Here is a 288,358-nt window from a genome sequence, read left to right on the forward strand (position 1 = left end):
CAACCGTCTTACCATTGCCCACAATCATTCTGCTGTTTTCCTGGCGATCTCCTTCCATGAAGAAGTCGTGCTTTGATATTAAGCAGTCACACATCACAGTTTTATTAAAAATTGCACCAAAGACTTGGGTTATGTCTAAATCAAAAGGTAATACTCGTCTAAACGTAGCTGTTCGAGGCAGCTTATCCATTAGAACATCCATTTTAATGTCAGCTAAATCCACTTTATACGGTATAACAACATCATTTTTTACATTTCCTCGAAAAATTTCCAGTGTTTTCTTGCAGATTTTTTGCTGTCAGTTGCAGCTGTCAACTGATCAGTCTTTCGTGGTAATTGAAAGTGTCAACACGGATTCCTCCAAAGTGCTAAACTTCCCCCAGCTGTTAGGGAGGAAGACAAGGCCAACAGACGAACACTTCGGTTTGTGATTATTACAGCAGAACGAGGATAATCTGGCTACTGACATCAGCAACATAAATTAAACCGGAAATGGTATACTACTTAGCGAGAAGAATGTAAATGTATTTACTCCTGTTACAGAAGCGTTATGTAGTAACATTAAGGTAGTTAAAATCTGTGACCAAGTGGACTGCCAAGAACAATTAGAGAGATGATGGTTTGTAATGTTAAAGAAGGAGAAGTGTGGCTTATTTAACTATTATCTACGTAGTAAATTCTCCAATTTCGTCACTGCGAGATATGGTATCAAGGTGAAGCTACCTTTTCTCTTGCACGGGAACGACAGTGTGACAGCAAAGGGGATGCGAGAAAAAACAGGCATGGAAGCACTGGAAATTATTTCGAGAAAATATAAAGACCCTTTGATTATACCTTATAAAATGGAATTGGCCGACGTTAAAATGAACGTTGTAGTGGAAAAGCTGCCTGGAACAGCTACGTGTTACGTATTAACCTTTTGGATTTAGACGTAACGCAAGACTTTGCCAGAATTTTAAATAAAATTGAGATGGGTGTCTATATAATATCAAACTTCGACTTATAAATGTGTTTATTACTCGTCAAGTTCAATAGGACTTCTTCAAGTAAGCAACGTGATTGTGAACAACGATAAGTCATTTGGAATAGACTGTGTAACGTGGTTAAGCTCCAACTGTAGAGTAAAGATATGTAACAAATTTGTATGTCAAATCACAAGTCCTAGAGAGAACAGAGATTTTGATAACTACACTATAGATTTTATGAAGTGTCCTGACATGCGACAGCAAGAAACTTGTGAGTCTTTCTTGGCTAAGCAGTATGGCATTACCAGGCTGGAGGCTGTAATATACAATTACTGAATCGATCGTGTATTCGACCCTGTGCAAAGGTGTTTACTTGTATTAGTCGCCGACAAACAGTATTTATAGTGTGCTCCACTTTACTCTGTGCCAACTGCATCCGCGTGGGGACAATTAACGGATAACCTACAGAACAGTTGCTGCGTTGTGTTTAATAATGTTCTGCAGTTTGTGTACTGTGGTAATAAGAATACCCGAAAATTTACACGTGCACAAGTAATCTTCGAGATACTTAAGACCAAGAAAAACTCATCAGCTATGTTCTGTCTGCATACAGCTTTATTTATCTACATGTAAGCTACGTGGAGATTCTTAACTTTGACTGCAATAAAGACGATATAAGCACTATACAAAAGTGTTACGTTAAAGCAGGAGAAACTTACTTTTCTCAGTCTCACTCTAGAACATTGTTCTCCACACTATCGTCCGATATACGAGGGTTGACTGAAAAGTAATGCCTCCACCTTCGTAACTCTTCACCTGTTGACAGCATTGGTATGCGGTAGGTACTGGCTTGTTCCGCAGCCTCTTCTCTACAGCTCCAGTTGGCGGGAAGTCTTAGCATTGCACTGTTGTGTTGACACAGTATAAAGTATGGAACCCTGCGCAGACGGTCGGTCAATGCGATTTAAGCAACGAGCAGTCATTGAATTCTTGACCGCAGAAGGTGTCATTCACCCCAAAGGAGATTTCTCATAGAATGAAAGCAGTTTATGGTGATTGGTGATTGTGTTGATGTGAGTACTGTGCCTCGTTGGCCGAGTAAGTTTAAAGATGTTGAGGCGGGAACGTCTGACCTGCGTGACAAACAAAGAGTCGGACTGGCTGTGGCTTCAACCACCGAGTTTCACAAGCAAAATGTTGACAGATTGATTCAGGACGGTCGTCGTGTCACTCGGAGAGAAACTGCGAGCACAATCGGCATTTCACAAGAACGTGTGGGTCACATTATTGCTTTGCTTGGCTATCGGAAGATCTGTGCACGATGGGTACCCCGGATGCTGACTCCAGACTTGAAACTTGCCAGGAACTCCTCTCGCGTTACGAGAATGAAGGTCACGCCTTTCTCCATTCAATTGTGACAGGAGACGAAACGAGGGTACACCATTACGACCAGGAGACGAAACGTCAGTCTATGGAATATCGACACAAAGACTTGCCCCAAAAAAAGAAATTCAAGACGCAGCCCTTAGCTGGACGCATCATAGCCACAGTGTTCTGGGGCGAGGATGGTGTTATCCATGTTATCCATGTTGATTTCCTTAATCGTGGAACAACAGTAAACTCAGAGCGTTACATCAAGCGTTACATCACAACGCTGCGAACTCTGAAACGACGGATAACAAGGGTCCGAAAGGAAAAGGGAAATGTTTTCCTGCAGTATGACAATGCCAAACCACACACTTCACGTGCCACCACAGCAGAACTTCAGAGAATGAATCTCACCACCGTACGGCATCCTCCATACAGTCCAGATTTTGCATCGTCTGACTTCCATCTGTCCCCGACAATGAAAGACGATTTTAGATGCCATCCAATCCGCTATGGGACTTAACATCTGAAGTCATCAGTCCCCTAGACTTAGATGAAGACGTTGAGAGAACTGTGAGACTGTGGTTGCGGAAACAGAGTGTCGACTTCTTCAGTGACGGCTTCAGAAAACTTGTTCATCGTTGGCAGAAATGTATCCTATTGTCTGGTGATTATGTGGAAAAGTGAATATTGGTAATTAAAATCACATTCTAAGGATTATTCCTGCATTTCATTTATTAAACTATTGTCATACAAACCCAATTAACGAAGGTGGATGCAAAACTTTTCATTGAGACCTCGTAGATATTGCAGAATTAGGACTGGTTGACACAGATAATGTTATACCACAAGTGCTAAGAAAAAGAACCAATGTGTCGAACAGACTTAAACCATTCCCCGTTAAAGAAATTACACATTCAAGTGCAGTTAATACGCTATGCGCACGGAAAACTAGATATTGAGGACATCAAAGCAAAGAAAAGAAAACTGGTGTATATGGAGAAGACAACTGCCATAAAGGAAGAATATAACCTGCTAATGGAAAAGGAAGAAGCTATTGCGGATGTGCAGGACAGGTTTACATACGGTTTTAAACAAACTGTGTGGAGAAATCTGGTTACGACTGGGGAATACAAGCATCTACTGTAAAGAGTAGTGGTAAGTGGCCATAAGTTGGAGTACTGGCTGAAAACAGCGGATTGGATGGCATCTAAAATCTGTTTATCAAACTTCATTCCTCTTTGGTTCTCTTAAAAAGGATGGTTACATTATATCGAAGCGTGGTGGGCTTGATGCCACACACTTAGCAACAGAACTACCGTTTGCAGCGCTTAAAATCAACGGAATAACAACCTTTAATGGCAATTCGTTTGCAAAAGTTGTAAACTTAAAGTTCTATACCGAAATTCAAAAGAATGTGCAGCAGAGGAACTGGCAGCCTACACCCAGGATGATGTGGAGTCTTATAATAGCGGTGTTATGAAGGAAATAAAGGAAAAATTAGAAGTCCCGAAAGTTCTCGTCTAGAAGAACTGACGGAAGGAACAAAACTAACTGTTAAAGACATAAAAGAGATAGTTGACAGGAAAAAATTAGATACATACTGGAACTCGAGGAGATACCCTCTCTGTATTCGTCAAATTACTGCCTGGAAGAAGAAACAGATGACTCAGATGTGGATTTAAGTTATAAGTTAAAAATTGAATTGGACATTATTAGAACTACACCTCACAAAAACAAGGAAAGAGTTGTTTTCTGTTTATAAATAATTTGCAAAAGTTAATGAACATTTTGAACTCGAATATTTGTTTGTCTTATTCGTTATTCTACCAAAAATTATAAGATATTTTCTCTATGGAATGATCGATGTGTATGTATTTCGGATGGGGAGAGTGGGTAGTCGGTGACCTTGAAGAGTAGTTGCAATTACGTAGTTGACAGCATAGTAACCCCATTTCCTTACCTGTATGAGAGCGCAGTTACAGATTGGGATACGTATTTTTTGCCTCCTTTAATATGGCTCCTCTGTTTGACACTTATGTCGCCTTTGTTGGAGTATGTGGTGCGAAAACCCACATAGTTTACAGGGGGAGGAGGGAGATTAAAGGTGAATACAACTAGAGTATAATATTTAAGCTTTTCTGCCTTGAGTGTCTGAGTACCCCCAACCCACCTCAGCTCCCCTCATTTAGTGGTACTTTTCTCTAATTTTAAGTATTGTCGATCAATTTAGGTAATTTTGCAAGTTTTTTTCACAATTTTACACATTTCGTCGCATTTCCCTCAACTTTACGTATTTCCCGTCTTGTAATTATACCTATTTTTTCTCGATTTTTACCGATTTTATGTCACTTTCTCGTACTTGTTAAATATTTTTCCACATGTATATGGTCATATTGCAGGCTTACCCATGCTTTGTTTGATTTTATATGAGGATATTTGCGTGTCCTGTACATCAGTCTGCTAAAATATCCTAAGAATTTCCCTCTTCCAGATCATCTACATGCATGCATTTTGGATAGGAAGATCATGAAAGTTAGTAACACTCGCCTCGTACCTAGGTGAGACTCAGCGAGTGGTGCAGAAAAATCAAATGGCTCTAAGCACTATGGGACTTAACATCTGAAGTCATCAGTCCCCTAGACTTAGAACTACTCAAACCTAAGTAACCTAAGGACATCAAACACATCCATGCCCGAGGCAGGATTCGAACCTGCGACCGTAGCAGCAGCGCGGCTCCGGACTGAAGTGCCTAGAACCGCTCGGTCACAGAGGCCGGTTGATGTAGACCGGAAAGTCCTAGTCTGGAAACAAATCCGTGTACTGCTGAGGCACATCAGAGAGCTTGTCTGCAGACTCATGTAGGGATGCACTTGATGGAAACTCAAAGTCTGGCACAGTTTCACATGTTCATCTGACTTCTACCCTACCGTGTAAGGATCTTCAACAGGGTGTTGACAAAGGTACAGAGTTGATTTCTACTACTGTTCTGATATTTTTTCACCATAAGTATATACTCTAATTGCTCAGCAAATGAGTTTCACTACTACCAACTCTAATACGTCCCACAACCATGTCAGGAAATCTACAAACTGCGGATTTCGGGTATTTTTTTTATTCCAGTGATAAGTTATTCTTTAGTTGACAGTGCGTCTACTGCACTTAGCATCCTGGACCGTGAGAGTTACGCCTCTCCATACCTACAGAGCGCGCACCCGCAGCAATGTCATTTATAGATGAACAGTTAGCAAGTCATGCATTTGAACCGCAACTGTCTACCGCTTACAGCTCTACACACATATATAAAGAGACTATGCATGCACATTACCAATCGCTAAGTCTCGATTTCAACCACTTGTACGTTATTTTCGACAGTGCTACCGTCCCTCAAATAGCGAAAAACTCTTCGCAAAACAATTCTGTAGGGGATATAAGCACATTTAAATTCATCCTGCTAAAGAGCATAACATCTTCGATGTATGTTATATTACCGGTATTTCGTAACAGTGTTATCTAGATTCTCTAGCAATAACAACAAACCCTGGCATCCTGCTACGGCTATCACGCCTTCATTTTACTCTTAAAGATCCTCGATGATGGCATATAATCGTCCGATTTCCGCTACTTTGTGTGCTAGATGTCCGTCGGATGGAGGGAGGGAGTCCTTCGTGAGTATTATCCAATTGTATGATACAGAACAACACATTAGTCGGATGGTATGGCACTATACTCGACTGCACCCAGTCACCCACAACCAAAAATTCTACATATACAACGCATTTGCTCTATTTTTTTTCTTTGTATGTCTGTGTCCATGCGTTTGTTGCGGATGGCTCCAATAAACCCGACACAGTCCTCCCGCTGGTCGATACACCACGCATCACGTCCTGAATGGTGTGCGGAGGATGATTCGCAGTACAGTACGTCCGGGATAGGGTTCTAAGGTGAATCCACTGGCGAGAGGACTGGCTGAAGTTTATGGCAGCCATCCATGACACTCGCATAGACATAGGCATACAGAAAAATAGAGCAAATGCTTTTTATAAGTAGAAGTTTTGGTTGTAGGTGACTGGGTGCAGTAAAGTATAGTGCTATACCATCCGACTAATGTGTTGTTCTGCACCACACATAAGGATAATACTCACGAAGGAATCTCTCCCCCCATCCGAGGGACATCTAGCACAAAGCTGAAATCGGATGATTATGTTCCATCATCGAGGGTCTTTAAGAATAAAATGGAGGCGTGATAGCGGTAGCAGGCTGCCATGGTTTGTTGTTATTACTAGAGAATCTAGATGGTTCAAATGGCTCTGAGCACTATGCGACTTAACTTCTGAGGTCATCAGTCGCCTAGAACTTAGAGCTAATTAAACCTAACTAACCTAAGGACATCACACACATCCATGCCCGAGGCAGGATTCGAACCTGCGACCGTAGCGGTCGCTCGGTTCCAGACTGTAGCGCCTAGAACCGCACGGCTACTCCGGCCGGCAGAGAATCTAGACAACACTGTTACGAAATATCGGTAATATAACTTGCATCGAAGATGTTATGCTCTTTAGCAGGGTGAATTTAAATGTGCTTACATTCCCTACAGAATTGTTTTGCGAAGAGTTTTTCGCTACTTGAGGGGCGGTAGCACTGTCCAAAATAATGTACAAGTGGTTGAAATCGAGACTTCGCGGTTGGTAATATGCATGCATAGTCTTTTTGTATATGTGTGTAGAGCTGTAAGCGGTGGACAGTTGCGGTTCAAATGCATGACTTGCTAACTGTTCATCTATAAATGACAGTGCTGCGAATAACTTATTACTGGGATAAAAAATACACGAAATCCACAGTTTTTAGATTTCTTGACACGGTTGTGTGGACGTAACAGAGTTGGAAGGTGTAAACAAAAGTAGCGAAGCTCATCTGGTGAGCAATATTAAGGTATACTTATGGGAAAAAAGTATCAGAGCAGCAGCAGAAATCAACTTCGTACAGATGGCAACTCCTTGTTGCAGATCCCTACACGGTAGAGTGGAAGTCAGATGAACGTGTAGAACTGTGCCAGACTCTGAGTTTCCATTAAGTGTGTCACTACATGAGACAGCAGGCAAGCTCTCTGATGTGCCGTAGCAGTACCCGAGTTTTCCATCTGCTCCACTCTCATCTAGGTACGACGCAAGTATTACTATATTTTTCACGATCTTCCTATCCAAAATGCATGCATATAGATGATCAGAAAGAGGGGAATTCTTAGGATTTTTTAGTAGGCTGGTGTATAGGACACGCGAATATCGTGGTATAAAATCCAACAACTCATGGGTAAACCGGCAATATGACCATCTAAATGTGGAAAAACGCAAAAAAAATTTGAAAAGTAGATAACCTGGTATAATTACGACAAAATGGGGAGTACGTAAAATTGAGGAAAATACCACGAAACATGTAAAAAATCGCAAAAAAATCTTGCAAAATTACTTAAATTGTCTGAGAGAATACATACAATTAGAGAAAAAGTACCATGAAATATGGGGAATTCAGGTGATTCGGGGTACACAGACACTCAAGACTGAGAAAAGCTTAAATCTTATGCTCTGGCTTCGTTCACTTTTAACCCTCTCCCGCCCGTTTAGAATACGTGGGTTATCGTAACCAATACTCCAATAAAGGCGACATAAGTATCACACAGAGGCTCCATATTAAAAGAAGCAAAACGTACGTTTCCCAATCCATAACTGTATTCTCACACATGCAGTCCAAGATAGATATTACCGAATTATGACTGTTTCTCACAGACAATGTTATTCCTTAAGTGTCAAGGAGAAGAATCAATGGGTTTATCAGACTAAAGCCATTCCCTAGAATGATCTGTAGGAGACTACACCGATGTCACATATATCACCTTTAATTGTATGAGGAGGGGGGGGGGGGTATTCGAGAAATGTGGTGTTAGGGCGAAATTGCTATATTATCCTAAACATGAGCAAAACTATCGAACCTCAGATCAGGATTTGTTTGTGCAAGAGGTTCAAAATGGTTCAAATGGCTCTGAGCACTATGGGACTTAACATCTGAGGTCTTCAGTCCCCTAGAACTTAGAACTACTTAAACCTAACTGATCTAAGGACATCACACATATCCATGCCCGAGGCAGGATTCGAACCTGCGACCGTAGCGGTAGCGCGGTTCCAGACTGAAGTGCCTAGAACCGCTCGGCCACTGCGGCCGGCTGTCCAGGATTATTTTTTGCCCTAGAGGTCAAGTATGCTTTCGCAACCAATTACGCTTCGAGTGGGGTCATGACCTAATTGTTCAAAATAATGTTCTGAGAAAGCATTCAGTACAATTTCTGATGAAGTTTCACGCCTGCACCGGCTTTAAACGTATGCACGGCTGGGCCTCTGCGTATTCGGCCACCACACGCGCGGATGTGCTTCGAGAACCAGGCATGGCCCCTGCAAATTGTCTGTCAACAGAAGAATCACTGAGCTGTTTAAATTCAAACGGCTCTGAGCACTATGGGACTTAACTGCTAAGGTCATCAGTCCCCTAGAACTTAGAACTACTTAAACCTAACTAACCTAAGGACATCACACACATCCATGCCCGAGGCAGGATTCGAACCTGCGACCGTAGCGGCCGCACGGTTCCAGACTGAAGCGCCTAGAACCGCTCGGTCACAACGGCCGGGTTGTGCAAGAGGAAGGCTATCAGTGTTCTGGTGATGCTGCTGTAAATAGCATCTCCTTTTGCTACTGATTATGGTGCTTACTCCCTCTAAGAAGACGCTACTTCTGCGTGCGCATTTTAGTGCAGCAGTGTGTGGGCGGTACCACAATGTATTATCTATCGAAAATATTCATATCGGTTTCTCTTCTCCCGATTTCCTCATAAGACATAGCCGCATTCGTCAAAACCGATACTACTGTTATTAATGATAGGCACAACTGATGCAGGAAGAGTGAGTGAGGGTATGTACGTTTCCGACTTACAGAGACGTATAAAATCCGTTAATTTCCCAAGAGACAGAGTAGCAGTCTCCATAAGTCGTCCTAGTTAGTATAAAAGCAGATCGACCGGCGGATATACACTGACGACGCCTTCCTAGGACACCAGAATAGTGTAGAAGGAAGTAATGTTATTACGTTAACGTTTGTCACCATAGTGACTGGGGTAGGAAACTTGTGGGGTAGTTGTACGTCTGATGTTGGACAAATCTATCTTGCATTGGAGTGTTAAGAGCTTTGCATACTGCATGACTAATACTTCGGAAACGTATGGCTTTAACAATATGGCATTTTTAGGTGCAGAACCATATAATCGTCGGAGCGTGTGCTTATGCTCTGTGATCATTTCTCTCATGCCGGTACCTCCCTGGTAATGACTTCAAACAGTGAATTAATTCTTCAGAATTGATAGCATGGTTGATTTAAGTGAAATGTTTCACACTCCATCAGTGTGGATCTTCATCATGTATGATTCACATGTTTCTTCTTAACTATCTGTTATATCACCACAACACTCTCATGTCTACTATACACCAATAAGAGCTGCTACCCTCCTCGACATGCACTCATCTGGAGAGATCTTCTGCTTTTGGATGGGTGCCATGGGTAAGATTGGTGTTGTAGGGAGAACAATGTGTTGTCAAGAACAATGTGGGAGGGATCTGTCAATCTATGACTTAATCCTACGAATGCGAGAATGCTCTGTGATGCCAATCGATACAGGGACAGATGGCCACTCGTAATCGTAAATTATGCACTATGATCGATGAGTCTGCAATACGTAGATAACGTAATTGCATTGGTATAGGGCGCTGTCTGGTATACTTTGATGTATATGGCCAAATAGACTGTATAGTCATCTATCTGCAATCGCAATCTAGTATCTTGTATCTGCAAAGTAGTGAATGGGTGATTTAGCGATGATACAGAAATTGGGAAGCATTCTGCCATGTCATTGGGTGGCGTTGAAATTACTGAACAAATGGTATACACTGATGTATATGGCCGAATGGACGTATTGCACCGTCGTCTAGTTGCATTCGCAATCTAGTATATGGTACTTGGAGAGTAGTGGAGGGGTGATTTAGCAATGATACAGAAAATGGTAAACAATCTGCTGTGTCACTGGTTGGCATTGAAATGACAGAAGAAGTGGTAAAACTGCTAAAATTGATCACACTATCAACTGCAGTGAGTATGACCATACATTCTCCCATATCAACAGAGTCTTTCCCATTGCATCGATCCATTGCTATGCTGTTGATTACCGTATAATGATTGGCTGACACCACTTGGTTGAGAAGGAGGGAACCTTGATGGAACACTGGATACCTGGTACTTGTCACTGTGGAGCATGGGATTAAATGTAGAGGTCATCATCTTCAGACAGTTGTCTGGAAGCATTCCTCAATGTTGCACACTTGTCCTATTTCCATATGCTGTGATGTCCTCCATATGTTTTTATTTTTTTCCTTTTTATTTTTTCATCAATAAGATACCAGTCTTTTATTTCCCACTACCTCGTGCATGTTGTAAACAGCACCTTCTGGCGATGGTCAACAGCAGAAATGGAACACCAAGACACCCGCTACCCCATCCCTGTGGAAGATGAGATTAACTGTACAGGTCATCACCTTAGGATAGCTGTTGGAAACGCTCTACAATGCCGCAAACTCTTCCAGTTTCCGTATGTTGCGATGTTTTCCAATTTTTTGTCAATTTCTGCCAACCTGTGTGTTGTGGGAGCTGCACAGTTTGCACCAGGCGATGTTCAGCTTTTTGTGAGAGACAAAGGATCGAAATGTGTTAATGTTGGCTTAGCAGCCGATACAGACTTCAAAGTCATGGTAGAAAAACAAAGTGTATGGTGGCGTATAAAGCTGTAGTTGTACACTGCTCAGATGTCTTACAGAAAACAAAAGTAATGTATTAAACTTCTTATGATTGACCAATACAGGAGCCCTGTATCCTCTTTGCTTCGACCATCATCAGTTATTTTGCTCCCGAAATAACAAAACTCCTTTAATACTTTCAGTGTCGCATTTTCTAATCTAATTCCCTCAGCATCACCCGACTTAATTCGATTGCATTCCATTAGCCTAGTTTGCTTCTGTTGATGTGCATTTTATATCCTCCTTTCAGGACACTGTCCATTCCGTTCAGCTGCTCTTTCTAGTCCTTTTGCTGTCTCTAACATAATTACAATGTCATCGGCGAACCTCAAAGTTTTTATTTCTTCTCCACGGATTTTAATACCTACTCCGAATTTTTCTTTTGTTTCCTTTACTGCTTGCTCAATATACAGATTGAATAACATCGGGGAGAGGCTACAACCCTGTCTCACTCCCTTCCCAACCACTGCTTCCCTTTCATGCCCCTCGACTCTTATAACTGCCATCTGGTTTCTGTACAAATTTTAAATAGCCTTCCGCTCCCTGTATTTTACCCCTGCCACCTTTAGAATTTGAAAGAGAGTATTCCAGGAACATCGTCAAAAGCTTTCTCTAAGTATACAAATGCTAGAAACGTAGGTTTGCCTTTCCTTAATCTATCTTCTAAGTTGCCTCGCGTGTTCCATTATTTCTACGGAATCCAAACTGATCTTCCCCGAGGTCGGCTTCTACCAGTTTTTCCATTCGTCTGTAAAGAATTCGCGTTATTATTTTGCAGCCGTTACTTATTAAACTGGTAGTTCGGTAATTTTCACATCTGTCAACACGTGCTTTCTTTGGGGTTGGAATTATTTTTTCTTCTTGAGGTCTGAGGGTATTTCGCCAGTCTCATACATCTTGCACCCCAGATGGTAGAGTTTTGTCAGGACTGGCTCTCCCAAGGCCGTCAGTAGGTCTAATGGAATGTTGTCTACTCCCCGGGCCTTGTTTCGACTCAGGTCTTTCAGTGCTTTGTCAAACTCTTCACGCAGTATCATATCTCCCATTTCATCTTCATCTACATCCTCTTCCATTTCCATAATATTGTCCTCAAGAACAACGCCTTTGTGTAGACCCTCTATATACTCCTTCCACCTTTCTGGTTTCCCTTCTTTGCTTAGAACTGGGTTTCCATCTGAGCTTTTGATATTCATACAAGTGGTTCTCTTTTCTCCAAAGTATCTATCTTACCCCTAGTGAGATAAGCCTCTACCTCCTTACATTTATCCTCTAGCCATACCTGCTTAGCAATTTTGCACTTCCTGTCGATCTCTTTCTTGAGACGTTTGTATTCCTTTTTGCCTGCTTCATTTACTGCATTTTTATATTTTCTCCTTTCTTCAACTAAATTCAATATTTCTTCTGTGACCCAAGGATTTCTACTATCCCTTGTCTTAATTCTCTGCTCCCTTCACTACTTCATCCCTCAAAGCTACCCATTCTTCTACTGTATTTCTTTCACCCATTCCTGTCAATTGTTCCCTTATGCTCTACCTGAAACTCTGTACAGCCTCTGGGTTAGGCAGTTTATCCAGGTCCCAGCTCTTTAAATTCCCACCTTTTTGCAGTTTCTTCAGTTTTAATCTACAGTTCATAACCAATAGATTGTGGTCAGAGTCCCCATCTGCTCCTGGAAATGTCTTACAATTTAAAACCTGGTTCCTAAATATATGCCTTACCATTATATAATCTATCTGATACCTTCTAGTATCTCCAGGCTTCTTCCATGTATACAACCTTCTTTCGTGATTCTTGAACCAAGTGTTAGCTATGATTAAGTTATGCTCTATGCAAAATTCTACCAGGCGGCTTCCTCTTTCATTCCTTCCCCTCAATCCATATTCACCAACTATGTTTCCTTCTCTCCCTTTTCCTATTATCGAATTTCAGTCCCCCATGACTAGGGGGATGTGGCAGAAAGGCGACTATTCACTTTGGTGTATAGCATGTATTCCTCTGTCAATACAGCGCTTGACTTTCGTAAAAATCCCATCCACACTATTCTGAAGACTGCAAGAGCTGACAAGTGCGAGAATTATAGCACAATCAGCTAACAGTTTATGCATCCAAGTTGGTGACAAGAATAATATACAGAACAATGGAAAAGAAAATGGAGGATGTGTCAGATGACGATCAGTTTGGCTTTAGGAAATATGAAGTCATCGGAGAGGCAACTCTGACGTAGCGGTTGATAATGTAAGCAAGACTAAAGAAAAATCAAGACATGTTCATAGGATTTGTCGACATAGAAAAAGTGTTCGACAGTATAAAATGATGATGTAAAATGACAGTATAAAAGTTGTTCAAAAATCAGAGATAAATAGGGGTAAGCTATAGGGAGAGATGGTTAATATAGAAGATGTACAAGAACCAAAAGGGAGTAACAAGAGTGGACGACCAAGAACAAAATGCTCGTATTAAAAGGGGTGTAGGATAGGGATGTAGTCTTTCGCCCCTACTGTTCAACCTGTACATCGAAGATGCAGTGATGGAAATAAAAGGAAGCTTCAGCAGTGGAATTAAAATTCAAAGTGAAAGGATATCAGAGATATGATTCGCTGATGGCATTGCTATCCTGAGTGAAATTGAAGAAGAGTTACATAATCTGATGAATGGAATGGACAGTCTAATGAGTACAGAATATGGATTGAGAGTAAATCGAAAAAAGACGAAACTAACGAGAAATAGCAGAAATGAGAACAGTAATAAAGTTAACATCAGGATTGATGGTCACGAAGTAAATGTAATGAAGGTATTCTGCTACCTAGGCAGCAAAATAACCGATGACAGACGGAGCAAGAAGGACATCAAAAGCAGACTAGCACTGGCAAAAAGGGTATTCCTGGCCAAGAGAAGGCCTTAATCTGAGGAAGATATTTCTGAGAATATACGTTTGGAGGACAGCATTGTATGGTAGTGAAACATGGACTGTGGGAAAACTGGAACAGAAGAGAATCGAAGCATTTGAAATGTGGTGCTACGGACGAATGTTGAAAATAAGTTGGACTGATAAGGAACAGAATGAGAAGGTTCTGCGCAGAATCAGAGAGGAAAGGAACATGTGGAAAACAATGACAAAGAGAAGGGACATCTGTTAAGACATCAGGGACTGACTTCCATGGTACTAGAGTGAGCTGTAGAAGGCAAAAACTGTATAGGAAGACAGAGATTGGAATACATCCGGCAGATAATTGAGGATGTAGGTTGCAAGTGTTACTCAGAGATGAAGAGGTCGGCACAGGAGAGAAATTCGTAGTGGGTCGCATCAAACCAGTCAGAAAACTGATGACACAAAAAGAGGGTATGTGGAGGAGGGGGAGGAGTGAGACATGGGGGGGGGGGGGGGGACCCATGTGCAGGTCGAGGAAAACACATGACATCATCCAGGGGTGGGATGGGGGTTGGCATGGTTGGCGGTAATTAACTGATAAATTTAATTAATTTGCATATCAATTTGATATCAACATTGCCGTTGTGCCCCCATCACCCTACTAGTCAACTAATTACAGATTAGCATCTATTTCCGGTCCATATCAGTACTGGTATGCATAAATCATTATACAGACGTGTATATATATATATATATATATATACTTCGAAGGTATTTAAAAATACATGGTTGCTCTAAAGTTGAGAAAATGAGTTAGCATTATGATGGTCTGACACACAGTTTATACAGTTTTCAATGGCAGAACGAAGTGATAGATTTAGAAAGTCATGGGTCTGATATTGGACCTTAACAAGGCTCAAATAATTAACCCCTAATCCTGAGTTCTGGTTTCCCCCCGTAGACCCAGTTGATTGCCAAGATGCTTCTTTCAGCAACAAGGATATTTTCGGTCCACCTTTTTGTTCGACTTAGGTTGCATTTCTCCTCAAGGCAGGTTAGAACAGAATTTTTTTTTTGCATTTTCGGATTTTTATCTCATTATGAAATATCCAATTTCTACATCTACATCTACATCTACATGATTACTCTGCAATTCACATTTAAGTGTTTGACAGAGGGTTCATCGAACCACAATCATACTATCTCTCTACCATTCCACTCCCGAACAGCGCGCGGGAAAAACGAACACCTAAACCTTTCTGTTCGAGCTCTGATTTCTCTTACTTTATTTTGTTGATCATTCCTACCTATGTAGGTTGGGCTCAACAAAATATTTTCGCATTCGGAAGAGAAAGATGGCGACTGACATTTCGTAAATAGATCTCGTCACGACGAAAAACGTCTTTGCTTTAATGACTTCCATCCCAACTCGCGTATCATATCTGCCACACTCTCTCCCCTATTACGTGATAATACAAAACGAGCTGCCCTTTTTTGCACCCTTTAGATGTCCTCCCTCAATCCCACCTGGTAAGGATCCCACACAGCGCAGTAATATTCTGACAGAGGACGAACGAGTGTAGTGTAAGCTGTCTCTTTAGTGGACTTGTTGCATCTTCTAAGTGTCCTGCAAATGAAACGCAACCTTTGGCTCGCCTTCCCCACAATATTATCTACGTGGTCTTTCCAACCGAAGTTCGTGATTTTAACACCCAGGTACTTAGTTGAATTGACAGCCTTGAGAATTGTACTACTTATCGAGTAATCGAATCCCAACGGATTTCTTTTGGAACTCATGTGGATCACCTCACACTTTTCGTTATTTAGCGTCAACTGCCACCTGCCACACCATACAGCAATTTTTTCTAAATCGCTTTGCAACTGATACTGGTCTTCGGATGACCTTACTAGACGGTAAATTACAGCATCATCTGCGAACAACCTAAGAGAACTGCTCAGATTGACACCCAGGTCATTTATATAGATCAGGAACAGCAGAGTTCCCAGGACGCTTCCCTGGGGAACACCTGATATCACTTCAGTTTTACTCGATGATTTGCCGTCTATTACTAGGAACTGCGACCTTCCTGACAGGAAATCACGAATCCAGTCGTACAACTGAGACGATACCCCATAGTCCCACAGCTTGATTAGAAGTCGCTTGTGAGGAACGGTGTCAAAAGCTTTCCGGAAATCCAGAAATACGGAATCAACTTGAAATCCCTTGTCGATAGCGACCATTACTTCGTGCGAATAAAGAGCTAGCTGCGTTGCACAAGAACGATGTTTTCTGAAACCATGCTGATTACATATCAATAGATCTTTCCCTTCGAGGTGATTCATAATGTTTGAATACAGTATATGCTCCAAAACACTACTGCAAACCGACGTCAATGATATAGGTCTGTAGTTCGATGGATTACTCCTACTACCCTTCTTCCCCCCCCCTCCCCCCTCCCCCTCCCCCCCCCCCCCATGAACCATAGACCTTGCCATTGGAGGGGAGGCTTGCGTACCTCAGCGACACAGATAGCCGTACCGTATCTGCAACCACAACGGAGGGGTATCTGTTGAGAGGCCAGACAAAACTACGGCCGTAATTTTTCCCGAGGGCATGCAGCTTTACTGTATGGATAAATGATGATGGCGTCCTCTTGGGTAAAATATTTCGGAGGTAAAATAGTCCCCCATTCAGATCTCCGGGCGAGGACTACTCAGGAGGACGTCGTTATCAGGAGAAAGAAAACTGGCGTTCTACGGATCGGAGCGTGGAATGTCAGATCCCTTAATCGGGCAGGTAGGTTAGAAAATTTAAAAAGGGAAATGGATAGGTTAAAGTTAGATATAGTGGGAATTAGTGAAGTTCGGTGGCAGGAAGAACAAGATTTTTGGTCAGGCGAATACAGGATCATAAATACAAAATCAAATAGGGGTAATGCAGGAGTAGGTTTAATAATGAATAAAAAAATAGGAGTTCGGGTAAGCTACTACAAACAACGTAGTGAACGCATTATTGTGGCCAAGATAGACACGAAGCGCACGCCTACAACAGTAGTACAAGTTTATATGCCAACTAGTTCTGCAGATAACGAAGAAATTGATGAAATGTATGATGAGATAAAAGAAATTATTCAGATAGTGAAGGGAGACGAAAATTTAATAGTCATGGGTGATTGGAATTCGAGAGTAGGAAAAGGGAGAGAAGGAAACATAGTAGGTGAATATGGATTGGGGCTAAGAAATGAAAGAGGAAGCCGCCTGGTAGAATTTTGCTCAGAGCATAACTTAATCATAGCTAACACTTGGTTCAAAAATCATGAAAGAAGGCCGGCCGATGTGGCCGAGCGGTTCTAGGCGCTTCAGTCTGGAACCGCGCAACCACTACGGTCGCTGGTTCGAATCCTGCCTCGGGCATGGATGTGTGTGATGTCCTTAGGTTAGTTAAGTAGTTCTGAGTTCTAGGGGACTGATGACCTCAGATGTTAAGTCCCATAGTGCTCAGAGCCATTTGAACCATGAAAGAAGGTTGTATACATGGAAGAAGCCTGGAGATACTAGAAGATATCAGATAGATTATATAATGGTAAGACAGAGATTTAGGAACCAGGTTTTAAATTGTAAGACATTTCCAGGGGCAGATGTGGACTCTGACCACAATCTATTGGTTATGAACTGTAGATTAAAACTGAAGAAACTGCAAAAAGGCGGGAATTTGAGGAGATGGTACCTGGATAAACTGAAGGAACCAGAGGTTGTAGAGAGTTTCAGGAAGAGCGTAAAGGAAAAATTGACAGGAATGGGGGAAAGAAATACAGTAGAAGAAGAATGGATAGCTTGGAGGGATGAAGTGGTGAAGGCAGCAGCGGATCAAGTAGGTAAAAAGACGTGGGCTAGTAGAAATCCTTGGGTGACAGAAGGAATACTGAATTTAATTGATGAAAGGAGAAAATATAAAAAATGCAGTACATGAAGCAGGCAAAAAGGAATACAAACGTCTCAAAAATGAGATCGACAGGAAGTGCAAAATGGCTAAGCAGGCATGGCTAGAGGACAAATGTAAGGATGTAGAGGCTTATCTCACTAGGGGTAAGATAGATACTGCCTACAGGAAAATTAAAGAGACCTTTGGAGAAAAGAGAACCACTTGTATGAATATCAAGGGCTCAGATGGAAACTCAGTTCTAAGCAAAGAAGGGAAAGCAGAAAGGTGGAAGGAGTATGTAGAGGGACTATACAAGGGCGATGTTCTTCATGACAATATTATGGAAATGGAAGAGGATGCAGATGAAGATGAAATGGGAGATATGATACTGCGTGAAGAATTTGATAGAGCACTGAAAGACCTAAGTCGAAACAAGGCCCCGAGAGTAGACAACATTCCATTAGAACTACTGACAGCCTTGGGAGAGCCGGTCCTGACAAAACTCTACCATCTGGTGAGCAAGATGTATAAGACAGGCGAAATACCCTCAGACTTCAAGGAGAATATAATAATTCCAATCCCAAAGTAAGCAGGCGTTGACAGATGTGAAAATTACCGAACTGTCAGTTTAATAATTCAGGGCTGCAAAATACTAACGCGAATTCTGTACAGACGAATGGAAAAACTGGTAGAAGCCGACCTCGGGGAAGATCAGTTTGGATTCCGTAGAAATATGGGAACACGTGAGGCAATACTGACACTAAGACTTATCTTAGAAGTTAGATTAAGAAAAGGCAAACCTACGTTTCTAGCATTTGTAGACTTGGAGAAGCTTTTGACAATGTTGACTGGAATAATCTCTTTCATATTCTGAAGGTGGCAGGGGTAAAATACAGGGAGCGAAATGCTATTTACAATTTGTACAGAAACCAGATGGCAGTTATAAGAGTCGAGGGACATGAAAGGGAGGCAGTGGTTGGGAAGGGAGTGAGACAGGGTTGTAGCCTCTCCGATGTTATTCCATCTGTAGATTGAGGAAGCAGTAAAGGGAACAAAAGAAAAATTCGGAGTAGGTGTTAAAATACACGGAGAAGAAATAAAAACTTTAAGGTTCGCCGATGACATTGTAATTCTGTCAGAGGCAGCAAAGGACTTGGAAGAGCAGTTGAACGGAATGGACAGTGTCTTGAAGGGAGGATATAAGATGAACATCAACAAAAGCAAAACGAGAATAATGGAATGTAGTCGAATTAAGTCGGGCGATGCTGAGGGGATTAGATTAGGAAGTGAGACACTTAAAGTAGTAAAGGAGTTTTGCTATTTGGGGAGCAAAATAACTGATGATGGTCGAAATAGAGAGGATATAAAATGTAGACTTGCGGTGGCAAGGAAAGCGTTTCTGAAGAAGAGAAATTTGTTAACATCGAGTATAGATTTAAATGTCAGGAAGTCGTTTCTGAAAGTATTTGTATGGAGTGTAGCCATGTATGGAAGTGAAACATGGACGATAAATAGTTTTGACAAGAAGAGAATAGAAGCGTTTGAAATGTGGTGCTAGAGAAGAATGCTGAAGATTAGATGGGTAGATCGCGTAACTAATGATGAAGTATTGAATAGTATTGGGCAGAAGAGGAGCTTGTGGCACAACTTGACAAGAAGAAGGGATCGGTTGGTAGGACATGTTCTGAGGCATCAAGGGATCACCAATTTAGTATTGGAGGGCAGCGTGGAGGGTAAAAATCGTAGAGGGAGACCAAGAGATGAATACACTAAACAGATTCAGAAGGATGTAGGCTGCAGTACGTATTGGGAGATGAAGAAGCTTGCACAGGATAGAGTAGCATGGAGAGCTGCATCAAACCAGTCTCAGGACTGAAGACCACAACAACAACAACCCTTCTTAAACACTGGTGCGACCTGCGCAACTTTCCAATCTGTAGGTACAGATCTATCGGTGAGCGAGTGGTTGTATATGATTGCTAAGTAGCGAGCTATTGTATCAGCGTAATCTGAAAGGAACCTAAGCGCTATACAATCTGGACCTGAAGACTTGCCTGTATCAAGCGATTTGAGTTGCTTCGCAACCCCTAAGGTATCTACTTCTAAGAAACTCATGCTAGCAGCTGTTCGTGTTCCAAATTCTGGAATATTCCATTCGTCTTCCCTGGTGAAGGAATTTCGGAAAACTGCGTTCAATAACTCCGCTTTAGCGGCACAGTCGTGGGTAACAGTACCATCGGCACTGCGCAGCGAAGGTATTGACTGCATCTTGCCGCTTGTGTACTTTACATACGACCAGAATTTCTTCGGATTTTCTTCCAAATTTCAAGACAATGTTTTGTTGTGGAACTTATTAAAGGTATCTCGCATTGAAGTCCGTGCCAAATCTTGCGCGTCTGTAAATTTTAGCCAATCTTCGGGATTTCGCGTTCTTCTGAACTTTGCATGCTTTTTCCGTTGCCTCTGCAACAGCGTTCGGACCTGTTTTGTGTACCATGAGGGATCAGTTCCATCTCTTACCAATTTATGAGGTATGAATCTCTCAATTGCTGTTGCTACTATATATTTGAATTTGAGCCACATCTCGTCTACATTTGCATAGTCAGTTCGAAAGGAATGGAGATTGTTTCTTAGGAAGGCTTCGAGTGACACTTTATCCGCTTTTTTAAATAAAATTATTTTGCGTTTGTTTCTGTTGGATTTGGAAGAAACAGTATTGAGCCTAGCTACAACGACCTTGTGATCACTAATCCCTGTATCAGTCATGATGCTCTCTATTAGCTCTGGATTGTTTGTGGCTAAGAGGTCAAGTGTGTTTTCGCAACCATTTACAATTCGCGTGGGTTCGTGGACTAACTGCTTGAAATAATTTTCGGAGAAAGCATTTAGGACAATCTCGGAAGATGTTTTCTGCCTACCACCGGTTCTGAACAAGTATTTTTGCCAACATATCGAGGGAAGGTTGAAGTCCCCACCAACTATAACCTTATGAGTGGGGTATTTATTTGTTACGGGACTCAAATTTTCTCTGAACTGTTCAGCAACTATGTCATCGGAGTCTGGGGGTCGGTAGAAGGAGCCAATTATTAACTTAGTTCGGCTGTTAAGTATAACCTCCACCCATACGAATTCGCACGGAGTATCTACATCGACTTCACTACAAGATAAACCACTACTGACAGACACAAACACTCCACCACCAATTCTGCCTAATCTATCTTCCCTGAACACCGTCTGAGACTTCGTAAAAATTTCTGCAGAACTTATTTCAGGCTTTAGCCAGCTTTCTGTACCTATAACGATTTCAGCTTCTGTGCTTCCTATTAGCGCTTGAAGCTCAGAGACTTTCTTAGCACAACTACAACTACAATTCCGACTGTTCCTTGATGCAAGCACGTCCTGTATTTGCCATGCACCCTTTGAGATTGTAGCCCACCCCGTACTTTTCCGAGGCCTTCTAACCTAAAAAACCGCCAAGTCCACGCCACACTGCCTCCGCTAGCCGTGTAGCCGCCAGCTGAGTGTAGTGAACTCCTGACCTATTCAGCGGAACCCGAAACCCCAACACCCTAAGGCGCAAGTCAAGGAATCTGCAGCCAACACGGTCGCAAAACCATCTGAGCCTCTGATTCAGACCCTCCACCCGGCTCTGCACCAAAGGTCCGCAGTTGGTTCTGTCAACGATGCTGCAGGTGGTGAGCTCTGCCTTCATCTCGTAAGCAAGACCGGCAGCCTTCACCAACTCAGATAGCCGCTGGAATCCAGAGAGAATTTCCTCAGATCCAAAGCGACACACGTCATTAGTGCCGACATGTGCCACCACCTGCAGCTGGCTGCACCCTGTGCTCTTCATGGCATCCGGAAGGATCCTTTCCACATCAGGAATGACTCCACCCGGAATGCACACGGAGTGCACACTGGATTTCTTCCCCTCCTTAGCCGCCATATCCCTAAGGGGCCCCATTACGCGCCTAACATTGGAGCTTCCACCTACCAATAAGCCCACTCTCTGCGATTGCCCGGACCTTGAAGGCCGAGAATTATCCTCTAAAACAGGGCAGGCAGCTGCATCTGGCTCAGCCAGAGACAGTGCCTGAAACCTGTTTGTCAGACGCACCGGGGAGGCTTTCTGATCAGCCTCCGGGGACGTCTTTCACTGCCTGCCACGCCTTGGAATGACCTCCCAATCAAACACAGGCGAGGGCTCAGCCCCACTGCGGGCAGCAACCAGAGCAACCACAGCGGCAGACCGATCTGGGGACGAGGTTGACATCCCCGTGATACCCAAGTCCGGCTTCCCACAGTGGTGCCCATTAGCAACAGCCGCAAGCTGCGCGACCGAAGTCAGCGCCGCTTGCAGCTGTGAGCGAAGGGATGCCAACTCAGCCCTCATCCGAACACAGCAATCACAGTCCCTGTCCATTCTAATCGATGTTGAACAACAGTTACTGAATCACGAGTCCGTGCCGAGATAAAATTCTATATATTTCACTTATAAACTCACATGGGAAGTATTTTATTTTATTTTGTAAATATAATCTACACTGGTTGAAAACGTTAAAATTTTTAGTGCATTACTTCAAGATCTAATAAAATCGGTAATTTTTTTAATATAAAATGCTGTGGATTGATGTGTTATAAAGCTCATGCCCAGAAGAGGATGAGCATCAGCTTGAGGAAGTTGAAACAAAGTTTGAGAGACAAGAAATTTTCTGATGATAAAACTACAGCAGTAATATGGGATGGCCATTAGGAATAATACTGAGGATTTGTTGAAAATGAAGCGGGCAGTATGGTCTACTTTCTTCTGCACACTGTCAACTGATGAAAAACCAGTACACCACCTTTGGGCTACTGGACCTGATTCATGGTGAAATTACCGCAATGCTCAGTACCCAAACAGTTCATACAGCTATAAACATTGTGTTCCAGCAGCAGTCATGGATATCAAAAACGTATTTACAGACACCTGGCAATCAGTGTCTACATGGTCAAATTCAAAGTCCCAATGAGTCGTTCAATAATCTTATATGGACTCGATTACCAAAAAATGTTTTTGTTTGAATGAAGACAATAAAGTGGGGGGCCAGTGATACTGTTATTGCTTTTAATGATGGCAACATTGGTAGGGTGAAAGTGCTAGTGCATATGGGAATTAATCCTGGAGCAAACTGCATCAGAGAACTTGAACGGATGGACAAGGTTCACATTGATGAAGCAGAGTATGCAGCGCAGTTGGCCACTAAGGAGTCCATAAAAAAGAAAAGAAGAAAAAGTTGGAAATAGATCAAGAGGATGATGTGCAATATAGTGCAACGTGCTTCTGAGTGACTAAAAATAAAAAATTAAGCATATATTAAGTGAGTTACAGTCTTTTGAAACTACATTTTCTGTTGCTTTTTTTCCCTAAATCTCAGAAACCACTTCGAGTAGAGTATTCAAATCTTCAGGGAGTAATAACATACATATCCTGAGTCTACTGAACTAAAAGAAGAACATAATGTTATGTATAATTGAAAAAAAATTATTTATGATAATGTACAAAAAGAGTACACAAAATTTTAAACGTATAATTAAAAAAAAATATTTCCGAAAGCAGAGGCTGAAGTGCAATTATTGCAGTTCTTTAGACTCAGAACATACAGTTTAACGTCATGTAAAAGTTTCATGTCAATGGATATAGTGGTTCCTGAAGTACAGGGAAGCCAATTCACTAAATTTAACATTGCCAGGATAGGGCGTTCCAACTCCCCTCAAACTTACACTTTTCTTCCTCTGAATTTTAATATTAGAGTAGACGAGTGGTTGTGCTAAAAAAAATATAAGAACATAATGGGAATGATAGTTGCCGTATTGTTAATTTTTACTGTATGTAAGAAAAGAAAACATTATCTTCACGACAGATCGTAGTTACCCATACGGATCCTTCAAAGACAGAAAAAAACGTGTTTGAAAAAATTTTGTATTCAAATATTGTTTGGCATCTAGAAATATATAATTGCGCTTCGAAAGCAACGCACCTTCCGCAGTAATATGTAGTACTAAATGCAAAAACCCCAGAAGATTGGGTTAGTGGTGTAAACCAGCTCACACAAATGCATGTTGCTCTAACTCATATGTGGCATGTAAGGTTTTGTCCAGAATCCTATACAATAGATTAGTCCCGTATGTGGAAAATATATTGGGCAATTATCAGTGTAGCTTTGGATCCAATGGATCAACTGTGGGCCAAATATTTGTACTGGCACACATACAGGAAAAAGCATATGAAGATAATGAATATAATATAGAATTCAACAATATCTACTGGACTTCAAGCATACCTTCAGTAGTCTAAATAGGGAAATGATGTTAGAAGATATGAAACTGCTTGGCATACCAGCCAAATATATTTCTGTTATTAAGACAACCTTGGGAGTTTCCAAAGCACTAGTGAGAGTGGGTGGGGAATTAACCAACTGTTTCAGTATCAACAAGGGAGTTAGAGAAGGTGATGCTGCTTCCACAATGCTTTTCAATTTGACCTTAGAAGCAATTATACGAAAACTACAAATACGGGGACATATACACTATGCGATCAAAAGTATCTGGACACGTGGCTGAAAATGACTTAAAGTTCGTGGCGGGCGCCCTCCATCGGTAAAGCTGGAATTCAGTATCGTGTTGGCCCACCCTTAGCTTGATGACAGCTTTTACTCTCGCAGGCATACGTTCAATCAGCTGCTGGAAGGTTTCTTGGGGAATGGCAGCCCATTCTTCACGGAGTGCTGCACTGAGGAGAGGTATCGATGTCGGTCCGTGAGGCCTGGCACGTAGTCGTCGTTCCAAAACATCCCAAAGGTGTTCTGTAAGATTCAGGTCAGGACTCTGTGCAGACCAGTACATTACAGGGATGTTATTGTTGTGTAACCACTCTGCCACAGGCCGTGCATTACGAACAGGTGCTCGATCGTATTGAAAGATGCAATCGACATCCCCGAATTGCTCTTCTACATTGGAAGCATGAAGGTGCTTAAAACATCATTGTAGGCCTGTACTGTGATGGTGCCACGCAAAACAACAAGGGGTGTAAGCCCCCTCCATGAAAAACACCACCATATCATAACACCACCGCCTTGGTACTACACACGCTGGCAGATGACGTTCGCCAGGCATTCGCAATACCCACACCCTGCCATCGGATCACCACATTATGTATCGTGATTCGTCACTCCACACAATGTTTTCCCACTGTTCAATCGTCCAATGTTTACGCTCCTTACACCAAGCGAGGCGCCGTTTGGCATTTACAGGCGTGATGTGTGGGTTATGAGCAGCCGTTCGACCATGAAATCCAAGTTTTCTCATCTCCCGCCTGTCATAGTACTTGCGGTGAATCCTGATGCAGTTTGGAATTCCTGTGTGATGGTCTGGATAGAAGTCTGCCTATTACACATTACAGTCCTCTTCAAATGTCGGCGCCCCATTCTGGTCTCTCACGATGTTTAATGACTACTGAGGTCGCTAATATGGAGTACCTGGCAGCAGGTGGCAGCACAATGCACCTAATATGAATAACGTATATTTTTGGGGGTGTCCGGATACTTTTGATCACATAGTGTAGGTATAAGGATCATGTAGTTGGCTGCATATGCTGATGACGTTGCAATTATTAGTGAAGCAATGATATCATCATTGGAGAGAGTAGTGGTGGAACTGCAAGAAGCCGCACGGCATAGGGGACTGGAAATCAACGAATCCAAGTTAAGTATCTGAAATTCCATAGATCAGGGGACAATAGCCTAGATAATTTGTCAGCAGCAGGTTTTAATTTTCCACATGTGCAGGATTTTAATACCTAGGGGCTAACATTAATAAAGCATATTACATGTCCACTGAAATAAAAGCCCGCATTTTAAGTGGTAGTAGGTGTTATCACACATTTAAAAAGCTATCAAACATTTAAAATGTTAAGATAGCACTTTAACTTGTAATAGGTGTTATCAGCCATTTAAAAAGTTAGTGACAACTAGGATGGTAAACCGACTGTGGTTACGTTACATATTAATGTGAAGCACAGACGCTAACCAGTACTGATGAACAATAACTCAGAGTATTTGAATGAAGAATACTACGGAAAATTTATGGACGGATCAGAAATTATGATGGTACCTCGAGAGCAAGGACCAATTACGAGTTGAACAATCTCATACAAAGAGTTGATATTGTAAGGCTAATTAAAAGTAAATGAAGTCTTGTAGGACATGTCCTAAGAATGGAGGACACAAGAACTAAAAAGAAGGAAACTGTTAAGAAAGCAAAAGCCCACTCAGGGTTGTGAAGCCACAAGAAGAAGAAATGTAAGAAATTAATCTTACAGCATCTATGATTTTATATGAAAACTTTTTTTTAGTGTGATTTATTTCACAATGCATAAGTGTCCAAATACTTTTTATGCTGCCTGCACTTGGATAAGATGGTAAAGTCATTTCATGGTTTGACGCAGTATCTACTATCACACACAGTAGAAACAAATGGTTCAAATGGCTCTGAGCACTATGGGACTTAACTTCTGAGATCATCAGTCCCCTAGAACTTAGAACTAATTAAACCTAACTAACTTAAGGACATCACACACATCCACGCCCGAGGCAGGATTCGAACCTGCGACCGTAGCGATCCCGTGGATTCAGACTATAGCGCCTAGAACCGCTCGGTCACACCGACCGGCCACACAGTAGACAAAGCAAATAATTTAAATACAGTTTTTCTGAGATAATACAACAAACGTAGAGTTTGGCAAATAAGTGAATTAACCAGCTGGTGATTCTATAGAAATTTGTGAAAAGAAACAGATACTTTCACAAGTTGTCGAGCCATTATTTTTCTTACGCGTAAGAGGTATTAATTAATATCCACAAAGCGTCAGAGGAGTGTTGTAGAAAATTATTACTCTGTGTGTGGATTACGTACCTTACATTACACTCACAAGCTGACGAAGTTGTTGTTCGCGGTGAATTCATTCTGAAACACAAAGAAGAAAAATAACTGTCAAGCGGTGTAATCATAGATTTTCTACATGTGACGGTCATTTCTTTAGCTGGTTTCCAATTCTGCGTTCATTTCTCGCGACGGGAGTTTTGAAAGGGCTCTTTCAACTCATCTTTAGAACTGAACAGGACCACTCACTGGTTAAGGCAATGGGCTCATACTTGAGAGCAGCGCGGTTTAAATCACTGTCTGACCTTCAGGATTTGAAGCTCCCATTATTTTCCTTCAATTTTGGAAAGGAAAAGAGGGGAGGTTAAGATGCAAAGTACCGCCGCCGACGAGGTTCTTAAGTACAGATTGTGGGATGAAATCGGCTGTGCTCTTGCAAAGAAACCATCCCAGCACTTGTATTAAGTGATTTAGGAAAACCATGGAACACTTCAATCACTATGACCGGGCGGGGATTTGAACCATCGTTCTCCCAAATACGAGACCAGTGACTTACCATTCTGCCATCTCACTCTAAATAACGGTAGACGAACCCCAGAACATTGCCTTTAATTATGTCACTACCGACTTTCTTCCTCATCTTTGTCCAACCACTCGGAGATGTAATAATGTTTACATGACGAGAGGCCAAACTCTATCTTTGAACATCTTTGCCTTGCTTTAAATTGGAAACACATGTTATTTCTTTTCCTTATTCGTATTTAAAATAGCAAGTATGTTTGTTTCTACATTTAATTATAGAAAATCTTCGACCTAGATGCGTGATGGTGCCAAAAGTAAAAACTATTTTTCTTTTGCCTAACTACAGTAGTGTGTTCGAACTCCACTCACTCTGACCACACATCTACTTTGCTTATCAGTACACTGTGCCGTTCTGTAACAGAAGTTTATATGCTATGTGAAAAAAGACTAGAAGATGAATGTGCAACGTGGAATTCGAACTGCGGGGTGACTTACCCTATTTCACGTAGATAATGGATGGCTATCCGCTTCTGTATCCGATATTACTACTATGGTGGCGAACCAGCACGAAGTATCTGGTTTGAATCTTGACAATAGAAGAAAATGTAATTACCAGTAACTGGCGGGGAAAGAAAGTGAGGTAATAATGGAAATTGGTAATCACCAGAGTTTATGTCAAAATACTATGGTGACTCTTAAGCAGATAAAAAGTGTTTATATTTTGGCTGCGCTTCCGTCGTCGGGTGGATCGAAGCCTTCTTGAGGATATTAGACAGTAGTCCATATTTCAGTACCCATTCTCAGCCTCTCCCTTTATTTAATTAGGTACCCATCCATAACCAAAACACTTGCTGGAAAAATACTCAACACTAACATCCACACAACGCAAGTGGTATAACCTAGAACGACTCTGGGTCGCTTTGGTTACATTTTATGTCCTAGCACATATTGTTTGTGTCGAAGCCACCCCTTCTATGACGTATCATCAACATCATCATCACCATGCGCGAGCTCAACCAACCTAACTCATTCCTCTCCAACCAATCACAACGTAGTGCTAAAATGAGGCAGCCAATCAGAATGTAGTTTCAATATAGAAATAAAAAGACTCTAATGTAAACAAAGTGGGTCTCAGTGTACAGTGTAAAAATACAGACAGGATCCTTAAAATTTATACTACTAAACAGATGCACACATTACACTTTCTAGTAGGTTAGAGGACGGCAACAGCAAACAATCTTTAATAGAAAATGCGCAGGACAGAGTTATGAAATGCTTATATTGCTCCCAACGCTCATTTCCAGAAGAAGCGACAGATACTCCTTGCTACTCCTTGCTAAGAGTAAGTTGCTGATTTAGGTTTTATTGGTGCCAGCTGGAACATCTAAAACTATCATTCGTCCCCCATGTATCTCTACACTTAATCGTAACCCGAATTTAGTCTTATTAATGTACCTTCAGTGTTACTCAACAATAACTCTCACGCTAGTACAGTTATCGTTAGTTTCTCGCCTTGTACTGTCTGTTTTCCAAAACTTCTGGCCTGCGTTGTTATGGCAAGCCATACTCTTTTAGAGCACGCCCATCTAATGCTGAGGTTGCTTCTTTGAATTAAAACACGCATTTATTCAACGGCTGCTTATTATTGCTCTACACCACCACGTTCTTAGAGGTAAACTGACGATGCGAAGGGGAAAGATAGTACTTTTTTTGTAGGTTGTATTTTCAAATCCATCACAAATCTTACGATTTTGCATTGTTTGCAAACCATATTTTCAAAAGCTACAAAGCTGCAAGCTGGATACAGTTTTCACTTGAGAAGTCCAATAATAATAATTTGTTCCTTGTAGTACACTCCTGGAAATGGAAAAAAGAACACATTGACACCGGTGTGTCAGACCCACCATACTTGCTCCGGACACTGCGAGAGGGCTGTACAAGCAATGATCACACGCACGGCACAGCGGACACACCAGGAACCTCGGTGTTGGCCGTCGAATGGCGCTAGCTGCGCAGCATTTGTGCACCGCCGCCGTCAGTGTCAGCCAGTTTGCCGTGGCATACGGAGCTCCATCGCAGTCTTTAACACTGGTAGCATGCCGCGACAGCGTGGACGTGAACCGTATGTGCAGTTGACGGACTTTGAGCGAGGGCGTATAGTGGGCATGCGGGAGGCCGGGTGGATGTACCGCCGAATTGCTCAACACGTGGGGCGTGAGGTCTCCACAGTACATCGATGTTGTCGCCAGTGGTCGGCGGAAGGTGCACGTGCCCGTCGACCTGGGACCGGACCGCAGCGACGCACGGATGCACGCCAAGACCGTAGGATCCTACGCAGTGCCGTAGGGGACCGCACCGCCACTTCCCAGCAAATTAGGGACACTGTTGCTCCTGGGGTATCGGCGAGGACCATTCGCAACCGTCTCCATGAAGCTGGGCTACGGTCCCGCACACCGTTAGGCCGTCTTCCGCTCACGCCCCAACATCGTGAAGCCCGCCTCCAGTGGTGTCGCGACAGGCGTGAATGGAGGGACGAATGGAGACATGTCGTCTTCAGCGATGAGAGTCGCTTCTGCCTTGGTGCCAATGATGGTCGTATGCGTGTTTGGCGCCGTGCAGGTGAGCGCCACAATCAGGACTGCATACGACCGAGGCACACAGGGCCAACACCTGGCATCATGGTGTGGGGAGCGATCTCCTACACTGGCCGTACACCACTGGTGATCGTCGAGGGGACACTGAATAGTGCACGGTACATCCAAACCGTCATCGAACCCATCGTTCTACCATTCCTAGACCGGCAAGGGAACTTGCTGTTCCAACAGGACAATGCACGTCCGCATGTATCCCGTGCCACCCAACGTGCTCTAGAAGGTGTAAGTCAACTACCCTGGCCAGCAAGATCTCCGGATCTGTCCCCCATTGAGCATGTTTGGGACTGGATGAAGCGTCGTCTCACGCGGTCTGCACGGCCAGCACGAACGCTGGTCCAACTGAGGCGCCAGGTGGAAATGGCATGGCAAGCCGTTCCACAGGACTACATCCAGCATCTCTACGATCGTCTCCATGGGAGAATAGCAGCCTGCATTGCTGCGAAAGGTGGATATACACTGTACTAGTGCCGATATTGTGCATGCTCTGTTGCCTGTGTCTATGTGCCTGTGGTTCTGTCAGTGTGATCATGTGATGTATCTGACCCCAGGAATGTGTCAATAAAGTTTCCCCTTCCTGGGACAATGAATTCACGGTGTTCTTATTTCAATTTCCAGGAGTGTACTTCTTCCGAGGACGTTAACTTCATACAGGGGCCATAACGCAAACTCTATAACTCCTTCGTCGGGCAGGATCTATAACTGGACATTTGAAAGTCCATATATGTACCCCAAACAACACTGGACTACCCATTTCATCCCTTCAAGGGTTGAAATTAAAAAGAAATCCACGTTTGGTGAATATCTAAGTTATATAACGAAGGTTTTCTCGAATGTCTCTTTGATGTAACATCCTTGTAAATGTTATACACATTATTTATGATAATTTATGTACTTAATCTAAGGATTCAATTTCAAAAGTAATGTGCTGCCATGGAATGTAAAAGTTAAAACTTTACTTGTTCGTGCATAGGGCATGTAAAACTTTACTTGTTCATGCATAGGGTATATAGGTTTGTAATCATATGAAACATGCATGGAAGCCTTTCTGCAACGAAACTGGCTTGGCGGGAATAGAAAAGGTGGATCTGGAGGCCGCACTGCAAAGCTACTTTGTGGCATGAGTCAGTCGGTGGCTAGCAGCAGAGTGTGTGCATCTTGCGAACTGAACCAGACGAGAATAACTGTCATATTATACAATTTAGCCTTGGAAGTTGTAAGGGGTCCGTAGGCCCTTACTATAAGTTTTGCGACAGCACAGGTCGACAGGACAAACAATCGATAGTGTGTGTCGGGTTGCGAGAGCGAGAGCGAGTGTTGAGACAGTAGGTGTGGTACGCGCTGCGGGCCGAGACGGGTGGAGTTCTGTTGCTGGAATGCAAGACCGTACCGACAAAGGGAGTGGCCATCGCCGTGGTTTAACCCCTTTGTGTTAAAAATATAAGGGAAAGTGAAAAAGTTTAATTACTAGTGTGATTCAGTGACATTTTTGTGCCGATATTGTAATTACGCGTCTACCGCGCCGGCATCATTTGGATTGCAGTGTTGGATTGTAGTGGTGAATTACAATGATTGAAATTGCGTGTGACGATAATGAATAACTAAAGGGCCTGTGCTGAGATTAGCCGTTATTAATTCTGTACGACGAAGGCAGTGGCCGTCTCCTTACTTTGTGTTTTTGTGATGAATATAGGTCATTGATTAATGAAGCTGTGTTGTCGTTCTTCTTGGCACCAGACATTTCTTTATTACAGCATTTGAGAAGGACAAAATGGAATGTAACATCTCCGTAGCAGTCCAATCCGATTGCCAGCCCCATTAGGTACACGGTCACATTAATTATTATCTATTTGGGCTGCTATCAGATCCCGATCGAGCGAGATAAGTCAGTAGATTAAACCGGAGTGTTACACCCTTGGCTTACCGTGAAAGGACAAGTGCAATTTTCGGAAGAATCGCAAATAACAATAGGTAATTTTATCTTATTTAACGCGAAGAAAATATTTTCCAGTGTTGAATCAGGACAGAGCATAAACCTTAAAATCGCGACAAGAAACAGTGCATTTTTTTGACCAATACGAAGTAATAATATCTTACAATTGTGAATAAACTGTTTTTTCTTGCCATATTAGATGAGGGTAACAGTGTCGATAAACTGTGTTGTAATGTGCAAACGCGTAAATCCGCACGAAAAACTGTGAAAAGTGAACACCAAAGAAAGACACGTGTGAACATTATCACGACAAACGGGCCAAGAATTCGTCACGAAAGCTTTACAGAAGTGTCTAATAGTAATATTGTGACTGAAATTGTTTTTTGAATAGTGAAATTTAGACAGCTTCATGCGGACCCATAAACTGGTATGCGGACGACAATTCGTGTGGCGACGCAATTGTTGAGTGACGTCACACAGACCCATGTAGCAGTTGTGCCAAAGAGTTTCGATCTGCGAGGTGATTTCACACGTCATCCCAACTACCTGTGCAAAGAGTAGTTCAAGCACAGACGCACTACACCAAGCGCCGTCCCGACATCTAGCAGCCGAACTACAAACTATGCCCGCCTGCAGCGCCACGGAGCGGCCGACAGAGAACTACGACGTCCAACCACAGCGAGCAGCGCGACTTGACGCGGTTCCGGCGGCAGTACAGCGCCACGCCAACTTCAAACGTCAAAACATCGCGACTAGTGGTAACGTCGGTTGGTGAGTGGAGACGACTGGTTGAAATAACATTAAATTGCAATGTGCAGTTTTTGCGGTAAATAAACGTTTGTAAACTGAATTGCATGTTAGGAAAAGTGCCCAATTGCAGTAATTTCCGAAAAGTTTGCGAAGAATACTCTGAAATTGAGCATACTTATTTATGCATACTGCGCTGTCTAAATGATAATTATACAGATATGCTTATTGTTTTTGGGGGATTTCATATGTATAGATTTTATGAATGGTATGATTTATCTTATTTAAAACATTTTACATAAGCTGTGTATGTGAAAATTGATATTTGAAGTGATTAGGTTTTGAGAGTTGTTATGTTCGATGCTCCTGCATATTGTATCAATGTAGGGATTAATTGAATAATACTTCAGGTACTGTTTGATTAGTTTCATGGTAATTAGGAGTGTTTTGGGTTACTAGAGGTTATTCTATATTACTTACCTGTGCATTAAAAATAAACAAACATGTCTACTGAAGATAAGCAGGTTTGTGAGGCAGTAGTTGATAGGAAAGGGATAGGACAGGAAGACAGAGATGATTCAGGAATCAGTGATTATGGAGTGTCATTAGATAGCCCATTAGCACATTCAACCAGTTATCCCGAGACACCGGGTCAAACGGTGAGAAATAAGCCAGTTTCAGAGGGTGCAGATATACGGTCGATGTTGGCAGCCTTGCTAAAAGAAAACAACGCATCACTAAAGGAAGATTTACGAGAAAGGGAAGAAAAATTCCACAAATCAGTAGAGAAAGTTTTACAAGAAACAAGAGAATCACTAAAGAGTTTACAAGAAAATAACGCATCATTAGAGAAAAGTTAACGAGAAAACAATGCATCACTAAAGGAAGATTTACGAAAATCATTAAGGGAAGATTTACAAGAAACTATAGCACAAGAGATCAAAACATCGGAGATGAAGATGGAATGTAGTCTGAAAAAGGAAATGAAGGCGTTACAAGAGCTACTGAAGATGGACATCGACGAGAGAGAGAGGAAGCTACAGAAGAGCATAGACCAAGTCCAGGGAGACGGGAGAAAATGGAAGGAAAGTTAACAAAAAAGATGGAAGACGATATTGAAGAAATGAAAGCCGAATTGGGAAAAAGAATCAACGAAGTGGAAACAAATTGCAATCATCGAATCGCCGAGGTGACGCAAATGCAGAAACAATGTAATGATGCGGTTAAGGGGATAGGAGATAGGTAAAACCAACTGGCTGTCAATCTGAGAAATGCTATAGCCGTGCAACGAGAAGAGGATAACAAGAGGGTTGCAATGGAGGTCAGGCAATTACAACAGGGAGTGCAGCAATTGGAGAGCAAGACAGAAGAAATTGATAAACGAATTAGCAATGCCACTTTAACCGTTGGGGAAGGTAGAGTAGTTACCTTGATGAGCAGTGATAATCGGTACGTCCAAAATAATACAGGGCAGAAATTTAGACCGAAAGGAGGGTTGCACCCAATGATATTTATGAAATGGTTAAAAGTATTTTCCCAGCACATATTAAAGACTCAGACAAGATTCAATTTGCAATAGATAGAATGGAAGGTGAGGCCTGCACTTGGGGAGCCAGGAAAAAGGAAGGGACTACTAGTTATGATCAGTTTGAAGAGGAATTCTTGAAGAAATACTGGTCCAAAAGTCATCAGTGTGCAGCAATTGAAGACCTACTCCACCGCAAGTCACTTAATTCATGGAGAGGAACGTTGAGAGAGTTTGCCGAACATTTGTGAGAATTGAACGAGACCTTGGAACAACCCCTGAGTGATGACGTAATGATATCAGCAATAAAAAGAAGAATGAGCCGGAGAATGCAGGAAGCGGGAGCCTAATTAAAGATAGGGAGGCCTTGATGGAAATACTGGAACAGTTGGAATCTATTCGATCACAGGAACACAATCAAGCTAATGATCACAACCAAGATGGACATAATTACCATCGAATTCGTTTTAATGGCCCACCAAATTACAGAAGTAGAGGTGGGGGTAATGGACGTAGGAACCATGGCAATGGTCAACAGTTTCACCACAATCATGGGAGAGATGATGGTGATGATAATGACAGGAACTATGAGAGAAGAGGTGATAGACAAAGGGATCAAGAGGTACGAATTGAAGAAAGTTAGGTGTAGGGAGCTAGCAACTCTTTTGCTGGTATACCAAGTGGCGACTGGTACGCTCCCAGCTGGGTGAGACTTTATTTCTTATTTCAAGTGTCACTCCTCTACCATCTTTCTCTATCCTTAGGTTAAGAAAGTTAGTGAGTAGTAGTTAGGATTGGTAGTGGTCATCCTAGTAATTCAGTCAGGAACCATGTAGTAAATTTGTAGTAGTTGCTGTTGATGTAGAGTGTGAGATGTCAGAGAATCAATAACTTAAAAAGGCTCAGTTTAGTGTGAGTAAATAACCAAAATTAATAATGCCAGAAGGAATAAAATGAGAACCATATCACAAAGCGAATGTTTACATAATGTCGTGGTAAGCTAATTGGTTAAACAAGAATTTGGGTAATCTTATAGAGTTGTTTTATGAGGCATGAAAAGGTCAAACTGTTGTAAGAAAATTGAAGTAATGTATCAGCTTGTAAGTAGATGAACATATAAAGAAACAAATACACAAGGAGAAAGTTGTTCGAATAAATGATGTGAAATATGATGAATGGAGAGTCTAAGGAGCCTGAAGTAGTATTTTTATGTGGTTATTGTAGCGAATATGGAGAGTTGATGTAGGTCGAAGATATATATGCAGTTGAAGTTGCTGTTAAGTTGAGGGAGTTATGTCGTAATGATGTGTATTGAGTATGAGATATTTGAAGTATTGAATTATATGGAGAATGGATGTAGGTTGAAGATATATATATATGTATTTGCAGTTGTAGTTGGTGTTAAGTTATGTGGAATGAAGAGTATGGAGTATGAGATGTTGAAATATTGAAGTATGTCATTTAGCACATGAGCAACATCTCTTTGCAAGTTATTTGATGGTATACATGTTTATCTGAAGTATGCTGATAAAACAAAGTGTAACTAATTAGTAATTCATGTATCCAATTAGCTATCAGAGTCAATTATGGTTATACGTAGGTCAAGCTTTAGAAGCAGAATTCTGGCACTGAGTTAATGAATGACAAATATCCATATAGTGGATTTGAATTAATGTGAATATAACAGGAAATATTGTACCTCTCATCTAAGCTTCTTGATAACAATTCACATTTGGCAGTAATGTTTGGCAAAATGAAATGATCAGTAGTTTAAAATTTTTCATTGGGTGACCACATTAGTTGTAGTGTTGCAAATAATTATGTAAGACATGCTTAGCGGTACAATGTAGCATTTAAATTTATGGAATCTGTAATGAACAAGTTGTGATTTTCTTCCTTAATTTTTATAAGTGTTGGCCAAGTGAGTTATAAATTAGAGTGATAGTAGTATGGACGGCACAAACCCCGCTGAAAGGACGGCATACCAAAGGGGTAGCTGGCATTCAATGTATAAATGTCATATTTTGTCTCAATTTCAATTTGCTTGTGTTAAAGATTTAAATAAGTTGTGATTTTTTCTTCCTTAACTTTTATATGCGTTGGGAAGGGAGTTATAAGTTAGTGTGGTAGTAGTATGGACGGCACGAACCCCGCTGAAAGGACGGCATACCAAAGGGGTAGCTGGCATTCACCTAGTTTGTTTTCTTGTCTTTGCTGTAGCAATAAGTTGTGAATTTCTTCCTTAACTTTTATAAGTGTTGGCCAAGTGAGTTATGAATTAGAGTGATAGTAGTATGGACGGCACGAACCCCGCTGAAAGGACGGCATACCAAAGGGGTAGCTGGCATTCAACTAGTTTCTTTTCTTGTCTTTGCTATAGCAAGTTATAACAGATATGTAGTTAATGACTCGTACTAACCTTTGAAAGTGAAAAGTTTTTGGAAATTTTTGGTAAGATAAGTTTATAAAAAATATTTACCATGCTATGTTAAGTAAGTAGGATTGATGTTGTGTGTTATTTGAACAATGCCATATTTTTGAGATGTAATAACTTTTTGTAGAATATTATTGTAGAGGCAGCCCACTACCGGAGTCAAGGATTTTCTTGGTGATTGTAATTTCATTACTTATTTGCACTGTGTGTTTTGTTCATATGTAGTGATGTCTAATTCCCTAACCGATTCTTTTACGCCTGTGGCTTCAAAGAAGTTTTCGAGGGCGGGGATGTAAGCGGTCCATAGGCCCTTACTATAAGTTTTGCGACAGCACAGGTCGACAGGACAAACAATCGATAGTGTGTGTCGGGTTGTGAGAGCGAGAGCGAGTGTTGAGACAGTAGGTGTGGTACACGCTGCGGGCCGAGACGGGTGGAGTTCTGTTGCTGGAATGCAAGGCCGTACCGACAAAGGGAGTGGCCATCGCCGTGGTTTAACCCCTTTGTGTTAAAAATATATGGGAAAGTGAAAAAGTATAATTACTAGTGTGATTCAGTGACATTTTTGTGCCGATATTGTAATTACGCGTCTACCGTGCCGGCATCATTTGGATTGCAGTGTCGGATTGCAGTGTTGGATTGTAGTGGTGAATTACAATGATTGAAATTGCGTGTGACGATAATGAATAACTAAAGGGCCTGTGCTGAGATTAGCCGTTATTAATTCTGTACGACGAAGGCAGTGGCCGTCTCCTTACTTTGTGTTTTTGTGATGAATATAGGTCATTGATTAATGAAGCTGTGTTGTCGTTCTTCTTGGCATCAGACATTTCTTTATTACAGCATTTGAGAAGGACAAAATGGAATGTAACATCTCCGTAGCAGTCCAATCCGATTGCCAGCCCCATTAGGTACACGGTCACATTAATTATTATCTATTTGGGCTGCTATCAGATCCCGATCGAGCGGGATAAGTCAGTAGATTAAACCGGAGTGTTACAAAGTGGACGTAATTTGCGTTATTATTCATGGCTCTGTACTACGAAAATCCGACGCTAAGAAGAGAATTTTAAGGGCTACACTGGTGTCCAAAATTAAAGTAACAAACCACTATTTTGTCTTCTTGTGTCCAATTCCCGGTGGGTGATTTCATCTCAAATCATACAGGTCATATCAACTCGTAGATATGAATTTCTCTGGAAAAAACATATATTAGACCTGTGTATCTTAAGTGTTAAAAAACAAAGTATTTTCATTTTATCTTAATTTCTGTAAATGGTACGTCCCTTTGAAAAATGTGTATTTTGTAAATAACTCTTAAAACAGCCGAGAACAAAAAGATATAACTGTTGTTGTTGTTGTTGTTGTGGTCTTCAGTCCTGAGACTGGTTTGATGCAGCTCTCCATGCTAATCTATCCTGTGCAAGATCCTTCATCTCCCAGTACCTACTGCAACCTATATCCTTCTGAATCTGCTTAGTGTATTCATCTCTTGGTCTCCCTCTACGATTTTTACCCTACACGATACCCTCCAATACTAAATTGGTGATCCCTTGATGCCTCAGAACATGTCCTACCAACCGATCCCTTCTTCTGGTCAAGTTGTGCCACAAACTCCTCTTCTCCCCAATCCTATTCAATACCTCCTCATTAGTTATGTGATCTACCCACCTAACCTTCAACATTCTTCTGTAGCAACACATTTCGAAAGCTTCTATTCTCTTCTTGTCCAAACCATTTATTGTCCATGTTTCACTTCCATACATGGCTACATTCCATACAAATACTTTCAGAAACGACTTCCTGACACCTCTGTACTCGATGTTAACAAATTTCTCTTCTTCAGAAACGCTTTCCTTGCTGTTGCCAGTCTAAATTTTATATCCTCTCCACTTCGACCATCATCAGTTATTTTGCTCCCCAAATAGCAAAACTCATTTACCACTTTAAGTGTCTCATTTCCTAATCTAATTCCCTCAGCATCACCCGACTTAATTCGACTACATTCCATTATCCTCGTTTTGCTTTTGTTGATGTTCATCTTACATCCTCCTTTCAGGACACTGTCCATTCCGTTCAACTGCTCTTCCAAATCCTTTGCTGTCTCTGACAGAATTACAATGTCATCGGCGAACCTCAAAGTTTTTATTTCTTGTCCATGGATTTTAATACCTACTCCAAATTTTTCTTTTGTTTCCTTTACTGCTTGCTCAATATACAGATTAAATAACATCGGGGAGAGGCTACAACCCTGTCTCACTCCCTTCCCAATCACTGCTTCCCTTTCAAGTCCCTCGACTCTTATAACTGCCATCTGGTTTCTGTACAAATTGTAAATAGCCTTTCGCTCCCTGTATTTTACCCCTGCTACCTTTAGAATTTGAAAGAGAGTATTCCAGTCAACATTATCAAAAGCCTTTTCGGGGCTACAAATGCTAGAAATGTAGGTTTGCCTTTCCTTAATATTTCTTCTAAGACAAGCCGTAAGGTCAGTATTGCCTTACGTGTTCCAACATTTCTACGGAATCCAAACTGATCTTCCCCGAGGTCGGCTTCTACCAGTTTTTCCTTTCGTCTGTAAAGAATTTGCGTTAGTATTTTGCAGCTGTGACTTATTAAACTGATAGTGCGGTAATTTTCACATCTGTCAACACCTGCTTTCTTTGGGATTGGAATTATTACATTCTTCTTGAAATCTGAGGGTATTTCCCTGTCTCATACATCTTGCTCACCAGATGATAGAGTTTTGTCATGACTGGCTCTCCCAAGGCTGTCAGTAGTTCTAATTGAATGTTGTCTACTCCCGGGGCCTTGTTTCGACTTAGGTCTTTCAGTGCTCTGTCAAACTCTTCACGCAGTATTCTATCTCCCATTTCATCTTCATCTACATCCTCTTCCATTTCCATAATATTGTCCTCAAGATATAACTAATAAACCAAAAATACTGTTGACGCGGCAAATGTTTTGCGTTAAAGCTCCCTCTTAGAGTGTTGAAATTTAATTGATACTCGCGCATTCATGGGCTTTCTTTAACTTACAAATTTGAGACGAAAATACGAAATTTAAGTTAATTTTTCCACAAGAAGTCACGGAACGCTACCTTTTCTGTCATATTACCAGATACTACTAATGTAATTATAAACAGTATCTTTTTTGCTCCAGCTATCCGTATTATAAAAATTTTTATAACTAAAAATGTAAAAAATGCATTTTTACGGTTTTTTACGAATTATGTACTCGAAAATCCCTGTCCGCTGCTCGTGATCTTGCGGTCGCGTTCTCGCTTCCCGAGCACGGGGTCCCGGGTTCAGGGATTTTCACCTGCCTATGTGATTGGGTGTTAGCGGTGTCCTCATCATTTCATCATCATTCATGCAAGTGGCGAGATTGGACTGAGCAAAGGTTGGGAATTTGTACGGGCGCTGATAACCGTGCAGTTGAGCGCCCCACAATCCAAAAACAACAACATCGAAAATACCCATCGGACAACATTCGAGAATTACACAAAATATTGTTTGGTTAATATGTTAGTAGCCTGTGCAAACAGTGGGCAATATTTTTCTGTGTAAAGTGTTAACAATTTTTCAACGTTCTACACATTTCGCATCACTGAATTTCTAGCGTAAAATATGCATGTTGGCAACACTGTTTCCAGCGCTTTTCTGTTTACAAGAAATGAGTGAGAACTTGCACATAAACCATTCTGCATCGAGTTTTGTGTCTGGTTTGAACTTTTTATTAGATACGATGTCAGTGAGGAAATTCAGTAGTGAAAGAGTGAGGTGTATGAACTATGGAGAAGGACACAGAGGTGGTGTTTCAGAAAAGTGAAAAACACTTCACAGTTGTTGGAAATGTGTCAGAGGTATTGCAAAAATATCTTGGTTCAAATGGGTCTGAGCACTAAGGGACTTAACATCTGAGGCCATCAGTCCCCTAGAACTTAGAACTACTTAAACCTTACTAACCTAACGACATCACGCACATCCATGCCCGAGGCAGGATTCGAACCTGCGACCGTAGCAATCGCACGGTTCCGGACTGAAGCGCCTAGCTCGGCCACCACGGCCAGCCGAAATATCTTGGTCCTCAAGTAACGATATACGTACCTCATCCATTGTGCAGGAATTGCTACACTCACTATAAGAAACACCGGAACGATCACAATCACCCGAATGTGAAACTGAAGAAGACAGTGCAGATGTTTATATTTCTGGGAGTGAAATTATTGATGCACTGAATGTTAGCATTTCTGCTGCAGTCCCTACTATTCCCCGCTGAAACGTCCAGGAAGGGTAAGAAGCACAAGAAGAGAAGTGGTAGAAACTGAAACAAGTTTTACACAAGCATCATCTTCAAAACTTTGTGAAGTGTATAATGTAGATGCACTTGCTGCAGAACCTGATGATAGTGATATGTGCACGAAATGTGATGTGTAGTTTCAAAACCTAAATCTTGCTATCTCAGTAGACACCTATACTGAAAGGTACAGTTACTGACACTGATAGCACGTAGCTACTCGAAGCACCAGATACAGAAATACATACCAACTTCCTCACATTATTTGATTTCAAAAGTTTGTAAAATAAATAACGAGAAAGGTATTTGGGCATACCTAGATTCTTACTGTGGGCATCCGCTGCAAGATGATATGCTTACTGTTGCTCTGGAAAAAAATTATGACAAAGACGGCAGCAGGCAAACTCTCAACCTGTCTGACATTATCTCTGTTAGTGAAAATGGTGAAACTGTGGTGTCACCGCCAGACACCACACTTGCTAGGTGGTAGCCTATAAATCGACCGCGGTCCGTTAGTATAGGTCGGACTCGCGTGTCGCCACTAACAGTGATTGCAGACCGAGCGCCGCCACACGGCAGGTCTAGTCTAGAGAGACTCCCTAGCACTCGCCCCAGTTGTACAGCCGAGTTTGCTAGCGATGGTTCACTGTATACATACGCTCTCATTTGCAGAGACGACAGTTTAGCATAGCCTTCAGCTACGTCATTTGCTACGACCTAACAAGGCGCCATATTCAGTTACTATAATTACTATCTTCAAGAATGTATTCTGAACAGATAATATTGTGAATCATGTACCGTCAAGAGCTACGTTCATCATAAATGTATTAAAGTTAAGTATCAAACTAATAACGTCAGCTTTCTGAATTCTCATTCCTTTTCATGTTCCAGACCTCACGTCAGAATAGTTCTTCCCTCCTCACGCCAGCCTGCGTGAGCTAAAAGGCGTGGATTTCGGCTTCCACTCGTAACACGGTGTTGGCTCTTCTGCTAACACAAAAGAAATAGTTAAAACAATAGAAAGATATATGTCAAGATCAATAAGGGAAGCATATCTCCTACTGAAAAAGGAGAACCAGCACTTAAAAACTGGTCTCACAAAATTTTATTCCTTACGACCAGTCAGTGAAGGAAGTATGCACATGAAACTTGTTTGTTTCGCCATAAGTAGTGTCACAGGAAAGAAGTACACAGAGATGGACCTGATGCTTTTGTGTGTATGTCAAGAACTGTAAGATAAATGTTCATTGCAGGAGTGTGCAATGTGTTCTGATGCTGAAGTGATGACTGTTGAAGCATTACATCTTCAGGATACTGACAGTGACGTAACCTATGCATTGTGTCAGGGAGGAGAGTACATGAAGACTACAGTAGAGCCAGAGAAGTTTGTTACAGAGGTTAAGCATTGGGTCATGAAAGGAATAGCTCACCATCATATCCGGAGGACTCAGAGACAGGTCATTGCAGAAATAAAATAAGCCACATCCCAGAATACTGACACATTAGTTCTTCATTTCGACTTTTGCTGAGAACTGGTCTGTTTCTCTGCAGAACGAAATTCAGAGCTACCACAGGCACTCATCGCAGGTATCAATATTCAAATGTGTTGCTCACTTCCTTGGAACATCACACTGTTTTGCTATTGTCAGTGATGATCTCATTCACGACAGTGCACATGCATACTATGCTGACAGCATGATAACTGATGACATAGCATCTAGAGGCCATACATTTCCTAAACACATGTGTGTGAGTGATGGTGCAGCATCTCATTTTCCAACACTGTAGTGCAGGAATTGAGACAAAAAATGCATATTTTCAGCAACAGGTCACGGAAAAAGTGTATGTGATGGGGTAGGAGGTCCCTGTAAAAATCTTGCAACAAGATTTAATCTCCAGCATGAAGTTGTTGATGCCATAAGAGATGCTATTGGATTTGTACACACCATATCAACATTAATGACAAACGTAGAACACCTAATTCTAAATGAAAGTACGTTAAGGGAATTCAATTTAAAAAAGAGAGAAGAGTGGTCTGCTATGAAGCCTGTGGTAGGAATTCAGTTAAGTCACTACTGGGTTGCGCCCTGGCCCTGGAGTGGTGCATAATTTCCAAGCACGGTTCTCCATGAAATGCAGTCTTTTGCTGTGTGTGAATTGCGCAGACTACAGTATACAAGACTTTGTAGTGAACCACTTCATTTCTTGTGTGTATGACAATCAGTGGTGGGTGGGACAAATTAAGTGTGTCTCATGAGCTGCAAGATAAAACCGTCTCCTTTATGACACCTCGTGGTCCTGCTAATGCTTCCAAATGGCCATCATCAAATGATCAGTGTGCAGTTCCTGTTTCCCAATTAATTCTCTTGTTAGATCATCCTTGTCCGTGTGCAAATTCAGCTTGGCTGTACAAGTTCATTGAGAAACAGATGGAAAAACAAATTAACTCTTTTCAATGGTGCTGTGTTGATTGTTACACTGCAGGCAATTTTAATTCATGGAACATCATGAAGAAGTAAAATCAGGACAGAAGACAATAATAATTTGTGAATAATATCATAAAAAGAAAAATAGATATAAATATGCTATGTCTCATTTTTGTTATAAAATGCTTACAAACAAAATTATGAATTGTTTTCCCACTCAGTTATAATGTTGTAAAATAATTATTTTGATTCAGAAATGCCAGTTTTGCGTGACATTTACCTAAAATCAGCGGCCAGTTTAAATATTTAAGTGACCATGATTTTTGGCCTAGAGAGTAGAGCTGTGTCTACCTAAAAAAACTTCTCATATTTTATATGACAAGTATTGCGCACTCCAGTTGTACATTCTCTTAAGTACAACGACCAACTAACGTACCGTGAATTTTTAGAACATTTAGGATGGGGGTTTTGGAGAAAATGAGTTATAAATAACCAAAAAATTTAAATTCTTTCATCTCTATCTACAAATATTTTGACAGTTTAAGAATTTCATGCATTAATATCATAGCTGATAGTTAGCAGTCTTTCCACTTTACCATTTTTCAAGACAGTTAACATCCTGTGACAATTCTTATTTTCAAAACATATTTTTGAAATTCGCAAAAAGTTACAAATTTTTATAGTTCGTTATTACAAAAAAAAAAGAACAAATGGAAAAAAGCTCAGAAATGTGTATGTACTAATAATGTCTCATAGTATTGGGAACAAATATTTATTGAAAACTAATACAGATCTCTATCACTTTTGGTTTCCTTATTACAATTTTTCAATTTTCCCTTTTGTTACAACTTTTTCACAAATACTCTCATTTAGAGAGGTCTGAAGAGTTTTAACAAATGATCAGAAAGTCGAAATATTGTGGTTATGAAGAGGTAGCATGTGGAAGTTCAACACATATTTTTTTCAGCAAACTGTGAAATAGTGATGTTACACATTCACTCTCGACGTGTATGATTTGAGATGAAATCGCCCCGATGTAATCATACAAACTGTCAACAGATATTTGTGCAAAGCGTTCTGCACGGAAGGTGGCGTTCCTGTCAACGGACAACCACACTAGTGATGCCTCAGGGCTCCCCTCAAACGGGGTGGTATGCGTCGGGTAGTCCCACGTCCACAATCGCTGTGTATACAGTCACAGACGGGGCGGTATGGCACAAAGAAGGCGCCTACCACATTTTTTGCGGTAGAGGGCCATAAGAAGAATGGGAGCACGAGAGTCGCAAACTGATGAGGCCCGATGGCTTAATGTGAATCGTTCTGTTGTTTCTCGGATGTGGCGACAATTTATAGAGACCGTATCCATAGCTCTTGCTGCGTAACTACACTGGAGTCCAAAATTAAAACAACAAACGGAAATTTTGCAAGGTTGCGTTTATTTTGCCACGAAACAGTCCGAGGACCAGGGCAGGCCCGACCATGTGTGATATCAGAAAGAGAGGAGTTTTATTTGGCTGCAGGGGCACGACGGTACCGCCTCAGTACTTCACGGCAACTGGCATTTGACCTCGCAGCATTACTTGGCGTGTTGTATCGAGACAAACGGTGACAGAAGGCTTCGGCAGAATGGCGTTTAATGTCGGAAACCTGCTGTATGTGTACCTCTGTTGCTTTTTCACAGAAGGGAACGTCTAGAGTGGAGTCGTCAACATACCACGTAGACGTCGAACAGGGGGCCAATGTTCTTTTCACAGATTAGTCCATGTTTGGTCTGGAGAGCGATTCTCCGAGCATTCTCATCTGGAATGAACGTGAACACGATATCGGGACCCAAGCGTTGTGGAAAGAGTGCGATATCGAGGGTGATCCCTAATGGTGTGGGCAAGGATTACGTGGACCACTCGAACACCTCTTCACGAAATCGTACGGGTCAATCGGCTAGGTTTAACTGCTGTCATGTATCGTGACGAGATCTGGGAACCTCATGTGCGGTTGTTGCGAGGTGATGTGAACCCAGGCTTCTTACTGATGGACAATAATGCCCGATATCATAGAGAACGGGTGGTTTATGTTTTCTTGGAAGCGGAAAATGTTGCACGCATGGTGTGGTGTGATCACTTTCCCAATTTTAATCCCATTGAGCAGGACTGGGATGCACTAGGGAGACAGGTTGCATCACATCAGCATCCCCCAACTACTCCCAAGACTAGTGAGCAACTCTGCAGGAAGAATGGACGTTTCGCGTCAACATAAGATTGATGACATGATTCACAGCATTCGCGTCACTGTCGGGTCTGTATAGCTGCCAGACGTAGTCACGCACCATACTGAGCACATTAATCAGTTGCCGGAATGTGTGTACAAATCCGTTACGTTGAAAAAAAAACGAATGACATTTTTGCATATAGCAGTTATTTATGTTCTGTATTCTTTACATTGTTTCTTCTTTAGTGTCAGCTGCTGATACTGTTTCGTGCAAAATAAACGCAACCTTGCAAAATTTCCGTTTGTTGTTTAATTTTGGGCTCCAGTGTAGTTACGCAGCAAGAGCTATGGAGACTTTTGCCGCCTTTTTTGAATGCCGACGTTGCCACCATCCTCATCTCAAATCACCAGTTGAGTGCTGCATAATTGCATGGACCAGTTATGCGATTTCTTTTATCAATAATAAATTTGTGATCTGTAAACTTTGTTAGAGTATCCGTATTTTATCCTTAGTCGCTGACCTAGCAGTCATTTCAGTAAACTTTCGCTATAGTTAACAAACTTTGTGAGGTAGTAAAATTCATAATTTATCACTGAACGTAAGTTTTTAAGTACTCCACGTATTTGTCATAACAGAATACTTGAAAGCTTCGTCAAAGTACTGTTACTAAGAGAAGATTTGAGGTATTTAGTTTGAAGATTTTTCTTATTCAAATGACGGGGTTTATAATTTCATGTGCTACGTTTTTAACATTTTTCTACTATTATATTGTGACTAAAATGTTGAGCTCAGATCCTAGTCTACTGATAGACTAGTTTCTGGGTCCGCATAGTAATTGTTGAGCCAGATTTAAATATCATACTACAATAACGGTACTCAAGAAATACAGCATTCATTCCTATAACTTGTGCGTGGTACAGTAAGCGAACAGCTACAACTAGATTCAGTTATCACATGTCCCATCTGAGGTAAATAGTATAAGGAAGTGAATGTTTCTCGAGAATACAAGTAAAAACCACTACAAAAGATACAATTACTTGATAACAATTTCAGTGGTACTAATTTCCACCAACTAAACTTACAATAGAACCCCTTTTCCAAGTTAATAGTACTCCATTGTTAATAATCATTTACCTATAATGATCATCAGCTTCTTACAGTAATGTACAGTTAGAAAACATTACTGAGAGCCAGTTGTTACCTCCACACATTAATATACCTCTTTTGTAGTTCGTGCCAAACCACTCGTATATTACTTGAAAAATTACGCTACTGCCTTACATCTTATCAGAAAAAAACAGAATTTGAGTATCAAGCAAAGTCAGTCTCAATAGTTAACTTTCTTTATGAACCGTGCTAGTATTTCATACAACTGTGAATGATTAGGTTGGCGACCGTTTCTTTTTACGTAATTAAAGTTTATCTGATTACTAATAGAACCTTGGTTCGATTCGCATTTGTTCTGCTTTTGCTTCATTTTAGCAGAAATCCTTAGAGAAACGAAAACAGTAAGATAAATTTCCATTAGCACGATCACGGACAAATAAGTATCCTTTCACAGGAATAACAAATGGTTCAAATGACTCTGAGCACTATGGGACTTAACATCTGGGGTCATCAGTCCCCAAGAACTTAGAACTACTTAAACCTAACTAACCTAAGGACATCACACACATCCATGCCCGAGGCAGGATTCGAACCTGCGGCCGTAGCGGTCGCGCGGCAGGAGTAACATTGCTAATTTAGTAGGAACCAGTAGTGTTATGCACTGCCTAGAGATATACACATATAAGTGATCCCATAACTGAAATTCAACTAATGTTGCTCATTTGACAAATGAAAGTAGAATAGGTTTCAACGTCCCATCAAGGGCTACGTGTTTGAGACGGAGCACAGGTTCGTACTGCAAAAGGAAATCAGTTGTGTTCGTTTCAAAGAAATCATCCCTAAAATATCCGTTACCAGTTTAGGGTAACAACGGGAAATCGAACTCTTGATGGCCTGACGCTAATTTAAACTCCCCCCTGTGTCTTAACCACTGGCCGACCTCTCCCGATTGTAGCAGGTGGCTTGCTAGAGCGGTATTGTAGTTGAATATAACAGAACACCATCCAGTTAGAGTAAGAGTGCATGGGCCAACTGAAGAACGGGATACAACCCGTCGGCTCTGACCAATGACGTCATAGGTTGCTCATAGATATTAATGTCTTTACTTTCTAGCTATAGATAATAAATCGGATGTCTGCTGTGGATAAGCGCCATCGTTGTAAATAGAAATAAATAAATGTGTTTTTAAAAGACAGCGCTAGACATTGCGTAAGATATTTTTCGTTTGCATTGATTTAAATAATTGGTTCTTTTCAATTCTTTCGGTACTTAATTTCATTCTTAGTGAGTTTGAGATACTTTGGAAGAATAGCTTTTCATTCAGAAGAATGTTTAGTTTTTAATTTTCGTTTATAGTTATGGATTTATCTATTCCCATGAATACGGAAGACTTAAAGTAGGCTTTGGGCGTAGATACGATGGCAGCCATTCGATTTTTGCAAATGTCTGGTATTCTTGCTGATGACGTTCGAAGTCGTGAGTGCGACGAACATAAACGCCTGATAAATGTGTCTGCTCGTCGTACTCACGATTTATTCATATGGACGTTTAGCAAGGATCGACTATGGCGTTCAATTAGACGAGAAGTATGGTTTGAGAAATCGAAGCTGGCCTTGAGGGATATAATAAAAACTACATACTGTTGCCGTTTAAGGTATCCTGTGTGTCTGTGTGTGCATGAATGTCTTGTGAGTGAGCGTACCGTTTTAGACTGGTATTCGTTTTGTAGCGTAGTTTGTGGGGAATATATGAAGTATTAGGGAACTTTGTGTGTGTGTGTGGGGGGGGGGGGGGGGAGGGTGATATAGGTCTAAATCGACGAGTCTCATTTTGGCAAAACCAAGTACAACGGTGGGTAACCTGCGGTGGGGTTATGGGTTTGGGCGCCTGTAATATCAGGTCCACAACGTGATGATGTAGTTTTTAAAGTGATTCCTAATCGAACGAAGATAGTGTTGGTGAAATTAATTGAAGATCGTGTTGCAAAGGATTCTGTGGTTATTTCCGATGGTTTTTCTTCATATAGGGATTAGAGGAATAAGGGTTTTCAGCATCTTGTCATGAATGGTAATATTGAATTCAGATGTTCATCAATTGGAGGTTCTACCAATAGTATAAAAGGTTATTGGTCAGCCATAAAATCTGTTGTAGGGAGGGGGACACGACACATTTCGACACTACAGAGCCATTTAGATGAATATTCGTGGAGGCGTAGCATACCCGATACTTGTTGCCCATTTAGGTGTTTCCTTAAACGTATTGGGCAAATGTATCGCCCAAAATTTGTTAGTTAATTTCATTTTGGAAAGGCTGGTGGGGAGTGTAACAGATAATTAAGGAAAAAAGTGTGTTAGGTGGGGATGGTTAAAATACTGATTTGGATTTTTTGGGATTGATCAATCATTCTTCATTTTCTTATTTTAGGTAATTTTCTTCTGTGGAATTTTTTAAAATTATTTTACTTCAATCGCTGATGTGAATTTTTAGGTTTATATATTTGTATGTATGTGTGTATGTCTGTTTCTTCGTGGTGTTGTGTTTCTTATGTACGTGGGTATGTGATTTTTCTTGACGTCTTTCAAGGCGAGCTTTGGTTTTTTGCAGAGGAGTTTGCGTATGGTAAGTTTTGTTTTTATTTTCATGTTGTACTGAATTTGTCTGTTTTGATGTATTTCTTTGTCTGCGTTAAGTACCGGTTCGTCAGCTGCAGTACGGAATACAAATTTTGTAGTCGTTGCTCTTTCTCCCATGCCTAGTACTAGTATCACTAACATTTTTTCGGTTCTATACAAGGACTACGGAAGGCGAAAAGACCGAAACACGTAAAATTTGTATTCCATACTTCAGTTGACGTATACTGGTGCTAGATAGACGAAAAAAGCGACATATGTAACACTGATGTCATTTACCTAGATAGCTCAACTGAAGAACAGGCTACAAATGTTAGATATGTCGCTATTTTTCGCCTTCGCTAGCACTAGTATCCTATTCTTCAGTTGACTTATACAGCTCAACTGTAGAATGGGATACAAATTTTACTATTGTCGGTTTTTTGTCGTCGCTAGCAAGACTATGATAATTTTCAGCCGATACTATTAGTATCGAAGGCAAACGAAGGTACACGATGCCAATGTTATGAACGTCGAGTTTTTCGTTTTTATTAGCAATAGTATCCTATTCTTCAGTTGATCTATATAGGTTAACTGAAGTATGGGATACAAATATTTTGTATGTAGGTCTTTTCACCTTCGCTAGTGATACTATCTACGTAAGAACAGAATGCTGGTAGTAGCGGACGCGAAAGAAACAACACCTACAAAATTTGTATCCCGTACTTCAGTTGACCTATATAGGTCAACTGAAGACTTGGTTATGAAACGAAGAAGTCGACGTACGTTACATTTGTGTCCCGCACTGCAGCTAAGCTATACAGATCGACTGATACAACTCCTATGTATGTCAACTGAGACATTACCTGCTACCTTTACTTCTATCGTTTTCTTTTCTCACTTTTTACGTAAGTACTAGAACTCAAACAAGCGATATCCTTAACATTATGTTAGAAATATTACTGGATGTGATATATGTCTACCATCTGTTTTCTCTCCTGTATTCCTTTGTTTATGATCACTCGTCTTTGCTATTAAATCTGTCTAATAAATCATCTCTGGCAAATCCTGACGTCATTGGTCAAAGCCGACGGGTTGTATACTGTTCTTCAGTAGTCCCGAGTTTATTCAGAGTTGAAAAAGTCATTAAAATATGAAAACTACTTTTGTCATGTGGCACAGCTATTGCAACTGATTTTTTTAAAATTTATTCTAAACCGAACTTCAGAAAATGACTTCTTTGATATGAAATAAATCACATAATTTTTTATTGTTTCTCATAGGGGCGTATGACATAGCTCGTCATGGCATGTCGTAAGAAGTCGTTAACAGGTTACAGTACAAACCCACACGCCTGCAACATATTGAAATTGCTAATCAGCTTGATTATTAATACTTCCTTTCGATCGCCAATATTAAGGATATTTTTGAAAAATTTTAGAAACGCATTTGGTGGCTGTATAACAATACAGTATAGTAAAAAAGTTCAATCACATCATAGTCCTTAGTCTGGTAAGCGTGCAAACAAAATGTCTTAAGATACAAGTAAGAACAATGTTACTGATAGTATTTTTATATAAAGACATGGAACTACAATCTCACAAGGTCTATGTCACTGCGTAATAAATCAGACTAAATGTTCTATCATGTCCATATGTAATTTCTGATAAGGCCTATTTAGTAATTATTTCAAGTCGTAGGATAAATATACTTTTGGTTTTGTTGTAATTGAAACACGTACCGTAATGGAAACAGTGTAACGACTCTTTACGTGGCAAATAACAGTTAATTTTTCCTACACATCTGAGCGAGATGTTCTAGATATTTTTGGCTTTCCGAAACCTGAGTATGGAACAGTATTACGGCTGCCGATTTAAGCTCACCTGTACGTGGAGAAGACGATGCTGAAGGCAGCTCGTCAGCAAGACGTCTTCGTCTTACAAAGTAAATGATGTAAAATTGCTGGGCAACACGAACTGAAGAAACACTAAAAATTTACTGTTCACTTCTGTTTGTTGTTTCGTCAAAGATAGTAATTTTAATTCAGTTAATGTTATCTTTGGATCTGACGCATTGCTACGTCGGAGCTTTTCTTCAAATGTAATTTTTATTCTTATTTAGCTTTTCAAGTAACAATTACAGTAGGGAAAGCCATTGGGTTACAAACCAGAAGAAAATCTATTTCTGCAATCATACTTTATAAATCTTAAGAGAGAGAATAGCATTTTTTCTTGCACGTCTAATGCTAGATCTTTTGTAGGTTTGAAATGAAAACGAAAGTAACAGAAAACTTCATAAGAGATTAAAAATTTCGGCCTGCCTGCTTGAAATAATTGTTATGAACATCAAAGTTATTCAGATCGCCTTATATGCACTAACCCGTAATCTCCGAGAATTTGTAGCCTACTGCAACAATGAAGTGTCTGAGTGCAAGTAGTTACATTTGAATTTGTGGTTAAAAAAATAGGAGTTCAAAGAACTGGAACTACGGAGATTGCTGAAGTATAATATTAGCAACATTTTTATGTTACTTTCGCACATGGACAGCCGATGCGAAAGATAATAGTTCATGGTTGTTGGAAAAACGTACGAAGCGCAGTTAGCTATGGTGTTTGAGGAATTTCGAAAGGCTGCCGACGACGTTCCACATAGTCCTCTGATGAAAGTGCGTGCGTGTGTGCGAGTGTGTGTGTGTCTGTGTGTGTGTGTGTGTGTGGTCATAGGACACTAAACAGCGAAGTTATTAGCACCCTTGCTGAAATAGTCCGAGACGAATGTGTTTAAAACAGTTCAAACTAAAATGCATAAAATGTGATTTTTGTTACTGTTACAGTCACTCCCTCCCATTTTAAGGGACATTACCAAACGAAATATCTACACAAGTATGTGATGAGTTCCTAAAATACTTGAGTAACAACCCTGACAAGCAGACAAAGAGAAGTACCGTGGGCAACCACGACGCTCGCATTACGACAGACACCCAAAGACGAGTGACATGCAAATTACGAGGGCGATAAAGCAAGTCGTAAGCAAACTTTCGTTACAATTCCAACTCCGAAAATATAGCAACAACGACTGCAGGATCTTAGGCCTCAGATTTCACGGCACATGTTTTCATGTTGTGACGTCATCAGCGTCTATCAAGTGAGCACAGGCAGTACTTCCATAATGGCAGACATCAATGTTTCGTTTCGACAACGTGCTCTCATTGAAATCCTTCTTAAAGACGGAAAAATTGTTGCTGAAATTTACCTTAGACATCAACGTACCTGTAGAGACGTCTGCATGGGCAACAGCAGTATTAAAAGATGGGTGAATCGTGAAACATTTCAAGAATGGAAACACGACTATCCAAGATGAGTCTCGCAGCGGAACGCAGTAACGAAAGAGTTGTTTACATCATTAGAGAAGACAGCCGAGTCATAGTGAATGATATCGTTGCAAAATTTTCATAGGAACACAGTTTATTAACTATATTTATTGCCCATTCATTGTCGAAATGTTCAGCAGTGGAAGTCGTTATTAAAATTCTTTACCAGTAAGATACGCAATCTTCGGCATGAAGGAAAATATTACAAGCAATAACGATTACCACTACTTATTTTCATTCTGGAATTGATAGCTATACAAGCGAGTTTCAAATCTCGTCGTCATCTTGGGTTTCAGAAATCGTCCAGTCCAGACACATTAATATGACCACCACCTATCTTCGTCGTCAACGTGCAATAACCACTCACAGACGGCAAGTAGCAGCACTAGCAGTGGAGGGCGTATAAAGCGTGTCAAGGGGACGCGTATAACAGTGCAGTCGTCGTCGTAATGCGGAAACACAGCGATTTGTCTCATGTCCTAAACGACATGAGCACTGGCTTTCGGGTCAAGGGCGAAAGCGTTTCCGAAACAGCTAAATCCATCGCACGCCGCTGTGATTAAAGTATATCGTGGAAAGAGATTTTCACACTACAGCGGAGTGTGCGCTGATACGAAACTTACTGGCAGATTAACACAGTGTGCGGGACCGAGACTCGAACACGGGACTTTTGCCTTTCGCGAGCAAGTGCAAATGCATAACCATCTGAGATACCCAAGCACGACTCACGCCCCGTCCTCACAGCTTTATTTCTGCCAGTACCTCGTCTCTTACCTTCCAGACTTCACAGAAGCGCTCCTGCGAACCTTGCAGAATTAGCACTCAGGAAAGAAAGGGTATTGCGGAGACATGGCTTTGCCACAGCCTGGGGAATGTTTCCAGAATGAGATTTTCACTCTGCAGCGGAGTGTGCTCTGATATGAAACTTCCTAGCAGATTAAAACGATGTGCCGGACCGACACTCGAACTCGTGACCTTTGCCTTTCGCGAGCAAGTGCTCTATCATCTGAGCTACTCAAGCACGACTCACGCCCTGTCCTCACAGCTTTACTCCTGCCTTCGCAGAAGAGTTTCTGTGACGTGTGGAAGATTGGAGACTAGGTACTGACAGAAGTAAAGCTGTGAGTACGGGACATGAGTCACGCTTGGGTAGCTAAGATGGTAGAGCACTTGCCCTCGAAAGGCAAAGGTACCGAGTTCGAGTCTCGGTCCGGCACACAGTTTTAATTTGTCAGGAAATTTTAAAGCCGATCGTGAATGGCAAAATGGCGCTATCCAAAACCAGAGCCGAGGCAACTTTGGTGCACCACGGGCTATGTATGACAGGGGTGAACGACAGCTGTGGAGATGTGTACGTGTGAATAGACGAGCAACTGTTGAGCAACTGACCGCTCAGTTGAACGAAGGGGCTACCAACAGTGTCTCCTCGACAACCGTTCAGCGAACGTTGTTGCACATGGGCCTCGGCAGCAGCCACTTGGTTCATCCATCCATGCTGTCTCCTGTTCATTGGCGTCGAAGTCTGGAACTTGCAAGTCAGTACCGTAACTGGACGACCACTGAGTGGCGACAGATGACCTCCTCAGACGAAGCACGTTTTATGCTCCATTGGACAGGTGACCGTTATCGTGTAGGGCATGAAACGTTTGAAAACAAACATCGTCTAACAAGTGTCAAAGGGGTCTAGGCTGGAGGGCATTCCTTGAGCGATTTCGTCATTCTTGAAGGCACAAAGGATCAACGCAAGTATGGATGTATCTTTTGAGATCACGTCCATCCCCAAATGCGGTTTTTTTTCCTTGGCATGATGGCATCTACCATCAACATAATACTACTTGTCACACAGCTCACAGTGTACGTGCATGGTTCGAAGAGCACCAAGATGAGTTTACCATACTCCCCTGGCCAACAACTTTTCGGATTTAAACCCAACTGAAATCGGTGGAACCAACTAGATTGGGTTGTTAGTACTGTGGATTCTCAACCTAGGAACCTAGCGCATCTGACCACATCATTGAAGTCAGCACAGCTCCACATCCCTGTCGGTACCTTTCAGTGCCTCACTAATTCTCTTCCATTGCGTCTCCCAGCGGTTCGTGGTGCAAAAGCTAGTTGTTCAGGTCCTCGACAGCTGGTCACATAATGTGGCTGGGCAGTGTGTGTTACTGAAATATTTAGCCAGCTGCAGTGATAGTCATGTGGGAAAGTTGAAACGAACGTACTATGGTCTATTTGGTCTAGCAGATATTTGCAGCGTTTGTATCTTTGGTAGATAAGAAAGTGTCTTCCGTTCGTATCAAATGAGTTTTCGGTTTGTTACAGCATTTCACGTATTTTTACTAATGAATAGATAGTATGCACCATTTTACGAGAGTAAAACGATTGCTTATCAGTCATTCTTTAGAGAACAAAGCTGTCACTTAACATTGTTCTGTGGATGTGTAATGTAATTTTTTTCGAATCCAGAAGAAAGCCGTTTGTGGGTCAAGAAAGCATTGCTTTACAAAAACCTTCGCTTGGTCATGTAATTACGTCACCGTAGGTAACGTGAGCTGTTTATACTGACCCGCCATGGTAGCCGAGAGCGCTAACGCGCTGCTTCCTGGACTCTGGTAGGCGCGCTGGCCCCAGATCGAATGTGGCGTGGATGTGGTTTTTAGGCGGTTTTTCACATCCTGCCAGGTGAATACCGGGCTGGTCTCCACGTTCCGCCTCAGTTACACGACTCGCAGACATTTGAAACTAGTTCGCACTCTTCTATGGGTTACACTGGATGCAGACAGTTGGGGTTAACACGTTCTTGGGGTTGATCAGTTGGAAAGGGAACACGAAAGTAACCCCGTTTGTCGTCGTTGATTTTAATTTTCCGGACTGTGCAGTAACTGAGTACAGCAAGCTGTAAAATATATCTGAGGCGTTGGCGTCGGGAAGTAAACACACACATTGCCTGATAAAAAGTGAAGTACACACAGAGAAAGGAGGAAACGAAATACAACATTACCCATTGAAAGGGGTGTCTGATGTTATTTCTGTGATTCCAATATCGAGCCAAACTTGCAAAAACTTGGAAGTATGAGCCCACTATCAGTAAGACGTCGCAACCCCTATGGCCTGGATGCAAGCACACACTCGGTTGGGCAAGGTGTTGTAAGGTCATTTTGTCCTCTTCAGAGGCAATCTGGACCACAGTTGTTGTAATAGATACTTAATATCTTGGATACTGGCAATGGAATAGAGATGACAGCCGAGCTGGTCCCACACATGTTCTATTGGGGATATGTATAGGGACTTTACTGGCCACGGAAATACCTCATCAAAACGCAGGCAGTTCATTAATCGCCATGTGTGGACGAGCACTGCACTGTTAAAAAAGCCGCTAAGGTACTGTCGTATGAGAGGTTACATATGATGCCATGGGAAGTTGGTGACTTACCCTTGGGCAGTCCGAGTTCCCACAACCACTACCAGCTGTGACTTGAAATTATACCCAATGAATTCCAAAACTATGACACTAGGAATAACACCTTTGTGTCTCACCAAAACATTTGAAGAATGGGACTTACGTCCAGGCAGCCGCCATACTCGCCAATGATGGTCATGTGGATTAGTACGATTCATCGCTGGACACAGTGCAACGCCGTTTATTAGTCAATGCTTCCCAGTAACAGCACCAAACCATACGTTACCGTTTATCTTGTGATGTTAACGACAACCTACACATAGGATGGTGATTCCATAGTCTGGCTACTGCAAGTCTCTAACAAGTGTTGCATGGAGTCTATTACTCGTTATCAGATGGCAGGCGCACATGTGAAGGGGTTACGATGTGCTTGTTGCACGACTAGGCGATTCAATACGCTTGTGGTGGTCAGGCAAGGCCGATAATAACCTTGACAATGGGTATGCCTGTCCTCAGATCCCCATGTGGTCCAACACTGGGACACTATAACATCTTAATTCCCCACAAATTGGGATGTTACACGTGACAACCAGCCAGTCAAATGGAGACCCACCATTCAAACATTGTCAGGTACTGATAACGCTGTCTCATACAAGTAAGCTGCATCTTGGTGTCTTTCACAGTGATCACTCAATGTCTGACGCTGCTCATGCCGCTTATGTATCCTACCAGGCCTGATAATAACACTAAACATGAATAATAGTAATGCAGTCTGGTGGCCATTCTACCTGTTAGAAAGAATTGCAACTCTAACTCCTTATGTACTCGTCGATGGAGTGTAGGTGTACGAAGTTACATTGACTTCCGGCCATTTCTTTGAATGCTTCTTTTTTCTTGTCGGGCAATGTAATTTGCGTAGAGCGTGTATAATACAGTGAGTGACAATGAACTACGTAGAAGTCAGGCCACAGAGTTCCTAACCATGCTGACATACCTGCCATGTCTTACAAAGAACTGTCTGTTTATCAGGAGCCACTCAGTCACCCTAACTGTACTCCTCAAGCTAAACACCGTGTGAGTGGAAGGTATATTGTGCATAAAAATGTTTCTAACCTTTCCCATTCCATTCGGGTGTGACACACTGGGAGAAGGAGTATTGGGACCGCCCTATATAAGCACGATCACGGTCGTGATCATTACACAAGATATACATGTTGTTGAATTATGTAGGAAAGTGGGCTCTTGAGATTTTTAGGGTAAGGCTCTTCATCATGCACAATAATTTTCTTGTAGTTTTTCCCCTGCAGTTTGTTGAAAATTTTTGTGACACTACAGTACAGAGTAAACAATCCCAAACTGTCTTCGTTGAATATTTTATTCCTCTTCCGTTAGTTAAAACTCATTTCAGACTGACAAAATGCACCTGGTTCCACCTTCTTTGCTAGTTAACGATGTTTCCTCCTGTGATGTATCTGGTTTGTGATCGGTATTGACTGGGCGATCTCCACTCCGCTCTGCCCTGTGGCTCTTCCTTACTTTGCTGCTAACTTCGTCTGTTTTAGTATCATCCAGAATTCCAAGTCTTCCCCTATCTCTTGCTATCTTCTCTGAAATCTTTCCTTTGATGATTCTTCGCTCCAGTGAGCTTCTTCGTAATTAAATGTCTCAATTAAGATCCTGGTCATGAGATACTCATTCTTATCATTTTCATAGCTTGCTTTCCTCTCCTAATCTTACAAGGACCTTTTCGTCTGTCATATGGTAGTCTGTAACACTTTCGGCATTTTTATCCACAGCAACATTCCAAAAATTTTCAAGAATTTACTGTCATTGTGACAAAAATAAAACCATGCTCTACAGTAATTCAAGCTAAATCAATTAACAGCATGCCATAACAGTTTGAAGCACCCCGAAAAAGCTATGGGGCTCACATATACTAAGTACGGAAATATGTTTAAAACACGAAATTAACAGCTGTCAAATATTTGGGGAAATTTAAGCGTATGGCGAAAGTATAGGCTAATGGTAAATGCAAGTGATGTACTCGTCGCAGTAGAAAAGTGACTCAAATCCTGCGAGGTAGAAATTGAAACTGCATGCGTTCATACTGAAGTTACTGAATCATACAGTCATCGCGGGGGGAGACTTTAAATTCCCAACTGTCAACTAGGAGTTTTGTAAGTGGTAGGCGTGACAAGATATCCTGATAAATATTATGAAATGTGCTCTATGAAAGCTGTATAAAAAGATTATTTGGAACTCCATTCATCACGGAAATATATTGGATCTAATAGTAACAAATAGACCTGATATCTTTGAGGATCTCCGATAGAAACTGGTATCAAAAACCATAACTCATTTCTAGCAACAACGATTACTTGACTGTCGCCCGCCATATGGTCCGACATCCAGGAGTGATCGTCTTGGGTGCCATTTCTTTTCACAGCAAATCCCCTTTGGTTTTCATCCGCGGCATCCTTACAGCACAGCCGTACATCGCGCCCTGTTTTGTTGTTCTTCATGTCAGCAAGATAATGCGCGTCTGCACACAGCCAGAGTTTCTGCTACTTGTCTTCTTGCTTGTCAAACCCTACCTTGGCCAGGAAGGTGGCCGGATCTCTCCCCAATTGAAAATTTTTGGAGCATTATGGGCTGTGTCCTCCAAGCAGATCGGGATTTTGACGATCTAACGCGCCATTCGGACAGAATCTGGAACGATATCCCTCATGAGAACATCCAGCAATTCTATCAACTACTGTCAAGGGGAATAACTGCCTGCATAAGAGCCAGAGGTGGACCAATGCATTCTTGACTTACTCAATTTGTGAATTTCTTTCTCTTGAATAAATAATCTAATTTTTCTGAAATTGTAATCATTTGTTTGGCTGTACATGTACATCACAACTACAGATTTCCGTACCATTCGGATAATTCCTTCGTGGTGCGTCGTCATTTTTCTCTTGGAGTGTATATTTACTGCAAACTAGATGAAGAGGCAGTAGTATTGTATGTTAAAAAAGAACATTTAGTTCTGGGAAAAACATGGGGAAGAACTGTGGCTCACGTTAAAAAAAAAGTTGGCCATGCACTTGATAGATAGGCATAATGGAAGAGACAGTAGTAGGGTGATGAGGTTTCCTGGTGCACTTTTGATATCAAATTGATATACAAATTAATTAAATTGATCAGTTAATCAACTCCACTCTCCCCATATTACGTCATGTATTTTCCTCAGCTGCCAGGTGGGTCCCTACCCCCTCCTCCCTCCCTGTTCTTCCCCCTACTCCTCCGCCAACTACCCTATTAGTGGGAATTCCGAGTTGTGGCAGGAATTCTGAATTTTCGCTGTAAAATCGAATTTTCAGTTTGTAAGACAGGGATACCATTATTTTACTTCTGATTGCATCATATACTGCTGTCGCCCCAACGGATACTACATATGATGCCTGTAATCACGTATTTAACGCGCAAAGTGCTGTGCTGCGCAGCTGTGTCTGTCCAGCGAGGGGTGTTGCTTGCACGTTGTAGTGTAACCCAACGAGAAGTCAAGGACGTGGCACAGCACACACCACTTGCCCTGGTATCTGGCGGCCCACAGTGGAACCATGGGATTCGCCCCAGATCGGGTCAGAGATGTCTCATGCGACATTGAGGTAACGGACCACCTGCACTAAGCCCGCCTTGCTTCCACTCGGCGCATTGACACTAGGCAGCCTCACCACATTCTGTTACTGCTCAGCCCTAGATGGGGCCAAGGATGTCCTGCAGCTGGCCAACTATCAAACAGAATCAACAGACTTTTGTAATGTGAGCCACTGTTCACAAAGTGCGCGGCAGTGGGTACCTACCAGCCTTCCAGAATGAGCAACAAATTTGTTTTCGAAGGTTAGCGTCTTCCTCCCACAGCTGTGCCCTAATGAATAACAACATGTATTTCGAGGGATGCAGTGGATGTCAGAAATGCTAGGCTATCCGTTTGCCCCAGAATGAACAAGGAGTATTTTTCTAAAAACAGCAGCTGCCTCTATTTTCCAGCCACATGCAGTCACTTGCCAGAAAGCAAAGGACGTTTTAGAAAGTTCCCTCTATCTGTTTGTTCCAGAATTATTTTCTTCTTCATAGAAGCATGCTGTTTCTCACCCACCTGCACCAAGCATGCCCCAGCCAGCTTGAACAATAAGACGGCATATCATAACATGCTGGTATTGCATTCTGTGTTCCTATTGGTGGGGTGGAGTCTGAAGGTATCTAAAGCGCAACCCCCCCCCCCCCCCCCATACACACACACACACACACACACACACACACACACACACACACACACACACACACACACACACACACACAACCATCATCAGTCTTTCAAAGAGCCTAGTTACATTCGTGTGATTCCCGCAGTATGAAATGGCGAACCTGTAGCAGTGCCATATGCATTGGTGATGGGAAACTGCCAAACTTAGAGCAACTGTTGTGTAAGTGGTTATGAAAAAATATTATGAGTTAAAATTGCAGCAGCTATAGAATTAAATAGCAGAGTATCCAGATTTTTCGAGATATTTATTTATTTTTTATTTATTTATTGATTTGTTTAACCTGGCAAGATCAGGGCCATAAGGCCCTATCTTACATCTAACCAGGCATTCTATTTATTTTACATTAATATGTTTTGGTAGGCATGTTAAACTACACCTAGTACAAAAAGTGCAATAAGCAATTACAAAGGCACACTTGGAAAAATACATACATATAGAGTTTGTATTCATAGATGATAAGTTATGTTATAATTAGACATTATGAAAGAGACAGATTTTAGATAGGAGTGCTAACAGCAGGGAGTATGAGGGAGACTGATGGTGAAGGGAGGAGAAGAATAGAGACACGATGTAACATAGTTAAGGAAATATAAAGGAAAAGAAGATTGCATGGTTAATAGAGATAGATCAAGAGGAAGAAGAGAAAGGAACAAGATAGGAGACACTAGCTTTGCTATTTGACAGAGGAGAAGGTTGGCCTTGTACATTAATTTTGTGGAAAACGCTATGAGGATGATAGTAGGAAATGCTTCAATTTCTTCTTAAAAACAGCAGGGAATTGAATTTTACACGAGGTAAAGGGCAATTTGTTCCAGAGGCGGACAGCGGTAACTGAGAAGGAGTTTGCAAAAGTTTTTGTTTTGTGAGTTGGCACAGTTAGGATACCAAATAAGAGTGACCTCGTGTTTTGATTATGATGGCATGAAAGGTGTTTAATTTCTGATGCAAGATACTGGGGTGCTTGCACGACGAGGAGTCGGTGAAGTAGACATAGAGTGTGGTAGTCACGCAATTTGTCCGGCCGCAGCCACCCTAGCTGGGAGTATGAGGCACTAGCATGATCATATCGGCAAATGTTATGCACACAGGCATTCATAGTTAGTTCTAGCTGTCGGTTGTTTTTACTACTCATGCCTTGTTGAATTACATCACAATAGTGGAGGTTTGGCAGAATGAGTGCTTGCACGAGCTTGCGTTTCAAAGTCCTGTGGAAATACGTTCCGAAACTTTTTGAGAGCATAGAGACAAGCGGACGTCTTCCAGCACACTGCGACTGTATTCTCCGCACAGTTGAGATGCTCATCCAATGTTACACCCAAGTTCTTAACTTTTTTCTGATGTGGTATTGGAATACCGTCAAGCAGATTAGGAGGCAGCCATTCGCTGAAATCTGAACTTATTAATTTATGATGCGCTATTAAGATTACTTGTGTCTTTTTTGCATGTGGTTTAAGCCCCAGGTTTTTCGCCCATGTCACTACTGAAGACAGAACATCATTCACCTGAGCGATTGCAGTGTTTATATCTTTGGGTCTGACGCTTAGGTAGAACTGGAGGTCGTAGGCATAGAAATGATATTTACAGGAGGACAGAAGCGACGAAATATCGTTGACATATAAAGAAAACAAAAGTGGTCCTAATACTGATCCTTGTGGCACTCCCGAGGAAACATGTTTCCAGGAAGATTTTTCATTTACGCAGATAGCAAATTGCTGTCTGCCTTTTAAGTAGCTGTCAGACCATCTCGTTGCACTATCTGAGAAATTAAGCTGTTGCTTTTTTCTGAGCAATATGTCAAAGTTAACAGTATCAAAAGCTTCGCTGAAATCTAGTAGCATCAATATTGTTGCCTTTTGTCTGTCGATGGCATATTTCAGGTCATCAGCTACTTTAATTAGAGCAGTGTTTGTGCTGTGATGTTTACAGAAACTGGATTGAAATTTGTCATATAGGCTGAATTCATGCAGGTGTTCAGTGATTTGATCATGAACAATATATTCAAGTGCTTTGGAAACAGCAGGCAGTATACTAATTGGTCAGTAATCACTAGGCAGTTGCGGGTTTTCGATCTTAGGGATTGGTCGAATTATGCTTCTTTTCCATGCAGTGGGGTATATTCCGATCACGAGGGAAAAATATGTCAGTTAAGACAGGTACTAAGAAATTGGCAACATCCTTAATCATGTTTATACTGATACTGTCATTTCCTATCGCGTCAGAAGAGATTCTCATTATTGCTTTTCTTGCCGTATTTATTGTTAAGTGTTTTAGGTGGAATGTATCGTTGTCAGTTATCCAGTTAGGGGATACTTGTGTACGGTAATTATCAGCCGTGTGGGTATTCAGAGGTGCAGAGAAGAAATCATTTAATTCGTTAGCTGAGACATGGAAAGCTGTTTCCGATTTTGCCTTTCTGAGCCGCAAGCTACGTAGGTTCTTCCATAGAGTCGTGGGCTTCAGATCGCTTCATACAAGGGAGCGAGCGTGCCTGATTTTAGCACTGCAAATGCATTGTTGCACTCTGTTCCGTAGCTTTCTATATTCTTCGAAACGCTTGGGTTTCGGATCTGCCTTGAAACGCCTGTGGGCAGCATCCCTATTATCCATCATTTGACGTAATTCAGCTGTCAGCCATGGAACAGGAGATTTTCTTACACGGATTGTGCGTACAGGTGCAAGTTTGTCATAGAGGACAGTGAGTTTATCACCAAGTTCATTAATTCATTAATTCTGCCATCGATTGTAGGTTCTCTGATTATTTGATGCCATGAGATTTCTGAGCAATCGGCTGTTATATCGTCAAGGTCAATACGTTTCATGTTCCTACAAGTTAAGTAACGTGATTTGATCCTTGGGGGCTGCACAGAGTAGGCCAGGAATATTACATCATGTGCTGAGAGACCTGGGGCCTAAGTTTGACCAACATCTCTTACTTTGTCAGTCTGTTTCGTTGCGATTACGTCTATAAGAGTATGACTGTGCGCAGTATGGTGTGTAGGTTGTAATGGAAGAATGTTCATGCAATTGCAACTAAACAATCTTAGGTTTACTGCGGAGGGAGTGTCTTTTAGCAGGTCTATGTTTAAGTCACCCATTACGATGACATGTTCGTACTGACACTGAAAATGTAATTCCGACTGAAAGGAACTCATTGAGCTTATTTTTGGCGGCTTGTACACGACACCAGACAAGAACTTCCGACTTTGTATATTTATTTCAGCGAACATGAATTCAGCCTCTTTTTCTTCAGCAGGGTTTGACGTACATAAGACTTTCGCTTTGAGATCTGTTCGTACATACGCGCTGACAGCGCCACCTCGCTTTTTTGATCTGTCTGCCCTAAGAAATGTGTACCCTGGGAGATGAATAGATGCAGAGGATATGTGTGGTTTCAACCACGTTTCGGATAAGAGGATTACGTGGTAGTTTAGTTGGTTGAAGAGGAGGCTAAGTTCTTCGTAATGTGCAGGTAAAGACTGGATGTTGCAGTGTGCTACTAAAAGCTCTGACGCGTTCCGCTGGGCAGCCTGGAGTAGGGTGGCAGACTGGTTTGTCCCTTTGTTAGGCACTACCTGCTGCGAGGGGCACTGGCCGCTGCTTCTGCGAAGTGACATAACACAGGGGTGTCCGAGATTTTGCGCGCCCTGTTTGTGATTCAGTGAGTGCCGAAAGAAAGGCGATCGCAAGAGATTTCTTGAGGTTGCAGGGGTATAGAAAATGGAGTAGTGGTATTCGGTGCAACGAGAATATGACCAAAACAATGACGGCTGTGTGTCACTGTGTATCCTCTGTCGTAAGAGGTGAAACGTAATTAGTGTATTTGAAACAGCTTAGGGTGGAAATAAGGAAAAGGGGAATGATTTAAAAGGCTGATGGTGCCAGCAGAGAGAAGTAATCTTAATAACTAATAGATTATCGTAGGAAGCTAGAATTAAATTGAAATTTACTAAAGTGATACTGATAGTGATTATCGTAGAAAGCTACAATTAGATTGAAATTTACTAAAGTGATACTGATAGTGATTTTTGTTATGAACAATTTAAACCGAAGAGATAGGTGATTAATGAACTAATGGAGAGACTAATAATTGCAATGGTACTGTTACAGAATGGAAGAGAATAAACTGAGCAAACAAAAATAGTATTAGCAATAACTAAAATTAAGTAAACTTTAGACCTACAGGTACAAAAAATAATACAAAGTTAATACAAATACAAAAACAACAGATTATGACACATTTTCGTAACAAGTGGTTTTAAAAGTTCTTCTTCTTTCTGTTGTATCATTTATTCCCGAAATGCTCGCCGACATAGAGCTGCAAGCATGTAAGTACATTTCTAAATTGTGTGTGTGATAGTTTACATATTCAGAGAGCATCGTGTAACGCCGGAAATGCATATCCTCCTATTTCCATCTATCGCACTGCAATTTTTTTTCCTTATTTTGTTACCTGAAGATATGACATTTCTGTGTCTTTATATATTGTAATTGTTTTACTGTTTGTATATATATATTTATGCATTTATGTTGGTTTGTTTTGTGAATATTATTTGTATTTATACGCTGAGTCTGGCCTAGGGAAAACTATGCTATCGAACGAATACATCGATAGGTCGTGTGGAGAACCAAAGTGTTTAGGATCTTTGGTAGTGTTAACTCTGTCACGTAGAGCGCAGGCAGAGGGAGAGTCTGGCTGGGGTGGTGCAGTGGAGCAGGTGTGTTGTGTGAAGCTCCCGGAAGTTGCCGCGCTTTCGGAGTTTGGCAGCATGTAATTGCGCTCGACTTGCGATGATAGTTTCTGACATGGTGTCGCGGACGGGAAGCATTAGCTGGCGCACATCAAGAGCCCGTTTCGTCTCGTGACCGTGTCGAGAAGAAGGCGCGCCAACATCCAGCTTCTGCAACAGCGACGGCCGACAATGAGCGACTGTCGCCACCTCCTCGATCGACGGCTTCAAACCTTCAATCAGCCAACAAGGAAGACTGGAAGCACGTAAAGTTTTAGAACTGAATTGCAGACCTCAGCTTTTCAAACTTTTAAAATTGTTGCATCACAAAATTACAGCAACTTAGCATGAAACTTTGTTGCTCATTGTCCCAATTGCATTGCCAAGCAGGGTCCCTTCCTTTTCCGAAATGAGCCCGAGTGTCGTTGAAATTCAAACGCCAGCACATTCGATTTCACTGCTTTAATTTCAAAGTTCAGTTAAGGTATTCATAGCTGGCTACAATATTTAGATTGCACAAGCACAAATTAAGAGTGCGAGTTTTGTTACCGTATTTTAGTTACCTGTGACTGCAGCTCAGCTTAGTACGTACTAAATTTTACTATTGTTAATTGTTCAGAATCATGTAATTCAAGTTCAAAGTTAAATCTCTTATTTCTAAATTGCGTTGATTCAAGTAGCTTTTGAAATGATTGTCGAGGTAGTCCAAGACTAACCATATTTTACTGAATTTCGATGTGCTTCAGAAAGAAAGCTCACTATTAACTTCAGTCACTAAATTAACTTTCGATTTTCCGGTTTTATTAATTCTTTTGCTAAATTAAGTCAGAGTGTAGAGAAATTTATTACTTCTGACAAACTTTCAGTTATCACCCTACACGTGTCAACCTTCAGTTGTCACGCTTCTAGTGCTAATTATATGTGTAATAAACTTTCTTTTTTCAGTTACTATAGTAATTGTCCTTAGGACTGGCGACCGTAATTTCCCCCAAATCTCAAATATCTAATTACCGCTAGTTAATTGTTAACGTAACAGCCGCACATTTACTTTCTTTATTAACTTTACCCCTTTTCAAAATTAATTTCCACCAGTTTCATTTGCATTTTTCCTTTCATTTAGATATAACCCTTTCCTCCCTCTTTACCGACAAATTGACTTCGGTGACGATTGCTTTTCCCAAATTTCCATTAGGTACACGCGGTTTAATTTTTCATTGTCATTAAGGTCGATAAGTGAGGGGGAGGTTACATTTCCATTAGGTACACGCAGTTTAATTATTTACTGTCATTAAGGTCGATAAGTGAGGGGGAGGTTACAATCTCTTGAAATATTCAAATCCTAGCAAGTGCTTATAACATTTCTACTATTGTTCTGGTATTAGGGCGGCAGCTGGATGCTGAAAGTCGACAGCAGCAGCAAGCTGAAGAGGTTATATGCTACCATCACGTAAGTGCATCTCAAAATTCTGTGTGTGATAGTTTACATGTTCAAAAAACGGCTCTTGATGTATTCAATTTGTTACTAGAGTTTACAACATTTTTGATCTCGATGTTTCAGCATTAGAGCGACAGCTTACCGTCTGTGAGCAGCTGCTAGAGGCTGAAATGCAGCAAGAACGTAAGTACTTTTGTAATATATTGCTCTTAGAGATTTTTTGTTTCATTACATACAGTTCAGTGAGACATATATCCTTCATTGTTGTAGATGTTGCTCTGGGGCAAGAGGAGGAGAATCTGGAGTGGTATGCATTCAGGATGATGACCAGAAGTCATCACTTCCATCTGGTATGATTTTTTTTGGTAGTTACATATAATCAATATGTCGTAGTACGCAAATTCAACATCGATTTTTTTGTTCTTGTTGTTTCTTATAGTCAATATTTTCTTGCAGACGACTTTTGTGAGATGGATCAATGACTCCAGAACAGTTCTGGACCAGGTGAGACACCAGAGTGGGTGCATGGTATGGTGGCTGCTGAAGATGCTGAAAGGCAGCGCCATCTCGCCTTTTTGGACGGAGGAGGAAATACGTGATTGGGTGGGAGAACTAGCAGAAAGACCAACTAAATTCCTCAATACTGAGACCCAGAGTCCAAAAGGTGATTATAATACAATCGTCGTCATTACAGCATACAATAACAATTATTATTTGGGAATGTTGATGTACTTAATTGTTGTTATTTGTTCAAAGCGAATATTTAAAAAAATCTTTTTCTGTTATTCGTATGTTACAGAGGTGTCACCAACACCACCACCACCACAACAGCCTTTCGCAGCGTGGGCACCTAGAGTGGTGGTTGTAGGGGCAGGCGTCAAATACGTACCTGAGGGGCGTGCACAACCATGCAAAGCACGCTCGTGGCTGCGTGAGAGGCAGTGGAACCAGCTGCGGCCGCTGCAGTGCCAGCCCCTACACCATTTCCTACCGTCTGGCATCCGACGGTGGTTCAGTCACAAGAAGAGCAGCAACGATTTTCCACCCCTCAGGTTGGCAGTGGTGAAGGCTCCAGCATGCAGCGGAAGCAACGAGCGCCCTCTACACAGTCTGGGTGCTCTCACAGGACGTCACTGGCGCCACCTCCTCCTAGTCCGGATCTGACTGTTCGCCCTCGCCACGAGAGGTATGTGTGCTTCAGCCCATACCCCTCATCCCAGAAGGTGCCACCATCATCTACAGGGTGGATACAGGTGTTGGGTTCCCCTATACATAATTTTATTGATAGTGTTAGTGATAATGAACCTGTGGCTAGTAGCAGTGCTCTCTCGCATACTGACAATGAAGGACATCAAATCAGCAGCATCATGACCCCTCTAGAATACTCGGTGGTTGCTAGGACCTTTGGGCGGCGTATCTCTTTCTATAGAATTGAGAATCTGGCCGGGGGGGGGGGGGGGGAGTATTGGTATTGCACCTCAGTCAGGTTTCTAAAAGTATGCCTCCCAGTGCTGGAGGCTGACCTCCTCAAAGCCCTAGATGATCCGAGCTATATTGCCATTAAATGTAATGCATTACTCTTCTGCAAGTTGACTCATCCTCCCAAACAGCAGGTTGCTCAGAGTACATCAATCACTGAGTGGTATCGTGAAATCATTAGGGTGCTATACCAGCCCGGTTTTCTGAGATGGAAGTAAGAGCGTCAGCTAAAGCACTCAGCCAAATACAACACTTCGGCATCCATATTCATGTCTGTGATCCGTTAAAAGGAGGGCTCAGTTATATCAAGCTCCCTAAGATATAGCTGATAACAAGCCATGTATTAATGTTCAAAATGAGAAGGATAATGCTTCTTTTGTATGATCAATCCTGGCTTGCGAAAGAAAAATTAAACAGAATTCAGAGCACATTTCTCGATGCATAATAGGCGTTAACATTTGTGGACGTTGTAACTTTGATGGTATCAAGTTCCCTGTAAAGATTCAGGACATTCCAAAATTTGAAGCACAAAAGCCCGGAACATCGGTTCATGTTTATGAGCTGAAGAAGCAAAAAAGCAAGCCAGATAAGCAGGACAAACATACTGTAGTTGGAATCCTCCATTTTTCGAAATATGCAGGTGAGCGTGATCTTCATGTAAACAAGCTGCTCTTCTCTGAAGGTGATAATCAGCACTATGTATGGATCAAATACATGTCCCACCTCCTTAACTCTCATCTCAATAAACACGAGAGTAAAAAACATATTTGCTTCAGGTGTGTAAATACTTTTTTAGAATAAAAGTACGTAAAAAGACAGCCGAAGACCTGTGAATTCAAGAAACCAGTATGTGTTGTTATGCCTACAGAAGAAAACAAGTTCATTAAATTCAAAAATGCTCACTAGTAGCAATGTTGTCCGTTTATTGTATGTACTGACTTCGAATGTTCTCTTTGAAGTTTGAGGGTATTTCGTCTGTCTGATACACCTTGCTCACCAGATGTATGATTTCAGTATCATACCTCCCTTCTCATCTTCCTCTTCGTCCTCTTCCATTTCCATAATATTGCCCTCAAGTACATCTCCCTTGTATAGATCCTCTATATACTCAGACCACCTTTCTGCCCTCTCTTCTTTGCTTATTACTGGTTTTCCATCTGAGCTTTTATATTGGTACAGGTCGTTCTCTTTTCTCCAAAGGTTTCTTTAATTTTCTTGAAGGCTGTATATGTCTGACACCTAGTGATGTATGCTTCTACATCCTTACCTTTGTCCTCTAGAAATTGCTGCTTGCCCACTTTGCACTTCCTGTCCGTCATATTTTTTGGACGTTTTTATCTTCGCCTGCTTCATTTTTTGCTTTTTTATATTTTCTACTTTCATCAGTTAAACTCAATATCTCTTCTGTTACCCAAGGACTTCTACTAGTCCTAGTCTTTTTACTTACTTGGCCCTGTGCTGCCTTCGCTATTTCATCTCTCAAAGCTACCCGTTCTTCTTCTACTGTACTTCTTTCCGCTGTTCTTGTCAATCGTTTCCAATTGCTGCCTTTGTAACCCTCTACAACCTCTGGTTCTTTTAGTTTATCAAGGTCCCATCTCCTTACATTCCTGCCTTTTTGCAATTTATTCAGTTTTAATCCGCAGTTCATAGCGAATAAATTATGGTAAGACCCCACATTTCTCCCTAGAAGTGTCTTACAGTTTAAAATCTGGTTAAAAAAAAAAGTGGTTCAAATGGCTCTGAGCACTATGGGACTTAACATCTGAGGTCATCAGTCCCCTAGAACTTAGAACTACTTAAGCCTAACTAACCTAAGGACATCACACACATCCATGTCCGAGGCAGGATTTGAACCTGCGACCGTAGCAGTCGCGCGGTACCGGACTGAAGCGCCTAGAACCGCTCGGCCACCATGGTCGGCAAAATCTGGTTACTGAATCTCTGTCTAACCATTAAATAATCAAACCGAAACCTTCCGGTGTCTCCAGGTCTCCTTCACGTATACAGCCTTCTCTCATGATTCTCAAACTAAGTGTTAGCTATGATTAAATTATGCTCTTTGCAAAATTCTACCAGGCAGTCTTCTCTTCCATTCCTTTCTGCCAGTCCATATTCACCTACAACTTTTCCTTCTCTTCCTTTTCCTACTGACGAATTCCAGTCCCCCATAAGTATTAAATTTTCGGTTCCCTTAACTACCTAAATAATTTCTTTGTCTCATCGTACATTTCCTCCATCTGCTCCTCATCTGTGGAACTAGTTGACATATAAACTTGCACTACCAGGGTGAGTGTGGGCTTTGTGTCTATCTTTGCTACAATAGTGCATTCATTATGCTGTTCATAGTAGTTTATCCACGTTCCTATCGTTTTACTCATTATTAAACCTACCCCTGCATTACCCCTATTTGATTTTGTATTTATAGCCATGTATACACCTGACCATACGTCTTGTTCCTCCTGCCACTTAACTTCGCTAATTCCCACTATATCTAACTTTAACCTACCCATTTCCCTTTTTAAATTTTCTAACCTACCTGCCCGATTAAGGGATCTGACATAACCCTCCCCAATCCATAGAACGCCAGTTTTGTTTCTCCTGAAATCGGCGTCCTCCTGAGTAGTACCCACCCAGAGATCCGAATAGGGGACTGTTTCAACTCTGGAATATTTTACCCAAGAGGATGCCATCATCATTTAACCATACAGTAGAGTTTCATGATCTCGGGAAAAATTACGGCAGTAATTTGCCCTTCCTTTCAGCTATTTGCAGTACCAGCACTGCAAGGCCGTTTCGTTAGATGTTGCGAGGCCAGATCAGGAAATCATCCAGACTGTTGCCCCTGCAACTACCAAAGAGACTGCTGCTGTCTTCAGGAATAATTTGTTTGTCTGGCCTCTCAACAGATACCCCTCCATTGTGGTTGCACCTACAGTATGGCTACCTGTATCACTGAGACACGCAAGGCTCCCCACCAACAGCAAGGTCCATGGCTCATGGAGGCTTGTTAGTATAAAGGTTTACTATGTCAAGTGATGCAAATCTGACAGTCATTGGAATGTGCACATCTTTCATTTTGTCAATGAGTTCATGTGTGTTTTTAATAGAACATTTGTTTTCAAAAGTCAAAATTACAATGGATATGAAGCAGAGCAAGCAGTTTGCTATTTACTGTATATGAAGGGCTTTTCCTAGATTTCAGAATCCTTATGATAGGACAATTTTCTTTATGACTCTTAATCTGCGATTGGAGGCGAGGTGCAGTGGGGTTCATGGGAATGCAGTCACGCACTTGCCATTCAGTTAGGAGTAAATTACGCTTCTTAAGATTTTTTCTTAATTTTGGACTGAAATTTAGAAGTAGGATCAAAAACTAATTCGTTTATGTTGTTACTATTGAAGAATTCTACGATTCTGTCAAAACAGTCATTTTCATACCCAATGACTGCAAAATTACTGTAATCAGCTTAGACTATTAAAACTTTTCTCTTAGAATGCTTCGAGCTGATACAATTTAGAACATTTAGGTCACTGTTTCTATGTTAGTTGCTGTTTTCAAGGTGTCTTGTCATTATTTTCTTAGATTCAAAGGCTAAAGCATTGGTTTCCCTGGAATTTAATGTTGCAGAACACATGCAAACTTAGTAGGTGCAGTAAGGTTTTCAAAGTTATTGCCACTAAGTTTGAGCTCTGTGTTGTGCTTTAGACCTTTGTTTATGAGAGCTAGTTCATTATCTGTAAAACTGATATTAGTTGAGTTAATAACTCTTTCGCAAAACTAATGTGGGCTATCATGTGAGTTTCTGGGAGAGAGGCTACCTTTTGCCATTTTCAGAGCATCATGTTTTTCTCATGTTCTAACAACATTTACTGATGTGCTTTTTTTCGGTGATAGCGTCAATGTACTGTAAGACATAGGAGAGCTGTAGGTTGGAACCGTTACCTATTTCAAGCTATTTCAACGTGTTGTTCACGTTAACATACCTTTTTGTTACTTTACAAAAGTTTACACTTTTTACTCTACGATACGAAGAAATATCCTTGGGATGGTGGTGCCCAACAACAAAACATGATTTGAAACGATATCTGTTCAGCTGTAGCTGTGTCTCCCAACGATTTTAAACGATGTATTGATATATTTTTGATGGCACCAATGAGAAAATTGACACATTAGTAACTAATCTGAGCAGGAAGCACGAAAAAATTAAATTCGCCGTTGAACATGAGACCAACACTGTCATCACTTTCTTAGACATAAAAATCACCAACAATAAACACAAACATAATTTTCAGATGTATAGAAAAGCAACATCCTCTGATGTGTGTATCAACAACTAGTCCTGTCATCCAAAACGGCATAAAATGGCATGCATTAGAACCACACTGAAATGCCTACATACAATTCCTCTTCAGCCATCTCAAAAAGAGAAAGAAATCAATATCATTAAAACCATAGCCTCAAACAATGGGTACAACTTTCTCATGATAGACAAACTATCACAGAAAATCCAATAACTATCAGGCCACAAAGCTGCACACCAGACAACCATGCAGTTAACAAAAAGTACGGAAGAAACTAGCCGAAAATATGTTGCACTACCTTTCTTAGAGAGCATATCCTACAAAATAAGCAATTTATTTAAATACACAATACTAAGATAAGCATCCATACAAACGACTAAGATCAGTAGATAGCAATTCACAACTTGACGATCAATAACGACCCATACAAAAAGTCAGGCACATAAAAATTGAGCTGCCCCTCCTGCTATATAGGACAAACTGGGAGGAACTTTGAGACTCGGTTCAAAGAGCATATAGATGCCATATGTTTGAACAACATATCGAAATACACATTTGCAATGCACACAACTATTACCAGTTATGGAATAAAGAGCGCTGAAAACCATGTAAAAGCTATTGTATTTTGTTAAGACAGGTAGCCTTATGAATCTGCCTGAAGACATTGAAATTTATGTATATGAAAGCTAATCACTATGAAATCTCCTCAATGAACAGATCGAGTTCCCCAGTGCAGCCTTTCTTCAAAGCTTCATTCACCTATTAAAATAAACACTGCTTCATTTGTGACTGTGTGGGTGCTATTCTGTCATTCTGCGCAATGGATTAATCTGAGATGTACCCTTTACCCTGTCGCTCCTGCAAGATGCAATTTCCACCTCCACACTACTACAGAAGTCAGACAGACGCTCCTAACGTTCTGAAGAGAAATGCCTGAAAAACTTTCAGCACTAAATATCTTCTGGAGTCGTCCACTGTAAGGAAATCACACAAAAATTCACAAAATTTCTTATGTAACTAGTGGGATACTTGGGTACTGGAGTAGTGCTAATTAGTGTAAGAAAAACATGAAACTAACGAAAATTATTATTTATTTTGCTAAAATTCTGAGAAATCAAAATGGCACTTTTAATTATGAACTGAACAAATTATTTCTGGTTTCTTTTCAGAATGTGAAGTTACCTCTTAAGGATAGGATTCGGTAATGAAATTTCTATACAAAGTTTAAGATTGTTATTGACTTGGCAGAATGGCTGAGAGCCGCAGCTTCTCAACTTGAATAATTATCCATTAGAATGTTGCTAGGTTTGATCGAGGCTGTCGCGTGTGAAATGCGCTGTACAATGCAGTGTGCTGTTGTGGAGGAAATATGGGACTCGCAAGAGCTGTAGCGCGCAACACCGTAAGCTGCAATGACTGCTGTCTGCGCCGCTTGCTGCTGACAAATTAGATAACTCTCGTTCTATCAGGATTGACCTTCGACAATCAAACTCTTCCTACGCCCTGTTGAAGTCAAGGACTCCTATTCGCCACTAGTCTAACTATTCGCTCCCGACAGAGGTGCTCTCCCAGTGAAGTACTGAGGAGAGACTTGCTCCTCGCTCTTTGAGTACACGTACGAGCACGCATGCTCTCGTTATGTGTTCCCGCTCCAAGAGCGACAACGGAACGGCCCCTCTCCACGCCAGACGTGAATGGGTATATCTTTTGGCCTCTTCCATTACTCCTTCAGCTCAAGGCGTCAGCAATATCGTCTGCCAATCAGCATTGCTCTTCTAAAATAGGAGAATGATGTTTCGTTTAAGGCGACCAATCCGGAAATCTGTAGCATCAGCGTTTGACGTTTGCTGTCTCCCTGTGAAAACCTCAAACTGTGTGTTATGTTTGTAAAGAATGTGTAGGCTGGGCGCTCCCACACAATGTAGCGGAATTTGCTTTTATGCCGAACATGGGGTCGTTCTCCCATTTCACTCGGGCAAATGCTGTCCGCTCCACAGGCGGTCGCTGTCTGATGTAGATATGCTAAATCGTCCTCTGAAGGGACTGGCCTCTCAGCGTGCGGTCTGCCTCTCCCGAATTAAACAATCTTGTGACTGTCGTGTCTTGAATGTGTGTGTGTGTATGCCAGCCTCGAGTATTTGCGATTTATTAGTTATTTGCATATCGTTTACATGAATTCATACAACATTGATTTTATCTTATCGAGTTTGGGTTGGAATGAAGCCTCTTGTTGTGTGGGATATGATTGTGAGGGCGGAATATGTTAGCAATGATGGTCATGAGACCACAATGTCTTACAATTTAACAATAACAACATGCGGACAGTAACCCAACATGAAGTAGTGGGTAATATATAACAGCTTGCTTAGTAATATAATACCTTCAGGTAGCTATAAATATTAATATAATGTCCACAATTTTTATAGTTATTATGTACATCCATTTCTTATGATTTACTTTGCTTGCAATGTATATAAATTATAATTACATAATAGCCCTACACTAACGCTGTATAACAAACTGTCTGCTTTTTTGTTTATCTTGATTTTAATCAATTCTCTTTCAATATAAATTGTAAGTAAAGGAAAGTTTGTAGTTTGTAAATTTCTAGTGTCACATCAGTGTATTTAGCGAAATATCTCTGAGAGAGAAAGAGTTTTTTCGTTATTATGGTTGTGATACGGCGATCTTTATATACATTCTTCCATGTGGCGAAACTTCTTGTGTATTAGTGGTGCTTTAGATTATGTGTCTACATATACACTAAGAAAGTGCTTCATATAGTCTTCACTGATGTATGTACATAAGTGGTCAGCAGTGGGACGTAATGCCCCGGAATTTTCAACGTAAGTTAGCAAAACATTTTCACTTTATTAATTTGTTTACATCGTTTAAAATCGTTGTAAGGCACAATTACAGATAGTTAGACATTTTGTCACGTCATGTTTTGGTTTTAGGGCACCAACACCCCCACGAAGTTTCTTCATATGGGAGAATAATAATTGAAACCTGATGTAAAGTGACAAAAATGTATCTTAAACTGAACAAGCCGCCTGAGGAATAACCTGTTGGTTCGAAACCGATAACGGCGCAGTTTAAATAAATAAAAAATATTATAAAAAGTGCCTGGTTGCTGTTATCTTCACAGCAATTAGCAAGCTGTATAGACTTTTTAATGCTCAAACGTTTTCAAGTAGAATCACGTAGCAGAAGAAGTACACGTTAGAATGCTATGATAGACATTATACTTACATAACTTCATAGTGTTCAGTCTATAAGAGTAGTCAAATGAAAACGAGACATATGGGAAAAGTTAAATACACTTTTTATTATTTCACAAGTTATCCGCTTAACAGCTATTAAATTTATCCCACAGTGAGACAAGATGGTGAATGGCTTAACGGAAAAATGTTTGCGGTCGCCCATAAAAACATGGTTTGAGGCCAGGGGTGAATTTCTTTATCCGAGGAAAATCGACGGCTATTAATGTCTTTCTTCACGGTTCAAAAAATACGGATATCGTATGGGGAGAGAACATGGTTGTATGGAAGATGCATAAGGGCTTTCCAGCTTAGCCAAGATGGTTTCAAGTTGGCTACAGAAATTTCGCTGTGAAGCTCTTACATGTCCTCCGTATGGTCCGGATCTCTCCTCACATGATTTCCATATATTTGGTTGAAGCTCTGAAGAAAGACATTCGTGGCTGTCAATTTAGTCTGAACGAGGAGATGCTCACCTGAGAACAATCACCATTGTGTAGACAACTGGTACTTACTGTTTTCCATGTATTTCGTTTTCATCTAAGACTGCTTCTCAGCGATTAATAAAAAAAAAAAAAAAGAGAATGGTTCTTGAGGAACAATACTTACAATCAGGTTAGTGACATCTACATATCTAAAGATGATATAGTGACTAGCAATTCAGTTGTGGCTAATACGTGATTTTTTTCGACAGTGACCACATTGTGAGTAAAAAGCCGAAAAGTTAGCCAAATTATTACAGAAAACAAAATGATACCTAAAGTGATGATACAGTTAGCCTCAGAAGATACATATTTATAAAAAGTGATTACTGTTCAATAATTTACAGCTTACTGGAAAGCGTAGAAGTAAAATGTAAACACATTGTACTTTAAATCATCCCGAATCTGTTGAGTTGGGATAAAATCTAAGTAAATTCTGTCCCAATCTAAATTCTAAAAGATATGTAATTCTGACAAATATCGATATTACCATATATTTAAATTTTTGTAACACTGAAACAGTATGTAAAACCTGATATGCCATGTTCAGCGAAAAGACAGCATGAAACTGTAATTTTCGTTTTGCAAGCAATAACAACTGCGGAATTTAAGTTTCTTGAAATGTTAAAACAGGAAAGTTAAATTATGTCTATTGTTTTTGCTCATTACGCAGAATTAGAAATAAATAAAATTTCCTAATTCTAAGTAACATTTAACATAAATTATAAGGACTGTGAGTCGTCTTCGTTAGCAGGTTAAAACGTAAAAGTTTATCGACTTTGGACCAAGTGTGACGTGTTCGTCACAGAAACCACGATTGAGGGACGCTGATTGGATTTGTTAGAAGGCACAAATCTTTTTGTAAAATCTACATACGTTACAGTTTTGTGCAATGATGCAACTTCAATGTTTCCAAAATGTATGTGGAGCAAAAAGCCTAAATACATACTGGAGAGCACTGACACTATTGGATATTTATTATTTATGGCAATTAAATCCATTACGGAATTTCCTGTAAAGCTGGGAATGTGAGTCTGAAGACAGTAATTACGCATTTCGACTTTGTCGAGAACATCGAGAACTAAGTTAATATTTTGTGTCTGTTCATTTTTTTTTAACAGAAACGGAATTTATAGAGATGGCCGCACGTCAGGAGAAATAACAAATCCTAATTCCAGTAGAGAATTCGGACAGATGGTCAAAATCTTACACCCAGACTTCCTGTTTTCGTTTGTTTGGTTCAAAAAAATGGTTCAAATGGCTCTGAGCACTATGGGACTTAACTACTGTGGTCATCAGTCCCCTAGAACTGAGAACTACTTAAACCTAACTAACCTAAGGACATCACACACATCCATGCCCGAGTTTGTTTGGTAACTAAGCAAGTCTTGCAGCATTATCTCCAGTTTTTCAGCTGCCCTAGTCTGGGGTTATGAGGTTTCCGGCATTCGATTAAAGTGTCTTTATTTTTTCTTTGAATCTGACCGAGTTGAATCCGTTCGGTCTTTGACGACCTTCTTACAGGCAATGTCTTTGTGATCGCTTATGGACTTTACTATATTGTAATTTTGCTTATTTCTGCGTATTTTCCCTATCAAGGACGCACACGTTGGAACTACTTTCTGTGTTTCATTCTTTGTATTACTGCTTTGTAAACCTAATTTTGGTCAGGAGGTATTTCGATCGGAAGGAACCAAGAAGCATGCAATGCAAACACATGCATAGTTGGCTGGGTCAGAGCGGGGCTTGGCCTAGGCGCTCAAACCAAATAAAAATTATACCTTCTTCGTAATAGGTACCACAGCCACAAACTTATTAGTTTTTCGGTCGACAAGTTATTTTGGCTTTTAAGCCAATATCCAGTGTTTAGTTGTATAAAACAGGATTTCTTATTTTACAGTTGATATCAGCACAAATTTATCAAACTGCTGAGAGTCGATTTAGTTTCTTTGCATTGTTAGGCAACGAACATGAAAACCCTCTGCTAGGAGATACTGGAAGCCATTGGCCAAATGGGTTTCCGTATCCCCCCCCCCCCCCCAAGACTTTGCGATCAAGCAATGTTGCAGCTAAGTAGCAGTTGCAAGTCAGTTTCTGCTCCTGAACAAGTCATGTCAGCAACGGTAATGCGAATGAGTTATAACAAATCAAAATTATGGGATTCCTATGTCAAATACAGTTTGTGATACCAACGTCAATTTATCGAAAACTGTGACCCTATCTTTTTTCGGTAATTTTCACTGTAATTGCACTTTTAAAGTACAGGGTTCGTGCCTCTTGGACAAACACGTTATACTAAAGTATTTTAGAAAATTCAATAGTTTTCCAAATTAGTTTGCAACATACGGAAACATTACTTGTACCTTTCAATGTAGGAGCTTTTGGTTGTAGAAATTAGTTATCCTATAGATTTCACTTTACATGGGTTACAACAAACGTCACATGGTTGCAACATATTTCCGAATGTAATTCACGTAATGTTTCATGGAAATTTATTGTTCACTAGATGGAATACTATTTTTATGTTCTAAAAGTACAATTCACTTATTCGGAAATAATTCAGTATTTTCTAAACGTTGAATACATACTGTCCTTTACAAGTGGCATATTTTAGAATCACATAATTTCAATTTTGTAACTTAATAAAATAACTTTGCCATTATTTCATTCCTCTGATTTTTGCACAAGCAAAAGAAGATTAATTTACAAAAAATTATCAATAATACAAAAATCGGATGTTATTATAAACATTAATTTGAACAATACAACTTCTAGAAGATATTACAAGTTCATATTTTAATATGTAGAACTGAATACGCGCCAAATGGTCAGTCAGCAATTGGCAGTCAGCATGTGCCTTGTTTCAGCGAGCCTGCATCATGTCTTTTGTCTCATAAAAGCATGAGTAAAAAGCTCTCTTTAGCGTTGAACAAATGAATGGTGCATTTTGTACGGTTGTGGCAATTTAAAATGCGAAACAAAACAAGCATTGTGATATCGCGAAAAAAGTCTTCACTTTGTCCGCAAAAGACGTGAGGCCAGAGATTATCTCCTATGGTCGCCGTATTCAGGAAAAACAAAAAGATGAGGCCATCTTTCTTTATTCTATTATTCATCGAGCTTTTTAGTAAACGATTTATCTTTCCTTGAAATTTAAAAACATAGTACAGTAGCAATTTATAATGCTAGAAGAATACGTACTATGGATACAAAACTGCAAGGGTTGTTTCTTGCATACTTTTAGAAACAGTATCACTTCAGAGTAAAGTGTTGTAACTTACGCCATGCCAGTGATAGCTATACACTTAGTAAGTTTTTTTTCATGATGCTGTCTGGACAGCAGGCCACAGTAGAAATGACGAATAACAGCAAATACGATCCGAGGGGAAGACATCGGAAAGTTACTGTAACAACGAACACGATAGGTGAGAAACTCTTGTTACAATAGGGTAACACGAGTTTGACTTCTACTGCTCTCAAGAATATTCTTGAAGTTTATGTGGAAACGGTCCCAACAGAACAGCAACTATACAGCTGTAGGTCTTTGATAAGTCCACTATTTTTACCCGATTTGATTTCTCCTTTGCCGAGCACAACCTTTACCAGGCACTTCATGAAGGCGGAGAACCACAGGATGCTGATTTATGGACACTGGTTAACATCAGACAGACAATTGTTTCAGATTTCACCATAACCAAGGACATTAATTTATCTGATGTAATGTGTGGACCCAGAATAAAGCCGGAAAGTTGATTCTCTTAGTGATAGTTATTTACAATATGACGAAGTACCATATCCAGAAAACTTTCATGTTAAGTAATTTAACCGTTAAATTCTGTATATTTCTTCATATAAAACGATGTTAAGGAGCCATGAGTTCAGGCAAATCAAGGATTCGCTTTGTTATATGTAATGAAACACGCAAAAAACTTTTCAACAATTTTATGTTAATCATAATTACAACAGTCTACCTTTCAGGTTCGTGTATTGGTAAAATTAATGACACACGTATACACGACACTGGAATATTGTCTGTAGACTATCAAAAGTCTATAAGATTCCCTTCTGCTACGTCTCTTCCTGACGGAATAGTTGTTACTGATCTTCCTGCTTGAGATGTTCTTGGTTCTTCCGTCTGAAAATGACCAAGTGTATCATGTATCACTAATATTTTTTTCCAGATGCATTAAAAGAACACAGGATTGAAAAAAAACTAATACAAACAGAAAGCTATGGAACTCATCAGAGCCTTCGTATTTCAACTACGGTTTGCTCTAACACACATTTTAAAAATACATTACTAAAATACACCATAGGCCGTTAAAATCGTAACACTATGAGGGCGGAATGCAAGAAAATTCAAACTGTAATAATGAGTACTAAGTGTTTAAAAGATTAGCATTTGCGCAGCCATACAGTGTAGGCAAGAGTAACTCCATCCGCATTTGTCAAATAAGGAAATATTTGCAATAGGTTCCTCATTCAGAAATCGCATTTGAATGATTATAACGATTATTGTTTGTAAGACATTCGTGTTACATCTCATACGAGAAGAATAAATGTTTACAAACACGTGTCGGAATTCAACAGCGGTAGGATCGTAGGGTATCACGACAGTGCTTTTTCGTTCAGAGATATTGCTGCTGCTCGGTCGGCAACCCAAGACTACCATGCGAAAATGGAATCGTTGGGTTCAGGAAGGCCATACTCAACATCAAGCATGATTTTAATGGCCCCGAGTAGCTAATGCCCAAGAGGACAGACAAATCGTTCGTACGGTCGTGCAGGAATGTGCAGTCACGTCATGCATACTGGACCAAGAAACTGACTTGATTTTGGCAAGACAAACATCTACACAGACAGTAGAAAGATGTCTGGAGCACAAAGGACTGGCAGCACTGTTGAGGTTTCCCTCGACAAGGCAGTAGAGACAGGCGGCTGACGGTGGTGCTCACCAACAACACTTGCCCTGTGGTGCAGTTTTCCACTCCAGTGGACAGCCGGTAATGGCGTATGGCGTCTCTTTGGCGTTTTCAATCTGTCCTGAGGCTGCAATTGAACGCAGGGCGCAACACCAGTAGGGAGTATCTACTGGACTGTGCTGCGTGCACTTGCAGCCTCAGGACAGATTGAAAACCTCAAATAAGCGACATTTACAGCTGTCAACTGCAGTGGAAAACTGCACTACGGGGCTAGTTACAGCAATTGCATCACGCCCGTTGCAAACATCTGCTCGTAGATTACTGTGAGTTCGCACGTCACCACTCGCCAGCCACTACGATTTGAAATCTCTGGCACATAATTGAAGCAACATTATATGTCATCAAAGCTCAGTTCGAATCGATGCCAAGTCAAGTTAGAGCCGTTGTTGCTGCCAGGGGTGACAGCACTGTGTATTATATCTCGAGCTGTGCGCACCTATTTATTTAATCATGCACCAGCTACCTATCAAAGGGTTGAGGGTGGCGGTGAAGAAGCAGTCCAGCCCACGACGAACGAATAACCATACTTTAGTCATCCAGTATTTGAGAATGGGAACAGTTACTAACTTGGAACCAACTTCACACGTAATTTCAAATCTTTGCAAACCTTTTTCTAGCTGAGAAGCCCCAGAAAATGATGAAACGAGAAAAGTTTATTGTTTATTATATTTTCGCTGTTCATGCAGTAAAAATGCACATTAACCATAACGTTTTAACTTGCTAGTTCTTTATTGCTGACTGTATTCGCCACATATTTTTCAGACAGTACTCACAGATATCACTGAATGTACCAGCAAAATTATATCATTATACGACATATAGTTCAGTTCCCCACAATCGTTTAATGAACAAAGTAAGAGCATATGGACTATCAGACCAATTGTGTGATTGGATTGAAGAGTTCCTAGATAACAGAAAGCAGCATGTCATTCTCAATGAAGAGAAGTCTTCCGAAGTAAGAGTGATATCAGGTGTGCCGCAGGGGAGTGTCATAGGACCGTTGCTATTCACAATATACATAATTGACCTTGTGGATGACATCGGAAGTTCACTGACACTTTTTGCAGATGATGCTGTGGTGTATCGAGAGGTTGTAACAATGGAAAATTGTACTGAAATGCAGGAGAATCTGCAGCGAATTGACGCATGGTGCAGGGAATGGCAATTGAATCTCCATGTAGACAAGTGTAATGTGCTGCAAATACATAGAAAGACAGATCCCTTATCATTTAGCTACAAAATAGCAGGTCAGCAACTGGAAGCAGTTAATTCCATAAATTATCTGGGAGTATGCATTAGGAGTGATTTAAAATGGAATGATCATATAAAGTTGATCGTCGGTAAAGCAGATGCCAGACTGAGATTCATTGGAAGAATCCTAAGGAAATGCAATCCGAAAACAAAGGAAGTAGTTTACAGTACGCTAGTTCGCCCACTGCTTGAATACCGCTCAGCAGTGTCGGATCCGTACCAGATAGGGTTGATAGAAGAGATAGAGAAGATCCAACAGAGAGCAGCACGCTTCGTTACAGGATCATTTAGTAATCGCGAAAGCGTTACGGAGATGATAGATAAACTCCAGTGGAAGACTCTGCAGGAGAGACGCTCAGTAGCTCGGTACGGGCTTTTGTTAAAGTTTCGAGAACATACCTTCACCGAAGAGTTAAGCAGTATATTGCTCCCTCCTACGTATATCACGCGAAGAGACCATGAGGATAAAATCAGAGAGATTAGAGCCCACACAGAAGCATATCGACAATCCTTCTTTCCACGAACAACACGAGACTGGAATAGAAGGGAGAACCGATAGAGGTACTCAGGGTACCCTCCGCCACACACCGTCAGGTGGCTTGCGGAGTGTGGATGTAGATGTAGATGTTATAAACTCGTAGATGCGTGAAAAAATGCCGCATCAGGCACGACGTTTAAATTTACTTCTCCGATGCTGCTAACCCCATCCGCAACGCTTGTCGCAGATAGTATCCAGATATGCCGCTGAATCTACCTAAAAAATGTGTCATTGTACGACACATATGTCAGGAGATACAATGTCAAATACTAAGATGCCTGAAAAACTGCGGCATCACGTATGACGTTTTAATTTATTACTTCTCTACTACTAACTCTATTCGAAATATATTTCGCAGAGAGTAGTCACATATACTACTGTATGCAAACGTACATGAACAGCACATAGTTCAGGAGATACCGCGACAGAAACATTAAGCTGCATGAACAATAGATGACAGGACGAAATTCGCTGGAGATACAGATGAAATATGTGTAGAAATACTGAGAAATATGGCAAATACAGGGCGAGTCAAAAGTCGTTGGACACCTGCGTAAGTTGGAAGATTAAAGGGAAAATTGAAATGTGATGATGGGAACATAGGTTTGTCGTGGGGCTGCAACTTTTGGAGTGAATGTCATTCATGGACGCTATCTTTAAATCCGCCATTTTGTATTCAAGTCATTTTTTTAAATGGGACCGGGGGGGGGGGGGGGGGGTGTATGACACATTAAATAACACTCGCTTGAGCTCAGGAATTTAGTGGTGTAATTTGTTTTTATCTATCTCGCACAGTTTAGAAGTCAGAGTGGTTGTGGCGACTACAGTTGTGCATTGCACGGGATGGACAACACGTAGACCATGCGTTGTAGCAGTCGGTATGAAGGTAATTTCCCAACTTTGAACATTAACAACCTCTAAACTGTACAAGATAGACAAAAACGGCGGATTTCAAGATGGCGGGCATGAATGAGATTCACTCCAAAAGTTGTGGCCCCACATCAAACCTATGTTTCCATCATCACATTTCAATTTTCCCTTTAATCTTCCATCTTATGAAGGTGTCCAAGGACTTTTGACTCGCCCTGTGTATGTAAAATATACTTGAAAAGTGCATACACAGGCAAAGCGACGGATAAATGCTCATTCAGTAAGGGTTGCGCGCAGCCGTACAGTACGTTAACAAGCGTTCGCCAGCCGACTTGTCTGGAATGCTGACAATTTGCTTGGTCAGTAGACGCGCGTCCGGCCGCAATGCGGCGGAGAGTGTGCGACTGGCCGCCGTCCGCAGTAGGCAGTATCAACTAGCGCGGCCTCAGGCGCGGATATGTCTCTTTTCTTAGCTCACCATGGAGCCTTTCGATACGGCCGTACAGACACAGTGACGATGGGTGCGCGTAGCGTGCGTGTTTTATAATCCGCCTTTGTTAATAAAACTGTTTAAACTTACTTCTCGTGTTCGCGTATTGTCGTACCTCAAGGACCCACCGCTTACAAATCCTGACAAAATATTCGTGTAATCATCATCCAGGGTAACAACACAAACTACCCCCTTATAATTCGAAACTTATGGAACGATTTCAACCAAATTTACACTACTGGCCATTAAAATTGCTACACCACGAAGATGACATGCTACAGACGCGAAATTTAACCGACAGGAAGAAGATGCTGTGATATGCAAATGATTAGCTTTTCAGAGAATTCACACAACGTTGGCAGCGGTGGTGACACCTACAACGCGCTGACACGAGGAAAGTTTCCACGCGATTTCTCATACACAAATAGCAGTTGACCGGTGTTGCCTTGTGAAACGTTGCTGTGATGCCTCGTGTAAGGAGAAGAAATGCGTACCATCACGTTTCCGACTTCGATAAAGGTCGGATTGTAGCTTATCGCGATTGCGGTTTATCGTATCGCGACATTGCTGCTCGCGTTGGTCGAGATCCAATGACTGTTAACAGAATATGGAATCGGTGGGATCCCAACGGCCTCGTATCACTAGCAGTCGAGATGACAGGTATCTTATCCGCATGGCTATAACGGATCTACATCTACATTTATACTCCGCAAGCCACCCAAAGGTGTGTGGCGGAGGGCATTTTACGTGCCACTGTCATTACCTCCCTTTCCTGTTCCAGTCGCGTATGGTTCGTGGGAAGAACGACTGTCTGAAAGCCTCCTTGCGCGCTCTAATCTCTCTAATTTTACATTCGTGATCTCCTCGGAAGGTATAAGTAGGGGGAAGCAATATATTCGATACCTCATCCAGAAACGCACCCTCTCGAAACCTGGCGAGCAATCTACACCGCGATGCAGAGCGCCTCTCTTGCAGAGTCTGCCACTTGAGTTTATTAAACATCTCCGTAACGCTATCACGGTTACCAAATAACCCTGTGACGAAACGCGCCGCTCTTCTTTGGATCTTCTCTATCTCCTCCCTCAAACCGATCTGGTACGGATCCCACACTGATGAGCAATACTCAAGTATAGGTCGAACGAGAGTTTTGTAAGCCACCTCCTTTGTTGATGGACTACATTTTCTAAGCACTCTCCCAATGAATCTCAACCTGGTACCCGCCTTACCAACAATTAATTTTATATGATCATTCCACTTCAAATCGTTCCGCACGCATACTCCCAGATATTTTACAGAAGTAACTGCTACCAGTGTTTGTTCCGCTATCATATAATCATACAATAAAGGATCCTTCTTTCTATGTATTCGCAATACATTACATTTGTCTATGTTAAGGGACAGTTGCCACTCCCTGCACCAAGTGCCTATCCGCTGCAGATCTTCCTGCATTTCGCTACAATTTTCTAATGCTGCAACTTCTCTGTATACTACAGCATCATCCGCGAAAAGCCGCATGGAACTTCCGACACTATCTACTAGGTCATTTATATATATTGTGAAAAGCAATGGTCCCATAACACTCCCCTGTGGCACGCCAGAGGTTACTTTAACGTCTGTAGACGTCTCTCCATTGATAACAACATGCTGTGTTCTGTTTGCTAAAAACTCTTCAATCCAGCCACACAGCTGGTCTGATATTCCGTAGGTTCTTACTTTGTTTATCAGGCGACAGTGCGGAACTGTATCGAACGCCTTCCGGAAGTCAAGAAAAATAGCATCTATCTGGGAGACCGTATCTAATATTTTCTGGGTCTCATGAACAAATAAAGCGAGTTGGGTCTCACACGATCGCTGTTTGCGGAATCCATGTTGATTCCTACATAGTAGATTCTGGGTTTCCAAAAACGACATGATACTCGAGCAAAAAACATGTTCTAAAATTCTACAACTGATCGACGTCAGAGATATAGGTCTGTAGTTTTGCACAACTGCTCGACGACCCTTCTTGAAGACTGGGACTACCTGTGCTCTTTTCCAATCATTTGGAACCCTCCGTTCCTCTAGAGACTTGCGGTACACGGCTGTTAGAAGGGGGGCAAGTTCTTTCGCGTACTCTGTGTAGAATCGAATTGGTATCCCGTCAGGTCCAGTGGACTTTCCTCTGTTGAGTGATTCCAGTTGCTTTTCTATTCCTTGGACATTTATTTCGATGTCAGCCATTTTTTCGTTTGTGCGAGGATTTAGAGAAGGAATTGCAGTGCGGTCTTCCTCTGTGAAACAGCTTTGGAAAAAGGTGTTTAGTATTTCAGCTTTACGAGTGTCATCCTCTGTTTCAATGCCATCATCATCCCGGAGTGTCTGGATATGCTGTTTCGAGCCACTTACTGATTTAACGTAAGACCAGAACTTCCTAGGATTTTCTGTCAAGTCGGTACATAGAATTTTACTTTCGAATTCACTGAACGCTTCACTCATAGCCCTTCTTACGCTAACTTTGACATCGTTTAGCTTCTGTTTGTCTGAGAGGTTTTGGCTGCGTTTAAACTTGGAGTGAAGCTCTCTTTGCTTTCGCAGTAGTTTCCTAATTTTGTTGTTGTACCACGGTGGGTTTTTCCCGTCCCTCACAGTTTTAATCGGCACGTACCTGTCTAAAACGCTTTTTACGATTGCCTTGAACTTTTTCCATAAACACTCAACATTGTCAGTGTCGGAACAGTAATTTTCGTTTTGATCTGTTAGGTAGTCTGAAATCTGCCTTCTATTACTCTTGCTAAACAGATAAACCTTCCTCCCTTTTTTTATATTCCTATTAACTTCCATATTCAGGGATGCTGCAACGGCCTTATGATCACTGATTCCCTGTTCTGCACTTAAAGAGTCGAAAAGTTCGGGTCTGTTTGTTATCAGTAGGTCCAAGATGTTATCTCCACGAGTCGGTTCTCTGTTTAATTGCTCGAGGTAATTTTCGGATAGTGCACTCAGTATAATGTCACTCGATGCTCTGTCCCTACCACCCATCCTAAACATCTGAGTGTCCCAGTCTATATCTGGTAAATTGAAATCTCCACCTAAGACTATAACATGCTGAGAAAATTTATGTGAAATGTATTCCAAATTTTCTCTCAGTTGTTCTGCCACAAATGCTGCTGAGTCGGGAGGTCGGTAAAAGGAGCCAATTATTAACCTAGCTCGGTTGTTGAGTGTAGCCTCCACCCATAATAATTCACAGGAACTATCCACTTCTACTTCACTACAGGATAAACTACTACTAACAGCGACGAACACTCCACCACCGGTTGCATGCAATCTATCCTTTCTAAACACCGTCTGTACCTTTGTAAAAATTTCGGCAGAATTTATCTCTGGCTTAAGCCAGCTTTCTGTACCTATAACGATTTCAGCTTCGGTGCTTTCTATCAGCGCTTGAAGTTCTGGTACTTTACCAACGCAGCTTCGACAGTTGACAATTACAATTCCGATTGCTGGTTGGTCCCCGCATGTCCTGACTTTGCCCCGCACCCGTTGAGGCTGTTGCCCTTTCTGTACTTGCCCATGGCCATCTAACCTAAAAAACCGCCCAGCCCACCCCACACAACCCCTGCTACCCGTGTAGCCACGTCTCGATCCCTGAGTGAACAGATGGGGACGTTTGCAAGACAACAACCATCTGCACGAACAGTTAGACGACGTTTGCAGCAGCATGGACTGTCAGCTCGGAGACCGTGGCTGCGGTTACCCTTGACGCTGCATCACAAGCAGGAGCGCCTGCGCTGGTCTACTCAACGACGAACCTGGGTGGACCAATGGCAAAACATCATTTTTTCGGATGAATCCAGTTTCTGTTTACAGCATCATGATGGTCGCATCCGTGTTTGGCGACATCGCGGTGAACGCACATTGGAAGCGTGTATTCGTCATCGCCATACTGGCATGTCACCCGGCGTGATGGTATGGAGTGCCATTGGTTACACGTCTCGGTGATCTCTTGTTCGCATTGACGGCACTTTGAACAGAGAACGTTACGTTTCAGATGTGTTACGATCCGTGGCTCTACCCTTCATTCGATCCCTGAGAAACCCTACATTTCAGCAGGATTATGCACGACCGCATGTTGAAGGTCCTGTACGGGCCTTTCTGGATACAGAAAATGTTCGACTGCTGCTCTGGCCAGCACATTCTCCAAATCTCTCACCAATTGAAAACGTCTGGTCAATGGTGGCCGAGGAACTCGCTCGTCACAATACACCAGTCACTACTCTTGATGCACTGTGGTATCGTGTTGAAGCTGCATGGGCAGCTGTACCTGTACACGCCATCCAAGCTCTGTTTGACTCAATGCCCAGGCGTATCAAGGCCGTTATTACGGCCAGAGGTGGTTGTTCTGGATACTGATTTCTCAGGATCTATGAACCCAAATTGGGTGAAAATGTAATCACATATCAGTTCTAGTATAATACATTTGTCCAATGAATACTCGTTTATCGTCTGTATTTCTTCTTGGTGTAGCAATTTTAATGGCCAGTAGTGTAGTACACATATTATTTACGATCTGAAAAGAAATACTTTGGGTGAGTGCGATAACGTGGAGGAGGGAGGGGGGGGGGAGGAGATGGAGAGAGAGCGAGGGGCCAGGACGAGATGGACACAGACTGGGGAGAGGAGGAGATGGGAAGAAGATCAGAGAAAGTAAAGAGGAAGTGATGGACAGAGACAGGGAGAGGAAAACATAGGCAGAGAGACAGGGCAAAAAAGATTAACAGAGAGGAGGCAGGAGGGCATGGACAGAGAGGTTGAGGAGAGTGAGTCTGACAGGAGAGGAGGAGATGAATAGAGAAAGAAAAGAGGAAGAGATGAACAGGGAGAGATGTGAGGAGAAGATGGATAGAGAGAGGGGGAAAGAGAAGATGGAGAGGTAGAGGGTGAAGAATGAGTTGGACAGAGAGAGGGGGGGGGGGGGAAGGAGGAGATGAACTAATAGAAGACTGGAATAAATACATACCAAGATGACGATGTTTAGTTTATAAAAAAAGAAGATAGACAGCTTGATCAAGGCATACAAGCAGCAGTCAAGGAAAAAGGAAAGGACATTGATTTGTCGAGCTTACATCAATCTTTTTATAGTGAGCTAACAAACAAATAAATGAGAATATTTTGAACTGAAAGCAGTCCAGTCTATCAGAAGAACATCAGTTCTACATACAAAAATCAAGATCAAGAAACGAATATAAATTACGTTCTCTTTGCCTATAGTTTTATGTATTTAACTACAAACTACGTGAAAATTCTTAACATGGACTTCAACAAGGATAACACCTATACGTGTGTAAATTAAAGTCCCCTACTGTGGTTTCTTTCTTTATGTTCTGGATAATCGCAGGAACTACTGTAGCGATTTTGGTATGGTTTTCACTAACAGACAGAGTAATACACATGAAGGTTTGTGTATGTAATTTACAAATATAACTTACAAATTGGCAGAACTACGATGAATTAAATTCCCTGTCACTTTGGGAAGGGTGCTATTGCCTTCTAGCAGTTAATAACGGAACTCCTTGGAATCGTGTAAGACCACCTGACTGCAATGCCAGGCCAGCACAAGCTACTGCTACTAGGAGGCCAGCATGAGAGACTACTGACAGGTCAGTGGGAGCTTGAGGCTGGTGCAATCTACTGCTAATTATAGTTATTGCCAAATTAGGACTGGCTAAAATGAATAATGTTGTTCTGCAGATCTTAAGGAAAAGAAGCAATGTATCAAACAAATTTAAACCATCCCTTATTACAGAAATTATGTCTTTAAGTGCGGCTGAAGAGTTATGTGTACAAGAAAGAATGGTGGGAAAATCAGAGGCCGAAGTCAAAAAAGCATACTGGAGTATCTGGTGAAAACGATGTCACAAGTGAACAACATAAACTTTTATTGGAAAAACAACAAGGCATTGCAGCTGTGCAAACGAGGCTTATAAATTGCTTTAAATACCGTATATGAAAAAAGTATGGATACACTGCATAATTCAAGACAGCAGCATTTACTGAAACACCAATGAAAGTGGCCACGTGTTGCAGTACTCCCAGAAAACAATGGATCCAAGGACGTTTAGTGTATTAGAAAGTGCTTACTATATTAGAAGATGCCTAAAAAGGTTGTCTACATTGATTAAAAATGTGATAGTTTCAGCATTACACATGTATCAACAGTAAAACCGCTTCCAGAGTTTAAAACTGATTGCATAACTATACTTAACGACCGTTCGTTTGATGTAATGATTAACTTAAAGTTCATACCGGAATTCAGTTAGAATAAAAGGAAGAATTAGCAACAATGTGGAATATCTTAACAGGATTACTACGTACAAACTGAAAAGCAAAATTAAACTTCGCAACTGCTCTCGGCTAGAAGAAGTGTTGTACAGGGTGTACACAAGTGATTTACCTGGCACTTTGTGGGTTCCAGTACTAGGCAGGGAGGCTCTGATCACTACATATTGAACAACCTGATCATCAGACTCTGGTAGGTGGTGTATTAACTTTAGCCAAACCGAGATGAGTTTTTGGCAAAAAATTCGGATAATTTAGGAGTGAAAATAACATTGTGTCACTTAATTTGAGGGCCCATTATGCCTTACAGCAACGAGGGCACAAAGATCGAACTACAGTTGTCTTTGGTGTCCAAGTAAGGATACAGAGTAGAACAAAAAAATGTGTGAAATCTTATGGGATTTAACTGCTAAGGTCATCAGTCCCTAAGCTTGCACACTACTTAACTTAAATTATCCTAAGGACAGACACACACACTCATGACCGAGGGAGGAGAGCAGAACAAGACGGCCGACTAGCTCTAGGGCATCCGTACAGATTGACTGTATCGTTTTTAATGGCCTGGGCTGTAACTCGGAGAACTACATACTGCCGAGCATGTAGGTAGCTGATGTGTGTGATATCATCCATGTAGCCCCATAGATACATTACTTGTGGTATTTAACTGTGCCACGAAGACACAAGTGCTGAGCTCATAGTGTAACAGGTGCTGAGTATACGCACACTGGAGAAAATATTAGTCATCCACAACTCATATCACGCTAAAATCGGGTAATATCGTATCTAACCTCGATAAAGTCCTAAACTGATGAGAAAGAGAGTCTACAAGTTTCATTTCCTGTAAAGCACCCAAACAGCTGTGCTGTTGATTGCTACGTTTCATCCCTCCAAATCGTCCCAGACTATTTCTACAGAGTTAAGGTAAGGTGATTTTCTGGGCCAGTCACAGTGTGATAGGTCGCCTGAGTATTTGTCAAACCAGGTACCTTGTGACGACGGCTGTTTTCGCCTTGTAGGATGAGTGCATCCACAGATTGCTCATCAAGAAGAAGGTAGCATTTTGCCAACAAGAATTTCAAATAAACATCATTTTTGAGAATATGAGTGATTGTGTCCAGCTCACTGTACGAAAAACGCTCTCAAAACATACCAGAATCACTTCCATCTTGAACTACACCGTTCACATTCTGCGCGTTAACTCTTCATTCGCTGTCAGTGAAATTAACGCCTTGGATTATCTGCAAAAAGGCAAATGGTGACTCGTGGGTCACTCTACGCTCCACTAGTTAGCTGCTGTCCACATTGCGTTGTTTGATCCACTGAAGACGTGCGGCTTTCTGAACCACCGTGAGGAACGACCTTTCGCAAGGTTCGTGAGTCCATACGTACATCGCATGCTGTTTCCTTCTCAATGTTCGGCCAGAAAGTCGATGAGATGCACCTTCGTCAATAACAGCAGCGATTCTCCACTCGGGTGTGAAACCTATTGCCCCTGACAAGGCGTGACACTAATCTCCCATCCATGTCTGCTAAGATCTTTCTATGACCACTCTCAGGCGCAATGAAAAGACTTGTGCTTGTTTGTGACTCAACCCTCCTCTACGTGGTGAGCAGCAATCTACCTTTTTCAAATTTTATAATCAATTAATGTCACTCATTAGGACAAGGATGAAAACAAATAAACGTTATGGAAATATTCAGAATTTGGACAAATGTGATGGATGCTGTTTCAACTACTTTGATAACAATACTAAATGTATCTTTCTATTAGTTGGATATTTCATGGCCACTACTCCATAAATGTAGGAGTAATTTCACATTAGTGTCATCATGTAAATTATGGGGCAAGTTTCCTGTCAACCACGGAAAGGACATTTTTGTAAAACGTGGTAAACTTATATTCATGTATTTTATATCCGCGCCACGTAGCAATTTAGAAATGACGGCGTTTGAACTCCCGCCAGTAAGTGACACCGTTTAGGATTCTGGATGATAATAGGTGCTCAACTGTTACGCTTGTTGCTGATAGGGGCCGCCGTGTGACTTCGGTTTGTAGAGCTTCTGATCTGGTACACCCTTGCTAGAAGCACAGTAATTCACGGTCAGTTCTTTTCTTTGCATGAAGATTTTAATAACCGACCATCAGAAGTTCAACTATAATAGGCTTCTAATTACATCACAACTTAATTTGCCTACTGTCCGGCTGTTATTCACAACTTTACCTCGACTTTCTGTTTCGCAACCTGTACTGTCATACTGCTTGCTCATAACAACTTAGGATTAACTGGATGCTATGTTGCTCATAAACACATCCTTACTCAGTATCTGTGATATGAGTAGATCCAGTGGTGCTGACTACAGCCTTGCTCACTGCAGTGGACTGAAGCACTTCGGACAAAATATTACACGTCTTCTTAACATTGCGTACTTCTCCCTTTGGAGAAGTACAAATGGTGTGGAATTAGTACCAGGCGTTTATGTGAACCTCAATCGTTGACGTAGGTACTGGCAGCGAAGGCTGTGTTTGTACCAGTCGTTTGTATGACCGACAGGTACAAGTCTTTTCATGTGCCCGTCTGCGGGCCAGTGCCTTCTTTATACGGTGACTGGCAATCTGTCCTTTTCATAATACTGTTGTTATTCCATCCTGGATTTTCCATTCTTTAGTTATGTAATATACTTGATATGCCGTTTTGTTTATTTATGCCTGTTATTTGAAGACGACAAGAGAGACAACAGTGACAATGCAAATGAAACTGAAACACATGGCGACCAATTTGGAAGTTGCCATCTTGAATGTACAGTCATTTTCAACTGAAAAGAGCGTAATGTAGAATATCAAACAGATAGTGAATTACACAAGAAAAACTATGGCAACTTTAGTTAGAGCATAGCTTTATTCATTCTTGAGTTATGATTGGTGTTTCCTCCTTAAAAGTGACCTGGAAGCTGGAGGCGTTAACACAAGAAAAAAGCACCGAGATCGCGCTGATATCGGGAGAGAGGAGCACCCATGCTATCGCAGATGATTTCAACCAACATCATCCAGAAAGTCCACCCAGTGTCTACAGTCTTGTTCTTAAAATTCTTACGGAATTTACTGTAACCGTCTCTGTCGCTAACAAAACAAAAAATGGACGATCGAAAATGACTACGGATGAAGCAAAATTAACCACTGTTCAGACATGGTTCAGTAAGCGTCCAGACCGCAGTACTTACCTTATCTCCTATGAAACTGGAATCAACCAGACAACAATATAGAGAATTTTGGCCCTAGCGTAAAAGGCACCCGTAAACAAAGGAAATGACGCCTTATATCACGGAGAAACATCCATCGCCGGGTTCAGTTTGCTGAATGACACGCAGTCTGGAAGAAAAGAGTCTTTTCCTCTATGATTTACCGTTAATGGATGAATATAATTTCTGTGTGAAGAGAGAGGTAAACAAACAGAATCACAGATACTTGTCAGACGTCAATCCTCGCGGGATGGATTCGTCGAAGGTAGTTGGAGCGTCGAAAGTGATGGTTCCGTGTGGAAAATAGAGTTCTCGTGTTTTTGGGCCTTTCTTCATTCGGGATACTCTAACAGCAGCTCATTATTTGCAGTTATTAGACGAAGATATGCTTTTCCTCTATTGCCTGAAGACCGGACATTTCCTCTTCGAGCGAAGATGCCCCATCTCATTATGGGTTTTAGCTGTCCAGACGTACCTCAATATCCACTTTCGCTGATGAGGGGTAGGTCGTAGAAGCCCGGTTGGGCGGCACGAAGATTCCAGGTTTGAAGTCCGTAAAATTTCTATCTGCGAGAACGTGTGAAGGCAATTTCATATGGTATAAAGACGAGAAATCTTGCACATTTCAGGGAGAGGATTGTTGATGCCTGAGACTGCATTCTGGTATATATGTTTATCAAAGGGTGTGAGGAAAGGGTGAAGCCAATAACAACCAGCATAAAACGTGTTGGACAACAAGTCGAGCATATCCTATAGCTATATATGACGGTAGTATCTGTTCCCGAAAGAACAGTTACCATAGATGACCATGCAGCTTTGCTAGAAATAAAGTGATAACTAAATGGACACCCTAGCTGCAAACAGCCGTTGATGTACTTCATTGGGGAGATGTTGAAAATGTGTGCCCCGACCGAGACTCGAACCCGGGATCTCCTGCTTACATGGCAGGCACTGTATCCATCTGAGCCACCGAGAGACAGAGGATAGTGCGCCTGCAGGGTCTTATCCCTTGCACGTTCTCTGTGAGACCTACATTCCCAACATGTCCACACCACTACATTCGTAGCGCGCCTAATAGATGTTTGTCCATCATACTCATTACTCGTGGTCAGGGCACACATTTTCAACATGTCCCCAACGAAGTACATCAACACCTGTTTGCAGCTAGGGTGTCCATTTAGTTATCATTTCATTTCTAGCAAAGCTGCATGGTCATATACGGTAACTGTTCTTTCGGGAACAGATACTACCGTCATATATAGTTAAAATATAGCTTCCCGGCCATTGACCTTCTTGTGCGAACGCACACGCTATGCCCGAACTCGTACGGGACTCGTAGATTAATTTGCCACGAGTAATGAGTATGATGGGCAAACATCTATTAGGCGCACTACGAATGTAGTGGTGTGGACATGTTGGGAATGTAGGTCTCAGGGGGAGCGTGCAAGGGATAAGTCCCTGCAGGCGCACTATCCTCTGTGCCATCGGTGGCTCGGATGGATACAGCGTCTGCCATGTAAGCAGGAGATCGCGGGATCGAGTCTCGGTCAGGGCACACATTTTCAACATGTCCCCAATGAAGTACATCAACGTTTCTTTGCAGCTAGGGTGTCCATTTAGTTATCATTACATCCTGTAGCCTCTGTGTGTTATCACCAGCTTTTGCTTTATTCTGTATAAAATGTGACATGATTCGAGAGTAAATGAAGTTCTCCATGTGTTTTACATATCAAATGTACCTCTTCCATTTGAAAATTAAGAGTTGGACCGAAGAAGGTGCATTTTAAAAACGTCCAGCATGTTATTAATGTACACTGACAAGATTTCCCCTCTTCCATCACATACTATACGACTTTAAAATATTGTTTGGACAGCTGTTTTTGTTTTAGAAGGGTGGTTCCACTAAGTGTAAGGCTGTCACTGTAATCAATCGATGAAAATAAGGATGTTCATTGGTAGTTACAAATAATTTGTTTTTAATGAGTTGAGAGTATAATTAACTTAGTGGACAGGGTAAAATAGATACGAGAGAGGAGGGTGTTTTTAACTCGTAGTTACAAATAATTTGTTTCTAATGAGTTGAGAGTATAATTAACTTAGTGGACAGGGTAAAATAGATACGAGAGAGGAGGGTGTTTTTAACTCTCTCTAGGTAGAGCAATGATCCATGTAGAGTCACGGACTTTTCAGCCATATTTCGGGGGAGCTGGTGCGTTAAAGGGAGTCAAAATTGCGAATATTTGGGACCAGTTTCCAAGTTCCAACATTTGTCTTACAACCAAGGGAACCTCCCAAAAACTGTGATCAGTATTGCAGGATGTGAACTATTTGTAATTTATTTCTGGGACAAAGCTATCAGTTGTCCCAGAAAAAAATTAAAATTGTGTGTGTGTGTGTTTGTGTTTGTGCTTGTGCGTTAGGGAGAGTATCTGTGTGAACGTGTATTGGAGGTTTTTGAGGTACTAGATACAATACAAAGAGATTATTGTGAGTAAAAATAATAAATATAAAGACTCAGATAGTCAGGGGAATATCATTTCACCAACAAACCAGCTCCTAGACGTGACACCCAATTTTTCTCTCCTTTACTTTTCCTGATATGATATGTTCCACTGCAGGGGCCTACTTATTGACTCCCCACATACAACTTATATTTAAGATATTATTGTGAGTAGCTTTTGATTCATTTGGGCTTTGCTTTTGTGTTACTGTACAAGCATGATCGTTTCTTCGAATTTATCTGGAGAGTTGCTAATTCTTATGAAAGTTTTCAGAACTGCTCTTTAATGCTAGTCTGTTTGCAGCCGAAGCAAATTTTAAAATTAGCCATTAATTATTTCACTCTCTCGACATTCCAGAATTTTCGTTCTGTCTCTTTATTGACTTCTCTTTGTTTTCCTCTGGTTTTCATAGGAACTGGCAGAGGCTTTTCTGAGGTATGCCTGTTGTGATAACATTTTCTTCCTGTTCTGAGGTACAGATAATATTATTGATACCACATGCATTTGTTATTGTTTAATACCTTTTTGCAAAAATAAAGATTTCTCCAAGCCTTTTTTGATGGTGTAGGTGGATTAAATGCCAATTGTAACTCAATTAACATTTTTTAAAATATCTTATGGTGCTATATTGTAAAGTGATATGAAGAATGACAACACGAAGGTCATAAACTAAGAACTCAGATACCTCTGGATCACATTTGTCAGATAGACTTTCATTAACGTATTACACATACTTGCTTGCTAGAAGTACTAGATTCATCTGCTTTGCTAGATGTAGATGCCCTTCCACTTTCAATTTGCTTTAAGGCTTTCACATCAACACCGTCTATGCCACTTTCACCAACATTGCCCATGAGCCTGTAACGAAAAAAAAGTTGTAAAGTTATAATTCAAAACATGTAAGTCTTCCATGTAACCTAATGCTGTGTAAATTTGAATCGAGCCCCAAAAGTAAGAACATCTGAAACGGTTACTGTTGACAGTGTTACTAGATACAACAACGATAAAAACGGACCAAACATCATATTTTGATATTTTAGGCAATTCAACTATTTCAAGGAGAAAATTACTTCCAGAATATTCGCAAAAACAAAAGACGTGACTCGCCCTGAAACCTATATTAAAAGACGCAAAAGAGGAAATAGAAACACAATTAAGGTACCAGAAGTGTCAATTGCTTTTAATAACCGACATTAAAATGGCAGAATATTAAAAATGAGCTGCAGATAACGAATATGTCGAGAAGGAAGCTGAAACTAGTTAGGAACGATGAAACGCAGGCGTTAATAAAAGACAATTCCATTAAAATTAAAAAAAAATTAAATAAACTCAAAGCAAACCGTCATGGGTGATAAAAGGTTAGAAAATCTTAAATATGCTTGCAGTATCTCGAAACTGTGCCTTTGCTAATTTATTACTTTGTGCTAACAGGACGGTACTATCCCTGAAGAAAGGTTCAAAATGGCTCTGAGCACTATGGGACTTAACATCTATGGTCATCAGTCCCCTAGAACTTAGAACTACTTAAACCTAACTAACCTAAGGACAGCACACAACACCCAGCCATCACGAGGCAGAGAAAATCCCTGACCCCGCCGGGAATCGAACCCGGGAACCCGGGCGTGGGAAGCGAGAACGCTACCGCACGACCACGAGATGCGGGCCCTGAAGAAAGGTTAACTGCGAAACTAACATCACTAATTAGAAATGGTAATAGTGCAGTATGTGGGAACTAAAGAGGAATAATTTAAAGAAAGTCGTCACTTAAAATGTGTGCTGCAATTCTCAGCAACAGAATTACGGCATTAATGGAAGTATTAATCGCAGAGGAGCCAACAGGTTTTGGAAAATATCGTTCTTACACAGATGGTTTCACTAATCCTCCGATGCTTAAAAACAACTCGACATCAGTGAATAAATGCATTTAGTCATACTTTGATATTAAAATGCCCTTGGTAAGTTAAGCAGTAAACTTCTGCGGGAAAGAGTGGAAGAAGCTATGAAGAAAGGAAGATTAGAGTGTAACATCCCGTCGACAGCGTGGTCATTAGAGGCGGAGCACAGCTCGGATTAAAACTCGGACTACCAAATCGGCCATGTACTTTCAAAGGAACTATCCCGGCATTTGCGAAATACACTCCTGGAAATGGAAAAAAGAACACATTGACGCCGGTGTGTCAGACCCACCATACTTGCTCCGGACACTGCGAGAGGGCTGTACAAGCAATGATCACACGCACGGCACAGCGGACACACCAGGAACCGCGGTGTTGGCCGTCGAATGGAGCTAGGTGCGCAGCATTTGTGCACCGCCGCCGTCAGTGTCAGCCAGTTTGCCGTGGCATACGGAGCTCCATCGCAGTCTTTAACACTGGTAGCATGCCGCGACAGCGTGGACGTGAACCGTATGTGCAGTTGACGGACTTTGAGCGAGGACGTATAGTGGGCATGCGGGAGGCCGGGTGGACGTACCGCCGAATTGCTCAACACGTGGGGCGTGAGGTCTCCACAGTACATCGATGTTGTCGCCAGTGGTCGGCGGAAGGTGCACGTGCCCGTCGACCTGGGACCGGACCGCAGCGACGCACGGATGCACGCCAAGACCGTAGGATCCTACGCAGTGCCGTAGGGGACCGCACCGCCACTTCCCAGCAAATTAGGGTCACTGTTGCTCCTGGGGTATCGGCGAGGACCATTCGCAACCGTCTCCATGAAGCTGGGCTACGGTCCCGCACACCGTTAGGCCGTCTTCCGCTCACGCCCCAACATCGTGCAGCCCGCCTCCAGTGGTGTCGCGACAGGCGTGAATGGAGGGACGAATGGAGACGTGTCGTCTTCAGCGATGAGAGTCGCTTCTGCCTTGGTGCCAATGATGGTCGTATGCGTGTTTGGCGCCGTGCAGGTGAGCGCCACAATCAGGACTGCATACGACCGAGGCACACAGGGCCAACACCCGGCATCATGGTGTGGGGAGCGATCTCCTACATTGGCCGTACACCACTGGTGATCGTCGAGGGGACACTGAATAGTGCACGGTACATCCAAACCGTCATCGAACCCATCGTTCTACCATTCGTAGACCGGCAAGGGAACTTGCTGTTCCAACAGGACAATGCACGTCCGCATGTATCCCGTGCCACCCAACGTGCTCTAGAAGGTGTAAGTCAACTACCCTGGCCAGCAAGATCTCCGGATCTGTCCCCCATTGAGCATGTTTGGGACTGGATGAAGCGTCGTCTCACGCGGTCTGCACGTCCAGCACGAACGCTGGTCCAACTGAGGCGCCAGGTGGAAATGGCATGGCAAACCGTTCCACAGGACTACATCCAGCATCTCTACGATCGTCTCCATGGGAGAATAGCAGCCTGCATTGCTGCGAAAGGTGGATATACACTGTACTAGTGCCGACATTGTGCATGCTCTGTTGCCTGTGTCTATGTGCCTGTGGTTATGTCAGTGTGATCATGTGATGTATCTGACCCCAGGAATGTGTCAATAAAGTTTCCCCTTCCTGGGACAATGAATTCACGGTGTTCTTATTTCAATTTCCAGGAGTGTATGAAACCTAACTCTGGATGACCGAATGGGGATTTGACCTCTCGTCCTCCCAGTGCGAGTTCACCTCGCCACTTCGCTCCGTGAAAAGAGCAGAGAAAAGAGGGCTACCACAGCTTCTGATATTGACACAACAGTGCACAGTGGAACAGCTATAGTGCTACAAAACGCTACGAACAGATTAACCGAGGAGATCGTGGCTAATATAAGTCTATGACACTGAAGCATCTCGTGTCCTACTCTTTTCAACATATATGTTGATGATCTTGTGCATCACAATATAACAAAAAACAGTAAATATATCAATATAAATGCTTTAGACACGTTCGCAATTATTTTTTTTCCTTAATGACCAAAATTATACTGCAAGAAACAGATTAAGAACTTCAAAGAGGATTTCATCAGTCAGATATGCAATCTTCCAAGTATGATTTAGAGATAGTGTTTAAATGAATTAAGACCGGATTTTGAAGGAAACGTCCCGTTAACGACTATATTAGTGATTGAAAACATCTGCAGAAACAAAGCACAGAATTTTACTTTTTTAGCATGTGACTTGACATATAATAAAGATAATATGTGAGTTATAAAACAAACAAATTTAGTTAAATGGTACAAGAACCTTGAAAATTGGAACTTACATGCAACTAGATTAAAATTCTGAAATGACGACACTGGTTACAATAAACAGGTGTAAACTACGGGTTATTATTGTTATTAACGTGGCTTACATTGTCTTTTTATATTCATATTTAAGGATTTCATACATAAATCGTTAAATATACATAAAATGCATAATATAAACAATCAATCAGAAACAAAAACTTTGTAATTGAATATCTACACTGATTAGCCAAAAAGTTATGACCACTGACCACCGTGACACTGGATGCCGCTTGGTGGCGTTGCGGGCGCGTAACAAAAGTATACAAGCGGAGCAGACACGGACGGGGAATCAGCGAAGATATGGGCTACAAATGGAGAAATCCACTGAGATAAGCGACTTTGACAAAGAGCAGACTACTGTTACGCATAGCCTGTGAACGAGTATCTTAAAAACGATGAAGCTGGTCGAATGCTCAAGTACTACTGTCGTGAGCATCTACGGAAAGAGGTAGAACGACAGTGAAACTACCACTCGGCGCTAAATGATTGGACGTCCACGACTTTTCATAGAATGTGGGGTTCGGAGGACGGGGTCCACCGGGGGCCGAACCGCACAATAACCCTGGGTTCGGTGTGGGGCGGCGGAGGGGTGGAGTGGACTGCGGTAGTCGTGGGGTTGCGGACCACTGCGGCTGCGGTGGGGACGGAGCCTCTCCGTGTCTAGGTCCCCAGTTAACATAACATAACGGAATGATGCCACAAATGTTATAGTTTTCTTTTTTATAATGTGTGTGACTGTTAATGATGTTTTCTTGAGCCACAACGGACAACATCCTGATGTCACTCCACTGCAACTCAACCGCGGTGCTGTAGAGGACAACCGCCCTTATGTCGACAGACATATTAGACAGGTGAAATATCGTCAGACTTTAGGAAGAATGTAATAATTTCAATTCCAAAGGACAATGTTGCTGATAGGTAGGGACATTACTGAATCATCAGTTTAACAAATCATGACTGCGAAATACTGACATGAATTATTTTCAGAAGAATGGAAAAACTGGTAGAAGCTGACTTTGGGGAAGATAGTTTTAGGTTCCGGAGAAGTGTAGGAACACACAAGGCTATACCGAACCTACAACTTATCCTAGAAGATCTGTTAAAGAAACGGAAACCTACGTTCAGTGTGTGTGTGGTTTGAGGTTTCCGGGCGCTAAACAGCGTGGTCATCAGCGCCCAAACGCATAGAAACAGGAACACATGCAGTGAAGGGACGAAGACGGACAGCGAACAAGGAGAACGGCTAAAAGACACAGACCTGACGCAGTTACAAATCCTCATATACAGAGGCAAAACAAGAGGAGAAGAAACGCACTAAAAAAGGAAAGGAAACACAAGGAAAAGAGAACAGAAATCGAAGTGAAACAAGTAGGTAATCGTGACTGGCGGACCTCTTACCTAAAGCCTGGGTGAGCCAGTCACCCAGCAGCACATTAAAATCCTCTCCCTAAAATCCGAGGCAACAAATTGGACAGGACACAAAACCGTAAGACCTTAACCACAGTCGTTGCGTCGTCTTGCAAAATAGAGGGCAAATCCGGTGGCAAGGAAACCTCCGCCCTCTGGTCAGAGAATAGAGGACAGTCAAGTAAAATGTGGCGGACAGTTATCTGGACGCCACAAGCACTGCAGATTGGGGGGTCCTCCTGCCGGAGTAAAAAACCGTGCGTTAAGGGACTGTGCCCGATGCGGAGGCGAGTGAGGAGAACTTCATCCCGCCTGCATGACTGGTAGGACGTACGCCATGGCCACGTGGTGGCCTTGACCAAACGCAGCTTATTTTCACCGACTGCCAGCCACTCCTCTTCCCATTGATGCATAACACGAAAACGCAAAAGGGAGGTAACAGCATGGAGGGGGACGGCACATTCAACAACGTGAGGGAGGGAACATGCATCTTTGGCAGCCACATCCGCCAGTTCGTTTCCCCTAATACCCACGTGCCCCGGCACCCAGCAGAAAGAAACCTCCTTCCCCTGCCGTTGCAGGTGGAGTAGGGCATCATGGATGTTCTGGACGACCGTATCCGCTGGGTACAAGTGTTGCATGGTCTGAAGGGCACTCAGGGAGTCAGAACAGATGAGAAACTTAAGACTGGGAACACATCTCATCTGCTCCAATGCACGCAAGATCGCAAACAATTCGGCATCAAAGATGGTAAACGCTGCAGGAAGCCGTAACTTGACGACTCGATCAGGGAAAACAACAGCACAACCAAAAGAGTCCCCCTGTTTAGAGCCATCCGTAAATACTGGTACATGGTCGGCATGCTGGTTTAAAATATCGTAAAATAAGGAGGTAAAAACAAACGCAGGAGTGCAGCTCCTCCGGTACTCTGACAAGTCTAAAAGGACGATGGGCCTCTGTAGCAACCAGGGAGGCAGGCGGGTAAAACCGTGGAATTGGGGTGCCACACGCTCCATACCAAGGGACTCAAGCAAATGCTTGGCACGAATCCCAAATGGTCTCGTTACCCTTGGACGACTGGAAAAGAGACGTTCCATAGGCGGTCGGGTAACAGTAGGGTATGCAGGGGAGGTAGGACAGGCAAGGAATTGACACACCCGTCGCACCATGAGGAGTTTCCGCCGGATGGCGAGCGGCGGTTCCCCTGCCTCAGCACACAGGCTGGGGATGGGATTGGTACGGAAGGCACCAGTAGCCAGCCTGATACCCTCATGGTGTACTGCGTCAAGAATCTTCAGATACGAAGGCCTCGCTGACCCATACACAGTGCATCCATAGTCAAGACGCGACCGGACGAAAGCCCTATAAAACTGCAGCAGACGCGCCCGATCTGCTCCCCAGGACCGATGGCTCAGACACTTCAAAATATTCAGCGCCTTCAGGGCCCGCACCTTGAGGTCTTTAAGGTGCGGCAACCACGACAACTTGGAATCAAAAGTGAGGCCCAGGAACCTCACAGTGTCTCTAAAAGGAAGAATGGTGTCCCTCAGACGCAATTCAGGGGAGGTAAAAGCACGTCGAGAACGATTAAAATGAACACACACACATTTGTCTGCAGAAAAGGTAAAACCCGTCTTCGCAGTCCGTGCCTCTAATCGCTTTATCGTAAGCTGCAGCTGCCGACTAGCAGTGACAAGACTGGAGGAAGAACAGAAAACAGCAAAATCGTCCACAAACAAGGAGCACTGGGCAGGACTCCGGATAGTGGACGTGATACTGTTAATGGCGACGGCAAAGAGGGTGAAACTTAAAACGCTTCCCTGAGGAACACCATTCTCCTGCACGTACAAATCAGATAGCACATTACCAACCCGATATCGAAAGAGGCGGCGGGAAAGAAAGGACCGAATGAAGATGGGGAGATGGCCACGAAAGCCCCACTGATGGAGTTGATTGAGGATAAGGCGGCGCCAAGAGTGTCATACGCCTTATTAATGTCAAAGAATACACCTACGTTCAACGCATTTGTAAATTTAAAAATAATTTGACAATGTTGACTCGAATACGCACTTTGAAATTTTGAAGGCAGCAGGAATAAAATCCATGGAACAAAAGGTTATGCAGTGTCTCCCAGAAATGTTGCGACAAACTTCGAAGGATTGTAGAGGGTGCCTTGAGGAGCAGTTCGAGGATGGGAGCCAGTTTTCGGAAACGGCATCCGACACTACAGAGTGTCGAAGCTATAAGCACCAGTACCTGCCGCTAGGGCACCTGTTCGGCAGCAAACTTGACTTTGTACACAGACGGCATTTAGGGGAACGTCTCGCATTGTTGTTTGTTAATGAGTGATGGTGACTGATTGTCCGACAGCCAGTGGGGAAGATGGAGCTAGCTGCTGCAGAGAAAGGCCTTGTCTTCTATTAATGCGATGCTCTGTTGCCTTAGTGGATGACGGTTTCGGACACGGGTTTCCATCTGCAGTTTATTGTCTTCTGGCACCCTTCAAAATCTTCAGTGTTTGCCGGGATGTAGGAGGGAAACAAACTGCAGACAGAAACCCGTCATCTACCAAGGTAACAGAGCGTCGCATTCATAGGATACAAGGGCTGTCTATGCAGCAGTTAGCTCCATCTTCTCCTCTGGGAATCGTGGCAGTCAGTCACTATCACCAAATAACAAACAACAGTGTGAGATGTTTCCCTAAAGACCGTCTGTGTAAAAAGTCAGATTTGCTGCCGTAGAGGTGCCCTAGCGGAAGGAACCCGTAAAGGTAGCCGAGAGCGCTGACGCGCTGCTTCCTGGACTCGGGTAGGCGCGCCGCCCCGGTTCGAATCCGCCCGGCGGATTAACGACGAGGGCCAGTGTGCCGGCCAGCCTGGATGTGGTTTTTTGGCGGTTTTCCACATCCCGCTAGGTGAATACCGGGCTGGTTCTCACGTTCCGCCTCAGTTACATGCGTCACAGACATTTGCAACACGTCCGCAATATTTAACGATTTCCACTAGATGCAGACAGTTGGGGTACACTGATTCCATCCTGGGGGGGTACGGGGTGGTGGCAGGAAGGGCATCCGGCCATCCCTAAAACTAACATTGCCAAATCCGTTGTAACCACGCTGACCCTGCGATCGCTGCGGGACTACGGCGTAAGCAAAAGAAAGAAAGAAAAGAAAGGTGCCATAGCGGAAGGCGCCAGCGCCTATAACTACGACGCTCTGTAGCATCGTTGGAAGAAATTTCCGGACACGGGTTCCACATCTCGATTTCTTCGTCAAGACATCTTCCACAATCCATCGAATTTTGTCACAACATTTCTGGGACACCCAATACTCATACGGAAAGCGACTGCGGTCATAAAGAGTTGAAGGACATGAAAGGAAGGAGTAGCTAAGAAGGGAGTGACACTGAATCTACTCACCGAGCAAGAGGTAAGAAAATGAAAGAAAAATATGGAAAAATAATTAATGCTCAGGAAGAAGAAATAAACACTTTTAGGTTTGGTGGTGACAACATTATTCTGTCACAGACAAGAACAGACTTGGAAGATCAATTGAACGGAAAGGGCAATGACTAGAAAAGAATTTGCAAGATGAACATCATCGAAAGCAAAACAAGGGTAATGCAATGTAGTCGAATTAAATCAAGGGAAGCTGTGCAGATTAGATTACGAAATGAGACACGAGTAGCAGCAGACGAACTTTTCTATTTGTGCAGCGAAAGAAGTGATGACTGCCGAAGTAAAGTAGAGAGAATATAAAAAGCAGACTGGGTGTAGTATGAAAGGACTTTCTGAAAAAGAGGAATTTGCTAACATCGAATATAAATATAAGTGTTAGAACGTCTTTCTAAACGTATTTGTGTGGAGTATAGCCTTGTACGGAAATGAAACGAGGGTGATAACAGTTCAGACAAGAAAGGACTGAACGTTTTCGACATTTGCTACAGAAGAATACTGAAGGTTAAATGGGCAGGTTGCGTAATTAATGAGGACATACTGAATCGAACTGAGGAGAAAAGAAATTTAGAGTACAAACTGACTAAAAGAAGAGGTCGGTTGAGGGGTTGGTTGGTTGTTTGTTTGGGGGAAGAGACCAAACAGCGAGGTCATCGGTCTCATCGGACTAGGGAAGGATGGGGAAGGAAGTCGGCCGTGCCCTTTCAAAGGAACCATCCCGGCATTTGCCTGGAGAGATTTAGGGAAATCACGGAAAACCTAAATCAGGATGGCCGGACGCGGGATTGAACCGTCGTCCTCCCAAATGCGAGTCCAGTGTGCTAACCACTGCGCCACCTCGTTCGGTCCGTTGAGGGGGTCATATTCTTAGGCATTACCAGTAAAGTATTGGAGGGAAATATTGAGGGGGGGGAGGGGAGCAAATATTGTAAACGGAAACCAATAAACTAGTACAATAAGTAGTTTCAAATCGGAGATAAAGAAGTTCACAGAGGATAGACTCACGAAGGGCTCAATCAAATCATTCTTCAGGCTGAAGACCACAACAACAATACGTTTCATTACTTCGAGAACAAAATTATTTTGATTAAATCAGCACCAAGTGTGGAAATGTCAGTTTTAACTATGACGCCTATGCCCAACATTTTGGGTAGCTTCAGGCCAGATGAGTTTTATTATATGGTTGTCCATAGTCAGAATTTTAGACAATAAGCATGGATCTTTGTGACAGAACGAAATACAACCTTAAAATGAATAAAAAATAAAATGAATAACTCTTTAGAAAATTCCGTGCAAAGTACAGGAACTTCACATTCCTAAATGTCCTTTCTGATGAGGCATCTGCACCAAGCTTGCTATATTGTTCTAGGAATACGCCACTTCGTCGTTCTTGTACGGATCCTTTCGGGAATTTCCATTCTATACCTACGCATTCACATTAGGACCTTTTTCTGTTCAGCTTGGCATTTCTCAAGAATAAAGTTTCCCATAAGAGTTATACAGCACACCATGCCATAAGCGAGGTATTTAATGACGGATGTGTCCCATTCTTCCTATGAGATCCTTATCTTCTTCGTTTTACGCTTGACCTCTGGCCGTTAGATTTGAACATGGGAATTCTATGACTGGATGGGGAAATTTGACACTGTCAGCGCTGTTAAATCTGGAAGAGATGATGACAGATATTCAGGTGAATACATTCGATCACATTTCTAGAAACCAATTTTGATTACATTCGCCAAAGAAGAAACGTTGTGCATCAATTCACAATAAGAGATATTTTTAAATACTCAAATAAAAACAGCTAAATTTACAAACATACGTACTTGTCTAACTCCTGCAGACGCTTCAGTTCTGCATGTATGATTCGTACTCGCTCTGCACGTTGTTGTTTCAGATACTTCGCCATTTCGTCCTTTGAGGTTTGACAATCTGCAATTACAGTTCATCAGTTGAAATAAAAGAATCAGTATGAGTGTGTATGTGACATATATACTAAGTTCATAAGTTTTGTGGTTTTGATTAGTGTGTAGTTACTGTGTATTCCCTTTGACAAAGTTATAATCGAGAGAGAGGTTTATTTTGAATGAATCATTGCACTGGTAGGTACAGAAGGTATGCGGCCTTATGTCTCTTATTAAAAATCAAGAAAGTTATCTAGGAACAGAAGGTATGATTCTCAATAAGGTAAACAGAAAATTGAAGTACTCGTCAACGATAAAATCGCAGAGTGTGTGCTCTTGTCTTTTACTGATGTATGAAACAGACTACTCAGACAACTGATGAGTCAACTAAAGCTCAACGTGGAGTCCCAACTTGGACGCAGCTAAGCATTTTCCAGAAATATGTAGCTGTGCCAAAAGTTGAAGTATTTCGATAAACTCAAAACTTGGAAGTACGGAACTAATTTTTGGTATCCTTAATGTTTATAAAATATTGTGCCAGACACAGAAGTTATGAGGTAAGATGGCATGGACAAAACATTTCGTCCTGGCAAAGAAAGACTCTCTCAGATGAGAAATGCACTTATTTCTGACATTTTTTCTTTTCCGGTCAATGTACTTTCGTTCTATGAATTTCCACTGAATAGATACTGTCGCCTACGCGCTGTTCTCGAACATCTGTAAAATGCCCTTCTACGACTGCCATAAGAACTTCATGGGACTCAAAACGTAACGTTTTCCAACTACAAATTTCATTGCATGCGGGAGTAGTTCGGATTCTGAGGACACTGACCCTGATGAACAGGACAGTTATTCCAGCAAATGCTGCAAGAAATTCTTCAGCCCCCCTTTCAAAGTACAGTATCTGTTCAAAGGCATCCAGATTCAAAAATGGCTCTGAGCACTATGGGACTCAACTGCTGTGGTCATAAGTCCCCTAGAACTTAGAACTACTTAAACCTAACTAACCTAAGGACAGCACACAACACCCAGCCATCACGAGGCAGAGAAAATCCCTGACCCCGCCGGGAATCGAACCCGGGAACCCGGGCGTAGGAAGCGAGAACGCTACCGCACGACCACGAGATGCGGGCTATCCAGACTCCAGTAAGTAATTTGGAACTGAGCTCTATATGTCACGAGAGGCTGATCCACCAGTATGAAAGGAGGTAGAGAGTATCGCGTTGTCAATAGAGAAGTATTGTGGACATGGAAGAGGATGTAGATGAAGATGAAATGAAGATACGATACTGCGTGAAGAGTTCGACAGAGCACTGAAAGACCTAAGTCGAAACAAGGCCCCGGGAGAAGACAACATTCCATTAGAACTACTGATAGCCTCGGGAGAGCCAGTCCTGACAAAACTCTAACATCTGGTGAGCAAGATGTATGAGACAGGCGAAATTCCCTCAGACTTCACGAAGAATATAATAATTCCAATCCCAAAGGAAGCAGGTGTTGACAGATGTAAAAATTACCGAACTATCAGTTTAAGAAGTCACAGCTGCAAACTACTAACACGAATTCTTTACAGACGAATGGAAAAACTGGTAGAAGCCGACCTCGGGATGGATCAGTTTGGATTCCGTAGAAATGTTGGAACACGTGAGGCAATACTGACCCTACGACTTATCTTAGAAGAAAGATTAAGGAAAGGCAACCCTACATTTCTAGCATTTGTAGACTTAGTGAAATCTTTTGACAATGTTGATTGGAATACTCTTTCAAATTTTGAAGATGGCAGGGGTAAAATATAGGGAGCGAAAGGCTATTTACAATTTGTACAGAAACCAGATGGCAGTTATAAGAGTCGAGAGACATGAAAGGTAAGCAGTGGTTGGGAAGGGGTGGTTGGGAAGGGAGTGAGACAGGGTTGTAGCCTCTCCCCGATGCTATTTAATCTGTATATTGAGCAAGCAGTAAAGGAAACAAAAGAAAAGTTCGGAGAAGGTATTAAAATCCATGGAGAAGAAATAAAAACTGTGAGGTTCGCCGACGACATTGTAATTCTGTCAGAGACAGCAAAGGACTTGGAAGAGCAGTTGAACGGAATGGACAGTGTCTTGAAAGGAGGGTATAAGATGAACATCAACAAAAGCAAAACGAGGATAATGGAATGTAGTCGAATTAAGTCGGGCGATGCTGAGGGAATTAGTTTAGGATATGAGACACTTAAAGTAGTAAAGGAGTTTTGCTATTTGGGGAGCAAAATAACTGATGATGGTCGAAGTAGAGAGGATATAAAATGTAGACTGGCAATGGCAAGGAAAGCATTTCTGAAGAAGAGTAATTTGTTAACATCGAGTATTGATTTAAGTGCCAGGAAGTCGTTTCTGAAAGTATTTGTATGTAGTGTAGCCATGTATGGAAGTGAAACATGGACGATAAATAGTTTAGACAAGAGGAGAATGGAGGCTTTCGAAATGTGGTGCTACAGTAGAATGCTGAAGATTAGATAGGTAGATCGCATAACTAATGAGGAGGTATTGAACAGAATTGGGGAGAAGAGGAGTTTGTGGCACAACTTGACAAAAAGAAGGGACCGGTTGGTAGGACATGTTCTGAGGCATCAAGGGATCACAAATTTAGCATTGGAGGGCAGCGTGGAGGGTGAAAATCGTAGAGGGAGACCAAGAGATGAATACACTAAGCAGATTCAGAAGGATGTAGGTTGCAGTAGGTACTGGGACATGAAGAAGCTTGCAAAGGATAGAGTAGCATGGAGAGCTGCATCAAACCAGTCTCAGGACTGAAGACCACAACAACAACAAGAGAAAGAATGGGTCGGCCAGGAGATCTCGAATGTGGACTAATCATTGTGTGTCACCTGAGTAACAAATCCGTCAACAACACTTCGACCCTCCTAAAGCTGTCTGGTATTCGTGCTCTAGGGTGTAGCGTCTTTGATTAGTAATCAAAACGTCTTCGGTCACGGGTTCGAAGCCGTCACCACCTAGATTTTGAAGAAAAATCATCAGCAATGGCAGTTGGCATAAGAAGTTACCCGCACTCAGCCAACAGCATTGTCAAAGAACGGAGGAGCGGACAGATGTTCAGGACACTCTCTTGCCCTTAAACTGCCCCTAACGGCGGACGAACCAACAATGGTCAATGCCATGGGAACTGGGAAGGCAATGCCAACCACGAAATTAAAGACACATGAGGTTTATCCACAGGATGAGCTTTTCATTGGCAAAAGATTGCGGACCAGTCCCCCATTCAGATCTCCGGGATGCGACTGCCAAGGGAGAGGTTACCATGAGAAAAATATTCAATAAGCAACGAAAGGATAAAGTTCTTCGGGTTGTGGCGTGAATGTCAGAAGTTTGAACGTGGGAGGGAAGCTAGAAAATCTGGAAAGGGAAATGCAGAGGCTGAACTTACATATAGAGGGTCAGTGAAATGAAATGGAAAGAAGACAAGGATTGCTGGTCAGGGGAGTACGGGGTAAACTAAAAGCAAGAGTGGTATCATTAAGAGTGCAATGGGAATTTCACTTTAAATGCGAGGAGAGAGCGGATAGGGGATAAGAGTACATTGTAGGCCTCTACGGGTGGGAAGACTTGTCTGGTGACGTCACAAAAGAGGAAACAGGCATCGATGTAGCAGAGATAGGGGATCCACCATTAAAATTAGAATTTAAAAGAGCTTTGGGGGACTTAAAATCGAATACGGCAGTATTCATAGATAACATTCCATCAGAATTTCTAAAATCATTGGGGGAAGTGGCAACGAAACGACTATTCACGTTGGTATGCAGAATGCGTGAAACTGGCGATATACCATCTGACTTTCGGAAAAACATCATCCACACAATTCCCAAGGTTGCAAGAGCCGAATAGTGCTACAATTGTTGCACAATCAGCTTAACAGCTCATGCATCAAAGCTGATGATAAGAACAACATACAGAAGAATGGAAAAGAAAACTAAGGATGTTTTAAATTATAATCAGTTTGGCTGTAAGAAAGTTAAAGGCATCAGAGAGGCAATTCCTACGTTGAAGTTGATAATGGAAGAAAGATTAAAGAACAATCAAGACACGTTCAGTGGATTTGTCGTCATGGAAAAAGCGTTCACCAGTGTCAAAATGGCGCAAGATGTCCGAAATTGTGAGAAAAATAGATTTAAGCTATCGGGATAGACGCGTAATCAGTATATATATATGTATCATAAAAGTAAGGGTACAATGTGCGTGCGCTAAAACTCAGAAATGAGTCCGGTACGATAAAGGGAGTTATATGGTGTAGTGTGGTAGCCCTCTATCCGCCATTCTTACCTGAAGGGCGTACCATTGCAGATATAGGTGCTGAGAAGTTTCGCCCTCTAGAAATCTGTAGGACATTCCAGAACATTCGAGAGTATTCCAGAGCATTCCACAACATTCCAGAACGTTCCAGAATGTTCCACAATAATCCGGGACGTTCTGGAATCTTCGGGAATAGTCTGGAACCTTCGGGAAGATTCCAGAATATTCAGGAACATCCCAGATCATTGTGGAACATTCCGAACACTCTTTTATGTTGTGGAATGTTCTGGAACATCATGGGCAGTTCAGAGCCGTTTTGGCATGTTCTGGAATTTGCCACTGGTGGGGCTACCCATTGGGGTATACAAAGTAAGAGCCGTCGTTGATTCGAACATTATTTTCTTATCAGTGACGAAGGGAAGAACCGAAAAAGTAGTGCAGTGAGTGAAAAAAAGCAAACAGTGAAGTGTGAATAGTTAAAATGGTACAGTCACTGAATATAAGTAGAAAATAAAGTGGGGAAAGTGTGTAACGTGTACTTAGTGTATTTGTTAATAAAAAGCTGATTTGATTTACAATTTAAACAATGCCCAAACGAGAAAGAGGAGGAGATCTTGCCAATTCTGAACTAAAGCAGCGAAAACAGAAAAGAACAGCGAAAAAACTAAACAGACGAAGAACGCGAAGAACTTTTAAGGTCCCCACTAACGAGATGAGCACCATGAGAAGCAGGGAAAGCGAAGAACAACGAAATGAACGGACTGAAGAATCAATAATTGCGACACAATCTTATAATAAAAGACTGCGAACTCAAGCCAGTCATGAAAATATCACCTTACGTGGAGCGCGGACGAGGACAAGTAAACAGTACAACCTAACAAATGGAGAATTCCATTACGATCCGACGAAAGAGTACAACAAACACAAACATCACGTAATCGGAAAAATGGATAACATTTGCCAAGTTTGCAACGCGAAAAAATTGAGTAGAGAGACAACAGGGTTCTGTTGCACGAATGGCAAACATTCGATTACCAACACTGGAAGCATCTCCGCCGGAAGTTTTACAGTACATAGCCGAGGAAACTCCTGAATCAAAACCGTTCTTCAAAATATAAAAGCGTACAACGCCTACTTCCAAATGACTTCTTTCGGTGTCACTTCGAACAACACTAACAGAGGTGAAGTCGATTATGTTTTTTCCATCCAAGAACAAATATATCACAACATGGGATCATTACTACCACTACCCAACGAAGACCATAAATTTCTGCAAGTATATTTAATCGGAAATGAGGAAGCAGAAATTGATCAACGATGCAAAAATGTCACTGGACTGAGACGAGAAGGTATACAGAGGATATTACAAAAAAAAAAATGGTTCAAATGGCTCTTAGCACTATGGGACTTAACTTCTGTCATCAGTCCCCTAGAACTTAGAACTGCTTAAACCTAACTAACCTAAGGACAGTACACACATCCATGCCCGAGGCAGGATTCGAACCCGTGACCGTAGCGGTCGCGCGGTTCCAGACTGTAGCGCCTAGAATCGCTCGGCCACCCCGGCTGGCGAGGATCTTACACAAGCACGCTCAACTGGTTCACATATTCAAAACAGCACTATACCGATAATTTCTGATGACTATAAAGTTGATATCGAGTCGACAAAAGACCACTTGGAGAACACGAACGTCGATTTAATGCACATCAGATAGGCGAAGTCGCCATCGTAATTGTGGGCAATGAAAACACAAGCCGTGACATAACTGTTCAACAAAGAAAAGGACAACAACACATTGCAGAGACATATCGTTCATATGATATCCTCCAGTATCCATTAATATTTCTGCACGGAGAGGACGGATATCATTTTGATGTGAAACAAATCCAAACTGAAACAGAAATAGAAACAAACAAAAAGTCACCTCCAAGGAATTCTGTGCGTGCCGTTTAATTATAAAAGACAACGAAACATACAATCAAATTCTCACACTCACCGTTTATTCCAACAATTCTTGATAGATATGTATGCAAAAATAGAAGCGGAACGGATGCTTTACATGAGACTGAATTAGAAGAAACTACACACGGAGGAATACATCCACCTTCGAGGCGTAATCATAAATGATTGAAACATTGACGACATTGCAACAATGGTAATCTTATCTTCATCATACATAAGAAGTCCGAGACAGATGCACGAATACACTCAAGATACCGTGACCTACATAAGAAAATATGGATAGCCTGACCTCTTCATAATAGTCATATACAACTCGTCATGACCAGAAATCAAAGAGCGAATAAGATATAGACAGGCCCCCAAGCATCGACACGACACAATAGCCCGAGTTTTCCGACAAAAACAAATGAGATTTATTGAAGTCCTCACAAACTACCACATCTTTGGAAGAGTTAGATGCTGGATGTACTCAATCGAATGGCAAAAACGAGGACTGCCTCATTCACACAATCTCATATGGCTAAACGACAGAATTCATCCGACGGATATCGACAAAATCATTCCATCATCATTTCCCAATCCACAAGAAGATCCGGAACTGTACGACATGGTAGTGAAAAACATGATTCACGTATCATGCAGGCCGTTAAACCCCAATTCGCCACGTGCGAGTGATGGAAACTGTACAAAAAATACCCAAAACCAATCTTGGACGACACACAAACCGGTGTTGATGGCTATCTCAAATACAGAAGGCGATCAAGCAAAAAGATGGCTTCACAGCAAAAATGCGAATGCGAGGCAGTGAAGAACTGGAAATAGATAATCACACTACTTTCCAAAATGTTCTAATCCCACATAAACGTAGAATGCAGCAATTCAATGAAATCCATCTAATATATCTGTAAATATGTGACTAAAGACAGTTACATGGCAGTTTTTCAGATAGTCCAAGACAGTGAAGAACAAAACAGAAACGACAAGATCCTCATGTACCAAATGGGAAGATACATCAGCAGTAACGAAGCAGCCTACCGGATTTCCGGTTTTTACATACACGAGCGCGAACCAACTGTGCAACATGTAGCAGTACAATTGGAGAATGGACAGAGAATTTACTTCACAGAAGACACAGCCAGAAAAACTGCAAGCGAACCACGTCGAAACACAGCAATAGCTTTTTACCAGCTGCGCCAAATGGATCCATTCGCGAAAACATTACTATATGTCGACGTCCCTATCTATTATATGCAGAACATACAAGAAAAATCTTTCAACGATGGAGACAAGGAATTACCGTAGAATATTATCCAGGAATCACGAAAACTGGTGCACGAGGCCGAGTATACACAGTACATCCGAACAACGCCGAATGTTTCTCTCTCTGGATGTTGTTACATGAAATACAGGGACCAACAAGTTAAACAGGTCTCAAGACTGCTGACGGTTACTTATGCCAGACGTACAGAGAAGCATGCCAATGCTTTGGACTACTGGAAAACGGCAACCACTGGATTTAACGCTACAGGAAGCCTCACTCACAGTCTCAGCTGAACAAATGACAGACTTATTCACCATAATTCTAACAACATGTAACCCACCGAATCCAAAACTGCTATGGGACTCCTTCAAAGAGAGTACGAGTGATGACATACTGTAACAAATCGGACAAGCTCATTCTGAACTGATAAGCGAGTTCAAGGACGACATCCAATGAAACACTCATTCGCCTAGGAGATAAATGTTTAGCAGTAATCAACCAGACCTTAATACAACTTAGGATGCAAGCACCACGAAAAGATGCTATCGATGTGCTAACTTCAAAATTACAAGGGATAAAAAGTTACATCAACGAACTACTTCAATACAAGTGCATTGCTCACGACAAACCACTCCTCAATTACAGTCAAAAGGAAATTTGCAACGTCGTCATGGACCGGATCGATAGCAACACTAGTGCAATCATTTACTTGGACGCACCAGGCGGCGCCTGGGAAAAAGTTTCTAATAAATCTATTGCTGGTGGAAATACGTGCTAAACAACACGTCGCACGTGGAGCTGGCATCATCCGGCGTTGCAACCGCCCTTACGGGAAGAGGACGTACTGCCCATTCCACCCTACAACTGCCTTGGAATACAGCCGAAGAACAATTCCAGGCATGTACAAGCTCAAGAACATTTGCACGTGGTGAACTTTCAATGTTGTTGTTGTGGTCTTCAGTTCTGAGACTGGTTTGATGCAGCTCTCCATGCTACTCTATCCTATGCAAGCTTCTTCATCTCCCAGTACTTACTGCACCCTACATCCTTCTGAATCTGCTTAGTGTATTCATCTATTGGTCTCCCTCTATGATTTTTACCTTCCACACTGCCCTCCAAGGCTAAATTTGTGATCCCTTGATGCCTCAGAACATGTCCTACCAACCGGTCCCTTCTTCTTGTCAAGTTGTGCCACAAACTCGTCTTCTCCCCAATTCTATTCAATACCTCCTCATTAGTTATGTGATCTACCCATCTAATCTTCAGCATTCTTCTGTAGCACCACAATTCAAAAGCTTCTATTCTCTTCTTATCCAAACTATTTATCGTCCATGTTTCACTCCCATACATGGCTACACTCCATACAAATACTTTCAGAAACGACTTCCTGACACTTAAGTCTATACTCGATGTTAACAAATTTCTCTTCTTCAGAAACGCTTTTCTAGCTATTGCCAGTCTACATTTTATATCCTCTCTACTTCGACCATCATCAGTTATTTTGCTCCTCAAATAGCAAAACTCCTTTACTACTTTAAGTGTCTCATTTGCTAATCTAATTCTCTCAGCATCACCCGACTTAATTAGACTACATTCCATTATCCTCGTTTTGCTTTTGTTGATGTTCATCTTATATCCTTCTTTCAAGACACTGTCCATTCCGTTCAACTGCTCTTCCAAGTCCTTTGCTGTCTCTGACAGAACTGCAATGTCATCGGCGAACCTGAAAGTTTTTATTTCTTCTCCTTGGATTTTAATACCTAATCCGAATTTTTCTTTTGTTTCCTTTACTGCTTGCTCAATATACAGATTGAATAACATCAGGGAGAGGCTACATCCCTGTCTCACTCCCTTCCCAACCACTGCTTCCCTTTCATGCTCCTCGACTCTTATAACTGCCATCTGGTTTCTGTACAAATTGTAAATAGCCTTTCGCTCCCTGTATTTTACCCCTGCCACCTTTAGAATTTGAAAGAGAGTATTCCAGTCAATATTGTCAAAAGCTTTCTCTAAGTCTACAAATGCTAGAAACATAGGTTTGCCTTTCCTTAATCTTTCTTCTAAGATAAGTCGTAAGGTTAGTATTGCCTCACGTGTTCCAATATTTCTACGCAATCCAAACTGATCTTCCCCAAGATTGGCTTCTACTAGTTTTTCCATTCGTCTGTAAAGAAGTCGAGGTAGTACTTTGCTGCTGTGGCTTATTAAACTGATAGTTCGGTAATTTTCACGTCTGTCAACACCTGCTTTCTTTGGGATTGGAATTATTATATTCTTTTTGAAGTCTGAGGGTATTTCGCCTGTCTCATACATCTTGCTCACCAGATGGTAGGGTTTTGTCAGGACTGGCTCTCCGAAGGCTGTCAGTACTTCTAATGGAATGTTGTCTACTCCTGGGGCCTTGTTTCTACTCAGGTTTTTCAGTGCTCTGTCAAACTCTTCACGCAGTATTGTATCTCCCATTTCGTCTTCATCTACATTCTCTTCCATTTCCAGAATATTGTCCTCAAGTACGTCGCCCTTATATAGACCCTCTATATACTCCTTCCAGCTTTCTTCTTTCCCTTCTTTGCTTAGAACTGGGTTTCCATCTGAGCTCTTGATATTCATACAAGTGGTTCTCTTTCCTCGAAAGGTCTCTTTAATTTTCCTGTAGGCAGTATCTGTCTTACCCCTAGTGAGATAAGCCTCTCCAAGGTGAGCTAAAATTAGCTTGTGGGATTAAAGCACGGTGGTACGTAAAAAAATCATTCGAAACCGTGTACATTACAAGGCTTACGAGGAATCTCTGAAGAGATAGGAGGAGCTGTACTCATACTCTCAGGAAGTTTTCGACGAACAGTTCTAATTATACCCAAGTCAACACCAGCACATGAGATTAATCCGTGCTTAGGAGAATCACATTTCTGGCTACACATACAAATACTGCGACTAACAAAAATATGATAGCTGAAATATCGAAATACCAAACAGCAAATGTTGCTCAACATCTGCAAATAGGTGAAGGCACATATCCTACTCACCAGACGACTTACCTCATTAAAACCAACAGCGATTATTGCAACACAGTCACTGCTGAGAACTAACTCGTCGACGAAATTTATTCAAGCATTATTCACAACTGTACCAATCCGGACTAGCGACTGGCAACTAAAAATAATATTGTCGACGATATAAACTTTAATATTCAAAACAAAATTCCCGAAGAAAAGAGAATATACAAATTAACCGACACGTTGAAAAAAGTGTGAAATTTCCTACAGAATTTCTAAACTCTTTGCAAGTACCATGAATGTCACTACAATGCCTTCGACTTACAATTGGACCTCCGATCATGCTAATCAGAAATCTCAACACACCAAAACTATGTAATGGAACAAGGATGATCGTCAAACAGCTATCGAACAACATGATCGAAGCGCAACTTATGACTGGGAAGTGCTTAGGGGACACACTACATATCCACAGAATACCACTGATCTCTATTGAACTGTCATTCCAATTTAAAAGACCGCGATGTCCAATCAAATTAGCCTGCAGTTTAACAATTAGCAAAGGGCAAGGACAAACTTTAAAATATTGTGACATGAACCTTAAAGACTCTTGATTCATTCACGGTCAACTACACGTAGCTTGCTCTCGAGTAGGAGATTCAAAAAATCTGTACATATATACTAAATTAAAAATGTTGATTGTAAACAAGTATTGTAAATAGTTGCAATATGTTTTCAATAACAGTTTTTTACGTCTTATACTTTAAACTTTATTCTTTTACTCCAACTGCCCCATAATCTCATACCAACTCCTTGAGCGAAACCGGGTACCCCAGCTAGTATTCAATATGGACAAAGAGAGAGTAATAAGAGAGGAAGGCCAAGAAGAGAGCAATAAGAGTGGAAGACCAAGAAAGAAGTGCTCGGATTAACAAGGGTATAAGAAGATAAGGATCTAGTCATTCGCCCCCACTATTCAATCTATAAATCGAAGAACCAATGACGGAAATAAAAGAAAGGTTCAAGAGTAGAAAAATACAATTCAAGCTGAAAGCATATCACTGATAAGAATCGCTTATGACATAGCTATCCTCAGTGAAAGTGAAGAATAATTACAGGACCCACTGAATGGAAAGAACAGTATAATGAGTACAGAATATAGACTGCAAGTAAATTAAAGAAAGACGAAAAGTAATGAGAAGCAGGAGAAATGGGAACAGCGAGAAACTTAACATCAGTGTTCGTGATCTTGAGGTAGATGAAGTTTAGGAATTCTGTTACCTAGGCAGCAAGAAACAACTACAGCTAAACCAGCGCCAAGAAGATTTCTTATACTGGCAGACAGGGACCGTCGAGCATTGTGAAGGGCGGTCGCAAAAATTCGTATGAGATGAGTGAAAGGAAACACTCGTGAGTACCAAAGTGCTATCAGCTAAGAGAATGACTGTGCGTAGGGAGCTACAAAGAATGGATACATTGGTCGACCAACTCCTCATCTCCTCATAAGCACAGTCAAAGCTAATGAGTGACGCCACTTGACACGGATGACTGGAAACGAGTTATTTGGAGTTATGACTCATGCAATTCCTGCAGCAATCCAATGGAAGTGTTTGGGATTGGAGAATGCTTGGAGAATGTGACTTGCTATCATGTGTAATCCCAGCAAGGAAGAACGAAAGAGTTGGTGTTACGGTATGAGGATCGTTATCGTAGTGAAATCGTGGTTCTCTTATTGTGCTTAAGAAAACTCTGAATGCGGAAGGATGTGAACACATTTTAAACCATTACATACTATGCACAGTAGACGAACAGTTGGATGACGATGATTGTTTGCATAACCATTACAGTGCACGCTTTCATAAAGTAGCATATCTGAGGCAATAGTTTGTGGACAAAAACATACACTCCTGGAAATTGAAATAAGAACACCGTGAATTCATTGTCCCAGGAAGGGGAAACTTTATTGACACATTCCTGGGGTCAGATACATCACATGATCACACTGACAGAACCACAGGCACATAGACACAGGCAACAGAGCATGCACAATGTCGGCACTAGTACAGTGTATATCCACCTTTCGCAGCAATGCAGGCTGCTATTCTCCCATGGAGACGATCGTAGAGATGCTGGATGTAGTCCTGTGGAACGGCTTGCCATGCCATTTCCACCTGGCGCCTCAGTTGGACCAGCGTTCGTGCTGGACGTGCAGACGACGACGCTTCATCCAGTCCCAAACATGCTCAATGGGGGACAGATCCGGAGATCTTGCTGGCCAGGGTAGTTGACTCACACCTTCTAGAGCACGTTGGGTGGCACGGGATACATGCGGACGTGCATTGTCCTGTTGGAACAGCAAGTTCCCTTGCCGGTCTAGGAATGGTAGAACGATGGGTTCTATGACGGTTTGGATGTACCATGCACTATTCAGTGTCCCCTCGACGATCACCAGTGGTGTACGGCCAGTGTAGGAGATCGCTCCCCACACCATGATGCCGGGTGTTGGCCCTGTGTGCCTCGGTCGTATGCAGTCCTGATTGTGGCGCTCACCTGCACGGCGCCAAACACGCATACGACCATCATTGGCACCAAGGCAGAAGCGACTCTCATCGCTGAAGACGACACGTCTCCATTCGTCCCTCCATTCACGCCTGTCGCGACACCACTGGAGGCGGGCTGCACGATGTTGGGGCGTGAGCGGAAGACGGCCTAACGGTGTGCGGGACCGTAGCCCAGCTTCATGGAGACGGTTGCGAATGGTCCTCGCCGATACCCCAGGAGCAACAGTGACCCTAATTTGCTGGGAAGTGGCGGTGCGGTCCCCTACGGCACTGCGTAGGATCCTACGGTCTTGGCGTGCATCCGTGCGTCGCTGCGGTCCGGTCCCAGGTCGACGGGCACGTGCACCTTCCGCCGACCACTGGCGACAACATCGATGTACTGTGGAGACCTCACGCCCCACGTGTTGAGCAATTCGGCGGTACGTCCACCCGGCCTCCCGCATGCCCACTATACGCCCTCGCTCAAAGTCCATCAACTGCACATACCGTTCACGTCCACGCTGTCGCGGCATGCTACCAGTGTTAAAGACTGCGATGGAGTTCCGTATGCCACGGCAAACTGGCTGACACTGACGGCGGCGGTGCACAAATGCTGCGCAGCTAGCGCCATTCGACGGCCAACACCGCGGTTCCTGGTGTGTCCGCTGTGCCGTGCGTGTGATCATTGCTTGTACAGCCCTCTCGCAGTGTCCGGAGCAAGTATGGTGGGTCTGACACACCGGTGTCAATGTGTTCTTTTTTCCATTTCCAGGAGTGTAGAATCACTCTACCAGGACTATTATTGTAATTACACAGAAAATGGACATTAAAATTAACGAATTTCACTCTCTGATAAAAATGACTGTAAATTCACAAGATGGCACTTTAGTGAAATCATCTACTGGCATTAAGTCTCATAAACAGATACTAATATTTACACAAAGACGCTCTAACAATCACCGTGCCATACAGTGGACATGAAGTTTGATGGTAATTAAATTTATCGGTACACTTGCGCGCACGGAACGCTCGTCTGCTCTGCAACCTGTTACTATTAACATAATGAGTAAACTGCCAAAAATCAGATTTCATTAACCGTACTTGCAATGTGCATTACAAAGCGGTATGTTACCAATTTTCATAAAATGCTTCTTAGTACACAAATCACGATGTGCAATGCGAGTTTTCAAATACAGTCATGAAAACAAAGAATAAAAAATGAAGAACTAAAGTTAACGACTGATAAATGAAAACAAATACTCCTTGTATAACTATGCTTCATTAAGCCAAGACAACAACACACATTTTCATAAATTTCGCACACCTAGACAAGTTAGCAAAATATTCCTTAATAACTTTGCTGTGCACAATTACCTTCATTGCCACGTGTTTCAACTGTAAAACAAAACCAGATGTCTCATTGCAGAATTTCTACTGCAAACTTCAGCCATACCCAACGTTCTAACAAGTAGAAGTTACTTTAAAAATTGCTCTTTTGACATTCTTCTGTTGATATAACCTCGTTTTCCTTTCTCAAAACATATTAGTACAAAATCCTTCTTACATAATGCTGCCTGCACTACACGCCATGCTTGCTTCCATCCTTTTCATACCAAGTACATAGCCAGATTGTCCAACACACACTACTGGTAGTCTGTTCAAAAGAAGTAACCTCGCTGACCAACATCTGTGGTCTCAAGAATAGACTTACAAGGAATATCGTTACATCGATATTATAAAGGTTGAGTACCTTTATCAAATTCACAACTTCCTTTGAATTTGTTGTCAAAACTTCTTGAAAATCGTAATGGCACATAGGACAGATACCTTTCACAGTTAGAACGTCGAAATCGCTCCAGACGCCAGCGTCCAACATCACTGTCTTGTCTGGTTTCGGCTTTTGGGGAAGAATAGGCTGCTGTTCCTCCACAGACACTCAAGGAACTCATCGAAAGTATCTCCAGCAAGCTTCTAGCCTTCATAAAGGTGAAGGGTGGACAAATCCCGTATTAATGCCTACTAACAGGTGTCCGGATACTTCCGATCAGATAGTGTATCTTTGTGGGCAGTTACGGTGTTTTGCTAAGAATTATTCTCCATTTTGGTTTTGTAATAAGGACCTCTCACGCCTTTTCTCACTGTTTTTTTTCCCAGAAGGTATGCAATGTATTCGCTAGTTGTAGCTGTGGCCTTGACAAATTAATGAATGAGAAGCACCCCTCTCGTATCGTATCCTATAGATTTGCGGCAAATAAAATAGACTTAACTTTGTTTGATGCATCGATAAGGACTCCCACTATTTTGATGGGCATGCTGTTTCATGGGTACAGTTGTGAAACTGTGTCAAACTTACAGAAAAAAATCGGCGTGTAAAATCCCTGCATACTTTCTAAAATAGCGCAGATATTTCATTGATGTTAACTCAATTCTCAGTGTCATAATGGGAAATTTCCCATTGGTTTCGTAAGTCTTACAATGAATCTGAGACTTAGAAACTAGGTCCTAGGTTTTGTAGCATTACAGTAAACAAACTATTACTTCCAATTTACTTACAATTTACTAAAAAGGAGCATGAAAAAGCAATTTTAGGTATGTTGAATGGTGAGTAAACTACAGCGGGATATGTTATCTCCTCCTAGAAGTGCGTACATCAGTTTTGGATGTTCTTATCTCCTGCGCTGCTACATTTGAGCAAATAAGATCAAGCTGACGTTAGAGCTGGTATGAATGTAGACTGAAATATTTCCGCTTATAAAGGCAAATCGTCTCTTGAGGAAATATTTTTATTATGTTGCAAGGCAATTCACATGTAGCGAACATTTAATATGATTTTGCAATACGAATAAATACGATTGTTTTAGAGCCCTGCATCTGTCTCATACAGTGATATGTGTACACTGAAAAAGTGAAAAGGTTTAACATGGAGCTAAGGGAACCGAGATGTCTTTGAATGTCTTTTTTGTTTTAAAGGAATTCGGTGTTAAACGATCTATGCGAAAAAGTACTGTATTTTCGATCTATTAAAATTTTAATTTGGGTTTTGTTAAAATTTACCTATATTGGTACATAATGTACAATGAAAGTCTACGTACATTACATTATTTTTTGGGGAAAATCTGTTATTATTTCCTGCATCACCTTTCCCAGCATCAAATTTTCGACGAACTGTTCGATATCGTCCACCATTTCATTAATTTCTCCACTCAAATGCGGATCTAAATAGTTTCACATCCTTTTCATGATATGCTGCAGTTATGCTGCAGCAGGGAAATGAACTTTTTTGTTAAACTCGACGTCGTCGTCTACATCGATGTGAACTTATGATCGTTTGAGATCTAAACCATCTCCCAAAATATCTTCGTCTCTCATAATCGGCGTTGTACACATTGTCACTGATAGCAGCAAATTCACCCAACGTTACTACAGGACAATTTAATACGAGAAAAATTGTTTCAAATATTTCTTTAGAATGTCACCTCAGTTTCTGTTCCGTACCCACCGATTCCTGTTGCACTAAAGCTTTAAAGAATCTCACATAGCAGGCATAAAAAGGAGGCGTGAAATGTGGGTAGGAGGGGGTGTGGAGACCTTTCCATCACTTGATACGTCCACGGTGACTTTGGGCAGTATTGTGGTGATATTTGGTTCCATTGTGACATCGTTAACCCATTTTACAACTCACGTGAACTTCTGAGGTCTGGCCTTTCTTTCCCTCTTGTATCGAGGCTTTGCTGTCTGAAGCGACACCGACCTCGAGGGTGACATCGCAGGGTGTCACGCTTTTGCAGTATTACGGAGCAAGGTTGCAGTCAAACTTCTGCGTCGCAATGGGAGATAATTTTGGAGTTTCAACGAAGTGACTGTTTAACTAAAGCGGTCATTATGTCAGTAGCAGCGAAAAACTGCTCACTGTACAACACATCGTAATCCCAGAACAGTTCAGTTCTCATTTTGGCAATAGGATCATGCCGCAAAGCAACCTTTTGTTGGAACACCAATGCAGAAGGAAATCACTGGAAAAAACACTGATGTCATCTTCCTGCACTCTTTCGTCGTGTTCGAAAGAGTGGTTGGTATACAGGCTGTGACAACAAAACTGTCCACTGCATAGTTTGAAATTGTTGGATTCGTTCCTTTAAAAGAGAAGGAATGAAAAAAATATCAACGCTTCCGCTGGCTGTGAATAGATTTATGTCTCTCAGTAGAAAATGACGTGCAATGACGAGCAAGGAGGCCGCGATGGCCGAGTGGTACTAGGTGCTTCAGTCCGGAACCCCGCTGTTGCTACAGTCGCAGGTTCGAATCCTGCTTCAGGCATGGATGTGTGAGATGTCCTTAGATTAGCTAGGTTTCAGTAGTTCTAACTCTAGGGGACTGATGACCTCTAATGTTAAGTCCCATAGAGCTTAAAGCCATTTGAACCAATGACGAGCAATCTGGGCCTACGAAGGAGACATTGCAAGCTTATTCCTTCAATTATCTTGCTTTCGTTTTATGAGGAAGAAAGCGAGAGCGGTGAGGTATTGTTCAAACTGAAGGAACAGTTCAACGGCAGTTAACGATTAAGGACACATTTTCACGTGATAAACATCATCTGCATCCAATTCGCCCTTGATACCATGAACGATAATTTAGAAAGACCAAATGCAAAACACACAAGCAATTAAAGCTATTCTGAATTACAGTTTATTTTACAAATAACCTGTGTAACTCTAGGAAAGGAAAGCTATGTGTCTATAAGCGACAAGGTACACAACAGTGATGACATACAAGAGCAACTATTCCATTTCATGCTCGTAAACTATCATGTACATTTTTTAAATGAAATGTTGAAACCAAGGATGGCAAGAAGGAGATAAGTTACCAAGATCAACAACAAGGAAGCACTTGCTGTCAAGGATAAGAAGGATATCGTTTGGGGTGTAAGTACTTTCCACAGCACGCTCTACACCTCGACTACTCGTGCACCGTCCGTGAGTCACAATACTGAAGAAATGTCCGTCGCCATTCACTACAAGGTGGCTTGAAGAGTATAGATGCGGATGTAGACGTAATGATCGCAGGGGTAGAGAAGATGTTGTATCAAATAAAAACGAGAGGGATAAAATAATCGGTGAAATGCTGAAGGTAGGAAGAGATCTGCTAGAAGCTACTACAATAGCTGGGAGGTTATGGCGACTCTGGACCAAATATACGCATCGGCCCTTCCTTGCACTTATGGAGGTAAAAGCTTGAACTGTAGGCGGAGATCACGCCCCCTTCCTAAGTCACACTTGTTTTTATGACGTCAACGCTACCCTCCTCTCTCCCTTCCGTCTCCTCCAATCAGAGTCCAGTATTTTACCAGCCATTGAAACGAAGCAGTGAGTCACAACTCAATATTGTAGTGACCGAACACATTTTCAACTACTACTTAAGCCATACCAACTGCGAACTTTTCTATGTTATTTCTTATAAATATGGTAATCAAAGGGCTTTTTACATCAAGGCGTATTATCTCCTCTACTGGTGACAGTAATTGAGTAATGCAATAATGTAATATCATGTGATGTAATTTACATAATGCAAGAAGGAGATGGAATATTCTGTCTGGTAGGGAGGTTAGAACATGTATATTAGATACAAATCACAAAAATATTAAGCTCAATTAATGATGAGCATTTTACATCCTTCCCTCTACGCATTACGCCTTGCACCAGTTTCGAGAGAGCTTTCGTTTTATTGACGTATGGGATGTTGTAAATAATATAATCACCGTAAGCCGGCCCGTCAAATCATCTATGCACAAAACTTTGAATGATATCATAAGTAGCTGAGGTAGTTACATGATACTCGTGTATTACGCTATTCGTGTCTGTGTAACACATGTTAACATTTTTTGGCTCTAATTTCTTATGTTACTTTAAATCCGTCTTGATTGCAAATTTTTTTTTTATTATTCATATGACCGGTTTCGGTTCATTCAGAACCATCTTCAGATCTGATATTTAAGTTACAGGAGTAACCCGTCCAATTCAGCAACTTTCACATGCTACGTCACATAAAAATGTGACGTAGCATGTGAAAGTTGCTGAATTGGACGGGTTACTCCTGTAACTTAAATATCAGATCTGAAGATGGTTCTGAATGAACCGAAACCGGTCATATGAATAATAAAAAAAATTTGCAATCAAGACGGATTTAAAGTAACATAAAATCACTGATTGCTGTTATCCCATAAGACATTATGTCTGTTTTTGCAAATGTCTAATTTCTTAAACATAAAGCCATAATAAAACTCTGCTAGCATCGTCGTAGAAAAGATTCGTAACAAACATTGATTTTCTGAAGAGGGGCAGCAGCCTTTTCAATAGTTTCAGGAGCAACAGTCTGGATGATTGACTGATGTGGTCTAATGACATCAGCCAACACGACCTTGCTGTGCTACTACTGCCAACAGCTGAAATATTTTCCCTAGGATATGCAGCTCTACTGTGTGATTAAATGATGATGGCATTTTCTTGGGTATAATATTCCGGAGGTAAAATAGTCTCCCATTCGGATCTTGGAGAGGGGAATACTCACGAGGTTTTCGTCATCAGGAAAAAGAAAACTGGAATTCCACAGGTTGGGGTATGGTATGTTAGATCATTTAATCAAGTAGGTACGTTAGATATTGTATAAAATGGAAATGGATAGTTTGAAGTTAGATATAGTGGAATTAGCGAAGTGGGGTAGCAGGGGAAAGAGACTTCTGATTAGGCGAGCGCAGGGTTATGAAGACAAACAGGGTTATGAAGACAAACTCAAATATGGGTGATGTAGGAGTAGGTGTAATAATGAATAAGAAAAATAGGAATACGCGTAAGAGGCTATGAACATTACATGGAGCGCATTTTCGTAGCCAAGATAGACGCGAAAACTACACCCCCGACGGTAGTACAAGTTTATATGCCAACTAGCTCCTCAGGTAACGGAGAGAAGGAAGAAAGTATTATAATATTTAAAAAAATTATTGAGATACTTACGCGAGAAGAACATTCAATTGTAGAGGAGAACTGGAATTCGATGACAGGAAAAGGACGAAAAGAAACAAAGGTAGGAGAATAAGGACCGGGAGAAAGAAATGAAAAACGAAGCGGCATTGTGGAAATTTTGCACAGAGCATAATATATTAATCGCTGATCGCTTGGTCTAATAAGCTTGAAAGAGACCTGGAGACACTGGAAAGTTTCAACCTGATTATATAACGGTGAGCCAGCGGCTTCAGAATCAGATATTATATTCTCAGATATTTCCAGCGGCAGTTGTGGTTTCTGACCATAATTTGTTGGCGCTGAACTGTTGATAAAAACTGAAGAGTAATAAGGAGATGTGTCTTGGATAAGTTGAAGGAACTAGAGATTTTCAGAGTTCCAAAGGAAGCGTTAGGTAACAATTGATTCAAACAGAGGAAAGGAATACAGTAGAAGACGAACCGGTAGTTTTGAGAGAGGAATTAGTGAAAGCAGCAGATGATCGAATAGGTAATGGAATGTCGTTCAGTTACATCTGGAGGTACTGAGAACATTAGAGGTAGAAGCACAGTGAAACTACCACTAAATGGTTGGACGCGCAAGACTCTTCATAGAATCTAGAGTTCTGGGGCTTGTCTACTCTGTAAAGTAGGATAGACGGTGATCTGTGGCATCTCTACCGAAAGAACACAATGTTGATGCACGCACAAGATTTTCGGAGCCCACGCCAGTAGCATGTGAACATTCGACCATCTTCACCGTTTTCGCGATACTCGTTCACAGGACCTACGTAATAATAGTCTGCCCTCTGACAGAGTCGCTTATCTCACTGGATTTCCCCATTTGCAGCCCATTTCTTCGCTAGAGCGATCCCCCATCCATGTCACTCCGCTTACATAGTTCTGTTACCGCGTCACATGCCCGTAGCACTTCCAGACGGCATCCCACACCACGGTGGACAGTGGTATAATGTTTTGGTCCATGAATGTATGTGTATCATGTTTGAAATTATCAACTCTGATGATAAAATTAAAACACTTTGGAATATTGTTGAAAGGGAAACAGGGCAACCAAGAGCACAGGAAGACTGTATTACCACCAAACTGAATAAAAAATTTATTAACAAAAAGGAGTTGAAAATATTTTTAATAATTATTTTTTAAATGTGGAGAAAATAGGATCTAGATGTTCATTAGAGATGGCAAAGCTATATATGGAAGAGACAACACATATGCAATTAGATAAAACTGAAATTCTACTCATGTCTTCTTCTGAAGTTAGGAAAATAATAAATTCATTCCAAAGTAGAAGCTCGCATGGAAATAATGGCATCTCTAACAAAGTACTAAAATTTGTTCCCAACAGATAAGTAAGATTCTCAGCCACGTTTGTAATAGTTCACTGAAACAGGCCAATTTTCTGTTAGGTTGAAATATGTTGTTGTTAAACCATTACATAAAAAGGGGGATAGGTCTGATGCCAACAACTACAGTCCAAACTCACTTCCGACAGCTTTGATCGAAATTCTTGAAAAATAAATGTATTCAAGAGTAGCTTCACATATCTGTAAAAATAAAGTGCAAACAAAAAGCCAATTTGGATGTCAAATTGTATTCAACAGAAAATTCAACATATATTTCCATTATCAAATATTGAATGCTCTGAATAGCCGAATATCACCAATTGGGATTTTCTGCGATCTCTCAAAGGCTTTTGACTGTGTAAATCACACACTTCTTCCTGGTAAGCTGAAGCGGTCTAGGATTAGCGTCACTGGTTGACAGTCAAAACGTCTTCGGTCACAGGTTCGAATCCTCCGGCGCTTAAATTTTGATGAATAATCAGCATAAGAAGTCGCCCTCATTCTAAAAATTGCTTTGTCAAAGAGGGCGGAGGAGCGGATAGAGGTTGAGGGCACTCTCTTGTCCTTGGGGTGGGAACCTGCCTCTAAAGACGAAAGAATCAGCAATGATCAACGGCATGAGGATGCAGAAGGCAATAGAAACCACTGCATTAAAGACGCATAGCGTGTACCCACAGGACATGTGGCCTGTAATTGAAAAAGTGTCATGAATTTCCCGCCATGATTTCGGAATAATCCACCATTCGGATCTCCGGGAGGGGAATGCCAAGGGGGTGGTGACCATGAGAAAAAGAATGAATAACCAAAAAAGAACAACGTTCTGCGAGTGGGAGCGTGGAATGTCAGAAGCTTGAACGTGGTAGGGAAGTTAGAAAATCTGAAAAGGGAAATGCAAAGGGTCAATCTAGTTACAGTAGGGGTCAGTGCAGTGAAATGTAAAAAAGACGAGGATTTCTGGTCAGGTGAGTATAGGGTAATATCAACAGCAGCAAAAATAGTATAACGGGAGTAGTATTCGTTATGAATAGGAAGGTAGGGCAGGGAGTGTGTTACTGTAAACATATCAGTGATAGGATTGTCCATTTCAGAATCGACAGCAAACCAACACCTACAACAATAGTCCAGATATACACGACGATGTCGCAAGCTGAAGACGAAGAGTTAGAGAAAGTATATGAGGATACTGAAAGGCTAAAACAGTACGTAAAGGGAGATGGAAATCTAATAGTCATGGGGGACTGGAATGCAGTTGTAGGGGAAGGAGTAGAAGAAAAGGTTAGAGGAGAATTTGGGCTTGGGACAAGGAATGAAAGAGGAAAAAGATTAATTGAGTTCTGTAACAATTTTCAGTTCGTAATTGGGAATACTCTGTTCAAGAATCAAAAGAGGAGGAGGTATACTTGGAACAGGCGCGGTGATACGGGAAGATTTCAGTTAGATTACGTCATGGTCAGACAGAGATTTCGGAATCAGATTCTGATTTATAAGGCGTACCCAGGAGCAGATATAGAATTAGATCGCAATTTAGAGGTGATGAAGAGGAGGCTGAATTTTAAGAGATTATACGCTTGAGGTATGAATTAAAAACCGCCTTCAACCACAATTTTTCGTGTTTTATTCAGTACACGATGCATTTCCCTTTGGGTCCATGTCCAGGTGTAATTCGTCCTATTCAGTTGATTGATGAAAGAAAGAAGTAAAAAAAAGTTCAGGAAAATTCAGGAATACAGAAATACAGGTCGCTGAAGGACGAAATAATTAGAAAGCGAAGGGAACCTAAGACGAAAAGGCTGCTTGAATAATATGAAGAAATCGAAACAGAAATGATTGTCGGAAGGACTGACTCAGCCTATAGGGGATAAAGTGAAAACAACCTTCGGTGAAGTTAAAACCAGGAGTGGTAACATTAACAGTGCACTTATCCACCGGATAAGTGGAAAGAGTACACTGAAGGCGTCTATGAAGGGGAAGATTTGTCTGACGTGATAGAAGAAGAAACAGCAGTCGATTTAGAAGAGATAGGGCATCCTTTATTAGAATCAGAATTTAAAAGAGCTTTGGAGGACTTAAGACCAAATAAGGCAGAAGGGATAGATAACATTCCATTAGAATTTCTAAAATCATTGGGGAAAGTGGTTAACAAAACGACTAATCAAGTTGGTGTTTAGAAGGTATAAGTCTGGTGACATTCATCTGACTTTCGAAAAAATATTATCCAAACAATTCCTATGACTGCAAGAGCTGACACGTTCGAGAATTATCGCACAATCAGCTTAACAACTCATGCATCCAAGTTGCTGGCAACAATAATATACAGAAGAATGGAAAAGAAAATTGAATATGTGTCAGATGACGTTCAGTTTTGCTCTAGGAAAGGTAAAGGCACGAGAAAGGCAATTCTGACATTGCGGTTGATAATGGAAGCAAAACTAAAGAAAAACCAAGACACGTTCATAGGATCTGTCGACCTAGCAAGAGCGTTCGACAATGTAAAGTGGTACAAGATGTTTCAAATTAATAAAAAAAGCAGGGGTAAGCTATAGGGAGAGATGGGTATTGTACGATATGTACAAGAGCCAAAACGGAATAATAAGAGTGGACGAGCAAGAACTAAGCGCTCCGATTAAAAAGGATGTAAGACAGGGATGTATTCATTCGCCCCCACTGTTCAATCTGTACATCGAAGAAGCAATGATGGAAATAAAGGAAAGGTCTGAACCTTCCCTTTATTTCCATCATTGCTTCTTCGATGTACAGATTGAACAGTAGGGGTGGAATAAAAATTCAGGGTGAAAGGATACCAATTATACGATTCGCTGATGACATCGCTGTCCTCAGTGAAAGTTAAGAAGAAATACATGATGTGCTGAATAGAATGAACAGTCTAGCAAGTACAGAATATGGATTGAGAGTAAATGGAAGAAAGACGAAAGTGATGAGAAGTAGCAGAAATGAGAGCAGCGAGAAACTTAACATCAGGGCTGGTGGTCACAAAATAGAAGATGTTAAGGAATTCTGCTGCTGCCTGGACAGAGCAAGGGGGACATCAAAAGCTGTCTAGCACTGGCATAAAAGGCATTTCTGGCCAAGACAAGTCTACTAGTATCAAACATAGGCCTTAATTTGAAGAAGAAATTTCTGAGCCGTTCGTTTGGAGCACAGAATTACATGGTAGTAAAACATGGACTGTGGGAAAACCAGAACAGAAGAGAATCGAAGCATTTGAGATGTGGTGCTACAGATGAATATTGAAACTTAGGGGGACTGGTAAGATAAGGAATGAGGAGGTTCTGCGTAGAATTGGAGAGGAAAGGAATATGTGGAAAACACTGAAGAGGAGAAGGTACAGGATGATAAGACATCTGTTAAGACATCAGGGACTGATTTCTATGTACAGGTCAAAAACTGTAGAAGAAGATAGAGAGTGGAATATGTTCAGCAAATAATAGAGAACATAGATTGCAAGTGCTACTCTGAGATGAAGAAGTTGCCATGCGGGAGGCATTCGTGGGGGGCCGCATTAAACCAGTCAGAGGACCGATGACTCAAAAAAAAAAAAAAAAAAAAAAAAAAAAAAAAAAAAAAAAAAGCACAAATGATCTCATTCATATTCAGTTGGAAGAACACAGAAGGTTGAAATAAATGATTCACATAATGCGCAAAAATCACCAGATTCCTCAAACTGGGGAGATATCGAGAATGGGGTCCCACAAGGTTAAATCTTGGGTTCCTTATTGTTCTTATTATACTTTAATAACTTGCCGCTCTACAGAGTGTTCCCATTAGAGCGTGCGAAAATGCAATACGACACATAGAATGCTCCACTGAACAATTTGAGGTAGGGAACTTGGGGTCGGAGAAGCCAGCTTAAGGAGATATGGAAGTAAACCTGTCTTACCGCTTTGTCTAGCATTACTGTTTTTCCGGTTATTTACAGCTATCATGAATACAAGTTTACACGTAGTGTGCTATTTAATTAGATATACATCCTTTTTTCCTGCAAGGAAACAAGGAGGACGAGCCTGAGTACTACAAAGTCATGATTCAGGTGTCGCCGGCACGGTAGCTCAGCGTGTTCGGTCAGAGGGTTAGCTGCCCTCTGTAGTAAAAAAAAACTGAGTTAATGGATCAACGACGAACTGAAACGGGTGTTTTGCGACGTCCACCCCGAGAAGATGCAACGAACTAAAACGAACAAAATGAAACTTAAAAAGCGTGTTGTTTACTTTACTTGTCCATAAGTTGGCTCTGTTGTATCGCATTTACATTTCCCATAACAAAACGTGCTGTGAATCAACGACAGACCCATTCATTACTCGGTGCTAATCAGAGACGTACAGTACAGTGGGCTGGAGCAGTACTGGTACAGTTTCGCAGAACTCTCTGACATGCACGTTGTGTATGTGGAAGTATGTTGCAATGTCCTCGCTGCTGAAAGGCTGTGCAGGGAACGACTTCGTAACAGGCATCATCCGTCACGACGAGTGTTTATTTCTCGCGATGGACGAGTGCGGGAGACAGATTCAATGGAAAGAAGGAACGAGGCACCTGGCAACATGAGGACCACACCGGGGCTATTTGTCAGGGTGCATCAGAATCTTGTTCGCCGATGACACGCTTGGACTGATGTTGATGGCCGTCAGTTTTACCACATTTTGTAAGATACAGTACAAACGGTACGTTCATTGTGTCAATGATGGTATTTGCTACTAACTGTAACTAACGTAAATGAAAAGGTACACAGTAAAGTGATTTTATTCCTATTAATCCCTTCAGTTGACCCCAGATTCCCTGCCTCAAATTGTTCAGTAGAGCATCCTCGGTGTCCTCTTAAATTTTTGCACGCTGTTACGGAAACATCCTATTTATTCAGGAAGATGCAAAGCTAATGCTTTTTGCTGATGATACAAGTGTAGTAATCACACCCAGCAAGCAAGAATTAGCTGAGGAAATTGTAAATAATGTCCTTCAGAGAATTAATAAAATATAGAACATTAATAAAATGTAGAATTTATACACAGGTCTCTGACTAAGGCAGAATATTCCAAAGTTTTTGGTGTTTGCGTTGTTGAGAGATTGAATTGGAAGAAACATATTGATGATCTGCTGAAACGTTGGAGTTCAGCTACTGGCGCTATTAGAGTTATTGCAAATTCTGGCGATAAACATATAAGTAAATTAGTTTACTACTCCTGTTTTCAATCGCTGCTTTCGTTGTTGTTATTGTGGTCTTCAGTCCAGAGAATGGTTTGATGGTGCTCTCAATGCTACTCTACTCTGGGTAAACCTCTTCACCTCCGAATAACTACTGCAACATACATCCTTTTGAATCTTGGTCTCCCTCTGCAATTTTTACCCTCCATGCTTCCCTCCAATACTAAACTTGTGATCCATTGGTGCCTCAGAACGTGTCCTACCAACCGATGCCTTATTCTAGTCGAGTTGTGCCACAAATTTCTCTTCCCCCCAATTCTATTCAGTGAAACACGTATGTAACGTAGCAGCGATGGTGAGGCACGTTAAAATCTTTGACCAGAGAGCCTTTTATCGTGGTTAGTCTGCGCTTGACCGCGCGAGTGTTGCGTGCAGTACGCTAGTAGTCGTCGTGCAGTATAGTCTGTCGGTAGCAGTAGCTCAGTTCAGTTGCGTCCAGTTCGCTAGTAGTCGTCATGTAGAGCAGTACGCTAGTGGTCGTCATGCAGAGCAGTCGGTCAGTAGTAGCAGCCCAGTGCAGTTGTGTGATGTAGTCTGTCGGCAGTAGTGGTCTAGTCCTGTCACGGTCGCGAGCGGGACGCAGTCGGCGAGCGTCGACATGGCATTCTGGTCAAGATGCTGAATGAGGTATATTGTTAATGTAGGTAATCATCAGATAATGTAAAGTTTATTTATTGTAATTAATTTCCAACAAGTGCCCCAATAATAATTTTGATTTCAAAGCAATTTTTACAAAAAAAAAATTTATTTAATTGAACTAACGATTTCGTTCCACTTCTCTTAAAGAAAAGTTTCAGTTAAATTTCAAAAAAATATATATATATATTATTTGCAATGCAGTTCCTCCAAGCCGTGGGCAACAATAAGAGCAGAAATTTGACATGCAGTTATACTGAGGTAAGACTTTAATTCTGATTTTTTGGCACAGGGCCAAAGACCGATATTTCGGTTTAATTGAATTTTCATTATCACTGAGATTTTCTTATCATTGAATTGTTTTTCATTATTTTCGTGAGAGCTTACACCTTGAGTCAGATTGCGATTCTCATTTTTTATTGTCATTAAATTTAATTGCTAGGGAGGTTACGTTTGGCTCCCATTCATTTATTATTTCTGTCTTTAAAATTTCAGTGGAGAGGTTACACTTAGCGCAATGTCCATTAGCATTCTTAAATAATATTGTCACATTTTTTTAAATTTTTGTGGGGAGGTTACACTTGGCGACACCCTGTCCAGGATCGTATTTCGTTGAGAGTCTTTTGAAAAACAGTCAGATATCTGCTCTTATTTGCTTAGATATAATTAGGATTTGGCGCAACGCTTTTATTAATCTTGTGACTTTCCATCTACAGGTCAACGGCAATTCGTTGCTCTGTTGTATTTGTGTGTTGTTTTTGCATTGTGCTTATTTGTTTTGTGAATAATTGTGACTATTGCAAAAATGCCGCGAAAGACTGTGAATAGCGTATCGCGAGGTATTATGAACGAAATTACCGACTTAAACAACGTGACCGATAGTAATTGTGACAATCCTGCGTTCACTAACAATCAGTGCATTCCAACCACTAATGATGAACAAACGAACTCAATTGTCTCCTCTGTTAATTTGACGACAATTGATGACGCGGGACGCTCTATTGTAATGAGCGCTGCCCAGCCTAACACACCCGGTTTGGAAAATTCAAGTAACGTTCAGACAAATATTTCTAATGAAAATGGACAGTGTAGTGAAAGTACGACGGATTTATTTAATTCCGAAATAGGGACTGACAGTGTATGTTTAACTGGCAAACCTTTTTGTAAATCTCAGAATAACCAAATGGTTACAGAAAACGAGACAATTCCAGATCCACCACTAAACAGCACAGAGAATATAAACGCTAATTTTGACTTGGTACGAATTATGACAAGTTTGATACAACAGCAAAGTGAGAAAATAGACAACTATTTCAAACAATTTAATGAAAAACTTGATGAGCAGAACAAACGACTGGAAGAAGAGAACAAACAATTTAGAGAACGGAACAAACAATTTTCTGAAAGTATTAAACAGCCGAGAGAAAAACACGATAACCTTAATGAACAGAACAAACAAGCTAGCCAACAGATTACAGGTGTTACCATGCAATGCCAGGACATTAAAGAACAATTACGTGTGAATACTAAGACTTGTGCTAATAACAGTAATGAAAAAGTTGGCACTGTTGCACAAGAATTAAGTAGCACACGTGTAGGCACAACAGAATCACATAAAGACGAGGTTAATGCAGTCACTGAACAATGTTCAGCAAACGCAACACTGATACACGAAATTAATGCAGTCACCGAACAATGCCCTAAAAACGCAGTACAGATTCGCGACGAGGTTAATTTGGAGTCAGTGGAAGTTTCACACACTCCGAATACGGAAGTTGACGAGAAATTTGCACGACAGATCAACCAAATTGACGAAAGTGTTATAGTAACAGAGTTGAAAACTATTTCAGTCACCAATACGTCACAGAATCCGCCACTCTGCGAACATTTGTCTGACTCACGCAGCGTGTATAATGTGAGCAATTTACAGAGACTACGAGACGTAAAATCCGAAAAGCCACGCGACTTAAAATCTGAAAAGCTATGCAACTTGAAATCCGAAATGACACAGACGAACAGATCCTCACACAAACCTGAACGTATTTTCAAATTTAGTGACGGGAACGTTGATTACGAGCAGTTTTTATCGGCCAGAAAATGTAAAGAATTTAATAATGACAGAACACAGGTACACGCTTTGCACTGTGTACGACAATTTATCTTTGTACATTCACCGCTATTACCTGTAATGCAGAAACTGGCTTTGAACCTGATGCGACAATTTGGTATTGCATTTTTATCAGCATTGCGTGTAATGAGGAAACTTGAATTAACGTGCTTACAGCAATTTACTTTTGAATTTTTACCGCTATTGCGTGCAACGCAAAAACTAAAATTTATTTGCAGTGCGTAATAGACCTCAGGGGATTCATTACGCTTTAATGAATATGTGCCGTAGCGAGCATAGGGCCCCGAGCTGGAGTAGTGCTGTTTCATCTTTAGTTTTCTGCACTGCTGCCTTTTCTTCTACTATCCTTTATATCTATCAAAACTGCTCTTTAACTATTGCTCTATCTAGAATTAAGAACATTGTAATGAAAACCCGATATGACAAATCTTTTACCGAATGTGACAATTTTCAGTAGGCACTCCCGTAATGACAACTACCGCCGTAATTTTAATTACAGATAAAATCGTAATCATCAGTATGTGTAAAATTATTAGTAACAGGAACCACATTTTTGTAACAATAGATGTTTTTTCACCACAATAGCATGAAAGTCAGCCGCTTAGCATACGTAACCAACAATGCAGTCTACAAGGTCAACCAAACTTTAATGTTTCGCCGCGTGCACGTATAGTCCCAGCTCCAACAAATAGTAACGCATGGCAGCAAAGAAATAACTACGTACAGATAACACACTATTTCAACTCGTATCGCAATGCGCCGTATAGAAATTACTATCATGACAGACGTAAAAAAATGATGAGCACAATTTTCAGCGTACATTTAATAACAGTCGATCTTATGAGCAGCAACAACATCAGCAACAACAAATAATCATGAATGAAACAGACAATAGGTGTCATCCATAGCGTAACACGTCAGTAAGAAATAACAGAACAGTTCATATAGTGGATATGCCACAACATTCTCCCGTAAATAATAACACGTACGATAGATTTTAACCAGATACAGCACAGATTGCATATTACAGTAACGCAAACATTACTTTTGACACGCAGAATTTTGCTCACGAGAATGTTATTTGAAACATGCTCTGTTGAATGCTCCACTGTTATCGCACCCAGATCTTACCAGAAATTTTTCGATTGCCACCGACAGTTCTAACACCGCTTTAGGCGTACATATTTTCCAGGAAATTGAAGAAGATGGGTCTACAGTAATCAAAAACATCGCATTTGCAGGCCGCATTTTGTCACCTGCTGAACGAAGTTACTCCGTTACAGAATTGGAAACATTATGTGTTGTATGGGCTTTTACGAGATTTCGGCACTTTCTTTATGGCAGACATACTACCGTTTACACAGACCATAGAGCTATACAATTTTTGCTTTCAGCTAAATTTACTCACGACAGGTTAAGTAGATGGAAACTATATTTACAGGAATTTAATTTTACTATTGTTCACATTCCCGGCACGCAAAATGTTATAGCAGACGCACTATCGCGTTCTCTCGGCAACAATCAGCAAGACGTAGCAACCAACTTCTGCAAAGCATGTACATTCAGAAAGTTGCATTTGAAAACTTTATTTCATCGTCATTACAGGACATAGCACAAGAACAAAATAAAGACAACGTGTGGAAAGAAATTAAACACCTTTGGCAAGATAGGAATAATGTTACGATTAGAAACCACTACACTGTACGCAATGACATTCTGTTTCGCCGCTCTCATCCTGACAGCAACAATTGGTTATTATGCATTCCTGACGAACTGGTTAACAAATTAATCTGGTACACTCATTTAAGTTACGCACATTACGGAGCACGAAAATGTTTTCTTATACTGAGACAGAACTGTTATTTTACCAACATGGAGAAACGTATACGACGAGTTTTAGCGTCTTGTAAAATTTGCCAGAAAGCTAAATCTGAAACCACTTCACATATTCCTCCTTTATATCCCATTGTACCTGTTAAATTAAGACATATGGCCGCAGTAGACATTTTTGGTCCGATTCCGAGAACTAACAGAGGGTTTTGCTACATCTTTGTCGCTGTTGGACTCACTTCGAAATTTGTTACTTTCACTCCGTTACGCAAAGCTACTGCTAAAACTGTTTCGAAAGCATTTGTAAAACATTTTCTATTTCATGTAGGGCATGTGATGAGAGTAATTTCTGACAATGGATCTCAATTTCGTTCTGGTACATGGACACGTATGTTACGAGCTAGAAACATTTCTCCGATCTATACATCCAAGTACCATGCTTCTTCGAACCCCTGTGAAAGGTTAATGAAAGAAATTGGTAAGCTGTGCCGAATATACTGCCACAAAAGACATATTGATTGGGATACACACATACTCTCATTCCAAGATGTAATTAATTCCATTCCAAATGAATCCACTATGCTATCTCCGTCTGTTATACTGAAAAACGTTGAACCACCAAATAAAATTAAAGAATTAGTAAACTTCCCTAAATGTCGTCGCCTACGACACCACGAAATAATTGACATTGCGCTGAACAACATCAAACGTGCCGCAGAGCGCCGGAGAAGACAGCAAAAACAGGTTTGTACACGCCGCGACTTTCACGTTGGACAGAAGATATTAGTGCGTACACACTATTTGTTGTTGTTGTGGTCTTCAGTCCTGAGACTGGTTTGATGCAGCTCTCCATGCTACTCTATCCTGTGCAAGCTTTTTCATCTCCCAGTACCTACTGCAACCTACATCCTTCTGAATCTGCTTAGTGTATTCATCTCTTGGTCTCCCTCTACGATTTTTACCCTCCACGCTGCCCTCCAATACTAAATTGGTGATCCCTTGATGCCTCAGAACATGTCCTACCAACCGATCCCTTCGTCTGGTCAAGTTGTGCCACAAACTTCTCTTCTCCCCAATCCTATTCAATACTTCCTCATTAGTTATGTGATCTACCCATCTAATCTTCAGCATTCTTCTGTAGCACCACATTTCGAAAGCCTCCATTCTCCTCTTGTCTAAACTATTTATCGTCCATGTTTCACTTCCATACATGGCTACACTACATACAAATACTTTCAGAAACGACTTCCTGGCACTTAAATCAATACTCGATGTTAACAAATTACTCTTCTTCAGAAATGCTTTCCTTGCCATTGCCAGCCTACATTTTATATCCTCTCTACTTCGACCATCATCAGTTATTTTGCTCCCCAAATAGCAAAACTCCTTTACTACTTTAAGTGCCTCATTTCCTAATCTAATTCCCTCAGCATCACCCGACTTAATTCGACTACATTCCATTATCCTTGTTTTGCTTTTGTTGATGTTCATCTTATATCCTCCTTTCAAGACACTGTCCATTCCATTCAACTGCTCTTCCAAGTCCTTTGCTGTCTCTGACAGAATTACAATGTCATCGGCGAACCTCAAAGTTTTTATTTCTTCTCCATGAATTTTAATACCTACTCCGAATTTTTCTTTTGTTTCATCATGTAATCATACAGTAAAGCTGCATGCCCTCGGGAAAAATTACTGCTGTAGTTTCCCCTTGCTTTCAGCCGTTCGCAGTACCAGCACAGCAAGGCCGTTTTGGTTACACACTATTTATCCAGCAGAATAAAAGGTAAGTGCAGTAAATTTGAACTTCTATACGCAGGTCCGTATCGGATTCGCAGCATTCCTCATCCCAATGTTGTACACGTCGAAACTTTGAGAACCAGAAAATCGAAAGGCAATCACCATATCTCAAACATTAAACCGTTTATTGAATGAAGAGACTGTATGATTCAACACACTATGATGCCATTTACTAATGCAATTATATTCACCTGACTAATTACTGATGATTATCGTATTTTTTCTTGGCAAGTGCCAGGCAAGGTTAGGTTAGCAGGTCGCTTTTCTTGTCGTTACACATCAGACCGTGCACATTTTCCATTTTTTTTGTGTGTATGATTGTATTCCAGTTTTGTTTGTATGCACTGTGAAATAGTTAAGATATAACACACCAGTTGACTTTGACATTTTTTTTTTTGCCCTATGACATCTCAAGATCGTGACTGTTTTACATTTTTCTTTTGCTGCTGCATTGTATTATTCTGTGTACATTTTTGCATCTGAACACTGTCAATGTCTTTGACATATTACGTTTTCTGTCATGTTATGCTGTATGGTTAATTGTGTCACCATAAACCAGTCATTATTTAGTGGGTATATGATTTAAATGCAGGACATTAATCTTTGTTCATCAATTTCAGAAAGAAATGATGCGTGTAAGAAATAAATTCAACAGAAATGGGAATTTCACCTACGGAATAAACGAAAGAAGATGCAATTACTTTATGAGGAAGAGTAAATGGATCAGGATTAACAAGCATTAACAAGAATATACTATACTCATCGTAGAATAGTAGTCTTAACTAATTTTTTCTTTCAGAATACAAGGTGATTGATGCAGGCTGTCAGACAGAACTACACATCTTAGTTTTAGTGATGAAATATGCTAGAGATAAGGAATAGTTGTATAATGAGTAATGAAGTGATTTTTTGCAGATGATAATGAATGCTGATGAATAATGATGAAGAATATGCTATTACGAATAATGAAGTTTTTCTTTACAGGTGATGATAATAATGAAGTTATGATAATATGGATAATGAAGTGATTGATAATGAAGTTTTTTCTTTACAGATGAGGATAATGTTGAAGTTATGTATTTATGCTACGTAGTTATTTAAGTATTTGTTGCAGTTTGCTTTGACAGCAGGTGTTATATTGCATAGTAGGATGACGGAAAGTTTTGGAAAGGACAGCTATGGAACACATTTTTATACACATTTCACTACCTGTTAATTCGAAGTTCACTACTTTTCAGCATAGTGTGCGTTTCTTCTTTCAGGTCAATAATCCATTTTGTATTTTTTCCAGGAGAAGCTTTTCATGATACTTACTAAACCTGTTACTTATTATACCTGTTCTAGTACTTGCATTTTATTTTTTTACCCATTTGTGTTTATCATTTATAAATGTGATCACATATACTGCCTTGTTACATAACCTTGCTACAGCTGACTCATGACGAATGACGTTAACTATCCTCATTTGCAGCAATAGGTCAAAAGCAAATAGTGTTATGCCTCAGCAATTAATTATTGATCCCAACGCAATGCATTGCTAACAAAAAAATGTATTAACAGTCCCAAATAGTGATACCAGTTCGAGAAAGTTCTGAGTAATGCTGAACAGCAATGAATAATATGTCACTTGGAAAATGATTAATTAATTATGCTATGCTTTGTAACTGGAAAGGAATGCGATTGTTTCATAATGCTTTGTAATTAGGAGAAGGCTAATGATTATTACTATATTGGAATGACACATAATTAATTAACTATGCTATACTTTGTAACTGGAAAAGAATGTGATTGTTTCATAATGCTTTGTAATTAGGAGAAGGCTAATAATTCTTACTATATTCAAATGACAAATGATTAATTACGCTTTGTAACTGGAAAAGAATGCGCTTGTTTAATAATACTTTGTAATTAGGAGAAGGCTAATGATTCTTACTGTATTGGAATGACAAATGATTAATTAACTATGCCATACTTTGTAACTGGAAAAGAATGCGATTGTTTCATAATGCTTTGTAATTAGGAAAAAGCTAATGATTAATACTATATTTGAATGACAAATAATTAATTAACTATGCCATACTTTGTAACTGGAAAAGAATGCTATTATTTAATAATGCTTTGTAAATAGGAAAAGAAGGTTACTGATTCTATGTAAAACAATTAATGAACATTTTTCTGTAATACTACATCCTTGGTACAGAAATGTTCAATAACTGGGCTATGAATGCCGCAAACTACTAATGAAGAATGGTATGTGACATAATGTCCTTCACCTTATGAGCTAACTACCCTGAATTACTGCAATGTCCATTTGTCCTGTCTATCCTAGTGATCATGGAGCACTATATTTGGTTTTGCACTAATTCTACGTTGGTGTGCCTTGTAAGAGCGTGGTGTTGACACGACATGCTGTCAACCACCGTGAGCGATGAAGACGTTATTATGGTCCCACTGTTTGGTGTACCTAATGTACTGCCAAAATGAAAACATGGAATATTACTACGACAATTCAGTGTCTTGGCTACGCTGATAAATTCTGATGGGAAAAGCTCTTCAAGTTGTGTCACTTGGTGTTGTACTTCTGTGGAAAGATATGGACTTTCAGAACAGCTGTGTGCAATCTAAAGTGCTACAACCATGATGCAATCCTTCCCTTTCCTATCCTAATTCTTGTCACATAGTGAAAATCATTTTTGCTAACATCATTTATGTTCATGGCTATACATTTTTTTCGATTCGCTGAACTCCAGTGCGAGTACACTTATGTCACTTGTCGACATATTTTTTTGCCATTATGTTTATTTATTGTGAAAATGCTAAAGACATTTTTTCGATTTGTTCTGAAGTACAGTATATGTGCACTCTTGTCTTTTATATTGTATATACATTTTTATTTTAATGATATGTTCTGAACTACAGTGCATGTGCACTTATGTTAGGTGTTAATATGTTTTCTACTGAACTTCAGTGCCTGTGCACTTTTCTCATTTTTCAATATGATTTGTACTCATTCTGTATATTCAATACTTCAGTGCGTATGCACTTATGTCATTTGTTACTCATTGTATATACATTTCATCATTTACTGATATGTTCTCAACTGCAGTGCATGTGCACTCATGTCACTTGTTAACATGATTTTTTTTTTTTTTTTGCCATTCTGCCATTTTTGCCATTTGCCAAATAATTTGTTATCTGTCAAATAATTTTTATATACATTTTTCTGATTTGCTACTATGTTTTGTACTCACATTTTGTCTTTGTCTGATATATTTTGTACTCGGTGCATGTGCACAACATTTAATTTATGTACTAAATTTGAATATTCTGTAAATTGTAAAAATTTCTTGCGATGACAAGTCCAAATGACTCACCAACGCTGCCAAATTTTTGCCCCCCCCCCCAGTGGAGGGTTATGAAACACGTATGTAACGTAGCAGCGATGGTGAGGCACGTTAAAATCTTTGACCAGAGAGCCTTTTATCATGGTTAGTCTGCGCTTGACCACGCGAGTGTTGCGAGCAGTACGCTAGTAGTCGTCGTGCAGTATAGTCTGTCGGTAGCAGTAGCTCAGTTCAGTTGCGTCCAGTTCGCTAGTAGTCGTCATGTAGAGCAGTACGCTAGTGGTCGTCATGCAGAGCAGTCGGTCAGTAGTAGCAGCCCAGTGCAGTTGTGTGATGTAGTCTGTCGGCAGTAGTGGTCTAGTCCTGTCACGGTCGCGAGCGGGACGCAGTCGGCGAGCGTCGACATGGCATTCTGGTCAAGATGCTGAATGAGGTATATTGTTAATGTAGGTAATCATCAGATAATGTAAAGTTTATTTATTGTAATTAATTTCCAACAAGTGCCCCAATAATAATTTTGATTTCAAAGCAATTTTTACAAAAAAAAAATTTATTTAATTGAACTAACGATTTCGTTCCACTTCCCTTAAAGAAAAGTTTCAGTTAAATTTCAAAAAAAAAAAAAATATTATTTGCAATGCAGTTCCTCCAAGCCGTGGGCAACAATAAGAGCAGAAATTTGACATGCAGTTATACTGAGGTAAGACTTTAATTCTGATTTTTTTGCACAGGGCCAAAGACCGATATTTCGGTTTAATTGAATTTTCATTATCACTGAGATTTTCTTATCATTGAATTGTTTTTCATTATTTTCGTGAGAGCTTACACCTTGAGTCAGATTGCGATTCTCATTTTTTATTGTCATTAAATTTAATTGCTAGGGAGGTTACGTTTGGCTCCCATTCATTTATTATTTCTGTCTTTAAAATTTCAGTGGAGAGGTTACACTTAGCGCAATGTCCATTAGCATTCTTAAATAATATTGTCACATTTTTTTAAATTTTTGTGGGGAGGTTACATCAGTACCTCCTCATTAGTTACGTGACTACCTATCTAATATTCGATATTCTCTTCTTGCCTAAACTGTTGGTTGTCCATGTTTCACTTCCACTCTTGGCTACACTCCATACAAAAACTTTCAGAGCAGACTTCCTGACACTTAAATCAATAATCGATGTTAACAAGCTTCTCTTCTTCAGAAACGCTATCCTTGCCATAGCCTGTCTACATTTTATATCCTCTCTACTTCGACCATAATAAGTTATTTTACTCCACAAATAGCAAAACTCATTTACGCTTTAAGGGTCTCATTTCCTAATCTAATACCTTCAGCATCGCCTGATTTAATTCGACTACATTCCATTATCCTCGTTTTGGTTCTGTTGATGTTCATCCTATATCCTTTTTTCAACACACTATCCATTCCGTTCAGTTGCTCTTCCAGCTCCTTTGCAGTCTCTGACAGAATTGCAGTGTCGTCGGCAAATCTCAATGTTTTCATTTCTTCTCCATGGATTTTAATCCTTAATCCAATTTTTTTTGTTTTGTTTCCTTTACTGCCTGGTCAATATACAGATGAATAACATCGAGGATTGGCTAAACCCTGTCTCACTCCCTTCTCAACCGCTGTTGTTCCCTTTCATGCCCCGCGACACTTGTAACTGGCATCCGGTTTCTGTACAAATCGTAAATAGCCTTTCGCTCCCCGTATTTTACCCCTGCCACCTTTAGAATTTGAAAGAGAGTAGTCCAGTCAAGATTGTCAAAAGCTTTCTCTAAGTTTACAAATGCTAGAAACGTAGGTTTGCCTTTCCTTGCCCTATCTTCTAAGATAAGTCGTAGGGTCAGTACTGACTCGCGTTTTCCAACAGTTTTACGGAATTCAAACTGATCTTTCCCGAGGTCGACATCTACCAGTTTTTCAATTTGTCTGTAAATAATTCGTGTTAGTATTTTGCAAGTGTGACTTATTAAACTGATGGTTCGGTATTTTCACAACTGTCAACACCTGATTGCTTTGGGGTTGGAATTATAATTTCTTCCTGAAATCGGAGGGTATTTCGCCTGTCTCATACATCTTGTTCACCAGATGGAAGAGTTTTGTCACGGCTGACTCTCCCAAGACTATCATTAGTTGCCACTGAATGTTATCTACGCCTGTTGCCTTGTTTCGACTTAGGTCTTCCAGTGCTCTATTAGATTCTTTACGCAGTATCATATCTCCCATCTCATCTTCATCTATGATCTCTTCCATTTCCATCATATTGCCCTCAAGTACATAGCCCTTGTGTAGACCCTCTATATACTCCTTCCACCTTTCTCCTTTCCCTTCTTTGGTTTGAATGGGCTTCCAATCTGAACTCTTGATATTCATACAGGTGGTTCTCTTTTCTCCAAATGTCTCTTTAATTTTCCTGTAGGCAGGATCTATCTTACCCCTAGTGATACATGCTTCTACATCTTTAAATTTGTCCTCTAGCCATTCCTGCTTGGCCACTTTGCACTTGCTGTCCATCACATTTTTTTGGCCGTTTCGATCTTCGCCTGCTTCATTTATTGCATTTTTATATTTTCTCCTTTCATCAATTAATGCAATATCTCTTCCGTTACCCAAGGATTTCTACTAGCCCTCGTCTTTTATCCTACTTGATCCTCTGCTACCTTCACTATTTCATCTCTCAAAGCTATCTAACCTTCTACTACTGTATTTCGTTCTCCCTTTCTTGTGAATCGTTTCCTAATACTCTCTTTGAAACTCTCTACAACCTGGTTCTTTCATTTCATCCAGGTCCCATCTCCTTAAATGCCTACCTTTTTGCAATTCCTTCAGTTTTAATCTACAGCTCATAAGAAATAAATTGTGGTCAGAGTCCACACCTGCCCCTAGAGATGTCTTACAATTTAAAACTTGGTTCCTAAATCTCTGTCTAACCATTATATAATCAATCTGAAACCTTCCGGTGTCTCCAGGCGTCTTCCGTGTATACAACTTTCTTTCGTGATTGTTAAACCAATTGTTAGCTATGGTTAAGTTGTGCTCTGTACAAAATTCTACCTGGCGGCTTCCCCTTTCATTCCTTAGCCCCAGTCCGTATTCACCTGCTGCTCTTCCTTCTCATCCTTTTGCTACAATCGCATTCGAATCCCCCATGACTACTAAATTTTCGTCTCACTTAACTATCTGAATAATTTTTTTTAGATCATCATACATTTCTTCAATCTTTTCATCATCTGCGAAGCTAGTTGGCATATACGCTGTGATAGGCGTGGGCTTCGTGTCTGTGTTGGCTACAGTAATGCGTTCACTATGCTGTACGTAGTAGCTTATCGGCTTTCCTATTTTTCTTTTCATTATTAAACCCACTCCTGCATTACCCCTATTTGATTTTGTATTTTTTACCCTGTATTTACGTGACCAGAAGTCTCGTTCCTCCCGCCACCGAACTTCGCTAACTCCCACTATATCTAACGTGAGCCTACCCATTTCCCTTTTTAATTTTCTAACCTACTTGCCCGATTAAGGAATCTGACATTCCACGCTCCCATCTGTAGAACGCCAGTTTTGTTTCTCCTGATAACGACGTCCCCCTGAGTAGTCCCCACTTGGAGGTCCGAATGGGGGACTATTTTACCTCCGGAATATTTTACCCAAGAGGACGCCATCATCATTTAATCATACAGTAAAGCTGCATGCCCTCGGGATAAATTACGGGTGTAGTTTCCCCTTGCTTTCAGCCGTTCGCAGTACCGGCTCCGCAAGGCCGTTTTGGATTATGTTAAAGGCCACATCAGCCAATCATCCAGACTGTTGCCCTTGCAACTACTGAAAAGGCTACTGACCCTCTTCAGAAACCACACATTTGTCTGGCCTCTCAACAGATAGTTCTCCGTTGCGGTTACACCTACGGTACGGCTATCTGTATCGCCGAGGCACGCAAGCCTCCCACCTATGGCAACTTCCATGGGTCATAGGGGGCGGGGGGGCTCTACTTTCGTATGGCATCCTATTTTGGGGTAATTCATAACTAAGGTAAAAAGTATTCATTGCACAAAAGCGTGTAATCAGAATAATGGTTCGAGCCGAGCCAATATCTAGCTTGGCAACACACACACACACACACACACACACACACACACACACACACACAGACACACACACATCCCAGCTCAAGTCAAGAGCAAAAGCAATGTGCACAGCTACAAGGAAAAGGCTGTTCTTTCCTATTTTGGGTTAAATCTAATTACGGCGCAGAAAGGGGTAAATAATGCTGCCACAAAAATTCTTGGTCTCTTACCAAATTGCATCAAAACTCTCACAGATAGTCATCAACATTTAAAAACAAATGAAAAGAATTTCTGAATGACAACTCCTACTCAACAGATGAATTTTTTGGAATAAATTAGTAATCTTACAACTAAAAAAATGTAAGGAATCTTTTTTTGTTAACTGACATGTTCCACATCATTACGAACTGTCATATTGATGATCTGTGGAATACATATTAATCTCATCTAATCTTCTTTGATGTCATTTCTTTAGGTAAAATTGCTCTCGTTTTGGATGCAACATTTTCCCTCAAGTCTCCCTATCTTGTTTTCCGTACTTACGTTTCCATCCTCTTTTTGGCCCCTTTATGGCCTCCTTTTCAATAACTGATTTCTGTCTGTCTGAGGAATGTTAATTTGTACATAATTAGTATACACATTCTACTGTGGGATCTCTTCATTTACCTTTATTCGCCTTTCGTCATTGTAAGTGTGGTTACTGATTGATCTGCAATTATTACCTTCATTACAAGTTACAGCCCCATCAACGATTTCCTGACCCACTACCATACTTGAGATTAAATCATTGTTATGGTTATTTTCATTCAGAGTAGAATTTTTGGTTAGAATGTCAGCACTTGAAAATGTATATCCTCGCTAATGATCGGAAGAAGAACGGAATGCGTAAGGTTTTTGACATTTTGTTTGGATCTTTTTTGAGTAGTTTTGAGGATACCTTCCGACACAAACTTATTTTTTCGTACCTTCAAAGCCTCATCGTTTCTACATCATTGTTCCACTTCATAATACGGTGCGTCCTTGTCGCACTTGGTATTATAACATTCGCAAAGTTACAACACACAATATTAGGGCCATAAATATCACACGGCTCACAGATCTTGGAAAGAAGGCGTTTTGCTTTGTCTGTGCAGGCAGCCGATATTATGAACCAGAGTTGCCGTATGTTTCGTTTACCATCCTTAGACCAGAGACTGGTAAGTGGAGCGTGTCTACTGTTGCAAAACTGCAATTTGGATTGTGGCTAGTGGATTTTTGATGGAAAACTGAAAATCAAACATGGGCGAAACGGCACCTAGTCTTTTACAGTATTTCATAGCAACGGTGGCTACGACGAAAGCTGTAATTTTTTTCGAAATAGGTTATGTTGTTTCCTAAAGAATGCGCTCCCATCAGGAATGTTACAAGAACGGCGCTTGGTCTAGTGGTACATAATGCGGTCCATATATTCGTTATTCTTCATATGTCTAAGCATAATTACAGCAAAGTATTTGTTTGACAAGGCTGTCTCAAGTTGTTACTCTTTAATCCTTCAGCCAAAAGATTCCAGATCACAGAAACGTGTGAACTAGGATAAACATTATGACGAAAATAATTCCAGGTACCTCGCCACATTCAGTACTTATTTCCTTCGTTTTTCCTATCTTGTCACAGCTACATGACCCCTAACATGCTACAAACAATCATTAAATGCGTGTACCATCTCATGGGAAATCGTTAGGGAACTTGAAATCGATCATGGTACGATAAAAATTGAATCATCACAAAATGATACCTACGGCAAGTATTTCTGAAAATTTTTACCATTACAGTCGCAGTGTTCCACATCCAGAATTAATACAGATTCGGTTCCAACCTCTACGTTTCGAGAAGAGTACAGCTTTCCCTTTATCTGTAGTAAGAATCAGTCTTGACACCAGACTGATATTTTGTTGTTATCTAGCTGGGCGCTGCCACAATATTTATGTGATTGTATTTCCTCAGAGATAACTCCAGTATGTGATAAATATATGAAACTGAAACTAGTACGATACACTAAATCATCAGCTCACAAAATTAACAGTAATGGTACAATTATACTTCCTTCGCGTACACCAGTGATTAATTCAGTGCGGGTAGATGAGCCTACATCCAGGATCAAAAGTTGTGCCTTGCCAATGAAGACTTTTTGTTTCAGTAGAAAAATCTGCTTCAATATCTCACAGCATGTATTTTAGTTAGAAGTCATCGATGTTGTATTGAATTAAAATTTTTTAAAAGGTTAGAAACACTGAATCAGCCTGTTTACCTCTAGACATGGCACTGAGTAAATCGTGAACGAAGGGTTTGAGTTAGATTTCAAATGATCGATATTTTTGGAATCTCTCTTGATTTGAATGGAGATATTCCTTTTGTTCGAGGTGGGGGTAAAATTTTTCAACCCATAATATCTTCTAGAACTCTTCTAGAAATAGATCTTAATGGTATAGGACGGCAGTTCTGAAGATCAGTTCAACTTCTTTTTTTGCGTGTGGATGCTATCCGTGTGATTTTCGAATCACATTTTGAACATTTCCCTGCTATAGGGACTGTTGTTAATTGTGATGAGGAGTGAAGCTAACGCTCTTGCGAAGTCTATGTATGACTTAACAAGGACTCTGTCGGGCTCTGGAGCATTTTGCCGATATAAGACGCTTTTCTAAGGTAGGATAGCAGGAAAATTATAACGTTTTATCGACAATGAATTATCTAGGCGTTTGTCTGAAGCCCATTAAGCAAAAAGAAGAAAAATAGTTTAGTTGCTGTTCTGGATCGTTTCGTTCTGAACGAGCGCAAGCCAGGCCCTGCATCAGTTAAATTCCAATGCCTGCCATGTGACAGCGCTAAGAGTAAACGGCGTGCATGTTCCATCACAGTCAAACGGTCAATTCAAAAGCGGCAAAACTGACTTAAAACAATGCAGCTCACATTACTGTCAATATGTGGATGGCATGTATCACAGAATGACTGATCACATTCACAAGTACTTATGTGCACATATAATGCGACTCGAAAAATAATTTATTAAGTGTGGAGCAAAACGAACTCTTAGTCCTGAAAGATGTGTAACTTGGGACGTTAAGATGTACAACGCGAACAGATGAAGGAAACACACAGTGTTCTACAGTCCGCGGCTCAGAGGTTAAGTACAATAATGTCTGCATTAGCTGACTGCTCGGGGAGGTGTATTGTCGCCCATCATCTTCCAACAAACAACCCATAAAAAAACAAATGAGCGAAAAACAAACAGGTTATTCATTTCTACCGTCGTGTATTGTTCTGAAAGCTTGAACAGTTGGCTGTTTTATTATTTTGGTTGGTGATGCCTACGGCAGATTAAACAGTATTATATATAAGAGAAAATTCTACAAATACTTGCAATTTCACAACTTACCACATGCTACATGTGAGCTGCACGATTCGGCTAGTGTTAAATTCTCTACACAAAACAGCTCCTGAACGACTTCTGGCTTCTGCTTCACCATCTCAGTGAACGTCACCGACTGTTTTGCTTGACAGTGCCTAGGAAGAAAAATGTTAAGTTACTATCCTGAACGAATTAATCATAATCTGCACGCACCGCCATCTAATATGAGAAATTACTGGAGGAATGGAAACTGGAATTTCCAACAAAAGCAATGGTAAATAAGTTTCCTGATGCTTTTAATATGTACTTTGTGATGGCAGTAAAATGAAGATAAGTGCCAGAGGAAATCTTACAATACAAGTGGTTTAAATCTAGAAAGGCGGAACATAAAATGAAGCTTATCCCTCTCAAAAGTGTTCAAATGTGTGTGAAATCTTACGGGACGTAACTGCTAAGGTCATCAGTCCCTAAGCTTACACACTACTTAACCTAAATTATCCTAAGGACAAACACACACACCCATGCCCGAGGGAGGACTCGAACCTCCGCTGGGACCAGCCGCACAGTCCATGACTGCAACGCCCTTAGATCGCTCGGCTAATCCCGCGTGGCGCTTGTCCCTCTTGGAGACATTAGAAGTCAATGTGGAGCTCCATAGTTATAGGCAATGTGGCTTTAGTAAAATACAATTTCCATTTGGCTCCATTAATATATCCTCAAACAAGAAATTATTCTCACTACTGGCCATTAAAATTGCTACACAACGAAGATGACGTGCTACAGACGTGAAATTTAACCGACAGGAAGAAGATGCTGTGATATGCAAATGATTAGCCTTTCAGAGCATTCACACAAGGTTGGCGCCGGTGGCGACACCTACAACGTGCTGACATGAGGAAAGTTTCCAACCGATTTCTCATACACAAACAGCAGTTGACAGGCGTTGCCTGGTGAAACGTTGTTGTGATGCCTCGTGTAAGGAGGAGAAATGCGTACCATCACGTTTCCGACTTTGATAAAGGTCGGATTGTAGCCTATCGCGATTGCGGTTTATCGTATCGCGACATTGCTGCTCGCATTGGTAGAGATCCAATGACTGTTAGCAGAATATGGAATCGGTGTGTTCAGGAGGATAATACGTAACGCCGTGCTGAATCCCAACGGCCTCGTATCACTAGCAGTCGAGATGACAGGCATCTTATCCGCATGGCTGTAACAGATCGTGCAGCCACGTCTCAATCCTTGAGTCAACAGATGGGGACGTTTGCAAGACAACAACCATCTGCGCGAGCAGTTCGACGACTCTTGATGAACTGTGGTATCGTGTTGAAGCTGCATGGGCAGCTGTACCTGTACACGCCATCCAAGCTCTGTTTGACTCCATGACCAGGCATATCAAGGCTGTTATTAAGGCCAGAGGTGGTTGTTCTGGGTACTGATTTCTCAGGATCTATGCACCCAAATTGCGTGAAAATGTAATTACATGTCAGTTCTATTATAATACATTTGTCCAATGAATACCCGTTTATGATCTGCATTTCTTCTTGGTGTAGCAATTTCAATGGTCAGTAGTGTAGAATGCTAACGCTCAGGTCCAATATACAAACATAGATGTGCGAAATTTTTAAGCCAAAACTGCAGTGCTGGCCATCAAGAATACCATTAAGGCACCATACAACTAACATAAAATTTACTGGAAGTAGACTACACGCTTGGATATGTATGCGTAAATGATTAGCATTTCAGCTCAGCCGCACAGCGTCTACATTCTTCAATACAAAGATTACATAGCTGCTTTCTCGTTCAGAAATCGCATTTGTATGTTTGTTATTTAGATCGTGTTATGCCTTGTATAACGGAAACGTCTACCAGCGAGTGTCAGAATCCGACAACGGCAGGATCGAGGCCTAACAAAGATATCAGCTTATCGTTTCGTGATGATGCTGTTTGTGTTGGTCAGGGTCTCACGACTTTCATAAGAATATAGAATATATGGATTTAAGATGACAATATGCAACACCGTGAAGTATTTCGACGACTCCACGTGACTAGCAGCTTAGAGACAGACGTATGTTAGCAGGAAGGCTAAGGCGACTCTGAGACAAATTTTACTTTTGACCTCTCGACTTTTAGGTTGCCTATGTGCAGGAACAGGGGGAGTGACCTTTGACCTTTCGGTTTCTCTACAGCGCATAACAACATCAATGGCATGGAGTCGTCGCCATCACACAGAACGCATGGCATAGTGTACTTCATATTAGTTTTGTTTGGCAGAGGTGGGTATGTGCCGATGTTGCGTCGTAGAAGTAACTTGATACCATGTTACATGGCAAACTGTTTCGTACCTTGTTGTGTGGTAGAGGGTGTTCCATACCGAACGTGCATGGCTGAAGGTGCTTCGTACCAATTTTTCATGACAGATGTTGCTTCAAACTGATGCGTCCAGAGGGGGTTTCGTTGAGGTTATGTTCCAGAGGGTGTTTTTTACCCAAGCTGTCCGCAGCTCGTGGTCTACTGCCTAGCGTTGCTGCCTCTGGATCACGGGGTCCCGGCTTCGATTCCCGACTAGGTTGGGGATTTTCTCCTCCCGGGGACTGGGTGTTTGTGTTGTCCTCATTATTTCATCATCATCATCAGCAGCAGCAGCAGCATCATTCGTGCCAGTGGCTAGACTGGACTGAAAAAAATTGGAGTGTGTGAAAATTGGGACTTTGTATGGGAGCTGATGACCGCGCAGTTGAGCGCACCACAAACCAAACATCATCATCATCATTACCAAAGCTGTGAGGCAGAGGGTGCACTTGTCAATTTAACATGGCAGCGGGTGCAGCCTATGGAAGGTGCGTGGTAGGGAGTTCTTCTTAACAATGTCCAGTACAGAGAGTGCTTTGTAGAGATATTACGTTGCACTGAGTGTTTAGTACCAATAAAACGTGGCGGAGGTTGCATCTTGAAAATTATCCATGGTAGAGGGTGCGTCGTACCGAAGTTGAATGGTAGAGAGTGCTTTCTACCAATGTTGCACGACACAGCGGGTTTCATAGAGATGTTACACTGCAAAGGGTGCCTCATGCCAGTGCTTTGTGGGGGAGGGTGCTTCTTACCAATTTTATGTGGTAGAGGATACTTCATAGCAGAAATCTGACAGTTTCATCAGCGGAACACACACACACAAGCTCACGTTCGCCCACACAATACACACACACACACACACACACACACACACACACACACACACACACACACACACACACACTGTGCTTTGCCAAGTCTTCACTTGTCTGATACTTTGCTGACAAGGCACTGCAGAAACTCGACACAGCTGTTTCAGCAGAACCATAGGTTTTTCAAGTGTCGACTTGTGTGAGACAATGCTGACTTCACAGAAACCTGACACACACATACACACACACACACACACACACACACACACACACACACAAACACACACACTGATATTTCTCTCAGCCACTAGCCCAGTATTTTACTGGAATATGAAAAGGAACAGCTAATCACTATATACCCCACGGTCATCAATCTTCTTCCTTGTATTTCACTTGGGAATGAGTAAAGTAACTCCCCAAGCCTTCCACTTGGTGCAAGGCACAATGGACCCTCAAATTAAACATCAAAATACTTTTTTGTGAATACAAAGCACCATCTCTTGCTGCACTGTATTTTATTTCTCCCAGACGCATTTCGCCTTTTTTCACTTTAAGGCATCATCAATGAGATAGTTCTTACCGTTCATTGTTATCATCTGCGCTTCCTCTCACCTGGTTCACATGCAGGAGGTCGCACTACAGCTCTATTTACGAAATATAAGCAAGCTTTTGTGTTCCGAAGTTTTTTCCTCCCGCTTTTCATCTTTTTTGCCATTGTTGTTGTTACGCACTATCACTCTTCTGTCACTAATTATAGATATTTGATAGAAAACTGTGATTTCAAGACGTAACTACTTTGAGTTCGCTACTTGTCGAAACGCGTCTGGGAGAAATGCATTTTTTATTTACAAAACAAATATTTCTGTGCTTGCTGCAGAGAATGGCCAAGCAAACGAACTCGTCAAATATAAAAATGTTAAAATTTTCATTTCTAAACTGTTATACAACACTACAAAATAAATACGGGTCACTTACTGATTCTTCTAAGAAAGGATATCCTATCTTCCACGAGTGTTAGTTCTGTAAGGTCTGAAGGAGAGCTTCTGTGAAGTTTGGAAGGTACGAGACGAGGTACTGGCAGAATTAAAGCTGTACGGACGGGTCAGAGTCGAGCTTGGGTAAATTATTTGCCCGCTAAAGGCAAAGGTCCCGAGTTCGACTCCTGGTCCGGCACACAGTTTTAATCTGCCAGAAAGTTTCATTACGACCCTTTATTTTTGGTCTGTAGTGCCTTGCACCGAGTGCAGAGCGAAGTTCAATACGCACTTAAAATGTGTCTTAACCCGTAATTTATAACTATAGTGCTAATAACCGAGCCATGAGTGTATGGATAAGTAATGCAGACAATTTAAACGTTGGAATATTTAATTTGAGGGTTCACTATACCATGCACCAAGTGGGGGACAAAGATCAAGCTACTGGTGATGCCAAGTGTGCTTTAACATGTAAGTTAGATCACAATGCCAATACGTGAGCCATGTGTATCAAATAAATAACACAGACAATTTAGACATGGAAATATTAAATTAGTGGGAGCACTACACCCTGCATCTGGTTGGGTCAAAGATCGAACTACTGTCAATGTAAAGTGTCCCTCACCCTCCAAGTTATAACAGTAGTGCCAATAAGTGTATCATTTGTATTCTGATAAATAATACAGCCATTTAAACACAGGAAATACTTTGTGATACTTGAGTGTCCACTCTGCTGAGCATCAAATGAGGGTACAGAGATCAAACTTTACTCATTGCCAAGTGAAGCACAGAGAACAAGGTGACTACTAACCCTAGTATAAATACTGATTGGCCGTTTTGTTTTGGCCGGTTTCATTACGACCTTAATTTTTGGTCTGTAGTGCCTTGCACTGAGTGGAGTGCGAAGTGTGTGTTTGTGTGCGTGTATGTGTACTTACGTGTTCTGCTGATGAAGCTGTGTCACATATCTGCAAATGAGCAAAGTCTCAGACAAGTCGAAAGTTGAATAAAACTGGTAAGAAGAAATCTCCACCATGCACCCTCTGTCAAGCAAAATTGGTGGTGTGGAGTTACAGAATCTTTCGTAGTTAATTTCGAGATTTTTCCAATAAAATATAGAGCATCAACGTCTGTAAATCAATGAACATGTTGTTAGTTAATTTTATGTTATAGATTACGTTTCCTTTTTTAAAATACACATTTGACTACTGCCTGCGTAGCTTATTATTCCATAGGACATAATGTGTTAGAACAACTATTTACTTGTGCTGCGTTAATATTTGTTTGAGGTACTCATTTGAGTTGCGTTATATTTGTTTGAGGTACTCGTGGTGTGGCGTGCGGCGGTTGGAGTTCAGAGACAGATGCCTGTACATCACAACAAGTACTCCATGGAGTTTTGATCACCACACAGATTGCTTAAGGAGAGGGTCGGAACACGCGATGTTAACTCTTAAATGAACAACGTTCACCAACAATGAATACCTAAGTACTTTTGGAACACATAAGCAGATCGTTTTTGATGTATTAAGGTTGCTACCACACTGACAACATATTAGTATATGTAAATATAAGAAATTGCATTATCTTATAAATTAGCTGAAGATAATTTTAAAACTTTAAAAGAATAGTCAACGAATCATATAGTAAAACTAAAATTACATCAAGATTATTTTCTACGATTTTGGCATCCAGAACCCTCTCTGTCACTCAAAGTCAGTAGGATGCACCGTCTGCCACGTAAAATTGGTAAGAAGCACCCCTCACTATGCAACTGTGGTAGGAAGTACGCTCTGCAACGTAGAATGTCTTCGAAGGATGCTTCACATCGCGCATTGATAGGAAGCACTGTTTGCCATTTAACTTGGCGTGGGATGCATCCTCCGCGATGCAACATTAGTATTAAGCACATCTGTATGCAACATCGGTGTGAAGCATGAAATGTCTATAGGATGCTTGCAGCATCAATGTGAAGCACCTTCTACCATGCATTCAAGGCCAAGCGGACGATTCTAGATCACTGCTGTCATATGATAAATATGAAATAGGTCAATGGTCATTGCCCCTCTTGCTGCATGCAGACAACTCGAAGGCCACAGGTCAAAGGTCATATCTGTCACAGAGTCACTATAGCCTTCCCACTATTGTTCACACAGCCGTTCAGGATCGTACAGCTAAGTCACGTGACTTTTTACCAAGCAACAAGCTCGCTAGCGCCAAGAGAAGTATCCACATAAATAAAGCGATAACGCCTCAAACAACATCGTATCCACATAAATAAAGCGACAACGTCTCAAACAACATGGAGTGTCAGCGCGAAAAACACACATTGAGCAAAATGTAAAAAGAAATGTGTCTGCAGCAGCTTGATATTGAAATACAACATACCAGGGAAAGGAAAATGCGGTATGAGATGCGTTATGCAAGAGTTCAGAAATCTGTAACATACCTCTGGAAACGATTGCAGAATAGTGTATGTATTTTAATAATGAATCGAATAATGGAAGATGGATCTTTAAGAAGAATCTGTAAAAACACGAAAATGAAACATAATATAGGAGACGAACTGAATCCGGATGTGAGTTAGTATTATTTTATGTTCACTGCTGATGGCCATTACGACTGTAACACCATGGAGACTTCAAATTGGTATGAAGTGTACATTCTGCCTGGATAAGCAAATAATTAGCATTTCAGTACAACAACACAAATTTGGCACGAGTAATACCATCAACATTTCTTATTAAGAAAGATTACACGGTGGGTTGCTCACTCAGAAATAGCTTTGGATATAGCTGCAGCGTCAGATAAGTCCATCTACAAAGTTAATTTGTTCAGCTGGAACCTCACGCCTCACAGTTGCATAGAATGAATAAAGAGCAACACGTTTCATTAAAGATTCATTTAGTAAGCGAGAAAGCGTCACCAAGATGCTCAGTGAACTCCACTAGCGGCGATGCAAGACATACTTAGGCATCACGATGAGGTTTACTGTTGAAGTTCCAAAATCGTACGTTTCTAGCGGAGTAAACCAATATGTTGCTTCCTCTTACGCTTATCTCGAGAAAAAACCGTAAAGAAAAAACTAGAGAGGTTCGAGGACACTCAGTGGCTCACAAGCAATCGTTCTTCCTGTGAACCTTTCGGGACGGGAAAAAGGGGAATGACGGTGGCGCACAAAGCACCCTCCGCCAATCACAGTAAGGTGGTTCACGGAGTACATCTGCAACGTATTCTGAAAAACCTTTACGATCACGGTATGCACTTTAAAACTGAAATAATAAAAAATTTCCTTTCTAAACACTGGCTTACAGAATTAGCCATAGTTAAGTTCGGAAAAATTGACTGGTATATTGATCTATAACGTATTTTTGCAGAGTTCAACAATAAACTCAATGAGTCCCTCACACGTTATTAAAACCACTTGCAACGCAGTATTTGACACGGACGACACTGCAGAAAATAGTCAACAGTCAGAGTTCCTCCATCTAATTTAATTTAGTGGTTCTCAACCAGGGAGTAATTACGGCCTGAGCGGTAAAAGGAAATTTTATGAGGGGTAAAAACAAAAGAGTTTGATTGTGATTCAGTGGTGAAACTAAATTATTTTCAAAATATCTTTACTATTATTACAGCTTGTGTGACTGATGCTGACCATGAAAGCTATAAATAATTATTTTTTTCTCAGTTACTAGCCTTATGGAGATTACAGGTTTCTCACATATCCCATCCACTACACACATACTTTGTGCTTTGTACCATACGTTGAACATGATGAAAGTGAGACATATATGTAACAAATGCTAAATATCTCACGAAAATGCCATCTCCAAGTTGTATCTATAGTTTCTGCAATAGACCACAAATTGCTTCATTTCTCACTTCGAAACATGTAAATAAACAAGTTGACAGCACAACAGCAGCATGCAGGGTGTCCTGGGAGGAATGGTTAATACTCAGGGATATGATAGGAACAATCATCCAAAGCAAAAACGTATAATAAACGTAGAATCTAAAATGCATGCCTTAAGAGCTAACAGCACTTCTTCATCTTCGACACTGTGAAACACGTCTCTTCTATTCCAAGCTCGTTGCTTTCCATATTTTGAGAGGTGGTAGTATGAATGAAAACAAGAAAAAAGTGCACTAAACATAGGCTGTAAAGTGCGTATCTTGTGAGCTATGGGCATATTTCATTTTTGCTACTATGAAACGCATCTCCATTACAGAGCCATTGCCTATATGGTGTAACTTACCCATTCTATAGGTCATGCGCCTTAAACAATTTTTTCTCGTTTTGTTCTGTACTTTCTTCTTCCAAAACATGGACGGCAAGAAGCTTGCAATAAAAGAGATTTGTTTCACAGTAATGAAGATGAAAAAGTGGTCATAGCTCTTGAGGTGTGCATTTTAGAGCCTACTCTTACTATACCTTTCTTCTTCGATTGACCATTCCTGTCATATCCCTTAATATTGACCATTCCTCCTGGGACACCCTGTATAAGGGCTACTATAGCGCTGTATACAGTGTTATTGTTAATTATTATTATTAATAGAGCGATCAGATACAGAGCGTCAACAACCTGAAGTCTTCCGATTTCTGATAGTGCAGAATTAAGGAATCCAGCAATCAAATGATTTACAAATAGTAGGTATAGTGTACAAATTTTAACTTGATTCATTTTAAATGGAGGTGCTGGTGAAGCAAGTGCCACTAGGCAAAGCAGTAGTGCAGGTGAAGTATGTTATGTAACAAGTGCCTACGCTCACTGTTGCTAGTTAGCTTTCTTATCTGAGAAGAAATAGTAGTTAGTAATCGCAATGCACTGGGAATTGCTTCATAGTTCATTCTCTCTCTCTGTCTCTCTCTCTCTCTCTCTCTCTCTCTCTCTCTATATATATATATATATATATATATATATATATATATATATATATATATATATATCACAGGAGACAACATATGACACGTGGAAAAGAAATGTGCGATTCAAGGTTTATTGACGTGAAAATAAAAACAAGCAACAGCAAAGTAAAGGACTGAACAGCGATATTGTTGCTAAAACAAGTAATTGAATGGATCTGAAGCATGATTTATGATGTGCACTTACTGAGAACAACTGAAATATAAAAACGGGTACCAGACAAAAGCGTTAGCAATTGTCTCATTGACTCATTAATATGTGGCCTCATAAAACACCTACAAAACTAATCATCATTCATCTTTCACTATTTTTAAAGTAAAAGTGTTCAAAGAAAGTTCTCTTTCATTCTGTAGTTTAGTTACGTGCCAAAGTTGATGATGGTGTGGGGGGAGTGGTGATAGGGGGAAGGTGGGGGGGTTCTGTCTAATATATGGTTACACTCAAGGGTAAATGGCCTAAGAAAGGTTAGGTATAATTAGTGCAATACAGGCTCTTTGGAAATTCCATTTCTAAACTTCTATGACTTGTAGAGGGCAGTGAGTACAAAGATTTCGAACAGAACCCAGGTCCGGAAACGTACTGTTTCCGTGCTACAGCCGCCGTTTGAAAATATTTATTAGACAGGTTTGCAACAGGGAAGTCATGGTGGGAGTGCTTACGTCGGATTAGTTGATGTCATTTGACGTTTGCCCTACCTCTCTCAGCTGGTCCGAGCCTAATTCACGTGTCTGTAAGTGTTAGATGTGGTATGGAGTGTTGGAGGTGGTATGGAAGTAGTTGTTGGCCATCCACAACATACCAGACGGTGCTCGGAGCAACATCCATTGTACGTGCAATTTCTCGTGTACCCACTGACGGGTTCTCTTCAACCTGATGCAGTACAGCCTCTTCCAAATGGGGAGTGCGGCGCACGACAGTTACGCCTGCTGACGGTGAAGGTACACCTTTCTCGAAGCCGTTGCGTAGTTGTGTCGATATGGGCATGAGATGGAGTCGACGCTATGCAAAACGATCTTGATAAAGGCAACGAGCGGCTTTTCCATTACAGTCAGTATCGCCATAGAGAAGGGTCACGTCGGTGTAGTCTGCAAACGTGTACTCAACCTTGTTGTTCTGCTACTCACAGACACGTCAATGAGGCTCGAACCAGGTCAGAGAGGTAGCGCAGATGTCAAATGACATCAGCCACTCCGACGAAAGCACCCCTCACAATGAATACCCTGCTGCAACGCTACCTAGCAAATACGTTTTCAAATGGCTGTAGCACGGGAACGGTATGTTTCCAGACATGGGTTCCAATTCAAAATATTGTCTACTCAGTTCCCTGTACAAGTCCTAGAAGTTTATGACGCGAATTTCCGAAGACCCTGCATAAGAGGTCCGTGGTCCTGCTTGACAGACAGCAGGACCACAAGTAGGTGACTTACAAAGTAAGTAATGATCCTTTATCTGCAAGTATACATACTGAAGCATAACATGTAATAAATAAATACCATAACGCAGAATAGCAAGCAATAACTCCTCGGTAAACATTGAACCATAAGTACAACGCAGTAGCCGCTATAGAAAATGCTACAGTGCCTTCCTCTTTTAACTGCGCCCACTTTGACGATTAAAATTGATCATTACCTGTCAATTTGGAACTTCACTGTGATCTAATGATTTTTTACCGGTAGAGGATATTTTCGTTACTGAATTCCAGTAAAAATTATCTGCATATATTGCAAAACAAAATGAACAGAATTTTTGAAATACGTGTCGCGGATGCCTGCTTACTGTGAAAGCATAATTTAAATAAGTATTTTGGGTAAAATATTTGTTACAACATCCAGAAGCAGTAACTCATCAATCCATTCTGTACTTTACGACATATTAGAATTCTGCATGAAATTACTCAGCCAGTATTGTGGATAAAGGTAATTCAACCTAATGAGAGCTTACTGTGCGTAAAAAAGAAACAGCTTTACGCCAAATTTGGAGTTACTACCTTTTCTTCTAGCCACTCGTAAAAAGCATTAAACATATTGCAGTAACTCCATAAATGTTTACTTCATCTTTCTGAAAATTTACCGATTGTTATCTTTTCGCATATACTACTGTACAATGATAGTAAACAATTACTATTACTTTATAATGATTGCGCAATGAAAGTGACATCATTCGGAGGTATTGGGTGTGGATTTGACAAAAGAGGCCCTTTCTTTCACAATGACAACCATTCGTTGGCGTAGATCGATTACAGAGTATCTCCCTGTACTTGCGAGAGAGGCGGGGAAAGCTATACTTGCTTCCCACACACTGTGAGCTCAGTTTCCACTGACACCTCGAACTCTCACGACATGAACAACAAATACGCTCTGTGTCACATTAATTACCAGTGTCGAAACTAACTGTGTGGCATAACTGCTCTTCTTGATCAATTGCAGCTCTTTACATATGGATGACAGCGAACTGAGCCCAGTGAATGAATGTACGCACCTTGTTGTTGTTGTTGTGGTCTTCAGTCCTGAGACTGGTTTGATGCAGCTCTCGTACGCACCTTACGATACCAAATAATATATTGCCGTTTTCGGACAATAACAAAATGAAAGCTCTCAGCTACAAAGTAAATTAGCCTGTAATTCATGCACACTACAACTCCCACGCTTGGTACTGTGTCACACTACACATTTCGGTGAACCATGGTTTGATTTTCTTCCAAAACCCGTCCACAAAAGTCGTCACTGATAAGAGTTGTCCCTCTCTTCTGCATGACTCTCCTTCCACAGAATAAAGTTCAGTGTGGATTTCGGCGCGCAGCATTGGACGTTCCAAAAATGTCCAAAGAAGTTTATGTTTAGTTACACCACAGGACACAGTTGTCTAAATTTCACTCTTATTGAGATAGGTATTCGAGAACCGGGAGTAATCGTAAGCTATTGCTTTGATTGATGAACCCATTGCTTGGTCGTTGGCCGAAAGCTGACCAGTGCGATGGCAGATCCTACTGTAATATTGCGAAGTAGATGGTGAGCGTCGTTCATTTATAATACCCGGCTAAAGCTTGGCTGCTTCACCTCCATGTTGGTCTGATGGACGTCTGTGCAAGTCATTCGTGTAAAACACAATACTCTCCTCTCAGCCAACAGTCATCAACTGGCTCTCATCGGACAGATAACAATTCACAAAATCATAAAGTGATGATCAGTGTATATGACGAAACGTTAAATGCGTTAGAGCTGTGGGGAAAATTTTTACTGTGTTGTGGATGAAGATGTCTACTGATGCAATAAAATGTGATACAACATTGAGTATACAACGGTACAAGATGTTTAGAAAGGATCCATCTCATTTCACGGACTATATCCTCTATATGAATGAAGATGGAGTGAATTCCAACACGTGCATGGATCTACAATTTTATATTTTCTATAGAACCAACCGAATTCACAAATGTATCCTTTACATGCATGCCCGTAAAATAATGATATAGTTTTTATAGTTTCGTTTAAGGTCAAAGTTTTCATTACCCTTTTATAAAAGTCCAATGTGTTCTCCACCAGACGCGCGACAAACCTCCAAAACCTGTCCCATACTGCTGCGAGCTTTCGTGGCGTCAATGCACTCACTGCTGCAGACATTTGGACTCACAGTTCACATGAAGTTGCTGGAAAGGAAGGCACATACACGGACGCTTTCACAAACCCTCATAAAAAATTACATTATATGGAATTGGCCGACTGTAGGCCAATGCTGCAATTTAGGACCCATACGCTCCTTGTGGCCTATCCTTCCTTGAGATAGCTGAACGTTAAGAAGTGCTCTTATGTGCAGGTGCCAACGCGGTAGGGATCTGTCCTATTGAAAAATGAAATTTTCGTCATGTTGTCGCAATTGTGGAAAAGGGTGATGAACGAGGGTTCTAGAAGCACCAGGCAGACCCCTACCAGCAAATCCTTGAACAAACAACTTACTAACGGCGCCAAGGCAAACTTTTAGTGTCGGTAGATTAAAACTTAACCCAAGTTTCCATCTTCATTCATATACAAGGTGTAGTCCTGTGAAATAGGATGAATCCTTTTTGAAACACCCTGTACTTTAAACAAAACTCTCGGCGTGGTGAACAAAGATTATGGTATAGAACGCACTCTGGTTCTGAACTGCAGCAGGTAGGGTCCTTGTATGGCGTCATTTTGCTGAGGTCGGCGTACAGCGATAAGATGCGCTGCTGTATGGCCTTGACAATCGCCTCCACGTCTTTAGGCATGTCACCATGGTTGTTACGGATCCTCTGCAGGAAGTGCTTCGCCCACTGGAGATGACCGACGTCTGCCATGGAACAGAACACATGTAATTTTCAAGAATCAGCCAACTTAAATCAAACGAAAGAGCTAAAACAAAAAAATAGTGCAACACTAATCTCATAATTTACTCAAACAAGGGCACGTGGAGCTTTTGATAATACTCCAGTCATGCAAAGCTATCCATATAAATGACTCTTCTAATTTCAGTGTTGTTATTAACACAGTATATAGCGATCATTTGTCAGAGTGACGAATGACCAACATTATTATTACTGTAGCCTGTCGATGCGTCACTTTCAGTAACAGCATAATATTTTTTTCCAAGTAACGTCTACGTGTTACATTAGACGTATTCTAAGTCTCCCGTTGAGAAAGATCTCTGGGATCAGGAAAGAAGTCAAGGATGTATATTTTACTTAAAAGTAATACAATGAAACGACTTAACGTTATTGAATATTAGTGTAATGAATTGATATTAACCGTAAAGGACCTAAAACGGCTATTATGAATGATCAAACGCACGACACTGATGTGATATTCTGCAATACTTATTTTTTTACGAAAATAAAAATTAATAAAATAATATAACACTAGACTGTTACACTTGTTCAGTGTGTTTTTCCGGTTATAAAATATAAAATATTTTACCAAGAACCAATGGAACAGTCAATTACCACAAAAAAACAATTTTAGCGTTTCCCCTGATGATAATTTCAATAAAATAGGGGAAGTTACTTAATTCAGTCTTAACATTTTATTTGGCAAGGTTGCTCTCAAACAACATCAAAATTGCGCATGTTCTCTGCAACATGTTTCAAACAACTTTTTAGGGGGAGCAACCATAGCTCACAGCAGCTACCTTTAGATATTAAATAGATCTTACAAGTATTGCTCAACAACGAAGGGCCACTGCTGAGACTTTACATATCTATAGAATAACAATTTCGTCTCCGTTACACCTACGATACGCAGCAATACAAGGTATTAGACAGTGACAGCGTTAACCATGTATTACGGATACACCCTGACAATGACCATGAAACAGAAATAAGCTTATAGCACCAAAAACACATCTTAATAAAGACTTTGAATGTAGCAGTAGTTTGGCTTGCTATGCACATATTTCTTCTTCTAGTCTGAAATGAATCTTGAAACACACCCGTTTAAAACTCCTTACTGGGTTTTGTGTAATTTATCGTAGCCGCCAAACAGTTAATTATTATAATTATATGACCGTGTGCTTAATGGACGAAAGGCTGTCGGTTTTTCTGCTGTGGTTTCGGGGATATTTCAACCGAGTGCGGCTGTTTTACAACTGAATAGTGGAATGATTGAAAGTTTGTCTATTATTAAGGAGCACAAAGGTTGCGATGTACAAACTAATATATATTTCCTACTAACACACAAATGCTGAGGCAGTTGCTACCTTCGCCTTACATATCTGATTACGATTATATCTCCTATTGGTTGCTGATTTTAGGTATTTCGTCACACACAATGATGATGGTTAACATCCACAACAATTCTCACTGCAATCCATGGTTCTTGCTGGCCGACACGAAACACGAAATTCGGCACTTATCACTTTTGTTTCATATCACTCGCGAATCGGTATTAGTGAGTGTCAACCCCACGACGATCAGGTGGACGTGCTCGCTCGTCATACTCTGGTGAATTTACTCGACCACCATCCAGCGCTACCGCTCCCTTGACACTCTCTAGTACTACTCCGCACTCAACATTAGTCTCGCTGCCTCCTGTAGTGCTCGACAATCGACTCCTGTCTACTATCGACCTGGATGTCGGATACTAGCATCTATGCTTGTGGGATCACGGATCCCTTACATCCCCGCCCTAAAAACCTTCTTTGTAGCCACAGGCGAAAAAGAATAATATGAAAAAATTATTACATAGTATATAAATGAAAATGAGGAACATAAGTTCTGGTTCAAATACTGAAAATTACATCGTATCACAAATAATACCCTATTGACTCCGGTAGCAAACTGCCCCTACAGAAACATGATACAAAATCAACAAAATCAATCTATCTTAATTAACATACCACAGTAAATATTTTTGTAAAACTTTGTCTTACATTCAATTACCAAAAATCTTCACTTTCAAGAGATTGTACTACATATTTATTATAACTTGTTACAGGAAAAACAAAAAGAAAAAAAAAACAAATTAGTTGAATGCCAGCTACCCCTTTGGTATGCCGTCCTTTCAGCGGGGTTCGTGCTGTCCATACTACTATCACTTTAACTTATAACTCACTTGGTCAACACACATTAAAGTTAAGGAAGAAATTCACAACTTATTCGTTTGAGTCCTTAACACAAGTGAAACTGAATATCAAAACAAAATATAGCATTTACACCTTGACTTATTCCATTATTTTACAATCCCTCATACCTCTACAAATTGATTCCATGATATTAAATGCTCCATTATTGCACTAAGTATGCCTTATGTAACTATTTGCATCACTATAAGTAATGTGATCACCCAGTGAAAATTTTAAATCACTGATCATTTCATTTTGCCACACATTTACTGCCATCGCTAATCCTCAAATGAAAAATATAATATTTCCTATTATACTGACATTAATCCAGATCTGCTATATGGATATTTATTATTCATACACAGTGCCAGAATTCTGCTTCTAAAGCTTGACCTAAGTATAACCATAATTGACTCTGATACCTAATTGGATACATGAATTACTCATTACTCATAAGTTACACTCCCTATTTTCTCAGCATACCTCAGGTCAACATGTATACCCACAAACAACTTGCAAACAGATATTGCTCATGTGCTAAATGACATACTTCAATACTTCAAACATCTCATACTCAATACACTTCATTACATATAACTCCCTCAACTTAACAGCAACTTCAACTGCAAATAAATATACATCTTCAAACTACATCAACCCTCCATATTCGCTGCAGTAACTACATAAAAATACTACTCCAGGCTCCTTGGCCTCTCCGTTCGTCATATTTCACGTCATTTATTTGAACAACTATCTTCTCATGTATTTGTTTCTTTATATGCCATCCTAATTACAAGCTGATACATTACTTCAATTTTCTTATAACACTTCGACCTTTTCATGCCTCATAAAACAACTCTATAAGATTACACAAACTCTTGTTTGACCAATTAGCTTCCCACCACATTTTATAATGATTTCTGATCTGGTTCTCATTTGATTACTTCTGGCACTAATAATTTTGCAATGTACTGACACTAAGCTGATTTTTGACTTATTGATTCTTTGACATCGCACACTCTACATCAACAGTAACTACTTATCCTTATTTTAAGTCAACTATAAATCTGCTACATGGTTCCTGACTGAATTACTTGGATGACCACTACCAATACTAACTATTATACACTAACTATCTTAATCAAGGGATAGAGGAAGATGGTAGAGGAGTGAAACTTGAAATAAGAAATAAAGTCTCATCCAGCTGGGAGTGTACTAGTCGCCACTTGGTATACCAGCAAAAGAGTTGCTGGCTCCCTACACCTCTCTTTCTTCAATTTGTACCTCATGATACCTTCGTCTATCTTCTCCCCTCTCATAATTCCTGTCATTATCATCATCATCTCTCCCATAATTGTGGTGAAACTGTCGACCATTGCCATGGTTCCTATGTCCATTACCTACACCTTTACCTCTGTAATTTCGTTGGCCATTAATCTGACTTTGATGGTAATTACTTCCACCTTGGTTCTGATCATGCATCTGATTGTTTTCCTGTGCACGAATAGTTTCTAATTGGTCCAATACTTTCATTAAAGTGTCTTTATCTTTAATCAGGCTTCCAGATAACTTTTCTTGCATCCTACGACTTAACCTCCTTTTAATTGCTGATATCATTATGTCGTCATTCAACGGCTGCTCCAATGTTTCATTCAACTCCCATACATGCTCAGCAAATTCTCTCAAGGTATCTCTCCAGGTGTTAAGGGGCTTGCGATGCAGTTAATCTTCACGTGTTGCACATTGGTGACCTTTGGACCAGTATTTCTTTAAAAACTCTTCCTCGAATTGACTGTAGCTGGTAACTTCTTCTTTCTTCCTAACTCCCCAGGTGAAAGCTTCACCTTCCATTCTGTCTATTGCGAACTGAATTTTATCTGCATCATGTAAGTGTGCTGGAAAAACTCCTCGTAACCACTTAGTAAATATCACTAGATGCAATGCCCCTTTGGGTTTATATTTTTGCCCCATGTGGGCCTGGGTATACACATTATCAGCATTTACTAATGTAACGAGCTTGCCCTCCCCTACTGTTAAGGTGGCACTATTTATCTTCCTATCAATCTTTTCAGTTTTAGTTTCTAGCTGTTGGACTCCCTCCTATAGCTGTTTGATCTCATTTGTGACTACATGTTCCACAGCCTCCTCCAATTTCACTTGCCTATTTCTCAATTTACCAACATTAACCTGGCACAGCTGCTGCACCTGTACCACGTCTTCAATCCGTTGGTTCTGGTGTGCTTCCATTTCTCGCATTCTCCCCTCCAACTCAGTTTTGACATCCTTCACATCTCTCTCAGCTTTTCCAATTATCTCTACTCTCATGTCGTTCATCTCTTCTCGGAGTTGATCTAACTTCACCTGTAGCTTGTCATCTCTCCTGAAGAGTTATTCTCATCTGTTCCTGGAATTCCTGCAGTCCTTTCCTTAAATTTTCTTGGTTTTCTTTGCTTACTTTCCTGATTTCTTCATTTCCTTTCTTGATTTCTTGAAACATCTTGAATATTATTGACTGTAATTCTCTATCCTCTAGACTCAGTTCCTTTCCAATAGGTTTTACTGGTGTCTCAGGGTAACCGGTTGAATGACCCAATGGGCTGTCCATTGACATTGCACTACTACCAATTCCTGACTCATCCTTGTCCTCCTGCCCTATCTCCATTTTTCTAACTACCTCCTCCACAACCTTATCTTTCAATTCAGGATCCATTCTAACTATACACTATGTACAGACAAGAAATAAAATAAAATTGAAATAACCTCCTAGTAACCCAAACACTCACTAATTAGCTAATAACGAAATAATCCTTCACTGTATTCAGTTAACCCAGACTGGCAAAATATACCTCTCTGTTGAACACCATAAATTACAGAAGCCTATCTACATCAAATATCAATGACTGCATTCATACACAAAATCTCAAAGTAACATACACACAACTTACAAGACATGTAGTTTACAATAAATAATGCAAATGAGACACTATTCTGTGCTGTACAGCATTAAAACACATGCATATTACCATACAATGATTCAGAGCAAATTTGCAAAAAAATTAAAAAATATTGTTCTTATAGTTTCTGCAATTGTCAAATTTAATTTGAAGTTCATTCCGCACTGTGAAGATAGTGCAATATTAATTAGTCTCGCGCCAGCAATTCGTCCTCACTTACCCCTCGACGCTCGTCGAAGTCGCGATGTTTTGACGTTTGAAGTCACGCTACTAGTCGTGTTGGCGTTGGCTCCTCCGGAGCGGCAGCTGTCAAGCGAAGCCTCGTTGTAGCTCGTATGGTGCCGTGTGCAACTATTTACGTCCGCGGCGAATCGCGCTGACGCAGTCTCGTAGTTCGGTGGTTGGCGACGGGATGGAGCTGCTGTCACGTACTTCGCTGATCGGCGGGTAGGTGGCGCAGGCGTCGTATACTTCGGGGGTTCGCCACTAGATGTCGCTTTCCGCGTCGTCGTTGTTTCTACTTCAACCACTTGGCTCCGCTGTAGTCACTGGTCAGTGTGGTACATCTCCGCTGTCTAAATCCTTGATGTCGCGGCGTGTTGTCCTTGGCTAACCGCTCACAGTCTGGGTGACGTCATTCGACAATTACGCCACAGACAACACTCACGAATGCGGTAACAGTTTATGGGTCCACATCAAATTGAGCGATTTACACCGCTCAAAAAACAATTTCGGCTACACAGTCACTTGAAAACATGTTCCTGATACTCTCGTAACGGAATTTTGGCTGGTTCACTCGCGATTATGCACAAACGCGCCTTTTCTTAGAGTATGAACGTTACAGTACTTCATGCAGGTTTTCGTGTTCATACTTCAATACATTATTTATTAACACTTCGTTTGTTACTTGAACTCATGAAAACAAAATGTTTACTGTTTTTCAATCACTTCTGGACTTAATTGTCGAAATAATGTGCTTCTTTCCCGTGATTTTTAATTTCACCATACATGTTATATTACACTGTTTCTAGTTGGAATACTGGAATTTTAGTCACGGTAACTACAATGCCGGATTATTCTTGCACTAAAATTGTCCGATAATTGCAAAAGTCATTCAACTGAAACCAAAAATGGTGCTTAATAAAGCATTGTTCGGATCCGAAGATTGCAACTGTCCTTTTCACGGGAGCCAAGATGAAACACCCCCGTTTAAAACTCCTTATTGGGTTTTGTGTAATTTATCGTAGTCACCAAACAGTTAATTATTATAATTATATGACCGTGTGCTTAATGGATGAAAGGCTATCGGTTTTTCTGGTGTGGTTTCGGGGATATTTCAACCGAGTGCGGCTGTTTTGCAACTGAATAGTGGAATGATTGAAAGTTTGTCTATTATTAAGGAGCACAAAGGTTGCGATGTACAAACTAATATATATTTCCTACTAACACACAAATACTGAGGCAGTTGCTACCTTCGCCTTACATATCTGATTACGATTATATCTCCTATTGGTTGCTGATTTTAGGTATTTCGTCACACACAATGATGATGGTTAACATCCACAACAATTCTCACTGCAATCCATGGTTCTTGCTGGCCGACGCGAAACACGAAATTCGGCACTTATCACTTTTGTTTCATATCACTCGCGAATCGGTATTAGTGAGTGTCAACCCCACGACGATCAGGTGGACGTGCTCGCTCGTCATACTCTGGTGAATTTACTCGACCACCATCCGGCGCTACCGCTCCCTCGACACTCTCTAGTACTACTCCGCACTCAACATTAGTCTCGCTGCCTCGTGTAGTGCTCGACAATCGACTCCTGTCTACTATCGACCTGGATGTCGGATACTAGCATCTATGCTTGTGGGATCACGGATCCCTCACAATCTTATAGGGGACATCTCTTACGCCACATACAAAAATAAATTTTACATGAACTTCATTTGTTTTATTTATTTTGCTTTACCATGATTAATTTCCTTAGCCAACTATAAATCACGATGCAGGTTTCAGGACTAAATTTAAGTAGTAGTTGTGGGGATACAACTGCACCTCATAATTTCTGCCAGTGGCTAGAAATCGTAATGTAGCTAACAGCCTTTCCTCACAACTTAGAGCCTCTCACTTGTCTATATTCTTTTTTGTTACGAAATGCTTCGTGATGTTCAGCAGCTCGGAAAAGCATGTTTCATCCGTTCTTAGGTAATTACTAAAATCGTTCAGCTCCCATCTCCTTAAGTAATAGATCGTGGATAAATTTTCTTCTTTGGATTAACCACTACTTTGCCAACGTATTTCTCTCGGTTTTTCTTGTCCTTGTTACATCTGAAATAAAAAAGGCCCAGGCAAATTCCACTTTATGTGTCAAGCCAAGCGGCACCTCGTCGAACATAGCCTCAATGAAATTACTATGTACAATTCACAGCCAGTGATAGCAACAGGTGCCTCCGTAATCGTTGAGAGAAGTCTGTCGTGACGTGTGTAGACTGCACACGAAACTGGTTGGTCGGTCAGGCGGTCGATTGGTCGGATGGTGTGTATGTAATGCCCTTAAAATGTGTGCAAGAAAAACTTTAGCGGTGACAGCGACTCCAACAACAGAAAACGATGTAACAGCAAGAAAACAGCCCTTACAGCAGCAACAGTATGTAGCTAAAAAGGAATGACACCAGCTGCATACGGACATGGAAAAGCAACAGTTAGCTGGGTTGTCGGGTACATCTTGGAAAAACCTGCGGTTCCACTGTTTCGATCATCTGAAGACGGCACTGATGACTGTGAAATGTACTTACACGAGTATATCATCATTACGTCACTCTCAAGGTAAATGATCCTGATATCCATAAATCGGTCTTTTTGTCTTGATCGTCTCAGCAAATAGCGTGTTTTCTTAGGAAACTAGGTTTTCTTAGAAAACTAGACCCCTGAACGTTCTGTACGTTATCGTTCTAAAGGACTCGTGAAGTATTTTCAGAACATTATAGTCACAAAATGGATACGGTGTTTTCCAGATTAGAATTCCACCACAGTCGGGAATTGCAGTCTGAATCATATTGCGTTGTTGTAGTAATTTTGTGTATGTGAATGAACAGTGCAAGCAATTTTATGCGGATTCCGTAATAAACGACTGGGTTATTTACTACGCAATCTGACAAAGGTGTCGGAAATAAGGTGTTATGGTTTCCAGATTCGTCTTTGGACGAAGTTCATAGAATTTTGCAAATTTCTGAATACACACAAGGGACTGAAAGCACTGCGAAACATTCTCCGAAGTGTCCACATTGTGCACAGCTACAATGAACCAAGAATCGGCTTCAGTGAGAGAGGGAGAAGGCCACTATTAGGGACAGCAGTTGGGACGGCCGTTGTGACCGAGCGGTTCTAGGCGCTTCAGTGCGGAAGCGCGCTGCTGCTGCTGCCTTCCCAAGTTCGAATCCTGCCTCGGATATGGATATGTGTGATGTCATTAGGTTAGTTAGGTTTAAGTAGTTCTACGTCTAGGGGACTGATGACCTCAGATCTTAAGTCCCATAGTGCTCAGAGCCATTTAAACCATTTGGTAGCTTACGCAACGTGGCAATCTTTTCAGGCAAAGATTGAGTCCCATCGGCCGAGACTTTGTGGCATAGGAAAGTTACCTAGCTTTTGCGCATGACGCACTTGCCTTGATTTAGTACCACTCCATAGTTATACAATCTCTGCCGCATTTCATATATATGCTTGTCATGAACTTGTGTATCAGGTGAATATATTAATATGTCGTCTAAATATGCGAAGCAAAATGGCAAGACTTGTAACGCTTCGCCAGTGAATCTCTGCCAGGTCTGAGCTGCATTTTAAAGACCGAATGGCATAAACAAAAACTCAAACAAGCCGAAAGATGTAATAACTACTGCCTTTGCAACATCGGTATGTGGCACCGGGATCTGGGCGAATGCTTTCCGGCAATTCAACAGTGAGAAAACTCTTGTACCCTCGAGAGAATAGGTAAATTCTTGGATATTAGGTATCGGGTACTTATCTGAGATTGCTGGGACTGTTATTGTGTTCAGCTTACGAGAATCGCCACAGGTGTGCCATGTGACGTCTCTTTTGCGCACTAGGTGTAAGGGGAATGACCATGGGCTGTCTGACCGTATAATACCAGGACGGAGCATATCCTCAATTACCGCCTTAGTCTCAGCCAATGGTTCTGGAGCACTTCTACGGACGCATCGTGAAACCAGCGGACCTGGGGTCGTGCGCATATAATGCACTATAGTATGCTTAACATAGCTTGGCTGCACCGACGTACGTGGGGTGGGCTGTTTACTTGCATCATTTGTTATTCCTATTACACTGTCCACAGAACCTCTCTGAATTATCGTTACCCTGTCACACTGTGTCCCACTTATAAGGCAGGCAGTTGCCAAATCTACAGCCAGTGCAAAGTGCGACAGAAAATCAGCACCTAATATGGATTGCATAACGTCAGCCACCACGAAACTCCAATTGTATGGAGTAAAAAAAAACCAATGTCTATCGTTATATCTTTGTACCCATACGTTTTGATGCTGGAGTTGTTCACGCCTAACAACTGTAAGGGCTCCCGCATCGTCGTCTTAGCTGTGACCGTGACTGGAAGCCCTATCTTATCCATGTGTCCATCTGCGTGTTGCTGCAATACAACTCTTCTTACGTCGGCGTCGTCGTTTGTGAATGCCGCAGTTCATGGCGCCTAATTCGGCCTTCCCTTGCCGTTTGGGTACTCAGATGGCTCCGTTCATTTTATAGCATGGGCTCCGGACCGTCTGTGGTACCAGCAGATACCATTGGCAATAGCTTGACCTTGAGTGTTGTCTAACGGCTGAAGGTTGGATGAACGATGCGACCGCGTCCTCTTATTGGAGTCCATCCGGAACTTCAACTTCTGTAATTGCGTGAAAATTCTTTCCACTGTGGTCCGTAACTTTCGGTGTTCCCAGAGACGTCGGGTGAGTGTCGATAAGATGCGGCGACACATTTCGGCATCAGCTCGTCCAAAAACTTTAACACGTGTATGTCACCTTCTGTTGTGACGCTAGTATTTGTCGCTGCTATGCATGTCACAGTAGTTGACTCCAATGTGGCATATGCTCTATCATCTAATTGCCGTACTTTATCCAACGGTTGTCCTTGATACGCTATTGATGTCAACTGTACTTGAAACGGAAGCTGTAGTCGCCAGATATGTAGCAGCAACTCATTAGATATTAGGCTACCTCTCGCAAATGTCTCCAAAATCCCGCGTTTCTTCTTGTAAAGCGCTTGTGAAGGCCTCTGCCCAGGTAACTTCGTACAGCGAGTGATTAGCGAAGTCTACAGCGCGAGGTATGCTTGTTGATGAGATGGCTGTGGAATGGCATCGGAAACTATTGTCGTTGCTCTCTGGTCCAAGCTGCTAATTGCCAGCGTACATTGTTCACGGTCTTCTTTGATCCGATTTTGTGCGAAAATGTTTTCTAAGATCGCAAACCACATTTCTGTTTGTGTAAATGGAGGTGCTCGCAGTTGTAGGCGCAGCGCAGTTGACACGAACGGACCGGCACGCGGAAAACTTCGGCGCGGGTGAGTGCTCGCGGGGCGACCTTATCGCTGGAGTTTGTGATCTCTTCGTGTCAGTCGTGTTGTCGTTTCCCAGCGTCGATAGTTCTAAAACTTGAATCTCTTGTTGCAGCTACCGGATCTCATCACCTATGGTTTGTAAAAATTATTTGCGCCTTCCATGCTTAACGCACATAATTCTAAAAATGCTAATGCGACTTCAACCGTTCTAGTTTCCGAGGTCACCAATTATGTGGGTCAGAAATGAAACCCACATATACTTCGAGAGATTTATTTAGTTAGCTAACAGTCGGAATTAACAGCTCTAAAGAAAAACGAAGAATAAACATCGAACTCTCAAAATCAGTTACTCTTCCAAGGAATAAACAATGCACTTCACTGGTCGGTCTGTTGTTCCCACAACAGCATAATATATTCCGTAAAACGGAGGCGGACATTAAAGTAACGGAAGTAGTCTAGATATCAATGCATAATATGAATAATCACGCATTTTCTTTTTATGTGAAACCAATAGTATGTTGACAGATGTCTGTTTCTGTACACACATGGCTCCTATGCACCACTAAACGTTTACTTATGGACTCACAGAGAGTAAGGTGTATAGGTGGAGATATTTCTGTTGGTGACTGAGAATGGTGTATTGAACAATCATACATCACAATTTACTTCATTTGCAGACTAGTAATTAAAGCTGTTACGAATGATATGTTTTTAGGTTGGATAAATGGTTCAAATGGCTCTGAGCACTATGAGACTTAACATCTGAGGTCATCACTCCTCTAGAACTTAGAACTACTTAAACCTAACTAACCTAAGGACATCACACACATCCTTGCCCGAGGCAGGGTTCGAACTAGGTTGATAGTACCCACATGTATATGTCGCAAGAGTGAGCCATTAATACTTATTTTTCCCTGGGCAGCTGGTCAGGTGCTCAAGTGCGGATGTGTGGACGCAAAAGGCTAATCTATAAAGGCAGGCGTTGTTTACTTTTCGGCCCAGATACGGCCATGCAGAAAACATCAGTTGGTAAAATTTGTGAAGTGTTTGTGGGAAGATGTTCGATGCAGAGAAAATACAATCAATACCCTGATGCATGTGCATATTAAGGTACCACATATAAAATACCTGCATTTACACCCATTGCACTACATATATATATATATGGTGAGAGGGAATGTAAATCGATTTGTCAGCTAGTGCTGCATTAAAATCCAGACAATGTGTAAACAAAAAACAATTTCATAGGACATAAATCTGTTTATAAGGGCCTAGCAGGCGCTCTTGCAGCGGCAGAGTCTTGCAATAGTCAGCTGTGTCACGATTTTAAATTTACAGGAAACTGACAGCATTGGGTGTACAATTGGAAAATTGGTGAGGTATCAAGTCAGAAAATTGGTAAAATTGGCAGTACAGTTCGCAATTTGGAAGGACACCAAAATCCTGATATTGATAGTACTGGCTGTATAATTGGTAAATTGGTAGGACGCCATTCACATAACACACCAAGAAAATCCGCATCGTGTTATGCAGGTGAAAAATAAATATAGATTGTATCGAACATGATGTGTTATCGCCAGTATTTTTTTCACAACTGCATATTGTCATTGGCATAGCCTGGTGGACACGTAGCACATTCACACATTTAATGTTGTCAGTTGTAGCGTTAGAGCGCCCAGCGCAAAGTCCCAAACGACTGGTGAAAAACGCAGGCGACTCATGTATATAAGGAAGTTAAAAGAACGGACCCGCTTAATTACAGACCTATATCCTTAACATCAGTTTGCTGCAGAATTCTTGAACACATTCTGAGTTCGAATATACTAAATTTCGTTGAGACAGAAAAGCTTCTGTCCACATATCAACACGGATTTAAAAAGCATCATTCGTGCGAAACTCAGCTTTCCATTTTCTCACATGATATACTGCAAACTGTGGATGAAGGGTAACAGGCAAATTCTATACTTCTATATTTCCGAAAAGCATTTGGCACGATGACCTACTTTAAACTGTTAACGAAAGACGAGAATATTGGATAGGTTTCTAGGTATGTGAGTGGCTCGAACTTCTTAAGTAACAGAACCTAGTATGTTGTTCTCGATGGCGAGTGTTCTTCAGAGACAAGCGTATCGTTGAGAATCTACCAGGAAAGTGTGATAGAACTGCTATTGTTTTCTATATACGTAGCGATCTCGCGGACAGGATGAGTAGCAATCTGCGGTTGTTTTCTGACGATGCTGTGGTGTACGGCAAGATGTCGAAGTTGAGTGACGGTATGAGAATACTAGATGACTTAGACAAAATTTCTAGTTGGTGTGATGAATGGCAGCTGATTCTAAATGTTGAAAAATGTAAGATAATGCAGATGAGTAGGAAAAACAAACTAGTAATATTCGGATACAACATTAGTAATGTTCTGCTTCACCCGGTCACGTCGTTTAAATATTTGTGCGTAACGTTGCAAAGCGATAAAAAATGATACGAGCATGTGCAGATTACGGAAGGGAAGGCGAACGGTAGACTTCGGTTTATTGAGATAATTTAGGGAAAGTATGGTTCATCCGTGAAGGAGGCGGCATATAGGACACTGGTACGACCTATTCCTGAGTTCTGCTCGAGTGTCTGGGATCCTCACAAGGTCGGATTAAAAGAAGGCATCGAAGCGGTTCAGAGGCAGGCTGTTAGATTTGTTAACGGTAGGTTCGAGCAAAAGGCAAGTATTATGGAGATTCTATGGAAAGCCGTATGGGAATCCCTGAAGGCAAGGCGACGTTGATTTTGGCGAACACTCCTGAGAAAATTAAGAGAACCGGAATTTGAAGACGATTGCAGAATGATTATACTGTCGTCAACAAACGTTTCGCATAAGGACCATGAAGATAGGGAATTAGGGCTCCTGGGGAGGCATATAGCAGTAGTTTTTATCTCGCTCTGTTTGCGAGTGGAATGGGAAAGGAAATGAGTAGTAGTGGCACGGGTTATCCTCCGACGCGCACCCTACGGTTGTTTGCAGTTGAACAATTATACATGAATGTGCTTAAACTGACACGCAATATTTTGTTAGCGCAACGCAATCTGACTTTCAAAATTCCCTACAAAAGAATGGCCCTGACTAACATTAAACTATACCTTTCACAAATCACTTACCTCACAAAAATCTTCGCTGCTCAAGCTACTGCAATACAGCGAGCGCCACTACTGCCAGCTAAATAAAAGATTCAAACTACTGAAGGCACTAACTACTGATAGGGATAGTTAGCAAATGAAAGATAATAATAGAGAACAAACAATGTATTTACCTTGATATCATCATATATAAATATAGCAGTTCATGACAAATTTCAAAACTCCGCCATCTCTCTCCCCACATCCACCACTGCTGGCGGCTCACCTCCAACTGCGCAACGCTACGCACTGTTCACAGCCAGCTGCCTAACACTACAATGGCGAGTATTACAACAATGCAAAGCAGCCACAGACTGCACACAGCACAGCCAGTGATTTTCATACAGAGGTGGCGTTACCAATAAAAAACCTAAACAGCCTACTTACAAAGCCCCCATGCTCCCCACAAAAAATTTTACAAATTGGTTTGGGCAGTGGCCAATACAGATTTGAAAAAAATTTCATAATTACAATAACAAAGAAATCAAATGCACACACTTATTGATACAATGTTGGTCAAAAGCTCAAATCTTCTCACAGTCCATAAAGACAGTCCTGATCGTTCATCAAGGTAAAATAGTAGTGTTTTCCTCAAAGTCTGAGCAGTAGAAGAAAATGCACACAGAAGTAGTGGATTTCCATGCAGTCTTGAAGAAGTAGCGTTGTCCTTCCAACGGAAAGACAGTGCTGACTCTTGACATGCTGACAGATAATGCGCCACAACAGAGCAAACCCACAGCAGAGTCAGTCGAAGTTTTGAAGAATATTGGTGGGTAGGTCATCACAGAGCAGACCCACTGTAGTCCTGGTAGAGATGGCCAGCAGCCATCTGTTGTGACTGTGCAGGTGCACAATCACCATCGAAGATTCTTGCAGAGAATATAGCAAGTCCATAACCACAACTTGTGCACTCAAAAAATTTTTGGAATTGTCCTTAGAACCAGCAATGCTGTTATCCAGTCCCTTGCTGAATTATTAACACACGTGCAAACACTATCAGTCCCTACTTCTCACATATTGTCCATATACTATGACCAACAGAAACGTGTGCAGTGAAATGTAACCTAATTTGAAGAACTGGTGTCTATACAATTATAAATTTACAACATGAAAATACAATTACAAAGGTACAAAATACATCATTAAAGAACATAACAATACAGATAACATTTGGAGTAACACAGGCTTTACAAAAGAATAGAAATAAACGTATACATCAGTTTTACAAAAATAATGACATAAGTACATACATAAAAGATCAGAGTAACTTTCGGAACATCAACTTCACACATGAGCATTAAAACAAAACAGATAAATAATGTCTCAAATCTTTACAAAGTAAATAACATAGTATTAGAAAAATTCTACAACATAGCTCTCATCAGCTAAACACATAAAGACAGGAAAAAGACAAATACACAATGGTACATACATACATAGCAAAATAATACAAAACGAAAGGACAGGGCTTGTTTTACTGCAGTATTTTGCAAACAAAACTTTCTTTACTTCTTGGAGATCTCCCTTCATTCATCATTATTCCCAAAAAGTTCTATCTATACCTGCTTTCTGTATTCTATTCATATTTATTTCAAAATAATTATTTCTCAGTGTACAATCCTCATTTTCGCCCAAATATTTTTCATATAACTTCTCAATGCATTTTTTCCCTATTGTCCATAGTCAGTTTCTTATGTAGTCTACCCCCTCTTAAGCTAACTTAAATCTACTGAGCTCAGATGCTAAACTAAGGAACGAGGCAATGCAGCAGCACAAAATAAGTAACACAAACAGCAATGACCAAAAAAATGGAAAATTGCAAAGCAAGCTACAGTAAATCTAAATTACCAAGCAATGCAACATTACAACTAACATGAGCCAATGTGCAGCAACAAGAAAAATAAATCAGTAGTAAACTGGCTTAGCAGAGTAACACAAAGTCAAATTCAGTAACACTATGCCTGGCAAACAGCAGTAACTTACCCGTATACCTAAACATGACATAGCTCAAGCAGAAAAAATATTACAGTAAAAACAACAATGCAGATAAGGGAAATGTATATTCACATCTTAATGTCTATGTAATTAAAGTGGTGCACCACAAATTATTCTACAAAAGAAATTACCAAGTACTTGAAAAGAAAATTATAGATGCAGTTACTGTTATTAGTCCCTTCTTATTGTTCTCTCCATTCCAAGAGCTCCTTTTTCAAAGAATGTGGATCAGAAAATACTTATTTAATAAATCTGTTGACAGAAAGTGTTCACATTAGCAGATGCATTTAAGTTTATTTTATAAAACTAATGCTGCAACACAGCTGGAAACCAGATATTAAACAAAATGAGCAATCTCTTAACTACAAAGACAATAGATGTAAGATGTTTCTAATCATTTCATTAGGCATTTTAGTAAATATCATAAATTACGAGCTCCATAGTATGCTTTCAACAAGGAAATGTCAATAGCGAGGACAATGGCCTCCCCTTTCTTTTATTCTACCTGTGCTTCTGATGAGGCACTCAGTAATGACTTGTTCTCCCGGCGTCTGACACAGCTGCGTGCCCACGACGCATTACATGCAGGTGGTCACTTAACGTTCTTACGGAAATATTTACGACAGCAGTTTCCGCTACTGTGACAGTCTCATATACAAAATTTCACGGGTCAAGAATTTGCGTTGGAAATGTGTAGAAACAAAACCCTATAAATATAAGTGTCCAAATAAAATATTCGTCAGCATTGTGATACAGTCACGCATTTACGCACATTTCATAACTCTTAAAGTACGCTTCTTGGTTTCCAACATACTTCTTATTCCTCATATACGGTAGCATCATCTTATTGATCATAAACATATCTCAACAGCATAGTACACATCGTTGTCGTAATAATATCATAACATCTCAGTCAATTCTCAAAATCGTCGTAGCTTCCTCCAATAATTTCAAAACCTAAAAAAATTCTCTGCTCATTTCAATAGTGTCATCTACCTCAAACGTACTTTAAAATCATGCTCCCTTACCAAATATATCATTCAAAGCTCTCATAGTATCACAATGGTTCCGAAAAATATGAGCATTTCTCAAAGTACAGACAAAATACAATTTCGTAAGCGTGAAGTTATCCAACTGTGTAATTATGTAAACATCTGTCACTGATGTAGTAAAAAAAATGTTTATCTCTCAGTTAAATGATCAGATAGCTGTGTAATTCTGTGTTAGAGAAATATGGTACCGATGTGTAAATTTGTATAAGCAAATACCATATTAGCTAGGGCTCCTTGTGCTTGCCAAACACATGGTACACAAAGTAAGCGTGTACCCCCCTGAGGATTAATGTAATTATACCCTCAGGTGTTACAGATTACAGCAATGGAATGAAATGTATCACAGAAAACTTTCTTTGTAATTCAAAAATTTTTAAAAATAAATGTTTTAAGTACAAAATTAATCACTCAAATACGTGTACTGTAGCGCTAAATGTGCGTCTTGTTGCAACATAATCTGTGTGGAAGTGTCGTAGTTACCGTCCTCCGAAAGCTAAGTTCTGCAGAAGTCAATGTACTTACCTCATAATACACAAAAGTGAAATGCTTTGCGTATAAATGTCTTAGTTATTACGCTTATTGCCGTGATGAGGAAAGTACTGTGCTGTAACGTATTGTGCTACGGAAATGGCAGTCTCATTGTAGCTATACCACAAAAGTTACTACTAAAACCTGTTTTACTTTCCAGAATAATTCAGAAAAACTGTGCAGATATAAAACAGATATAGCGCAAAAGCAACATTGTAAATTGTCACTCATTAGTAGCGTCGTGATAAAATCGTGTATCTGTCACATAAACTAATCACTCTGTCATCTGGTATCTCACAGAAAGTACTTTAAACCCAGAATGTATTTTCAAGTAAACCAAAATGTTGCATTAAAATCTCATTAGCACTACTGGTAAATGTTCTAAGTATGTGAGCCTTATAGTCGTTATGTAATCGTGCAACTAACAAGCAAGAATGTACACACACAATAACACTGTGTCGTCTGTTCACAATAACAATGCATTCGTAATTTCTGTTTCAATAAGTTCTCTTGGTTCTTGACTGGATATTTAACTTCAAACATTGTTGCATGTTAACAGATTCTAAGTCTGACAAGCATACTAGTACTGTAAAGTGAAAAGTTTTATGGCAATGACAAAGTTAAAAAGCAGATTATCTTTCAATAAACGGTTTTACATGTCTAATGTGGTGAAAATCTTTACTCTTCCTAGTACGCAGAGTTTCAACTTCAACGCAATTATCATGTGGTATACGTCGTTAAAGAATACTGGAATTTTTCTTAATGTTAGCGTCTATGTTATTTTTCTCTGAGCCAGCCGGCGCACGTGGATGCCTGCGGCGCGAGTCATTGTCTGTCTCTTTGTTGGCGCGCGTTGTTATTGGGATTAGGAGACCTAACTTCTACAAATTCGCCTTGCCGAGAGGGCCCAGCTCTGTTAGAATCCCGCCAGTTCTGATGAAATTCACGTCTGTCGTTTTGTCGGTAGTTTATATAGTTTCTTGTTTGTCGGTCATGTGGTGGAGAATTTCTCCCTGAATCGTAATTCTGCGCCGAACTGTTGCATCTGAAGTTATTCTGCCTCCCTTGATAATAATTATTTTGGTTCCCAAATTGTCTGTTTCTCTGATTGTCTCTGTGATAGTCACTACCGCGGAGAGGTGATCTTTCCCTGTAATTATTACTACTCTGCCAACGGTTGTCATACGGGTGGTGTCTGTTTTGGTCACGATATGTGTTGTGAGAATAGCCTTGTCGTGTCCAGTTATTATTTCTTTCATCGCGGAATTGTGACAGATGTGACCTGTAATTGTTGTGCTCCTGTTTCCGCGTTCCCCAATTGTTAGTGTCAATTTCCAATTCTTGTAACAGACCCTGAAAAGCTTCAATGTCGTCTTTGCAACGTCCTGCCAAAATAATATGTCGTAAATGTTCAGGTAATTTGATTAAGCAAATGCGGATGAGTTCTGAGGGGCTGTATGGGTTTGAAAGATACTGATTCTTATGCAACATGTCTTCAAAATATTTCATAAGACTGGAAAATTCAGATTGTTCGAAACGTGCTATGTTTTACTCGGTCTTGTGTGGCTTGAGACCAATATGCTGAGAGGAAGGCATGGTAAAACTCTCCTGCACTGTGGCAATCGTGCATGACCAATCGCATTCTTACAGCTGGTTCATTCTCTAAGTAGCCACACATAAATTCTAATCTGTGCTCTAATGACCAGTTGGGAGGAAAACAATGAGAGAATTGATGGAGCCACGCTTGTGGATGAATGTCGTTGCCAGAATTCTTAAGTGTTTTGAATTTACGTGTAGTAATGAACAGCTTATAGTCAAAGTCATCATGTCGGCGAGTCGCATATCGGTCATTGTTACGTCGTTTCGGCGGTTTCATTTCAAAATTCGATGCACCTTGCCAATTTCTTTCATAATTTCCGAAATGCCCTGTGTTATTATTTTGTGGCTTTTCCGTATTTCTAAGTTCCTCTTCCCGTGTTGGAGCGCGAGTGTCCTCTGAAATATGAAATTTTTGTATTACTTGTGCCAACTGATCTTGTACTTCCCGGATTTCTCTTTGGTGTTGCGTATTAATTTCATTCTGATTTTGTTTGAATTCCCTAATTTGTTTGCACTCTTCTGTGTCATTCAGATTATCATCTACCTTCGTAGATAAATTATTGAACTGATCCGAAAGTTTGGCTACTTTCTCCGATAGTGAACACATTTCCTCAGTGTGTTTTTCTGAACCAAGTTTCAGAGTGTCCATTTGTGTTGAAATCGAATCTACTGTGTCCTTTAAGTTTTCCTGAGTTCTTGCAAGTTGCGTAACCGAATCGGTAGATGCAACTGAGTCAATTTTAGCTTGCAAGGTCTCATGATTTTCATGAACAATAGTTTGCAGTTCTTTTATGGCTGCTTCGTGATTCTGTAATACATTTTCATGACGCGAAAAAATAGGTTGGAAATGCTCACAAATTTGTGTTTTTACGTCATTACAGACCGTTTGACATTTCGATTCAATGTTATGTAACTCAGTAGTTAAATCTTCACGTGTTTTTTCAAGTGTGGTGTCTAACTTTTCAAGCTTTTGCTGTGTTTGTTCTGATTTTGTTCCAGTGTGTCTAACTTTTGAAGCTTTTGCTGTGTTTCTCTCTGATTTTGTTCCATTGTGTCTAACTTTTCAAGCTTTTGTCCCATTTGTTGCATTAATTGTAATAACAATGCACTGGTGTCCGAAACATGTTCCTCAGTGCTTTTCGGCAGTGAAGTTGCACCGGCAACATTCACATTTTGAGAAGCGGAAAATGTGTCTTGACTCATTTGAGAAAACGGTGAGAACCCAAAACCTGAGTCTACAGTATTTGCAAAATTGTGTCCTGTCATTCCCGATTCCTGAGGCGAGCTGTTGCCGACCGATCGATCGATAATGCGTGCCTCTTCACTAATTGTTTCACTGTCCACGCCATTGTTTGCCGCCCGCTCCATTTCCCTATGCACAGTTACCAAATTACTACTTTGAATGTCTGTTAATTCATTACTCTGCGGCGCTAACACACTGCTTTCGTCTTCACTGTCATTTCTCAGTTTACTTGGGAGCCTAGTATTACGTTTTTCCCACGCCATTATTGTCACAATATTTCACACGACAACACAGAAAAGGACAAGTTGAAGAGCAAAAATAAGAGAACACATTAACATAACACTGAAAATAATATCTAGTTAACTGCAGCTGCGAAATACTTGGTGCAAATCTACATGCATGCCACAACTGTTTTACTGTACAACAATGAAAGACTGCAACTACAAAGGAGATTTTCTCTACAATTGCGCGCTAGCAATAAACAAAGGCTACACTAATTGCACAAACTACAAGAAAAAAAAAATCAGAAGATTCCAGTGAGGTATCCTGGCAGGGTCGACATATGAAACGTCCCCTTTGAACAATTATACATGACTGTGCTTAAACTGACACACAATATTTTGTTAGCGCAACGCAATCTGACTTTCAAAATTCCCTACAAAAGAATGGCCCTGACTAACATTAAACTATACCTTTCACAAATCACTTACCTCACAAAAATCTTCGCTGCTCAAGCTACTGCAATACAGCGAGCGCCACTACTGCCAGCTAAATAAAAGATTCAAACTACTGAAGGCACTAACTACTGATAGGGATAGTTAGCAAATGAAAGATATTAATAGAGAACAAACAATGTATTTACCTTGATATCATCATATATAAATATAGCAGTTCATGACAAATTTCAAAACTCCGCCATCTCTCTCCCCACATCCACCACTGCTGGCGGCTCACCTCCAACTACGCAACGCTACACACTGTTCACAGCCAGCTGCCTAACACTACAATGGCGAGTATTACAACAATGCAAAGCAGCCACAGACTGCACTCAGCACAGCCAGTGATTTTCATACAGAGGTGGCGTTACCAATAAAAAACCTAAACAGCCTACTTACACAGTGTATGTACGCGGATGTAGGTGTAGAGCACTAAGTTAGCACATCGAAAAGCGACGCCACGTTCATGTGACCAATTTAGATGCTCGGCACATTCACTCTCTATGCATCTGTATCTTAGCGAGCAAAACAGCCAGGTATCCAGAGATGCACAGCCTTTCTTTGCATTCATTTTTCTAGATTTTATCCTTATTCTTAACCCTAGCAAAGAACACCGCAAAAAATACACATGGTCCCAAGTATCATCTTATTTGGTCTTGAGTCTGTGGCAAGTATCTGCGCCCGTAACGTAAATGGCGAATCGATTTTCACATAGACTGACTTAAAGTCCTACGCGGAAATTCCGTAACAAATAGCTAATCAGCAACTCATTCCGGCCGTTAACAAGTGCTACCTTAAAAAGAGATTATTCCTTGTCTAGTTCCCCTTGACAGTCCACTTGATAGCAGATTTAATCACCATAATATTACCACAAAATGGTTCTGTAATAGGTGAAAACTCATTTAAATTCTTCTGTCTAAGGAACGTACCATTTTCGGTGTAATTTACTTTGCAGATATCATTAACGAGATTGCGCAGGTTCTGCAACAATAACCTTAAACCAAAGCGTGCATTAATTTGGTCTTGTCTTATTAATATCAGTGTGAGGGATGTTTAGCACGCTGAATGAGTCCACGCTGACACTTTTCACTACCGTAGGAGACTGGTCATTTGCGACAACCAAGCCTCCTTTTATTATCTAAAGTTTCACGAAGACGGCACTTCTAGTCACGTACTCACGCGTACTGAGTAGTGCTACTGAGTAAGCTGTTTACAGCTGCATTGGAAAGGAAGGAGATAAAGCTCGTGAAGCAGTCATATTGCTGTCGTAGAGTTGTGACTGGATTCACAGTGTGCTGAAGTATTCATGAAAATAACCCATTTACGATGCAGCGCAAATTCTGCGAGCAGAGTATATACACTAGTGGCCATTAAAATTGCTAAACCACGAATATGAAGTGCTACAGACGCGAAATTTAACCGACAGGAAGAAGATGCTGTGATATGCAAATGATTAGCTTTTCAGAGCATTCACATAAGATTGGCGCCGGTGGCGACACCTACAACGTGCTGACATTAGGAAAGTTTCCAACCGATTTCTCATACAAAAACAGCAGCTGACCGGCGTTTCCTGGTGAAACGTTGTTGTGATGCCTCGTGTAAGGAGGAGAGATGCGTACCAACACGTTTCCGACTTTGATAAGGGTCAGATTGTAGCCTATCGCGATTGCGGTTTAATGTATCGCGACATTGCTGCTCGCGTTGGTCGAGATCCAATGACTGTTAGCAGAATATGGAATCGGTGGGTACAGGAGGGTAATACGGAACGCCGTGCTGGATCCCAACGGCCTTGTATCGCTAGCAGTCGAGATGACAGGCATCTTATCCACAGGGCTGTAACGGATCGTGCAGCCACGTCTCGATCCCTGAGTCAACAGATGGGGACGTTTGCAAGACAACAACCATCTGCACGAACAGTTCGACGACGTTTGCAGCAGCACGGACTATCAGCTCGGAGACCATGGCTGCGGTTACCCTTGACGCTGCATCACAGACAGGAGCGCCTGTGATGGCGTACTCAACGACGAACCTGGGTGCACGAATGGCAAAACGTCATTTTTTCGGATGAATCCGGGTTCTGTTTACAGCATCATGATGGTCGCATCCGTGTTTGGCGACATCGCGCTGAACACTCGTTGGAAGCGCGTATTCGTCATCGCCATACTGGCGTATGACCCGGCGTGATCGGTTACACGTCTCGGTCACCTCTTGTTCGCAATGATGGCACTTTGAACAGTGGACGTTACATTTCAGATGTGTTACGACCCGTGGCTCTACCCTTCAAAAATGGTTCAAATGGCTCTGAGCACTATGGGACTCAACTGCTGAGGTCATCAGTCCCCTAGAACTTAGAACTAGTTAAACCTAACTAACCTAAGAACATCACAAACATCCATGCCCGAGGCAGGATTCGAACCTGCGACCGTAGCGGTCTTGCGGTTCCAGACTGCAGCGCCTTTAACCGCACGGCCACTTTGGCCGGCCTCTACCCTTCATTCGATCTCTGCGAAACCCTACATTTCAGCAGGATAAATCACGACCGCATGTTGCAGGTCCTGTACGGGCCTTTCTGGATACAGAAAATGTTCGACTGCGGTCCTGGCCAGCACATTCTCCAGATCTCTCACCAATTGAAAACGTCTGGTTAATGGTGGCCTAGCAGCTGGCTCATCACAATACGCCAGTCACTACTCTTGATGAACTGTGGTATCGTGTTGAAGCTGCATGGGCAGCTGTACCTGTACACGCCACCCAAGCTCTGTTTGACTCAATGCCCAGGCGTTTCAAGGCCGTTATTACGGCCAGAGGTGGTTGTTCTGGGTACTGATTTCTCAGGATCTATGCTCCCAAATTGCGTGAAAATGTAATCACACGTCAGTTCTAGTATAATACATTTGTCCAATGAATACCCGTTTATCATCTGCATTTCTTCTTGGTGTAGCAATTTTTTTTTCAACGTGGTTTGTTGTATTCTGTGGCAATCACTTCCAAGAAGCATCAGTTAATGAATACCTTACAGAACAGCTGCTCTGCGTTTCTATACATTGTCAAGAGCAATTAGGTAAGGAAATTCTATAATGTTAAAGAAGGAAATGTGTGGTGCACATTTAAAATTTAGTACGGGATGTATATGCTATACAAGAGCATTTGTTAAAGACTGGAATGAGTTGATGACGGGCTATGTGTTGCGGAATTTCCGTGCAGAACTTTAAGATCGTTTACGTGGATAGTGATTTCTCATTTACGTTATTGGGTTCAGATATTCGCTATAGAGACAAGACTGGTTAAGATGATAATTGTGGAACCATGCGAAGTTTTACGGTTTTCTTTGCCAGGTTTAAGAATAAGGCTAAAATCAAGAAATGCTAAGAGTAGCTGTACGTCTCTAGAGATCTGACTGTCTTGCTGGCAAAATTATAAATCCCTAGAGGAGTCAAAGTATGGAGTAGATTTAACGCATCACCTATTAAGAGCTTATAAGCTCGTCACATAAGTATGACACTTGAAACGTCCCCTTTGAACAATTGTACACGACTGTGCTTAAACTGACACACAATATTTTGTTTGCGCAACGCAATCTGACTTTCAAAATTCCCTACAAAAGAATGGCCCTGACTAACATTAAACTATACCTTTCACAAATCACTTACCTCACAAAAATCTTCGCTGCTCAAGCTACTGCAATACAGCGAGCGCCACTACTGCCAGCTAAATAAAAGATTCAAACTATGGAAGGCACTAACTACTGATAGGGATAGTTAGCAAATGAAAGATATTAATAGCGAACAAACAATGTATTTACCTTGATATCATCATATATAAATATAGCAGTTAATGACAAATTACAAATCTCCGCCATCTCTCTCCCCACATCCACCACTGCTGGCGGCTCACCTCCAACTGCGCAACGCTACGCGCTGTTCACAGCCAGCTGCCTAACACTACAATGGCGAGTATTACAACAATGCAAAGCAGCCACAGACTGCACACAGCACAGCCAGTGATTTTCATATTGAGCGCTACGTAACGTTGCCAATAAGAAAACATAAACAGCCTACTTACATAGAGAAAACATAAACAGCCTACTTACATAGAGAAAACATAAACAGCCTACTTACATAGAGAAAACATAAACAGCCTACTTCCATAGCCCCCATGCTCCCCACAAAAAATTTTACAAATTTTTTTTGGGCAGTGGCCAATAATGATTTGAAAAAAATTTTTCATAATTACAATAACAAAGAAATCAAATGCACACACTTATTGATACAACGTTGGTCAAAAGCTAAAATTTTGCCACAGTCCATAAAGACAGTCCTAATCATTCATCATAATAGTAATTACATTTTTTTTTACAAAGTCTCATTAGTAAAAGAAATTGCACACAGAAGTAGTGGATTTCCATGCAGTCTTGAAGAAGTAGCGTTGTCCTTCCAACGGAAAGACAGTGCTGACTCTTGACATGCTGACAGATAATGGGCCACAACATAGCAAACCCACAGCAGAGTCATTCGACGGTTTGAAGAATATTGGTAGGTAGGTCATCACAGAACAGACCCACTGTAGTCCTGGTAGAGATTACGGTATTGGTGGGCCACCAGAGGTGCAGACCCACTGTAGTCCTTGTAAAAATGTCCAGCAGCCATCTGTTGCGATTGTGCAGGTGCACATTCACCATCAAAGAGTCTTGCGGAGAACATAGCAAGTCCATAAACCACCACTTGTGCACTCACAAAGTTTTTGGAATTGTCCTTAGAACCAGCAATGCTGTTATCCAGTCCCTTGCTGAATTAGTAACACATGTGCAAACACTAACAATCCCAACTTCTCACATATTGTCCATATACTATGACCAACAGAAACGTGTGCAGTGAAATGTAACTTAATTTGAAGAACTGGTGTCTGTACAATTATAAATTTACAACATGAAAATACAATTACAAAGGTACAAAATACATCATTAAAGAACATAACAATACAGATAACATTTGTAGTAACACAGGCTTTACAAAAGAATAGAAATAAACATATACATCAGTGGAATTATGACATGAGTACATACATAAAGGATCACAATAACTTTTGAAACATCAACTTCACACATGAGCATTGAACAGAACAGAATTAATAATGTCTAACATCTTTGCAAAGTAAATAACATATTATTAATGCCAATTATATTCGAGGATAACAGTATTCCTCATCATAGTGAATGTAGCTTAATATTAAAAGAAGAAAAAATTCTATGAAACTACACAGAGACAGGAAGAAAACAAATACTCAAGGGTACACAAACACATAGTGGGATAACACCAATAGGAAAGGACAGGGTTCGTTTTCAGTGTAACATTTGGTACTGCAGTCCAACCCAAAACTTCATATATCTTTCCTCTTATTTCATCCTTTGTTTCCACCAAAAAAATTCTATCTAAGCATGCTTTCTGTGTTTATATGTTCACACATTTCTTACCTCAACATTTATTTCCAAGAAAATCCTACCTAAACCTTTTTTTCTCAATGCATTTCTTCCAATTCATCGCAACTCATTCTCTTAGAGGCTACCCCCTCTTAAGCTAACTTAAATCTACTGAGCTCAGATGCTAAACTAAGGGACGAGGCAATGCAGCAGCACAAAACAATTAACACAAACATCAATGACAAAAATACAAATGCCAAAGCAAGCAGCATAAATTATCAGAGCAACTGCAATATTACAACTAATATAAGGCAATGTGCTGCAAACAATAAAAATAAATCAGTAGTAAATCAGTAGTCAAATTCAGTAACACTATGCCTGGCAAGCAGCAGCTTATATCTAAACATGACATAGCTCAAGCAGAAAAAATAGTACACTAAAGATAACAATGCAGATAAGGGAAATGTACAATCACATCTTAATGTCGAAGTAATTAAAGTGGTGCACCACAACAACTGATTGTAAAAGAAATATTACCATGTACTTGAAAAGAAAATTATGTGTTACTGTTACTAGTTCCTTCTTATTGTTCTTTCCTTTCCAAGTGCTCCTTTTTTAAAGAATGTGGATTATAAAATAATTATTTAATAGATCTGTTGACAGAAAGTGTTCACATTAGCAAATGCATTTAATTTTATTTTATGAAACCAATGCTGCAACACAGCTGGAAACCAGATATCAAATGAAATAAGCAATTACGCAAACCAAAGCATAAAAACATCATTCAATAGCTATGTGGCATTTCGTAAGTCAGTAGCTCTCAATTCTCGTAGAAAGACACTTGTCATTATCAGGTTTGCAGATGTAAGAATATTTCCGAGGATAATGGTCTCCCCTTTTTTTCTGTTCTACCTGTGCCGCTGAAAAGGGCTCGCAATAATGGCTTTTTCTCCAGGCGTCTGACACAGCTGGGTGCCTGCGACGCATTACGTGCAGGTGGTCACTTAACTTTCGTACGAAAATATTTACGACAGCAGTTTCTGCTACCGTGGCAGTTTCATATAAAAATATTTCACAGGTCAAGAATTAGCATTGCAAATCTGTAGAAACACAATCCTATAAATATAAGTGTCCAAAAAAAAATATTCGTCACCATTGTGATACAGTCACACATTTCATAACTCTTAAAGTACGTTTCTTGGTTTCCAACATCCTTTTCATAAATCAGAGTCCCTAAACACTACTCATTATTCCTTACCTCATTATACATATACATATTCGTCGACACTTCTTAAATATTTCATCGTGAGAAATACGTAGCATAATAAACATTCCTCAACAACATAATACACATCGTTGTAATAACAATAACATCATAACACCTCAGTCAAGTCTCAAAATCGTCGTAGCTTCCTCAAATAATTTCAAAACCTAAAAAAAATTCTCGCTCATTTCAAAAGTGTCATCTACCTCAAACGTACTTTAAAATCATGCTCCCTTACCAAATACATCATTCAATGCTCTCATAGTATCACAATGATTCCGAAAAAATATGAACAGTTTACAAAGTACAGACAAAATACAGTTTCATAAGTGTGAAGTTACCCAACTGTGTATTGCGTAAACATGTGTCACTGATGTAGTAAAAAAATGTTTATCTCTCAGTTAAATGATCAGATAGCTGTGTAATTTATGTGTTAGAGAAATATGGTACCGATGTGTAAAGTTGTATAAGCAAATACCATATTAGCTAGGGTTCCTTGTGGTTGCCAAACACATGGTACACAAAGTAGGCGTGTACCCCCCTGAGGATTAATGTAATTATACCCTCAGGTGTTACAGATTACACCAATGGAATGAAATATATCACGGAAAACTTTCTTTGTAATTCAAAAATCTTTAAAAATAAATGTTTTAAGTATAAAATTGATCACTGAAATGCGTGTCCTGTAGCGCTAAATGTGCATCTTGTTGTAAGATAATCTCTGTGGAAGTGTCGTAGTTATTTTCCTCCGAAAGCTAAGTTCTGCAGAAGCCAATGTACTTACCTCATGATAAACAAAAGTGAAATGCTTTGCGTATAGATATCGTAGTTATTATGCTTATTGGCGTGATGAAGAAAGTACTGTACAGTAACGTAATGTTGTGCCACGAAAAAGGCTGTCTCATTGTTGCTATACCACAAAAGTTACTACTAAAACATGTTTTTCTTTCCAGAAGAATTCAGAAAACTGTGCAGATATAAAACAGATACACCGCAAAAGCAACATTGTAAATTGTCACTCATTAGTAGCGTCGTGATAAAAATCGTGTAGTTGTCACTTAAACTAACCACTCTGTCGTCTGGTATCTCACAGAAAGTACTTTAAACCCAGAATGTATTTTCAAGTAAACCAAAATGTTGCATTAAAATCTCATTAGCAGTACCAGATATAATGTTATTTTTCTCGGAGCCAGCCGGCGCACGTGTATGCCTGCGGTGCGAGTCATTGTCTGTCTCATTGTTGCCGCCCGTCGTTATTGGGATTAGGAGACCTAACTTCTACAAATTCGCCTTGCTGAGAGGGCCCAGCCGTGTTAGAATCCCGCCAGTTCTGATGAAATTGACGTCTGTCGCTATGATTATATCGTCTGTCGTCATGTCGGTAGATTCCGTAGTTTCTTCCTTGTCGGTCACGTGGTGGAGAATTTCTCCCTGAATCGTAACTCCGCGCTGAACTGTTGCGTCTGAAGTTATTCTGTCTCCCCTGGTAATAATTGTTTTGGTTCCCATATTGTCTGTTTCTCTGATTGTCTCTGTGATAGTGATTACTACGGAAATGCGATCTTTCTCTGTAACTATTATTACTCTGCCAGCGGTTGTCATATGGGTGGTGTCTGTTTTGGTCACGATTTGCGTTGTAAGAATAGCCTTGTCATGTCCAGTTATTGTTTCTGTCGTCACGGAATTGTGACGTATGTGAAATGTAGTGATTGTTTTCCTGTTTTCGCATCCCGCGATTGTCAGTGTCAATTTCTAGTTCTTGTAACAGTCCCTGAAAAGCTTCAATGTCGTCTTTGCAACGTCCTGCTAAAATAATATGTCGTAAATGTTCAGGCAGTTTGATTAAGCAAATGCGGATGAGTTCTGAGGGGCTGTATGGGTTTGACAGGTACTGATTCTTGTGCAACATGTCTTCAAAATATTTCACAAGACTGGAGAATTCAGATTGTTCGAAATGTTTCATCATTATGATACCATGCTTTACGCGGTCTTGTGTGGCTTGAGACCAATATGCTGAGAGGAAGGCATGGTAAAATTCTCCTTCACTGTGGCAATCGTGAATGACCGATCGCATTCTCACAGCTGGTTCATTCTCCAAGTAGCCACACATAAATTCTAATCTGTGTTCCAACGACCAGTTGGGAAGAAAACAATGAGAAAATTGATGGAGCCATGCTTGTGGATGAATGTCGTTGCCAGAATTCTTAAATGTATTGAATTTACGTGTAGTAATGAACAGCTTATAGTCAAAATCGTCATGTCGGCGAGTCGCATATCGGTCATTGTTAGGTCGTGTCGGCCGTTCCATCTCAAAATTCGGTGCACATTGCCAATTTCTTTCATAACTTCCGAAATGCCCTGTGTTATTATTTTGCGGCTTTTCCGTGTTTCTAAGTCCCTCTTCCCGTGCTGGAGCGCGAGTGTCCTCTGAAATACGTAATTCTTGTATTACCTGTGTCAGCTGATCTTGTACTTCCCGGATTTCTCTTTGGTGTTGTGTATTAATTTGATTCTGATTTTGTTTGAATTTTCTTATTTGTTCATACTCTTCTGTGTCAGTGAAGGCTACGGGTCTTGTGTCATTCAGATCATCATCTACCTTTGTAGATAAGTTAGTGACCTGATCCGAAAGTTCGGCTACTTTCTCCGATAGTGAACACATTTCCTCAGTGTGTTTTTCTGAACCAAGTTTCAGAGTGTCCATTTGTGTTGAAATCGAATCTACTGTGTCCTTTAAGTTTTCCTGAGTTTTTGCAAGTTGCGTAACCGAATCGGTAGATGCAACTGAGTCAATTTTAGCTTGCAAGGTGTTGTGATTTTCATGAACAATAGTTTGCAGTTCTTTTATGGCTGCTTCATGATTCTGTAATGCATTTTCATGACGCGAAAAAATAGGTTGGAAATGCTCACAAATTTGAGTTTTTACGTCATTACAGACTTTTTGACATTTCGATTCAATGTGATGTAACTCAGTAGTTAAATCTTCACGCGTTTGTTCAAGAGTTTGTTCCAATGAGTCTAACTTTTGAAGCTGTTGCTGTGTTTGTCTCTGATTTTGTTCCATTGTGTCTAACTGTTGCTGTGTTTGTCTCTGGTGTTGTTCCATTGTGTCTAACTTCTTGAGATTTTGTTCCACTGTGTCTAACTGTTGCTGTATTTGTCTCTGGTGTTGTTCCATTGTGTCTAACTTTTCAAGCTTTTGTCCCATTTGTTGCATTAATTGTAATAACAATGCACTGGTGTCTGAAACATGTTCCTCAGTGCTTTTCGGCAGTGAAGTTGCACCGGCAACATTCACATTTTGACAAGCGGAAAATGTGTCTTGACTCATTTGAGAAAACGGTGAGAACCCAAAACCTGAGTCTGTAGTATTTGCAATATTGTGTTCTGTCATTCCCGATTCCTGAGGCGAGCTGTTGCCGACCAATCGATCGATAACGCTTCCCTGTTCACTACCTGTTTCACTGTCTACACCATTGTTTGCCGCCCGCTTCATTTCCCTATGCGCAATTACCAAATTACTACTTTGAACATTAGTTAATTCATTACTCTGCGGCGCTAACACACTGCCTTCGTCTTCACTGTCATTTCTCAGTTTACTTTGGAGCCTAGTATTACGTTTTTCACACTCCATAATTGTCGCAATATTTCACACGATAACACAGAAAAGCACAATTTGAAGAGCAAAATAAAATAACATAGCAATGGAAATAATATCTACTTAATTGCCAGCGCAGCTGCGAAATACTTGGTGCAAATCTACATGCATGCCACAACTGTTTTACTGTACAACAATGAAAAACTACAACTACAAAGGAAATTCTCTCTATGATTACGCGCTACCAATAAACAATAGCTACACCAATTACACAAACTACAAGAAAAATCAGAAGATTCCAGTGAGGTATCCTAGGCTAAGGGTCGACATATGAAACGTCCCCTTTGAACAATTGTACACGACTGTGCTTAAACTGACACACAATATTTTGTTAGCGCAACGCAATCTGACTTTCAAAATTCCCTACAAAAGAATGGCCCTGACTAACATTAAACTATACCTTTCACAAATCACTTACCTCACAAAAATCTTCGCTGCTCAAGCTACTGCAATACAGCGAGCGCCACTACTGCCAGCTAAATAAAAGATTCAAACTATGGAAGGCACTAACTACTGATAGGGATAGTTAGCAAATGAAAGATATTAATAGCGAACAAACAATGTATTTACCTTGATATCATCATATATAAATATAGCAGTTAATGACAAATTACAAATCTCCGCCATCTCTCTCCCCACATCCACCACTGCTGGCGGCTCACCTCCAACTGCGCAACGCTACGCGCTGTTCACAGCCAGCTGCCTAACACTACAATGGCGAGTATTACAACAATGCAAAGCAGCCACAGACTGCACACAGCACAGCCAGTGATTTTCATATTGAGCGCTACGTAACGTTGCCAATAAGAAAACATAAACAGCCTACTTACATAGAGAAAACATAAACAGCCTACTTACATAGAGAAAACATAAACAGCCTACTTACATAGAGAAAACATAAACAGCCTACTTCCACACTGCTTTTCGACGCGCTAGCCTAGTGTTCTAACGCTACATCGGATAACGTTATATGTGTATATTTGCTATAGGTCCGCCGCGCTAAACCGATATCAGAAAGAATATATGCACGCCGATGGTAGGCAACGTTCCAGGTCCGCGACCGACATATGTTTCTTGACTGTCTAAAATATTGGTCGGGGTCTTCTTCGTAGCCGCAAGCTCCACGGGATTCTAACGTACCACTAATGAAAGGTGCCGCAGCTTGCACTGTTTAATTTGCCCTCAATATTTGCATTACGCTGGCGCTAAGTGACTTCGAACGTGTGGAACGGTTTACGTTTTTCTTCTTCAAGGTATTTCCTGCTATTTGAACAAAGTATATGTTCTGAAATCTTAAAAGAGACTGTCCAGTGTTTAGGAAAGGTGTGAGACAATTGTCCATCTGAACCCATTTCCATACCGTTAAACACTGTAAGAGTTCTGCGTAATACTTATGGTGGAGTCAGTTTTACCGATTGCTCCGTAACTTATCTTGTCACAACAAAATTGCACTACGACACGATACATGACAGCGAGTGCTTGCTGAGGTATCTTCTGGCTTTAACATTTTGGTTTGATGTTCTGTAAAGTCGACTAGGTGGAGTGTGATGTACTCTTGGAGGTGACAACTCGCATACAAAAAGACACCTAGAGTGTTTCGTTGTGCTTACAGACAATGTGTAGACTCTGTTGGGTAGTACAAGTCTGTCTTTCTTTATAGTCAACGTAGTGCTCCTAATTGTGTTAAAGGCAGTCAGGCACTTACTCAAAAGGGATGTGAAATTTTAATTTCACGGAGCTAATTCTACGTAGTTTCCTTAAGCTTTCATTTTTGTCTGTTGTACCATATTTTACAGCCGATGACACTTGAAATGTGCAACGTGTGACGATATTGTTTAGTAGGCAATACGTTTTTAATCACCAATTCGGTAGAAATGCATGCGTGTGCAGGGACAAACTGAGAATTGAAAAATGGGAGTTCAGTCGAATGTTTAATATACAGTCGTGCTCAAAAGTATCCGAACGACCTGATTTCCATTTCGCCTGATTAGAATGCAAGCCACATAGCTCAACTGTCTAGCAGGTCCTCTAATCGCCCCTCGGTACAGTCGTTTGACTACTGAAAATGGTTCCAGCAAGTCACCACTAGAAAACAGTGCTCTGTATCGCAATAACTCAAGATGTAAAGTAATACCAATGTACTACAAATATCAGGGAACATCTTATCACTGATAAGACGGTTCTTCAGGCTTGTAAGCTCACATTTATTACAATAAATGGCATACATGAAATATTACCACTCTCATTATTACGTCAGATAGGTAATTCACGTAGTACGTTCGTCGTATTGATGATTTCCTCTTCAAAATAACATACCGTACTTATTATTTAACACAAAATGACATTAAAAATTTAAGTTATTCACAAGCAGCAAGTTGAGAATATGTATGAACCTCAAATGACACGACGAACCGTCTCGTTCTGCCTATGGATTCAAACCCAGGTCATGCAGACTAAGCAAAGACTTCGTGACTGACGGAAACTAAGAGTCATTCCTGACTAGGCATACAGAGAGTGATATACCTCGATTTTAGATAGTATCAGTTGGCAAATATCAACTTTAAATTTCATAACGTAAACATTGTTAACGGACGCAAATTCCGACCCTGCATCTATTGACCTTGTTAACGAACTACGAGAGATGTTAAATATTGCTTCTTCACAAGTAACTTACTTGAAATGCCGCGAGGTAAAGCTTTGTGTTGGACAGGGATTCGAACCCAGAACCTAATTGGATTGTCATCGAAGCTCAATCAACTGTGACATATCGGATTTTCTCTGCAGTAGTAGATGTTTTGACTGAAATGACGAGACGAAACATTAATTTTATCTTTTCCAGGACTCCAACCTGGCACCTATCGCTGTTATATTCTAGAGAAAACGAATGTTAAAAATGGGTTTGTTACACCAGCAGCGACATGTGAGCATGTTTGAACTAGAAATAATATGACGAAGAGTTCAGTGCTGACTGTGAATCGAGCCCCACACATATCGTTGTTGACTGCACACAAAGAGACGTCAGCTACCGAATTTTTCTCCTCCAGCAGCTCGGAATAACATCCTTGAATGTACAATGATTTCGCAAACAGTTCTGTGTCTCACTGGGACTCAAAAACGTCAGATATCGTTAGTGTTGACAACGAATGAAAATACATTAAAAATCAAAATTATTACCCACCAGCAGAAAGGTGTTCTCATGCTAGAGCCTGATAATACATAATGAAAGCATTAGTGCCGGGCCAGGATTCGAACCCTTTCACGCGCAATATGTGGAGATGTTGAGGACTCTGCAGTTTGGAATAAAAAACAAATTGCAGTCGAGCTGTAACGTCACGAAGGAATCAAATTCCGCGTTAAGGGCGGTCTGAGTTGTATTCCCAGATCAGAACCAATTTTATCGACATACAGAAGCTCGAATAAAAGATGGAATAAGTGTCCTGTGACCCTACATAGCGTCAATAAATTATGCCTGCTCCCATGAGGTATTAGAACGAGGTCGCAAGAAGGCTAACGAATTAAAATCAAAATACACTGAGACGCCAATTTGGCCTTCGTCATGGTGTTAAGTCGGTAGAAATAGTGGGGTATTATTGCCTGCATCACCGGCATCCCATTGCCGTCTTTTCTTTCGTTTGTGTGTTGCGCATGGTGCAAGAAATATTTGTGTTTTGCTTGCTTCTGTGACGGGTTTCATCCCACTGAATGCGAGCAAGCTCAAGAATAGACTGTCAATAATTGGAATTACGCAATAATACATTTAAAATGTGTATTTTTGCATTATGTATCCCGATGAAAATAACTGTAAATAGATTATATGCTTACTTGCTTACAATTCGCGCTTCTCGATGCTTTCCTCAGAAAATAAAAATAAAAGTAAAGAGAGGGACAGAGACAGAGAGAGAAAACAGAAATGTATTTCAAATACCAGCTCGGTGACACCATGTTCGTCTTGTGATGTAAAGCAAGGATAGTTGATAGGTAGTATCTCGTTGTACTAGCGATATGTATGGCTACAGGGGTCATTCTTTTCTCTCTGCAAACAACCAGAACAGAATTCAGTAACAAAGAGTTAAGGAGACCTATGCAGTGCGACAATTAAACACTCAGTCTTTCTTGGTTATTTTGTCAATCCTTAACAATCGTCTGTAATGCAGTAAACATCTTTGATTACTGATTTTTTATTACTACCATTGTCATTGTTATTCGTCACCTCACAACAGATTTCCTATCTCTCACTGCTGCCGATGCACGTTACAAATGGGTCAGAATGAATGCAATGTGAGATGTTTCGTCACGGAGAATATACACATTTCTCTCGGCGTCTTATATTCAGGGTAATATGAAAATCTCAGTAAGAGCAGACGACAACGGGATGCCGGCGATACAGGCAATAATATCCAATATTTCTGTCGACTTAACACCATGACGACAGACAAATTGGCGACTCGGTGTGTTTTGATTATAATTCGTTAGCCTTCTTGCGACCTCGTTCTAATACCTCGTGGGAGCAGGCATAATATTTTGCTTTTTGAACACCGAGCAGTAACACACAAAGATAGTAGATGGGAGGATATAAAAGAAACAATCAGACTCATGGGTGTGGATCCAGTTCATCATTAGAAGACTAAACAAGAGGGAAACATTACGAAAGCAATGAATACGCTGATTAGTATACATTATTTGTATAGATTGGAAGATGAAAAAGCGTAGATCTGCACTTTACTTTCTGTCTTAATGGGCATGATTTTTAGTTTCTTCTCTTCTGAATTTTCAAATGAATTGATTATTACATGGCACAGACTAATTAGTTAACTGTGTTTCTTACAGCTTCCATTCGCACCAATATTTTTCTACATTCACGTTCAATTCATGAAATTCTACCTGTATGATCACAAGTTTGCACATAGATGCAATCGATTTCGAGGTGCATAGTATTTGTTATCTTACTTTTTGTGACAGGTGGGCAAAGTTTATTTCCAAAAACTTTTTATTGTACTGAAATAATCTTTTGTCACAAAATAACAAGGTAAGTGTTTTATTTGTATATATTTTGTGGGAAACTGTAATCGTTATGGAAGATAATACACCTGAATGTTTGACACAACTGGTAGGAGAAAACGCTGCATATTAACCAAACCACACGCCTACTCTCCGTATCCTGCTATGACATAAGCATGGGATTCTCCTCACATACCGCTACAGAGCTGTTCCTAGCACAGCTGAGAATTGGCAACACCGTCACAAACATTTGGCAACACTGTGACAGTGCAATCACTGCCACGTATGGTACTGAACTGACTCGCTAAATTCACTTGATATTCCCTTTCAATTTGAATGACTCGTGCTATATAATCCTCATGTAAACTAAGACACTTAGACTGAAAATTCAATTTTTTTGGCTAAAGAAATGCTGTTCTTCACGTAAGTGACAACTTTTATTATCTTTCACGATGTGTTATGAGGCTGAGCGATCAATACCATGATGAGAGGGTGCAGTGCTCGCAGCAGTGTGTCCGTAGCCCCGTTGTACAGCCCGTGTCTTGTGTCGCAGCGGCTCAATGACTCGTCAGTTCTAATCGTGGTAGGAGCCAGGGGGTGCGAGCTTTCTTCTCTGATTTATTTTATGGAGCTACGAATTTCCAGAAAAAATTCTGTAACGAAATCGGAAGAAAAACCTTTACACTTCAAGTCCTCTTGGTAGCTCGACCCAGTAAGTTGTGTTAATGGTCATAGATCTGGGCTTTCTGACTGTCAAGCTGCTTCACAATACAAACGTCTCTGAAGAAATTCGAATCGACCGTCAACGATACGAATTTCAATCTTGTTCTTCACATAAGACTTACATGCCAGGGTGATAAGTATGAAGGGAATGAAGCTCTTGATTACTGTAGGGCCTCTATGCTAAATTTCCATAGTAGCTGTTAGGAACTCTCTGCAGACATTTACTAACAGCGGCTCTAGCGACTTACTTTTTCTCTGGGTAGCTTCAAATATGGGAAATTTAGTCGCCTTAAATAAAATTGAATACTTTAAATAGCACTTCTGAACAGCGTTCACTTCTCCGTTAATTAATGTATAGACCTCAAAACAAGCAATATGACTGAGTAGCTATGTAGCAGGTTCTGAAAGGTATTGACACTATGTTTTGCATCCATTTACCAGAGGGACTCAAAGAAAGGAACCAAACACATTACACTGCATTTACTCTCTGTGCCTTGAATAACACATATGAATCCATGAAAAAAATAAATTATTTGAAGAATCTCTTGTGAAAGGAAGAAGAACAGCATATGACAATTTAATTATACCGCACTGGATCACAATGAAATTAAATCTGTGCCACATTGATGTATAGCATACTAGTGTAATAAAATACTCACCAAATAAAAACGGTTTTGTGCCTCCGTTGCAATAGAGTGTGAAACACAAATTGTAGACAGATTTTATGGGTCACCAATCAACAGCATTAAAGCATTTCACATCGTCGAGAGTGAGGAGGGGAGCAGACGTTGCCGGCAGAAGGCGTGGCAGCGCAGTGCCTCAGCCCCCGGTGCAAGGCAGCAAACGGGTCACAGAGAACTCAGACGCATGTGGTGTTCAGAGGTGGATAGTCCGCTCGGTTGCCAGATGTCGTATTAGCTAGTCCTGCGTTTTACCTCAAGACTACAGTCGCAGTGGAAAATGATGCACTCAGACTGCACTCAAGACTTCCTCCAGGAAGTGACGCAGTCTACAATGTAGCCAGATCGAGCATACGTATACGTAGAATTCTGATGGCAGCACGATTGTATTGTCCACCTTACGGACAATTTTTTTGTTTAAGACTGTATTTACAACACATATTGCACGCTGAACACCCAGAAAAATTAGCAAAACAAAATTATTTTATGAGAGCAACGTTAGCTACAGCGTTCGAAGTATTCATAGTATTGTATACGTGTGTGTAACGACAATTCCAGGAAGACAAGAATACACAGGCTAGCTACCGTATTATAAATACGCCTCTGTGGATGACCTCAGACAGGTTGATAATCATTTTGAATATTTAGCAGTACTGTACCCATTGACTGTACCCATTGGCGTTAAACTCGTTTTCAACCAATGATTCCCACAGCTACAGGAACATTACTTGTGATACCTCTTAGACAAAATACTTATGCAGTGCTATAAGACGAAAAGATCGACCTGACTCAAACTGTTGGAAGATTGTTTTACAACATTCGTACCTGGATAAAGAGCTTTTCCTATTTGAGATATCTGTGAACGTTGCTGCATAAGACGATTTAAGAAGAAACTAAATTCCTTCAGCTACGACAATGTTTAAAGAAATCGTCTTAACGGCACTAAATCGTGGTTTGTGAAACGTTTACTGGCTGTACTCTTCCGCATTTCGCTGGTTGGAAGGCAAAAAGCTTTCTGACAAATTTCAAACAAGGAAAAGGGGGACGAAATGTCTCCCACTGGAAGGTCATGTTGTTTTATTTAAATGATAACAAAATCAGCTAAAACTAACAGTGAGGCTGCAGGAGAAGCACATTACTGTTGTCAGAATGACGTTGCACTGCCCAGGGCCTGTAAAGATAAAGGGCCCGTTTAGGTCAGGCATATTGTATGCAGAAGTGGAAGAGACAGCACCACTAAATTCCACAATCCGCATGCATTGCATACACACAGAAATTACTGTTACAGTGTACTACTGGAGCCCAATGAGTGAATTGCATATTTTCCGGTGAAAAAGAGCACTGGCAAACAGTCTTCGCTACATTAGGTTACTTAAACTGGTGTCACTCTGAGCTAGAATTTATGGTCAGCGACTAAGAATAAGGTCAATGAGTCGGATGTGGGTTTTGCAACTGTGAAATACTTTCCTACATTATAGAATTGAATATTAAATCTGAACTATTAATGCGAAAATTTTGAACTTGGATAGCTTACAATGAAAATCTTTCTGTTTATTGCAAAGGAAAACAAATGTTTTTCTAAAACATTCGCTGCCATACACAACTTGAAACAGGTCACGTCGACCAAATCTTGTGGAAGAACTGACAGCGACGTATAACGGAAGGCAGTAAGATCCATTGGCTTTTCGTTTGGCAGTATTCGACAGCCATTTCTAGGCGCAAGTAAATTAAGAAAGGCAGCGCGTTTTTGTTATCAAGTAATGGATTCATCAATTACTTTAGTTTTAATGTAATCTGCGAGTAATTGCTGATGTTTGATATTAACATGAAAAGGACTCCGTAGACTGGGAAAGAACCTCTTCTTGGGCAACTACTTCTATAATGACCAAAAGGCATTAAATGATCTTCAAGCACATTTGTTCCAGCAACGATATGAGGAAAATGATGGTAATGACGGTAATAATCGAATTATCCTGTAACTTCACACTTCACGGTGGATTTCTCGAACTAAGAAATTTGCTGAATTAGTGAATATTTCAAAATGGCTTTACATCGAGGCTATGATGCCTAAAAGAGTCTTTACATCCTGCTGCCATGAGAATAGCATAATCTCCTCGTCAGAAGATTGCTTCTACTTAAGCATTTAATAGACTCGCATTTTTTCCACCGTGACTAGTTTTGTAAGCTAGGCACATCATCCATTACAGCACACTCCTGGGGCTGGGAAATGTGGCCACAATGGTCTGATGGAACGAACTGTCACAAGTGCAACGCGTGGGTTCAGGCATTTACTTTTAAGAGGCACAAACAGATTTACTTTACCTCTGGTAACCTCAAGAGAAAGACGTTATAATCCAGAATCCGCATTAAACATCACGTTCCTTCATTATCAATTGGGCAGAGCCGGTTTACATTGGGAAATGACATAGGCGGAAGTCATGGTAAACAGAAATACTGTCTCCAGTAAACTTACTTACATTAGAAAATTTTATTTTATTTGTTGAAACGATAGCCATTTAAAGGAACAGGGCTCTTATTTTTCTTGTACTTGATTGAACTAGAGACGTTGAAAAATTTGGTGCTGGACTGTGATTCGAATTCATATCTCATCTTTCGAGGATCTGAATCTCTCGGAACAGTATAGTTTAATAATTTCGTTCCTTTACCCAAGACTGCAACCTTCTCTAGGTCTCCTCCAAAGGTAAGTATGTGGGTCCGAATCCTGATCCAGTACAAAAACATTCATAATTTCATTTCAAGCCCTATCACGTGCATACCAGTCTGCTAGTGAAAATTAACGTGCATTTTTTATGTCTGTTCATGTGTTGCCAACAATCGCAATAGGAGTCGTTATTTCTGGTCAGACACGCACACATCTTACTGTTGGTGAGTGAGCAAGTGTTAATTAAGCTATGTTTGTGGACGATAAAGAAGGCGGTGGGTGTACGGTTCGATTGTCGCTCAGGCACAAAAATTTGTATCCTTATTTTAGATTCAAACATCTAGCAGCTGGTAAGAAAAACCGATACGTAACATTTTATTTCACTTAGTTAACAATCCGATTGCGTGCTGAGTTCGTATCTCCGTCACAGAACTTCACATCATGCGCTTCATCTTTAAATGCTTGAACACTTCGTTCCTTCTGAATGGAGGTATATCACACATCTTTCGTGGTTAGTTAACAGGGATGAAAGGGTCTTTAAAGGAGTCCCGGTTTATTACAAAAACTGTTGTCTTTTTTTTCACGTTTAGATTTGGTTACTGATATTGGCGAAAATTTCTGTAATTCGTGCCTCTTCATGACTAGTCAGAATTTGATATAATTAGATTAGATTAGATTAATACTTGTTCCATAGATCATGAATACGACATTTCGTAATGATGTAGAACGTGTCATTTTAATGAAAGATTTCTTTACATTCCATGATTCAGTTTCTTTGCAACAATTTTTTACTCTCTCTCTCTCTCATTCTTTTTTATTTTTATCTCTCTCCGTCACTCCCTGTCTCTTTTCTCTCTCTCTCTCTCTTTCTCTCTCTCTCTCTCTCTCTCTCTCTCTCTCTCTCTCACACACACACACACACACACACACACACACACACGCACACAGTCTTTTCTTATTTTTATTTGTTTGTTGTGCTCGACTATCGGCGAGGCACGAAAACATTCGTCAGTGATTTTCTTAGTTTTGAGTACACTTACGAGAGATATATAAAAACAACTATGAGAGTTACTGATTTATGATGCTTAGTTTGCAGTCAGTTCTGAGTATTATTAGTAACTACGCTCCAGTCCCTAAACCCCGTTACAGAAATGTGAATCTGACGGATTACGTATTCCAGGCCGTAGCAGCCGCGTCTTTGAGACGTCAGCTATGTTCACTTCCCAGTCCACTGTAGGATCACATCGACGTCTTCTTCCTGCTGGTAATGTAACTGAGATTTGGCAACAAGGCAAGATATATTTGGCAACTCTGTGATCGACGAGTTACTTCCTGGTGTGTATGGAATTAAGCCTCAAAGTTCACTTGATTTTTCCCGTCATTTCCATTGAATAATCTGAGTTATTATTAACGCTTGAGCTGTGACAAAAGTTGTAAATTTACGGTTTTCTGCCCAGAAAAGTCGTTGCACGTGAAAACCGCATCTGATCTCGTCCTTTAAATAGGGGTTTTCGAGTTCTAGCCACTACTGATCTCGTAAGAGAAGATCTAGACGCTTGCCTCTCCCCTAGCTCTGTGGAAACGTGCTAACCTGAGAGAACACGTCTGTTATGGTTTGCGCTTCCAGTCTTGCTGACTGTAACGTTTTTATCACTTCTGTGAAAGAGCTACAAGCAGTCAGATCACACATCGATAAGGAAATTGCAAGACAATACTTTCGGCTCATAGTACAATGGTGAAAAACTTACAATGCTGCACAACAGGTATCGCCTCTTTCCGCTGCTGACAAACAAATTTTGGGTTTCTAGGAATACATAACTTTATTTATGAAATGCCACATTTGCATACCACTTGAGTGTGACACAGCATACCAATCAAACAAAGACCTAATCGAAATCTAAGTGATTAGTATTTTACTAATTCGTGCCGATAGAGGCACGCTTGTGTACAGATACTCAGTTTTATTGAAACAGACTTTCGTCGTAAGGTTATCGTGGGTAGTTTTATTTCATTCCTTATAATACAGTGCACAATTTTCGTACGGTTTCTTTGAGTGTTGTTAAAACAATAGTTAACATGAGAGAGAAATTAAGCATCAACGATATATGCGAATTCTCTGATGTTATCTGTAACAGTCTGACAATGCACATGCAGTTTATTGATTACATGCATGTAGAAAACTTGTTCTGAGTTAAAGGTGTCAAACAAGGTTTTATGAAGAATAAAATGCCACTGCCACACGACAGCTAATGTAGAAAATACTTTTCTGATGTATTTTGGAACGATGCGCTCTCCCCATACATAATACAATTAAGTTTCGAGATGCAACTGCAGCCTGGCCATCTATTAAACCTGAAAAGAACAAATTGACGCAGAAATTAGCCTTTTTTCCACATGCGACTATTTTGCGTTGAGAAGTGAAGAGAATTATGTTCAAAGTTCCATTAGATCGATAACTTCAGCAGACAGCAGTATGCTGTTTTAAAAAATGTAGCAATGAATGTACCCAAACTCGTGACGTCTTATCAACAGTGTGCGACACTTACCGTTACGCTACTAGCTGATACATAGCTACAGAACCTCCAGAACTCAAGAACAATTCCTCCAGAACTTGCGCGTTGCACAGTGCTGTGAGATAATGCATATGGCCGGATCTAGACTTCTGAGAGACAGACAGTTACAGCTTTTCTTTTGCACTGCACGACGTTTTTAACAAACAGATAGCGCAATAGAGTAGCTCAAGTCGAAAGGAACACTTCCTGTTTAAATTTTTGCATCCATCACTGTTGGCAGTTCTGTGTAGGTGTCAGTTACGTGTTTTTATTTCGGTGATTACAAAATAGAGTCCAATGTATGCACTGGGTAGCCGAGGCAATTAGTTCATGGCGATTCGGTCAACCAAGTAAATGAATGTACTGAACATGCTGCAAACCACTACAGGGAGTCTGTGTGTCAGAATTCTCATCCAGTGTGGCGCAACATTGTTATGATCGAAAAATGGGTGATAGAGAAGATAATTTGGTGATCTATTGGGTTGATGCTAGGTTCATGTACTTATGGTCTGGGTTCGATACCAACTTCTGCTGATGATTTTTGATAAGGAGAGACAGGTTCTGTTCTCTTCTGCCAACGCCAAGTGAAGAAGGTATAATGGCATTGTGGTCTGACATTCATGTTAAACATGATATTCCTTCTCTACCAAGTAGACGTTAGGTTGAACCACAATAAAGTCAGGAGTCGCGACACGTAGAAACTCTATCAACAGTAACCTTTCTTATACTAGTTATTTATTTCTAGTGACGAAACAAACGCTATGTAGGGTCACAGGACACTTATTCCCATCTTTTATTTGAGCTTCTGTATGTCGATAAAATTGGTTCTGATCTGGGAATACAACTCAGACCGCCCTTAACGAGGAATTTGATCCCTTTCGTGACAATACAGCTCGACTGCAATTTGTCTTTTTTTTTTTTTTTCAAAACTGCAGATTCCTCAACATCTCCACATATTGCGCGTGAAAGGGTTCGAATCCTGGCCGGGCACTAATGCTTTCATTATGTATTATCAAGCTCTAGCATGAGAACACCTCTCTGCTGGTGGGTAATAATTTTGATTTTTAATGTATTTTCATTTGTTGTCAACACTAACGGTATCTGACGTTTTTGAGTCCCAGTGAGACACAGAACTGTTTGCGAAATCATTGTAAATTCAAGGATGTTATTCCGAGCTGCTGGTGGAGAAAAATTCGGTAGCTGACGTCTCTTTGTGTGCAGTCAACAACGATATGTGTGGGGCTCGATTCACAGTCAGCACTGAACTCTTCGTCATATTATTTCTAGTTCAAACATGCTCATATGTCGCTGCTGGTGTAACAAATCCATTTTTAACGTTCGTTTTCTCTAGAATATAACAGTGATAGGTGCCAGGTTGGATTCCTGGGAAAGAAAAAATTAATGTTTCGTCTCGTCATTTCAGTCAAAACATCTAGATACTGCCGAGAAAATCCGATATGTCACAGTTGATTGAGCTTCGATGACAATACAATTAGGTTCTGGGTTCGAATCCCTGTCCAACACAAAGCTTTACCTCACGGCATTTCAAGTAAGTTACTTGTGAAGAAGCAATATTTAACATCTCTCGTAGTTCGTTAACAAGGTCAATAGATGCAGGGTCGGAATTCGCGTCCGTTAACAATGTTTACGTTATGTAATTTAAAGTTGATATTTGCTAACTGATACTGTCTAAAATCGAGATATATCACACTCTGTATGCCTAGTCAGGAATGACTCTTAGTTTCCGTCAGTCACGAAGTCTTTGCTTAGTCTGCATGACCTGGGTTTGAATCCATAGGCAGAACGAGACGGTTCGTCATGTCATTTGAAGTTCATACATATTCTCAACTAGCTGCTCGTGAATAACTTAAATTTTTAATGTCATTTTGTGTTAAATAATAAGTACGGTATGTTATTTTGAAGAGGAAATCATGAATACGACGAACTTACTACGTGAATTACCTATCTGACGTAATAATGAGAGTGGTAACATTTCATGTGTGGTGTCACCGCCAGACACCACACGTGCTAGGTGGTAGTTTTAAATCGGCCGCGGTTCATTAGTACATGTCGGACCCGCGTGTCGCCACTGTGTGATCGCAGACAGAGCGCCACCACAAGGCAGGTCTCGAGATACGGACTAGCACTCGGCCCAGTTGTACGGACGACTTTGCTAGTGACTACACTGACGAAGCCTCGCTCCTTTGCCGAGCAGATAGTTAGAATAGCCTTCAGCTAAGTCAATGGCTACGACCTAGCAAGGCGCCATTAGTAACATTGCATGTATCTATGGAGTCTCACTTGTATCGTCACAATCTCCAGATGTACCAAAAGGATGGATTAAAGTTAAGTATTCCAGAAGCTACGTACTTTTCTTTATAGCATTCATTACGTATCCTGTTTCAGACCTCACGCCATCCTGCTTTAGCTTAGCGCGTGCCTTTCGGCTTCCTCTCATTGTGTCTAGGCTGTCTTGTCTAGACACAACATCATGTATGTCATTTATTGTAATAAATGTGAGCTTACAAGCTAGAAGAACCGTCTTATCTGTGATAAGATGTTCCCTGATATTTGTAGTACCTTGGTATTACTTTACCTCTTGAGTTATTGCGATACAGAGCAGTGTTTTCTAGTGGTGACTTGTTGGAACCATTTTCAATAGTCAAACGACTGTACCGAGGGGCGATTAGAGGACCTGCTAGACAGCTGCGCTATGTGGCTTGTATTCGAATCAGGCGAAATGGAAATCAGGTCGTTCGGATACTTTTGAGCACGACTGTACATCCACACAGAAGGCAGTGTAAGATTCGTTTCCTCATAACAGTGTTTTCTATCTCGTACCTACAGTGGACATTTATGTGACAAATCAGCTACAGTTGTAGCTAATTACAGAAAATATCTAATATTCTGTTTCCAGTTGTGTTGCTTAACATATTAAAGTTGAGAGCAATCATTAATTATGCTAATAATGACTATAAATTTTAAGTTGTCATGCACAATTTGTCCAGAGGACGAACTTTTTTGGCAGAACTCACATACATAGCGTAATGTCAAAATATCTTGCTTTAGTATCCACCAACACTTTGCAGACTATTCTACAACGTCGTTAATTTGTATTGCCAAAGTGCCTGAGCTCGCCATTCTTTTTCCTTTTTAACTCTGCGTCTCACTACAGCACCTATGGACGTTAGTGGTTCAGCAGCAATTAACACTTAACACTCAATATTTCTACATCTACATCTACATCTACATCCATACTCCACAAGCCACCTGACGGTGTGTGGCGGAGGGTACCCTGAGTACCTCTATCGGTTCTCCCTTCTATTCCAGTCTCGTATTGTTCGTGGAAAGAAGGATTGCCGGTATGCTTCTGTGTGGGCTCTAATCTCTCTGATTTTATCCTCATGGTCTCTTCGCGAGATATACGTAGGAGGGAGCAATATACTACTTGACTCTTCGGTGAAGGTATGTTCTCGAAACTTCAACAAAAGCCCTTACCGAGCTACTGAGCGTCTCTCCTGCAGAGTCTTCCACTGGACTTTATCTATCATCTCCGTAACTCTTTCGCGATTACTAAATGATCCTGTTACGAAGAGCGCTGCTCTCCGTTGGAACTTCTCTATCTCTTCTATCAACCCTATCTGGTACGGATTCCACACTGCTGAGCAGTATTCAAGTAGTGGGCGAACAAGCGTACTGTAACCTACTTCCTTTGTTTTCGGATTGCATTTCCTTAGGATTCTTCCAATGAATCTCAGTCTGGCATCTGCTTTACCGACGATCAACTTTATATGATCATTCCATTTTAAATCACTCCTAATACGTACTCCCAGATAATTTATGGAATTAACTGCTTCCAGTTGCTGACCTGCTATGTTGTAGCTAAATGATAAGGGATCTATCTTTCTATGTATTCGCAGCACATTACAATTTTCTACATTAAGATTGAATTGCCATTTCCTGCACCATGCGTCAATTCGCTGCAGATCCTCCAGCATTTCAGTACAATTTTCCATTGTTACAACTTCTCGCCCCACCACAGCATCATCTGCAAAAAGCCTCAGTGAACTTCAGATGTTATGCACAAGGTCATTTATGTATATTGGGAATAGCAACGGTCCTATGACACTCCCCTGCGGCACGCCTTAAATCACTCTTACTTCGGAAGACTTCTCTCCAATGCGAATGACATGCTGCGTTCTGTTATTCAGGAACTCTTCAATCCAATCACACAATTGGTCTGATAGTCCATATGCTCTTACTTTGTTCATTAAACGACTGTGGGGAACTGAATCGAACGCCTTGCGGAAGTCAAGAAACGCGGCATCTACCTGTGAACCCGTGTCTATGGCCCTCTGAGTCTCGTGGACGAATAGCGCGAGCTGGGTTTCACACGACCGTCTTTTTCGAAACCCATGCTGATTCCTACAGAGTAGATTTCTAGTCTCCAGAAAAGTCATTATACTCGAACATAATACGTGTTCCAAAATTCTACAACTGATCGACGTTAGAGATATAGGTCTATAGTTCTGCACATCTGTTCGACGTCCCTTCTTGAAAACGGGGATGACCTGTGCCCTTTTACAATCCTTTGGAACGCTACGCTCTTCTATTGACCTACGGTATACCGTTGCAAGAAGGGGGGCAAGTTCCTTCGCGTACTCTGTAAAATCGAACTGGTATCCCATCAGGTCCAGCGGCCTTTCCTCTTTTGAGCGATTTTAATTGTTTCTCTATCCCTCTGTCGTGTATTTCGATATCAACCATTTTGTCATCTGTGCCGGCCGAAGTGGCCGTGCGGTTAAAGGCGCTGCAGTTTTGAACCGCAAGACCGCTACGGTCGCAGGTTTGAATCCTGCCTCGGGCATGGATGTTTGTGATGTCCTTAGGTTAGTTAGGTTTAACTAGTTCTAAGTTCTAGGGGACTAATGACCTCAGCAGTTGAGTCCCATAGTGCTCAGAGCCATTTGAACCATTTTTTTTTTGTCATCTGTGCGACAATCTAGAGGAGGAACTACAGTGCAGTCTTCCTCTGTGAAACAGCTTTGGAAAAAGACATTTAGTATTTCGGCCTTTAGTCTGTCATCCTCTGTTTCAGTACCATTTTGGTCACAGAGTGTCTGGACATTTTGTTTTGATCCACCTACCGCTTTGACATAAGACCAAAATTTCTTAGGATTTTCTGCCAAGTCAGTACATAGAACTTTACTTTCGAATTCATTGAACGCCTCTCGCATAGCCCTCCTCACACTACATTTCGCTTCGCGTAATTTTTGTTTGTCTGCAAGGCTTTGACTATGTTTATGTTTGCTGTGAAGTTCCCTTTGCTTCCGCAGCAGTTTTCTAACTTGGTTGTTGTACCACGGTGGCTCTTTTCCATCTCTTAATGTATACAAGGTGAGTGAACGTTAATACTCGTAAAATCGACGAACTGCATGGACAGATTCCTGACTAGTAGTGGAGGAGAAAAGGTCCTATGAACATGTATGCAGAAAAGCATCGTTGCCATGGTAGATGCCATTGGCGAATGAAAGTTCCTTTGACCATGTGCCGTGTGTTCCTTGCGTGTTGCAGGCTACATTATTGACACAGGGTACTGTAAGCAGCAGAATGGTCCGGTATTCCTGTCGGGAACAAGCCGAGATGGTGTTTGTGTATGGCCAAGCAGATGGAAACGGTTGAGAGCCAGCATGGCTCTACCAAAACAAGTATCCACACAGACAACAACCACATCGCACAACATTTCAAGCCATTTTTGGGCGTTTGTGTGATCATGGGTCGTTTCATACAGACGAACAGCAAGGAGGCTGCGGACTGCATACACCAGATTTAGGGGACTGGGTTCTGTAGGATATTGATACGATCTCTAGTACAAGCTCCAGGAAAGTGGCCAGCCAACATGGTATAAGCCAAAGTATGATTATGTGACCCTATATGACAACCACTACTATCCCTATTACCTGCAATGAGTGCAACGTTTGTCAGCAACTGATTTCCCCCTATGGCAAGGATTTTGTCGATTGTTTTTGCACCAGAATATCACAGTAAAGGGTTTTCTGCCATCAGTCCTCTTTACCAACGAAGCATTCTTTAGCAGAATTAGCATCATCAATCTGTGTAATCGTCATCTGTGGGCTACAGACAATCCTCAAGGACCGGTTGAGGCATCTCATCAGCATCGGTTCAGCATCAACGTGGGGTAGGGATTATTGGTGACCATATACTTCGATTGGTTATTATTCCACAACGCCTCGATGGAGGAATGTACTTGGACTTCGTGTGGAATACTCTGCTTGGGATGCTTGAGAACGTGTTCTTAGCAGTACGATAGGTTATGCGGGTTATGAATGAAGGAGCACCACCCTATTTCCATATTACAGTTCGCGACAACTCGTCAACATCTTCCCCAGACACTGAATAGGAGGCAGAGGCCCTTGAGCATGGCCTGCTAGATTAGTGGACTTAAACCTCCTGGATTTTTCTCTCTGGGTGGATCTGAGCGAATTGTGTATGCTGAACCAGTTGCTGATGTGCAGACCCTTCAGAATCATGTTCATAACGTCTGTGACGCTGTTTGGAGAGAGGCCAGAAGAGCGAAAGATTGCGGCAGTCCGTGATGTGTGAAAACGCGAACTGCATCCCATGCAAGACCACTTAGAACATCTGTTGTGATGTGTTATAGGACGATTTGTTGTCGTTCCACATACACTTTCTGTTTCTGAACACATGTTAGTAGAATGTTTTTATCCTCCATTTCCAGTCATGAATCCATCCCGGGAGTTTTTCGGTTCAACACTACAATGAACATATTTACACACCTACCAATTAGTTTTTTTTGCCAGTACATCTGCATTTTGGTCTTTTCTACCAGTTTCACGAATTTCCAATTTGTCAGCCTACCAGACTGCCTGTTTTTCTGCCCGTGTTGCCAAATTTTAGATTTGGCACCAACCAACCAACATTTGCTACATGCTATGCAGTGACATCGTTTTTTTTCATACTGTCTACGTACCTTACCACAGTGTATGCACAGTGCATGTATAGTGTATATCCAGTGTATGTATGGCATATGCGTGGTGTATACATGATACATTTGTGGCGTAATTGTAACATTTTTGCGGCATAATTGTAGCATAGTTGTGGTTTAATTGCGGTGTATGTGGTGTAGGTACAGCGTCATAACGTCACTTTACCAATTGCAGAACCAGTTTACCTATTTATGAATCAGGCGTCCCACCAAACTGCCGTTTTTTACCAGCTTCTGTGTGCTACAAATTTGCCTATTGTACAGCCAATTTCTGGGTTTGATGTAACTCGACTAACATGTGCAGACTATATTATGATGTCATTATTTTATATATTTATATATTACGTCATGTTATATGTTGTGATGTCATTATTTTAACTTACTTCGCCATATTTTTTACTCTGCTTCTCACTGTAGAGCAGAGGACTCGGATGTAGAGCAGTGGTGCATGATTAACGTGATGCATGTGTGATAAATGTGTGATGCATGTGTGTAACACATGTGGGATGCTGTCAGATAGTTTGGAACCTTTTGGGTAAAAATTATTTTGTTACAATAAATACCCAAGCACTAAGCTAGAACGGTGAGCATATTGCTCGAAAACAGTGGGAGCCCCTTCATCCTCGAATTGCACATAGCAAATGATGACAATCTTGCAATTGAGTTAAAACTGTTTGAATGTGGGGGGGGGGGGGGGGGGGGCAAGCTCACATGTCGTCTGCAGATAGCATTAGCATGATGATGATGATGAGGAGGAGGAGGAGCTCACGTGTGGTGCATAGGGGGTTGGGCAAAAAGGGTGGGGGATGTGGTCATTGGGGGCATGGACCGTGGGTAGGAGTGGCTTTCACAGGGCAGTGACATGGTGATGTAGAATTCTGGGAGTGATGATGTCATGGTCTTAGTGTATGTGTCAATATAAGAATTCCGAGAATGACGATGCTGATGTCAGCACTTTAGTGTGCAAAACCCTCACTGACCCCTCTCCCTCTACTCTCCTTTGCTACAACCATTTGCCAAAAGATTTACAACTCATAGTGGACAAGAGCTGCAGAAAAAAGGAACAATTAAGGTTGAAGATTTATAAGTGTGTAGTTACGCAGATTTCCTTTTTAGCCATTACTTCATTCATTAAGGACTACATTTTTTGTCTAAATGCTTTCATTCAGATTGCATTCTTAGTTAATGAGAAGGTAGTTCTATTGTTCACTGAGATTCCTTTAGAAATAGATTATGAATTATACAGCAATGTGTCAGTCCTTTTTTCTCGTTGGTTAGACTGTGCAAAAGATAAACAGTTTCAGATTAACGTAAAGCAAATCACAATACTCTGTTTTGCTAGAGCCCTGCCAAAATCCACATCCTGCATAACGGAGTTAATGTGGTACTTGCCAGGCTACAGGTAGGCATAATACCTATCTCATTTATCTCATGGTGTCTCCATTAATCGTTGTTCGCAAGGCGAATGGCACCTATATAAACTGTGAAGATATCAAAACAGTAAATTTTGAAGTTATTGTAACATTGTTTATGGATTCTTCCATTACTTCTTGGCAGAATAATTTCATATTTAAAGTTGACTAATAAGTATACTGTTTTTGTTCTACTGATATTTGTTTGTTTCAAAATAGTTGTAGGCATATTAGGCCATCTTCAGGAAACAACTGACTAGCGTCTGGAAGGAACACTGGATCCTACGTACTGAAACATTACAGGCGAAGGTACAATCACTTGCATAGAGTGTTGTGCATCAAACTTGTTTCTTAACGCTGAAATTACACTTTACATAATGGGCAATTGTAAGCACAATAAGTAATTACATTGCACAATATTATGGGTTAAATGGTTATAATGCTTTTTTTGTCTTGAAATTGCCTGAGGAACAGTTAAACTGAGCGTTCTTCATTTATGTCGGGCAACAAACATGTTATTCAAGATTGTAAACTAAACTTTAGTCAATGGACAGTAGTATACACAATAATTAGAATTACAAACATTATAGACATTTGAGTAGACAACAGACATGATGAATTAGGTGTAAAGACACGCCCACCAACTCTCATTTTAGTCGCACAACTCCTTCTTGCAGTTGTGATTTTTTTTCCGTCACTGTATATGGAAAATTACTGTCTTTTTTCCTCCTTTTCCAAGAAAAGTTCTGAACAACGTCGGGTGGTTCAGATGTAAAAGTAAAAAAAGTCCCATATCAGCTGCCAGGCATCTTTAAAAAATCCGAATAATTTATCCTATAGATACTAACATGTTACAAATGATTTTTTAGTAGCTTACACTTTTCACAAACACTTTTAGACATATTTTATGATCAGTATATAGCAGGTTTCGCAGACGTGGCGTGACAACTATTTTAACAGAAATTTACTCATTTAAAGTTTCACATGCTTGTTGCTCGCTGAGAGAATAGTAGGGGAAATGGCCTAAAATGTTATAGGAGCGAAATGCCACAGTGAATTTCTTTTAGATAAGTCTGTACACATGATAGTAATCTTGGGTTATTTTGAAAGCTTTTGATATCTCCACTTCCTCTACCAACCAATTAACTTCACATGTCTCCATTTGGTGGAGTGAGAAACGTAAGACCTTTCTCGCAGACAATGAAACAAATATTCCTTATCAGGAACATTAGAAAGTGTGTAAGATTTAGAACTTGGTGGATTTCTTACAAATGTAAGTCTTTCTATCTGTACAAATATTTTGATTGTGGGTCTTTCAGTTTTCACTTTTATGACCAATGACTACAATTGTGTTGCAGAAGATGAAATGAGACAGGACTATGTCGTTTTCACCAGTTCCATAACACGGCTTACCTATTGTTCAAATACAGTCTTTCTGTTCAGAAATAGATACTTATAAACGTAAAACAGTAACTGTCAATTTGATACACTATTTTTATGTCTTCCTGAAATATTTTTTGGAGGCAGTGGTGAATAAATACATACACATTTCAAACAGATGGTCATGGAATAAAAGTAACAATAAATCTACCATTACTGTTAGTATAAAATATTTGATTGACTAGCCTAAAGCCTCTTTGGCGTATAATGTGCTTCAGATGACACTGAGGGCATTTGCATGCGACAAGCAGAACAACAAACCAGCCATCTCCTACAACAGAGCAATCAACTCAGTCAGCACTTTAATTTTTGGGACTCTCGACAACAACTCATTCACAGAGAGTGGAGATAAAATCCTTCAAGGACTTCCTGTAAAAGCTTGCCGATCAAAAGTGATCAAGGGCTGCAGATCTTGCAAAGCAGCCCGGAGCTTACTGCAACACAAAATCTGCAAACACTGAAGTAAGAAAGAGCTTTAGGAAAGCAGTGAACTGAGAAAAGGCCACCAAACAGCTGTGAAGCAACGTTTGTTCGCTGTATCACCACAGGATGAAGAAGAATAAGTGGATATAAATATTGTTAATAACGATGAACAGGGCGCAACATGGTTATGTTATTGGACCTAACTAAATGTAGGGAAAAATGGTTAAAATACATGATCTGTTCAAATTTTAACCATGCACATTGTGGTACGGCTTCTAAGCCGGCAAAAGCCGTTCTACGTACAAGATAATGATTGTCTCATAATCTGAATAGAAAACACTATCCAGGACTTAAACTCCAATGAAATTTTAAATTCAAATTTTGTTAATTATTGTAGTTACAGTGTCGGAAACACAACTCTAAGCTTTAAAGCAGACATTATTGGTTGGTCTTCGTACATCCATAGTTGAACTGGAGGACAGTGGGACGTCAGCTGGTATAAATTTATATTAAAAATGAAGAAATTCCTCCAGCTGTATTTAAGGTGTCGATTATATTTTAGCAACTAATTTCAACGTTGACACAATGTCATCTTCAGGCCCATACACCTAACCACCTTCCACACAGAGCACGTCCGTATCTCACCACTGACTTCCAGTGTCAGTCGCACGCAGTTGACGTCAAGTGTATGGGCCTGAAGATGACGTTGTTACAACGTTGAAACTAATTGCGAAAATAAAATCGACGCCTTAAATACAGCTGGAGGAATTTCTTAATTTTCAATACAAAATTATTGGTTGGGTTTTTAAACTAATAAATTAAAAGTAAAAAAGGAGTATTTCTGTTAACAAGTAAGAGATAAGTAGATATGTAATTTTTTCCATCGTTCAGCTTCATATAACGCACTGAACACAATTTTGAAATTGTGAATTCGTCAGGAAACTAATTATATTATGTTAACTCATTATGCATATGTTACTCTAGAAACAATATCGAAATGTAGAATTGCATTTACACATGCTTAACTTGCCAAGTCAAGTGAGAAAGGCAAATGAAATTTCAGTTTGCCGTTTTGGGCCCTCTTCCCCTATGCTACATGGAAGAATGGAAATTAAAACAGAAGAGTTACTGGACGAAGATTAGTTGTTCACAAAAACAGAGCTCTTAGAGAAGCTTTTCTGACTTTGCTCTTACCAATGGAGGGAAGAATGAACAAAAATCAGGAAGTCTTCATAACAAAAAGACATCCCTAGACAGTGTGACATGTGATACTATGTTCAAAATCCTGAGATGAAGTAGAATAATTTACGGAAACAGAAGAGCTATTTACAGTAGCTACAAGAAGCCCATTTCAGTAACCAAATGGAATATAAAAAAAAGGTGCGCTATAAGACGGATGTGAAGCCATAGAGTTAGATCTCACTGTTGTTGAATTTGTACATCGAAGTACGACGTGAAGAAGTTTTAGAAAACAGAACAAGAGGAATGAAAGGAGAAGAGATAACAATTTAAAAGGTTCACAAATGGCGTTGTCCTCCTGGGTGAAACACGGGAAGAGAGACGAAATGTTAGATGGAAAGGACTGCTTATTAGAAAACGATAAATAAAACGAAGAAGGAAGTCGGAGAATATTAAAAAATTGAATATCCATTTACTGGCAGTGAAATTAATGAATACCCAGTGGAAAAAGTGAAACGAACATCGTCTGAAGCAGAGAGTTTTATGAACATTAAACACAAGCCGTGGAAAAAGTGTCGGAGAGTAACTGGGAAGCATCTGAAGTGTGATGCTACACAAGCGTATAAAAATTAGGGGAATAAATGAAGCATAATGTAAAGAGAAAGTGGTTAATAAAACGTCTTATGAGTTTACCAGAAATTGTTTACTTTGCATTGCAACAGCTAAGAAAAATTATATGGGCATATAAAGATCATAATATAAGAAAAACCAAATTATCAAAGATAATTTGAGTGTAGCAAATATGTAGACATAAAAAGTTAAACAGGAAAGATAGAGGCAGCAGATATTAAGAAAACAGTTGAGAAAACTGTAACTTAAAAAATGAAAATAACGACTCACCTGGGGCGTTGTTAGGCTGGCGAAACAGATTCCAGAGCACGGCGATGGTGTGGTCCAACTGCACGTGGAAAGGCGGAGAGCGTACTCGTGGGCCTTGGCCCTCCTGCTGCAGGCGGAAATTGTATGGTTGGGGGTTGAATTCATCGGGCTTGCCCTTGATCTTCTTTCTGATGGGTTTAGGTTCCTCTTTCCTACAAAAGTTTTACTTCTGCAGAATTTCGAAATATCCAATGACCTTCAAACTGCCGACGGGTATCTCAACAGCGAAGATGCTTTTCTGGCGGCAGTGCATACGTCAAAGGCCTACTAATGTAATGCGATACAGAGCGAGACCGTGCAGGGATGAAGGCACTGGATTTCCATTCTGGAAGAATGAGATTGAACTCCTCGTCTGCCCATTCATATTCGGTTTCCCTAAATCGTTTAAGATTAAAGCCAGGATGGCTCCCTTGAAGAGGACACAACCAATTTCTTGTGCAACTTTTATGCAAATCGATTGTTTCTTTTTTCTCTAAGGATTTATTCGTTGAACTCTAAGCTTCATTTATTTTTTTATGAGTCAATGACAGTATAAAAATCAGGGATCGAATAGCACAGTCATGGAGAAACTGAAACACTGTTGCATAAGCACAAAAATTTCAAGTGCTCTTCAAAAATCACGTTATTTAATATTAAAAAGACGGTTACAGCGTAATACAATATGAGGAGGTTAGGTTCACCGGCATAAAAATAAACTATAGCTAGTATCTGGGGAAATACAAGGTGTTTCAGAAATGACAGGTCACACAAAGAAGACAATGTTTTATTTGAAAAATGTAGTTTTTAAAACGACCTTAATGTTATAATAATTAAATTCAGTCTCACAAAAATGAGCGTTCATTACTGTTAAGCATGTCCTGACTGTAATTTACACGAATGATTCTAACAATCTGCCTTGCGTGTCATTACGTGCTGCACTCCTTTGTATCAGTGCCTATCCAGTGTGGGAAACCACATCAGAGTTCTGTCGAATTTGGTGGAATTCATCAGTAATTCAGGCGATCGGCTCAGATCTAGTGGTAATTGGAGTAATATAAACCATTACTGTTGACATGTCTCAAAGACGTTAATCGAGGGGCATCTAGCCAGGCGAAAGCGCTAGCCACGCAACAGAATCTTCTCGTCCTATACAATGTCCCGACGCCATGTCACGAACTGCGCGGCCCCTCCCGCCGGAGGTTCGTGTCCACCCTCGGGCATGGGTGTGTGTGTTGTCCTTAGTGTAAATTAGTTTCAATTAGTTTAAGTAGTATGTAACTCTTAGGGATCGATGGCTTCAGCATTTTGGTCTCTTATGAACTCATACATACACAATGTCCCGAAAATCGACAATACGCTGTACTCGTGTATCAACAGTTAAGTGTGTTGGGACTTCATCGTGCTGGAAACAGAGACTTCTTCACATGGCAAGCGATAGATTGTCCAGAAGTTCTGGAAGAGTGATCCGCACGAACTTTAAATAAGACGATCCAATTAACCCAAGTGGCAGTATTACAGGTCCTAGAAGATTACTATCGACAATTCCGATCCACATGTTTACGGAGAACCTTCGTTGGTGTGATCTATCAATCACCTCATGCTGAATCTCATTGTCTCAGATGTGGTTGTTCCTACTGTTAATATACTGTCAAGTCTAAAGACCTCATCTGTAAATAAAACGTGTGTAGAAGGCAGCATCATTCACTCTTTGGTGTATGAATCCCTGCACAGCTTCATACAGCGTGGATAATCAGCTGGTCCTAAGCCGAGCACTCTTTGAAGATGGTAAGCATGTAGGTTGCACTTGTGCAACATTTTCGGACAGGTACATGAGCTGTTCTCACAGAAGGTCTGTAGGATACACGTTGCTTGAAGTTTCATTGCTAAGTCTACAGATCTACTTCACCCTCAAAATCTGGTGTTCTCACGTCATGCCTATTATAACCAAATTCCAGTTGTCCATGTACTGTAGCAAAGGTGCGGTGGTGTGGCTCTCTTCTGCTAGGGAACAAATTTTCGTAGATATGAAGAGCTATTCGTTCATTTCCCCTTGCCTCACCATAACACATTATAATGACAGGGAGCTCATCAAACCATACTCCAGGTTTCATTGATTAGTGACAGCAAGAAAGAGTGAACTTGGGACTAGTAAGACGTATAACACCAAAGAGAGTTTTATAGCAACACAAGCTGAGTGACAGGACTCGTACGACGAAACCGAATAACAATCTCACTACGATCTGTGGGGATGGGCAAAATCTTATATGTTCCTTAACAAAACACGAACGCCTTTGTGTGGTCTATAAGCCCTCAAAATTTGTTGGTGAGGTCCTGAACACCCTCTATTTAGGTGAAAAATTCAGCTATGCCTCCCAAATTAGTAGCGTAGCTACCAAATAGGTAGATAGGGTCGCTAGTCAGTGCTACAGTCACCTAAAAATCTAACATGGCAGAAAGGGGGACAGTAAAAAAATCAAGACGGTGGTGATTAGAAATTTAAAAGTTCCAAGATGGCGGTGGTGGTGGTGAGATATTTAGTAACGCTAGATGGTGGGAAATTACAGAAATACAAAATGGCAGAATTAGCCAAGTCGTGTCTCGTACCGCCTCCTCCTAACTCTCCCCTTCCCCAGCCAATCTCCGTGTACAATTAAAATGGGGCAGCCAATGACCGCATGTTTTTGTAGGTGTTAACCAATCAAAAAGTAACTCTTAACTTACGTAAGCTTCATTTGAACTGCGTAAAAATTGTGCCACGTTGTAAGATATGCGGTATTTTGGAAAAGAAATTATGCAAGTTTCTGTTGAATTGGTGTCATTTTCAAAGATATTTGCCTCTGAATTGTGTAAAACGATGTCAAGTTCAAAGATATTGACACTTGACTTGTCTATATACACAGATACACACAAATATAGACACACTCACACACACACACACACACACACACACACACACACACACACACACATAAACACTGCATAACGTTCCACCCCTGTAAATACTGTACTACCTCGTCAATAAATTTTATATCACATATGTGTACACGATATTTTTCATATCTGCATCATCGTCATCTATCTGACATATACACCTCCATAAATTTCCTAACTCTCTCTCTTTCCACCTCTGCATCATCATTAAATTTCATCTCATCTGTGTGCAAACAATATCAAAAATTACATACAGTTTTCCACATCTGCCTCATCATAAAAATCATCTCTATGTTTTACACACCCCAGTAAATTTCATGTCTCTTTTCTCCCTCTTTCCAGATATGTAAATACTGCACTGTCTCATCATTAAATTTCATCTGACATATGTGCACCACAACATTCAAAAATGTATAAACATGCAAGCTTCATCAGTAGAAGAACAAACACACACACACACACACACACACACACACACACACACAGAGAGAGAGAGAGAGAGAGAGAGAGAGATGGTTGGTTGGTTTTGGGGAAGGAGACCATACAGCTAGGTAATCGGTCTCATCGAATTAGAGAAGGACGGGGAAGGAAGTCGGCCGTGCCCTTTGAAAGGAACCATCCCGGCATTTGCCTGGAGCGATTTAGGGAAATCACGGAAAACCTAAATCAGGATGGCCGGACGCGGTATTGAACCGTCGTCCTCCCGAATGCGAGTCCATTGTAGAGAGAGAGAGAGAGAAAGAGACAAAGAGACACACACATATCTGAGAAAAATGGTATTGGTGTCATTGGATACACTTGCTCGAGAGAGAGTGACCTTGGAGGCTAGTGATAGGAAGTGATAGCTCATAACGTCTCATCGGAGGAGATGTGTGACAACACAACCAAATGGCTGATAAGAGGGACAATGCACTTCAACTCCTCTCACGTTATGTCAAATTCCATCTATGCCTCCAGTAGGTAGTACAAACAATATATTACAGGGGGAATGAGAGAAAAAATTCGAAGAAAAAATACTCTAGATACAACATTTATTATCTTACATTTTCATGCATCATAATAGTTTAAATTCCACAAGATTTTTAGTTTTTCAGATATACTGGGTGTCTCTCAAAAGGGGTTTACACTGTTTGAACTTTAGTAACTGAGGTATTAATGATAACTTAATGCAATTGCGACTACATGATGCTGTCATGACTAATGTGTGTAGCCATTCATTTCTTTTCCTTCTGTTAATTTTCAGTTGCCAGTAACTACAAATAAAGATTCCTTGGACCAGAGACAGTGGGTTTTAAAGCGCTATTGGGAATGAGAAAACATTAAAGAAGTGGAGAGATGATGGCGGGCAGAGTCATATATAACAACAACAAAATTATATGAGACATTTTAATGTGTGTGTAATCTAAAGAAGGGACAGTGTGACAGGAAAAAATCAGTAGTGGATGAAAGAGGAGAGGTGGATGCTGTGTTACAATATTTCACAAGATCCCGAAACAAGTCTCTTGTTTCTCCTCTACATATTCTTTCTCGTGATATATATATATATATATATATATATATATATATATATATATATATATATATATATATATATGTTAAAAACTATATTACAACAATTTCCTGTTTTGTTTCTTCCTCAAAGGCAGTTTTTACAGAAAACTGGCTCATTGGCTTATGGAATCTGAATTTTCAATAACAATAAGCAACGCTCAATATCATGGATAGGAGGGTAGAGGGGTTAGGCAGAGAGGGAGGAGAAGGAGGGAAATAGAGAGGGGGAAGTAGGAGATGAACAGAGAGGGGGGAGGAGAAGATGGACAGGAAAGGGAGGGTGAAAGAGATGGACAGAGAAAGGTGGCAGAAGTAGATGGACAGAGAAAGGGGAGGCGGAAGAGATGGAGGGAAGGGGATGAAGAGATGGACAGAAAGAGGGAGAGGACGAGATTGACAGTGGTAGAGGAGGAGGAGGATATGGACAGAGGGTGAGGAAGAGAGAGCCAGAAAGAGGGGAGAGGAGGTGAAGGACAGAGAGATTGGAGGAGGAGGAGGAGATGATCAAACAGTGGGGAAAGAAGAATGGAAAGAGATTGGGATTTACACTATTGGCCATTAAAATTGCTACACCAAGAAGAAATGCAGATGATAAACGGGTATTCATTGGACAAATATATTATACTAGAACTGACATGTGATTACATTTTCACGCAATTTTGGTGCATAGATCCTGAGAAATCAGTACCCAGAACAACCACCTCTGGCCATAATAACGGCCTTGATACGCCTGGGCATTGAGTGGCGTGTACAGGTACAGCTGCCCATGCAGCTTCAACACGATACCACAGTTCATCAGGAGTAGTGATTGGCGTATTGTGACGAGCCAGTTACTCAGCCACCATTGACCAGACGTTTTCAATTGGTGAGAGATCTGGAGAATGTATCCAGAAAGGCCCGTACAGGATCTGCAACATACGGCCTTGCATTATCCTGCTGAAATGTAGGGTTTCGCAGTGACCGAATGGAGGGTAGAGCCACAGGTCGTAACACATCTGAAATGTAACGTCCAGTGTTCAAAGTGCCGTCAATTCGAACAAGATGTAGCCGAGATGTGTAACCAATGGCACCCCATACCATCACGCCGTGTGATACGCCAGTGTGGCGATGACGGATACACGCTTCCAATGTGCGTTCATCGCGATGTTGCCAAACACGGATGCGACCATTATGATGCTGTAAACAGAACCTGGATTCATCCGAAAAAATGCCGTTTTGCCATTCGTGCACCCAGGTTCGTCGTTGAGTACTCCATCGCAGGCGCTCCTGTCTGTGATGCAGCATCAAGGGTAACCGCAGCCATGGACTCCGAGCTGATAGTCCATGCTGCTGCAAACGTCGTCGAATTGTTCGTGCAGATGGTTGTTGTCGTGCAAACGTCCCCATCTGTTGACTCAGGGATCGAAACGTGGCTGCACGATCCATTACAGCCATGCTGATAAGATGCCTATCATCTCGACTGCTAGTGATACAAGGCCGTTGGGATCCAGCACGGCGTTCCGTATTACCCTCCTGAACCCACCGATTCCATATTCTGTTAACAGTCATTGGATCTCGACCAACGCGAGCAGCAATGTCGCGATACGATAAACCGCAATTGCGATAGGCTACAATCCGACTTTTATCAAAGTCGGAAACTCGATGGTAAGCATTTCTCCTCCTTACACGAGGCATCACAACAACACCAGGCAACGCCGGTCAACTGCTATTTGTGTATGAGAAATCTGTTGGAAACTTTCCTCGTGTCAGCACGTTGTAGGTGTCGCCACCGACGCCAACCTTGTGTGAATGCTGTGAAAAGCTAATCATTTGCATATCACAGCATCTTCTTATTGTCGGTCAAATTTCGCCTTTGTAGCACGTCACCTTCGTGGTGTCGCAATTTTAATGGCCAGTAGCGTATATCTTTTATCCCATCCATATTTAGCAGTTGCTGAACACTGCTGGGTACCTAGTAAAAATATATTTTCCTAGCTACTGCGAGTTGAATCTAGTCAGCAGAAAGGAGTAGGTGAATTCACATTATTACAATTACAATTACAGGAAACAGTTTACATTTTTCACATCCACTGACACACACACACACACACACACAAACACAAACACATTTTACGTCATTTACATTTTCAAATATTTACAATACAATCAATCATCATCATCATCATCATCATCATCGTCATCATCATCTGTCATAGAGCAGAGACCACAAGCCGATGTATTCATATTATCCGAAAGTATGAAATGTTTATCATTCTGTGCATATAAAGCTAATTTGTGTTGTTTATTAATAGAAAGTACATGGTATCTTGATTGACTTACATACTGCACAGTTATTTTAACTTCGAAATTCAACACACATTGCCTCTAATCACCGGAGGTTAACCTCTGTTTTACACCCTTTTTTCTGTGCCTTATGCATCCTGAATCTGTCTCAAGTCATAAATTTTTGCTCATAGACTGACAAATTTCGTAATCACCAATTAGTTTGTCTTTCAATAATCAAACATCTTTTTTATTTAGCAGCAGAATATTTTACCTTTTATTTACTGGGAAACATGAAGTATAAAATCAAGTACACACATGATTACCGATATCCTCATAAACATCTGGAGTTTTAGTGTATTGGGTTGCTGCATAAGTACATAGCGTTTTTGTATAAGTTTAACAAACACAACAGGTACATTCAATAGACACTTTAGTCGTCAATATAATTTTCTTCTTCACTATTTACAACAGTCTGTCAATGCTGGGGTAATTTTTCAATTCCACCACTGTAGAAATCAGGTAGTTTTGAGGCGACGAGCTGGTCAAGCCATATTATATGTGCATTTTCATCCGGAATGGAAGTTTCTTGAGGGTTGTTCGGCAGAGAGTGAAAAAGGTGAAAATTTCAGGTTCCAAGATCAGGTGAATAAGATGGGTGCAGAATATCTTCCAAAGCCAACCCCTGTGCAGTGTTTTTTGTCAGTCTAACAGAATACCGTGGGTCGTTTTCGTGGAGTAGCATCACTTACCGCAGTTTTCCTGGTCGTTGTTCTTGGATTGTGACTGCAAGACGTCTCAGTTATTGACAATAATGCCAGCAGTGATGGTTAAATCTCGGGGAAGCAGTTCTTAGTATACCATATCGTCGCAGTTTCACCAGATAAATAACATTATCTTTTGTGATTACATGCAGGTCTTCGTAAGGGGTGTTGCTACTTTGTTCTGACTCAACCATTCCTTTCTTTTCCATATCAGCAGAAAGACGCCATTTTTCACCAGTCGGTGTTGTTCAAGAGACAACTCATGAGGGGCAAGCAGAGATATAGCCACGCGCTGATCTTTGTGATTAGGCTTGCGGTACCCGTGTACTCATGTTTTGAACCTTCCCCATTGCATCCAAATGTCGCACGATGGTGGAATAATCACAGTTCATAGCATTTGACAATGCTCGAGTACAATGATGTGGATCGTTGTGATCGATGCGGTTAAACGATCTTCATCAAATCCCGAAGGTCTTCGTGAATATGGAGTCACTAAAGTCAAAATGATCCTCCTTAAAACGAGAAAACCAATTTCTTACCGAGCTCTGTCCAGTGGCATTATCCCATACACGTAACAAAATGTTCCTGGCTTCCTCCGCAGCTGCTATCCCTCTGTTGAACTGAGACAGATGAATATGGCGTAAATGTTCCGTTGGCATTCCATTTTCTAGCGCCAATAGCTCCACTCCCTATATCTCCAAATGACAAAATGAAAATATGGAAACAGCAACAGTGAACTACATATAAAAAATTACAATCGATGAATAAACCCACAGAAACTGGAATACCAACGTGCAAAACAAAAGAGCTACGAATTTACGCACAAACCTAATAATAAATTAAGCTAGCGGTGTGTGTGCGTAGCACAGTTTTATATGACTTGCTGAAACTTCTTTAATGTGTATTCATAATGAAAATCAAGAAGAAGCGTTTTTGAAATATCCGAAATGGCCACTCCTCATGCATTGAGTTTATATGACGTAAGACTACTTTAAGTTTTTTCTATTCAATGCCAACTAAATTTCATTGTAAGTAACACTCCTACGAAAATATGGTTCGGTAATTCATGCAACTATCCCAAAGCTGGCTTCTTAGCATATTGCCAGTCTTGCGTCTCACGTCTTTTACACATTTTGCATGACTTTTTGAAACACATATCTTTATTATTCATATGTTTAAAAACGTTTTACTGAAATCACTGCTTGCTCTGATGCATTGTTGCATCAATCTTAATGTATAGCTTCATTCAGGGACTGTGTCTAAATCGTAAAATCCTATGAATATTTTTTAAAACCAGTTTATGTTGTAAACATTGTTTTAGACATGTGTTGTGTAAGCATATAATGTATTTTTTCTTAACATACAAGGTCCATAATAATGTCTTACGTTCTATGCTCTTCGACGGTGGTGACGTCTTTTCTGCATCAGATCTGAATGAATATTCGAATATTCTGGATATTCGAGATCTACTTCTGATGTGTACCCTTTTGTCACAATCGTCTGTTACGTTTTCCACATCAAAAGTTTCATCTCTTTCAGGAGAAAACCATACACAACTGGACACTGGAAAATACTGCAACACCACTGACATGTATAGGCTATTTACATCAAGATATCTGATGTAAGATTCGTCATTTTGTCAACATAGGTGCTCAAGATTCTGTAACTGGTAAGACATGTCTGCAACAACAGTGGACCATTCCGTCTCTAACGCCTCTTCCAACAAACTGAAGTAGCTTGATTTCAGTAATAAGCTGTAATATAAGCCGCAATTACGCTTCAGAAATTTTCAGCAGAGCATCCCATGCCATACCAGGCAAGTATGAAGTAATGTGAAGTGGCGGATAAAATTAATAGGTTTTAAGGCACAAACCACAAAAGTTTTCGAACATGTCAGCAAGGAGTAGCACGTCATATGTAAAATATAAATCAAAATGGTCTCCAAGCGTTTTACAGTTGAATATATCCCACATACAGAAAGATCTTAAGTACTCGACTTCTGTTATTATTTTGTCTGTCAATAAACTTTTATATTTCTCAAATAAGCGTAATTGATTTTCCAGTAAAAACCATTCACTGTTCATATACTCACACGGAAAAAATCCGTTTTGATCAACCAGATTAAACTTTATATCATTAGAAAAATATATCCTCATTATCTTGAGCTCATCTGACTTTAGTTATGATGCACACTTTTGAGTGAGCATATCAAGAAATTTAGCGAATTGATAAATCGGAACTGTATATTGCAGAACCACTCTTGGTGCAATATTTCAGTACTCTTCATAAATGAATTATATTTTTACATATTAGATGGCAGAAGAGAAACGCAACTTTTATTTAATTTAGCTTTTTCATCGCCATCTGTAATGTTTTGCTTGCTTAAGTTCATAATCAAGAACGCCTATCGTAATTGTTCAGACTGTGGAAAACTCCAGAGACTGTATAGTGAGGACCGTAGTTCATATTGGAGCTCACATGTCCTGGGTTTCGTTATGCACCAGTGAAATGGCTCTGGTCTCATTGTTTATTCCTCTTACTCAAACAGTTCCCAGCAAATATGACAAACCAGTGCCGAGCCAAACGCTATTTCTTCTTTCTCGCTTATTTCCATCTTTTTATTTTACAATAAAGTCATTCACACCCTCGGCGGTTGCATACAGCTCTTCAGTGAACAATCACATGCAGCCACTGCCTTTGTACAATTTTAACGACATGTGCAAACGTACATGATCGGAATCCTAGCCAGAGTTGCTGCTACAGCTGCAAGAAACATCTGGTTCTAACATACAGTCTATATCAACACAAATTACACTAGGTAGCTTTACTTGATTGCTGTTACGTTTTCAACATCAGAAGGTTATAACCTCCCCACAAAAATTTACAAGACAAATTTATTATTTCTGAATGCCAATGGACATTGCGCTAAGTGTAACCTCTCCACTGAAATTTTAAAGACAGAAATAATAAATGAATAGGAGCCAAGTGTAACCTCCCTAGCAATTAAATTTAATGACAATAAAAGTGAGAATCGCAATCTGACTCAAGTATAAGTTCTTCATAAAAAATTAAGGTCCATTCAGTGATAAGAAAATCTCAGTGATAATAATGATTCAATTAAACCGAAATATCGGTCTTTGGCCCTGTGCAAAAAATCAAAATTAAAATTCTTACCTCATTACAACACCTAATCAAATTTCTGCTCTTGTTGTTGCGCACCGCTTGGAGGAACTGCATTGCAAATAATAATATTCCTTTTTTTTTTTTTGTAATCTAATTGAAAACTGAAACTTTTGTTTAAGGGAAGTGGAACGAAATAGTTACTTCAATTAAATGAAAATTTTATGTAAAATTGCTTTTGAAATCAAAGTTATTATTGGGGGCACTTGTTGAAAATTAGTTACAATAATTAAAACTTTACATTATCCGATGATTATCTTAATTAACAGTATACCTCATTCAGCATCTTGACCAGTGTTGTCGCCAGACCACATCACGCAACTCCACTGGGCTGCTACCACTGACCGACCGCTCTGCATGACGACTACTGGCGTACTGCACGCGACGACTACTGACAGAGTACTGCTCTCAACTAGACAGAGCTACAGACTCGCAACGACTGACCGACAGACTGAGAACCGCTCGCAACACTCGCGCGGTCAAGCGCATACTCTCTGGTCACAGATGCTACAATGCCTCGCCATCGCTGCTATGTTACATACGTGTTTCAAGGTTCAACTCTTTAAGGAGAAAACCATACGCAACTGGACACTAGAAAATACTGCAACATCACTGACATATAAAGACTATTCCAATCAAGATATATGATGTAAGATGCGACAATTTTGTCAACACAACTGCTCATTATTCTTTTACTCGTAAGGCATATCTGCAAAAACAGTGGACCATGCAGTCTGTGACGCCTCTTCCAACAAACTGGAATCGTTTGATATCGGTAATAAGCTGCAATATAAGCTACAATTACGCCATTAGGCATGACGCTGTTGACTGCTTTGAACTATGTGATTTTTGTAATCAAAATAGCACAGAATATGTTCACATACTACAGTATACCGGTAATTCTACAAAGTGACAAGTCCTTTATATAATAAAAATGAGATTCATCTATATGTGTATAACTTGAAATATCTGTAGATTTACTTGTTTCTTGCAATTGTGTTTTGAGATATATAGCACTAGAACTCGAAAATAATTTCTCACCTAATTTTTTCGAGCCACTGCAGGCTCATCATAAGATAGAGATGTTACAAGAACATTACGTTGTCCAATTGTAGCTAGATGCAGTGCTGGTGAGTGCACTGCCTTGTAGTATCCATATCAAATCTGGTCCTATAATGTATATTATTAAGCTATGTAGACAGATATACACACTATTTAGCTCCACTTGGTTTTGTAATTCTTGTAACATCTCCATCTGCCGATGAGCCTGCAATGGCTCGAAAACATATTCATGATTGAATAAATAGTAAAAAAGTGATTTGGTTGCATATTTATTACCAGATAAGTCACCAATTTAAATCACAGTCGCAGTTCGTCATCCACAATGGATACACGGAAATTTCTCAACTCTCTTGCCATCATCGCACATTCATTCATAATCTGAATACTGTATGCTGTAAACATTTATAGAGACGTCCCCATCCCGTTTCTTGAATAAACGAACATATTTCAGTCAGTAGGAGCTGGCATGTTAGCAGAGATTAATTTTCAGACAGAAATAAGGTTTGGGAGGTAGGAGATAAGGTACTGGCAGAAGTGAAACTCTGTGGGTAGGTTGTGAGACGGGCCTGGATAGCTCAGTTGGTACGCCACTTGCCCGCGAAAGACAAAGGTCCCAATATGAATCTGCCAGGAGGTTTCAAAATTTAATTTCCTTGCATATGCAAAATATTTAGGCACATGTTGTGCATCCTAATTTACAGTATATAAACATGTCAGAATTGGCTACTTGAAACAGGCACCATTATATAACTGAAAATTTATTATTGAATGTCAATTTGCTATCACTCTCAGTGGCTTTGTGTATCATTTTCATTTAGATTAAGTTACAGCTGAACTTCTTAATAGCATGTTTGTCCGTGTTTGGAACGAAATACATTCTGAGTAACAGGGATCCGATGGTTTATTGGTAGGTTTTTGGAGGTAGGCGGCATTAGATGCCTATGCACAAGTCATGCAATTCTCGTAAATATGGGGCCGCCGATTTTCGTACGAGGTGATGGCGACCGATAGCGACACGGATGGGGTCCACAGCATTTACATCAGGTGAATTTGGTAGCCGAAACGTCAACGTGAATTTACCGTAATGCTCCTCAAACCACTGTAGGACTGTTCAGGCTGCGAGACACGAACATTTATACTGCTGAAAGATAACATCGCCGATGGATAAGCCATCAAGCGTGAAATGAGACAGGTGGTTTGCAACTGTCAGTGCGTCCTCGATTACTACCACATGTTCAATGCAAGCGCAGAAGAAGATCTCCCACAGCATAATACTGCTCCCACCAGCCTGTGTCCGTGGCGCACTGTATGTTTCGAGCCACCGTTCACCTCGATGATGGCGGTTGCGGAACGACCAGCAACCTAGTGTAGTACAAAAGTGATTCATTCGAAGAGCTGATGCGTTTCCATTGATCAATGGTCGAATCCCGATGGTCGCGTGCCTATTGCCATCGTAATTGACGATATCGTTGGGTCAACATGTAAATGTGTTGGGGTGGTCAGCTGCGGAGTTCCATGTTCAACAACACACGACGAACAATGTGGTCCAAAATACTAGTGCGTGCACGATCGCTGGGCTCTTTCGGCAGAGATACCACAGATCACCATCTATCCTACTTAACGGAACAGGCAAGCCTCAGAATCCCGCGTTCTGTGAAGAGTCGTGGACGTCCAATCATTCAGCGCCTAGTGGTAGTTTCACTGTCTTTCTACCTGTTTCCGTAGATATTCACGGCAATAGCACGAGAACATCCAGTCAGCTTCGCCGTTTTCGAGATAATCGTTCACAGGCTCTGCTTAAAAACAATCTGGCCTCTGCCAGAGTCGCTTATCTAAATGGATTTCCCCATTTGAAGCCCATATCTTCGCTCGGAAGAACCCCGTCCTTGTATACTTCGTGTAGGTACTTTTTTCATCACGTCACGTTCCCGTAACACTATCAGGCGGCATCCAACGTGCCGGTGGACAATGGTCGTAATGTTTCAGCTTAACAGTGTGAACATTTACAATAATGTCACATGCATTAGCAGCAATTAATACCAGGGTTGGTAGTCGGCTTGACGAGCCCATATAAAATTCCGACCTGCCTTGCCTGTCTTGTCCCAGTAGTAACACCTGTTTCTCCAGATCACCGAAGTTAAGCGCTGTCGGGCTTGGCTAGCACTTGGATGGATCACCATCTGGGTCTGGCGAGTACTGTTGGCAAGTGGGGTGCATTCAGACCTTGTGATACCAATTGAGGAGCTACTTGATCAAGAAGTAGTGGCACCGGACTCGAAAACTGACAACCGCCGGGAGAGCGGTGTGCTGACCACTTGCCCCTCCGTATCCAAATCAGGTGTCTCCGACGGGCTGAAGACGACACGGCGGCGGTTGGTAGCGTTGGGCTGTCAAGGCCTGTTCGGACGATGTTTGTTTTGTATCTTCGCTAGGGTGATCACCCGTCCGTGTCTGCTCCGCTTACATACTTTTGCTACCGCGTCACGTGCCTGCAACGCTACCAGGAGGCACCCAACGTCTCGGTGGACACTGATCATAAGGTTTGGATCATCAGTGTACTTCTTTCAATCCTCAACTGAAATCTCTGACTTGAAAATACTCGCGTTTCTTTAACAGATTATCAGTGGCACTGGTTGAATGATGATTGTCACTAATTTCGGAAGGCATTAAATTTGCGATATTTGTACTGACATACATTTGATTTTTTCAAGGGAAACTTACAGACTAGCAAAAATTTTAAGAGATGGTTATTAGACGAATTCTGCTCTGGAAAACGTGAAAACCGGCATCCAAAAATTGACTAGGCCAAGCCTATTAATTCTCTCTCTCTCTCTCTCTCTCTCTCTCTCTCTCTCTCTCACACACACACACACACACACACACACACACACACACACACACACACACATATATATATATATATATATATATATATATATATATATATATATATATATATAGTGTTACAAAAAGGTACGGCCAAACTTTCAGGAAACATTCCTCACACACAAAGAAAGAAATGTTCAAAATGTCCTCCGTTAGCGAGGATACATGCATCCAGCCTCCGTCGCATGGAATCCCTGATGCGCTGATGCAACCCTGGAGACTGGCGTATTGTGTCACAGCCGTCCACAATACGAGCACGAAGAGTCTCTACATTTGGTACCGGGGTTGCATAGACAAGAGCTTTCAAATGCCCCCACAAATGAAAGTCAAGAGGGTTGAGGTCAGGAGAGCGTGGAGGCCATGGAATTGGTCCGCCTCTACCAATCCATCGGTCACCGAATCTGTTGTTGAGAAGCGTACGAACACTTTGAAATGTGCAGGAGCTCCATCGTGCATGAACCACATGTTGTGTCGTACTTGTAAAGGCACATGTTCTAGCAGCACAGGTAGAGTATCCCGTATGAAATCATGATAACGTGCTCCATTGAGCGTAGGTGGAAGAACATGGGGCCCAATCAAGACATCACCAATAATGCCTGCCCAAACGTTCACAGAAAATCTGTGTTGATGACGTGATTGCACAATTGCGTGCGGATTCTCGTCAGCCCACACATGTTGATTGTGAAAATCTACAATTTGCTCACATTGGAATGAAACCTCACCCGTAAAGAGAACATTTGCACTGAAACGAGGATTGACACATTGTTGGATGAACCATTCGCAGAAGTGTACCCGTGAAGGCCAATCAGCTGCTGATAGAGCCTGCACACGCTGTACATGGTACGGAAACAACTGGTTCTCCCGTAGCACACTCCATACAGTGACGTGGTCAACATTACCTTATACAGCAGCAACTTCTCTGACGCTGAATTTAGGGTTATCGTCAACTGCACGAAGAATTGCCTCGTCCATTGCAGGTGTCCTCGTCGTTCTAGGTCTTTCCCAGTCGCGAGTCATAGGCTGAAATATTCCGTGCTCCCTAAGACGCCGATCAATTGCTTCGAACGTCTTCCTGTCGGGCACCTTCGTTCTGGAAATCTGTCTCGATACAAATGTACCGCGCCACAGCTATTGCCCCGTGCTAATCCATATATCAAATGGGCATCTGCCAACTCCGCATTTGTAAACATTGCACTGACTGCAAAACCACGTTCGTGATGAACACTAACCTGTTGATGCTACGTACTGATGTGCTTGATGCTAATACTGTAGAACAATGAGTGGCATGTCAACACAAGCACCGAAGTCAACATTACGTTCCTTCAATTGGGCCAACTGGCGGTGAATCGAAGAAGTACAGTACATACTGACGAAACTAAAATGAGTTCTAACATGGAAATTAAGCGTTTCCGGACACATGTCCACATAACATCTTTTCTTTATTTGTTTGTGAGGAATGTTTCCTGAAAGTTTGGCCGTACCTTTTTGTGACACCCTATATATATATATATATATATATATATATATATATATATATATATATATATATATATATGAGCAACCCGTTGGTTGCACATAAATTAATGCAAATTGATGCCAATTCACCAATTATCAGGAACTTGACGCAATGCAATAATATTCTTAGGTTGAATGAGACTACGTATATGGTTCCAGAGGCCTTTTCAAGTCTCAAATATCTATGAAGCATATATGCAGACAGAAGCGACGAATGGAAATTTGTACTCGGCCTTGGCAGTTGAATCTCAATGTAGACAAGTGTAATGTGCTGCGAATACATAGAAAGAAAGATCCCTTATCATTTAGCTACAATATAGCAAGTCAGCAACTGGAAACAGTTAATTCCATAAATTATCTGGGAGTACGTATTAGGAGTGATTTAAAATGGAATGATCATATAAAGTTGATCGTCGGTAAAGCAGACGCCACACTGAGATTCATTGGAAGAATCCTTAGGAAATGCAATCCGAAAACAAAGGAAGTAGGTTACAGTACGCTTGTTCGCCCACTACTTGAATACTGCTCGGCAGTGTGGGACTCGTACCAGATAGGGTTGATAGAAGAGATAGAGAAGATCCAACGGAGAGCAGCGCGCTTCGTTACAGGACCATTTAGTAATCGCGAAAGTGTTACGGAGATGGTAGATAAACTCCAGTAGAAGACTCTGCAGGAGAGCCGCTCAGTAGCTCGGTATGGGCTTTTGATAAAGTTTCGAGAACATACCTTCACCGAGGAGTCAAGCAGTATATTGGTCCTTCCTACATATATCTCGCGAAGAGACCATGAGGATAAAATCAGAGAGATTAGAGCCCACACAGAGTCATACCGGCAATTCTTCTTTCCACGAACAATACAAGACTGGAATAGAAGGGAGAACCGATAGAGGTACTCAAGGTACCTTACGCCACACACGGTCAGGTGGCTTGCGGAGTATGGATGTAGATATAGATGTATAAATTTTCATTCCTCTCTGCAGTGTGAACATATACTGTGGTGTCACCGCCAGACACCACACTTGCTAGGTGGTAGTTTTAAATCGTCCGCGGTTCATTAGTACATGTAGGACCCGCGTATCGCCACTGTGTGATCGCAGACCGACCGCCACCACAAGGCAGGTCTCGAGATACGGACTAGCACTCGCCCCAGTTGTACGGACGACGTAGCTAGCGATGCACACTGACGAAGCCTCGCTCATTTGCAGAGCAGATAGTTAGAATAGCCTTCAGCTAAGTCAATGGCTACGACCTAGCAAGACGCCATTAGTAACATTGCATGTATCTAAAGAGTCTCACTTGTATCGCCACAATCTCCAGATGTACCAAAAGGATGGATTAAAGTTAAGTATTCTAGAAGCTACGTACTTTTCTTTATAGCATTCATTACGTATCCTGTTTCAGACCTCACGCCACCCTGCTTTAACTTAGCGCGTGCCTTTCGGCTTCCTCTCATTGTGTGTAGGCTGTCTTGTCTAGACACAACATATACATTACTAAATTAGTCTCAAAGTCAATGATGAAGACGGTGTCCACAACGTACAGGCTGCTGACAACCTTCTCCAGCTGAGTTCTTCTCATTATTATTCGATTGATTACTAGCTGCTACTGGTCGATTTGGCAGCTGTTTGGAGACTATGCAATACTGAATGAGAAGCAAGTCTGAGTTACAGCAAGTAGATGAAGTCGGTTGCGGCCAGTAATATGACAAGGAATCCAATTCGAAATATGCATAAGCATAAACGTTTCAGGAAGAGGGAGACACACTTTTTTGTAGAGATTTGCTGTATTTGTTGAATTTCTTAAAGATTGGGTGTACTTTTCTGGGAGATGGGTGACAATCACTAATTTCTCTCCAGGCACTTGCAGGAACCGCAACATTAGTATCATCCTTGAGTGGAAGGACCGCTTTTATATTAACACCTTCCAGCTGGATCAGCAAGTAATCGGGAGGGTATTCCTCAGAACGTCTTATCTCATGCGAATTCCCCTGAATTAGCAAATGGTTGGGCAGGGAATTCCCTAGAATTTCTTATCTTGTTTGAAATACCTAATAAACAAGTTCTCACCTGTTTCCAGGAATGTTCCGACATGCATGAAACTGGTAAGTTCTGTCTTATCAATAAACACATCATGTTTCTCATCTGCTTTGCCACGGAACGTGATCTCTGCACCTCTAAGCTGGCATTATACTCTGCTTCCACATTCCAAGTAACGGGAAACATTTATCCACCTACATTCAAATGTAGGTGATGTCTCTCTGAATACTTCTATTGAATGGTAATATATCCAATTTCATAGTGCAATTAACTTGGTTGTCTAATTCCGGCTGGTACATAAGCAAATCTCGCAACCTCCGATAAGAGAATGTCACCATGTACAGTTGCCCATCAGGGCACTTCCATTTGTCAGTCTCTGGCTCCTCACGAGCAAGATGTCAGAGTGGGTGTGATGTTATATGTATTAAATTTTATAATTTTGCACTAAGGAAAACTAATACAGAGGAAAGCTGGTGAACTGGATCATAGTAGTAAGAACAGAAAGTGAAATACAACATCGACATTTCTTTGTTACAGAAAACAAGCTACATACAAAACGCAATGTGACGTGAAATCCTTAACTATAATATGAGTGAGTGGAGCAGTAAGGGAGCGCAGATATTACAGTAATGGCGTCCAGACATTACACAAAGAATTCAGTGGCTATGACTTAATCAAGGTGCTATGTTTGAGATAAAAGACCAATGTCGAAACATGTAACATATGTTATGACACCAAGAGCGTACAAAGAGTATCATCGAACAAAGATATTCTACTACTACTACTACCGGCGTGTTTGGGAAGACAAATAATGTCGTTCTCTTCCAGGGTAGTGGTGGTCATCCTGTCAACTAATCATCATTCACATTGGTGAGCGCAGGCGAACATAATTCTTCTAAAATTATGAGACAAAGTGAAGACGATTTTGGCAGTTTTTGTCCAGATGTTGAGTGAGATAGAGGATTTGTTGTATGCAAAGCCACAGTGTATTTTACAAGTAATTTTCTGTTTCGCTGCTTCTGCTACTAGGTATGTACAGAGAGTTCTGGGCCAAAGTGTGTTACCGATGTCGTTACTGATGACCTCATTGATAACCTCACTGAAGACGTCACCAATGACATCACTGATGAATCATGTAATTTTCCCACCTGTAACCCGCCCATCTCTGACAAAGGTCAACTGCCATGTATAAAATGACGGGTAATTCATAATTCTGGCGGAAAATACAAAATATGGGCAGGCAATTCAAAATTTGAGTGATAAATTAAAAAATAGTCTATTTCCGCTAGAGTGTTTGCTATGGGAAGAGGTTGTTGTCCTAAATATAAACTGGTGGGATATTCAAAACTGTGCTTTGTCATGCTGGCTGAGTTTGAATACTGACCCATGCTCTATGATGTCACAATCCGAGCACCAGCCTAACTATGACGTCAGAATCCAAGATGGTTGACCTGAAACATAAGATGGCGTTCGAAGATGGTGACCAGAACATACACCTCTACGGCGTCACAGTTCAGCTCAGACCAGTTGGGTTATTTACAACATTTTAGAATTTCAGCATATTGGCCTAAACTTGAGAACTGGTGCATGGTGGTCCAGAGTTGGCATACTGTCCCTGGCTCTATGACGTCGCAATCCAGCTCAGACCTGCTCGGCTTGTAGTGTAGAATTCCGGCATATTGGTCCAGACGTGAGATACCGGGCCAGTCCTACTGTAAGCCACTATGTACTCAGAAATGTATAGTCACTGCTTCACCTAACCTTAAGTTTCGGTCGCTCCATTTGCGACTTCATTTAAATAAATACTGGGAGGTACAGACCTTCTCCCCGACTTATTCCCTAAGTTAAAGTCCAAACTGTACATTGTGTAGTATGAACACATGGATCTTTATTTAAATAAATACCTTTTCTTGGGGAGCTCCCTTTATACACTCGAGAATTTTCCCACCACGTACCACTGCCGCCCCTAAAAGGTTGTGCAGAGCTGTCAACCGCCGAGGTCGCTGTGTCTCCTACGACATAAGAGTCTGGCAGCCAGTAGTCAGTCGACCATTCGTCAGTGACATTACACGCATACTACCGAAGAAACAAAAATCACTACAAAAATAAATTGTGTGTGAAATGGACGCCGGCTTTTTACCAACAAAAACGTAACTAACGTCACAGAGCCGTTATACACTGAACTTACATGAACTAGGCATGCAGCACAACATTTGAGAATGAAACACGCTTATACTTCCTGACAAGTCGAAACGCACCCATCATAGTGTGACAAATACATATGACAGGAAAGCGTGATCCTTTATACAAGAATATTGGTCAGTACTTTACTTGCACAAGGCGCAGCAAGACGAGAACTGAACTACCTTCACGACAGGGTGTAGTTCCAGGTGACAGCAGATGACTGTAGCATTGCCCAGGGACACAGCAGAGTTCGTTACATACATCTACTGCAAAGTACATGAACGCTACGCCTCGAGAGTGCAGCCAGAGGCTGACAGGGATGACGTACAAAGTACTAGCCTCCGCATAACGTCACAAATGATTCACACATACAAGCACCGCTGGCTGCACTTCTTCTCTCTGGGCAGAGATCGGTCACTATCAAGACCATGCACGTTGACCCCACTCAGGAGTCGCTGCTGCATGATGTCTTGCAGATTATGCATAGTCGCTTCTCTAAGGCATTCACTTGCTGTGATGGAATATTTGATATTGATGTAGACGACACGTTATTTTATCGAGGGTCGTGAACGAACAAAGTGAGCAACCCATCAATACATCATAACAGCCGTATAAACATTCTGAATTTCATAACCACTTCATATTTTGCTCATGTTGTAGCATATCGGAACTATATTTTGACGTCAGGTGACATACATACAGCAAGTCACTAAATTTGCACGTCAGTTTTATGTTGAAATCAATGAATAACGCATTGAAATAGATGAAATCTCCAGCTAAACAAGTTTTAACTTCTCTTTTCAGTTGTAGTCTTACGCTATTAAAACGAATATTGTACCGACTACACTGAATTTTCTGTATTGGTCCGCCTCTTTTCAGTGTCCCTATTCTGTGTTACATAGACTGAACAAGTTCTTGATATAAAAGTCAAATAAAAAACACCTTCAGCCCTATATTTCAAATTATATTTTACTTACGTGGACAGTTTCAGCGTTTCACTATGCCATCTTTAGGCCGCTGACCGACGTTTGGGAAGCTTTGACATGTGGTAACACCATTCATTGAATTATCATGTTAGGGTACTCCCATTTCTGCTACAGATCCAAAACCACAAGAAGTAGGAGACAGAGTGACACACACATTTTGACCAATTGTGGTGCTAGTGATATAACGGCTTGACGTTCCCAGGAAGTCTAAGTCTTCCATCTCCTTCTTCCGTACTTGACGAAGCCAAATCGTTCGGTATGTTTCGCGCAAAGTATAATGCCATTACACATCTCCACTGGAGAACAAAGCGGTATCGTTTCTAGAGAACTCATAAATATGAATTTACTGTCAGACATAACTATTAGAGTGTGGGAGACAGAGTCAAGGTTGCAAATCATTTCTCGTACATGGTGTTGACAATGAGATTACAGAGCTCCAACCACAATGGTGGCAAACTAAAGAGTATGAAGCTACTGCTCTGAACGCCAAATACAAAATCGATCATGTCTAACACAAAAAATTTATAGGTTTCTGTTGTATAAGGTCAACTACTTACGAAATTAATGTCCGATAACAGTTCGGAAATTATGATGTGTTCACATCATCCTCAATAAAATGATCGTCAGCGATAGTAAACGTATGTAACGAAACAATGTAATATTCTGTTCCCTTCCTATCCATGACATTTCAACACAAAGAACAGTCACCAGTGCCAGACACCAGAGCAAAGTGCATTCTAACACAAAAAACAGACCGCATCACATCATGCATTAAACACCAAGCCCAACGCTACCTATGAGCTCCAACAAATACTTGACAACATAATCGAAGAGCAGTTAAGATATGTCCACCATAAGTAGTCTTTCCATAGCAATCTGTACTGCAAAGTACAGGTCATACAGGTTCATCACAATTGAAAGCTTCAAGTCACTTGTTTAGAGGCAGATATTCGTTCTCCCACCGCTCCATATACAGGTGAAATAGCGAAAGAGGTCGCCTAACAGTGATATAAGATATTCTACAGCATCAAAGTATTTAACACCACAAGCAACACACATCTCCCACTTCTGATATACTGTAAGGGTGCATGTACAGAAAATGTGCCATAATAGTTTACACATATTTGTGGGCTGCTTTAGGTTAGATTGTATGTTACCATACTTGTAGTAATAGCACTAGGAGCAGTAGATTCAGTAGTTTCAAGCAATAGGCCTCTTGGAGAATTTAGCTTGCACTGGGTTCCCAACTAACTGTAGGATCCTCATCCAACTGTACCACAGTGGGCCGGCCGGTGTGGGCGAGCGGTTCTAGGCGCTTAAGTCTGGAACTGCGCGGCCGCTACGGTCGCAGGTTCAAATCCTGCCTCGGGCATGGATTTGTGTGATGTCCTTAGGTTAGTTAGGCTTAAGTAGTTCTAAGTACTAGGGGACTGATGACCTCCGATGTTAAGTCCCATAGTGCTCAGAGCCATTTGAACCAGTTTTTTGTACCACAGCGACCCACATACTCTTTCGGTGGTGGCAGTAAAACTTTTTAACTAACACCCATTTTCGCTGTTGACACATTTTGGTATGATAAACATTTGATATCGATGTAGACAAAACGCTAAACTCCAACCCTCCTTCCTATATGTAGAACGTGACCCAATGTCCCAGCTGACACTAGTTTTTCAGGTGATTGTACAAAGTACATCTAATATTCCCGGCCAATTTCTGTCCACCACTCGCCTGTGGTGTACAGGTTTACTAGCCACCAAGAATAAAGTTAACTTTACTATCCCGATATAAAACTCCATTGTGCTGGTGGAACTCACAGACTGCCAACTAGCACTGTAAGCTACATAATGCTCCTGTTGTGGTCAGTGTACTGACAATGTTGTTGTTATTCTTGTTGATGATTATGATGATGCTGCTGCTTCTGCTGCTGATGATGATGGAAGCTGTAGTTTGGGAAGTATTTTGCAACAGTTTAGGTGTATTTTAGAAATTCTTCCAATCCATATGTGGCATACAGCAAACCAGTGCTAAACAGTATTAGTTAAAAACAGTCTTGCTCGCAATTTCGGTTTTTTATTTTTCAACAACGCGTTTCACCTTATTTAGACATCTTCAGGTTATCTACATAGAAAACAGAGAACAAATTCATCTATTTAAGAATCACGATCGCGTTGTGCAGACTTGAATAACCTATAAGCATGTATAAACAGATCAAATACTGTAAAAGCAAATACCTTAATTTGGTATTTCTTAGAAGAATCCTTTAGTCAGCGTAGCCAAAATACCTTAATTTGGTATTTCTTGGAAGAATCCTTTAGTCAGTGTGGCCAAAGGGCATCGTCGAATATATCAGGCCAACATCGCCTTCGTTAAACTCAGTAAAAACTAGAAATATAAACCAGTAAAATCATTACATTTTCTAGATGGAAGCGAGAGGCACCAAGATCTTCATAACGCGTTCCCGTTCACAGGAGTGAGTAACAGAGTAAGATGGCGGCTCAGGTAGTAAGCATAATTTTACCCTGGATAGCATAATATTTTGACTACGTTGATAACGAATATCCCATTACACCAAGGCATATCTACAACGAAAATCAATGTGTCTAAGGGACATGTGAAATTATCATTTTATTCCAAGTTAGAGACTTTCACACTGCTTCTGTTAAACTACAAATCTCAGAAAAGCGACTATGTGTACCCTGCAATCCTTTATGCAGCAGCGACACGTGAGTGGAGTCCACGCACGTGGTCCCAGCAGTGACAATTCCCCACCAAGAGATGGAGCACAGCCAGATGCGATTGCGTGTATGAATAATATGCGACACTGCGGTGGCTAACACTTCCACACGTCATTCCTGTTAGCCTCTTGGTGCACTCCTGAGCCATAGTGTTCATGCTTCTTCCACCAGATGGTTGTAACGCTCTCTACTGTGTCGATGGGCGATGCTACAATCATGTGGCGTCAGTTGTCACTCCGCTCTGTTGTGAAGGTAGTTCAGTGTTCGTCTTGATATGTCATGTGCAAGTAACGTAATGACGAATATTCTCGTAGAAAAGATCATACTTTCCTGTCATATGTGTTTCTCACATGTGTTTTTTTCTTATGGGCACAATTCGACTTGTCAATAAGTATAACCTTGTTCCGTTCACAAATGTTGCTGTTACATGTCTGTAAACGTAGTTTCGTGTTTTGACGGCTTTGTAATGTTGGTTATGTTTTTGTCGGTAAATAGCCACACACAATTTATTTTTGTTGTGAATTTTACAAGCATTTAAGCCACCATGGTATTACGTTGTCGAATCGGCTGTGTGTGTGTGTGTGTGTGTGTGTCACTGACGGATGGTGGGCAGCTTATCAGCTGCTGGACTGTTATGTCTTATTGTAAGTTGACACAGTGGCCCTGTGGTTGACGGCTCTTCCTATCCTTCTGGGGGTGCCATGCTGCACGGTGGCGGACTTCTCGATTACGGAATGGGAACTCTCCATGAAAAGCTACTTCTTTAAATAAAGATGCAAGTGTTCTTACACACAGCGTACAGTTTGGACTTAAGCTTAGGGAATAATTGTGGGTGATGTGTGGAGAAGATCTGCATCTCCCAGTATCTGTTCAAGAGCCACTCAAACTTAGAGTTAGAAAAATCAGTAACTATACACCTCTTAGTGAATAGTAGCTTGCATTAGGACTGAGTCAGTATCTCATTATAGGCCAGTGGGCTCGAACTCTACACTGTTATAAAAACAGCCCGGCAGATCCGAGCTGGATTGTGACATCAAAGAGCTGCAGCAGTACGCCCTGGTCACCATGTTCGATCGACATCTTGTGTTCCATGTCAGTCATCTAGGCTTCTGAAGACATAGTTTGGTTGGTACTCGTATTCCAAGTTTCGGATCGTGACGTTATTGAGCCGGGGCCAATACTTAACGTCAGCCAACAAGACAGTGCACCGTTTTGAATTTAGCACCAATTTATACTTAGGACAACCCTCCTTCCAAAGGAAACACACTAGCGCAGTTGGGCTACTTTAAGAATTTCCCTCCAAAATTTTGAATTTCCCTTCAAAGTTTTGAATTTCCCGTCATGTTATACAAAGGGCAATTGACCTTTGTCAGTGGCGGGTGGAATGTGGGGGGGCGGGGGGGGGGGGGAATCCCATGACCCATCGATAACATCACTGGTGACATCTTTTGGGCCAGAACTCTCCCTACATACACACTTTTGCTAAAGTAATATTGATTACATAGCATCAAGGCCATCCCTACTTTGCATCACATACTTCTTTATTACAGTAACGAGGTCAGCCCTACCTTGTGTCACTTAGTTGTTTATTAACAGCTGAATGAAATTATGCTTTCAGGGTAAGGGTGATCACCCTGTTTAAAGGGAGCATAGTTCCATATACATATATCAGGTGGTTAGAAATAAGTGAAGAAGGCAGACAAAGCTAAGCGGCCCACAGAAGATTTGAAAAAAGCAAAATAAGTTGATGCTGAAGGTTTATCAATTAAAAAGGTTGCTAAAAAATTTAAAAATATCTCATAGCATTCTGCAAATCGATTGAAGAGGGGAAATAAATTGGACCAGAGCTTAGAAGGAAATGTATCTTCCTTCTTGCACATGAAAAAGCTCTAGTTGCTAATGCTGAAGCGCTTGAAGCCATAGTGTTTTTGAAAATTTAACTGCCAAAGAAAGGCAATTCTGTGCCACATACATTTTATTAAACTAGAGACTACTGCGACAACCCGTTTAGCTACTGGAGATTTTTCGTATGTTTACTTGAATCGTAACAACGCATTATTTGGAATTTCTAAAAAGTATTGAAAATGGTCAAATTCGTATCCTTCAAATGTGAGACAGCATAAGGTGACAAACAATTTGTGCTGCATGACGAAGTTAACAATGTTTGAACCGCATGAAAATGTAAAAGAAATTAACAGAATTTACATCTGTAGTATTATTTGTTTATTTTCTCCTATCATTCCCTGTGTAATACGTTTTTATGTTTTTGCATCATTAAACTAAGCATTACAGGGAGGTAGCTAGATAAAGAGAGAGAGAGAGAGAGAGAGAGAAAGAGAGAGAGAGAGAGAGAGAGAGAGAGAGAGAGATAATTTACTGTGGTTTGTAAATTAGAGAGACAATGATGATGATGAAGCAGATTTAGCAATATTATAACTAATTTCTGATGTTGTATGCATACATGTAAGATGAAATTTAATGCTGAGGCAGTGTGGTATACAGAGGTGGGACGTTAAGAAGCGTGTGTGTGTGTGTGTGTGTGTGTGTGTGTGTGTGTGTGTGTGTGTGTGTGTGTGTGTGTGTGTGTGCGTGTGTTTGTGTGTGTGTATGGCGCCAATTTACATATTTCAAAGGAAACTTTGAAGAAGTCGCTAATTCAAGTTAAGGTTACGTAATTGTTTTCGGAACTGCCGCGTACCTTTGAACTTGGCGCCATTTGAATACAATTCAAATAAAGCTTATGTAAATTCACAGCTGTATTCCGATTGGCTGTCTCATTCTAATACCTGCTAAAACAGAACGCTGTTATTGGCAGCCTCATTTTAATACTATGCTGACACTGAATGGAGAGCTGGAATAAGAGGAAGTAGATGGGGTACAAAGCACAACCAGGCTAGTTCTACACATTTGCTTGTTTTCTTAAATTTCAGCCCTTCATTGCCATATAGCATCTTTTAAATTTCCTACCACCCAAATCTTGCATTTTTAAATTCCACCACTTCCCCGACCTATCTAGCATCCGCAACTTTGGATTTTTCAGCGACTGCAGCGCTGAAACTTGAACTAAGCGTCAGACAGATTGTAGCCATACAACCCAAAGTGTAGAAGTAAACTACAGAGTACGCTGGTACTTAACCAATTAATTTAATGAATTTGTATTGTATAAAAACAAATTCATCTTCCATCTAGTTAAGTATAGGATTAAGCTAAAATGTGTGGGTCCACTGACTTAAGCAGGGCCTAAAGAAATATTAACGTTTGCAAAACATTTGCGGTCATTCCAACAACAATAATCATAATGGGGTTATGACCTGTTTAACTGGTAATTATGAAACAAGCGGCATTTTACCAGGCAAAGAAAGGGGAATTTGACCTAATTAGGGTAATAATTAGTCAACCTGTCTTCGGTAAACATGAAATTAGGGGTACCGTATTAACCTGTGAGAGGGATAATGAGAAGCCTCTTACGCAAATCACAGGAATCACTGTATTTATTTAGGATACGAGAGATCTCAGAATTTAGATTTTGTCACTTAAATTGTGGGTGGTGTGCTGACTTACTGGTCATGGGTCCTATGCATCATATTTATGCAGGACAGAAAGAACGATTTACACCTGATTATAAATGTGGTGTCCTAAAAAGAAGCACCAGGGGCTACAATATCTGAGTGTCCTATCATACTCCCACGTGGTCTCGATGAAATGAAGGATTTCTCAAGCAAAAATATAAATGAAATAGTTAGAGATCAATATCAATGAAAAATCGGAAAGTAATTATAGCACGAACTTGTGCAGTCACTTCAACTCACAGCCGGCCGGAGTGGCCGTGCGGTTCTAGGCGCTACAGTCTGGAGCCGTGCGACCGCTAAGGTCGCAGGTTCGAATCCTGCCTCGGGCATGGATGTGTGTGATGTCCTTAGGTTAGTTAGGTTTAATTAGTTCTAAGTTCTAGGCGACTGATGACCTCAGAAGTTAAGTCGTATAGTACTCAGAGCCATTTTTGAACTTCAATTGACATACCATTTTTCACTAGAAGATCAAGTATGGCAGGGTTGTCATACATCAACCCGGAGCCTTAAGAAGCGGACTGAATCCAGCTGCCGAGATGATTTTGAACCAGGCGTGGTAATTTAAACCGAGAATGTAGTGCACTAGATTGTAAACTTTCGTAACTCTTAACATTTAGTTGTGCAGTAAGTGTAAAATGATTGTAGGTTATTGGGTTACTGTAATTCATAGAAGCAGATAAAAAGAGAATTATAAGGTCCTACCACAAAGTAAAAAACATAACACTGTAGTAATGCAGTGTTATCCCAGCAGTTTCAAATACAGCGAGATGTGTTTTATATAATAACAGGAATACCGTAAAAATATCTAAAGAGTGTTTAGAGCTGGACTAAAAGTGTTCCAAGTAGATACTCCTTCATAGGAGCATCTGTATGACACCTTGCAGTTGATGTCAATGAAATTTTGTTTTTGTTGTGTTTGTAAATTTTGCGCAAAATAACGAAAGTAATGTGTCAACTTGGCTATCGGAACAGTTCTATTTCTGCAGCTATTTTAATTAGAATGAGATTTTCACTCTGCAGCGGAGTGTGCGCTGATATGAAACTTCCTGGCAGATTAAAACTGTGTGCCGGACCGAGACTCGAACTCGGGACCTTTGCCTTTCGCGGGCAAGTGCTCTACCAACTGAGCTACCCAAGCACGACTCACGCCCAGTTCTCACAGCTTTACTTCTGCCAGTACCTCGTCTCCTACCTTACAAACTTTACAGAAGCTCTCGTGCGATTTTAATTAGTCTTATTCTATACTTTTCCAACAGAAGGATAAAGTGACACAACATTCTGTCACAAAATTTTTGTTTCTGGACGATTCATCAGAATCACCATCTACATCCACATCTACTCTCCGCAAGCCGCCCTACGGTATGAGGCCGAGTGTGCTCCTGGTACAGCTATCTCACTCCCCCTACACTTTTGTATTCGCGAAAAGCGCCTGGGAAGATTGATTGTTGGTAAACCTCCGTATTAGCTTTACTTCCTTGAATATCCTCGTCGTGGCCATTTCGCGAGACGTATTTGGGAGGAAGTAATATGATGTCCGATTCTTCCTGGAATGTATTCTCTAAAATTTCAATAGTAAACCTCTCCGCAAGGCATAACGCTTTCTAATAGCTTCTGCCATTGGAGTTTGTTGAGCATCCCCATAATGTTTCTGTCTTCGTTGGACATTCTCTATCTCTTCTATCAGTCCTACCTGGTAAGGATCTCAGAATGGTGGATAACACTTCATTATTGGACGAACAAGCGTATTGTAAGCCACTTCCTTCGTGGATGAATTCTTAAGATTTTTCCTGTGAATCTCAGTCTGGCATCAGCTTTACCTACTATTTGTTTTATGTAGTCATTCCACTTAATGTCGCCCCGAATGATTACTCTTAGATATTTTACAGTGATTACTGTTTCCAGCAATTCATCATCAATAGTATAGTTGTACAGTAGTGGATTTCTTTTCCTATGTATGTGCAATATGTTACATTTATTACAATCTGTATAAACTGCTAGTCCCTGCACCACTCATGAGTACCTCGGAGGTCTTCCCACAGTTTGTCACAGCCTCTGACGTTGCTGCTTTCTTACACACTCTGCTACCGCGCGCCGAGGAATTTGAATCCGCGCCAGACGTCATGGGCGTCGAAGACCCATAGAGGTCGCTGCGCCGTAAGCTGTGGCGACGTGCGCCTCCTGGCCCGCTTTTAGTGTGGGGGCGCCACAGTGGAACACGTGGTCCCAGCGGCCAATAGCGGCGCCCCCGAGAGCGTACTTAAGCGCCGGCCACTCGCTCATCCAGTACACCTCCCGCAAACTCGATCCTCCTTACCCACTTGTCTCACCCATCCTCTCCCGCCCCGCCTGCTGCCGCGCCTGTATTCCCACGTCCCACCCAGTCTCCATCTCTCCACCCTCCTTACCCTCTCCCAAGGTGGCTTCCGCCAGCTCCCCCTCCCTGATGATGTCCTCCTCCCCTCCATCTACACCTCCTATCAACTTTGATCCTCCCCCCTCACTTCCTGTGTCCTTTCCTTTAGGCACCCTCCCTCCCTTCTCTTTCCTTTTCCCCCATCCCCATTCCTCCACCCCTCTTCCCCCAGGCTTCCCCTCCCCCTTCCTCCCTCCCCCTCTCTCCCCTGCCCATGGCATCTCTGCTCTCCCCTCTCCCTCTCCCACTCCCCTTCCTCCTCCTCCTCTCTTGGCAGGTCCCCGGACTCGCACACGCTCAGTGAACATTCGTGCGCCGGAGATCATTGCCATCAGTGTCTCGTGTGTGTGCCTTCATTTGTGTTTAGTGTTCTTTCGCCGTCACGCCACCACTGTTCACGTGTGCTGTCGCCGTCATCCATGATATGTGCGCCATGTCAATTAGTGTTAGTGATATTTCTCGTCCACCGTGAACGGCTCCATGTTTTTTGTTTTTTAGTGTCTACATTTTTTGCCCGCCGTTTTGATTGTATTCTCTGTGCCACCTATCTGTAATACTTATTGTAAAACTCAAGGTTGAAGAGCGGCGTACTATGCTGCTGACAGCCCGCCTTTGTGTAAGGTGATCAAAAAAACAATAAAGAAAAAAAACTCATCCAGTTGTGCTCCAAAGCATCCACCCCTTCCAGCGCTCCCACACCCTTTCCCAAACCGCCTTCGCTGCCCGTTCCATCTTCCATATTATTACCTATGCCACATACTCCCACAACCAGGCCCACTTCACCTTCACCCCCCTCACCACTCTCGTCTAACTCTCCCCTCCCATGGTATAACAACCCTACCGTATCCTGTACCACAATATTCGCTCCCTGCCCACCCATAAACTCCTCTTCCTCCACACCCTCCGTCAGCACTGCGTGGATGCCTTCGTCCTAAATGAAACCTTCCTTCAACCCGGTATCTCCATCTCCACAGCTCCTTACACCCTTCACCGCACCGATGACCCGTACCCTCTGGCGCATGGCGGAATTGCTATAGGGCACCTCAAGCACCTCCCTGTCTGGCCTCAACCTCTCCTTAACAACCTCTCCTTAACAATCCTGCCGAGCATCTCACCTTCAGCCTCTTCTTCCCCACCCTTACCATCACCCGTGCCAGCATTTATGTCCGCCCTCGCACCTCCATCCCGTACGATTTCCTGACCCACATTTACCGCACCTTCTCCACCTACGTGATAGCCGCCGACCTCAGTATCCACAGCCATGATCCTGCCGACCTCCAGCAGTGGCATCAATTTATCACCACCCTCCAGGGAGACCTGGTTCCCCTCCCTCAGCACACCCAACCTGAATCCAACACCACTCCGATGTGGTCCTTGCCTCTCCCAACCTCCTTGGGCGCATCACTGCAGATGTCCTTGACCTCATTGGCAGTGACCATGCTCCTGTCCTCCTCACTATCTCTAATGGTCGCCCTCCCCACAATGCTCCCTGCCCCGACATCCCTCCTAAACTTGTCCATGATTACTCCTGTGCCAACTGGGATGCGTACCGGGACTCCATTGACACCTAGGTTGACGGCCACGACTTTACCCTCCAATCTCCTGATGACATATCTCGCACTGCTGTCTTCCTGCACCAGACCTTGTCTGACGCCGTCGCCACCCACATCCCCATGAAAGCCATCCAACCTCGCCGCCCCGCCCTGCCTCCACAGGCCGTCCTTCTCCTTCGAGAGTCCCACCGCCTCTACCGCTCTTTTCTCCACACTCATGACAGGGATACGCTTACCCGCCACTGGCAATTACAACTACACACCCACAACCGGCTTACTACAAAGAAATGCCTTGCCTGGCGCCAGACATGTACACAACTCAACACCACACTCCCATAAACTCTTCCAAGTATTGGTCTGCTTTCCACCCCACCCCCCAGTACCGTCTCCTCCTTGATGACTGTCCCTTTCCTGACAACCTCAGTAAGGCCAGTCACTTTGCCTGTCACCTCTCTGATGATCCCCACTTTGATTATTCCATCTTCCCTGATGTCATGGACTGTACGAATACCTCTGTTCCTCCCCTTGCTCCTAGCTTCCAGCACTTGGGCCACACACCACCATCTGAACTTAACACTCCCATCACTACACAGGACATCAACCATAACACTCCGCACTAAACGCAACACTGCTCCTGGCCACTAGTGCATTACCTACCGTCACCTCAAACACTGCCCTCCCTCCTTCCTTTCAGTCCTTGCCACCCTCTACAATGTCATCCTTGCCAATGGCTTCTATCCTGACCTGTGGAAAACCTTCCGTGTCCTGATGTTCTCCAAACCTAACAAGCCTCCATCTGATGCCTCTTCCTATCGTCCTATCTGTCTCACATCGGTGTTCAGCAAGCTCTTGGAATCCATCCTTTCCCAGCACATCCATCACCACCTCTGCCAAAACCACCTCCTCCCCGAAACCCAGTGTGGCTTTCGACCTTCCTTCTCTGCCAATGACCAACTCCTCCGCCTCACTCATCTCCTCTCCCTCCAGCTCAACTCCCGTCGCTCTGCCATTTTTGTCTCCCTCGACCTTGAAAAGGCCTACGACCATGTCTGGCATCCCGGTCTCCTATTTAAACTCCAAACCTACGCCCTTCCTGTCAACTACATCTGTCTGATGGCCTCCTTCCTCTCCCACCGCCCCTCCTATGTTACCATCCATAATGCCAATTCCCACACCTTCTACCCCTCTGCAGGTGTGCCCCAGGGCTCGGTTCTCTCCCCTCTCCTCTACATCCTGTACACGGCAGATATGCCCCAACCCCCCCCCCCCTCCAGTACACCTCTTGCAATATGCCGATGACACCGCATTCCTCGCCCTCGCTCCTACCCTCCAATGGTCCCAACTCCTTCTCCAGATTCACCTTGACCTTTTTGCCGCATGGTGTAACCAGTGGCTCCTGAAAATCAATCCTTCCAAGACCCAGGCAATCATCGTAGGTTGTACCACTCGCTCCTTCCGGCTCCTGGATTTCTCCCTTACCGTCTGCACCCGTCCTGTCCGCCTCACCCCCACCCTCACCTACCTTGGCCTCACCATTGACTGTCACCTCACCTGGATCCCTCTCTCCGCTCCATCCAAGCCAAAGCCCTCAACAGCCTCCGACTCCTCAAACTCCTCTCTGGCCAGACATGGGGGTTGCACCCCTCTACCATCCTCCACACCTACAAATCCTTAATCCGTCCCATCCTCTGTTATGCAAATCCCGCCTGGATATCTGCCCTCCCCCCCCCCCCCCCCAAATTCTATGAGTCCCTCCAGATCCTTGAGCGTCATGCACTCCACCTCGCCTTCCGTATATGCCTCCCATCCCCCATGCAGATCCTCTATGACCTCATTCCTTTACCCCATCTGCTCCTATGCCTCGAACATATCCACATACTCTACACCTCCCGCTGACTCTACACCTCCCGCTGCCTTGATCCCCCTCACCTCCTGGTTGCTCCTCTCCTCTCCCATCCCCGCCCCCTGCCACATCTTCACTGTTGTGTCCCCCCTACCCTCCATCTCTACACCCTTCATCTCCTTTCCCAAGGTGGCTTCCATCAACTCCTCCTCCCGGATGATGCCCTCTGTCCCTCCATTTATCCCTCCTATCAACTCTGATGCTAACCCCCCTCCTTTCCTCCATCCTTTTCTTGGGCTCCCTCTCCCACCCTTCCATCCTCTTTTTCCCCACCTATCCTCTCTCTGCCCCCCTTCTCTCCCCTGAGTCCTTTTGGATTTCCCTCCTCTGCCTTTTCTGATTCCCTCTCGCGTCTGCCTTGCCCCTCCCCCCTTATGGGTCCTCTCCCTCCTTTGGTTCCCCCCTTTCGTTTTTCCTCTCCTCCCTCCTTGTTTTCCCCCCCTCATCTGTCCAGGTCCCCCCCCCCCCCCCCCCATCTGCCCTTGGCTATGGTGTGTCATCTTTGTGCCGACACTTTCGTGCAGTGTTTACAGTGAGTGTTCAGTGTTGTGTGTCTTTTCGGAAGTGTTGCGAACGGCCATCATACTGTCGCTGGGTGTGATTTTTGTATCTCTTGTGAACAGAAACCAGACTGTCGCCATGTTTTTTAATTGTCTGTCTACTATGTTACTTGTCTGATTCCTCTGTATTTTATTTGCCAACCCTTTGCTTTATGTTTTAACTTTCCCCAATTTTTTCCGCCGTTTTACAATTGAAGTCACCGTTTTATCGCCTTTTAATTGTTTCTTATCTTCTTCTTACATTTTAAAAAGTCTGTAGGCTGCAGAGCAGCGTAATAAGCTGCTGCCAGCCCGCCCCCTTCAGGAGGAATCGAAATTCAATAAAGGAAAAAAAAAAAAAAGCTCATCCAGTCAGTCTTATCTCTCTTACGTCGGTTTACACCTCGCTTGCGCTAGACTGCTTTCTTCCTGGTCCGTGTACGAGTTTGTTTCCTTGTGACTCTGTTGTTCGGTCTTGTTGTATTCGTTCTGTCCTACGTTGGTTGTGTCCGTCCTTTTCCGTTGTGTTGTTCGCGGGCCTCTCCGCGGGTCACGCCGCGCCTTTCGTCAGTGCTGCCCCGCAACCGTCCTGGTCGCAGTTACAACACACACAACCGCATCATCCGCAAACAACCTCATCGAGCATCCAACGATATCCACTTTGCAAATAGCAACAGTGCAATCGCACTTTTCTGGGGTATTCCTGAAACTGTCTTTACATGTGTATATTTTGTCCCGTTAAGTTAGACGTGTTCAGTTCTACCTGTACGGGAGTCTTGAATCCAGTCACAAAATTCGTCCGATATTCAGTAAGTTTGTATTTTTGTTGCAATAAATCGTTGTACTGCATTAAATGCATTTCTGAATTCCAGGAACATGGCACCATCCTCAGAGCCCATCTCTGTAGTGCTAAGGATTTCATGGTGGAACAGATCAAGTTGAGTTTTGCAGGAACTCTATTTGTGGAATCCATGTTCAGTTTTATAGACAGATTTTATTTACTGACCTCGAACGTATAGAATGATAATTATGTGCGTCTGTCCTACGACACATCTTGAAAATGGGAATGACCTGTGGTTTTTTCCAGCAACAGATACCCTTCGTTGCTCCAGCGACGTACGATACGCATCTGCTACAAGGGGAGCAAGCTCTCTTGCATAACATCTGTAGAATTTTACACCATTACTAAGCGATTGCAGTTGCTTTTCTATTCCGGGATCATTTATCTCAACATTCTCCATTTCGGCATCCGTGCGTCGACTGAAAGGAGGGTTGTCCAGAAACTAAGTTCCGATCGGTCACGAAATGGAAACCACAGTGAAAGCCAGAAAAGTTTTATTTGCAAGAGTTAGGTACACCTTCCAGCTACTTCTCTACATAGTCCCCGCTCCAACTTCTACATCTACATCTACATCCATACTCCGCAAGCCACCCGACGGTGTGTGGCGGAGGATACCTTGAGTACCTCTATCGCTTCTCCCTTCTGTTCCAGTCTCGTATTGTTCGTGGAAAGAAGGATTGTCGGTATGCCTCTGTGTGGGCTCTAATATCTCTGATTTTATCCTCATGGTCTCTTCGCGGGATCTACGTAGGAGGGAGCAATATACTGCTTGACTCTTCGGTGAAGGTATGTTCTCGAAACATCAACAAAAGCCCGTACCGAGCTACTGAGCGTCTCTCCTGCAGAGTCTTCCACTGGAGTTTGTCTATCATCTCCGTAACGCTTTCGCGATTACTAAATGATCCTGTAACGAAGCGCGCTGCTCTCCGTTGGATCTTCTCCATCTCTTCTATCAACCCTATCTGGTACGGATCCCACACTGCTGAGCAGTATTCAAGCAGTGGGCGAACAAGCGTACTGTAATCTACTTACTTTGTGTTCGGATTGCATTTCCTTAGGATTCTTCCAATGACTCTCAGTCTGGCATCTGCTTTACCGACGATCACCTTTATATGATCACTCCATTTTAAATCACTCCTAATGCGTACTCCCAGATAATTTATGGCATTAACTGCTTCCAGTTGCTGACCCGCTATATTGTAGCTAAATGATGAGGGATCTTTCTTTCTATGTATTCGCAGCACATTACGGTTGTCTTCATTGAGATTCAATTGCCATTCCCTGCACCATGCGTCAATTCGCTGGAGATCCTCCAGCATTTCAGTACAATTTTCCATTGTTACAACCTCTCGATATACCACAGCATCATCTGCAAAAAGCCTCAGTGATCTTCCGATGTCATCCACAAGTTCATTTATGTATATTGTGAATAGCAACGGTCCTACGACACTCCCCTGCGGCACACCTGAAATCACTCTTACTTCGGAAGACTTCTCTCCATTGAGAATGACTTGCTGCGTTCTGTTATCTAGGAACTCTTCAATCCAATCACACAATTGGTCTGATAGTCCATATGCTCTTACTTTGTTCATCAAACGACTGTGGGGAACTGTATCGAACGCCTTGCGGATGTCAAGAAACACGGCCTCTACCTGTGAACCCGTGTCTATGGCCCTCTGAGTCTCGTGGACGAATAGCGTGAGCTGGGTTTCACACGACCGTCTTTTTCGAAACCCATGCAGATTCCTACAGAGTAGATTTCTAGTCTCCAGAAAAGTCATTATACTCGAACAGCGTTGTCGTAGTGTTGTATCAACTTTCCAACATCCTCGACACAGAAAGCAACCGCCTGTGCTTTCGGACAGTTATCGACACTCGTCTGTAGCTCGTTGTCGGTGGAAAAATTTTGTCTTCATAGCCAGCGATTCTTGTGAGCAGAGCTGAAAGTCAGGGGGAACCAATTACGGACTGTATTGTGGGTGCTCAAACACTTCTCATCGGAAACGCTGCAGGAGCGTCTTCATTGCCCCTGCAGTGTGCGGCTGAGAATTGGCGTGAAGAATTAACTGCACGACAGGTGCGTTATGAGGTTTGCATTACACAGGCGAATTCTCTAACCAGGCCCTTATACTTGGCGGGAGACGCTACTCCCTACGCATCTTTACGCATCTTTACGTGCTCACTGTTCACTCACAACTGAAAAGAGCGACGCGACACGATCGACGGGCATACTAGAGACACTGCCCAACACATCTGTGCAAAGCTTTACCGGATTTTCCCAGTGGTTTCCATTTCGCGACCGATCGGAACTTACTTTCTGGACAACCCTCGTATTACGATATTTCACGAAGAAACAATTTCGGAAGACTGAATTAAGTATTTCTGCCATCTATCATCTTCAAATTAGTTGCCAATATAATCACGGACTGACGGAAATATTGCTTCGATACTGATTTTATGTCAGACCAATACTTCTTAGGGTCTGTGTTAGTCGAAGTCATTGAACGCTTCTGTCATTGCACAACTTTACGTTATATTTCGGTTCGTTCAGCTTTTGTTTGTCAGCTAGGTTTTTATTTCGCTTAAATCTGTGACGAAGCTCTCACTGCTTTCGTAGCAAATTGCTAATGCGGCCATTAAACCTGAGTGGGTCTTTTCCATTCCTTAAAATCTTACTCAGGATATGAAACTTGCTCAGGATATAGTTGTCGAAGGTATATTGAACGATACTTTTGAATTTTATCCGTTTGTACTCCACCTCTTCGTCCTCAACTCTGAATATCTGATGTTGAATACTCAGAGAATCTGCAGTTTGTATCCCGTCACTATTGCGAAGCAAGAATATATTCCTACCTTTCTGGACAGTTCTTGTAACACCCGTAGCCATTCAACAATCACAGACTTATGGTGATTCACACCCGTCTCTACTTTTACTAAGTCGCAAAGCTCAGGTCTGCATGTTTCCAGAAGACGTCATCCTCACGAGCTGGTTCTCTATCCGCTCGAAGTAATTCTCAGACAAGACATTGAGATTAATGTCACGCGAATCCCTTTTTTCTGGCTCCAGCTTTGATCGCTTGTCTCTTCTATTCAGTACTTGGCAACTTGAAGTCCCCCTTATTACAATAGCGTGATCAGGAAACTTATTCGCGAAATTCTGGATGTTCTCTCTGAAGTGCTCTAAAACAGCTTCTGAGGCACGCGGTCTATAAATCAGCCCAACTTGAATTCGCTCCTACTACAATAGCGTGATCAGGAAACCTACTGACGAAATCCTGGATGTTCTCTAAGTGGTTCTAAGCACTATGGGACTTAACATCTGAGGTCATCAGTCCCCTAGACTTAGAACTACTTAAACCTAACCAACCTAAGAACATCACACACATCACTGAAGCACCTAGAACCGCTCGACCACAGCGCTGGATGTTCTCTCTGGAACGCTCAGTTACTACAGCTTCTGACGCAGGGGGTCTATAAATTAACCCATTACCATGTCTGATCCATAATACTCTGCACATATCGTATTGTATAACACAATAATCTATTCTTACGACAAATATTCCAATCTGTATTTAGGATTTAGTGGCTATTGACTTCCGGTATAGCTGTTTGTAAGTTTCTGTACTTGCTATAGGCAATGACAAGTGACAATTCTGGGGTCCTACCATATAGGCTCCTACAGTTTACGAACATCGTATTAACCTTTTATATTTTCGATCTGCGAGGACGAACGTTTTCTGAGAATAATGTTGCTGACTTATCTTCGATTTCGGCAGTCAGTTAATCACTGATACCAAGAGGAGTTCCTCAAATCTAAAAAAGGAAACAAAAAGAAAGAAAGAAAAGAAGAAAAAGACATATGCACGCCACACGTATTCCGCTATTCTAGTAGCCGCTTCCTTCGTCTTTTGCGTGCCTGACCTTCTGAAACGGAGGGGGGATAGAGCGCGGGGAGGGGGGGGGGGGGGAGGCCTACAATTCGCCATCCTATAGCGGGAATTGAGATATACGGGTCCGATAACGTTGCAGAATCGTCTGAGCTTCTGGTTTTGAGCTTTCATTCTGCCCCAAACCAGAGGACCACGAACGTCTCTGGGCACTATGGTACCAATAGTGAGCTTAGCCTGCATCCTGCGTGCGATGTTAGTTGCATTCAGTTAATCAGCCAACCTCTGAAAGGAACCGAGGATGAACTCAGAACCCAAACAGAAGTCATCATTCGTGTCAACATGTCGCTGCGTCCCGGTACAGGTCGTGTCACCAGCTTGGGAAAAGGTGTGGCCTGGCTAACGCAACCAGGACGTCGACGAGAATATTTTTCTCGCGGGCTGAGGTAACTACACTCCTGGAAATGGAAAAAAGAACACATTGACACCGGTGTGTCAGACCCACCATACTTGCTCCGGACACTGCGAGAGGGCTGTACAAGCAATGATCACACGCACGGCACAGCGGACACACCAGGAACCGCGGTGTTGGCCGTCGAATGGCGCTAGCTGCGCAGCATTTGTGCACCGCCGCCGTCAGTGTCAGCCAGTTTGCCGTGGCATACGGAGCTCCATCGCAGTCTTTAACACTGGTAGCATGCCGCGACAGCGTGGACGTGAACCGTATGTGCAGTTGACGGACTTTGAGCGAGGGCGTATAGTGGGCATGCGGGAGGCCGGGTGGACGTACCGCCGAATTGCTCAACACGTGGGGCGTGAGGTCTCCACAGTACATCGATGTTGTCGCCAGTGGTCGGCGGAAGGTGCACGTGCCCGTCGACCTGGGACCGGACCGCAGCGACGCACGGATGCACGCCAAGACCGTAGGATCCTACGCAGTGCCGTAGGGGACCGCACCGCCACTTCCCAGCAAATTAGGGACACTGTTGCTCCTGGGGTATCGGCGAGGATCATTCGCAACCGTCTCCATGAAGCTGGGCTACGGTCCCGCACACCGTTAGGCCGTCTTCCGCTCACGCCCCAACATCGTGCAGCCCGCCTCCAGTGGTGTCGCGACAGGCGTGAATGGAGGGACGAATGGAGACGTGTCGTCTTCAGCGATGAGAGTCGCTTCTGCCTTGGTGCCAATGATGGTCGTATGCGTGTTTGGCGCCGTGCAGGTGAGCGCCACAATCAGGACTGCATACGACCGAGGCACACAGGGCCAACACCCGGCATCATGGTGTGGGGAGCGATCTCCTACACTGGCCGTACACCACTTGTGATCGTCGAGGGGACACTGAATAGTGCACGGTACATCCAAACCTTCATCGAACCCATCGTTCTACCATTCCTAGACCGGCAAGGGAACTTGCTGTTCCAACAGGACAATGCACGTCCGCATGTATCCCGTGCCACCCAACGTGCTCTAGAAGGTGTAATTCAACTACCCTGGCCAGCAAGATCTCCGGATCTGTCCCCCATTGAGCATGTTTGGGACTGGATGAAGCGTCGTCTCACGCGGTCTGCACGTCCAGCACGAACGCTGGTCCAACTGAGGCGCCAGGTGGAAATGGCATGGCAAGCCGTTCCACAGGACTACATCTAGCATCTCTACGATCGTCTCCATGGGAGAATAGCAGCCTGCATTGCTGCGAAAGGTGGATATACACTGTACTAGTGCCGACATTGTGCATGCTCTGTTGCCTGTGTCTATGTGCCTGTGGTTCTGTCAGTGTGATCATGTGATGTATCTGACCCCAGGAATGTGTCAATAAAGTTTCCCCTTCCTGGGACAATGAATTCACGGTGTTCTTATTTCAATTTCCAGGAGTGTAAGTCATCTTTACAGAAGTGTGAGGGAGACAATTCCTGGGTTGCTTAGGATAGATGATCCTGTAACTGAGAAAAGAAGTTGTGATTATTAGGAAGTGAACAAGGCTGTAAATGCTTCAGGATTAAATTCAAAACCAATTTATTTTCGAAATAGTTTAATCTTAATCGGAGATGTATCTTACGGTGGCTATATGACTTCGAAAATCAATGGATACACCATGCCACTCTACGTGTTAGGCCTTAGCGCTCTGCTTGCAATTCGTTCTGCTAATACACAATAAAATACCACTTCAACAACAGGAGGCAATTGCAAATCTCGTTGGGGCTATATACAGTTGTTGTTGTGGTCTTCAGTCCTGAGACTGGTTTGATGCAGCTCTCCATGCTACTCTATCCTGTGCAAGCTTCTTCATCTCCCAGTACCTACTGCAATCTACATCCTTCTGAATCTGCTTAGTGTATTCATCTCTTGGTCTCCCTCTACGATTTTTAACCACCACGCTGCCCTCCAGTGCTAAATTGGTGATCCCTTGATGCCTCAGAACATGTCCTACCAACCGATCCCGTCTTCTGGTCAAGTTGTGTCACAAACTTCTCTTCTCCCCAATCCTATTCAATACTTCCTCATTAGTTATGTGATCTACCCATCTAATCTTCAGCATTCTTCTGTAGTACCACATTTCGAATGCTTCTATTCTCTTCTTGTCCAAACTATTTATCGTCCATGTTTCACTTCCATACATGGCTACACTCCATACAAATGCTTTCAGAAATGACTTCCTGACACTCGATGTTAACAAATTTTTCTTCTTCAGAAAAACTTTTCTTGCCATTGCCAGTCTACATTTTATATCCTCTCTACTTCGACCATCATCAGTTATTTTGCTCCCCAAATAGCAAAACTCCTTTACTACTTTAAGTGTCTCATTTCCTAATCTAATTCCCTCAGCATCACCCGACTTAATTCGACTACATTCCATTATCTTCGTTTTGCTTTTGTTGATGTTCATCTTATATCCTCCTTTCAAGACACTGTCCATTCCATTCAACTGCTCTTCCAAGTCCTTTGCTGTCTCTGACAGAATTACAATGTCATCAGCGAACCTCAAAGTTTTTATTTCTTCTCCATGGATTTTAATACCTACTCCGAATTTTTCTTTTGTTTCCTTTACTGCTTGCTCAATATACAGATTGAACAACATCGGGGAGAGGCTACAACCCTGTCTTACTCCCTTCCCAACCACTGCTTCCCTTTCATACCCCTCGACTCTTATAACTGCCATCTGGTTTCTGCACAAATTGTAAATAGCCTTTCACTCCCTGTATTTTACCCCTGCCACCTTTAGAATTTGAAAGAGAGTATTCCAGTCAACATTGTCAAAAGCTTTCTCTAAGTCTACAAATGCTAGAAACGTAGGTTTGCCATTCCTTAATCTTTCTTCTAAGATAAGTCGTAAGGTCAGTATTGCCTCACGTGTTCCAGTGTTTCTACGGAATCCAAACTGATCTTCCCCGAGGTTGGCTTCTACTAGTTTTTCCATTCGTCTGTAAAGAATTCGTGTTAGTATTTTGCAGCTGTGACTTATTAAACTGATAGTTCGGTAACTTTCACATCTGTCAACACCTGCTTTCTTTGGGATTGGAATTATTATATTCTTCTTGAAGTCTGAGGGTATTTCGCCTGTTTCATACATCTTGTTCACCAGATGGTAGAGTTTTGTCAGGACTGGCTCTCCCAAGGCCGTCAGTAGTTCCAATGGAATGTTGTCTACTCCGGGGGCCTTGTTTCGACTCAGGTCTTTCACTGCTCTGTCAAACTCTTCACGCAGTATCGTATCTCCCATTTCTTCATCTACATCCTCTTCCATTCCCATAATATTGTCCTCAAGCACATCGCCCTTGTATAGACCCTCTATATACTCCTTCCACCTTTCTGCTTTCCCTTCTTTGCTTAGAACTGGGTTTCCATCTGAGTTCTTGATATTCATACAAGTCGTTCTCTTATCTCCAAAGGTCTCTTTAATTTTCCTGTAGGCAGTATCTATCTTACCCCTAGCGAGATAAGCCTCTACATCCTTACGTTTGTCCTCTAGCCATCCCTGCTTAGCCATTTTGCACTTCCTGTCGATCTCATTTTTGAGACGTTTGTATTCCTTTTTGCCTGCTTCATTTACTGCATTTTTATATTTTCTCCTTTCATCAATTAAATTCAATATTTCTTCTGTTACCCAAGGATTTCTACTAACCCTCGTCTTTTTACCTACTTGATCCTCTGCTGCCTTCACTACTTCATCCCTCAAAGCTACCCATTCTTCCTCTACTGTATTTCTTTCCCCCATTCCTGTCAATTGCTCCCTTATGCTCTCCCTGAAACTCTGTACAACCTCTGGTTGTTTCAGTTTTTCCAGGTCCCATCTCCTTAAATTCCCATCTTTTTGCAGTTTATTCAGTTTTAATCTACAGGTCATAACCAATAGATTGTGGTCCAAGTCCACATCTGCCCCTGGAAATGTCTTACAATTTAAAACCTGGTTCCTAAATCTCTTTCTTACCATTAAATAATCTATCTGATACCATTTAGTATCTCCAGGGTTCTATATACAGTAAGATACCTTATTCACAGCTGGAGAAAGTGTGAGACAACTCTTGTTCATCCATATATACTAAAAGACAGAATATATCAAACACTACTAATTGTTAGTAGAGACTCTAGAATGCTTGCCATTGTCTGACAGGCAGACAACTCAAAATGATAACTGCTGCTGGATATTATTGAAACGTCAGTTGGGTCTCTCGAATGTTTACAGACTTCTCAGCTACATCAAAGTGTCACTCTATTGTGACTTCATGGCTTATCTGTTGTACCGCTCTCGAAAATCAATGACGCGTTCGGCTCCTACCAGCTACTTCTTCGATTGCTTCCCTGTGATGTCTCACTTGGCCCTCTGCGCCGATCGCCCATATACTGATTTTCAGGGCTCTCGAACGAGTTGCCCTTGTAGCGTTGCTTTGCATTCACTTTCCGAAAACCTTTTTAAGGACCCAAACTCTTCCAGAATGTTCTGGTGGGTTTGAATGTATTGACCCTGCTGGTTACAGTCAGCTTGACGCCTACAAGCTACGCTGTGGTTGTTGTTATCGCCACCAGTTACAGCAAGCCTTTTTCTTTGCTATCAGTCGACATGTTTTACCTCATATGGAGTTCTGGCCCACTTCCTAGTGGCCACCCGACACCACCCCTGTGCTCTGTCTGATCATTTCCGTATTTAATAAAGTTTGTTTCGTAACAGCCTTGACAATGGGCAATGACTAGCAGTTGGTTCCCCCACTGCATTCTATAGCCGACGGCATGTTCTCACCCTGTCTTCTGTCTTTGACGAGACTTCCCTCCCCCCCCCCCCCCTCCTCAACCAACCGACCACACACTGGCATTCTTTTGTAAACTCTTTTCTGTTTACCTGAGGAGCTCCATTACCTGTCACACTTAGGAGCCCCTAATGACTAACATACCCTCCATCTGCGCTTGTCCAGACTGGGCAGAAGAATTGGCTGCCGGTCCAACAGAAGTGTTATTGACACTGGGTAGCACTTCGCACCCGTTGCTAAGGCGTAAGGAGCCAGTCTTATGGCAAGTTCCCACTTTCGCCCTTCTCTCCGAGGAACGGGAATCAAACACTGTCCGGTTCTAGGCGCTTCAGTCTGGAACCGCGCGACCGCTACGGCACTGATGACCTCAGAAGTTAAGTCCCATAGCGCTCAGAACCATTTGAACCAAGCCAAACACTGTCTGTCACTTAAAATGGCTTTGAGCACTATGGGACTTAACTGCTGAGGTCATCAGTCCCCTAGAACTTAGAACTACTTAAACCTAACTAACCTAAGGACATCACACACATCCATGCCCGAGACAGGATTCGAACCTGCGACCGTAGCGGTCGCGCGGTTCCAGACTGTAGCGCCTAGAACCGCTCGGTCACTCCGGCCGGCTGTCTGTGTACAGAACTGTACAAAATCTAAAAGAAAGAGCAGCCTCGAAATTACCTGGCTGTGGCGTTACTAAAATTAGGATGCGCACAAGAAATGCAACCGAGAAGAATAAACAAACACTAAAATCTGCTGTGCAAAGCTACACTCTAAACTGTCACCAAATTCGCAAGGTCCTACAACAAAAAGTGATTTGCACTACTGAATACACACGTATCAACAGTTTCTTTTCATTGGTAAGTCAGCTCACACAAAAGTTAACGCATAAATTAACGCACAAAAAAATACACAAGCTCTTAGAAAATATAAATTAACACTACTCAATCAGATACAAACACGGTTAAAAATTGTTGGCAAACTTCTTGAGAAAAGCACTAAATTAAATGCTGTGTACTAACAGAAACTGATGCTATTGGCCGTTACTCTCGCCTCGGCGCTGGACTTAGGATTAGTATGCAACTACTAAGACTGACACAAAAAACCGCAACACCAAAAAGCAGTTAATGTACAGTAATGAAATTTCGGGAATAATTTTGTCTAGGTAACGTATTTAAGTAATGAACATGGCAATATCACAGGTTAATACAAGAGGACCACTATCTTTTTAAAGGAATCATCCTAAGTGATCTGAATCACGTTCCTCGCTAACCTAGGTCCAGTATCTTTATTGCTCTACCTCGCTTGGCTGCTTTGGCTAGGTGTAATGTCGCAAGACACCAGGTTAGGGCTTTCACCGGTAGGCATATGACATTTATCACCCGTTGCAGGAATCATACAGTCCGTGCGACATGACCTTGGTTTCAAGAGGGTAGTCATTCTTTATTTTCTCGCTGAGCAGTCGGCAGTTGAGCACCTTTATCTGAATAGAATGTAGATAAATATGTAATACTAATTAAATGCTATAACAAATTTCTGACAGCTAAGTTATACCAAGAGTCAGTTCCAAGTTCACACTGAACAGTGTGGACTTGATATTTGTATCTACATCCATAGTATGCAAACCGCTTTGGAGTGCGTAGCAGACAGTACTTCCCTCTATAACACGTTTTACGACTTCTTTTCGTAGCCTACAGCACAGGAGAATTGATTGATTACGTGCCCATATGTGAGACGTAATTAGTTTAATCTTGTCTTCGCGGTCCAGACCTTAGCAATGCGTGGAAGGCTATAGCATATTCCTAGGTTTGTCACTTAATGTTGGTTCATGAAACATTTTAAACAGGCTACCACATGTAGGTGGCGTCTATCTTGAAGTGTTTGCCAGGTCATGTTTTTCAGCACCTCCGTGACGCTCTCCTGTGGGTCAGTCAAACTTGTGACCTTAAGTGCCGCCCTTCTTTGTATTCGTTCAACATCCCCTAATGGTCCTATCTAACATGGGTCCCACACACTTGATTAGTATTTTAAGGTGAATCGCAAGAGAGTTTAGTAAGCAATCTCCGTTGTAGGCTGGGTGCCTTTTCCAATCTTCGGAGCCACTGGATGCAACAGCAACATCAATTTCTGCTTAAACACTGGATTTGGTTTAGTTTTTTCTTCTCACGTGCTTCTGCGAAGAAGTGAATCATGTCAATATATTTTACTGTGTTGAATACTGTATACTAACTTATTCGTCCTGGCTGGTCGACACTTATCGCGGTAATTGGCATACAGCGGCCAGAACGTGAATCTCTAGGTGGAAAGTGAAAGTGGGTAGTGGCTGGACGGCTATCCCCTTTCGCTTCAAATCCCAGTTTCAGGTATTTCTCACTGTTGAAGGTACGAGGGGCGTTCAGTAAGTAAGGCAACACTTTTTTTCTGAAAGCGAGTTGGTTTTATTCTGGATTCCAACACCACATTATTCCCCTCTCTTATGGCTATAGTACGCTACATATCTGCATAATCTCCATTTAATGCGACGCCCTTACGCCACCTTCCTGGGGAGAGGGGGGGGGGGGGCGCTATATGCCCACATGGTGCCACTCTACTGGTCGTCTTGTTGCATCACCAACATCCCCATCATCCACGTACTCCTTAAAGTGGCGTTCATCCTTCTTTGGGCCAAACAGACGGAAGCTGGAAGGCGTGAGATCCGAGCTGTGGGGTAGATGAGGAAGAACAATCCAGTGAAGCCTTGTGAAATCCTCTCGTGAATGCAGGCTTGTGTGAGGCCCTGCGTTGGCATGGAGAAGAAGTAGTTTGTTTGCATTTTTGTGAGACGATCACGCAAAAGTCGTCTCGTCAGTTTCCTGGGGGTAGCACCATACGCTTGAGAGTTGATCGTTGTACCATGAGGGAGGACTTCAAACTGAATAACCTCTTCAGAATATCAGAAGACCGTCGCCGCGTGACTGTACTGGGTAAGGGCGCGGCTTTGAACTTTTTCTTCAGAGGAGAGTTGGTGTGTCGCCACTACATAGATTGCCATTTTGTTTCCAGTTCAAAGTGATTAATTCATGTTTCATCGCCTGTGAAGACGTTCGACAAAAATTGTCCCGATAAACCTCTTAACGCACAAGCAATTACGCACGGATAGTCCTTAGTTGCTCTTTGTTGTCTTCTGTTAGGTGGAGAGAAATCCAGTGGACACAAACCTTTGATGTCCGCAGCTCGTGGTCGTGCGGTAGCGTTCTCGCTTCCCACGCCCGGATTCCCGGGTTCGATTCCCGGCGGGGTCAGGGATTTTCTCTGCCTCGTGATGGCTGGGTGTTGTGTGCTGTCCTTAGGTTAGTTAGGTTTAAGTAGTTCTAAGTTCTAGGGGACTGATGACCATAGATGTTAAGTCCCATAGTGCTTAGAGCCACAAACCTTTGATTTTCCGAACTGGTGGACGACTCTGTCAGCTCTACCAACAGAGACGTCCAGCAGTGCAGCGTGGTGTTTGGTTGTGATCTGTCGATCACTTCGAATGAGTGTCCGCACGTTCCAACATTGCACGAGCCACAGCTGTGTGTGACCAGCCGGCACGTGGCAGATCATACAGGTTTACGCGACCTTCCTGCGATGACAACAGATGCCCCGCCTAGCGACTCACTGCTAGACCTCCATAGACATTCTGCACGCGCCTGTTAATATCTGCGATGCTCTGGTTTTCCTCCAAAAGAAACTCAATGACAGCTCTTTCCTGGAACACACCTCCGTTACAGACGCCACTGAAGGATACGTATAGCACCGCCACCTATCGGAACTTCATGAAACAATAGGTGCTGAAGCGGGAATATTCTATGATGTCCCATAACAAATCTCGTTTTTTTTTTTGCCAAGAAACAAAAGTCTTGCATTTTATTGAACATCCCTCGTACATCTTAACCAGCATGGCACACCTCATCCGTTGGGACTTGGCCAATTACCCAAGCGCAGAGGGTGGGATTGCTTGTCATTGGGAACTCCAACATTCGGGGAGTAATGAAATCCCTCAGGGAAATAGCGTGTAGGTCGGGAAAGAAGGCAGGCGCGATACTGCTACGATAACTGGCTAGGAGTCTACTACCAGTTTTCGGCGATCCAATACGTGCTTTAGTGTGTCGAATGCGATTTCACCCCAAGACGATTAAAATCACTAAAATAGGCCCCGGAAAATACTGATGAGTGATCTCGCATGAACTGTGAGATAGTGCGAAGAATTTTGTTGTGACTTTAGCGGTGCTCTTGATGCGTCTGGAGAACTGCTATATCGCATTCCTCTTCTACCAAGCATGTTACTTCCGTTTCTTTAAATGAGCGACTTCTTCAGCCAAAGCTTTTAATCCAGTGGACAAGTGCTCCTGGATTACCGCTTAAAGGTGTTCTACATATGTCGTAAGATATCGAATTATTAATAATATGACTAGGATCATAAGTTCTTTTTCTCTGTATCTTTTGAGGTTTTCTTTTCCTTTTAGGTGTCAGTTTGATTTTAATTTTTGACGTGTAGTGGTCTGAATCAATATCGTTTACGTATGTTGAGAGTGTTACACGTTCTCTGACACTTCACTGGGGCACACCCATTCGCTTCTGCGTAAATTCGACATAAATTATAACGTACCTTGTTCTATTGCTCAAATATTCATTGCGCCAGTCAATTTATTTATGAAAATAGTATGATTGTGTCTTGATTAGAGGTCGACGATCCGATACAGTGACGAATGTCTTTCAAAAGTCTAGAAAGACAGACTGTATCAGTTCAACTGCATCTATTATTTGAGAGATTTTGTAGTGTTAGCGATGCCAGCTGTCTTCTCTTATTTTCAAAACATGAATTGCGTCCTAATACCATAAAAGCAATTGTCTGCCATATTTACATGTCACAAGAACAATGCAGCAATACTGGTTTGCATGTAGGTCTTTAACGTAGCTTTGCTGTGATAATAACATATTTAACTTGCATGTCGGTTGCTTGCTTGTGGCTTTCCAGAGTTTACATTATTTTTGGGTTTACATCTGTTTTAGCACTAAATGTAGTTAGCCTGTTTGTACTGAAAGCTACCTCAGCAATGAAATTACAGAATCGTGTTTCACACAGTGGTTAGACAGCTAAGGGCTTGACAAGTCGCTGTTGTGTCGTTTTTGAAAGAGTCGCCACCCAGACAGAAGAAGCTGTAATGAAATACATACAATAAAATATTTCAACTAGGCCACCCCTGTCTGCTTCTCCTTCTACACTCTCCAAGGCACCTTACAGAGTTTTTCGGATGGTACTACTGATGAAACTATCTTTCCCCCCTTTGCCTGTTCCTTTCGCGAATTACAATTGGGATGAATGTTTGAGAGTATATCTCCATATGTGCTCTGATTTTTCAGGTTTTCTTGTTGTGGACGTTTCGCGAGACGTATATGGGACGAAGGAGTATGTTAAATGCCTCTCCACAGAACGTACGTTCTGGAAATGTCTCCAGGATGCACAAAGCCTCTTTTGTATCGTCTGCCACTGGAGTTTGTTTAGCATCTTTGTTAAGCATCTCAGTAACGCTCTCACGCTGACTAAATGATACCGCGACGATACGTACCGTTCTTCGTTCGATCTTCTGTCTTCCATTAATCCCATCTGTTAAAGGTCCTAACATGATGAGCTAAGCTCACGACTCGAGGAACAGTCAGCCACCTTGTGAAGTGGTACATTTCATGCAGGGTAACTGAAGGAGGTGGGACGGAACCCTGGTCGGGCCACGGAATATTTCAGTCACTTGGAAGAACACATGGTAGTATTATTTGGGTATGGTAGGAATACGCAAGTGACCGAAAGTGGGGTCCAAATGAAAGAACAGTACCAGAAATTTGACCCACGAAGATTTGCAATTATTGATGGTCGAACAAGTATTATGTAAGTCACTTCTATCGTGGATGAATTACATGTCCTTAAGATTCTTTCATTGAATCTCAGCCTCGCATTAACTTTTCCTACTATGTGTTTCAAGTGGTCATTCCACATTGGGTCATTCCGGATACTTACTTCTAGGTATCTTGCGTTAGTTGCTATTTCTAATGATTAGAGGCCAATAGCGTTATAGTTTGCCTACTTCTTCGCAGTACGTTAACGTTTATTAACGCCATGGTTATCGATCGTCTACAAGTCTTACTGTAATTCGCTACAGTCTTCTGGCGCTGCTTCCCACAGACAACTTCATCGTCTAAGAACAGCCCATGGAGCTTCAGACGTTATCCACTAGATCAGGGGTCTCCAAACTACGGCCCGCGGGCCGAAACCGGCCCGGGAGTGCCGGCAAACCGGCCCGCGTTAGCTGGCTGGACATCCCCGGTATCTGGCCCTCCAAATATTTGAGGTGGTACCTATAATGCCAACAATTGAGTTTCGACGCCTATCGCGACCAATACACTGCGACATTGGCTCTGCTACTCGCTACAAGACTACATAACTAAACTTATTGTTGTGCCGCTTGAAATAACAATGCGTTGACATACTCTACCTCTGTTACGTCTTGCAGTAATAGTGTTGCTAACAATGATTTTGAGAATTCGTTAACTTAGCAGGACGCTTTCGTGAAGAATGTGCAGTGACGTACTTTTTTGTCGGTGAAATTCGTCAGAATAAAATACGCCAGAATTTCGGTCAGGTACGTCCACCAATCAAAATTATGTAATTAAATAAAAATCGTAGTTCGTTTCAGTGCTGTCGATTCCCACAACCTTAGATTTTTGCGATTTCATCTTTCCTTTAGCCTTACATTACGGTGATCATGGAGTGCTAGGGTGCTTTAATTCCACTAGGTAGATCTTGGCCCTTGTGACTTCGTGGAGGAGTCTATGCGGCCCGCGGACTAAAAAGTTTGGAGACCCCTGCACTAGAACATCTGTATATATTGTAAATAGAATTTCAATTTTTGGGTTCACCTGAAATTACCTTTACATCTGTCTCACATTGAGATATACACGGAGGTGACAAAACTCATGGGACACCTCCTGATATCGTTTGGGATCTCTTTTTGCCCCACGTAATAAAGCGACTCGACGTGCCCTGGACTCAACACGTCGTAGGAAGTCCCATGCAGAAATACTGAGCCATGTTGCCTCTACAGCTGTCCACAATTTCGAAAGTGTTGCCAGTGCAGGATTTTGTGGACCGACTGGCATCTCGATTATGCCCCATAAGTGTTCGAAGAGATTCGTGTCTGGCGATCTCAGTGGCCAGACCATTCGCTCGATTTATCAAAAACATCCTTCAAACCAGTCGCGATCAACTGTGGCCTGGTGACGTGGCGAATATTCATCCATAAAATTCCATTTTTGTTTGGGGAACAGTGGCTGCAAACGGACTCCAAGTGGTCGAACATAGCCACTTCCATTCAATGATCAGTTCAGTTTGATCAGAGGATCCTATTATTTCCACGTAATCACAGCCCACAGCATTTGGAGCCACCATCAACTTGCACAGTGCCTTGTTGATAACTTCGTGGTGCCTGCGCCACGCTCGAAACCCTAACATCAGCTATTACTGACTTAAATCGGGACTCATCTGATCAGACCACTGTCTTTCAGTCGTCTAGCGTCTAACCGATATGGTCACTAGCCCAGCGGGGGCGCTTGGGCCGTGTAACGGTGTTAGCAAAGGCGCTCGCGTCGGTCGTCTGCTGCCATAGCACATTCACACCAAATTTCGCAGCACTGTCCTAACGATACGTTCATCGAACGTCCCACATTGATTTCTGCAGTTATTTCATCCAGTGTTGCTTGTCTGTTAACACTGCCAACTTCACGCAAACACCGCAGCCGTCGGTCGTTAAGTGAATGCCGTCGGCCACTGCGTTGTCTGTGGTGAGAGGTAATGTCTGAAAATTTGTATGCTCACCACACTCTTGACGCTGTGGATCTGGGAACATTGAATTCCAAACGATTTCCGAAATGGAATGTGCCACACGTGTAGCTCCAACGACCAGTTAATTCCCGTCACTTTCGAAATCTTTTCACATGAACAGCTCTGCCAACACACTGCCCTCTTATACCTTGTCTACTCGGAACTACCGCCATCTGTATATATGCATATCGCTATCCCATGATTTTGTCACCTCAGTGTACGTTTCACTGTAATTAACTGCTTCAGTAGAAAAAGGAATGATGTAACATTATTTTCATGAAAGCCATTCTGTTGGCTGTTTACCTTTTTGAACATTCACAGCATGATGGATCCGTTGTGTCCGAGGAACTCATTCTAAAACAGAACAAAAAAACGTGTTACTTAGTTAGGTACATGTTCCGTAGATCATTTGAACGACTGTTTTATCGAAATGATGTGTAACGATCAGTTTGCAATTTGTGTATAAGTGATTAGTGTCCATATTAATGAACATATAATATTTTACTCCTAATCAGGGAACAACACTTAAAAATTATCTTCTTTCTTCTATTCAGGCTACCGGTTTTTAAATACACATTCATCCGTAGAATCATTCAGAGAAATGATTTCATATTAGATTTAAAACTTGCTTTTTTACTTGTCAGTCATTTTATGGTACTGGGCAAATAACTGCATATAACTCTCTGAGCCATTGAGAGCTTTAATGTACAAAAAGGTCATATTTCCCTCTGGTGTTGTGGATATGGACATCACTACTATTTTCTAATTGTGAGTGATTTTTTAAGGGGATAACTGTACTGCGATGGAACAGTTAAGAAGTCTAACTTACTGAAGAGGTACCTACATGGCGACCTCGGTTGAGCACCACATATTATTTTTACTTTTGTGCCATCAGTTCTGTCTTTCTACCTGACGAGTTACTCCAAAAAATTCTTCAATAAGTATGTCGAGAGACTGATCCGATTGTTTACAAGACTAGTAACTATACGAAGAACGAAGACAGATGAACTTCATTGTTTTAGCAGATCAATAACACGCTTCTTCCGGTTCAAGTTTTCATTAAGGCAAGCAATAATTAGTAGTATTCTACTCTGTTTACTGTCTCCCGATTGTGTGCTACATCAATTGTTGGTATACCTCTATTTGCTGCACAGAACTGCACATAGCGTGTTTTCTTAAAATTAAGGCAGAATTCATATTCAGAGAACCATTTAATATTTCTTTGGAATACATCGTTAACAATCTCTTCTGTTGCTTTCTCTCTAATGGGATTTATTATAACACTAGTATCATCTGCAAAAAGTATCAATTCTGCTTGGTGAATGTTAAGTGGAAGGACATCCACATAGATAAGGAAAAGGAGTGGATCCAAAACAGGACCTTCTGGAAGTCCCTTTGTGATTTCTCCCCAGTCACTAAAATTTTCCCTCCTTTCAACATGTCATGTTACCTCCTAGAGCTGTTGATCACATTTCTTATTTACACCAGCGGTTTCGGTAGACTGACCATCATCAGGTACACACAAGTATTCACAGCATCACGTTAGGCGAAATACAAAATCATTAACGTCAGACGATAAAACCGTAAATTAGATACTGTTATTTTAATATGCAGTACATCGTCAGTCTACAAAAATAGTGCAAGGTAGCACAATCGTTCATCTTATAAATGCAATCGGCGTCGACGCTCAACACGTCAAATGGTATTATAGCATAGAACAGTGTTATGAGTCAGAGCCGTATCGCGCTAGAAGATGTAAAGGGCGAAGAGAAATTATCGCTCTCGGACTTCGCAGGGCGATTTCTCACATCCTAGCAATATAAAAATGTCTGTCACAAAATTCCGTTCCGCGCATATTTCCGGCAGTAAACGGATGTTAAAAATTTGCAATCTGGAAACACTGTAAACACATGTACAGCAGCTACCTCTGTCAAGTTTTAGGAGCAGTGCTGTGCAGTTGGTGAACTGTACAGTGTTTAGTATCTAGGAGGTCGAGGAGTATATATTTTTATTTTCTAAATGTGATCTGCATGGAACAGTATCTGGCGTCTTCATCGTCATACAGCGATTATAGTGCGTCTTCTATAAAACATATGCACTTGCGTACTACGAACACAGAAATGGAAGTACAATCCGTTTCACTGGTCAGCTTTTAAAGAAACCATTTACACGTCGTGGACCCGAACTGCATCTACCAGATTCCAAGCATGTTTTCTGTGCACCCTCCCCCAGTGGTCCCATCGATTAGTAGCAACTATTATTATTGCCACGCTCAGGTCCATTAAATTTCGTTAGGGCCTTACGTCGCCAGTAGGGCTAGCAACATAATTTGTAAATTATTTCCGAACTCTGTTACCATTTGTGTTTATTATCACCATGGAACCACTAATCATGCCTTTCAACATTGAGTCTAATAAGCTTTCCAGTTTAGTAAGTACCTCCACGGATTACCATTATTATTCTTATTATTATCATCTATAGAAATGAGGAGACATCATGTCTACTACCATTGTACAATTGTATTGTGTAATTCGAAAACGAACATTTCACAATTAGCAGTGTCAGGATGAATCATGCAGAACAAAAGCTGTAAAAGAGGTTTTGTGGAACAGCCCACTGCGGCTAATGTGTTTATATCGTATGCATAGTTCACCAGACAGCGAATAGTTGCTAGCGGAGTAGCTCGCCAGTGACTGACTCCATGTACATTCGTACACATATCGTTTTTTATTCTTGTGTTATTGTACAACAGTGTGGCAGACGTATGAAATACGCAAACGATGAATATGTGGATATGCTTCTCGTGCTTGGTGCATCTCATAATCGGGCTGATGTGAATATGCTGTTAGATATCCTGGTTGACGTCATCCAGATAAAAATATGTTTCGTCTTCTGGAGCTTTGCCTATGGCAGACAGGTTCCCTCCTTGCACCATCGCGTGACAGAGGTTGACCACGGACTCGCCGTATTTCAGCTATTGAGGAAGCTTTTCTGGAGGTCATAGACAAAGAACCCCAGTGTAACAAGGCAGCTGCATGCCTCGCAACTCACTGTCGTCGACGTGCTGCACTAGCATGGGCTGCACCCCTATCATTATGCTTTAAGGCAACACCTGCATCCTGCAGACCGTCGGCTGCGGATGCAACTCTGTGAATGGTTTCAGCAACAAAAGGAATCCCACGACGACTTTATAACACTGTAATATGATCGGATGAAGCAGCGTTCACTTGTGTGGGTGTCTTCTGTATCGCAATGCCCACCATGTGCGACGTTAACTCGCACGTCACAAGCGACAGTGGATATCAAGTTCGCTTTGGCATCAACGTCTGTGCCGGAATATTAGGAGACAGGCTTTTAAGAACCTATTTCTTTTCTGACCGGTTGATTCCAAGAAGGTATCATGCATTTGTCTCAAACTATTTGCCTGACGCAGTGGAAGATGTTCCACTTCATGTTCGGCAGAGGTTATGATTCCAGCATGATGGTGCTCCTCCACACTTTGGAGTCGGCAGCTCGTGGTCTAGAGGCTAGCGTTGGTGCCTCTGGATCACGGGGTCCTGGGTTCGATTCCCAGCCAGATTGGGGATTTTTTCTGCACGGGGACTGGGTGTTTGTGTTGTCCTCATCATTTCATCATCATGTTCACCATCATCATCATTCGTGACAGTGGCTAGATTGGACTGTGTAACAAATTGGACTGAGCAAGAATTGGGACTTTGTACGGGCACTGATGACCGCACAGTTGAGCGCCCCAGAAGCCAAACATCATCTTCATCATCCACACTTTGGAACATGTTCCGGGAAATGGCTCGGACGGTGGGTCCAGTAGTATGGCCTCCGCGCTCACCTGACCTAAATCCATTGGATTTCTTCCTGTGGGGGCACTTGAAGGAACACGTGTGTTCTACTCTGCAGACGCACGTGGAAGAACTGATAGCGTGTGTTCAAGGTGCTCTCGTATCTGTGGATGCAGCCATGTTGCGAAGACTCCAGAGCTGTACTATCCAGTAGGTCGTTCAATGTTTGAATGTGCAGAGCATCTGATCTGAGGAAACGTTTTCTTTTTTAAACGTCATGCAGTCGTTAATACGAAAACCCTTATTGGCTGCTAATGTGCACATCTGAGCGAACATACTAGATGCAGTATAAATAACTAGCAGATATTGAGTTATTTGACTGTGCAATCGCCTTTAGCATCTCGAAAATGATATTGCTTTTGTAGTTATTCTGTACTATGACATGTCATTTGTTTCAACTGCCTATTTCTGACTTGTCTGATCCCCCGTTACAAAACACTATACTATGCAAATGTCGGATACGTGTGGCTTAAGAAACGGTGTGTACTACATTATCAGATAGCAGAATGAAACTGGCAAATAAAAACGAATACGGTTCAACTTAGAATCGAACTCCCCCCCCCCCCCCCCCCTGTTACTAACCCAAAATGTTGTTCGTTGCCCCAACTACACAGCATTACAGAGGCAGTTACGGTACATGTAATCACAGTGTTGCCAGATTGCCACTCTTTGAAGTCCGTTTACTATCGGAAATATGTGCAATTATCAGGAGAAAGAAAACTGGTGTTCTACGGATCGGAGCGTGGAATGTCAGATCCCTTAATCGGGCAGGTAGGTTAGAAAATTTAAAAAAGGAAATGGATAGGTTGAAGTTAGATATAGTGGGAATTAGTGAAGTTCGGTGGCAGGAGGAACAAGACTTTTGGTCAGGTGACTACAGGGTTATAAACACAAAATCAAATAGGGCCAATGCAGGTGTAGGTTTAATAATGAATAAAAAAATAGGAGTACGGGTAAGCTACTACAAACAGCATAGTGAACGCATTATTGTGTCCAAGATAGATACGAAGCCCACACCTACTACAGTAGTACAAGTTTATATGCCAACTAGCTCTGCAGATGACGAAGAAATTGAAGAAATGTCTGATGAAACAAAAGAAATTATACAGATAGTGAAGGGTGAAGAAAATTTAATAGTCGTGGGTGACTGGAACTCGGTAGTAGGAAAATAGAGAGAAGGAAACGTAGTAGGTGAATATGGATTGCGGCTAAGAAATGAAAGAGGAAGCCGCCTGGTAGAATTTTGCACAGAGCACAACTTAATCATAGCTAACACTTGGTTCAAGAATCATAAAAGAAGGCTGTATACATGAAAGAAGCCTGGAGATACTGACAGGTTTCAGATAGATTATGTAATGGTAAGACAGAGATTTAGGAACCAGATTTTAAATTGTAAGACATTTCCAGGGACAGATGTGGACTCTGACCACACTCTATTGGTTATGAACTGTAGATTAACACTGATGATTTTGCAAAAAGGTGGGAATTTATGGAGATGGGACCTGGATAAACTGAAAGAACCAGAGGTTGTACAGAGTTTCAGGGAGAGCATAAGGGAACAATTGACAGGAATTGGGGAAAGAAATACAGTAGAAGAAGAATGGGTAGCTTTGAGGGATGAAGTAGTGAAGGCAGCAGAGGATCAAGTAGGTAAAAAGACGAGGGCTAGTAGAAATCCTTGGGTAACAGAAGAAATATTGAATTTAATTGATGAAAGGAGAAAATATAAAAATGCAGTAAATGAAGCAGGCAAAAAGGAATACAAACATCTCAATAATGAGATCGACAGGAAGTGCAAAATGGCTAAGCAGGGATGGCTAGAGGACAAATGTAAGGATGTAGAGGCTTATCTCACTAGGGGTAAGATAGATACTGCCTACAGGAAAATTAAAGAGACCTTTGGAGATAAGAGAACGACTTGTATGAATATCAAGAGCTCAGATGGAAACCCAGTTCTAAACGAAGAAGGGAAAGTAGAAAGGTGGAAGGAGTATATAGAGGGTCTATTCAAGGGCGATGTACTTGAGGACAATATTATGGAAATGGAAGAGGATGTAGATGAAGACGAAATGGGAGATACGATACTGCGTGAAGAGTTTGACAGAGCAGTGAAAGACCTGAGTCGAAACAAGGCCCCCGGAGTAGTCAACATTCCATTGGAACTACTGACGGCCTTGGTAGAGCCAGTCCTGACAAAACTCTACCATCTGGTGAGCAAGATGTATGAAACAGGCGAAATACCCTCAGACTTCAAGAAGAATATAATAATTCCAATCCCAAAGAAAGCAGGTGTTGACAGATGTGAAAATTACCGAACTATCGGTTTAATAAGTCACAGCTGCGAAATATTAAAGCGAATTCTTTACAGACGAATGGAAAACCTAGTAGAAGCCGACCTCGGGGAAGATCAGTCTGGATTCCGTAGAAATGTTGGAACACGTGAGGCAATACTGACCCTACGACTTATCTTAGAGGGGTCAGGGATTTTCTCTACCTCGTGATGGCTGGGTGTTGTGTGCTGTCCTTAGGTTAGTTAGGTTTAAGTAGTTCTACGTTCTAGGGGACTGATGACCACAGCAGTTGAGTCCCATAGTGCTCAGAGCCATTTGAACCATTTGAACTTATCTTAGAAGCTAGATTAAGGAAGGGCAAACCTACGTTTCTAGCATGTGTAGACTTAGAGAAAGCTTTTGACAATGTTGACTGGAATACTCTCTTTCAAATTCTGAAGGTGGCAGGGGTAAAATACAGGGAGCGAAAGGCTATTTACAATTTGTACAGAAAGCAGATGGCAGTTATAAGAGTCGAGGGACATGAAAGGGAAGCAGTGGTTGGGAAGGGAGTAAGACAGGGTTGTAGCCTCTCCCCGATGTTATTCAATCTGTATATTGAGCAAGCAGTGAAGGAAACAAAAAAAAAATTCGGAGTAGGTATTAAAATCCATGGAGAAGAAATAAAAACTTTGAGGTTCGCCGATGACATTGTAATTCTGTCAGAGACAGCAAAGGACTTGGAAGAGCAGTTGAATGGAATGGATAGGGTCTTGAAACGTGGATATAAGATGAACATCAACAAAAGAAAAACGAGGATAATGGAATGTAGTCGAATTAAGTCGGGTGATGCTGAGGGAATTAGATTAGGAAATGAGACACTTAAAGTAGTAAAGGAGTTTTGCTATTTGGAGAGCAAAATAACTGATGATGGTCGAAGTAGAGAAGATCTAAAATGTAGACTGGCAATGGCAAGGAAAGCGTTTCTGAAGAAGAGAAATTTGCTAACATCGAGTATAGATTTAAGCGTCAGGATGTCATTTCTGAAAGTATTTGTATGGAGTGTAGCCATGTATGGAAGTGAAACACGGACGATAAATAGGCTAGACAAGAAGAGAATAGAAGATTTTGAAATATGGTGCTACAGAAGAATGCTGAAGATTAGATGGGTAGATCACATAACTAGTGAGGAACTATTGAATAGGATTGGGGAGAAGAGAAGTTTGTGGCACAACTTGACCAGAAGATGGGATCGGTTGGTAGGACATGTTCTGAGGCATCAAGGGATCACCAATTTAGTATTGGAGGGCAGCGTGGAGGGTAAAAATCGTAGAGGGAGACCAAGAGATGAATACACTAAACAGATTCAGAAGGATGTAGGTTGCAGTAGGTACTGGGAGATGAAGAAGCTTGCACAGGATAGAGTAGATGGAGAGCTGCATCAAACCAGTCTCAGGACTGAAGACCACAACAACAACAACAACAACAACAACAATATGTGCAAGAAAAAATGTTGTGAGAGACATTTTTGTGTTGCTAATATGTGAGGAATCGCCCTCTGCGAAGTCCGAGTGCGAGAATTTCTCGTTAGCCTGAATAGACAGCAGGGATGCATCTGCAAGGCTTGGCGCGAAGAAGCGTAACTTTCATTATTTTTGTTTACTGTTTGAATATTAATATACACCTCCAACCGCGCTACTGACGTTACTTGCGCTGGTAACGCGTTAAGAATAATTTCTATAACTCTCAGTTCGCATTCAGAGATAAATTACAAATTTCAGTTACTACTGATAGTCAAGGGCAGACACAAAATACCAATCACAAATGCACCCTGTATGGGCAGCCGCCAAACTATTAAGAGAATTCATTACGAGGCTATGGATAGTTTCCGAGGAATGTATGAATCCTTGTGTAGAATGTGATCTAGTGTAAAGACGGAAATATTTATTAAAATTGACTCGGATGACGAACTTGTGCGATCGCGTGTTAATTTAACTAGTCTAAGATCGGTTTTCGGGGAGGCAACAAGTTATTTATTGCGTGAAGAGTGATTTCGCTTAAAGATAGATTGAAATTGTTAAATGATGCCTCGGAAAACATACATCTCGTGTGAATACTAAGAGCAAATGGAGCAATTTGTTCTGACTTCTTATTATGCTCTCGAGACAATTAGTATCCAGAAACTTTGGTATGAGTACTGATAGTGGACTGGCTCTCGAAATCATTTTCTCGGTTTTATGATTCTATCAATAAAAATAAAATCAAGTGACATTCCAATATTTCGTTATTTCATTTTTCAATCGCTCTGAAATCTTTCCCGTTTGCCACTTCGTTATGCAGAGCACGTTACATTCTGTGGCCGACGGAGAAGAAATCTTTTGGGACGATGGCTGCGAGTCATTTTCACAAGATAAGAAGTAAGCAATTTCCCTTCAGTTATGGCAGGAAAAGAGAGTGCGGGTATTACATCCAGAAAACCATCGCGTTCGCTGCTCCTGGCATATCTTTTTGGTTGGATGTGTTAGAGTCACGAACCTCAAAAATTTTTGTTGCAGCACTGTGCATCCCTTTTGTGCTAAAGACAACCAATGTGGAGTAATGTTATTTACCTTCTTGGTATTGTAATTATGGACTTCATTGTTCCTCTTGAACTGTAGTGGATTATTTACACCAAACTTCATGAGGGAATAAATATACTGTGACACAGTAGTCAGAATGCCCAACTCCATAAACAGATGTGTACAAGATGATCATGGGCGAGCACCACGTATTATTCTTACAGTACGTTTTTGCGCAGTGAAGACTTTCTTTCTTAAAGATGAATCACCTCTGAACATTATTCCACATGTCATAACTGAATGAAAGTATGTACGAGCGTAAAATACGTTACCTTACTGATTTGTCTCTCCCCAAGATTTGCTATGACTCTAAGCGCAAATGTGGCTGAAATAAATTATTTAGGAGTTTCAAAACGTGTTTTTGCCAATTTAAATTCTCATCAAAAGGGCCCCTAAGGATTTTAAAGTTTCCACCCTACTTATTATTTCCTCACTATGTGTTACACTTATCATTCGTGTAGTACCTTTGGCTGTGCAGAACGGAATATGTTGTGTCATTTTAAAACTGGGAATGAGATCATTCGCAGAAAATCTGTCAATGATACTAATATGAAATTTGTTTACCATTTCTTCTGGGTCTATACATATGCTTGAACTGATTACAATAGCAGCGGCATCTGCAAAAAGAGCTAATACTGCTTGTTGTACACTAGACGTAAGATCGTTTGCATATATGATGTACAGATGTGGCTCTACGACTGAACCTCGTTGAACCCCATATATGATTTCTCCCCAATCAGAATAAGTCCCTGGACTATATTGTTTCAATTAGTAAGTACAACTTTCTGAATTCTTTTTGTTGGATATGACATTATACATTGGTCTTCTATTATACCAGTCCCATAAAACGTCAGTTTTTCAAAGAGTCAAATGCCTTACACAGGTCACAGAATATACCAACCCGCACTATTTTAATCTTTAATGCTCTAAAATCTGATGAATGAACGTGTAATGGCATTCTCAGTAGAGCAACCCTTCTGAAACCCAAACTGTGATTTGCTAAGGATGCTAGTGTTCCTAAGATGATATACTATTCTAGAATACATCATCTTTTCAAAAATTTTGGAGAATGATGTCAGCAGTGAAACAGATCGGTAGTTACTGCCATCTCTCTTATCATCTTTCTTAAATAGGAGCATATTTTTGTCTGTCTGAAAAAAGGCCTTTAGTTAGTAATACACTCCTGGAAATTGAAATAAGAACACCGTGAATTCATTGTCCCAGGAAGGGGAAACTTTATTGACACATTCCTGGGGTCAGATACATCACATGATCACACTGACAGAACCACAGGCACATAGACACAGGCAACAGAGCATGCACAATGTCGGCACTAGTACAGTGTATATCCACCTTTCGCAGCAATGCAGGCTGCTATTCTCCCATGGAGACGATCGTAGAGATGCTGGATGTAGTCCTGTGGAACGGCTTGCCATGCCATTTCCACCTGGCACCTCAGTTGGACCAGCGTTCGTGATGAACGTGCAGACCGCGTGAGATGACGCTTCATCCAGTCCCAAACATGCTCAATGGGGGACAGATCCGGAGATCTTGCTGGCCAGGGTAGTTGACTTACACCTTCTAGAGCACGTTGGGTGGCACGGGATACATGCGGACGTGCATTGTCCTATTGGAACAGCAAGTTCCCTTGCCGGTCTAGGAATGGTAGAACGATGGGTTCGATGACGGTTTGGATGTACCGTGCACTATTCAGTGTCCCCTCGACGATCACCAGTGGTGTACGGCCAGTGTAGGAGATCGCTCCCCACACCATGATGCCGGGTGTTGGCCCTGTGTGCCTCGGTCGTATGCAGTCCTGATTGTGGCGCTCACCTGCACGGCGCCAAACACGCATACGACCATCATTGGCACCAAGGCAGAAGCGACTCTCATCGCTGAAGACGACACGTCTCCATTCGTCCCTCCATTCACGCCTGTCGCGACACCACTGGAGGCGGGCTGCACGATGTTGGGGCGTGAGCGGAAGACGGCCTAACGGTGTGCGGGACCGTAGCCCAGCTTCATGGAGCCGGTTGCGAATGGTCCTCGTCGATACCCCAGGAGCAACAGTGTCCCTAATTTGCTGGGAAGTGGCGGTGCTTTCCCCTACGGCACTGCGTAGGATCCTACGGTCTTGGCGTGCATCCGTGCGTCGCTGCGGTCCGGTCCCAGGTCGACGGGCATGTGCACCTTCCGCCGACCACTGGCGACAACATCGATGTACTGTGGAGACCTCACGCCCCACGTGTTGAGCAATTCGGCGGTACGTCCACCCGGCCTCCCGCATGCCCACTATACGCCCTCGCTCAAAGTCCGTCAACTGCACATACGGTTCACGTCCACGCTGTCGCGGCATGCTACCAGTGTTAAAGACTGCGATGGAGCTCCGTATGCCACGGCAAACTGGCTGACACTGACGGCGGCGGTGCACAAATGCTGCGCAGCTAGCGCCATTCGATGGCCAACACCGCGGTTCCTGGTGTGTCCGCTGTGCCGTGCGTGTGATCATTGCTTGTACAGCCCTCTCGCAGTGTCCGGAGCAAGTATGGTGGGTCTGACACAACGGTGTCAATGTGTTCTTTTTTCCATTTCCAGGAGTGTACTTTACATATTACAGATTAAACTGGACTTATTGTACGGGAACAAATTTTTATTACTCTATTGAAATCACTATCTAAACCGGATGGGCTTTTATTTTTGACAGTATGTATAATTTTCTTCATTTCTGAAGGAGAAGGTGGTAATACATTCACGTGACTGAATTTCAAGAAAGTTACATTTTCAACATACTGCTGCGATTTTAATCTTGAACTGTTTGTCCCTCTGCTTTCTACTATATTTAAGGAATAATTATTAAATGCGTTTGCTACCTATGACTCATCAAAAAAATGGTTCAAATGGCTCTGAGCACTATAGGACTCAACTGCTGTGGTTAACAGTCCCCTAGAACTTAGAACTACTTAAACCTAACTAACCTAAGGACATCACACACATCCATGCCCGAGGCAGGATTCGAACCTGCGACCGTAGCAGTCGCACGGCTCCGGACTGCGCGCCTAGAACCGCGAGACCACCGCGGTTGGCGATGACTCATCACTTATAGCCCTTCCATTCAGTTCAACAGTAATGGTGTCTTGTTCTTTCGCTGGTTGTCCTGTCTTTCGTTTCGCTGAATTCCATATACTCTTAAGTCTCCTGCCGTAAGTACTAATTTCTGACATTATGTGCATGTTCCTTGATTTTCAATAACCTGTCCTATTAATTTTGAGTAGTTTTTGTAGTGTGCAACTACGGCAAATCTCTACTTGTTTCTGCCAAAAGTTACATTTCCCTTTTCCTTTGATAGCATACTTTAATCCCTCTAGTGATCCATGGGAATGTAATGTCGTAGTTTCCCGTTACTTTCCTAATGGGCAGTAGGATGCCCAGCCTAAAGTCAGCCGCTCACCATGAGTCAGACGCTGTCTGTAGCCACCCCTCTGGGGTTCAGTCGCTACTTGTACTCTTTTTGTACCCAAAGAGAGAAGGTGCCTCTTCCGCCAGCTCCGCCGTACCAAAGTCCGTCTTCTCCGCCTTCGCTACCATTGAGGTCTTCACCGTATCCCTCAGGGCTTGGCACCGGCTACGGCTACCCAAGCAGTACATGGTACATGGTATGTCTCTCCATGTGAAATATTTCGGAGTTAAAACTTCCTCTCATTCGGATCTCCAGGAGGGGAACACATTGAGAGTAGACGTATTTGAAAGGAAGAAAGGGACAGTGAAGGGAGGAAAGATACGCATTGGAACATGGAATGTGAGGACACTACTGCAAGCAGGAAAGCTAGAGAATGCAAAACAGGAGATGAAAAGGAACAGATTAGATGCCCTCGGTTTGTATGAAATGCGATGGGGAGAGAATGGGGAGATATAAAGTAGAGATTATAAGCACTTTTACTCAGGGGAAATCAAGAGTGGTGAAAACGGAGTAGGAATATTGATAGGGCAAAAGTTGAAAAATAAGGTAATGAAGGTACAATATATTGATGGAAGACTGATGGTGATATGACTGGAGGGTAGTTCAAAAGATTTGGTATTAATATAGGTATATATGCCAACCATCCAGCATAGAGATGAGGAAGTGGAAGAATATTATGAGAAAATTCAAGAACTTATCGAAAAAGAAAATAGAAATGCCTGCGTTATTATCATGCGGGACTCGAATGCAGTGGTGGGTGAAGGAAGAGATGAAGATACAGTAGGAAAATTTGGATTAGGAATAAGAAATGAGAGAGGCGAACGACTAATTACTTTCTGTAAAGAAAATTCATTAGCAGTGGGTAACACAGTATTTGAACACCACAAAAGGAGACGTTGCACATGGATATCAAATTTGAATAGGGAAAGATATCAGTTGAACTACATCCTGATACAAAAAAGGTTTAGGAACTGTTTGAAGAATGCTGAAGCTTATCCAGGAGCGGATATAAATTCAGACCAAAACCTAGTGATCGGAGAATACAAGTGAAGTTGAAAAAAGTGTGCAGAGGTAAAGCAAAGCAAAGACTACATCTACATTTACATTTACATCTACATTTATACTCCGCAAGCCACCCAAAGGTGTGTGGCGGAGGGCATTTTACGTGCCACTGTCATTACCTCCCTTTCCTGTTCCAGTCGCGTATGGTTCGCGGGAAGAACGACAGTCTGAAAGCCTCCGTGCGCGCTCTAATCGCTCTAATTTTACATTCGTGATCTCCTCGGGAGGTATAAGTAGGGGGAAGCAATATATTCGATACCTCATCCAGAAACGCACCCTCTCGAAACCTGGCGAGCAATCTACACCGCGATGCAGAGCGCCTCACTTGCAGAGTCTGCCACTTGAGTTTATTAAACATCTCCGTAACGCTATCACGGTTACCAAATAACCCTGTGACGAAACGTGCCGCTCTTCTTTGGATCTTCTCTATCTCCTCCGTCAAACCGATCTGGTACGGATCCCACACTGATGAGCAATACTCAAGTATAGGTCGAACGAGTGTTTTGTAAGCCACCTCCTTTGTTGGTGGACTACATTTTCTAAGCACTCTCCCAATGAATCTCAACCTGGTACCCGCCTTACCAACAATTAATTTTATATGATCATTCCACTTCAAATCGTTCCGCACGCATACTCACAGATATTTTACAGAAGTAACTGCTACCAGTGTTTGTTCCGCTATCATATAATCATACAATAAAGGATCCTTCTTTCTATGTATTCGTAATACATTATATTTGTCTATGTTAAGGGACAGTTGCCACTCCCTACACCAAGTGCCTATCCGCTGCAGATCTTCCTGCATTTCGCTACAATTTTCTAATGCTGCAGCTTCTCTGTATACTACAGCATCATCCGCGAAAAGCCGCATGGAACTTCCGATACTATCTACTAGGTCATTTATATATATTGTGAAAAGCAATGGTCCCATAACACTCCCCTGTGGCACGCCAGAGGTTACTTTAACGTCTGTAGACGTCTCTCCATTGATAACAACATGCTGTGTTCTGTTTGCTAAAAACTCTTCAATCCAGCCACACAGCTGGTCTGATATTCCGTAGGCTCTTACTTTGTTTATCAGGCGACAGTGCGGAACTGTATCGAACGCCTTCCGGAAGTCAAGAAAAATAGCATCTACCTGGGAGCCTGTATCTAATATTTTCTGGGTCTCATGAACAAATAAAGCGAGTTGGGTCTCACACGATCGCTGTTTCCGGAATCCATGTTGATTCCTACATAGTAGATTCTGGGTTTCCAAAAACGACATGATACTCGAGCAAAAAATATGTTCTAAAATTCTACAACAGATCGACGTCAGAGATATAGGTCTATAGTTTTGCGCAACTGCTCGACGACCCTTCTTGAAGACTGGGACTACCTGTGCTCTTTTCCAATCATTTGGAACCCTCCGTTCCTCTAGAGACTTGCGGTACACGGCTGTTAGAAGGGGGGCAAGTTCTTTCGCGTACTCTGTGTAGAATCGAATTGGTATCCCGTCAGGTCCAGTGGACTTTCCTCTATTGAGTGATTCCAGTTGCTTTTCTATTCCTTGGACACTTATTTCGATGTCAGCCATTTTTTCGTTTGTGCGAGGAGTTAGAGAAGGAATTGCAGTGCGGTCTTCCTCTGTGAAACAGCTTTGGAAAAAGGTGTTTAGTATTTCAGCTTTACGCGTGTCATCCTCTGTTTCAATGCCATCATCATCCCGGAGTGTCTGGATATGCTGTTTCGAGCCACTTACTGATTTAACGTATGACCAGAACTTCCTAGGATCTTCTGTCAAGACGGTACATAGAATTTTACTTTAGAATTCACTGAACGCTTCACGCATAGCCCTCCTTACGCTAACTTTGACATCGTTTAGCTTCTGTTTGTCTGAGAGGTTTTGGCTGCGTTTAAACTTGGAGTGAAGCTCTCTTTGCTTTCGCAGTAGTTACCTAACTTTGTTGTTGTACCACGGTGGGTTTTTCCCGTCCCTCACAGTTTTACTCGGCACGTACCTGTCTAAAACGCATTTTACGATTGCCTTGAACTTTTTCCATAAACACTCAACATTGTCAGTGTCGGAACAGAAATTTTCGTTTTGATCTGTTAGATAGTCTGAAATCTGCCTTCTATTACTCTTGCTAAACAGATAAACCTTCCTCCCCTTTTTTATATTCCTACTAACTTCCATATTCAGGGATGCTGCAACGGCCCTATGATCACTGATTCCCTGTTCTGTACATACAGAGTCGAAAAGTTCGGGTCTGTTTGTTATCAGTAGGTCCAAGATGTTGTTGAGTGTAACCTCCACCCATAATAATTCACAGGAACTATCTACTTCTACTTCACTACAGGATAAACTACTACTAACAGCGACGAACACTCCACCACCGGTTGCATGCAATTTATCCTTTCTAAACACCGTCTGTAACTTTGTAAAAATTTCGGCAGAATTTATCTCTGGCTTAAGCCAGCTTTCTGTACCTATAACGATTTCAGCTTCGGTACTTTCTATCAGCGCTTGAAGTTCTGGTACTTTACCAACGCAGCTTCGACAGTTGAAAATTACAATTCCGATTGCTGCTTGGTCCCCGCATGTCCTGACTTTGCCCCGCACCCGTTGAGGCTGTTGCCCTTTCTGTACTTGCCCAAGGCCATCTAACCTAAAAAACCGCCCAGCCCACGCCACACAACCCCTGATACCCGTGTAGCCGCTTGTTGCGTGTAGTGGACTCCTGACCTATCCAGCGGAACCCGAAACCCCACCACCCTATGGCGCAAGTCGAGGAATCTGCAGCCCACACGGTCGCAGAACCGTCTCAGCCTCTGATTCAGACCCTCCACTCGGCTCTGTACCAAAGGTCCGCAGTCAGTCCTGTCGACGATGCTGCAGATGGTGAGCTCTGCTTTCATCCCGCTAGCGAGACTGGCAGTCTTCACCAAATCAGATAGCCGCCGGAAGCCAGAGAGGATTTCTTCCGATCCATAGCGACACACATCATTGGTGCCGACATGAGCGACCGCCTGCAGATGGGTGCACCCTGTACCCTTCATGGCATCCGGAAGGACCCTTTCCACATCTGGAATGACTCCCCCCGGTATGCACACGGAGTGCACATTGGTTTTCTTCCTCTCTCTTGCTGCCATTTCCCTAAGGGGCCCCATTACGCGCCTGACGTTGGAGCTCCCAACTACCAGTAAGCCCACCCTCTGCGACCGCCTGGA

At 41.5% G+C, this 288,358-nt stretch overlaps 1 protein-coding gene across 1 annotated transcript; it reads right to left on the bottom strand.

Annotated features, from left to right (window-relative positions):
- Nucleotides 1–80,202: 80,202 nt before the first annotated feature.
- LOC126474377 (uncharacterized) lies at nt 80,203–240,817 on the bottom strand. The gene is made up of 7 exons (XM_050101844.1): nt 240,705–240,817; nt 219,945–220,135; nt 164,323–164,503; nt 151,160–151,287; nt 107,255–107,360; nt 97,082–97,205; nt 80,203–80,295 (listed from the first exon to the last, which is right to left on the bottom strand). The coding sequence occupies exons 1-7, from the start codon at nt 240,815–240,817 to the stop codon at nt 80,203–80,205; spliced, it is 936 nt and encodes a 311-aa protein (XP_049957801.1).
- Nucleotides 240,818–288,358: the final 47,541 nt, after the last annotated feature.

The sequence above is a fragment of the Schistocerca serialis genome, chromosome 4, assembly GCF_023864345.2.
Source record: "Schistocerca serialis cubense isolate TAMUIC-IGC-003099 chromosome 4, iqSchSeri2.2, whole genome shotgun sequence".
Classification (NCBI taxonomy): domain Eukaryota; kingdom Metazoa; phylum Arthropoda; class Insecta; order Orthoptera; family Acrididae; genus Schistocerca; species Schistocerca serialis.

Bases quoted from the DNA above. Each gene is read 5' to 3' on its own strand.
- LOC126474377 (XM_050101844.1), bottom strand. From the start codon at position 240,817: ATGCATAATCTGCAAGACATCATGCAGCAGCGACTCCTGAGTGGGGTC. The intron at 107,361-151,159 runs GTAAGTTGTGAA...CTGTAATTGCAG, and splicing joins CAGCTCACATGTAGCATGTG to ATTGTCAAACCTCAAAGGAC. The intron at 97,206-107,254 runs GTACGTATGTTT...TTTTCGTTACAG, and splicing joins CGTCTGCAGGAGTTAGACAA to GCTCATGGGCAATGTTGGTG.